At 38.6% G+C, this 243793-nt stretch overlaps 15 protein-coding genes, 2 long non-coding RNA genes and 3 other non-coding genes across 30 annotated transcripts; 8 read left to right on the plus strand and 12 right to left on the minus strand.

The window, feature by feature from the left end:
- Window positions 1-11911: 11911 nt before the first annotated feature.
- LOC134814521 (uncharacterized) lies at window positions 11912-14774 on the minus strand. 2 transcript variants are annotated; one of them, XM_063822678.1, is made up of 9 exons: window positions 14682-14774; window positions 14250-14404; window positions 13918-14056; window positions 13539-13703; window positions 13079-13233; window positions 12756-12894; window positions 12564-12583; window positions 12350-12518; window positions 11912-12039 (listed from the first exon to the last, which is right to left on the minus strand). In XM_063822678.1, exons 1-9 carry the CDS (start codon window positions 14761-14763, stop codon window positions 12035-12037), a joined length of 1029 nt encoding a protein of 342 aa, XP_063678748.1. In that variant the 5' UTR covers window positions 14764-14774; the 3' UTR covers window positions 11912-12034. The 2 variants fall into 2 exon arrangements, with proteins under 2 accessions (XP_063678748.1, XP_063678747.1); XM_063822677.1 differs by having other exon boundaries at window positions 12350-12583.
- A 14071-nt stretch (window positions 14775-28845) lies between these two features.
- On the plus strand, window positions 28846-85711 carry LOC134814515 (SID1 transmembrane family member 1-like). 2 transcript variants are annotated; one of them, XM_063822667.1, is made up of 18 exons: window positions 28846-28850; window positions 63553-63631; window positions 67258-67470; window positions 67638-67774; window positions 68241-68380; window positions 76020-76150; window positions 76419-76504; window positions 76839-76932; window positions 77285-77393; window positions 77665-77760; window positions 78578-78632; window positions 78938-79066; window positions 79166-79201; window positions 80131-80244; window positions 80363-80453; window positions 84931-85134; window positions 85338-85418; window positions 85633-85711. In XM_063822667.1, coding segments are annotated over exons 2-18 (1794 nt in total). In that variant the 5' UTR covers window positions 28846-28850; window positions 63553-63555; the 3' UTR covers window positions 85635-85711. The 2 variants fall into 2 exon arrangements, with proteins under 2 accessions (XP_063678737.1, XP_063678736.1); XM_063822666.1 differs by lacking the exons at window positions 76020-76150; window positions 76419-76504; window positions 76839-76932; ... (8 more) ...; window positions 85338-85418; window positions 85633-85711 and adding an exon at window positions 73367-75715.
- On the minus strand, window positions 30716-32364 carry LOC134814523 (uncharacterized). Its single transcript, XM_063822680.1, has 5 exons — window positions 32277-32364; window positions 31769-31929; window positions 31437-31575; window positions 31064-31264; window positions 30716-30842 (listed from the first exon to the last, which is right to left on the minus strand). Exons 1-5 carry the CDS (start codon window positions 32356-32358, stop codon window positions 30838-30840), a joined length of 588 nt encoding a protein of 195 aa, XP_063678750.1. The 5' UTR covers window positions 32359-32364; the 3' UTR covers window positions 30716-30837.
- On the plus strand, window positions 34498-34569 carry Trnas-gcu (transfer RNA serine (anticodon GCU)). The gene has a single exon. It is a non-coding gene; the product is annotated as a tRNA-Ser (tRNA).
- LOC134814516 (glycine N-methyltransferase-like) lies at window positions 42397-126476 on the minus strand. 6 transcript variants are annotated; one of them, XM_063822670.1, is made up of 10 exons: window positions 126444-126476; window positions 57439-57511; window positions 50529-50588; window positions 50260-50353; window positions 48595-48725; window positions 48005-48135; window positions 47729-47866; window positions 43366-43469; window positions 43181-43231; window positions 42397-42946 (listed from the first exon to the last, which is right to left on the minus strand). In XM_063822670.1, exons 2-10 carry the CDS (start codon window positions 57503-57505, stop codon window positions 42781-42783), a joined length of 942 nt encoding a protein of 313 aa, XP_063678740.1. In that variant the 5' UTR covers window positions 57506-57511; window positions 126444-126476; the 3' UTR covers window positions 42397-42780. The 6 variants fall into 6 exon arrangements, 5 of the variants coding, with proteins under 5 accessions (XP_063678740.1, XP_063678741.1, XP_063678742.1 ...); XM_063822671.1 differs by lacking the exon at window positions 126444-126476 and adding an exon at window positions 100829-100839 and having other exon boundaries at window positions 57439-57513; XM_063822672.1 differs by lacking the exons at window positions 57439-57511; window positions 126444-126476 and adding an exon at window positions 51593-51773.
- Trnaw-cca (transfer RNA tryptophan (anticodon CCA)) lies at window positions 58120-58191 on the plus strand. Its single transcript has one exon. It is a non-coding gene; the product is annotated as a tRNA-Trp (tRNA).
- LOC134814522 (SID1 transmembrane family member 1-like) lies at window positions 85655-90267 on the plus strand. Its single transcript, XM_063822679.1, has 7 exons — window positions 85655-85809; window positions 86297-86452; window positions 86584-86755; window positions 86910-87013; window positions 87149-87264; window positions 88029-88137; window positions 88337-90267. Exons 1-7 carry the CDS (start codon window positions 85734-85736, stop codon window positions 88492-88494), a joined length of 891 nt encoding a protein of 296 aa, XP_063678749.1. The 5' UTR covers window positions 85655-85733; the 3' UTR covers window positions 88495-90267.
- On the plus strand, window positions 95732-96688 carry LOC134813835 (procathepsin L-like). The gene has a single exon (XM_063821714.1). The coding sequence runs from the start codon at window positions 95732-95734 to the stop codon at window positions 96686-96688; it is 957 nt and encodes a 318-aa protein (XP_063677784.1).
- LOC134814455 (uncharacterized) lies at window positions 102812-105091 on the minus strand. Its single transcript, XM_063822575.1, has 5 exons — window positions 104812-105091; window positions 103955-104024; window positions 103620-103649; window positions 103373-103420; window positions 102812-103148 (listed from the first exon to the last, which is right to left on the minus strand). The coding sequence occupies exons 1-5, from the start codon at window positions 104923-104925 to the stop codon at window positions 102967-102969; spliced, it is 444 nt and encodes a 147-aa protein (XP_063678645.1). The 5' UTR covers window positions 104926-105091; the 3' UTR covers window positions 102812-102966.
- LOC134814517 (protein white-like) lies at window positions 108965-111017 on the minus strand. Its single transcript, XM_063822674.1, has one exon. The coding sequence runs from the start codon at window positions 111002-111004 to the stop codon at window positions 109091-109093; it is 1914 nt and encodes a 637-aa protein (XP_063678744.1). The 5' UTR covers window positions 111005-111017; the 3' UTR covers window positions 108965-109090.
- Window positions 111201-113391, minus strand: LOC134814518 (protein white-like). The gene has a single exon (XM_063822675.1). It carries the CDS (start codon window positions 113375-113377, stop codon window positions 111479-111481), a length of 1899 nt encoding a protein of 632 aa, XP_063678745.1. The 5' UTR covers window positions 113378-113391; the 3' UTR covers window positions 111201-111478.
- On the minus strand, window positions 122883-126114 carry LOC134814519 (uncharacterized). The gene is made up of 2 exons (XM_063822676.1): window positions 126084-126114; window positions 122883-125647 (listed from the first exon to the last, which is right to left on the minus strand). Exon 2 carries the CDS (start codon window positions 125642-125644, stop codon window positions 124445-124447), a length of 1200 nt encoding a protein of 399 aa, XP_063678746.1. The 5' UTR covers window positions 125645-125647; window positions 126084-126114; the 3' UTR covers window positions 122883-124444.
- Window positions 126477-126525: 49 nt separating the features above from the next.
- On the minus strand, window positions 126526-127454 carry LOC134814229 (uncharacterized). The gene is made up of 2 exons (XR_010160123.1): window positions 127249-127454; window positions 126526-127217 (listed from the first exon to the last, which is right to left on the minus strand). It is a non-coding gene; the product is annotated as an uncharacterized LOC134814229 (long non-coding RNA).
- A 158-nt stretch (window positions 127455-127612) lies between these two features.
- On the minus strand, window positions 127613-162555 carry LOC134813967 (nischarin-like). Its single transcript, XM_063821921.1, has 16 exons — window positions 162424-162555; window positions 161949-162073; window positions 161099-161310; window positions 160558-160763; window positions 159616-159795; window positions 159237-159340; window positions 149835-149914; window positions 149593-149692; window positions 132537-132647; window positions 132110-132284; window positions 130765-130869; window positions 130386-130514; window positions 130020-130145; window positions 129579-129762; window positions 128152-129427; window positions 127613-127829 (listed from the first exon to the last, which is right to left on the minus strand). The coding sequence occupies exons 1-16, from the start codon at window positions 162437-162439 to the stop codon at window positions 127695-127697; spliced, it is 3264 nt and encodes a 1087-aa protein (XP_063677991.1). The 5' UTR covers window positions 162440-162555; the 3' UTR covers window positions 127613-127694.
- LOC134814549 (U2 spliceosomal RNA) lies at window positions 133630-133821 on the minus strand. The gene has a single exon (XR_010160180.1). It is a non-coding gene; the product is annotated as a U2 spliceosomal RNA (small nuclear RNA).
- A 208-nt stretch (window positions 162556-162763) lies between the features above and the next one.
- Window positions 162764-164331, minus strand: LOC134814008 (uncharacterized). The gene is made up of 3 exons (XR_010160084.1): window positions 164144-164331; window positions 163866-163940; window positions 162764-163704 (listed from the first exon to the last, which is right to left on the minus strand). It is a non-coding gene; the product is annotated as an uncharacterized LOC134814008 (long non-coding RNA).
- Window positions 164332-167907: 3576 nt separating this feature from the next.
- Window positions 167908-221841, plus strand: LOC134814338 (methionine aminopeptidase 2-like). Its single transcript, XM_063822436.1, has 12 exons — window positions 167908-167934; window positions 206079-206149; window positions 206311-206419; window positions 206577-206788; window positions 207121-207246; window positions 207813-207942; window positions 213020-213214; window positions 213797-213873; window positions 214217-214333; window positions 219556-219703; window positions 220358-220471; window positions 221128-221841. Exons 2-12 carry the CDS (start codon window positions 206084-206086, stop codon window positions 221247-221249), a joined length of 1416 nt encoding a protein of 471 aa, XP_063678506.1. The 5' UTR covers window positions 167908-167934; window positions 206079-206083; the 3' UTR covers window positions 221250-221841.
- LOC134814087 (uncharacterized) lies at window positions 190276-194271 on the minus strand. Its single transcript, XM_063822106.1, has 2 exons — window positions 193590-194271; window positions 190276-191068 (listed from the first exon to the last, which is right to left on the minus strand). The coding sequence occupies exons 1-2, from the start codon at window positions 194250-194252 to the stop codon at window positions 191039-191041; spliced, it is 693 nt and encodes a 230-aa protein (XP_063678176.1). The 5' UTR covers window positions 194253-194271; the 3' UTR covers window positions 190276-191038.
- On the plus strand, window positions 194782-196272 carry LOC134813836 (mitochondrial import receptor subunit TOM22 homolog). Its single transcript, XM_063821715.1, has 2 exons — window positions 194782-194884; window positions 196058-196272. Exons 1-2 carry the CDS (start codon window positions 194782-194784, stop codon window positions 196270-196272), a joined length of 318 nt encoding a protein of 105 aa, XP_063677785.1.
- Window positions 221842-221996: 155 nt separating the features above from the next.
- LOC134814337 (basic helix-loop-helix ARNT-like protein 2) lies at window positions 221997-240573 on the plus strand. Of its 4 annotated transcripts, none has more exons than XM_063822432.1 (19): window positions 221997-222074; window positions 222388-222481; window positions 224446-224607; window positions 225715-225823; window positions 227197-227319; window positions 227916-228050; window positions 228981-229102; window positions 229219-229278; window positions 229407-229517; window positions 230668-230800; window positions 235412-235504; window positions 235709-235796; window positions 235930-236024; window positions 236588-236790; window positions 237032-237280; window positions 237405-237499; window positions 238909-239061; window positions 239175-239425; window positions 239725-240573. In XM_063822432.1, exons 1-19 carry the CDS (start codon window positions 222026-222028, stop codon window positions 239848-239850), a joined length of 2451 nt encoding a protein of 816 aa, XP_063678502.1. In that variant the 5' UTR covers window positions 221997-222025; the 3' UTR covers window positions 239851-240573. The 4 variants fall into 4 exon arrangements, with proteins under 4 accessions (XP_063678502.1, XP_063678504.1, XP_063678503.1 ...); XM_063822434.1 differs by having other exon boundaries at window positions 239175-239398; XM_063822433.1 differs by having other exon boundaries at window positions 237035-237280; window positions 239725-240562.
- The last annotated feature ends 3220 nt before the right edge of the window (window positions 240574-243793 follow it).

Consider the following 243793-nt stretch of genomic DNA (forward strand, 5'->3'; position numbering starts at 1 on the left):
AGTTATATCATGGAAAAGCTGAGGGATCAGAAGTAAAATCATGGAAAAGCTGAGGGATCAGAAGTAAAATCATGGAAAAGCTGAGGGATCAGAAGTTATATCATGGAAAAGCTGAGGGATCAGAAGTTATATCATGGAAAAGCTGAGGGATCAGAAGTAAAATCATGGAAAAGCTGAGGGATCAGAAGTAAAATCATGGAAAAGCTGAGAGATCAGAAGTAATATCATGGAAAAGCTGAGAGATCAAAAACTGAGGGATCAGAAGTAATATCATGGAGAAGCTGAGGGATCAGAAGTAATATCATGGAAAAGCTGAGGGATCAGAAGTAATATCATGGAAAAGCTGAGGGATCAGAAGTAAAATCATGGAAAAGCTGAGGGATCAGAAGTAATATCATGGAAAAGCTGAGAAATCAGAAGTAAAATCATGGAAAAGCTGAGGGATCAGAAGTAAAATCATGGAAAAGCTGAGGGATCAGAAGTAATATCATGGAGAAGTTTTGGGACCAAAGGTTATATCATCAATAATGATCATGTCAACAGTAATACTAATACGTTTAAGTTTTTATACCGGGTGCATGATTAATTTAAATCAGAACTAAAGCCTTAGCTTCACACTTAAATAAAGTTTAGAATTACTGATAACATTTGGTAGCTAGAAATTGCAGTGTATACAGCATACATTCTCACATTCAGGATACTACCGAGCAGGGACAAAAGGAAATCGCGGCATGTACGGAATCGCGATTTTTCCCATTATTTGCGACAAATTTTATGTATAGTTTAATGTATAGTCTGTTAAAATTCGCGGTATCGCGATTTTTGGCCAAAAAATCGCGAAATCCTTTTGTCCCTGCTACCGAGGTCTCATACCGGATATTGGATATTAGTTTTTAATACTTTCAACACTACTATATAACAAATAATTTGAGTGCTATGTAACCAGGCGGCAAATTTGAAATGGGTTATGATGGGGTCCGTAGTCCCCACACATAGTATCATGTCCTTGTTTTACTGACTACTTCAATGAAGATCGTACATACTAGGATACAATTCCCCTCAGGCCATGTATGACTTGCCAATTGTAGTAACTCTTGTACATACAATAAAACTAACTGATTTGGACCCCAAGTGGTGTCAAAAACGCGAATTAAATAGATAATAATTATTTTAGTCTCTTGAGTCTTGACACCATTTTAGGGTTATACGGGTTCCTGCTAGCAAAGACTAATACTTACTTTGATTTTGTTTGGAAATAAAGTTCAACAGTTTCTTTAAAAGCATCCCTCGCTTTATCTCTATCCACCTTCGCTTGCTTACGAGATACCCTAAAATGAATAACATTAGTAAATGATAGAATAAATTAATAGAATGAATTTAGCTTGGTACTTGATAATTCTAACAAGCTGAGCAAGAAAGATGGAACATATTCAGCTTATTAAATATTCTCACTCTCTATCAGTAAAACCATTAACTCCTGAAAACTCACACAATTTGTTTATGATTGGCGTTATCTCTCCTTCTCTTCATCAAGAACTCTACATCTCTAAAGTAGAGAGGATACCCCGACTCTGCTGCACTAGTCTGAGTACCGTCTGTTGAACCGTCAGAGTCTCTTCTACCTCCGATAAAGTCGGGGGAGAGCGAGCTAGTTGTACTGGAGCTGCTGGTGTTGTCATGGTGATCTACTTCCTCGTGGTCGGACATGATAAAGGAATTTGCCGAGGATCTTGATAGCTAAGAATTTGTTAATGTATTAGCTTTTAAAAGTGTATACGTATCAGTAGGAACAATCAGCAACTGTTGATGAGAGAGAAATACACTTTTACAAATATCATCGAAAATATGTATATTTCATAAACCGGAATTTTATTTTACTGTCGTGATGATGACTAAACCCCATAAACTAGTTCATTTATCTGCAAATAGCAATAAAGGATAAAAATCGAAGATGATTCAAATACATGTAAACATAGAATGTTGACTAAATATCCTAATGTAAACAAACTGGCGGTGACTAATTTGACACAAGGCAAACAAACACACTCCCCTGTTACATGTCACGTGACTAACACACTCCCCTGTTACATGTCACGTGACTAACACACTCCCCTGTCACATGTCACGTGACTAACACACTCCCCTGTCACATGTCACGTGACTAACACACTCCCCTGTTACATGTCACGTGACTAACACACTCCCCTGTCACATGTCACGTGACTAACACACTCCCCTGTTACATGTCACGTGACTAACACACTCCCCTGTCACATGTCACGTGACTAACACACTCCCCTGTAACATGTCACGTGACTAACACACTCCCCTGTCACATGTCACGTGACTAACACACTCCCCTGTCACATGTCACGTGACTAACACACTCCCCTGTTACATGTCACGTGACTAAGATTAGAACTTTGAGGTGTATTCCGTTGAAATAATTAAATCTTTTCAAACTAGCATGCTAAATTGAACTGTTGTTATTCGATCATGAATTGCTTCAAAAATGATTTTGGACACGTTCCATTAAAAATAGGCAAGCTCTGTCACTACTTTATTGGCCACGGCGGTGCAATTTAGGGATTAGTGGAAGGTTTAACAGACATGCACTGCTGGTCTCCTTTACCCTCTGGAAGATTATAAGTTAAGTTGAGGCTAACTTTCAAAGGCTCCGGAGAAATTGTTTACAAAATGGAACAGCTGATCAGAGAAGATGTTTATATTTAATTTTCTCAATTATTGGGTTTCATTTTTGTACAATAAGGAGATCAAAAAATCCGCAAATACCATGATTTAATTTGAGGTACGAAATGTGGCGGTTTTCGGTAAAAATTCCCATATTTTCGTTCCCAAATCATTTAGGTCGCACCGGAATTATTTCGAACATAAATATATCTCGTAAAGTAAATAAACAAATTAAGTTGAATTATTGGGCGATTATATCAGAAATATATTGAATATTATTCATTTCTCCTTGTGGAGTGGAAATAAAAAGTAGCTCACCTTTGGAAGAGGACTTCATGTAGGGACCTTTAAAAGGAAAGCTAAAGTGTATTTCCCCAAAAGGCACTCAGACGAAATAAATGCCGATAAAATGGATGTAATTACTGAATTGTGAGATTTATATGTTGTACGGTACACACTATTATTGGTTCTGCTCCATATTCACTGTACGCCGGGTCCCCTTTTTAGGACGGGTTTTACAAGTTGTCAATATAAACAAATTAAACACGTAGTCATCATGTGCAGTGTTTATGTTTGTTTTGTGGCGAAGTAACTGGTGAGATTCTTTATGCTAAAAGCGGGCGTGTTTATATTAATTATAGTCAGCAGTGTCTTCGTGTAATTCAAAGTGGTTTATTCTTAGAATTGTCTATCAAAGCTGCTAAACTGATAAAAATTATACGCTTTTAACTGTTAAAGTTGACTCTACAGATCTAATTTGTTGAGGTGAATGTTATTGTTGTGTTTTTCTTTGCCTTTGCAAAAAAATTGAACGTCCAATCTCTTTACTCTAAGTCTAACTGGTCGTATTTGTTAAATATTAAGTAAGTGTCTGAAATTTAATTAACACAAATGGTTTAGCCTTTTCAGCTATTTTTTTGGAATTTACCACGTTTTTCGTTAATTAATAATTTTTACTTTTACCTGAAGTGTTAATACTTAATTTATAACACACTTCATGGGAACAGTAGTCTTCATGTCAGACGATGATAGTCATGATGGTGGTTCAGGAGGGGGTAGTGGACAAAAGAAATCTGATGATAATGTGAAGATACAAGCTGTAGAGAATGAAGAGGAGACAAAGGACTTGGACATGAGTGACGCACAAAAAGTATTTTTTCTTGTTGATGCTTTGTATTAAATTAAACTCCCTAAATCAATCGAGCAATAATTATATGGGTTACTACAAATTATACTGGTGTATTGAAACACATGCAATGTATGTAAAACATTTGTAAATGTTTTTCATCGAGACCTCGAATGTTCATTGAAAAACTGAATTAAGGCGAAAAAAGAGAGGAAAGAAAAGAAAGCAGCGGCCCGTTTAAAGAAGCAGCAAAAGTTGGAAGCTTACGAGGCTAAAAGAGCAGAACACGACAGAAAAAAGTGAAAACAATTTCTTAATTAGTGGAAGGACAATTTATACTTATCCTTGTTATCATGACTTTTAATTACGTCATAGTTGATTATTGTAGTTTTTAATATTTTATTTCTTGATTTTTTCCCGATCCATGACTCAAGTGCCGAAGGCACATAAGAGTCAAGGACATTGGACATGGGTTAGCGAACGAGGTTTTTAAAAAGTATAACGAACGACCGTGCTCGCGCGCACATTTTTCGCTCACATTTCTACCTCCGCAAAGTTATTTTGCGCGACATTCTGGATTAAATTATTGTTGGTACGCAGCGCTGAACTGATCAAGTAAGTCGTTAATTTTTACCATGTACACATCCCAGTCCCACTAGGCACTAATTTATGGAATTGAATTGGAAGATATAATTTAGTGGCGGTTGGCAGATATGTAAATTATTTGTTCTGTATTTCGAGTTAGCATTACTATTATGCATAGATTTCAATGAACATAGGGTTGCATAGAAATATAAACGATTTTCAAAACCAATATGAAGTTAGCTGAGCGGCGATCGACCTGTCTCACTGCCACACCTGCATGCTTATGAACACTAAATCATGGGGTCCCCAGGTTATAATTATATGGAATATGATAAAATACGCCATCACTGACCAGGAAATTGAGCGGCCATCCATAAAATAAAAACAGCCGCATTTCTTGTTAATACAAATTATTGTCAAACTTCATATGTGCACTGGTCGGCTGCTTCGGACTTGATAAAAATACTGTTCTTCAAAATACTGGGAACCAATAGTTACGTCTCCTCAATTACAAAGCTTGACAATAGGATTTATTTCAGGGAGGAACTAAGGAAGATTGCAGAGGAAAAGGTTCAGAAGCACGACGAGTACATTGTTGCAGTTCAACGTTATCTCAAGACTAGACAGAGGTAATTTGAACTAACTTGATTTTAGACAGGCCCTACAGAAGTATTGCATAAAGTTGAACAGTAGTGTATAGTATACACTACTGTTCAACTTTATGACAATTAGTGCAGTGTATACATACACTACTAACAGTCACTAACATACTGACATATAATAAGCTTTTTACTGCAGGTTTGGTATGCTGTTAAGTGCCTACACAGGGAAACAGTGCGCAGCTTCTCAAGTCAGGTTCTTCCTGCAAGAGTTTAAGGAGACACTTACTTCTAACGATTATGAGATACACATCAACACCGATAAACAGGGTATTTTACAGAACACTATTATTCAAGTATTTATAACGAGTTTGTACAGTTTTTAATTTTAACAGCCATCTAATTATTGTAACTTCAAATAACACTATTGTTTATACATTCATACGGGCATTTCCGAGTGTGTTATCTTATAGATTATTCGACAAATGTTTATGTAAAATACCGGCTTTATGGGAAATACCGGCTTTATGGGAAATACCGGCTGTCACAAAATAAATAACGATTTGATCACCATTTCAGCTTACAAAGATAGATCTTTGATTATCACAAAGAGAAAAGTAAAGAACAAAAAGACGCCTCTTATTTCCTTTGGCGGTAGCAAGAGGAGGATAGAAAAAGAAAAGGAGAAGGTGAGAAAAGAAAATATTCCTGAAAATGAATTCCATATCGTTGCGATATACCTTATCGGACCTTATTTGGACGGACATTACTTGAACGCTGGAGGCCCTAGCGTTCATCTTAATGTCCGTTCAAATAAAGTCCGTTCAATTAATGTCCGTCCAAGTTAAAGTCCGTTGAAATTTTTTCAAAAATTTTTCCATTTCGAACTTTTTGTCCAGAATATGACAACTTTGAGAACTTTATTATGCCGTAAGTTAACGATGGAAAGGTTCTCCTTGGTCTGCCGGAGGCACAGAAAACTCTACTAGTATATGATATTTTCAAGGGTCACTTGGCGGAAAAAAGTCAACGAAATTATGGCACTCAACAACATAGTTCATGAACTATAGTCACGTCCCCGCCAACATGACAAACTTGTTCCAGCCTCTAGATATTACGGTAAATCGTGTTTCCAAGGACATTGGATCCGACGTTGTTATAGTTCATAGATCATATCAAGTTGTCTAAGATAATACCACTTCACGCCGAATGGCTTGTAAAAGTTAACACTGAAATGCAGGACCGGGGTAGTTTGATAAAAAAAGGTTTCCTTAAAGCTAGAAATCACTGATGCTTTAAGCATGGACTATTTCATGCACGAAAACCCATTCGATGAAGATGATATTATGTGATATTAGACACTGATCATTTGATTGATTGGGATTGGGAACCAGCTTTGTTTACTGGTTAATGTTTACTCAAGAATTTATACATACAATAATATATACAATAATTATATACCTAAATCCGCTAATAAGATTTCATTAATTATTGAATACAGGCGCTGCTTAGATAAATGCAATGCCTAGCAACCAACTCTTGCACTAAAAATAAGCTTTAAAACAGTCTGAAGACTATCCAGTCCTGTATAGAAAGTTAAAAGCCTAGTAGGCACCACTTAGCACTAACTAAAACTTCACTCACACTGAAAAACAAGCATTATCACACATGTACTGATAAATACACTCAATTGCGACTACAGCTGAATATCTGTCCCTCCTTAATGTAAAACTTTTTGTCCGGCTCCGCTAAAGCTTTAGCTCTCATGCTGGCAATCAGCTCCTTTCGGGCTTTCCGCTGCTCCAGTGATCTGTCAGGGCTCAAAAACACAGTCTTAAACTTGGCTGATTGTCGCAATTTCCGAGCGTTTGCTAAGATTTGATGTACGATCAAGGAGCTGGTCAGGCAGACTTTCACTGGGCGAGTACAGGTAGAAGTTTTCTTCTTGCCGAGTCGCTCTACTTCCACCTTCGGTTTCTGCCCTATTTCCTCTAAAACCTCGCCGATTCTTAATTTCTTACCTCTAACTCTTCCTGCTCCTCCTCCGGCAAACCGAAAACAAGAAGATTTCGACTACGGTCCTCTTCTGCGACTACGGTCTTCACAACATTTTTTAGGGCTTCTGGGCAGATAACTGGGGCAGTTACCATCTGTGAATTGCTGACAATTGCGCTGTAAGTCTTAATCTCCTCTTTAACTGAATCAGCGACTGAGGTTTCCACGATTTTCTTCATAGATTCCAGTTTCTCGGACTTACACTGAGAGAGCTCCTGCTGAACGCTGATGAGAGTTTCCTGGTTCTGAATCAACTTTGCCTGAAGAGTTGTGCAGCAGTTTCGGTACGACTCCACAGTTTCCATTAAATAGCCAATGTACTCATAAGACCGACTACAAATGCCAACAAGTTCTGGCTTATTCACTGATTTCGCAAACTTCGGATCTGCTATGTCCGTCATCTTTCCGTACGGTTTGCCAAAGTTCCGCAACTGCTCTTTGCTCCAAGAATAAATCTCATCCCACCTGTAGTTAATACTTTCCAAGTCCATCTTTTCCATGATTACAGTTAAAGTTACACAATACAAGACGAGCGACAGGCTGAGCGGTGTCGTGATAACAGTAGAGATAAGCCTTGCGATAAGAGAGCAGCAAATCAGCAGCAAATGTGAATGTGCTATTACTGAACTCATGCACACATATTTTAACATTTAAATTTTACTGCTCAATGACTTCTTTTTTTACTTACTGTATAAAAAATGGATTTAAAAATCATTTGCTGAAATTAAAAAATCGTCAAAAAAATTGAAAAAAATTCGGATTTTTGATGGTTTTGAATGCCTTCGAGCGTTCATATTAATGTCCGTTCATAATTATGTCCGTTCATTTAATGTCCGTCCAAATAAGGTCCGATAAGGTACGTTATATTCCTTCATTAAACACGATCAATAAGAGCTAAGCAAATAAAAATATTTTTGAAATAAAAGATTACAAAAAATTAATAACTTCAGAAATCAGATATCTGTTACACATTATAAACAATTCCAGAAACTATTTGACTTGGTGACCTCGTTTGAAGATATGTACGATGCAGTAAACTCAGCTCTCAATTGTTGGTGGACTTATAAAGCTTCGACCAAGAACCCTGTCATTTACACTGTGGACCAGGATAATGGTTTGCTTATAGTTGTTTTGTAATTTTGTTTCAAATTATTAATTTTGTTTGATTCGCTCTTACTAACACATTGAGAAAACGTGTTTACCTATCACACTCGATTATTAATTGATACTGAACAAATTTACTTACAGAAAACTCAGAGGAAATTGTAGTTCGAGATGAAAGAAGACACATATTAAAGGAAATGTATGAAATGGACGAGAGGGCACTCCAAAAAAGAAAAGCTCGTGTTGAGAGGATTCAAGAAGAAAGAAGGTTGAAGAAAGAAGAAAAGAGGAATAACAAACTGGCTGAGAGGAAGAAGGAAGAGGAGGAGTCGGGTGCTAAAGGGATTGAAGACGCTGAATCTTTTTCATCTTTCAGCGATTCAGATTGACTTTGAGTTTACCTTGTTAAATTCACTTGTTGGATTTACCTCTTAAGTCACATATTCTGTTCGGTATGGTGTTATTATATTCTCATAATTTTTCTGTCGACTGAAGAACACTGTATAAATACATTGGTAAATCATCTTGCCCCAACATTTCATTTGCACAGCTATATCCAATGTCCGCTTGTTATGATTTCATAATGATTCAACTCAATTTGATAACGAACTTACTAGAAATATGGACACAATTTGGTGCAGAATAAAAAACCTAGAGTGTTCTTTGTTTTAATAATAAACAATAAAAAAATTGTAATCCATTATAAATCAAATATAAACAGGATCAAATATAGTTCAAATCATTTGGTGGAAAACGTGAATCACAGTAATAGGAAATCAAAGCAAATAAAATATAAACCCCTTAAAAACCAGTTTCACAAAATCATGAAACTCTTAACATGATTTTATTAATGGTTCTCAACCAGGAGATTGACTGATTGGAATTTGCATTAAAAACCTTCTTAAACTAAATTGTCATTCCTCTTCTAAAATAGCTTAGTCAGGGTCGATGTTTTGTGGCATAAATGGGGCTATGATCACGTCGCAAACCTCAAGCTGAAGTGTTGTATAAACATTAATTTAATCATAAAATAACCTTAATATAAACATAACGTAAACATTAGTCAAAAGGATAGTTGTAAATTGCGGTACAAACTTGATGCTATTGTGCAAGGAATAGCAAAAAGTTCAGCTGTTTCCTTACAAATTGCGACTCCTACCAGTTTTGCAGACCGTTAGTTATATAGTACTTTTAGTAGGGCATTTATTTTAATATATTTTATTTTACATTATTATATTTTAGTGTGACTTCTATAATTTCATTTATCATGTATTTACCATTGATTAATAAATTGCGGCACACGCCAGCCTCCACCGTGGGGTTTCAAAACAAAACAAACAAACCTTTATTAAATGTTGCATTATCTACTATTCTCTGTGTATATGATACAGTGGCTACTGGATATATTTTATTTTGATATTTAGGAGAGGCTGTACCTAAATGGCCCACGAGAGGATAGAATGAGAATTCTCTGCCTGCCTTTGGGGTATCACAACCCTGAAGAAGATTTCCGGGGTTATATATGTGGAGATGAAGTGGCAAGTGAAATGAGGGGAATGAGTAGACACTCAAGTGCCAAAAGGGTGATGACTGATGACCAGAGATAATGAGTAGAGGCAACATGAGAGAGTCTTATGGTTGGTGGGCTAGACAGTGAAACACGCAAATGTAGTGTATACTTCGTTAAATTACATCATTAGCTACAAAGGGATTAAGTTGGTTAGATTTATTAGTACTATATATACGAAGATCTAAAATGCCTCAAACAATCGAGAATCAAATAACCTAAATAAAATACACAAGGTAAATGGAGATGAACTACACAAAAAAAAAAAAAATAGCTTCAAAAATGAAGCTTCAAAAAAGAAGAAATAAAAACTAAGAACCTTATCTTTCAACTTTGCATCTATTTAAACCCAAGCAATTAGTTCTATACTTCTCAATATACCTAAATTCCTCCCTATTTAATCCCCTGGGGTTACATTCTTTCAAAATGGCAAATTTATAGTTGTCAATAGTAAAAATGTCTCTGTGATGTTCATAGGCATGAATCGAAAGGGCTGATTTATTACGATCCTCTACTTTAAAACAGGCTCTGTGTGAGAGAGTTTCTAGGTCACTCCTGCATCTAGTTCAATTCCTCTGGCACGAGAAGTTGTTTAGTGTGATTTGCGAAGTTGAAAATAGTGGTGATATTTTGGTTGTCAAAGATGTCGTTGACAGAGAGGTAATAATCCTGAAAGTATTGTCTTCTTGGACAAATACCGATGGAAAATATTTCGTAGGCCGTAAAACGACTCCTCCAGATCCAGTCTTAAACTTAAATTAGACATATTAAGGGCACCTCTTTGATATTGAGGAGAGATCAACCGTCCTTTTCAGGGAGAGGTATGCTCGAAGTCCTTTGAAGCTTTGATTCTAAGCTGCTCTTTGGGCCAGTTGGTAGATCACCGACCGGCTATAAGCCGGCTACTAACCGGCTATAAGCCGGCTACAATTTTTATAGCCGGCTATAAGCCGGCTTATAGCCGGTTAGTAGCCGCTTACATTTGTTGTTGAGCGACGGCTATTAGCCGGTTATAAGCCTGCTATTAGCCGTTTTGGTATTAAAAGTGGTTATAAGCCGGTTATAAGATATTAACTCAACTACATCGTACTGAACGATAGTCAGGAGCCGGCTATAAGAAATTCAGTGAAAACGGCTATTAGCCGGTTATAAGCCGGCTATTAGCCGTTTAGGTATCGAAAGTGGTTATAAGCCGGCTATAAGCCGGCTATAAGCCGGTTATAAGATATTAACTCAGTTCAGTACGATGAAGTTAAGTTAATATCTTATAGCCGGCTTATAGCCGGCTTATAACCACTTTCGATACCTAAACGGCTAATAGCCGGCTTATAACCGCGGCTAATAGCCGTTTTCGCTGAATTTATTATAGCCGGCTCCTGACTATCGTTCAGTACGATGAAGTTGGGTTAATATCTTATAACCGGCTTATAGCAGGCTTATAGCCGGCTTATAACCACTTTCGATACCTGATTTGATTTGAAACTTTTACAAATAGTACATTATACAATACAGCAAAAGAATTAAAAGTATACGACATTATTATCTAAACGGCTAATAGCCGGCTTATAACCGGCTAATAGCCGTTTTCACTGAATTTCTTATAGCCGATACCTAAACGGCTAATAGCCGGCTTATAACCGGCTAATAGCCGTCGCTCAACAACAAATGTAAGCGGCTACTAACCGGCTATAAGCCAGCTTATAGCCGGCTATAAAAATTGTAGCCGGCTATAAGCCGGTTTATAGCCGGCTTATAACCGGCTTATAGCCGGTCGGTGATCTACCAATTTCCCGCTCTTTGTTAAGCTTCATGCTGCCACATATTGTGAAATGCCGGTTAATAGCCGGCTATTAGCCGGTTTATAGCCGGTTAATAACAGGTTCTTAAGAACTTTGGCAACAAAACACATTTTTTCTGTCGAGCTTTTATTTAACGTGAACGTGAATTGTAAAATGGAACAGAAATAAAACAAGTTTTTCGAAATTATAATATTAATAGTAATAAAAATACACAAAACTAATATATATATGTTGTAAATTTTTTCAATGCATTGTATATATTTGGGTACTATTAATGGGATGACATCCATGTTTTCTGACAGATGACAGCGAATAACTACAAATAAGCTTCTAGTATAATTGAATAATGAAACCCAGAATTGCACTGTCATATATCAAACAAATATGGTTGACCTCTCTACAAATATCCAAATCTTATTGCTCTCTCGACGAGAAATTGTCCAAATCATGCTTCAAATTCGTTTACACCCATCTGCTGTTTTTCTAGTCGACGATATGTTCTCAAATTCTATTCTGAGGTGAAGGGATGTTAATAAAGTAATGAAGCAATAATAAAAATAACTGTTAAATTCATTTGTTCTTGTAATGGGAGCAAAAATCGATGTGAAGTGTTGCGATCATAATTGAGCGGATTTTTATAAACGTGTATAACGGACCAGGAAGTCACTTTTTAAAAGGTAACAATCAAATTTATAGCTAATTAGCGTAATGTGTCTTCGCATCGGTTGATTGAAAAGTTGGTTGAAAAGTGTCGGTCTCTACTATAACTACTTAACATTCAATCAACTAAGAAAGAATTTCTGCCTTTCGTGTTAATACTCACTTCGGCCCTGTTTTCGGCACTGTTTTGTAATTCTGCTTGTGCACCGTCCTGACTTAGAATTACAGCAAGTAGCCCCTTTTGGGTGGTCAGGGTTACACTGACCGGGAGAGCCATCCGCAAGGGGGAACTTCGGACCACATCGATTGTCTCTTCTGTAAGGCAGGACGACCTCAATAACTTCAGGTAGTACCTGAGGTAGTACCTGAGGTACTACATCAATAACTGCAGGAACTTCTGAAGATATTTATAAAAATTAAGTGGCCACAAAAGTCGTAAGGTTCATTGATTCTATTGCCCATATTATCAGAGCGTCAATCTCAATACATCAGTTTATAAACTTTTCTTTTTACACAAAAAGTTTATTTCGTAAGGCGCTGCTCTTATTTCCTTAATAATTATCACTAACCTTGACACCCTACTCCCTCAACTAACCGCTCTCCCGCGTCACATGCCTGGCATTTGTACCACACTAACAGCTGCTTCCACTGACCCCAGCATGGATCAACATAGAATCTATCCGGGCTCGTGTCTAGCTCACATGATCCCTGTGAGAGCAGCAGGTCGTGAGGATGACGAAACGATTTACAGTTTTGGGAGTTAGAAGTTTAGAAGTTGATTCGTGAAGAATTTATAATCAATACTTTTCACGTCCAGTCCTAAAATTGTCTATGATCTCATTAGTTTCAATGATTTATGTCTCATTACGAATTTTCTTCAATGTCTCCAAACCTTAAAACGGCAGTGATCCCTAGTTTTAGGAAAAGCATTTTCAAGTGGAGTACATAACGAAAAATGAGGTGCAAAGTATTTTGCGTTCTCTATCTCTAGGTATTCTCCATCATCACACGACAGGTTTAGAACTTGGTTTTCCCCTATCTCTGCCCCTGGTGTGGAACAATTTTATAATAGTTGTTTTGTATAACAGACTACAGTAAATGTATTGTAAAACTTCTGACAGACCTGATGATTTGAATAAAAAACAGTGTCCCAAATTAATCGCTGTTTGAAGTGTTAAATCGATATTGTTCAAACAGGATGTAAAATTCCGTCAAACTCCCGATTCCTCTTAAAAATTACTTAAAAAATATTGTCTCTACCATTATTACATCATCAAATTTGTTTACTTCATATATTGAATTGATATAGCTGAAATGTTGATACATAAAGTGTATGAAATAATCAGACTTACTCAAAGAACAGTCACTTTCTGAAGTACCAATATAACCCATTGCCACTTCTTTCCCAGAAGGACAGCTAGAACACGATGAAGCACTTCCTCCAGGGCTGTATGTTCCTTCTTCACATAATGTACATCCGTTCTCTTGGTCAATGTAATTGCCACCTTCACAGGGATCTGAGGTTGAAAAAATTATGATCTTATAACTCTACTATAACGGCACAGTCAGCAAATAAAATTAAGTGGCCACAAAAGTCGTAAAGTTCACTGATTCTATTGCCCATATTATGATAACGTCAATCTGAATACATCTGTTTATAAACTTGTCTTTTTACACAAAAATTGTATTTCGTAAGGCGCTGCTCTTATTTTCTTACTAATTATCACTAACCTATACACCCTGGCCCCTTAACTAACAGTTTTCCCTCGTCACATGTCTGGCAGGTGTACGATACTGCCAGTTTCTTCCACGCACCAAAGCATGGATCACCATAGAAACCATTCGGGGCCGTGTTTATCGAACATGATTCCTGTGAGAGCAGCAGGTCGTGAGGATGACGAAACGGTTTACCGTTTTGGGAGTTAGAAATTTAGAAGAATGTTGATTCGTGAAGAATTTAAAATCAAAACTTTTCACACGTCCAGTCCTAATTAAATTGTCTATAATCTCATTAGTTTCAATGTTTTATGTCTCATTACGCATTTTCTTCAATGTCTTCAAACCAGATGATTGCAGTGATCGCTAGTTTTACTAAACGCATCATGTTGATCACTACAGAACCATGAATGAGGTGCCCAGTATTTTGCCTTCACTATCTTTATATGTTCTCCAGCAACACACGACAGGTCTAGAACTAAGTTTTCCCCTATCTCTTCCGCTGGTGAGGAACAATATTATAATAGTTGTTTTGTAAAGGCTACAGTAAATGTATTGTAAAACTTCTGACAGACCTGATGATTTGGAAAAAAAACAGTGTCCCAGATTAATCGCGGTTTAAAGTCGTTTAATCGATATTGTTCAAACAGAATGTAGTGCTTTTAGGAAGCACTAAAAATTCTTCATACGAATTTCAAGAGCGAACAAAATAAATGTACTTATAAAATACATCAAAGAAACGTCTTTCAATAAATTATATAATATGAACTTTAACTTACAGAAGATCTCTGCGTCAGCCAAAGCAATGCCAGCTAACATTGTCAGGGCCATTATCATCGTCATCTGCATCTTGACTAACATAACTTCCTTATAAAATTATAGTGACTAAATTACCACAATATACTATTATAGTACAGTATTAATTTAAATGCGGGGAAAAGATATTATATTATTAGATAATTATCCGATAATTATCAGATGATTATCAGATAATTATTAGATAATTAGGCATTATCAGAGATTCATCAGTTTTGGTCGGTCATAGGCATTTAATAATCGGCAACAAATATTTTATCCACATAAACAGATACATTTTTTCAACGAATCTTTAAGCCAACGTCCTAAGTCCTTGTGGCACTTCACTGTGATAAAACAATAAAATCTGCCGGTTTTGGATGACAGTGGTCTAATTCTCCGTGGCAGCCTTAGGAGAAAGATTCGATAAAAGTGATGTCAAGTCCATTTTACAACTCAATTGTAGACGCCAAAATGAATCAAAGCAGACCGCAAAATAATTGCATAATTCCAAGAATGCGGAGAAAATATGAGAAGATTACTAAAAAACCTGCGCTTTAGTTTGGTTGTCCACATGAGCACTCAGCTTATTTATTATCTGTAATAAATTACTAGCGGTTATATTCGATCACACGTTTACTAAGTAGGCTCATGACACATCAGATTTTGAGACAATTTACTGTTGAACTTATGTTTTAATTTATTAAAGCAAGCTTCTAGATTTGGGATAGCCTATAGCAGGCAACGCGGACCGATACTAATGCTTCTACAGACCTAGACAAGTACAAGTAAGTAAATATTTCATGCTAGGCATGTGGTACCCATTATACGGTAACCATCGGCCATTGAAGGTTTTTGCTTTTCGCTGTACTATATTGCACAGCTCCCCATTTAACCGTCACACACGATTTCTCAAGCATTTGGATGGGTGGACCGGGAGGCTGCATAGATCCTATTGGATCCTTAGTAGAACGTCGACGACGCTCAGGCTCACCCCACGATCAGGCAGACAGCGGGATTCGAACTCGCAACCTCACGATTGCAAAGCTGGTGCTTTAACCGACTGCTCTGCCTGGCCGTTCAGTTTTAATTTATTCAAGCTATATTTTTGCGTTCGATCGGGCTCTACAACTACGGGTGTATGACACAGTAGCGGTACTTTACTATTAATAACTGTATCTTAAGTTAAAACCATAGAACTTTACAACAGTACTGTCCGTTGTAGTAGACGTTGGGGAAAGACACAGGACGAACAGAAAGAATTTAAAGCATTACTTGAAACATGCAATATGGCCCGCAAGACAGGAGCCATACTAAATAACTCTGAATCTATCTGCAACGTAGCCATTTTTATACTTTTATAGATGGCTACGTTCCTTGCAACGCGTGATACTTTAATTGAAAAACATGATTTTATTTCTGGTGGTAATTGACTTAAGACTGGCACCGCGCTGCATGGTATGATTTTCCACGTACATAAGAGTTTGATAATAACGTACTGGCTAATCCCGGTCAAAGTAAAATAATGAAAAGAAGCTGTTAATAAAAAACTGTTTTACATAAACCCTTACCCCAATCCAAACCATAACCACAAACCCGACGAATCAGAGATAACCGAAGAGGTCACGCCAGGATGCCTCTTTTCGTTCCACTAATTTTTCCGGGGAAGGAGTATTGAGAAGCCAGGAGTGTTCCGCAGAAGCAATATTACGAGGCAATTGGATCTCATCCGACCTTTTGATCGTGAAATTCAATTTAAAGCCACCAGTCTGCAGGAGTGCAGGAGTAGGAATATATCAGTATATCTGTATTATATAAGTAGTACCAGTCCTACAGACTGGTAATCTAATTGTCCAGGTATCACAAATTCCAACTGCTCTCTACTTTATAAAAAACAACGTACTGCAATTTCAACTGCTGTTGATTCTTTCAAAGTTTCAAAGTCTGCAGGAGTGCAGGAGTAGCAATATATCAGTATATCTGTATATAAGTATTTCCAGTCCTACAGACTGGTAATCGAATTGTCCAGGTAACACAAATTCTAACTGCTCTCTACTTTATAAAAAACAACGTACTGCAATTTCAACTGCTGTTGATTCTTTCAAAGAAATTTCTAATAAAACAGTAAACTATATGCCAACAATTTAAAATGAAATCAAATAATTCGCGTTACGACTTTTGATTTTAATTGTTTGTCCTGAGAAATCGATTGGGTATTTGACCAAAACCCATAATTCACGGCTTACAAATTGTTAAAAAAATTTCGATTAATTACATTAATCACATGTTGTAAAAATCTCTTTGGGTTGCGTTCGGGTCGATACCTAGTATTTCGGGGTAAGGGTGGTAGTTAGTGAATTAGCTGAAGTTTATTGATTCTTTATTGCCGAGTTCCAGATTTCATTTGGACCGACCTAGGCAATTGCCGAGTACAGCTGCCTTCGGATAGTTCTTCTTAATTTATTACAATTGTAAATGAATAAGAAATTGCGAGTGACTGATTTCATTATCGGTATCATTTTGCATTTGCAGACGGTCAATCAAATTAATATCATTTCCTTTTGTTTGAGAAAGAGAGACACTGGCAGCGGTCCACTCTACCCATGATTATGGGTTTTGATCAATAGTGTTGTTTGATAGTCAGTTTTATCGCATCAAAAAATATCCGTCACAATAACCGAAGATACAGCCTATTAAAATGAAGCTCACACTGAACATAACGTAATAACCACAAAACCGATCAAAATGTCGCTCGCAAATCTGTGCACGTGCGCTTTTGAACACCGTTTGCAATTTGCATGGTTACTTTGCAACTTTTTGCTTTTGACATAATTTGCAGATGGGCGGTTGTATATACCTTATCGGACCTTATTTGGACGGACATTAATTGAACGCTGGAGGCCCATACGTTCATCTTAATGTCCGTTCAAATAAAGTCCGTTTATTTAAGATCCGTCAAAGTTAAAGTCCGTTGAATTTTTTTCAAACATTTTTCCACTTTGAACTTTTTGTCCACAATATGACAACTATGAGAACTTTATTTTGCCTTAAGTTAACGAAGGAAAGGTTCTCCTTGGTCTTTCAGAGGCACAGAAAACTGTACTAGTACATGAGGTTTTCAAGGTAATCGTACTGTAGTGCGACACGTACTCAAGTGCGACACGTACTCTAGTGCGAAGTCCGACAAAAACACCCTCTGTCGCACTAGGGTACGTGTCGCACTACGATCCAGGTAGCGTACTCTACTGCGACAAAATGTCCTGACTTATTTCCAAGTTCAGGTCACATCCTATCCTTCTTTTGGACCATTAAGTGATTCGTCAGGCCGGTTCACGTCACTTATTTTGAAGTGATCTTGCGAATACTATTCATCGGTTCACATCACGTGTTTCGAAGTGATCCACTGATCATAACTCCTTCGGGGCAGTTCAAGCCACGTATGCAGTGGGTGATCCACCGGGTAACTCGTTAGCAGCATATGATCCTCATTCCTATCACACGCATCGTATGAAGGTACATCTCCGATTGGGATAACAAGTTCATATGCTTGGGCCATTATATATAAGGCCACGATGATTCTACCAAAGCATCGAACTTCTTCAATCACCTTCCTTCTTTGGGATTCTACCTAGGAGCAGGATCTAACCCAATGGAAGATCAACCAGAAGATGCTCAGACAACCACCTCCTCGCCGACTCAAGAAGTGGACCTATTACGACCGCCGCTTGAACGCTGTGATTGATAGCTATAATTATGACCGAATGGATTATTTGAAGTGTGTTGGAACAATGATTTTGAATTGAATATTGTGATTGTAATCTTTGGTTTTATACCTATTTAACCCCATTACTCATACACAACTACACTCTACTGCGACAGTGTCGATCTTGGAGGTTTCGCACTTGGGTACGTGTCGCACTAGAGTACGTGTCGCACTACAGTACGTGAACCGGTTTTCAAGGGTCACTTGGCGGAAAAAGTCAACGGAATTATGGCACTCAACAACATACCTTAGTGCAAGAAATATAGGCGGCAAGAATATAAGGCGCTAGAAATTAAGGCGGCAAGAAATTAAGGCGATATTTTTTTCGGAAAAAATACGATTTTTGATCGCAAATTTGGTTATAGTTTTGGTCGAAATAGTGTCAATTTTATTCTTTTATCAGTCTATAAAGCATAGAAATCTGTTTAAAAATACGATATATTGGACATTGGTCACATAAAAACTAAATGGTGCATGCACATTATATTTATAGTGATTGCTGTTCTGTCGTCTAAGGATGAATCAGCTGATATTATCAAGAAGCTATTTCCAGACACGACGGAGCAAGATGACGACGACTATCTTGGTTATGGATTGCAGCTGCTGGAGATATATGACTCTGATGAAGAAGGAGAAGACGAGAATATTAATTGATATATTAATGTATTTAGACTCAAGTTAATTTATTTTAAATATGTATTTCATTGAATTCTAGCAAATAACGAAATCGACATGTAAATTTAAAATAATAAAATCACACGAAAATTTCTTATGAAAAAATCGCAAGAAAAAAAATTAAGGCGGTTAGAAATTACGGTGGTCAGATATTAAGGCGGCAAGAAATTAAGGCGATTTTGTCAGAATCGCCTTAATTTCTTGCCGCCTATATTTCTTGCACTAAGGTAGTTCATGAGTTAGTCCCCGCCAACATGACAAACTTTTTCCAGCCTCTAGATATTACGGTAAATCGTGTTGCCAAGGACATTGTCCGACGTTGTTATAGTTCATATTACTCAGGGGAGGTAATGAAACAGTGCTAGGAAAACTCCAAGTGATTAAGGTTCACCTTAAGTTGTCTAAGGTAAAACCACTTCACGCCGAATGGCTTGTAAAAGTTAACACTGAAATGCAGGACCGGGGTAGTTTGATAAAAAAAAAGATTTCCATAAAGCTAGAAATCACTGATGCTTTAAGCATGGACTATTTCATGCACGAAAACCCATTTGATGAAGATGATATGTGATATTAGACACTGATCATGTACACATATTTTAACATTTTTACTGCTTAACGACTGCTATTCTTACTTACTGTATAAAAAATGGATTTAAAAATCATTTGCTGAAATAAAAACGTCAAAAAATGAAAAAAATTCGGATTTTTGATGGTTTTGAATGCCTTCTAGCGTTCATATTAATGTCCGTTTATAATTATGTCCGATCATTTAATGATTCGGATTTTTGATGGTTTTCAAATTTCAATGCCTTCTAGCGTTCATATTAATGTCCGTTCATAATAATGTCCGTTCATTTAATGTCCGTCCAAATAAGGTCTGATAAGGTACATACATTCTAAATTATACAGAAATAATTATTTGAATTATAGTATTGATCGGAGATAACCGAAGAGTTCACGTCAGGATGCCTCATTGCCTCAACTATGAGCTCAAGGAGGAAAGTAACAGTTCCTGCTTGAACCTAGCAGGACCGGTGCACTAATCAGTAATCAGCACTATCAGTTAGACTTTTCGTTCCACTAATTTTTCCGGGGAAGGAGTATTGAGAAGCCAGGAGTGTTCCGCAGAAGCAAAATTGCGAGACAATTGGATCTCATCCGACCTTTTGATTGTGGAATTCAATTAAAAGCCACCAGTCTGCAGGAGTGCAGGAGTAGGAATATATCAGTATATCAGTATATCTGTATTACTGCAGAGTGCAGTCCTACAGACTGGTAATCGAATTGTCCAGGTATCACAAATTCTAACTGCTCTCTACTTTATAAAAAACAACGTACTGCAATTTCAACTGCTGTTGATTCTTTCAAAGTTTCAAAGTCTGCAGGAGTGCAGGAGTAGCAATATATCAGTATATCTGTATATAAGTATTACCAGTCCTACAGACTGGTAATCTAATTGTCCAGGTAACACAAATTCTAACTGCTCTCTACTTTATAAAAAACAACGTACTGCAATTTCAACTGCTGATGATTCTTTCAAAGAAATTTCTAATATAAAACAGTAAACTCTATGCCAGTGACGCCCCCCGCTAGCAGAATGGCAGTTGTAACAGACGTGCTCGCTAGAAGTCTACCTTTGCTCACCTTACTTCTCCTTATGCCGATGTCTTCGACTCTGAACATTTCAAGTTGGAACCTCAATGGTATTAAAGGTAACATTCTTAGGAGAGAACATTTAGTAAGTGACGCTAAACGTTATCATTTTGATGTAGTGTGTCTCCAAGAGACAAAATGCCGAGACTTCGAGGAAACAATTATTGACGGTCACAAACTTGTAACACTAGCCCAATCAGACAATTGGTATCATTATGGTCTCGGTTTTCTAATCTGCCCAGCCCTTGTACCTTCTATTGTTGCATGGAGATCACTTAGTAACAGAGTGGCTTTCATTGATATAAGACTCACAGAACACAACGGATCTCATCGTATGATCAGGATTGTTAACGTGTACGGACCAACCAAGAAGATTGTCGATGATGACATCAGTAGGGTCACAGGTAACTCCCCATTGTTACAATCATATTTCAATGATCTGAAAACTGCTATCAATATCCCAGCTCGATTCGATTTGTTTGTTGCTGGAGATTTTAACGCCCGCCTTGGGAGATGCAGTAGGAAAGAGTATGATGCTGGCCTTAATAATCATATTGGTCAGTTCGGTAATGGTCTGAGAAACAGGAACGGTGAGTTCCTACTGGACTTTATTGTTGATAATGGTCTGTTTGCGTGCAATACTGCGTTCCAACACAGAGCAAAGCATATTACCACCTGGAAGGCTAGATGTGTTCCCAAGGGTAGACCCAAGGGTTCAAAAGACACTGTGAACTATTTTAAACAAATTGATTATATTTTATGTCGTACTAACTTTAAAGTCTGTTTAACAGACTCCCGCTCTTTTTGCGGTGATTTTGTGAAATCTGACCATAAACCTGTGGTTGCACGTTTTAAACTTGGTTGTGAATACATTGTACATAAGCGGCCCAGGTCTGACAAAATAAGGTTTGATGTCAATCGCCTTAATGATTCTGATATTAAGTCTAAATTTTTTGATTCCTTTAAAAGTAATATTGATTGTAGAGTTTTAACTAATAATGCCATTTCTGAAAATTCTGATATATTTGGTATATTGAGTAAATGTGCCGTCCAGGTGGTTGGTAAAGTGCCCCCGGGGAAGCCTCATCAGTACAGCGACGATCCAACTGTCGTTAAACTTTCAGCAGAGAGAAAGTCCCTTCAGCAAGAATGTAGTCTCACAGGGATAAGCGACAGGAGTGACCTCAGAAAAAGAATCAACCATCTCAAACGTACCATCAAAAAGAGGTTGAAATCCATCAACGAGGCCACTGCTAACGCCCTAGTAGATGTCATCAACAACACCGACAGCTGCAGAAGCATGTTTGAAGCGAATAGAACTTTGGCCCAGTGTAGGATGAAGAAAGACGGAGTGACTGTCCACGATGCAGACGGGAATACCTTAGGTTCTGACTCATTAAAAGCAGAAGCTATTAAAGAATACTTTAATAATGAGTTCAATGACAAAGATGAACCCCACCTCCCAGCATTTATAGACCCTCCTGGAAGCCTCCTCTGTCCCATAACACCTGAAGAAGTTGGCCGTGCTGTTATGAAGCTGAAATCCGGTAGAGCGTGTGGCCCTGACGGTATACCTAATGAGCTAATGAAAGCTGCTGGATATCCCCTCCACTGTGAGTTGGCTAGGATCTATAATCTCTCCTTTGAGACCAACACATACATCCCAGCTATTGGAGAAGGTATCCTGACACCCCTTCAGAAGCCAGGAAAACCCCGAGGTCCGATAAAGTCCATCCGGCCCCTCACATTACTAAATGGAACTAGAAAAGTCCTATCCCTCGTAGCCTTGAACAGAATCAATTACCACGTTGATATGTACACTGGACCTTGGCAGGCGGCATACAAGCAGGGTCGCAGTTGTGCTGACCTGGTATGGTCTCAGAGAATGTTGACATCAGTGGTTACCAGGCGCGAGTTCGAGTATAGTAAAATCAACATTGACATGACCGCTGCGTTTAATACTATCCGCAGACAGACCATCATCAACCTCCTCATTGATGCAGGATGCTCTAGAGACGACATTCGCCTAGTTCAGTACCTCCTCTCAAATACAAAGCTCAAGGTGACGGTCAACAGATCTGAGTCTGGTGAATTTGTGATTAATATTGGCGCTTACCAGGGAGACAGTCTGGCAGGTAAAGTGTTTACATTGACCCTTGCCGGTGCCCTGAATCACATCAGAGCCGTGATCAGTGTCACGATTCCTAGACCGAACCCCCCAGTCTCTGATAGAGGCCTCCCGTTAGAGTCCGCCTATGCTGACGATGCTGAGCTTCTGAGTGAAGATGGTCAGAGCCTGGTGAAGATACTAGAGATTGCCAGTGATATACTAAAGGATTGGAGTCTCTTTGTTAACGAATCGAAGACGGTGTTTACAAGAGTATATTTGGCAGATACAGATGCTTTAGATGCCCATGGCAATAAAATTAGAGGAGATGAAGAGTGGCGAGAGTCAGTGCTATTAGGATCAAAGCTCTGTTCAGAAAGAGATATTGTCAACAGACGCAACAAAGCCAATGTTGCCTTCTACACCTACAAGAAAGTCTGGTTGAATAGTTCTGTTCAGATCAGTGAGAGTAGAAAGCTGAAGCTGTACGAAGCTCTTGTCACTTCAGTGTTGTTGTATAACTGTAGCAGCTGGGCTGCTCCTGAAACCGTAATGGCATCTGTCGACGTTCTTCAAAGGAAGCATCTGAGACAGATAATCAACACCTATTGGCCTACGGTTATCAGCAACGAGAATTTATATAAGAGATGTAATGTCAGACCCCTTACTGAAAGGATCAAGAAAGCAAGATGGAAGATGCTTGGGCACGTTCTCAGAAGCGGTGATGACACTCCCGCCTTCTTATCTTTCAGATTTGCATGTTTAGGATGTTTTGACTACAAAGGAAGGAGGGGCAGACCTCGTTCAAATTTATTTGATTTATTATTAAAAGACATTATGACAAAACAAATTATTGTGATTGTAAATAAAAGATTTAGTTTAAGTAATTTCAACGATTTAGTGTACAAAGCTCATGATAGACGCCTTTGGAGAAGTTATGGGTGAGTCGAGACTACTCGGCCACTCGATTTTATGATTTAATTTATATTATCTTGTGTTTGCTGTATATAGTTGATTAATAATAATAAAACTCTATGCCAACAATTTAAAATGAAATCAAATAAATCGCGTTACGACATTCGATTTTAATTGTTTGTCCTGAGAAATCGATTGGGTATTTGACCAAAACCCATAATCATGGGTATAGAGTGGACCGCTGTCAGGGTCTCTCTTTCCCAAACAAAAGGAAATGATGTCAATTTGATTGACCGTCTGCAAATGCAAAATGATACCAAGAATGAAATCGGTCGCTCGCTTTTCCCATTCATTCACGGTTTACAAATTGTAAAAAAAGTTTCGATTAATTACATCAATCACATGCTGTAAAAATCTTTTTGGGTTGCGTTCGGGTCGATACCTAGTATTTCGGGGTAAGGGTGGTAGTTAGTTGTTCTTCTAGCTTAATCTATTACAATTGCAATTGTAAATGAATGAGAAAGCGAGCGACCGATTTCATTCTCGGTATCATTTTGCATTTGCAGACGGTCATTCAAATTAATACCGCATTTCTTTTTGTTTGGGAGAGAGAGACACTGGCAGCGGTCCACTCTAGACTCTATACTACCCATATTATGGGTTTTAGTCAAATTAGCTTATTACATTAGATAATCGTGTTCACATTTGCATTTTAACCTCTAAAAATTCCTCACTTTGCCTGCATTCACTTATTCATCAATTTTTGGCTTTAGCTTGATCAAACCAAATTTCGATAACGTAGTTAAAAATTTTACCCGGGTAAATTCAGTTTAACCATCTCATAAATACTTTCAATTCAATGTACGGTCAAAAATACGCCAAGTGAAGTGAGCATGGCCGGTCCCTGACTCACTTGCGTAGCAGAAAATACGCACAAATATTGAGGAATAATACTACAGTTGAGGAGTCGTTTGTTGCAAAATACGACGTTATAAAATTGAACATGAAAAAATGTGAACAAATTGATGAGGCGACTCTTGATTCAATGATAAGTATAAATATTACCGAAGATATTTTAAATTCGCACGTGCCCGTCAATGTTCACGATGACAAACTTGATCCGCTTGGTCTTGCAAGCCATCCACCAAATAATTTGAAACGTTAGAAATTGACAATTTCAAATTCACTTACGAGAAGCCACTAACTACAGAACAAGAATACAACAGTATGGTCAGCTCTATCAATGAAAATCAACATATTTTGTATGATTCAGACTCATGCTCAGAACGCAAACGATGGTAAGAAAGTAAACCAACTTATACATTTCATATAGTTTAAACGTGATGGTTAGCGCTTACCGGCTAACTTGAACTAGTGCTCACTAGCGTTTCCTATCTATAGCTAGCGCTATCTAGCGCTAAAAATAGTTTGTTACCTTCATCATCGCTTGAGATAGGCATCCAGGAGATTTCACCCCAGGGACTGTCCGTGAGGTTGACTCCTAGTCCTCTTCGCAGAGTGATCTTTTCGGATATGATATGGTCTCGTATGTGATACCTCCACAGTCTAGTGGAAGAAAGTGGTATTTACTATTTAGGGTGAATTGATATATTTTACCAGAGATTCTGTATATTTTTTGTGAATTAAATTTCGCAAGATAACCAATTAATTTTCTAATTTATCATCAAATTAACTGCAAGTTTGAACTGACCAGATCGTTTGAGACATTCGCTCTGAGCCTTCAGAGTTCAGAAGACTGTCGTATTTGGCGGTTCCTGCGCTGTAGCCACTCAAATATTTACCAGCGCTCTTGCTCCAAATTCCTGGAAGTAAATATTTCCATTACCTGGAACACCGATTCCTAGGATTATTAGTATTTTTAATGTCCAATTTCGATTTCTATCATAGGACTTGATTATATAAACATTTTTACTGCTTAACGACTGCTTTTCTTGCTCACTGTAAAAAAATGCACAAATGTCGAATCGTTAATCTTAATATATGTAAATTTGACCAAAGCAAAACCCATAATCATGGGTAGAGTGGGGCGCTGCTGCCAATGCCTCTCTTTCCCAAACAAAAGGGAATGATATTAATTTGAATAACCGTCCGCAAATGCAAAATTATACCGAGAATGAAATCGGTCACTCGTTAACCCAATCACTTGCCTACTTTCTTATATGGCCATTTCATGTGATAAAAATAATTTATCGCTGATAATTCGTCAGGTAAGCACCATGGTTTAGAAAAATCCCGACATTCGCGAGTGAACAGAGCTAGTACTGAGTAGTAGTCTGATTAAACACGCTAAAAAAGAAACAGTTGTATAAGGTCAAACAATTTATTAAAGTCATCAGTCATTAATTTTAGAAATAGCCCAAATACTTCAGTAGCAGGGATGAGGGAAGAGTTGAGTGTGCACTTCAATTTATAAAGTTTTTTTTTCCTGCTGAATGGGGTTAAATATGTCATTGATATTGATAACTCAAATCACCGAACGGCGCATGTTGTGTCGCTAGTCCCAACTGGGGCCACGCCCAAATTTCATATTAAGCACGTACATGGGAAATTTGTATTTCAGCTTCTTTTAAGGTCTTAGAGACTTAAACTTGGGCTTAAAATGACCGCGATACACATGTTTATATTAACAATTTGATCGGCTCATGTCCCATGATGATTTATGATTTGACACAAAATATGACATAACTCATGACATGATCCTAAATTTTTCCATTAGATGCTCTAGCTCTTTGACTTTAGTCTTTACTTCAAAATATTGATCATGCCCAAAATTGTGGGTCTGAGAATTCAGGTCAGCGCGTAATATGTGTATTGCTGTTGCACACGCAATTTAGAATCGTGATTTAAGTTCGTTTATTTCATGTGAAATTTTTATAAATCGGTAAAATGGAGTACGCTTAATTAAATTTGATAAAATTAAAAGTCCTTTCTTTTAATTTTACACCGTGCACTCGTGCAGCACAAATTGAAATTAGTTCATGAACAATGTAATATAATAATTTGCTCCTATGAAAGGTATAGTCCTTATCTTAACCAATTTTCCGAGTTTAAATTCAATTATCATTTACTGTTAAAAATTTACTGGGCGCGGGCGGCGCTCAGCCTGTCATTCCGCCGAATCTCTATGTTAATGAACAAAATGGCCTGGGGTACCCAGGTAACATTCTACAATCTAGATCTATGAAACGGAGTACGAGTTACCTGGGACACCACGCGACGATAGCCTATTATTTGTCTACTTAGTACTTAGTAATACTATATAATAGTATAATATTGTGCAATGTGTTAACTAAGATAGGTACCTTATAGAGTTATAGCTCAGATCACCTTACGTGATGATCCAATTTGATCCATGACAGAAGACGTTTCCTTGAATTGTGTATGCGATTTTGTATGCATTTTTCCCGCCACACGTACGTTACAATATTTATATTTGTAGAATTTACAAAAATAAGCTTTCAGAAGTCTCACTATAAAACTGCTCGTATTTATGGAGACTATGATATAAATAACATCTTACAGTGGTCACGATCGTTCTATTAGTGATAATGACCACAGCCCCCTACGAAGAAGAAGATATGAATAACTAAATAGCACCTGAAACCCAAATTGGAACAACATCCAAGGACCAAGGGTCGCACCCACCCAAGAAAATTCAAATTCAAATTCAAATTTATCAAATTTATCAATTATACAATTGCAATTTACTCTCAGTCTCACATAATACATATTGTATCACTACTATAGTACTATATTTCATTTGCCCTGTTTTCACTTAGATTTGCCCTTTTTTTCTTAGATGCAGAATTAAATTCATTTTGTAATAATAATATGGTGAATTATGAGAATAATTAATCATATATGTGGCAAGTGAAGGGTACTGAATATTTAAATTCAAAATGTTCGGAATTTGTAAGTAACCGGAGGTTTGTTACTGTGGAAAAAGTTATGTCCTAGTATAGCTAAGTTATAGTAGTATAAATCACTTACTTTTAGTAAATTCAATTCCTTATAGAGGGGAGTTACCCGCGTGTGCGTTCTAGACTTTTTGTTATAGTTTGGTTTTCTAAATATTGCACGGATAACTTTATTTATACGTGATCTAGGATGTTAGTACTAATAATGTTAGTTGCAAACCCCGAGGCCCACGTGACTATGCCATAATTAAGATGTGCCTCATAAGTCCGTTATAAATCTAGTGTGAGATGCTGACTTTTCCATAGTATACCGACTATTCGACTTATCTTACATACGAGTATGTCTATGTGGTGCGTTAATTTTAAATTTTTATCAAACCATACTCCAAGATATCTAACATTCTTTGGTTCAAGGATAGTGGTACCATCAGGCATTTCTATATTTTCGTCTCGAATGTATGTAATTCAAGTCATAAATCTTTACTCGGCCCTGTAGGTGATTTGTGTTCCCGGGTAGGTGGCATGTGTTCCGGAGGTTAAATGAGTATTAAGTAGTACCTGTCCAAAACCATCAGAAAAACTAAGTTTCGACCTCTCAACCCACTCAGGCCACTTCCAAGGGCCACGCCTAACCCAAAATATCTGAAAATTCCATACAAATCCAGACTGAGAATCTTTACCCCCGTATGCGATTTATGTTCCCGGATAAGTAGCAAATAATTTGGTGGTTGAATAACTAGTACCTATCCCAAGCCATCAGAAAAACCAAGTTTGGCCCATTCAAGCCACGCCCAGGAACAATGCGCAACTTTAATTATCTGAAATCCAGGTCAAATAGCTGATATTCAGGTCAAATAAACACTGAGAATCTTTACCCACGTATGCGATTTGTGTTCCGGGGTAGGTATGGCACATGTTTCAGTGGTTAAATAAGTAGTACCTGTCCCAAACCATCAGAAAAACAAAGTTTCGACCTCCAGGAACAATGCACAACTTTAATTACAAATTAGCTGAAATACAGGTCAAATCCCATACAAATCCAGACTGAGAATCTTTACCCCCGTATGCGATTTATGTTCCCGGATAAGTAGCAAATAATTTGGTGGTTGAATAACTAGTACCTATCCCAAGCCATCAGAAAAACAAAGTTTCGACCTCCAGGAACAATGCACAACTTTAATTAGCTGAAATACAGGTCAAATTCCATACAAATCCAGACTAAGAATCGTTCCCCCGTATGTGGGTTTTTTTAAATTGGGAAAAACCCGGACAAGGAAAGGGTGTAGTACTAGTGGGGTGGTCTGAAAATGCTAGATTTTGGCGAACGTTGTAGGTTTATAACATGCCAAGACGCACGCCAATTTGGACTCGTCGAGTTGGACTCGTCGTCTATTTGAAACAAATATTTTAAGAGTATCACCCGTTAATTAAGGGGGGGGGGGGGTTCAACTTCTGAAATTTTCCGGGCATTTTTCAGAATTTGGCCGCCAAATTTTTTTGAAGGCCTATCTCAAAATTCTGTCCAAAAACTTAAGGTTTAAATGCAATTCTACGTTGATTTTGAAAATTTCATGTAAAAATATTGAAACCCTACTGAGTTCTATTGTTTTGAGCGAAATCAGTTTTGCAAATATCGCGAACTGAGATATGGGCGATTTATAGTTCATTTTTTGCGATTATTTGAATACCGAATCCACACTCCACAGTTAGGTAGATACTGAGCTGATAATCATAGAGAATGTGTAGTATATGCTTACCTTCCATATAAAGTTGGTTTCATTCAAAAATATTGACATTTGACTAATTTATGGGCTAAAATTTATTCAATTTGGTACGTATGCCCAAATATGGGCATATGGTTTTTGGCTCATAACTCAGTCATTTATTTGTCCAATCTTGATGAAAATTCATATACGAGTTCAAGGACCACTAGCTACAAGTAGAGCACCTAAAATCTGGGGTTTGGGCATAATCAGGGTATTTGGATAAATTGGGCCTAATTTGAACTAAATATGGGCGTGGCTGCCCCGTGGGCACTGTTTGGCGGTTGGGGTCCGGGACCCCCTAAAAAGTTCGGTCACCGGTCTTAGTTTGTTGGTCTCGAAACCAAGTTTCACAAAACAAATCAGGGTTTTAACTACCCGAGTACAGCTGCCTTCGGATAGTTATTCTAGGTTAATCTAATACAATTGCAATTGTAAATGAATGGAAAAGCGAGCGACCGATTTCATTATCGGTATCATTTTGCATTGCAGACGGTCATTCAAATTAATATCATTTACTTTTGTTTGGGAAAGAGAGACACTGGCAGCGGTCCACTCTACCCATGATTATGGGTTTTTGTCAAATTAGCTAATAGTTATTATATTACTATTAGATAATCGTGTTTACATTTGCATTTTAACCTCTAATATTTCCTCACTTTGCCTGCATTCGCCTTTTCATCAATTTTTGGCTTTAGATTTGCATGATGATAGATCAAACCAAATTTCGATAACATAGTTAAATTTTTTACCCGGGTAATATCAGTTTTAACATCTCATGAATATTTTCAATTCATTGTACGGTCAAAAATACGCAACAGAAAATACCCGTAAGGCCCATGCTTTTATAGTTTTAGGTGATCAAACTAGTCTCTCGAGCTTGATCCGAAAATTTGGGATTTTAAGAACTTTGGCAACAAAACACATTTTTTCTGTCGAGCTTTTATTTAACGTGAACGTGAATTGTAAAATGGAACAGAAATAAAACAAGTTTCTCGAAATTATGATATTATTATTAATAGTAATAAAAATACACAAAACGAAATTTTTTTGTAAATTTTTTTAATGCATTGTATATATTTGGTTACTATTAATGGGATGACATGCATATTTTCTAACAGATGACAGCGAATAACTACAAATAAGCTTCTAGTATAATTGAATAATGAAACCCAGAATTGCACTGTCATATATCAAACAAATATGGTTGACCTCTTTACAAATATCCAAATCTTATTGCTCTCCGACGAGAAATTGTCCAAATCATGCTTCAAATTCGTTTCCACCCATCTGCTGTTTTTCTGGACGACGATATGTTCTCAAATTCTATTCTGAGGTGAAGGGATGTTAATAAAGACGTGTATAAGTATAACTAACTATAACGGACCAGAGGAGTCACTTTTTAAAACCAATCAAATTTATAGCTAATTAGCGTACATAGGTCTTCGCATCGGTTGATTGAAAGTTGATTGAAAAGTGTCAGTGTTCCACTATAACTACTTAACATTCAATCAACTAAGAAATATTTTCTGCCTTTCGTGTTAATACTCACTTCGGCCCTTGACTTTGCACTGTTTTGTTTTGTTTGTGCACCGTCCTTGCCTAGAACAGCACCTTCCAGGGTTACACTGACTGGCAGAGCCATCTCCGAGGGGGAACTTCGGACCACATCGATTGTCATTTCTGTAAGGCTGGACTGGAGGTAGTACCTGAGGTAGTACCTGAGGTAGTACCTGAATAACTGCAGGAACTTCTGAAAAGATTTGTAAAAATTAAGTGGCCCCAAAAGTCGTAAGGTTCATTGATTCAATTGCCCATATTATCAGAACGTCAATCTCAATACATCAGTTTATAAACTTTTCTTTTTACACAAAAACTTTATTTCGTAAGGCGCTGCTCTTATTTCCTTACTAATTATCACTAACCTTGACATCCTACCCTCTCAACAAACAGTTCTCCCTCGTCACATGTCTGGCAAATGTACGATACTGCCAGTTTCTTCCACGCACCCCAGCATGGATCACCAAAGAAACTACCCGGGCTCGTGTTTATCGAACATGATCCCTGTGAGAGCAGCAGGTCGTGAGGATGACGAAACGGTTTACCGTTTTGGGAGTTAGAAATTTAGAAGAATGTTGATTCGTGAAGAATTTAAAATCAAAACTTTTCACACGTCCAGTCCTAATTAAATTGTCTATAATCTCATTAGTTTTAATGTTTTATGTCTCATTACACATTTTCTTCAATGTCTTCAAACCTTAAGATTGCAGTGATTGCTAGTTTTTTCAAAAGCATCATGTTGGTCAGTGCAGAGCCCCATGAATGAATGAGGTGCCCAGTATCTTGCGCTCTCTATATTTAGGTATTCTCCATCATCACACGACAGGTTTAGCAGTAAGTTTTCCCCTATCTCTTCCGCTGGCGAGGAACAATATTATAATAGTTGTTTTTTAAAGACTACAGTAAATGTATTGTAAAACTTCTGACAGACCTGATGATTTGGAAAAAACAGTGTCCCAAATTAATCGCGGTTTGAAGTCGTTTGATCGATATTGTTCAAACAGAATGTAAAAGTCCGTCAAATTCCCGATTCCTTTTTTTTTAAATAATTTCTTTATCATTATTACGTCATCATTAAATTACACTGATACAGAAGCACTAAAAATTTTCCATACGAATTTCAAAAGCGAACAAAATAAATGTATTTATAAAATACATCAAAGAAACGTCTTTCAATAAATTATATAATATGAACTTAAACTTACACAAGATCTCTCCGTCAGCCAAAGCAATGCCAGCTAACATTGCCAGGGTCATCATCATCGTCATCTGCATCTTGACTAACATAACTTCCTTATTGTGTTAAAATTATAGTGACAAAATAACCACATTATACTATTGGTACAGTATTAATTTAAATGCGGGGAAAAGATATTATATTATTAGTTAATTATCCGATAATTATCAGATGATTATCAGACAATTATTAGATAATCAGGCATTATCAAAGATTCATCAGTTTATGGTTGGTCATAGGCTTTTAATAATGGGCAACAAATATTTTATCTTAGAATTAAACTAACAATCTATCGAAAACTGGACCAAGTTGAGTAAACTGGTTAAGAATTACTACAGCAAGAATTACTACAGCATTCAAAGAGATCCTTTTTGCCATGTCTTCTTATCACGTTACTGTTATACTTATATTCGCCGTACTTGGATCTACCCATTTGCATTGGTTAATCGTATGCTTTGACACTAACTGATTGATGTCAGTTTGGATACAAATTTGCCGTTTACGCCATAATAGTCTATGCGTTGTTTACTAAAGCATTGAGCATAATTCATATGTGTCACTTGCACTTCATTCCAAACGTGTAATTAGCATACTTCCAAATTCGAATAACCCGATTACTTTGAAATTCGGCATGTCGAGCGTGCTACAGTCGATCTTCGAGATTGTTCTAAAAAGCCCCCAGACTTCAATCGATGTATTTCCGGACGCTGATTACGAATCACCCCCATGACATAGGGTTAAAATGCTTCCCTGACGAGATATTGGCGAAAACCTGTCTCGGTCACGTGATGACCGTATAAGGAAGTTAGTCTAATTTCTCGTTAGGGTTTCAGTGTAACTATGGTAACTAGTAGTGTAACTATGGTAACTAGTAGGGTTTCAGCATATGCTTTTGTTAAGGATTGGGTTAGGGTTGGGATCAGATGAGAGGGTTGGGGTTTCGGATAATCGTTCAGGACCAGCTAGAGAACGGGTTGAAAAAGTCACGTGACAGTCGAGTGTAGAGTGATTAATCATCATCCTGGGCATGTAACGTGTTTTTGTTTGGTTGCCTAGCAAAGTGCATCCAGTGCCAAGTAAGATAAGAAGGATAAGTAGGCAAATTCCAAAAGCTATATAGAAACAAATTAAACTTTCTGCTGATGATGTAAAGTTGCTTGGCTAAGCCTAAAGCTAACGTCTTTAGTCCTTGTGGCACTTCACTGTGATAAAACAATAAAAATCTGCCGGTTTCGGATGACAGTGGTCTAATTCTCCGTAGCAGCCTCAGGAGAAAGATCCGAAAAAAGTGATGTCAATTCCTTTTCACAACTCAATTGTAGACGCCAAAATGAATCAAAGCAGAGCGCAAAATAATTGCATAATTCTGAAAATGCGGAGAAAAGATGAAAAGATTACTAAAACACCTGCGCTTTAGTTTGGTTGTCCACATGAGCACTTAGCTTCTTTATTATCCGTAATAAATTACTAGCGGTTATAATCGATCACACGTTTACTTTGTTGGCTGGTGACTCATCAGACTTTGGGACAATTTACTGTTGAACTTATGTTTCAATTTATTAAAGCAAGCTTCTAGTTTCGGGATAGCCTAGCAAGGCAACGACCAATACTAATGCTTCTGCAGACCTGACAATTGCTGAATTGCAAGTAAGTAGGTAAATATTTCATGCTAGGAATATGGCACCCATTACGGTAACCAACCATTGAAGGTTTTTGCTTTTCACTCACCCCTCGATCAGGCAGACAGCGGGATTCGAACTCGCAACCTCACGATTGCAAAGCTGGTGCTCTAACCGACTGCGCTACCTGGCCGTTCAGTTTTTATTTATTCAAGCTATATTTTTACGTTTGATCTGGCTCTATAACTACGGGTGAATGACACAGTTATAGCGGTACTTTACTATTAATAACTGTATCTTAACTTAAAACCGTAGAACTTTCCAAGACTTTACAACAGTACTGTCCGTTGTCGTAGACGTTGGGGAAAGACACAGGACGAACAGAAAGAATTTAACTGCCCTGGAATACGGGTGTGGCCGAGAATCCACCCCCACTGAACCTAATGGTTATATATGCAACATACCTTGGTCGGGAGTCAGTAATTGTGTGTTACACACTTGTGTGTAATACAGCAACTGATAAGGCATGTAATCTGTAGTACAAGTAGTGAATTGTTGGGACGGATTTGTGGCGAGATAGCTTAATGGTATAGCATCCGAGCGCTAATCGGGAGGTCGTGGGTTCAATTCCCGCTCTCGGCACATCTCACCCTTGCTTTTTACGAAAACGTACTACCTTACTGCCTCAATCCAGTGAGCTGCATGATTAAGACTTCTGACCCAACCCAGAGAAGGAAAGAATTTAATTCATCACTTGAAACATACAATATTGCCCGCAAGACATGAGCCATACTAAATTACTCTAAATCTATCGTACCCTGCATGCTGCAACGTAGCCAGTTTTATAAATGGCTACGTTCCTTGCAACGCGTGATCCTTTATAAATTGAAAAACATGATTTTATTTCTGGTGGTAATTGTAGGCAGTGCGCCATCGACCGTAAGACGCGCGCGCTGACCATTGAATGGTTTTTTAGCTCGTATTTCGGCCAGCACATTATTTCGGAAACAATCAAAAAGTTATAATACTTCCCATATAACGATTTTGTTGAAATTTGGTCAGCGTACGCAAACACTTATGTTTTACTGAACCTAATTTAGTTTGAGCAATTTCGATGGTCAGAATTTGAGTTATCGACGAATTTATACCTATTTTGTCATTTTTAGACCTCTTAATCAAGGCCAATCTCTCACATTAGGTAGTGCGCCATCGACAGTGAGCCGCGCGTGCCGACTGCAGACTGTAGGATGGTTTTTTAGCGCTAATTTCGGCCAGCACAATTTTCTTCAAACAAATAGATATTAAGTATCCTTCCCGACCTCCGATTGCAACCAAAATTGGTAAGCTTACTCATAGACTTACAAGGAAAGTGTCCGAAAAGTTTAAAGCATATCCAACCATCAGACATTATGTTACAGCTAAAAGCAGCGTATTTTGCCCCATTTTTATCACTATATCAACTCCGATATCCACCAAATTTTTCGAACAGTTGTGAAAGCCCTATTGGAAGGTCGTCGCCAATTTTTTAGAAGGATCTCATGCAAGGAACTGAAGATATATCCAAATAATACGACAAAAATCAACGAATTTGGTCAAATTTGGTCAAATTACGCGACTTTTACAGCTAATTTTGCTCCAAAAGCCGCGCACCATCAAATATGGCACCTAGGCAAAACTCACTGATCTTTCCAAAAAGGTATGACTTAAATTTGGTATTGTGAAATTTCTCACAGTCTCTAGAAAACAATGGTACAAAAATTTTTTAAATCCGAGCAAGTTTATTTTTATGGTGCACCCCCTACTCACATCTAAATTAGGTTCGGTGGGTAAGTATGATTGGAAGGTTCTGACAAATTTTCAGCATGATTCATGTTCAGGAACCGAAGATATGATAACATAATACGACAAAAATCAACGAATTTGGTCAAATTACGCGACTTTTACACCTAATTTTGCTCCAAAAGCCGCGCACCATCAAATATGGCACCTAGGCGAAACTCACTGATCATTCCAAAAAGGTATGACAAATTTGGTACTGTGAAAATTCTCACAGTCTCTAGAAAACAATGGTACAAAAATTTTGAAAATCCGAGCAAGTTTATTTTTATCGTGCACCCCCTAGTAATTGACTTAAGAATGACACCGCGCTGCAATTAGATTGTGCGTGGCACCGGAAAGGTTTCTGCAACAACTTGATTGGCGAGGTGCCGTGCAAGCTAATCCCCTTGGTATGATTTTCAAATGTACAGAAATCAGAAGGGTCTGATAATAACGTACCGGCTAATCCCGGTCAAAGTAAAATAAATCGAAGAAGCTGTTATATTGGTCAAACGCTTTTCCCAAAATCCCAATAGAATTGGGTTTTGGTCAATAGTATTCTTTAAAGTCAGTTTTAAAGAGAAACTTTTAAATGTTTCTGATGTTACGTCGTGTGGGACAATTTTGAAAAACTTAACGGGGTACTAGCAAATACGCGCATTTTGCTCTAGAAACACACTTTTTTATAGATATTACCGGATCACCTAATTTGTTCAATTTTAGGGAGGGTCTGGGGGCGAATTTTCGGCGGGGGCGCCAACAGGTAATGTTACGCCACTCAGTTACGGACATGTCGATATCATTGTACCCAATGATACCAAGTACACAAATGTGATAGAACGAATAACAGCTGATGGTGCAAAAAAGTGGAGTATTAGGTCAATAGTGCGATTAGTGGGACTTGCAAAATGCGATGGAAGATATAGTCATCTAGTGAATTATTATACATGACCTGACTGCCTGAGCTTAAATGCCTAATTCCGGTGATGCCCAACGAATCCATTATGTTGATACCAAGTTATACATGTATTTTATTGTGATGAAGGGGGCACCCAGCTATCAATGATGGGTCATTGTACACTGTTGCGGGCTTACTCCATTCACCATTGTTTGGGTTGGGTAATCCCTGAGCAGAGTGTTTTGCCCAGCTTTCAATGATGAATTGTACACTGTTGAGCTTACTCCGAATGTCTCAGTGACTATTTCTCACATACGCACCATGCCAATAAGTGCAATTATGCCGTACAGTACCGTAAAATGGGGGAACTTCGCCATGTTTTACAGCTATTTCATGTTATTTAGAAAATGCGACACGAGTACTTGAAAAAGTGTATAGCTCATATGAACAGGATTGGTAAAGCAAATGTTTTCGTATGAACCACATCAGCCACGCATAAATAGTCAGCTTGATTTATGGTGCCACTGAAATCAGGGCGAGGTTACCCTGTAATATGGGGTAACTTTGCCATTTTGAAACTATACCATATTCGGTGCTAAGCACCATACCACTCGAAACTTAATTATATTTCCTTGATATACCTGTCAATTTTACTTATCTAGCTCTAGCCTACGTGTTACAATGGGCAATTTGATCGCGGGGGTAAAATCGCCATGCTGCGGGTAACATCGCCGGGATGAAGTACAAATGTAGTCGAACTTCGCCAATACCCGAAATTGGAGTGCAATCCACAAAGTAAAGTGACATCCAAGTCATCTTCATCACCTCAGTTGACGGTTCTGTAATATGAATGTCAAAATTTGTTTCTAGATCAAAACACGCAGTATTGCTAATAATTCTAATTTATGACTCAATGTAAAACTAAATTGTAAATTTAGTGCCTGTCGTGATATCATGGATCGCTTAGGTTCCACACTTCCACCAGGATCTGGTATTCCTCATAATTCTACGGCCTCTATGTATCGTCATCTCGCACAACTCCTTAAGGATATTGTGAGTTTGGCATGTGAGAATTCGCAGCCTTCCAGACGTTGATTGGGTCAACTAGTTGTCGTACGTCACCTCAAGATCAGTTGACAGGGGGCCGGCTGAACAGGCCAGATTTATCGGGTCTGAGGTCACGTGATTATGAGCCTGAGGTCACGCGACTATGACGTCACCAGAGCTTATTCTCCGAGCTCAAGCTACTTGATCAGGCCTTATATGGAATAATATAGTGTATCGCGTGTAATTGGATCCAATTATAGGAGCTGCGCAATTATCGCAGCATATTGATCTGATATTATTATTTTATTTATGGTATCACCTTCAGCATGTAGCTTGGCCAGCGATTTTAAAATAGAAGGATTATTCGTTAATGAAAATTGAAGTGAAAATCATGTAACCCTGTGTTTTTGAGGACGCTGAACACGATAAAACTGGTTGTAATTATCATACTTCAGGGCAAATTGCTTTAAAATGCACTTGAATGTCATGTATGTTATTATAAGTTAAGTGCCTATAACTATAAGCTAGATTGCCTAGCTCCAAGTCATCTAAAATTCCGTGCACTACATCAGTTATCCCATATCCGGTCACATCTCTCCAACATACTGCACTGCCAGCTCCAACACGTTTTGTAGTCCCGTTGCAGTCTGAGTTCCTTTCCGTGCTTCAACAAACAACACTAACTACGTCTGACCATACAACCTCTAAGTTACCTACTAGATGCGATTTAATGCCACAAATTCATACACACATACCATCACACTGAAAATTATGTTAGCATTATAGCACTGGGTTTTAACTTTACAAAATGATAAATAGATTCGAAAAATATGTTAAATGTTGGCCATTTTACCATAGTAAAAATTGGTTGATTATTGCGATAATTCTCGAAAATTGTCGCGTTAATCAATAATGATTTTTGGGAAATTATCGCCGATATTATCGCCATCGGTTGGCAACCCTAATCTTGATAGCTTTGAGCAACTAAAGTTCGTGGCTTTCAAGTGTCACCATTCTATAAGTATAACTACACAAGTGAATTTTATAAACTCATAAGGTGAAACCTACGGCTCTCACTAATTCGCTCGCCCAAAAATTTCACGTGACTTTGGTTTTTATGGTTTTGCTGCCGTACAAAACGGTTTTACAAAACCCAAATCCCAACCCTAACCCTAACTATAAGTATAACCCCGAAGCTATCCATAACCCTTACCACAGGCACAACTCTAACCCTAACCCAAGCCCTAAACAATGGAATTCATGTTTTACTAGCCTGTCAAGTGTCACGTGACCAAAACGGGATTTTGCCCATAACTCTCCAGGGAAGTATTTTTACCCAACGTCCGGTTTAGAACAATTTTACAACCAAAGGGCCTTTTCACAAGAATTTTCTTAAAATTTGGGAGAGCGATTTAGTAGGAGCGAAAACCTACAGGAGGAAATGACAATTAGGGTTAAGTTTGACCCAATTTCCCGAGCTTACCAGGTTCTACCATGTGTCAGGAGCCGTTGGGACGCTTAATGTAAATAGTCCACCCCGGGTTTGACCAGGTGAAATTTGAATCCACCGCTGTAGTAATAGTATCGGTTGTTATCTATCATACGTTCAATAATCACTGTTCTAACAGTAACCTGTTACTCTGGTCGGCAGTGGCACCTTTGCAGTCTGCTGCATCTGCATTAGATCAAATGAGAAACTGAGAGGGTGCACGTGAAGTCGTGAACGCTAACACTAACAGGGTGCATGTCACTGTCAGCACATGACCCATGAAGCAAATTCTTAGTTGCCTGTTTAAATTCCTTCCTCATTTATCGTTTTAGACTTTTAGTTGAAAATTCCATTTTCAATCAATCTTCAGTCAGAACTTTAAACCAGGGAAAGTGATCGATAATTGGCATCCGTACGGCAAATATAAAGTTGTGTAACGCGTTTATACACACGTTCATCAAGTTATTCTGTTACACACAATTTAAAGCTTCTTTGTTAACAATAGCCTCGTGATGCTAAGGAGAATATTTTCACTTATGTTAAGTTTCGCTGAGACCTATTAATCTAGACACTTATTTTACTTCGGAGTATTCCAACAGCCATATTGTTACACAAGTGCAACCAGCCAATTACAGGAAGCCGAAGGATTTGTTTTTAGCCAGTGACGGTTAAGGTAGTGTGTACCATACTTTCTTCGCCCGAGACTTTGCTGCAATGTGCAGCTCCTCATTTAACCCTCACACCCGATTTCTCGAGTATTCGGCTGAGTACACCGGGGGGCTGCATAGACCTCTCACGATCCTTAGCTGAATGTCAACGACACTCACCCCACGACCAGGCAGGCAGTGGGATTTGAACCTGCAACCTCACGATTGCAAAGCTGGCTAACCAACTGCGCTACCTGGCCGAAAAGACGGGGTATGTTTTACATTTTCTTATTGTCCTGCTGGTGTGTTGACCAGGCTCATAGAGCTAACTCTATGAGGCTGGTCAATACACCAACAATTTATTGCATATTTTTTACACACTAACCTAACCAGCTGATGGTCATATTGATTATCATGACATAAATTTTATTTATAATGAATCTGATTATTACATTAAAACCCCAATTTAACGTGGAATTTAAACGTGTCACAGTTCAAATTTGAGTGAGCCACCCTGTCAGGCTGTCAATAGCTGTCTAGGAGCTAGTCGGATCGTAAATTGAAAAACCGCCGGATATGACCGGTGCCAGGGTTTCTCATAATGATCATAGTTCCATACCTCTGTAGCCATTCCCACGATAGAAATTCTATTTTGATTCACGGCCGTGATTAATGGATTTCCAGTAGATTTCATTCGAAGTCGAATCACTTCGGGCTTATCTTGATATCTTTGAGCTATAATTGTAAACCAATTGCTTCTCTTCTCACTAACTATCGGACGATTTACGAATTAAAGTTCGATAACGAAAAATCGTGGTTTTCGAATGTCACTATACTATTATACTATACTAATGAACGTTATAAATTCGAGATCCTGGTGGAACCTACAGGTGGACATGACAAGGATTAAGTTTGACCCATTTCCCCGAGCTAACTGGCAATCAACTTAATAATCACTTTTGCTTGAGCGAGCATGCTGTCTCTTTTACACAAAAACTCAGTTACAGTCTTGAACGGTGCGAGAGTCTTGGTAATGTCTTTAGCTAAGTCAGTCTCTCCTGCATCCAGTTTTAGATTGCCTAGCTCCAAGTCATCTAAAATTTCATGCACTTCATCAGTTATCTGGTCATATCTCTCCAACATACTGCACAGCGAGCTCCAACGGGTTTTGCAGTCTCGTTGCAGTCTGAGTTCCTCTGTCCTGCAGTGTAACGCATCTATGTCCCTAGTTCCCTGTATTTATGTCCCTGGTCCCTCCTCCCTTGTCCGAACAACAAACGTGGAGCAATTACTCTCCTAACTCTGATCCGGCGGTGGATTCTTCCTGGGTCTATCATCTACACAGACGAGGAAGGCCGCCTACGAAGAAGAAGATATGAACTAAATAGCACCTGAAACCCAACTTGGAACAACATCCAAGGGTGGTTAAAAAGCTATAATTCAAGTCATAAATCTTTACTCAGCCCTGTATGTGATTTGTGTTCCGGGTAGGTGGCGTGTGTTCCGGAGGTTAAATAAGTAGTACCTGTCCCGAACCATCAGAAAAACAAAGTTTCGACCTCTCAACCCACTCAGGCCACTTCCAGGGGCCACGCCTATACCAAAATATCTGAAAATTCCATACTAATCCAGGCTGAGAAGCTTTACCCCCGTATATTATGCGATTTATGTTCCCGGGTAATTGGCACATGTTTTGGTGGTTGAATAACTATTACCTGTCCCAAACCATCAGAAAAACCAAGTTTCGACATCTTGGCCCACTCAAACCTTACTGGGCGGCGCTCAGCCAGTCAGCCTGTCATTCCGCCGAATCTCTATGATTATGAACATAAATCTAATAGCCTGAGGTCCCCAGGTAACTCAAGCCACACCCAGGAACAATTCACAACTTTAATTAGCTGAAATACAGGTCAAATTCCATACAAATCCAGACTGAGAATCTTTACCCCCGTATGCGATTTATGTTCCGATCCCGGGTAGTATAATATAGGTGGCACATGATCTGATCTAATTTAATTTAAAGCACATGCGTGCGCGCGCGCTGGAACTATAACAAACTATAACAAATCATTCACCGCGCGCTCCGTAAAATAACAATTACAAGATGCCAGGAATACAGGTTTCCGGATAACTGCCCTTTCGTGTTTTGTGAGATGTTTGCAGAGATCGTTCAATTACGGTCAAACCGGTTACACTTACCATTGCTTTACTAGGGTCAGGGTGGTGAACTGGGTTTATGTTCCATAATACCACAGTATATGATCTTAACACATTTAACTTTTCAGTCTCATCTGGAATGACTAATCTATCACTAAAACAGTTTTAATACTTTCAACATTACTATATAACAAATAATTTGAGTCTCTAGTCTCTCAGCAACCCTGTTGATAAGGCGGCTGTAGGAGACTTCTGAAGCCTAAGGATGGCGTTGACGCCGAAAATTTGCCTACATTCCTAACTTCCTGTTTCATTTGTCCTTGTCTCTTCCAACCGGATATTATCAATCCATATAAAATGTTGACAAAAGTTGAAACCCATCATTTTTATTAATTCGTAATAAAAATCTATCGTGAAAACTGAAAATTGTTATATAGTATAAACAAATGAGGCCTTAATAATGCCTAATAAAAACTGTATCGAACACCAAGAGTAAGTTGGTGACTCATAATATCTTAATCTAATTCATGAATTAATTAGTAAACTAATTAGTAATTAATTAGTAAACTTATTTAATGTTTAAACAAACTTCCCTATCTCAACAGCTTCATGCAACATACCAAAATAATGATAATGATTAGTTTCCCCAACAAAAATTGCAACCAATCATAAAATCAAGCAAACCTTAATTTCAACATGGCAAAATGCCTTATTAAAATAAATCATTAAAACAAGTTTTTCTGAATTCAATTCTCCCACAGATCAGCATGAGCAAAGTCAACAAATCTAGATTATATTTATTGTTTTTTGAGCACGTGTACGTAGTACGATGGAATGTAGTCAACAGGTGGATCCTTCTGGAAATCTGAAAGAATTTGGTGTTCTACTCCTTCACCAAATTCTTCGGCCAGCATTGCAGAGAAGTTTGCTAGGCGGTGCGGGTAGTAGGAGAGTCGGAAATTACTGAAATATTGTTAATTTGGTCAAATAATAAGATGGGTTATTTAAATATGACTTTTTCATCGGTATGTGGTAGAGCTTTTTAAAAAGTATTAGCGAGGAATTACATTTTTCCAGTATAAGCACTTCATAGTTTGACATCTATGCAATTAAGATAGCATTGGTTAGTCCAACAACCTTACCAATCCTACCATCCAATTATGCAATCAAACAATTAACTGATCAACCAATAAATACCTGACTGGGATGATTCTGCCGTCTGGTTTCTCTCTCATCGACTGATCTTTCCTAAACAAACTTACCGTCAAAATAATGGTTAAGAGAAAAATGCAGAAAATGTAACTACCAAAATGTATTTGGTGACTATTTTTTTAAGGGTAGATAATAACTTGCGGAATTTCTGCGTCATACCAATGACTTACCCAAATGGTATTCCTGTAATATCTATTTCGTAATCAAGTGTCACCATTGTTGCTTGAGTGTCCACCGTCAAAACTGATGTCTTGATTTTATGGATACGGTCACCCTGAAATAATATACGGTAGAAAACGGTTAATCACATTTAATTACTTTTTGGTTAATAACTTTAGAATATCAGTCAATATTTAAAGTATGCGGGGATCAGGGAGGACACGATAACAGGCGATAAACCAATCAGAACGCAGGAACGACCAATCAAATTCCTAAATCCCTGTCACATGTCAAAACAAATGAGTAGTCCAGTATGATTCGTTGGTTGTACATTCAATTAATCGATTGGCTGGTTTGTAAGAAGACTCAGTTGTAAGCCCACATCCAGAAAGGCGGCAGATAATGTGCGCGGAAATCTTGGATTTTGGAGGAAATTTGGTGCCAAAAAATAAATGTTGAGAAGACCTGGCTTTTTAGGGCATAAGAAAGTGTTTAGGGTGGAAATATTGAACTGCTAGGAGATTTTGAACTTTCTGGATGTGGGGCTGTAAGTGATTATTGATTAGCGAATAAGTGTTATAATTTTTATCTGAAGAGTTTTCTTCAAAAAGGTATGTTCCAACTTCCAGTAACTGGGGACCGTGTATCACATTTCATCGTCGCATTACGAGGCAACTCCCAAAGGAATTCAGAGATTTTATTTAAATTTTAAAACGAGTTAATGACAATGAATGCACACTTAACTCCACAAAAGTTGTTAACAAACCTTGATAATCTTGTTTTTAGTGTTATGATATCCAGTTTTTAATTTTAAAACTTAAAGAGAAGAAACAAGTTTAACTCGTTACAAAATGAGGATTGAAATGTTTTTACTTTTCATCAGCGAATAAAGTGAATATTTCACGTGGGTAAACAAGGATTTGGTTAATAAAGATAACTTTGCTCCACAGTAAAGGAAGAAATAAGTATTTAAAAGGAAGAAATAAGTATTCAAAAGGAAGAAATAAGTATTTAATTTTAGTCATGGTTACTTTATACAGACGTAGTCTGAATATTTTAACTTCTATAACTCATTGGGATCTAGCTAGGATTGACAACAAGATGATTGAAAAGTAACCTATATAAGATGAGAAAAAAGCACCACAAAATGACTCTTAAATATCATAGACTTGCATGGTAACTTACAGATTGGACTACAGACTAGACCTAGTCTGTACATTTTAACTCCTATAGTTCAGTTGGGATCCTGTCATGCTCATCTCAAGTACTCTGGTTAGAAATTGTTAACCTTGTGACGAGGAGTCATGATCGACCGGCAACAAATAGATAAGATGAGATAAGAAGAAGCGACACACACAGGTTCACGAGAAGATACGCTCTAATGGCAACGAATATTATACTATAATCAGGCGCCCCCCCCCCCCCCCCCCCCCCACTTTCGCAATGTCGGCGAGTGAAGCAGGACAGTTCTTAAGCATTTGGAGCTACGCCCCAGAAAATTTTCTGCGTTTTTGCTTGGCCACATTAAAATCTGCAATAACAAAATATTTGAAGCCCTTCAAAATAATGTGTTACAAAATGGCTTTCTCCTAACAACCCACAAGTAAAACACTAAACATGGCCAGCTTGCACCATCTGTTTTAGTTATCACAAATTATTATATGTGCCTTGCAGAGTAGAGGCAACCATATCCTGAGAAATGTAGAGTGCATACAACTTAAACTTTCGCACAGACAGGAATTGAAGATATGTTTGCCGCAGGCAAAAATTCTTCATGATTTTGCCCACACAGAAGGCCTAGAAGCAATTTGGCAATAGAGATCATTTTCAAAAACGATTCAAAGAACTGTTCGTTTTTTCCTCTTCCATTTGTCAACAATTTTGGATTGTTTTTGGAAAATTTCCTCATAACCCCAGAAAATGTATGGTAAAATGTTTCAAAATTCAGATCGTAGACTTTGTAAATTTCCTCTTTGGCACCAAAAATTTCCTCCGAAAACGAAAATTTCCTTGCAGATTATCTGCTAGTCTGTTAAGGTTTCTGGCAGTGGGCTCATTTTTATAGTTCTTTTGTTCAAATTTCTGATTGTTTCTGAATAGACTCAGTGAAGACATATTCTAATGGAAATAAATAGCTGAATAACGTATCGACATTTCTACGTCATACTCATATTCTGAAATAGTATTAATTCAATTATAACGATCAATATGTAATTGCTTACTTAGAAACTTTTCTAGATTTTCTACAGATTCTGAGATTCTATACATTTTTCTTCTTTCTTTTAGTTTTCGAAAATATTTTAACGTACGAGCTCATTTCATATTAATTCTACTTTCAATACCACAATTCATGTCATCTAGTATTTTAGTTATAATATTATGATCAAATAAAAAACTTTATGTCAGCATTTTCACGACCCCTAACTGTGACGACCGCTGACCCTGACAAGTTTGAAGCGGACCACAGTATATAACAAGTAACAAGCTCGGCAGGTTCCCAAGGCTTCTCCATAATGACAAGACTATGTTTACATAACGATGTAAACATAAGTTTCCGGGAGTTTTCTATTCGCGGACTCCTAAGTTATAGTCTGAGAAGAGTCTTCAAATCACGGAATCTGATGTTTGTTTACACCGCTATTTTAACAAAAATTAGGAAACTTGAACGTGTTCACATCTTGTAATCTTGTTAAAAATCTTCTGAATCTAAGAAATATGCTTGTTTTCAGGTTTAAGGAGCTAAAACCTGATTACAGCTTCGGTTTCTTTGAATGCGACATACATACTAATAATGGGTCACTGATCAAATTTTGACGTTTCGTTTATCGAGAATAACACAAAACAGGTTTACCCGGTTTATTACTTAACCTGATTTAACACTGAATCAGTATAGAAATCGCAATACTTTAATAACTAACTTTGCTCTCATGCTCTGACATATTTACGTCGGCAGATCGAGTTAAAGAAGAATGTTCCAGTATTCCACACAGTACGACCAATCTTTTCCAAAATTTTATTAAATTTCTCGGATTACAGGAAATTCTCATCATATATTGAACTATGAATGCAGCCCGGAATCATTTATAACCTGGCTTGAACAAAAATGGTACACTACCCAAATAATAGAGTTAGTTCAAATTATATTATAAAATGGTTGTGTCCTGCTATTGTCAGTATAAGCTCTAATTCTAAACTAGTTAGGAAAACAGGAAATGCTTAGTCAGCAGCTACACAAAACCCACTATTCTAGTTCTGGGAACAACCGGGTATCTTCTCTATTTCTATAAAAATGGCCCATGTTAGCTCTCCGAGACTCCGAACGTAATCGCTTGATTTCTTCGCTTGAACGTAATCGCTTGATTTCTATTGACAGTCTATATTTTGAAAGAGGACGAGAAAGAGCAGGAAGGGGATCAAAAGTAAACCCAATCATTTCTAAATTTAATTATATTTGAAGTTTCTAACTAACCATATTTTTTATAGCTCACACAAAATTAGATGTCCTTTAAATCGAATAAACCTACATTCTTACATTCTTACATTCTTACATTCTTACATTCTTACATTCTTACATTCTTACATTCTTACATTCTTACAGCAACACTTTATGCGAAAACATTCCATCTGTTTACCAGATACATAAATGTATTAACAATTTACATTGTATTAACAATGTTATGTACAATGTTATGTACAATGTTATGTACATTGTTTAACACCAGCCGTGGCAACTGCAGAGTGTGATAAACAGTTTATCACTAATAATTTCGCGAACAGATGTGCAACAAAGAATAAAATATTTATATAATTTCAGCAGGTGTTTCACAAAATGTTGAACTGGAGCAATTTTCAACAGGGATTGTTCACGTGCATATTGTGCTATCTATTTATAGCAGAGAGTGGTTTGAGACACATACAGTTTCTGAACTCTGATGCGCCAACAAGGAACATGTAACACAATGAAAATATCCTCTAAACCTGATAGTAATCTAGTAGTAACCTGGCAGTAAACTGGTAGTAACTTAGTAGTAACTTAATAGTAACTTAGTAGTGACCAAGTAGTAACCTACTAGTAATCAAGTAGTAACCTGGTAGTAAACTGGTAGTAACTTATTAGTAACTTAATAGTAACTTAGTAGTGACCAAGTAGTAACCTACTAGTAATCAAATAGTAACCTGGTAGTAAACTGGTAGTAACTTAGTAGTAATCAAGTAGTAACCTGGTAGTAAACTGGTAGTAACTTAGTAGTAATCAAGTAGTAACCTGGTAGTAAACTGGTAGTAACTTAGTAGTAATCAAGTAGTAACCTGGTAGTAAACTGGTAGTAACTTAGTAGTAAACTGGTAGTAACCTACTAGTAATCAAGTAGTAACCTGGTAGTAGAGCTTGGAGCTACAGTTAGGCAGAGCACCATGTTTGATGATGTAATCGTAGTTTCTGTGGTCAATAATCAGGATCCCACCAGGCTTCAACATCTTGTGGAAGTTGCTGATAGCTAGCTTGTGAAGGCTCTGGGAAAGGTTTTATGATGACACTCAGAGAATTGTGTCTTAGATTTTTGTCATCTAACATGATCAAGTTATCAGGAAAAAAACTTCAAAAAGCAGAACAGAAACTGAAATCTAAACTATAAACCCTCCCAAACTCACGTTATCGCCAGCAAAGTCAGGAAGGTGAGCGAACGAGTTTCCTATACAGAGCACAGCGTCGTATCCATGTTCAGGATGTGCGATAGTATCTTCACAGTTCTCAAGGTCCAACCAGTCACCTTCTCCAATCTCTGAGGGGATCAACGTTTAAGATAGCATCAGGTAAGAGGTAAGAGGTAAGAGGTAAGAGGTAAGAGGTAAGAGGTAAGAGGTAAGAGGTAAGAGGTAAGAGGTAAGAGGTAAGGGGTAAGAGGTAAGAGGTAAGAGGTAAGAGGTAAGAGGTAAGAGGTAAGAGGTAAGAGGTAAGAGGTAAGAGGTAAGAGGTAAGAGGTAAGAGGTAAGAGGTAAGAGGTAAGAGGTAAGAGGTAAGAGGTAAGAGGTAAGAGGTAAGAGGTAAGAGGTAAGAGGTAAGAGGTAAGAGGTAAGAGGTAAGAGGTAAGAGGTAAGAGGTAAGAGGTAAGAGGTAAGAGGTAAGAGGTAAGAGGTAAGAGGTAAGAGGTAAGAGGTAAGAGGTAAGAGGTAAGAGGTAAGAGGTAAGAGGTAAGAGGTAAGAGGTAAGAGGTAAGAGGTAAGAGGTAAATTTCACTAACCCCAGTCATCGTAGACAGGATTATTCTTGTGTCTTTGCCACCTCAGCTTGTATGCGTACTTAAGCATCTTGTCACTGGCATCCACACTCTTAACAGTGAACCCTGCTTCTAGTAACATCACACTATCCACTCTGCACCAGGATAACATACGTTAGATAACCTTATAACCTTTTCTTAACTTACATGATTATATACTGTACAGTGTACAGTGAACCCTGCTTCTAGCAACATCACACTATCCACTCTGCACCAGGATAACGTACGTTAGATAACCTTATATAATATACTGTACAGTGAACCCTGCTTCTAGCAACATCACACTATCCACTCTGCACCAGGATAACATACGTTAGATAACCTTATATAATATACTGTACAGTGAACCCTGCTTCTAGCAACATCACACTATCCACTCTGCACCAGGATAACATACGTTAGATAACCTTACATAATATACTGTACAGTGAACCCTGCTTCTAGCAACATCACACTATCCACTCTGCACCAGGATAACATACGTTAGACAACCTTATATAATATACTGTACAGTGAACCCTGCTTCTAGCAACATCACACTATCCACTCTGCACCAGGATAACATACGTTAGATAACCTTATATAATATACTGTACAGTGAACCCTGCTTCTAGCAACATCACACTATCCACTCTGCGCCAGGATAACATACGTTAGATAACGTTATATAATATACTGTACAGTGAACCCTGCTTCTAGCAACATCACACTATCCACTCTGCACCAGGATAACATACGTTAGATAACGTTATATAATATACTGTACAGTGAACCCTGCTTCTAGCAACATCACACTATCTACTCTGCACCAGGAAAACATACGTTAGATAACCTTATAACGTTTTCTTAACTTATATAATACTAGAAAGCCCGTGGTCACAGGGAGGACGCTAATAGTATTCTTTGGTAGTCAGTTTTCATAGCATCAACAAATATCCGTCACAACCGAAGATACAGCCAATTAAAATGTAGCTCGTACTAAACACAGCGTAATATCAACAAAACCGATCAAAATGACGTTAAAACAATCATTGCACGTGCACGTAAAAACCCTCGTTACCATGGTTACTTTGCAACTTCATATTTCTCATCTATTTGCACGTGGGCGGTCGTACAGACATACAAAAATAATTCTTTGAATTATATATATAACTAGAAAACCCGTGGTAACAGGGAGGAACCTAATAGTATTCTTTGGAAGTAAGTTCAAATCGTTTCAAAAAGTATTCATCCCCACCGAAGATACAGCCGATAAAAATGTAGCTCGCACTGAACACAACGTAATTACCACAAAACCGATCAAAATGACGTTAAAACAATCTTTGCACGTGCATGTGTGCATTAAAACACCGTTGCTATGGAACGTTTTGCCTTTGGTTGTTACCTAAATTCCTATTTCTCGCCTAATTTGCACGTGGGCGGTCGTACAGACATACAAAAATAATTCTTTGAATTATAGTAGAGATAATATACTGTACAGTGTACAATACTGGAGCTCTTAACTTACATAATATACTGTAGTCTGTACAGTGTACAATACTGGAGCTTGAGAAGGTCAACAAGGACTACAGTTGTAGAAAGTTATGGATAACTAATTAATCAAGTAATTAATTAGTAGTTGCTAATTACCCAGTCCCACAGGCAGCATCCAGTACGTTCTGAACATCATGCTCTTTAAGAAGCTTTACCATATTCTCCTTGTATTCTCCTGTCCGTTTCTTCCCTGATGTGATCGTTCACTTATCATCTTCACTTTACTTTATTCTTTGACATGTTCAGACAATGTTAACAAATTGATTTATCTATGGTGCTGGTAACTGGTTTAGCCGAAATTATGTGCGAAGACAAACCACCAATAATCGATTAAGTTATTAACCAAATATTTCAGATAAACTTACCCCCGATGTATAGATTCCACACTTGAGCTGCCTTCCCATCACTGTACTGATCCTGAACACCTGTAAAACAGAGTGATCATGGGATAGTCACGTGATCATGGAATAGTCACGTGATAATGGGATAGTCACGTGATCATGGGATAGTCACGTGATCATGGGATAGTCACGTGATCATGGAATAGTCACGTGATCATGGGATAGTCACGTGATCATGGGATAGTCACGTGATCATGGGATAGTCACGTGATCATGGGATAGTCACGTGATCATGGGATAGTCACGTGATCATGGGATAGTCACGTGATCATGGGATAGTCACGTGATCATGGGATAGTCACGTGATCATGGGATAGTCACGTGATCATGGGATAGTCACGTGATCATGGAATAGTCACGTGATCATGGGATAGTCACGTGATTATGGGATAGTCACGTGAACATGGAATAGTCACGTGAACATGGAATAGTCACGTGATCATGGGATAGTCACGTGAACATGGAATAGTCACGTGATCATGGGATAGTCACGTGATTATGGGATAGTCACGTGATCATGGGATAGTCACGTGAACATGGGATAGTCACGTGAACATGGGATAGTCACGTGATCATGGGATAGTCACGTGATCATGGGATAGTCACGTGATCATGGAATATTCACGTGATCATGGGATAGTCACGTGATCATGGGATAGTCACGTGATCATGGGATAGTCACATGATCATGGAATAGTCACGTGATCATGGGATAGTCACGTGATCATGGAATAGTCACATGATCATGGAATAGTCACGTGATCATGGGATAGTCACGTGATCATGGGATAGTCACATGATCATGGAATAGTCACGTGATCATGGGATAGTAACGTGATCATGGGATAGTTAAGACGACCAATAAGTGGCGTCCAGGTGAGGTCATTGACCACTCTAGCTTTCCCAATTTTAAGTGCCGGTCAGATATTTTGCACATGTCATGCACATCACGATATGAAATTCACGTCATAAACTAACGAAAGAGGACGTTCTTTCTGGAACTTCTACTAATAAGTAAAATTAGGTACCATTAACTAATTGCGTTGTCATCCCCATTACTCCAAATTAATACCAAGTTGTGTTTCTAAACCTATTATCAACTAGTTTCTAACAAGAACATATTCTTTCAAAGCGACAATCGCTTAACGAAACAAACTAACCGACTGCTTATTAAAGTAAAAGTAATCATCTGTATTAAAATTAGAATCTGTATCACCACCATGCACGGAATTATGTAGATCAATCTCCAACTGCTTGTCAAAGTGCCCCACTAAAAGTATGAACCGTGCTATAAATTATCGACAAGAATTAGATGAGTAAGATTCAATTGTTATGCGTGTCGACTCTCAAGCTAGTGCTTCTCTTTATTTTTTTCATGAAGGAGAGTGATCGATAAAATGCATCCTCAAGATTATCTGTTTTTGTCAATCATCCAGTTCTAACGATAAAGACAAAATTGGTTTTTTGTTTGGCTTTGTTTCAGTTTTTGCTACTGAATAATGAATATAAGTTGGTCTTCAGCCATATGTTAATTTTCTACCAAACATATCTCGGGACTCTTGGACCAAATGACCTCAGAACATAGATCGTTATTATGTATGATACAAAATTATGGAGCAGCGTGGCAAAGCTGTGTCAAGGGCCCTCAGGGAGATACTGTAGAGTCTTTGTATAAGTTAAAATAGAGTTTCATACCTGCTTTCTCCATTTTATCCCAATGCAATTTATTCCTTAAAACTCTTAATGCTCAATTGAAACAAAACTAAATTTACTTTCACGAATTAAATGATTATCTAACGTCAGAATGTTCCTGACAGCATATCATAAGGAATGACGTCATTAATTATGAACAAAGAATCGGTTTCACATTATTATCGTGAGGGGCTTAGAGTTCCTCAAGAATTCGTCACGAACAACGGACCTTTCTTACCGAAATTGACGTGACAGGTTTATATATATTATTTATTTCTCTGATACTTATTGGTCGCTGCATTTAAATTCGGAGCATTGTGGAATGTGGGGCTTAAACCATCCATTTTTGGAACAAACTGGGAAGTATGAATAAATACAATTTTTAATGTTGTTGTTAGTCATGATTAATTTGTTTGTTTGAAAACCAGTTTTTTGCTGGTACCCATAAGGGTTTTGGAACCAATATATAATAAATTGTATGAATAAATCAAATCCCCGTGGGGCACGCAACATTCAAGATCTAGTTGCAAGCACATGTTATAAAACATTGTAAAATAGCCTCAAGACCAGAACTGCATATTGCTTGGGCTTTCAGCCCAGTTTGCTCAACAGTTCGTGGCCTACTTACCTAACTTAAAACCTTAGTGCAATGCTTGCAACAACTAAAATCTTACTCTATAACTAAGTTACCCTATTACGTATAATCTAGAAGAGTGATGCAAAAAGTCAACTGATAACGCAACACAGTCTAATCATACTCTTATCAGTAGTTCCTCTAACCTCTGTTATCAGATATACAAAAAGTTTTAACTCCATGAAATTAACGCCACACACATACACAAATGCTTGACTTTCTCAAATAATTAGTCACTCAGCGACACAAACTTTGTTGTTTTTTATGTAATATTTCTTGCTCGGGTCCTTCTTGATTCCCTCTTTCATTTCCTGTACGAGCTTTTGGCGAGAGATTCGCTCATCCTGCGACCTGTCTGGAGATAAGTAGAGTTTGTTGTAGTTGAAATTGTAGTCTGCCACATCAACCGATTTCAAGACTTTTGCTCTGCTCAGAAATTCTCGTACAATTTCAGGATCTCGCAAAGTAACTTTTATCGGCCGTGATCGAGGGCTGTCAGACTTCTTTACTCCCACTCTCTCAATGTTTGTTATAGTCGGCCTTCCAATGAACTTCATAAAACCCCAAATATCACCCACGAGATCCCGTTCGTTCATTTCTTGCTCTTCACATTCGAGCTGTTCTGGGGCCCCGAAGATGATAAAGTTTTTCGACCGATCATCTTCTGTAATCGCCGATTTCACAGCCATTTTGATTTTAGCTGGAGATATATTAGTAAAGGGAAAAGTGGCATTCCGTTGGATTTGAATGTTCACAAGGATTTCTCAACGGAATATGGTAGTTAGGACCCCTACGAACATAATTAGACTTGTTGCCAATTTTGTATCTCAACAGAAACACCACTTTTACCACTTTTTACCACCTCTGTACCACCTTTCTGGTTTGCCAAATATCTTTAGTTGTGAACATCGTAGAAGGCTGCAAATTAACCTAGAATGTTTATCTTATCAAGGAGTAAAACTTTTGTATCAAAAATTTTTACATTGGACAATCAGCTAATTGGATAATTACCAATTAGTTAATCACCAAAAAAAGTGAAAATTTTTTATTGGCTCAAAATGATTGAAATCGTTTGAAACACGGAGAAATGTAGTTTTTAGAAAAACTTCAAAAATTTTTCACTTACAAATTTTTTTCGAGACTTGGAAAAAAAGTTTGAAAATTTGAAAATATTTTTTTCCGCCAAAGGTGATCGAATTGCATGAAACGTGAATAAAAATGCTTTGGAGTAAAACTTCGAAGATTTTTAGATTGGGGAATTCTAAAATCATCAATATTTGAAGTTGGAGTTCAGTAAATCTCGACATATTTTAGTAATTAGGAATAGCTTAGCGGAAAGGGCTGAACCTGAAAAAGGTTAACCACACAATATTAGAGTTTCATAACTAATTACAATACAGCTTTATCAAATTCCACATAAAGAAACAGCACAAAAGGACCATTTAAGATCGAACCGATTTTACCTGCTGTTCTATCATTTTATTGATTTCAATGATCAAAACCTCTGTACTGTCAATCTTGCCAATCTATACCGGGTAACTGAATGTACCGGACCTTTTTATTTACCTCTATAATTAGACCCAGTTGTGCAAGAAATCCGATTTCTCACAGGGGTTTCTTTTAACTGTGCACTTTTTGTCACTCTCGCAAGAGGCCCGGTATTATAGGGGGGTATAGGAAGCGTAAATATACCTTCCATCATCCACTGTGGCTTTTTTGTATTGTGAATGCGCATGCCGCTTCGTTTGCTATGCCAGATACCTCAAATAACCCCCATATCTCATTACCAGGGTCGGGATAGAGCTGGAGATAGCATCGAGAGGTTGCTAGAAATAGCTAGATTTAGAGTAAACTGGTGGTAGCTGGGTGGTGCTAGCATGGATGTAGCAGAACGTAGCTACACGGGGTTTCATTGGAGTTGGTTATTTTAATGGCCAAAGAGTGCCGGAACTAAAGTTACTTAAGATTGCAGTTGAGGGGCAGTGTGAACCACGGTGTAGTCACGGACACAGAGCTACAGTGCAGGAGTACTGCAAAAGAACAGTGCAAGTGATACAGTCTGCAACAGTAAAACGCCGACAAAGCTAGACTTAGAGTGAACTGATGAAAGCTGGGTGGTGCTAAAATGGAGGTGGCAGAACGTACTAGTACTACATGATGAAAACAGGAAAACTAAGGCTGGTTGAGACCTAAAAAGATGTAATCTTTCCTGATAGATCCAGTGAAGAGCGAGTAGCGAAGAGTTTGATCATTAACCTAAAGCTCTAAAGAAGAAAAGGGCTAAAGAGACTCGCTTAGGTACGGCAAGGTCTGTAGCCTTGATAAGAAGATACCATGAAGTAATTCATGCGGAAAAGTCGATTTATATAAACGGTTTCGTTGGATCTAAAAGGGGTGGGTCAGTCTCTCTGTTTTCATCAGATTCTGATAAAAGGCTGTTAAGCTCAGGACGGTGATCTTAATAGGTCGGATAGCTGTACCTGGTTGCTTCCAGCCCACCCTTGTCGCTTGAAAATAAGTTCTCACCCCACCTCTTCCAAAAATGCAGTTACCAGAGCAGGAAACTCTTCTTCCTCCTCTTCTTTCAACCCAAACACAATCAGGTTCCAGCTCCTCTCCTCCTCTGCAGCCACAATCTTATCTCCTTCTTCGGCGTTTTACTGTTGCAGACTGTATCACTTGCACTGTTCTTTTGCAGTACTCCTGCACTGTAGCTCTGTGTCCGTGACTACACCGTGGTTCACACTGCCCCTCAACTGCAATCTTAAGTAACTTTAGTTCCGGCACTCTTTGGCCATTAAAATAACCAACTCCAATGAAACCCCGTGTAGCTACGTTCTGCTACATCCATGCTAGCACCACCCAGCTACCACCAGTTTACTCTAAATCTAGCTATTTCTAGCAACCTCTCGATGCTATCTCCAGCTCTATCCCGACCCTGGTAATGAGATATGGGGGTTATTTGAGGTATCTGGCATAGCAAACGAAGCGGCATGCGCATTCACAATACAAAAAAGCCACAGTGGATGATGGAAGGTATATTTACGCTTCCTATACCCCCCTATAATACCGGGCCTCTTGCGAGAGTGACAAAAAGTGCACAGTTAAAAGAAACCCCTGTGAGAAATCGGATTTCTTGCACAACTGGGTCTAATTATAGAGGTAAATAAAAAGGTCCGGTACATTCAGATACCCGGTATAGATTGGCAAGATTGACAGTACAGAGGTTTTGATCATTGAAATCAATAAAATGATAGAACAGCAGGTAAAATCGGTTCGATCTTAAATGGTCCTTTTGTGCTGTTTCTTTATGTGGAATTTGATAAAGCTGTATTGTAATTAGTTATGAAACTCTAATATTGTGTGGTTAACCTTTTTCAGGTTCAGCCCTTTCCGCTAAGCTATTCCTAATTACTAAAATATGTCGAGATTTACTGAACTCCAACTTCAAATATTGATGATTTTAGAATTCCCCAATCTAAAAATCTTCGAAGTTTTACTGCAAAGCATTTTTATTCACGTTTCATGCAATTCGATCACCTTTGGCGGAAAAAAATATTTTCAAATTTTCAAACTTTTTTTCCAAGTCTCGAAAAAAATTTGTAAGTGAAAAATTTTTGAAGTTTTTCTAAAAACTACATTTCTCCGTGTTTCAAACGATTTCAATCATTTTGAGCCAATAAAAAATTTTCACTTTTTTTGGTGATTAACTAATTGGTAATTATCCAATTAGCTGATTGTCCAATGTAAAAATTTTTGATACAAAAGTTTTACTCCTTGATAAGATAAACATTCTAGGTTAATTTGCAGCCTTCTACGATGTTCACAACTAAAGATATTTGGCAAACCAGAAAGGTGGTACAGAGGTGGTAAAAAGTGGTAAAAGTGGTGTTTCTGTTGAGATACAAAATTGGCAACAAGTCTAATTATGTTCGTAGGGGTCCTAACTACCATATTCCGTTGAGAAATCCTTGTGAACATTCAAATCCAACGGAACCCTTAAATCGACCACTTTTCCCCTTACTATATCATTAGCTACGCTGTTATTCTTCACAACATCTGTAAACAGTTTCATTTCTGTTTTCACTTAATATTTGATAAATTATTACTTTTAAATTTGATGGAGAAATAGTTACTGTATATTTTTCCATGTAGTGCCATGATACTTTGTAGACATTAGTGATGATGTTATGTCATAATTTTTACTTTACTTTACTATCTATGATACATCCAGCGGATAATTATGTCTTAACGCTTAATCGTGAAGTGTACAATTATTAACCTCATGAAAAAAGTTGGGCCTTTATTGAGCAACAGCCAGCAAGTTAGGGTTTCTTTCTTGCATCCAGGATAAAAACTTCGTAAAAATCAATGAACAGGTTACAGATTTTAGTTTTGACTATTACAACCTTGTCATCCTTAATTATAGAACACGATTGAAAATGAGTTTATTATTATATTTTATGAATTGTTTTACATCTTTTTATTCTGTAAAATGTGCTAAAATTAAATTTCTTGTTTCATTGATTTAATCGTATAGTTTCATACCTGAAGCAGCAATACCCAAACTTCTTGTTCGGAATACCCCATCTACTTTTGGTTTCTGATTAGCCATCCTTTACTGCAAAATTTGTAAAGGTTAGTAAAAATGTTGGGAAATGTAACAAATAAAATGTCTACAGTGACAACATTGTCATATTGTGTCTGTACAAGAGGCAGAATTGAATAACAAGAGAACAGTTTGGTCTAGTGTCAGTAGTTCGACTGTTGTAGGTACCGACTGTAAAAAACCAAGCATAAGACCCAACCATGGACATTCGACAGTGACTAAATAACGAGAATTTAAAAAGCAATAATAGTTTTAAACTAATTACAACACTACAACTCTACAAATCTATTACATTTATTGAGAATTATGTAATGTAACGCGATGGAAGTATTTTAAGCGGGCAAATCCTGTCCAAACCCAGGATGCACGACATAAAGAATTCGTTTTAACTTGTTTGTATGAAAAGCATCAATATAATTAATTTTATCTATCCCAGAATGAATTTACCTCTGTTAGTCATAAATAGAACAACAACAACAACAACAATATTGCCTATCTTTGACAATTTCTGTTGATCAAATAGATGTTATTAGAATTAAAATTAGAATGAAATTTACAAAGCAATACAATAAGAAATGTTCCACAATAAGAAGAATTCTCCAATTAGAGACTAATATTATGACTCCGTGGCGCAACGGTAGCGCGTCTGACTCCAGATCAGAAGGTTGCATGTTCAAATCACGTCGGGGTCAAAATGATGTTTATGGCTGTTGGAGAAGTGGTAGGTTTCATAATTTATTGTTTGATAGTGCAAAGTGCAAACCATGTAAAAAAATTTTAAAAGTAAGTTAGAAGGTCTTGCATGCATAGTGGGACATTTGAAATAATAAGGTTTAAGAGCTGCTAATGCCATCAATCCCTGGGTTGAGCCTAGGACTTTATTGGATATATGCTGCCTCACCGTCGACTAACCCGAATTATCAATACACTGTGATTAAGGGTTAAATGAGGATTAACCCTGACAAAAGACACTGTATTGGGGTGTTTTGTTTAAATCAGATAAGATTATTAAAAGCACAATTATTATTTACGGTATGTTTCATTTTTGTTAAACTTTTGATAAGCAGTGCACTAAGGACAAGGCCATTGGCTAGGATTGACAACAAAGGGGCATGAGTGAAAAGTAACTTAGATAAGATGAGAAAAAAGGCACCACAAAGCTGGTACAAGAGCATGGGTCAAGAGCTTGGCTAACATGTCTCCCCATTCAACAGCTAGGGTATGCTTACAGCAAGCAAGACTTCAGAGATGCTGTTCATCTACGTGGTATGGTTGGGACATCCCCAACACCCCAAGATTTTGCGATTGTGGGGTGTTGCAAGAATGATCATAATCATATCCTCAACTGTAAGAGAGGGGGGTATGTGAACTACAGTCATAACAACGTGAGAGACTCTGTTGCTGAATACCTTAGGCTGGTGACCAAGGATGTGAGGATTGAGCCCCTTTTAACACCTATAGAATCAGCCAACTTCCAACAAAAGGGAAACAATGCTGATAAGGCTAGGCTCGATATATCAGCAAGAGGAGTGTGGAGCACATTTAAGAGGACTTTCTTTGATTTGCGCATTTTCAATCCTAAATTGCCTACATATCAAGGAAAGACCATACCACAGCTCTACACTCTGCACGAGAATGAGAAAAATAACAAGTACATGAACCGAGTGCTACAATTGGAGAAAGCGTCATTCGTCCCCCTTGTATTTACCACTACAGGAGGAATGGCACCTGAGGCCAAGCGTTTCATAAGGAGACTTGCTGTGTTGATTGCCACCAAGACCACAGCCAGGTGATGTGTAACATCAGGACATGCCTGAGCATGGATATAATGAGGAGTGTGCTAGTAGCAGTTAGAGGTGTACGTGGAAAGGCAAAGAAGGCATGGACCACCCGTATATCCAATGTCTCCTTCAACCTGATACCTGAGGAGAAGAGCTACGAGGGATAGATGATATCTATTGCTCAGGATCTACGATTGTGCTCTGCCAATTGCATCACTTGATTTAATTTATTGTATATATATATATATACTGTTTGCCAACAAAAAAAAGGCACCACAGAGTGACTCTTAAATATCATAGACTTGCATGGTAACTTACAGATTGGACTACAGACGAGTCTGTACATTTTAACTCCTATAGTTAACTCCTATAGTTAACTCCTATAGTTCAGATTTAGCCATGGCATGACTACTCAAACGTAACAGTTAAATAAGTGTGACATACCATTATATTCTTATAATTATATCATATGAATTGATTGCACTGCTAATAAATAAAATACTTTGTTTTACTAAGATACTTTGTTTTACTAGTTAAGATCATGTCATGCTCATCTCAGGTACCTTGGTTAGGAATTGAAAGACAGGAAATAAGATGAGATAAGAAGAAGCGACACGAGAGAGGCTCACAAGAAGCTACGTCCTAATGGCAGAGAATATTAGACTGTATACATATTAAATATGTGTGGATATTTATCAGGAATGCAAATAAAATAATTTAATTCCCATGAGCATGTTCCAAAATGATATGATATAATGATTTGTGATTGTATGATATGAAATGAAATAAAGCTCGTCTTGACTGTCACGTATCCGCAGAGGAGTTTTGTTGAGGTGTAGCGGGCACTTTACAGTTGGACTTCAGCAAATCCTTCTTAGTGACTTTCTTCTTCGGGAAACGCCTGTTGTTCGCGAAAAGTTTTATTTTGGACCTTATAAAAGTGCGCAGCTTTAACTTTACGGATTTTTGTTTTCTGATTGGCTGTGAAGACGCGATTACCTGTAGGCGCACATTGTCATACGTTGTACGACCCGCCGCGCACTCGCGCGCGGCTCCCCCTGTCATGTATCATCAGGACGATAAACGATAAAGTGAAACGACCGTGGAGGTCACGACGTGATACAAAACGCACATTAAACGGCTCACAATTTTGTTTTATTTTGCATTTTGTTCACTTTTCGCTTTTAAATTCAAAATTAAAGCTTAATTTTTAAAATTTTCATAATTATTACAACTTCACACTTTATGCTTCTAAAATTCTTTAATAATTAATAAAAAATTAAATTAATAATATAATAATTCTTCAATAATTAATAATATATATATATATAATTAATAATATAATTGTAAGATAACTGATAACAAACCACGCGCGCGCGCGGCGCTTACATCTGCACCTGAGAATCTCTCGGCAATGTGTGGTTGCTACGGCTTTTACTAATTCGCTCGCCCAAAAATTTCACGTGACTTTGGGTTTTTAAAATTTTTTAAAAACATTTCAGATAGATTTGGACATACTAGTTACGCCGCGCACATCTCAGTATTAGTATCTAGAGATTAGCTGAAAATTAGCTTAAAGATGAAATCGAGCGCCTGTTATAATTAGGTTTCCCCGACCGTAACCATTCAGACTAGCTGTTTAGTTGTTGCCCCGTCGGAATCGTTAGTCCAGATCAAATTGAGTGCTCATTGCTGTACAATTATAATTATAAACATTTCACTAATGATGATGCGATATTCGGTTAACAATACAGCAGTGTAAGTTGTGGCAAAACATGCTATTTTGCAGCCATAATTTTCTCATCATTTCTGCATCTGTCGTGTCGAAACTGCCAATTTATTTGTTTACAGAATATGTGGGTGAATGAAATTCCCCTGACATGTGGTATGACCGTGACTCTGGTATTCTATTCGATCGGTCGTTGGTCAAAACATATACACACTAGAATATCATTTCGTGGGAACTTAAAGTTGGAAATTTAACGTTTAAAACTCTTTTTTGATAACTGAACATAACCTTAGATTTGTACGATGAATACTCAAATTGAACTTTACAACACTCTGTCAAGAAGGCTAAAACTATTCTGTTCCGATTTTACCTATCTGAATTGTTAGGTGGAAAGAACAACTCGTCTTTCCCTATTTCACCACATCATTTACAGTGCCTCTAATATCTTGTTACTGCATGATTTGATGCTTCAGATGCCAGATATAGGTACCTCCATGCCTGATACCAGCTAGGATTGTGTAGTCCATTCTAAAACATCATTGGCTGCCTATTAGTTACAGAATTCAATATAAGTTATTGCTTCTTGTCTATAAATGTCTTAATGGTATGGGACCAGATTATTTAAGTGATATGTTTAAATATGCCAATTATAATCATCTTATCTATTTGACTGAACCAAGAGTATATTCACAGTATGGAGAAAGATCGTTTCAGAAAGTTGGCCCTAAATTATGGAATGAGCTGCCATTTGAAATTAAGAATTGCATGTCACTGGAATCTTTTAAAGTGTATCTGAAAACGTTTCTTTTTAAACGTGCTTTTGATATTAATTAATTTACTATTTTTTCAACGTTTCTACTGTTAAGTGCATACCCTTAACCTTGTAATTTAGTGTATCAAGTCTTTACAATTTTCTATGGTTTGAAACCTAAATGTGGATTGCTTTTCAGGTTCCTTGTATCCTGACTTGTTTTCGTGGCACACCTGTGCATTTTAAGTTGTTGTGCCACTATAATCTATAAGTTTAAATTATTATTATTATTATTTATAATATAATATTGGTAACTTAATTGGTGAAGAAATGAGGAAACACGCTTTGTTTGTTTGGGCCCGGACGGTGCCGGTGGTTCTAATGACCATTTACTAAAATACATAAATACAAAATACAATATAGTATAAATATTATAATCAGAAGTTTTATAAATCCTATCCGTCCAAGTTAAACTTGAAGGGCGCTACACGCACGACGAAAACTCCCTTTAATGTGAGCTGAAGTAGACTACTAGTAGTAGAGCTAGTAGCGCTTGAAATTGACAGAACTGAAAACGAAATCTGACAATTGTCGCGAAAACTGACAGTTTTGTGTGCTCAAAGTGTCGAGAAATACTGACAGTGCAAGACTGGGCACACAAGAGTGAGTTAAAACATCCTCCACACAACAAAAACTTGAATACACTAATAATAATCAATTATTAAAAACACACGAGCTCATTCTGCAGTCTTATTAGTCTTATCAGTACTCTTTATAGCACCGTTTCTGATAAAGTGTAGCTTATCAGGCTGCTCAGTTACCAGTCGTTTGATGTCCCTGACGAGTTCTCTCTGCTTGGCTCTCTGTTCTGGAGATCGATCTGGGCTGATAAAAACAGTTTTAAACTTTTCCGTTGCTCGCAGGTTTCTCGATTTAGCGAGAATCTGATTAACAATTGTTGCACTTGCCGCAGTCACTTTAACTGGTCTCACAGCCTTGCCAGGTTTGAGCTTTCCGACTCTACTAGCTTCGATTCTGGGTTTCTCTCCGATTGCTAAAAACACTTCACTGACCACGGTGCTGAGCTCCTCATTGTCCTGCTCCGATAAACCAAAAATCATCAGATTTTTGTTTCGGTCTTCCTCCTGTACCACAGTTTTCACAGCTTTCTTGATCATTTCAGAACTGACAGGCTTCTGAGATTCTGGACAATTCGCCTGTAATACCGAGCTGAAGGATTGGAATTCAGCCTTGACAGACTCTCCGACTGACGATTTAACTGACGTCTGCAACGATTCCAACTGTTCATTTTTGCAGGCTAGTAGTTCTGACTGCAGCTTAATGATGGTCTCCTGTGTCTCGAACATCTGACGTTTAACTGAGTTTGAGGCCATCTTGTAGTCCGTGGATACGACACCAGTGAACTCCTCCAAATATCTTAATGCCTCGTGCAACAAGTTACACGCAGTGTCCTTGTTCATCTTCTTCACGCACGAAGGGGATAGTTGCTTCATTGCTGTGATCTCCATCTCGTACATAGCCTTGCTGAGAAGTTCAACTGAGTCACCCCTTAACATGTTGATATCCTTTTCACCATACTCGCTGGGCGGGATGGTCATGGTCGTGTAACACGGTGATACACAAACCACTGTAGCTGCACGTTACAATCAACAGAGATAAGCACTAAGATAAGAGAGTAAGAAAAGAGCAACGTATGCAATTAGTGTAATACTGAACAATTCACATTTGACTTATCTTTTAATTGTTACTCCACTAACCAGATCTTAACCCTAGCATGAGAAGGTTGTGTTCGGTTCTAGTGAGCTTGGTGCTAGTATGCTTTGTGGATCTTACTGACTCAGGTCCAGCAGGTATGTTACTGTGTTACAGTCACATGGGGGGGGGGGGGGGTGTCACGTCCGTCTATGTCCGCTTGTCTCATAGAATCCAAAAAGGACAGGACATAGGCGGACATAGACGGACATAGGCGGACATAGGCGGACATAGACGGACATAGGCGGACATAGGCGGACATTAATGGACACCTAAATTGCTAAATAAAATGTTCAATTTTTGCTGTTATAGGGGGATCATGTTTTTTGTCCGTTCGGTACCCTATATTTTCAAAACGGACAAAAAATAGAGCGGACAAAAATGGACAAAAACGGACAAAAATGAAAATAACATTTAGATGCTTCCTCCTCCTACTCTTCCTCCTCCCCCTGGGTCTTCCTGATCTTCCTCAGTCCTCTTCCTCCTCCCCTCCTCAGTCCTCCTCCTACTCCTCCTCCTCGTCCTCAGTCCTCCTCATCAGTCCTTCTCCTCCCCAGTCCTCCTCGGTCCTCCTCCTCCTGAGTCCTCCTCCTGGGTCCTCCTCCTGGGTCCTCCTCCTCTTCATCCTCCTCCTCTTCCTCCTCAGTCCTCAGTCCTCCTCAGTCCTCCTCCTCATCCTTCTCCTCAGTCCTCCATCCTCCTCCTCAGTCCTCCCCCAGTCCCCCTCCTCCTCCTCCTATTCAGTCCTCCTCCTCCTCCTCCTTCTCAGTCCTCCTCACTCCTCAGTCCTCCTCCTCCTCCTGAGTCCTCCTCCTCCTCCTCCTCCTCTTCCCTCTCAGTCATCCTCCTCAGCCATCCTCCTCAGTCCTCAGTCCTCCTCCTCTTCCTCCTCGGTCCTCAGTCCTCCTCCTGGGTCCTCCTCCTCATCCTTCTCATCAGTCCTCCTCCTCCCCAGTCCTCTCCCAGTCCCCCTCCTTCTCCTCCTCCTCCTGGGTCCTCCTCCTCGGTCCTCAGTCCTCCTCCTCTTCCTCCTCGGTCCTCAGTCCTCCTCCTGGGTCCTCCTCCTCATCCTTCTCATCAGTCCTCCTCCTCCCCAGTCCTCTCCCAGTCCCCCTCCTTCTCCTCCTCCTATTCAGTCCTCCTCCTCCTCCTCCTCCTCAGTTCTCCTCAGTCCTCCTTCTCATTTCTCCTAAGTCCTCCTCCTGAGTCCTCCTCCTGAGTCCTCCTCCTCTTCCTTCTGAGTCCTCCTCCTGAGTCCTCCTCCTCCTCCCTCTCAGTCATCCTCCTCAGTCATCCTCCTCAGCCATCCTCCCCAGCCATCCTCCTCAGCCATCCTCCTCAGTACTCCTCAGTCCTCCTCCTCCTCCTGGGTCATCCTCCTCCTCCTCCTCCTGGGTCCTCCTGGGTCTTCCTGATCCTCCCCAGTCCTCTTCCTCCTCCCCTCCTCAGTCCTCCTCCTACTCCTCCTCCTCGTCCTCAGTCCTCCTCATCAGTCCTCAACAGTTCTCCTCCTCCCCAGTCCTCCTCCTCCTCCTGGGGCCTTTTCCTGGGTCTTCCTCCTGGGTCCTCCTCCTCCTGGGTCCTCCTCCTCCTGGGTCCTCCTTCTCCTCCTCAGTCCTTCTCCTCCTCCTCCTCAGTCCTCTTCCTCCTCTTCCTCCTCCTCCTCCCTCTCAGTCATCCTCCTTCTCAGTCATCGTCAGTCCTCCTCCTCAGTCCTCCTCAGTCCTCCTCCTCCTCCTGGGTCATCCTCCTCCTCCTCCTCCTGGGTCCTCCTGGGTCTTCCTGATCCTCCCCAGTCCTCTTCCTCCTCCCCTCCTCAGTCCTCCTCCTACTCCTCCTCCTCGTCCTCAGTCCTCCTCATCAGTCCTCAACAGTTCTCCTCCTCCCCAGTCCTCCTCCTCCTCCTGGGGCCTTTTCCTGGGTCCTCCTCCTGGGTCCTCCTCCTCCTGGGTCCTCCTCCTCCTGGGTCCTCCTTCTCCTCCTCAGTCCTTCTCCTCCTCCTCCTCAGTCCTCTTCCTCCTCTTCCTCCTCCTCCTCCCTCTCAGTCATCCTCCTCAGCCATCCTCCTCAGCCATCCTCCTCAGTCCTCCTCCTTCTCAGTCCTCCTCCTGAGTCCTCCTCCTCCTCAGTCATCCTCCTCAGTTCTCCTCCTCCTCCTCCTAGGTCCTCCTTCTGGGTCCTCCTCCTCCTGGGTCTTCCTGATCCTTCTCCTCCCTCTCAGTCATCCTCGTCAGTCATCCTCCTCAGTCATCCTCCTCAGCCATCCTCCTCAGCCATCCTTCTCAGCCATCCTCCTCAGTACTCTTCAGTACTCTTCAGTACTCTTCAGTCCTCAAAAGGTTTGTCCGCTAATGTCCACCAATGTCCGCTAATGTCCACCAATGTCCATCCAAGTCCGCCAATGTCCGTCCGAGTCCGCCAATGTCCGTCCGAGTCCGCCAATGTCCATCCAAGTCCGCCAATGTCCGTCCGTGTCCGCCAATGTCCCAAAAAACACGTCCGTTGTCTCATAGAATCCAAAACGGACAGGACATAGGCGGACATAGACGGACATGACACCCCCCCCCCCCCACATGCTTTTAAGGTGAACTAGGTTTTTTGTTGTCCGGTCTGGGCTTTACATTTTCTGTTTGATTTATTTAAAATTGAAATTAAGCAAGATTGCTGAAAAATAGGTCCATTACTTATACTATGTAGTTGCTTAGTTGCAGAGCCTTGGAATCGTTCAATTTCTTAAATTGGACCTAAAGTATTAGAATGATAACAAATAACTGTTGTATCTCTTGTTTATCCTGTATCTTTTATCATTTACTACAGTGTTATAATAATAAATTCACTGGACAAGTCAGTCAAATAAATTGATTTCCCCAGTATTAATATCCCTCATTTCTCAGCTTTTGTCCAATTTCTCACCATTTGCAATTAAGAAAACTCCCAAGTCCCAACTCTTTAATAATGTACTTGAAATGCCATAAATAAACATACATTGCCAAGGACACATGACCCAGTGTAAACTAATCTATTCATGCTTTCGAAATGGTATCATAGTAAGGCCACTGATCAATATCAAGTTGAATTAAATATGATCTTTTAGTGAACATCTTTTAGTCCGGTCGAAAAGAAAACTGGTCATTTAAACAGAATGTCAAGTTTACGATTATATTCCTACAGGCAATCCCACAGCTCAGCCTACAACTGAAACTATTCAGAAAAGTAATGCCCAGGCTAAAAACACTGTAACTTCGTCTCTAAAACAGAAAATCAGGTCTCACCCCAAGCAGGCTTCTAAACCCAAATCCAGGCCTGATTCTGCTAGATCTAATGTCCGACCTGAACTGAAACTTAAATTTACAGGTTATTAATATTAAATGCATGGTCCATCTAGTAATTATTCGGCCTGGCCTCATGGTTTATATTTACAAAGTTTATTGATCGTCTTTAAAGTGTCTCGAAAACCGGATTGAAAGGATTTAATAACAGATTTAATAACCATAAGTAAGAATATACCTCCACAATACACATGACTAGTAAACTGACTCCTCTGCTCTCTGATTATGAAACCCCCTGGTGGCTGGGGTTTTAATTGGTTTAGCATCGTTACTGTTATATCCATACCCTGCACAAACACTCGTCTAAATTATACTCTTAATTTATTGATCTATGAATCAAAATAGAATTTAAGTTTCTATTTTCACCAAAATTATATAACAACAACTTCCTTCAGACGGCTGTAACCAGACGGACTTTGAGACGTTATGGGCGAAAACACACGGAACAGTAAAGTGGGCTATCAAAGATAGGGCCGGTGTTCCAGGGGTTGTAAAATGTACCAAGGGGTACATTTTCAATGGCACAGAAGATTTGGTTTATTGTCCTCCTGGTTCCGAAACGTATGCGCTAGCTGACCCAAAAGGAGCCTGTATTGATGATCCTTTCAGTGAGTTTAATTTAATTCTTAGGATTATTTTTATTGATTAGAGCGTGCTCTTTAAAGCTTAAGTCTAGTTTACTTGAGCATTTATAATATAATTAAATCGATGTAAAAATGCATACACTGTACGTGTCTCCATTGTCTACTACGATGTTTTACTAATATCATTTCAGTTGACACGAAAGTGGTACCCTTCCAAGGACTTACCTACAACTTCACTCATATACAAGTGGGGAGTAAGACGGTAAATTTCCCTGTGTTATACCCCAATACTTCCTACATCATAACTACCCAGTACACAGCGAGCAAGGTCAGCTTAATTCTCAACTTTTATAAGTATTTCAGGGGGGAAGCCAAGGCGAATTTTGGCAAATTTTGGTGAATGCCTTAATGGATTTTGGAAATCGCCATAATTAATTGATACATAATTTGCCAAAATTCATTGATTTATCCGGCTGTGTGAGCTGTATTTAATTTTTTTGTGCATCTGAAATTAATTAACAATAATCATGATATTTCTTTGTAAGTTATTCGTTTACCCACAAAAACAGCTGAGAGATACAGAATATTATTTTTTTGGGATAACATTAGTGCTGTGCTTCAGTGCATAATAGTAGTAACTATTAACTACTAAGCTTGAAGAGAACCTCTGCGTCTAACCTCACACTCTAGCTTCACCGTCCAACCTCTAGCGTCACCCCGCCCCCTCTAACCTCACCCTTTAGGCTTTATCCTAGAACTCTCTAACCTCATCCTCTAATCTCACATACCTTCAGACGACCCCTACAATTAGAGTACGAGTAGGACTGGTTGGTAAATCCCACAAACCTGTCCTGGTCAACATTCAGCAGAGCACGGAGAGTGTAGGATTTGAACTACCGATGAAAGTTGTCGGCAAGGGATCCAAGGAGCTAGCGTAAGTGTTTTATTGTAACGTTGTCAGATGTAATTAGGGTCGGTAATTTCTGGAGATAAGACCGTGTGATTATTTCTATAGAGTTATTTTGTTGCAGCAAATAAGGCCCTTATTATAATAAGGGAGCCGTTGAGTCTCAGGCGCCAATTTCACTTGTTGTTTTTATGTTACGTCATGATATTTAAGTTCCTCTGATTTAAGTTCCTCTGATTTAAGTTCCTCTGATTTAACTGTACTCAACCAAAACCTTCTGTTGAGATAACATTATTGGCTGGATCTAAGAACGTCACTGTGGTGTCACTGTAGTGCTAGTTCCTCAATTTCATCAATATACCATCACCTGACTATAAGATTGCTGTAACCTAAATACTGGTATACTAGAAGTAGTTATATTTACCAATCCGTTACTAGGTTTATCTAATAGTATTGCTTGCTGCCAGTGAACGAGTGCTAAAACTCGATAGTCTAAACTCATGACTTAGTTTAAATAACTCATGACTTAGTTTACCTTAAAATGAAACGGATATCCTGTTTACACAACCCAATGATTGAATGAATGACAGTTAAAGTCACGCTTTTCCTCATCATTTATTTAACAAGCTATTATTATCATAACAAATCTTGTATTTGTCAAGGTGTCAAGTGAAACAAATTTTGATGAAATTGACCATCATGAGGTTTATGGTAGTTTCAAAATTTATCATAACTCATAAGTGAACTTAGTAACATGGAAAAGTGGTTTATATTATGTTTCCAAAACTATTAGCTGTTATCAACTTAAGATAAATCTACTTCACTTATTCTGTGTTTATAAACACAGAATAAGCTATTATTATCATAACAAATCTTGTATTTGTCAAGGTGTCAAGTGAAACAAATTTTGATAAAATTGACCATCATGAGGTTTATGGTAGTTTCAAAATTTATCATTAGTGAACTTAGTAATGGAAAAGTGGTTTATTTTATGTTTCCAAAACTATTAGCTGTTATCAACTTAAAATAAATCTACTTCACTTATTGTGTGTTTATGTATTCAAGAACGTTAAAGAAAACAACTTCCAATGCCTTGCTGTTATATGATTGTTATGTAATATGTTTACATAGTTTGATTATTGTCAGATTAAGAAGTCCGCTGTCACAAATAATTGTTCAATATAAAGAGTATGTGTAACACCTGACATACCTAACATAACTAGGTTCCGTACAGACTCAACTCTGCACCCATGTCAATATGTTCATTATATGCAAGCCTCTTGATTTATACCTAGAACATACCCAACAGCCAACTTATGGATCTTGATGCAGAGGGCCGGTTAACCAAACAGCTTCCAGCATTGACCAATAAAAACACAAAATCACTTTTACACGTAAAAAGTCACTATTCCTCCCCCATACCTTTAACCGGTTTTATTTATTTGTTCCCACTTTGTTCGCACTCAAACTGGTCCGGAGATTAAAGTTGCACTGCTATCGTACAATAAAGTAAAGTGCTAACTTATTATATATAAATAGGCCTCTTTGTGTACAACACAGTACTATAAACCATTTATAATCGATCACTCTTAGTCCAAAATGCCCTCCACTGCCAGCTAAACCACGTGTCCTGCCTCCAGCTAGACCACGTGTCATACCTCCAGCTAAACCACGTGTCATACCTCCAGCTGAACCACGTGTCATACCTCCAGCTAAACCACGTGTCATACCTCCAGCTAAACCACGTGTCATACCTCCAGCTAAACCACGTGTCATACCTCCAGCTAAACCACGTGTCCTGCCTCCAGCTAAACCACGTGTCAGGTAAACCACGTGTCATACCTCCAGCTAAACCACGTGTCATACCTCCAGCTAAACCACGTGTCAGCTAAACCACGTGTCCTGCCTCCAGCTAAACCACGTGTCATACCTCCAGCTAAACCACGTGTCATACCTCCAGCTAAACCACGTGTCATACCTCCAGCTAAACCACGTGTCATACCTCCAGCTAAACCACGTGTCAGCTAAACCACGTGTCCTGCCTCCAGCTAAACCACGTGTCATACCTCCAGCTAAACCACGTGTCCTGCCTCCAGCTAAACCACGTGTCATACCTCCAGCTAAACCACGTGTCATGTCAGCTAAACCACGTGTCATACCTCCAGCTAAACCACGTGTCATACCTCCAGCTAAACCACGTGTCATGTCAGCTAAACCACGTGTCATACCTCCAGCTAAACCACGTGTCATTGGTCAGCTAAACCACGTGTCATACCTCCAGCTAAACCACGTGTCATTGGTCAGCTAAACCACGTGTCATACCTCCTATAAGGTGGTTGGTTGAGAGGTGTGCAGGTTCATCCAGGGTGGTGTTGTTTTCACTGTCATGGTAGAACTTCAGAACTTGGATCAGTTTGATATGGTGTACTCGGTTAATGTATTTAGTTCTGTGCTGGTTTCAGTTTACAAAATATACAAAGAATATAGATCTCAAAATGGCAAGTAGTTAAGATAACTTTGCAGTTGGCAAGCATGAATATTCTCGCATATTCTTTTGTTTGCATTCTCCATTGTCATGTACCCCAATACGGTGACTTACTTGTTAATAATGATATGCAATACTGGTAATGAGACTGCATGTTATAACAATCCACAGAACTAGGGCACAGCATAATAATTAGGGCACAGCATAATAATTAGGGCACAGCATAATAATTAGGGCACAGCATAATAACTAGGGCACAGGATAATAACTAGGGCACAGGATAATAATTAGGGCACAGCATAATAACTAGGGCACAGCATAATAACTAGGGCACAGGATAATAATTAGGGCACAGCATAATAATTAGGGCACAGCATAATAACTAGGGCACAGGATAATAATTAGGGCACAGCATAATAACTAGGGCACAGCATAATAACTAGGGCACAGGATAATAATTAGGGCACAGCATAATAATTAGGGCACAGCATAATAACTAGGGCACAGGATAATAACTAGGGCACAGGATAATAATTAGGGCACAGCATAATAACTAGGGCACAGCATAATAACTAGGGCACAGCATATTAACTAGGGCACAGCATAATAACTAGGGCACAGCATAATAACTAGGGCACAGCATAAGAAATCTTGGGAATTAACAGACGCTTTTGCCTTTCGTTTAAGAAGCAGTTAAACATTGAGATAATCTTCCTCTTAAAGCTGCTAAAATATTTGGAAAATACTTTGTTAGTTACCCCTAAAAGTTGATATAAAAAGAACTGCAAAATGTATCGCTTTAACTTCATAGCATAAGTCATGATGGTTGCTAACTGTAAGGTATTCCCCATAGAACATTAACGTGAGTAGCTACTTTCTTTGTGGTAATGTGCTAGAATGTCACAAAGCAGTTCCCGCTGTACTATAAATAGTCAACATACCTCAGATTTTCAAACCAAACTTTGAGACCCCCTCGTCCGGAGAATCACATGAGAACTTGTGACATGATAATAAAGTGTTAAAGGATACACATCACACACGCAGAAAGTGTTATAGGATACACATAACACACGCAGAAAGCAGTCCCTTAGATAAGACGATATTCGTTCTGGATTATTCTAGAACAATACAGGACAAATGAGTAAGACAGGTGTCTAGTTTTGGAAGATTTGTTATTGGTTAGGGTGTGTCAACTTACCAGAATACTGTTATGTGATAGGTTTGTGTGCCTGGAGCCTTTCAGTCGATGGTATGAACAGGTGTTGTGCATATTAAGTATAATGTATTTAGTCTGAGTCACGTATGTGTGGAACTTACTTCAAAAGTTTAAAATGTTATACTTTAACTTGCGACCGCTAGTGGAAATGTGTCTTATTGACAGTATTTAGCCCAAATAATGACACAAACTGAAATTTCTACATTAAAGATCGAAATTAAAGTGTCTCCATGTGTGTAAAATGTACGAGTATGAAAATCTGTGTCAAGGTAATTCAATAAGTTACGTCATATTTTATGTAACCGAGTTCTATCGTTTCTCCTTATCTAACTTAACCAAACCCTGAAGTCTCCTGTACAAAACTAAGAGTCTGTTCTGATAAGGGGTGTGAACATGTACTCATTATACATCAGGCTCAGCAATACAAGAGCTGAACTTTTCGCTTCTCGACTCTCTTACACTATGTTCTTAGTGTATACACATATTACATATATGTATATATATACTTATATTACACATAACTCATTCATGAGGTTTTACGGTCATCTTGAGCTACTGATCATATTTTCTACAGAATAGCAGATCGCACACAACTTAGTTATAGTTAGCACAACCAATCAATGTAAACTTGTTAACCTACTACCCTGTATTTGTTATTTAGTAGGGTGTTAAGTGAACAGTTGTTAATATTTCAATAAACTACCAATTCAAATCAAAAGTTAGCGATTTAACGTACAAATTCTGGTCTGGAGTATTTGGCCATTTTGTCACATAATTTATTATTTCCATCAATAATTATGCTCGCTTAACGTGAAAGTTTCGCTTGCAGTGTAGGGATGTGTATAAATTACGTATTTTCATTTTGCATAATAACCATGGATCTCAAACCGTACCCCGAATGGCTGGCAGAAAGGCTGTTTACGACGGCGCGCGCGACCGCCTCACCAAAATTTCGTGATGACGGACTGTCTTGTCAAGACTTTTGTTAAAAATTCCGTGATGAATGAGCTAGATTTTGTGCCGCTCGTGGTTTTCATGCCAAGTTTCACCTCTTGCCAAAACAACACGAACACTGACAGTCTATTTTACCATGCTGTCCTTTCAACCTCTAATCCTGTGCCAGAAATCTTGTTCGTTTGATTTGTGTTGCCTACAATATCGTCAGTTGATTTCTATGTATGAATTTTGTGCCAATATTGTTTTGATCTTCTTGTTCAGTCTTGATTTGTTCATCGATTGTTGTGACAAGTACAAAAGTTCATTAATGACCGAATACCAGCTGTCTTTAAAACCCATCCTGCATATTCCACAGGGTGAATTATTCCACAACTCTCCGCGAAATGTGCGTCACGAAGAACCTGACTAAGGAAGGGCATGAAGAGAGAGTCATTGTTACTCTGGTCTCACAAGAGCCTAAAATTCACATCCACAACGAGAACTTCTCCGATCCTGAGATCCAAATCAGCTTCCACGTGGCACAAGACGTTGAGCGACCACTGGATGAGCTTCACAAATCTAAAGCTAAACCCAATGAAGATCAGTGGTTTTTCTTCAACTGGGAGAACGTCTCCCCATCCGTCCACTTCTTGGTAGTCAACATAACATCAGAAACTGAACAATGTGCCACTGTTAAAATTCGTAACTCCAGCTGCTCACAATTCAAGGAGAACATCCAAGAACTAGACCACGGTAGATACCTGACAATGACTAAACGAGCAGCAGTGATAGTCCCTCGTGAACAATATCCAGAGATTTTTTACCTCTCTGTACTAGCAGAAACAGACGACACCCCCTGTGGGCTTCCGGGTAATGAAACAGGGAGACACCGGATCAAACAGTTTGAGTTCAACATACACAAGCATCACGAGTCTCCTGGCTTCCTGTTCCTGCCCCTGCTTGTCATACCAATATGTTCTGTGTTGTTCATACTAGGCTCCATTTATATCAAGTATAATGACCAACACAGGACTACCTCAACCTCCGATAGAAACCGAACGGACACTCTAGAATCTATGGGCTCAGCTTCACCAGCCGAGATCAACACAGAAAACGGACACCACGACTCAGAAGAGCTGATGCAATCAAGTGACTTCGACATCCCCCACACCCGTGTAGATTTCATACCCATCATACTAACCCTCATTGTCCTGCCTGTGTTTCTGGATATCTTATCTACCCGGCTGGAGCAGTACAACAAGTTTGGTCAGTTGGACACGTGCACGTTTAACATTGAGTGTAGTTTCCCTGTGGGTCCGTTCCCTGATATCGGGAGAGCTGCCACCTGCTCCGCCTATTTCTTCATGGGAGTGACCCTACTGCTACTTCTCTTCACCCACCACCGGAAACATCTCATGAAGAACAACCCTGATTTAATCACAGGTATCAGGCACGACTACGATATCTTCCAAGCGATCGCTTACAGTCTTATCTCTCAGGGCATCATCGGGTTCATCTACCACATCTGTCCGAACGAGAATGTAGAGTCCCTCGCGGACATGTTTGTCCTGATCGCCATTGCATATTCCTGCCAGAAGATCCACCAGAACCGCCACCCTGATGTCCGGCACAAGATCTTCCATCCCCTGTACGTGACTGTGTTCTGTATTGGACTACACGGTGTCCTCAATATGTTCGTCCACCGAGAGACCATGGCTACTTGGATCACATTTGGAAGTCTGTATCTGCTTCATATCATAGTGATCCCCCTGCAGTTTGTACTGCTGGACTGTCTGGAGATTGGTTTTCACCCCCTCCTCATCTACAACCGCCTCCCTCTCTTTAGCGTGAAGTACAACAAGGTGTGTTCTACTCAGAAGTTAATGGGAGTGGTAGGGATCCTCCTAAACCTGCTGGTCCTCATCCTCTCCGTCGTCCTCCAGCCTCCTAACTTCTCAATCTGTCTCCTCTCAGCCTTCTCTGTTAACCTCCTCCTCTACCTGATTTACTACGTTCTAATGAAGACCGTCCACTACAAGGAAAAGATAACACATTTGCATGTAGTGCTGTTAACCGGGGTTGTGTTAACCTGGGTTATTGCTCTTTACTACCTCGTGTGCCACACTAGTATTGCACCGGGCATTGCGCCTGCGCTCTCGCGGGAAAGTGCTAAACCGTGTGTTGTTTTGGAGATGTTCGACGGTCACGACGCGTGGCATTTCTTCAGCGCCGCCGCTTTGGTCCTCACCAACTTTCTGGTGATGATCGTGGATGATTGTCAGGCAAACACTCAGACCAGTCATATGCATGTTTTCTAGATTGTTCTGGAAATTTGGACTGATTTTAAATGGTAGGTGGTCGTGACAGAATTTATATTTTAATGAAAGCTTTTTTGATTAAACTAATTATTCAGTGCAGCTGCATAGGAGTTGGTCTTGTTCCTGATAGTTTTCCGTCGCTATCAAATATATGGAACTGGTCGTGCATGAATTATTATTTTTATCAGAGTGTTATGTAATTTTTTGATCAAATTGTTCGTACCAAATTTATCGTTTATTCATGATTTTAAAAATATTTTGTGTTTGTTTTTAAGAGACAATTTGTGTTATATTTGGTATTATTTGCTGTCTTAATCGGATGGTCGAATCTATGTTTTCAGATAAATTATTAATTGTAATTTAACTCTGTTTTACGTTTTGTTACAACTTTTATTTGACAATAAATTTATTCTTTCCTGTCTTTTCTTACTCCTGTTTTTATCTAAAATTTTGAGCCCTTTTTTATTTCCATGGAACGATTGTTATAGTATATAACAATAGTATATAACAATAGTCAATAGTATATACCTGATCATTTTATCAGGAAACATACTGTGCTATGACTAACCTAAGATTATATTAACTTTCCTACCTACAATATTATAAAATCAAATCAATCAGTTACCAGATGTGGATTTTGGTGGGGGTGTGAGGTAGTTCCCCGCCAGAATTAATTGACTATCACTTCATTAATTAACTAATAATCCCCAGACCGTTAAATGACCACACGGTTGAGTTATGTCCAGTCTCGATCAAAAAAGATAAAGATGGAAAGGAGATCAAGGTCATTGAAACGGTGCAGATCATCTTGACCGGAGGAGGAGCGCCGCTAACTCACAAAAGTAAAGAATTAAATAGACTTAATCGTTAATTTAAAGATTAATATAATTCAATCAGTTATAAATCAGTTCAGGAATTGATTAATTTGCTTTTATGGGGAGAGAAGATGAAAGATTTATGACATCTTTAATCATATTCATCAAATTGCACCATCTCACAATGTTCCTCCAAAACCTGTACAAGACAACTTCCACAGCTATAAGATGACTAATTTAGTAACTGGAGTAACGACTAATTACTAATTATTTACTAATTACTAATCAATTACAGATGCAGGGGGCCCGTACATACAAGTGCATCCCAGTGCCGTACAGCACATGGAGCTTACGCCAGGCAAACCCATGGGACCAACCAACGTGAGCATTCCTTACTTATATTCCTTACTTATATTCCTTACTTACATTCCTTACTTACATTCATTACATCATTGATCAGAATTGTGGAGAGGTGAAAGTTAAACTAAAATAAATTTGAAAGTGAAAGTGAAACATCCAACAGGTAGATGACAGAGAGTCGTTAGTCTACAGGTATACGTGTAACACTGTAACACTGTAACACTGTAACACAGTAACACTGTAACACTGTAACAGGTAGATGACAGAGAGTCGTTAGTTTACAGGTATACGTGTAACACTGTAACACTGTAACACTGTAACACTGTAACACTGTAACACTGTAACACTGTAACAGGTAGATGACAGAGAGTCGCTGGTCTACAGGTATACGTGGCCTGAGGATGACAGTATTGATAAAGTGGACATTCTTGTTACACACTTTGAGGGAGGTTTGTAACAAGAATTTGTTTGAATTATTACTGACCTGATAATTAATATCATCGGGCCTTAAAACGGTTGTTGAAATACCTTCAATTGTAGTTGCATAACGATGAACAATAAACAGCATATTATATATAGTTCTTTTATTCAAATTTCTGATTGTTTCTGAATAATTAATATCATCGGGCCTTAAAACGGTTGTTGAAATAATATTATTTGCATAACAGCAATATATTATTTGAACAGCATATATTAATACTATTATATAGGCGCTAAACAAGCCAACTTATATATAATACAACAATTAAATAATTAACTATTTGTAAATGAATGTATTACTAATTAGTTTATTCATAACAGATAAGGGGCACATCGAAGGAAAAGGAGCAGACGTTTGTGCTAAAATCTCCGTCAGAAGTGGAACTTGTCCGATAGAAGAGATGGGTATTCACGTTCTTACTTTCACCAGGTAATTAATCAATTAATTAATTAATCAATTAATTAATTAATCGATCGACAAAATGATTAATTGGAATTGATAAGTTTAATGGATCGTAAATTAATTGAAATCGATCGATATATTTAATTTCTTAGCTAAGTAGGGAACCGGAGATGAATTAATATTCCCATTTTATGGGAATATGGCTAATTTTTAATAGGAGCTTAACCGCTGGGATATCCGATAAATTTACAAATGACCGATTTAAAAAACATACACCTAAAAACCATGACCTATTCAGACAAGCGTTTATCACGGTATCAAAGCACGACGAGAGACTGAAGGATGTTAAGGATGGTTTCCTCGTTGTTATTGACGTCTACCCCGACGATTGGAAGTAAGTTATTACATTATATTATATAAACATTATGTATATATATATATATATATGTATTATGTACATATGCATAATATACATATATATACATTATGTATTGTAGAATATTGTTTCATTGGACAGCAGCTTCTGCTACATGGTGCACACTGCACAGTCTTCCTTGTTAGTTGTTACAATCCTGTCATAGTTAATTAATGACTGTTTAGCACTTAAATGTGTGCTATTTATTCCCTGATTTAACATAATGCAAAAAATTTCGTCCCTTCCATATAATATTAAAATAAACCTCTCATTCTCACTTGGAGTTACTACTATAGCTATACTTACATTTTACAACTACTTTCAAAGTTATACTTACAACACTTATACTTACAATTATACTTACAATTATACTTACAATTATACTTACAATTATACTTACAACTGCACTTACAACTATACTTACAACTATACTTACAACAACTATACTTACAATTATACTTACAACTATACTTACAACTATACTTACAACTATACTTACAACTATACTTACAACTATATTTACAACAGCTATATACTTACAACTATACTTACAACTATACTTACAACACTTATACTTACAATTATACTTACAACTATACTTACGACTATACTTACAACTATATTTACAACAGCTATATACTTACAACTATACTTACAACTATACTTACAACACTTATACTTACAATTGTACTTACAATTATACTTACAACTATACTTACAACTATACTTTCAACTATACTTACAACTATACTTACAACTATACTTACAACTATACTTAAAACTATACTTATTACAGGTGCACATCAGATATGGACCATCCCGTTAATAACGGCAGAACTAAGTCTGTACAGGTAAAATACTGTTCTGAAAATAGACTCCTGTCTTTATACACTAGTGATAATAGTGATAATAGTGATAATAGTGATAATAGTGATAATAGTGATAATAGTGACACTAGTGACACTAGTGATAATAATGATAATAGTGATAATAGTGATAATAGTGATACTAGTGATACTAGTGATAATAGCGGGATTTATCATTTACCTCTCTTTTATCCTTCAATCACCACGACAAGCGTTTTGCACATTACCGTATATATAATGGTAGTGTTACATTACTTTTTATGGTGGTTTTAACACCCGATCTCCCACAGGTACAGCTGACGGAAAGCCCTGAAACTCTTACTGGTGTCTACCTGATATTCCCCATCATGACCTGTGTGTTCCTGGTTATACTTACTGGTCTTGTCTTATTCCTCTTCATCAGACCTTTGAGCAATGTGGTAAGTACTTATTGTTCTTTAAAAAATACATTGGTGTTTCGCTTTCGTGTATAATTTATACATTTATCATAGATCTCTTTATCATGAAATATAATTTAGATTTCTGAAATTCACAACATGGATGAAGTCGAGTTGGTAAGATACCAACTGGTAATGTCACGTGGTAATGTCACGTGGTAATGTCACGTGGTGTTAATGTTTATTCACCTGATCAGAAAGAGTTAACTCTCTTTTACACGTTCTAATCTTAGAAATGGATAATTTTCACGATTGCTCATTAATTGTTCTCTAATTGTCTGTTTATTTGTATAATTTTGAGAATATAGGGGTATCAACGGATTCTTATCGTAGATGGAGCAATCAAAATATAGAGTTTCCTCTCCTGTCCGCTTTAAAAAGTATCTTTAAAATATGACATACCCTATTTACATATCATTCACTAACTTGAATACCGTGTCCTGATTGGTTAGTCTGTGTCACGTGCCGTGAATACTATGCTCTGATTGGTTAGTCTGTGTCACGTGCCGTGAATACTATGCTCTGATTGGTTAGTCGGTGTTACGTGCCGTGACTACTATGCTCTGATTGGTTAGTCTGTGTCACGTGCCGTGAATACTATGCTCTGATTAGTTAGTCTGTGTCACGTGCCTTGAATACTATGCTCTGATTAGTTAGTCTGTGTCACGTGCCGTGAATACTATGCTCTGATTGGTTAGTCTGTGTCACGTGCCGTGAATACTATGCTCTGATTGGTTAGTCTGTGTCACGTGCCGTGAATACTGTGTCCTGATTAGTTAGTCTGTGTCACGTGCCGTGAATACTATGCTCTGATTGGTTAGTCTGTGTCACGTGCCGTGAACACTATGCTCTGATTGGTTAGTCTGTGTCACGTGCCGTGAATACTATGCTCTGATTGGTTAGTCTGTGTCACTTGCCGTAAATACTATGCTCTGATTGGTTAGTCTGTGTCACGTGCCGTGAACACTATATTCTGATTGGTTCGTCTGTGTCACGTGCCGTGGATACTTTGCTCTGATTGGTCTAACACTTGTTTTACCCTTCAGAAGACGCTGGTAGATGATGATGACGAGCTGGTTGACGCTGATGACACCAGAGCTCTGGTGGTGGCGGACGATCCTCCGCCCTTTGATAAACAAGAGGAGTACATGCCTAAGAAGGTCAATTATACATCAATTATTGTTAATTATTATTTAATTAGCAATTTAAAGTATTTAGATAACACTTGATCTGGGAGGTATTGTAAATATTTCCTTGTGTTTGACCTTGTCCCTACAGGTTGATCTGGAAGAGGTTGAGTTTGGGGTGCCAGAGGAGGATTCGGAAGCTAACAGTGATCAAGAACCCGGTCCTAGTGCTCAGGATTCCGGTAAAATATTTACACACATTTTATAATGTTACTCAAACTATTTACTCAGGGTGTCCAGAGACATGAGATTTTATAGATTTCATAGATTTTGGGACGGATTTTTGATATTTTTCATAGAAATATCAGGTATTTTTAAAAAGAAATGAAAAACGATTAGAATAGACGAAAAAAGGATTAAAACAACTGAATTTTCGCCTGTGGTCATGGTACTGGCAAAAAATAAATTCCTTTTTTTCCAAAATCGGCTCCTGCGCCGGCAAAAATAGAGTTAATTTTATTGAATACTGGTGGGGAGGCGAGCCATATTTGTTTGACATGTGACAATGATTATGGGATCTGAATGATCGGTGGACGGTCATGTCTGAAGCTGATTTGTGCATGGCTGTCGCGTGTCAAAACAAATATTCAAAACATCAGAGTATAAATAAATTGAGTGGATTGCATATCTTTGAACAACTTTCAGAAATAATAGAACAAAACAGTGTCAAAAATAAATAACTTTCAACGAGACTAGGGATACCGAATCATTTCGGTAATATTCAACGTTGCCATAGCAACCATTGAGATATAGCCCTACTCTCTAATTTACGAAACTCGCCGCTATCTGATCGGGTATTATAGGAGCATCCAGCATCACATATTCTGGAAGTTGTAGTCCCAAAAACAAACGCCTGATAACAGCAGTTCCGTTTACCGTACGATCAGCTCGCTATCTTGCATTATCTTATGTTTACCTGTCGCTGTAGTTGTGATACGCTACTGCTTGAGTACGTTTGACCCCCACGTGACAGCTCTGCTTTGTCATAGGAGTGTTAGTAGCACATTATCAGTAATCGCAGTGACTTTCAAATTTGTTCGTTGCCCTAATCTCCTCTGCTGCTAAATGATTTGCTTCTTTCACTTGCTGGAAATTATATCATACGTCAGTCAATAGTTTTGTATTTCTGTTGGTATTTTTAGTTGCAAGTAGAAGGTTGAATTGTTTTACTTCTCAGAGCGAACTCTCAGTCTGAGATGGCCGCTGAGTTAACGTATTGAATATCACTGTGCTTATTGATATCTTCCTGATAGTGCTGATGGTGCTGAAACTGCGGAGGAATTTCTTTATCCATGTTCTCATGTCCTTCATCCTCCACAGATACAGGAGTGGGTTCAGAGCTGCATTTAGAACAGTGCAGAAGATATCGCTGATCACCCAGCTGTAAAAGAACATGAATTTGTTGTTGTAGATCACACTGTGGGGAATATTTCCATACCAGGTAAAAGTGTAAATGACAACGTTCAAAAAGGTAAGGGAATTACAGATGAGGAAAGTCACTGAAAAGTAAATGATCGTTAGTGATGCCTGCCGATTTCTTCTTTGGGAAGCATCTGGTAAATTATGAGTGTGCAGCCTTGCTGTAGAAACCACCACTGAAAGAAGAACGATGGCGGGAGGGATTCCAATGCAGATACAGTAGTTGATCATGAACATGGTACCGAATATCCACAGCTGTGAGGTAACGAAGCAGTATCCTAAACCATAGGAATAGGAATCATCATGGATAACCATGTCGATTACGTTCCATGTACAATGATACAGGAACATCACCATGATCGAGATAAGGACAGGCTGTTTCTTGATCTTGTAAAATGGAAAGATGATGACGATAGTTCTGGCCAGGGTCATTACCATCACCAAGTAGATGGACATCGGCTGAAGCAAGAAGAGACAGAAACTCCACATCAAACAGAAAACTCTGTTGGCTAGAAGCCCAGGATGTCTGCTGTTCAACCAATTAAATAATTAACTAATTAAGTGATTAACTAATTACCAGGATGTCTGCTGTTCAACCAATTGACAGTAACTGGAACCCATATCCACAAAGTTGGCAAACCCACCAGATATCTGGGAGGAAATTTGGGAAGAATGAGGAAATTTTTGGCATCTGAGAGGAAATTTCTTGGTTAGCGACTGAAAATTGCAGTCCGCAAAGAGCAGTTCAATCATTGGGTATCGAGAGGAAATTTTTCCTCTCTAAATGACTTAAAATTCGTGCCACCTTTAATTTTAATTTGTCCAATGTTTTGAATCCAAAATATTACCGAGTGTCTAATCAACTACTTTGAACCTTCTCTATTGCTATCCTATTGGTCTATCATATAATCCAGTTAAAAATTTTCCGGATGCTGCGCCCCCTGCCCTCTTAAAATATTACTAATAACCAAGTGTCTAATCAACTGTTTTGAACCTTCTGTATTGATATCCTATTGGTTTAGCATATAATCCAGTTAAAATTTTCCGGGGGCTGCGCCCCGAGCCCCTGCCGCAGTAGCCTCGGAGCCGGCGCTTCGCGCCGACTCCTCGCCCACCCCTTCTAAAAATCCTGCGCACGCCCCTGTTGGAAAAGTAACTTAGCCGCTGCGAGCGAAGCGAGCGGGCCACAGAAGGGTCTGAAAATGGGTTTGGGAGGAAATTTTTAATTATGTGGATATGGGAACTGGAATATGAATCATACTGGAGACTATATCTATACAGCAGGCAATCAAGTAGAGAAGGGTTGAGATATTACGTTTCCCTGTCTGAAGAAAGTACCTCAAAGCTAGACAATTGCCCGGAAGTCCTATCACCAGACATAAGAGGAGTCCTGCTGCTACCAAGCCATCGTAACCTGGTAACCTGGTAACCTGGTAACCTGGTAACCTGGTAACCTGTCATTAACCAAGTCCTATCACCAGACATAAGAGGAGTCCTGTTGCTACCAAGCCATCGTAACCTGGTAACCTGGTAACCTGGTAACCTGGTAACCTGGTAACCTGTCATTAACCAGGTCCTATCACCAGACATAAGAGGAGTCCTGTCGCTACCAAGCCATCGTAACCTGGTAACCTGGTAACCTGGTAACCTGGTAACCTGTCATTAACCAAGTCCTATCACCAGACATAAGAGGAGTCCTGTTGCTACCAAGCCATCGTAACCTGGTAACCTGGTAACCTGGTAACCTGGTAACCTGGTAACCTGTCATTAACCAGGTCCTATCACCAGACATAAGAGGAGTCCTGCTGCTACCAAGCCACCGTAACCTGGTAACCTGGTAACCTGGTAACCTGGTAACCTGGTAACCTGTCATTAACCAAGTCCTATCACCATGCATAAGAGGAGTCCTATTGCTACCAAGCCATCGTATATTCTGTATTCAGTTAGTTGTAGAAGACCAACATCTGGCGAAGTAATAGTTGGAGGATGTTTTGTCGTATTCATAAAGCGATGGAGTTTTGGTAAAATCTCATGATTTTTAGGGTTTGAACTGGCTACGTTTACATAGTTTCCTTCAAACAACAAATTATAAGTTAAAAGTATAAATGTTATGTCATACAAAAATCGACCCTGCTAAAGCACTGATGGAAAAACAAGAACCAAGGAATTTAAAGACGTTTACAGCAATTTTGTAAAAATTGAACCAAGACAAAGAACCAATAATCAATGGGGGCGGGGGGGGTAATGTCTGTTGGTTGCTTTTGCTCCCGTGGCTGGGGTTGTTTGTTCATCAGATACGACATATTTCTTGCTAATTGGCACTTTTCTTCACCTTCTTGATGCTTAAAGTTAAACTGATGCAATGGGCATTGGGCCATTATCAATCAAGTTGACAGCTATTAGTATTTACATAATGAAAATGAACAACAAGAAACCCAATGCGAGTGAATGGCCGTTTGTTTCTGGTGCTTCTCATTCATGGGTTACAACCCACCCTTGGTTAAGCAGATGATCTGGAAAGTGCGCTTATAGCAAACAGTATGATTTAATCAAAATGCACACCAAGGGTAACCGTAAATAATTTGCTGAATAGTTGAGCTAGCAAAAAAATTCTCAACCGTTTAAAAGTAATTTCGAATTAAGACCACAGCATTAGCCTAGTGCTTTGAACAGAAGTTTTTTGAGGCTGTTATTAGACAATGAAATATATAACTTTCCTGCATTTAGGTCATTATAATTCTGAATTTTTTGCATTATAGAACAATTTGCCGTTTTAACAGAGATTTAGGAGTTCAAGGTCGTTGGTTTTCATCGAAGAAAATGGATCAAACAAGTTTGAAAATATGCAGCCGTAGCGCCCGTAGGTGTTCAATAAATATGGGACGATGCTTTATATTACTTACTTACTGACTAGTAACTACTAGAAAGCCCGTGATCACAGGGAGGATTTTGATTATATTTTTGGAGAATATTCTCGTAAAAACGCTCAGACTGCGAGCCTCGAGCAGAATATTAAACCTAATTTCGAATTAAGACCACAGCATTAGCCTAGTACTTTGAACAGAAGCTTTTTTTGCGGCTGTTATTAGACAATGAAATATATAATTTTCCCGCATTTAAGTCATTATATTTCTGAATTTTCTGCATTATAGAACAATTTGCCGTTTTCATTTTCAAAATCATCTGGACACCCAGGAATATAAAATGTTTAAAATGATTCCAATAAAGGTTCCTTCTCAGATGAACTACTGAACCACTTGTTCAACCTGGGAGCAAGCGCTGGACCAAATGTTGCTGGGGACGGAGTCCTGAACTTCAAGGGAATCTGGAACAAAGTGAAGAGAAACGAGTTGGTGGTGAACATAACTCAGACTATTGGACATTGTTCTGTTCCTCTCCTGGTCTTTTTGAACAGCTTTGATTCTACTTTTATTGATATTACTGGTAAGTGGATAGTATTGTGAGCACTTTTCATTATTCAAAATAAGTCTAATTGCGATGAAGAGGGAGGAACTAATTAATTTGAGTTTCGGACAGCTGAGTGTTCCAATTAATCAAACAGTAACGAATAGTTCGAGGAAGTAAAGTTGTTATTTTAACATATCTTTAAATTAATTTATCTACTTCTTATGTGCGTCTTATTTCAGGTAATCTGAAGGAGCACACCGAGAACGGAGACCTTGACGCGTGTTACGTTAACAGTAGATGTGCTTACGCTGGAAAAATTTCTGGTACTCTTTAATTAATTAATTAATCAATTTGGTAGACAGTATAAATGGGATGGGGGGACAGGGGGACCCATGCACAGGGTTCCAAGGTACGGATTTTTGGAGGGGGTGCGAACTTAAGCTTTATTTATTCCACGAGAGTCTGCTTACAATCAAGTAATTAGTTGTGACTAAGTTGACTAAGTCACGTGTTGTAACCCGGACACATTCCTACAGGTTACAACATTCCAGGACGTATCACGTGTCTACTCCAACCTGCCCTATGTGGTGTCCGGAGTGTGTTTCTGGTTCCTAGCTGTTCAGAAGAGTAAAGTTATGGAGCAGATCAACAGGATAGGGAAGGGTGTGAAACATGATTTTGCTATTTTCAACGCTCTGGCTTTTATAACTGGTAAGAGACTTTGCTATTTTCAACATGATACTGGTAACATTTGGTACATACCTAGCCTAAATTACTTACTTTATGTTTAAATTTATGCTATTAATTTATGTTACTTTATGTTACTTTAAATTGTGTAGTAAACTAACAATTGTGGTTATCTGAGTTAAGACAGGTTAAGAAAACCTCTTTATACCTGAAATGTAACTTTAGTATGTCTCCTGTCTAAGATTGTAACCGAGTTAGAATTTTGGTTACTTAGTAACTCAGTAGTCAGTAACTTAATATCCTGGTAACTTAGTAACCTGGTAACTTAGTAACCTGGTAACTTAGTAACATGGTAACTTAATAACCTGGTAACTTAGTAACCTGGTAACTTAATAACCTGGTAACTTAGTAACCTGGTAACTTAATAACCTGGTAACTTAGTAACCTGGTAACTTCTCGGAAGCGCACTCTTAGCTGCTTACAATATCCAACTTAACGTCTGTTATTTCAGCGATAATTGGAATAGCATCAGCGATGTACCACGTTTGCCCCAACCAAACCACCTCCCGTATCGATATGTACTTTATCGAGATCCTGCTAGGTTACTACTCTCTGAAATTGTACCAATCCAGGGTTCCTGATATCAGGGCTGTCTACTACGCTCCCGGTTAGTTCATCTGTTAATTACTTAATTAATTAATGAACTCTTAATTATTTTACCAAAATTTCTGTTGAATCGACCGTGAAAGAATCGCTCCTAACATAACTAATATTTAATTTTAATTTCCCTTATTTCAGCTATAATTGTATGTGTTTTAAGTGCTGTGGAGCGGGTACTAGGTGGATCACAACTCTCCTGGAATCTGCTCGCTGGTTTCCATCTTTCCTTTACTCTCTGGGTCTCCATCCAGCTGTTCTTCCTAGGAAAATGTGCGATGAACCCTTGGACTATGTACAAAGAGTGGAGTTCGTAAGTGATCGGTTTTTATTTGAAATTGTTTTACGTATGAATATCATAGTGCCGTGGAGCGTCGTTGAACCGATTGCAGTTTAAATGTCGTAGATATCGAGAGTGATGTATTAAGCTTACAAATATTTGTATCTACACAATACAATTCTCGTAGAGTGTCCAACAAGATCAAGGAAGCTAAAGGTAAACCAGAGTTCAAGTTCCAAGCTGGCTTCTTCGGTGTTGGAATCCTTGCAACCTCAATCATCGCCGGCTCTGGTTTGTTTTTATTCAATCATTGGGTACTTTTACTTGAACAATCAACGTAAATACGGAACATTTTCGCAAAGAAATGAGAGGATCAATTAGTAAATTAGTTGATATCTCGATTTGGTAACGGATTTTGTTCCGCAGCGATTGGAGGGTACTGGACAGAACAAACAATGTACAACGTGGTGGCCCTGTCTACCGACATCGTGATATACATCATGTACTACGTGGTTACAAAGTGTGTGTTGAGAAAGGAGAAGGTGAATTGAAAACACGTGACATTACAAACACGTGACATTACAAACACGTGACAATCAAAACACGTGACATTACAAACACGTGACATTACAAACACGTGGCATTACAAACGCGTGACATTACAAACACGTGGCATTACAAACACGTGACATTACAAACACGTGACATTACAAACACGTGACATTACAAACACGTGACATTACAAACACGTGACAGGATCTGTTAGCACACAGAACTGTTAGTTTTCGCGAAGCAGGTCTGACTTTCATATATATTCTTATAGTAGACTTCATCATATAAATTTATTTTGAACTTAGTAACAATTTCAGGGAATAAATAGAAATTTAAGATTTCATTTCTATTCTAATATTCACGTATATTAAATACAATTATATTGTTATGTATCATATGATTTTGTAAACATTGGCCGGTGTACCAAAAACCGGTCCCCAAACAAACACATTACAAACACGTGACACCGCTTTCTATTACAGCTACGTCACGTGATAAATCATGATGACATCGCCGTGTTTTGAGGACATTTTTATAAAATGGGGTCCAAAATTTGTTCTTTTATACCACTTTGTTGTTGCAGGTGCCTTATTCCATAGTCATGATTCAACCTATAAATTGATACGACATTTAATTAATAAAATGAAAAACGTCACATTTAATTATAAAGTTGATCACGTCACATTTAATTATAAAGTTAATCACGTGACAATTAATTATAAAGTTGATCACGTGACCGACAATTCTCCCACAGCTGAGAACCCATGTTGTTGTAATAATTGCTGCGAGCTTCTTTACCTGGGCCGTATCCTTTATTTTCTTCTTCTTCTACAAGAATATCAACACTTCCGTTAGCCCTGCAGGTTTGCTGTTTCTTCAACACAATGAAGTGTTATTTATATTTATTGTACAAAGATAAGGTTGACTTATTAGATCACGCTTTCGTCTACTTCCAATATAATACATCAAAGTCAAAGTATCTCAATAATCACTATTCAACAATCCTCATTTTAACTCTGAGGAAAAACCTCACTAGTCACGTAAACCCCTTCTTATGTTCAGAATCCCGATGTTTGAACCGCGCCTGTTTGGGCGGTTTTATTGACGGTCACGACTTGTGGCACTGTCTGTCCGCCACAGCCATCTTCCTGACCAACGTAATGATCTTACTGATGGACGATGACTTGTTGGATATGAAGACTGAGGACACTTACTTCTAGGATGTTCTAGATGCGTAGAATGTTCTAGAACCTGGAAGTTTCCAGGATTGTTCAGACTGTTATACCCAGTGATTGATAACAGTAAGATAAACTCTTTCATAATAATATGATGTTCCCTTGTCCAAGATAATCACAGTTCCTACTTGGGTTATTTCTCGAGTCTTATCTTGTTGTTGTAAGTCACACTGCGCTGGTTTCAGTCAAATGTGGCTGTTTCTGCTCTTGGCAACAGGGTATACATAGTGGGTATGATTACTGTCGCTGTTTCTCTGCGGTACAGTCAATTTTGGCCCATCTATATATTATATATTATACGTTTATCATTGCGTGTGATATTATATACTGGCGAATTACAATTTGTGATTACTGTTACAACTTTCCGTATGGAACGAATTTTATATTATTTCAAACTTTAAATCATCAAGCAGTTGGAATACAAAATTGCTTGTCTGGTTAATTATTTAATTAATTACTTCCCCTTATGTTAATGGGTGACGTTCGTATTTTTTTCACGTCAAACGAAGATAAGGGATTTAAATGAAGTTTGGTTGTGGTAAACATGGTCCTTGCTGATTGGCTAGCTTGTGTCACATTTGCGCTGCTTTTCTCTTCGCGTGCCCATGTTTGTCAGAGCGAGACTGCGAACTGTGGAGTATTTGATTTAACTTTTTGCAGAGACTGCGAATAATGTTTGAACCATGGACAAATTTTTGACGTTAAAAATTTCTTCATTTTTAGATTTGATTGTTCATTATATATTTTTTCTTGATATGCCAGTGAATTATTCATAATGAAAACTAAATTGGTATTGAAAGATTTTGAAAAACGTATCGAAAATTATCATTGTAAAATTAACGGAATCAATTTGATTTTTGTCTTTTAACCAATCATAGGTTCATACCGTTCACGTGCAGTAGCTTTCATTACACACAAGTGCTTCACATTTTTTTCCTGTTATTTGCTATCTTTTAATCATGATTAGATTGATTTTAGATGAGTATAAGATATGTCTTCGCTTAAAATCTCCTGATCCTGGTTTGGGTTTAATTATATTGCACGATAAACATTTTTAACCGCTACAAGTGTGCGATCGAAATCCTGAGGAAATATAATGGCAAACATTGTTTTCACAGATCGGGTATCCTGGACTGATTCGAATAAATCTTGAAGTTGACCCCAGCCACGATCTCAGTTAGGGGTCGTTCGCATTTTACCTAATCACTTTTTCGAACATTTTTACCCCCGCCCGTAATCAGTTTTACACATGGCTATTGTGTCAAAATGACACTAACGTAATTATTTGGAACCCCCCCCCCCCCCCCCCCCCCCCCCCCCCCCCCCTCGACTGATTACGTAATATGTGAACGACCCATTATTCGTTCCTACAGTTAATAAATATAATATGGTAGCTGAAAATATTTAACAATACGTCTTTTTAGTAGACCTAAAAATCTTAAAATGACAAAAATAGTATCAAATATGAGTATGTACAGTCAGTAATTTGACAAAGCTAAAGGATTGCTTCGGGTCATGGCTTGTCGTGTTCAAGGCCAATTTCTCCAATACGAGACTGATCGAAGTGGCTTCTTCTAGTCAAACGAAGCAATCCTTATTTTAACTTTTGTTTTCCGTTCGCTAAACAGTTACATCGTCCCTTATTGTATAAGTATAAAAATCTTGATCTTGGCTCTAATAGAAATGTAATTGTAACCGTTTAGTGTTTGGACTGTTGCGTTGTATGTTCACATTTGAGTCAATAAAACTTTTAGATATGAAGAAATGAATATTATTTTTCCGGTGAAGTCCAAACTATTTACACTAAAACAGAGCATGATAGTATAAGTAACGATGAACACAGGATGATGATCAATGGGACAATCAGATAATGGTCTAATCATGTTCATACGACTTTAATATTAACCTGGCTTGACAGTCGTCCAAATTTCTTGAAAGTAACGAGCGCAGCTTTCTTAATCGTCGATCAACAACCTATTCTTAATGCATATAAAATAATGATCATTTCACTTTCCTGATTTTGCATATACTTTTCTTATTCGTCATTCGTAGCGGAATGCATTATTAATATCAAATATAGGGCCGCGCGCGCTGCGCATCAAATAATGTTTCTGAGCGTGCTAAAAGTAAATCACTACAGTCGATCTTCAACATTTTTTCTTTAGTTAGCGCTTGCTGGAAGTGGAAGTAAAATTTGTTTTACCTTTTTAGAATGATCCGTGAGTTTCGCCTAGGTGCCATATTTGATGGTGCGCGGCTTTTGCAAGCTAAAGTAGGTGTAAATGGTAAAAGTCGCGTGATTTGACGAAATTCGTTGATTTTTGTCGTATTATTTTGTTATATCTTAGCATTGATTGACGATGTTAATCCGTCGAGATCGTTGCTCTGCGAAGCAGAGCAACGATCGACTTCGATGCGATGCTAGTTCGCGTCGAAGCGGCGAAGTCCTCCAAATCTTAGCACTTTGGTTCCTTAAATGAGATCATTCTGAAAATTTTTGAAGACCTTCCAATCATACTAAACTACCCAACCTAAATTAGTTGGGATCGGAGAGATAGGTCTTGATTGACAAAATATGAAATAGGTATATTTATAAATTCGTTGTAGGTTTACAACCTACCAGGACGCGCGCCGAGTTTGGAGTTGGACTCGTCGACGGTCCAACTCGGCGCAACAATATTTGAAACAAATATTTTACGAGTATCACCCGTTAATAAATTCGTTGATAACTCAAAATCTGACCATCAAATTGTTCAAACTAATTTAGTATAGTTCAGTAAAATATAAGTTGTAAGTGAGAAAATCTGGGAAGTATTATACATTTTTGAAATTGTTTCCGAAATAATGTGGCCGAAATACGAGTTTAAAAACAATTTAATCATCAATGGTCAGCGCGCGTCTTACGGTCGATGGCGCACGGCCTACTGCCAGCTAGTAGTACTGAGTACACTTACTAGTAGAGGCTCTACTACTATACATGTTACAGGAAGTTGTAGCGCTATGCACTACCAACTACTGGGCCGCGCCGCGCATCTTCTCGCAACCGTATGCAGATCCAAAATCGGCGAGATGCGAAGGATTTTGACGGATGTTACTCGTCTAAATTTCTTCGAAGTAGCGCGCGCCGCTTTCTTTTCGAAATGTTAAATGGAACGAGCTACGAAGTACTAGTAGCGCGCGCCGGGCCAGATCCAGATCATTAACAATAGGAGGTGCACCATAAAAATAAACTTGCTCGGATTTTAAAAATTTGTGTACCATTGTTTTCTAGAGACTGTGAGAATTTCGACAATACCAAATTTGTTATACCTTTTTGGAAAGATCAGTGAGTTTTGCCTAGGTGCCATATTTGATGGTGCGCGGCTTTTGGAGCAAAATTAGCTGTAAAAGTCGCGTAATTTGACCAAATTTGACCAAATTCGTTGATTTTTGTCGTATTATTTGGATATATCTTCAGTTCCTTGAATGAGATCATTCTGAAAATTGGTGACGATCTTCCAATAGGGCTTTTACAACTGTCCGAAAAATTTGGTGGATATCAGAGTCTAGTTGATATAGTGATCAAAATGGGGCAAAATACGCTGCTTTTAGCTGTAACATAATGATTGATGGTTGGATATGCTTTAAACTTTTCGGACACATTTCTTGTAAGTCTATGAGTAAGCTTACCAATTTTTGTTGCAATCGGAGGTCGGGAAGAATACTTAATATTTATTTGTTTGAAGAAAATTGTGCTGGCCGAAATTAGCGCTAAAAAACCATCCCACAGTCGGCACGCGCGGCTCACTGTCGATGGCGCACTACCTATTAACAATGGTCAAGAAGGATTGATATCGTGAATCAATACTGGAAGTGGAATGCTCACCGGTACGTCTTGCGTTTTTACATTAAATTTTGCTACTTGTCACGAAGTATAATTATATCAATCATATGTTGTGTTTGACCATTGTTAATCATAATGATCTGGCCCGGGCACGAGAAGAAAGCGGTGCGCGCTACTTCGAAGAAATTTAGACGAGTAACATCCGTTAAATGTTGTGTGTGTGTGTGTGTGTGTGTGTGTGTGTGTGTGTGTGTGTGTGTGTGTGTGTGTGTGTGTGTGTGTGTGTGTGTGTGTGTTGTCATACGTTGTATGACCCGCCGCGCACGAAGTGCGCGGCTCCCCCTGTAGCGTCGAAGACGCTACAGTGAACACTATAGTGAACACTATAGTGAACACTATAGTGAACACTATAGTGAACACTATAGTGAAACGACCGTGGGGGTCACCACGTGATACAATGTGTGTGTGTGTTGTAAGTACAAAGTGTATTTTAGTTTGTAGGTTTATAACCTACCAAATTTTTAAAAAATCCTGTGAAAAGGCCCTGGTCTTAGTCGTAGTACAACTACAAGTACAGTAGTATTTACATTAGTAGAGGCTCTTACGGGCATTGTCTGCATGATACGCTAGGGACCCCAGATACACTAAACGTATTTTTGATCGATATTTTTGAATCGATTAAAAGTGGTTTCAAGATGATTGGACTGAGTTAGTGCGGTCGAAATCGCAAAAAACCGATTTTTGGGCCAAAAAAAGGCCAAAAAACCATGTTTTTTTGGATATTTTGAGCAAGTTAATTTTGTTGGCATGTCAGCAAAATTTGCACAAAGATAGCTAAAAGACAGCCGCACAAGATGGTATAAAAATAAAACAAATCCCTCTATTTTAGCGCAGGTAAAAATCCAAAAAAGTGGTAAAAATTTTGACTTTTTTGCTTGAAGTTTGAATAATTTTTTGCAGTTGTATTACATCAACCCAAAAATAGTCACATCGTGTTTGCCTAAATTTTTCCTTTCTGAGAAGTACCCACTTCATATACTTTATCGAAGTTTGAATATTGTCACCCCGCAAGCGTTTTTGCCAAATTTTAGACGCGCACTACGCGCAAAAGCATTTAGTTGTTATCAATTGGCACCCGCGCGTTCATCATAAATTTCAAACAGCTATAACTCAGCGAGATTATGTCCGTTCTAGCTCATATTTTCATACCAAATAGAAAATAATGTGATCTTATTGCTGACAAAATATGAATATGATTACTCTATTTGCCTTAGAGTAATAGACTGTCAAAGTTTAAAACGCGCATTGGTATAGCACGTGACTAATAAAGCCAAATTTATATTTCTTAACATATTATCGATCCTTAGACATCATACTATTGTGTCTAATTAGCGGTTAGGTCTCTAAACTCGTAGCAGAATACACGTATTTTTGCCCGTAAGAGCCTCTACTACATGTTACATTGCGATGAAAACGCTGATTCTGAATCTGAGCGTGCTAAATCAAGCTCTACTATTTACATAACAGTCGATCTTTACCTGGGGACCTAAGGCTATCATGTTCATATACATAAACAATAAAGATATTAGAGATTAGGCGGAATGACAAGCTGATCGCTGCCCAGTAAAGTCGCGTCGATCTTCGAGATTTTTTTAAATGGACCCACGGCATGCATATGGTTGAAACCAACTTTGAACTTGAATCAATGTATTTTTGGAAGCTGATTCGATTCCGAATCACCGGCCCATGACGCGTAGGGTTAAAAATAAAATACTCCCCTGGCCAGATATTGGCGAAAAACTGTCTTGATTACGTGATTACGGCTTACGAATTGTAATAATGAATAAAGCTTGTTGAATGGGAAAAGCGAGCGACCGATTTCATTCTCGGTATCAATTTGCATTTGCGGACGGTTATTCAAATGAGTATCTTTTCCTTTTGTTTGGAAAAGAGAGACACTGGCAGCGGTTCACTCTACCCATGATTATGGGTTCACCTAACCATGTGCTTTCGCGCCACTTCGGGCGCGCTTGTTTCACGTTAGGCGGGCGCGCGCTACTGCAAGCGCAAGGGCTCTGGATAGAGCAAATTATGGGTTTTGGTCAAATTATGCATAATGACTTGCAAAATGCAGCGATTTCATTGGACGAGAGCAACTGTATCATGAGGTTAATTGCTTTTGCATTTTGGCGAAGTTTGACTATAAATGGCAGCGTTTGATCGAAAACCTGGTTTCAGACCCCCCTGTGACTTAACTACCGAACCTAAATTAGTTGGGAGAGATTTGCTTTGATTAAATGCCCAAATGCTAAATTACAAATGCATGGCCGGGTATGTGAGATGCTGCCTTACATGTACAGTTACCCCTAGGTTGCTGATCTATGGTTCGCGAGATAGAAGTGAAACGAATGCGTGCAGAGGGAAGACCGAGGAGCCTGCTTTCATGAAGATGTCATTTTTTGGAATTAGCCAAACTATAAAACTCATGAATATAAAACTCAATATTTCAATAAATGGTATGGTATTGTTTTTAATTCTATCCTACATATTAACGTATAAAACATAAAAAGCTCAGTAGTACTAGTATTATGGCTATAAATTATATTACCTGGGGAACCCAGGCTATTAATATTATGTTCATAAACATAATAACCGAATAGAGATTCGGCGGAATAACAGGCTGAGCGCCGCCCAGTAAGACTATAAATTATAATACTCCGTTTGAAAATAGTGGACCTGCACTGATTCAGAGTTTCCCCAAGTCACTAATGAATTTATTAAGTAACCAGCTGGTAAATTGACAACATTTCGAAATTCAGAATCCTTTACTCCTTTGTTTTAAATTTGTACTCGCGGTTTCCCCATCTGTGAAAACTTCGGCGTCATGAAAAATTACATTACAAATGTCAAGTTTGTGGCTAACTAAATTGCAAAAGCAATTAAATACCCTCCTTCTCAAATATTTTCATTGTTTTACAGGGAGAGTGATTTTTCGCTCTGTCACATCTGGTGGCAGCATTGTTCTGAAATTGTATAAAATAGAGCCATCACCACAGCATCCTCACTTTGAACAATCAACAATCAACATGAAGATCTTTCTAGTTATCTGCCTGGTGGCTGCCTCTCTCGCTGCTGAAGATGTCCTTCGTGGTATCCTCCGATCCCCCAAAATGACCCTCGAGCTCTACGGGGATTTCAAATCCCAGGAGCACCTCAAGTTCCTTGCATCTGAAGACCGAATGAGGTTCCGACTCTTCCGATCCAATGCTCAGCTGGTAGCTCAAGCTAACGAGGAGGGAGGTTCTGCTGTATTTGGCCTCAACTTCTTCTCTGCGCTGACTGAAGATGAGAAGCAACAGTACTTTTGGACTGAACGTTACTGGACATGATGAGAACCCTATGCACGTTGCCTCTTCTTTATCTAGTCCCCCCGAAAAGAAACTTTGGACCAATGACGGTAAGGTTACAGCAGTAAAGAACCAAGGAAGCTGTGGATCTTGCTGGACGTTTGGAGCAGTAGGAGGTTTGGAGACAAGGTATCACGAAGTGTCTGGTAAACTGAGGAACTTCGCAGAGCAGGAATACCTGGACTGTGTCTACGAGGGACAGAGGAATGGTTGCAACGGTGGATGGCCTGATAACTGTTACGACTACTCCAAGAAGAACGGTGGAAGGTTGGCTTCAACTGCTGACTACGGATACACTCAAAAGGATGGTAGTTGCAAAGGAAGTTCGAAACCTGACGCTATGGTGGCTGCTAAAATTGTCGGCTACACCAGGGTTAGCCCAACTGAGGCCGCAAACATTGAAGCCCTTACAACAGGCTCTTTGTCCGTCGCTTTCGAAGTGACAAGTTACTTCCAACAGTACCGAGAAGGCATCATCCAAGACACAACATGCACCGGGAGACCAAACCACGCCGTCACAGCTGTAGGATACACGCCGAAATTCGTCCTGGTAAAGAACTCTTGGGGATCAAAATGGGGAGAAAGCGGATTCGTGAAGTTCTCTCGAGGCTACCCCTCCAATTGCGGCCTCTTCAAGTACAGCAGCTACCCCAACCTTGATACAACCGGACAGTCTGACAACACTCCTTCTGATAAAGCCACCGACTACAAACCTTCTGAAAACGATGATGATAACCCAAACCCTAAACCTGACCCAAACTGCAAAGACGTGGCAACCAACTGTCAGCTCAATTGGTGCACCAGGCGGGAGAGTAACTGGGTCGCCATAGTTAAGAAGTACTGCCGGAAGACTTGTAAATTGTGTGGAGATGATGGAGATGATGGAGAGTGCCCCAGCGGCACCATTAGATGTTCTGATGGTGTGTGCCGACACGAACACATGTGCTAGATCTCAACCACTTCTTGATGTTTACAATTTCATTTGTATCATTTGACAAGTAACACTGCATTTAAACCTTGTTTTGTTTATAGCCTAGTAGGGAAAAATATGCACTGAAAAATTGGGTACCGAGCAGTGAGGCATCCAGTGTTCAAGACGCTTCCTTGAACAATATTTGGTCGTGTATGACATTAAATTTGTGTGCTTGTTTCGGTAACTAGTAGTGCCTAGGTACGTGGAGCCATACGAGGGATTGATATCGTCAGTCCATATCATGTGCGAATTTTTATATTTGAACTTATTATAAAAATAAAGTACAGTGTGGCCCATAAATAACTGTCCACACTCATTACGCAACCCTTTGATAACTCACGTAATTCATGTCAGAATTTTATGTAAGATTTTATCGATTACAGTAGGTGGGTGGCTGGTGGGCGGTGGCACGCACTCCCTGTTTTTCACAATGATTGTATTCGTCGTCATAAAATGAGAACGCTTTGAGCTAGGAACTCACATTTTTTATACACTTTTGGTTTGATAATTGAAAACTTTTCCCAAAATGTCAACTTGATTGTTTTAAATTTAACCGAGTTATGACTATTTTAAAATCTGGTGGATACGTACACGTGATCTCAGCACCTAATTATAATAATATATGTAATCAGTGATAATATAATATTGAATATATAATCAGTGATCTCGTCAGTTCGTCACTCAATCAGTAATCTCATCAGGAGCTAGTCGCTAGCGTGCAACGATAGGCCTCATTAGGCGGTACCAAACATGTTGGGGAAATGACGATCTAATAATTTCAAAACACCAAGTTTTAGGATGCTTAAAATCAAATAATCATACAGCACGACTTCATATCCAGCTTAGTATAGTCCCAGGACAATTGATTGTATTCTACGATCAGTTGAGTGTTGACGTATCCGTTGATGTGGCCAGTTAGCCTCGTACCGGCCAGATTTCGTCCTAAGAGTTAAAGGATGAGCATTTTGTTTGAAGATAAAGGTGTTTGTAATAGCGAATTAATCCAGCCTCTTCTGGAAATCACGGTCTTGGAACTGATGATTAGCCCTGTTGGAAAGATCCAGGATCCGCTGGTGTGAAAGCTGAGGGTGGCCGGTAGTCCGGTAGAGACTTCGCCATTCTTTTTCTTCAAGTAGACGAATAGAATTGTTAGAGAGTGAATGGAAGATAATAGATTATCTTCGTCTTCGATGGTTTTATAATCAATCAAGCGGTGGATGTGAACACAACAGGCAATTAATTCAGTGTCGAAATCATGTATTCGCCAGATTTTAAAATGGTCATTTTATGATAACTCAGCTTAATTTTGAACAATCAACTTGAAATTTTGGAAAATACTCTCTCTCTCTCTCTCTCTCTCTCTCTCTCTCTCTCTCTCTCTCTCTCTCTCTCTCTCTCTCTCTCTCTCTCTCTCTCTCTCTCTCTCTCTCTCTCTCTCTCTCTCTCTCTCTCTCTCTCTCTCTCTCTCTCTCTCTCTCTCTCTCTCTCTCTCTCTCTCTCTCTCTCTCTCTCTCTCTCTATCTCTATCTCTATCTCTATCTCTATCTCTATCTCTATCTCTATCTCTATCTCTCTCTCTCTCTCTCTCTCTCTCTCTCTCTCTCTCTCTATCTATCTCTCTCTCTATCTATCTCTCTCTCTCTATCTCTCTCTCTATCTATCCCTCTATCTCTATCTCTATCTCTATCTCTATCTCTATCTCTATCTCTATCTCTATCTCTATCTCTATTTCTATCTCTATCTCTATCTCTATCTCTATCTCTATTTCTATCTCTATCTCTATCTCTATCTCTATCTCTATCTCTATCTCTATCTCTATCTCTATCTCTATCTCTATCTCTATCTCTATCTCTATCTCTATCTCTATCTCTATCTCTATCTCTATCTCTATCTCTATCTCTATCTCTATCTCTATCTCTATCTCTATCTCTATCTCTATCTCTATCTCTATCTCTATCTCTATCTCTATCTCTATCTCTATCTCTCTCTATCTCTCTCTCTCTCTCTCTCTCTCTCTCTCTCTCTCTCTCTCTCTCTCTCTCTCTCTCTCTCGCTCTTTCTCTCTATATATATATATGTATATATATAAATATAAATATAATTATATCGTAGAGGTCGCGTGACATGAGTGGTCACGTGTTAACTTTAAGCTCTGTGATTAGCTTCAATATACTGGTCACGTGTTCTACGAGCTCTCTTCTTGGCGCTATTACTGAAGGAACATTGTGTTTCATCCTTGCCAACGGTATTGAAACTTGAGTAAACTGAAACGCTTGGAAATTGTTTAAAGGCCTAACTCAAAATTCCACTTTGAAAATTAAGGTTATCATGGAATTCTACGTTGATTCAGTTTCGCGAATATTGCGAACTGAGATATGGGCGATTTTGTTCATTTTTTGGGATTATTTAAACGCAGAATCAACAGTTAGGTAAATATTGAGCATATGGTATTTGGATCATAACTCATGAATATATACTGTTATGAACTATAAATTTACTGAATTAAACTTAATCTACTTAATCGCTGTAATAAAGTAATGAAAATTGAACACAAACAAATGTTCGGCAGTACTAGTAGCACTGCTTAACTAACTCGCTGGTGCACTTGAGCATTTGGTTACCATGGTTATGAGCAATTGTTTGAGTTTGACCACCCTGGCCTGGTTACCATGTCCTTTCTAACTTGCTGGCACACTTGACTTGCGGAATTGAAGGAATCCCAAGAGAACATTAGTAAGACCAGCAATTCCAGAGAGAATAACAAACACCGTAGGCAAACAGAAGTTTACCGGAAAAATAAAGGTTCACTTCGTCTAAATCCAAGTATATGAATTTTCATCAAGATTGGACAAAAACAAAAAAATGACTGAGTTATGAGCCAAAAACCATATGCCCATATTTAGGCATACGCACCAAATTTGATCGATTTTTGCCCATAAATTGGTAAAATATTAATATTTTTGAATGAAACCAACTTTATATTAATATGGAAGGTAAGCCTATACTACACATTCTCTATGATTATCCTTACTGGGCCGCGCTCAGCCTGTCATTCCGCCAAATCTATATTAAATCTATATTAATGAACATAATAGCCTGGGGTCCTCAGGTAATGATTATCCGCGCTCACTAAATCGCTCGCCCAAACTTTTTTCATTTTACTGGTAATTTTCGCATTGGATAAATTGCAAAATTGGTTTGACTGTCAGGAGTGCTGGTTCTATCCTAATTACGTCTTTACACTTTGCTTCTCGGAGGAAGAAAGCAGCAGTGTCTCTTATGGCATTGGCGCAAAAGTTGAAATTGTTGGCATGGTTTGGGCGAGCGATTTAGTAAGAGCCATATAATACATATGAAATAAATCTTTAAACTGATTCTACTGATAATGATATGAATTTTATATGAATCACAGTGCTGGCAAGCACGACCGGTGCATTTATTGTGGGTATACTATGTACCCCCTTTACTATTATACCCCCTTTACTATTATACCCCCTTTACTATTATACCCCCTTTGGTACACGTTACAAGCCTCTTTCGTGCACGCGAAGCGTGCACTCCGGCCGGAGGCGGCGGCCGAAGGCCGCCGCCTCCGGCAGGAGTTTTTCAGGCATTAAGACTCATCGGAAGTCGTTCAGCAGATTTATTTTTAGTTCAAAACATTCTAATTTGATGTCAAAGATGACAGGAATAAAAAATAGTTATGTTGAGATTTTTAAGAAATTTGCATAAAATACTCGCCAGCACTGTTATACGAAATTCGGTAAAAAACCCAAAATCGCCATATTCAGGTGCCTTAAAAACCATGTTAAAATCGAGTTAGAGATCTGAAATTTTTCAGGGCGTCTAGACGTTGACCAAATCGACTGCAAAAAAAGTTTCAGGTTTCAGGAACATCGGGAAGTGGGTTTTCTAGAACCCCTGTTTTACGACAGATTGTCGTGATATCTATCTATATATATACATATATACATATATATTCAGGGATAGACGCTTTGCCAGTCAATTGTAGCCTGTATTTAATTGTCCATAGATTCAAAAGTTATAAAAGATACAGCCATTTCCGACCACAGGTCTTGAAAATAATTGTTTACACTTTAGTTTACATTGTATAAACAAATTATTTGACGTCATGAACACCCCTTGATGACGTCATCAAGTAAACCGTTTTTAAAACTTGATTTTTGACAAAGTAATAACTTTTAACAAGAATTGCGCCCGTTGTTTCGTTTTGGCGGACGCTAGATTTCCATTTCACATTTACTTTAAATTTAAGTATAAGCTCCAATCAGCTCACTTCAATCTTCATGATATGATAATAATATTGATAAATTATGCATCAAATACGGGAAACACTTGAAATTCAGTTCAATTGCCGTAGAACTTAACTTGTATCTGTAATTCAAGAAATTATCAGCAAAGGTAAACTATACTCGTGTACACATCAATACACTACGCGTGCCACGTACAAATTGGGCGTATTGCCTAATAGTAATATTATACATTACATGCATCATATACATTAAAACACAGTCGCGCCGCGCATTCATAGATCACAGGCTATCTATACATCACATCTCCGCAAGCAATCCTCGCGCGCGCAACTTTTTCGTTGCACGGTAACGGACGGAATGACATCATATTCAGACCCGCCTACTGCTATCTCCAAAATCCACGTTTTTCTGCAAAAACCTCCATTTGTAACCTTTCACTATTGCCTTTTTTCAAAAGGGTGAAAAGGAAAAAATGATTTAACACCATTAAAAAGTAATTTTATTCAAAATCTGAGGATATTTTCATCTTAGATAATTGTTCAAGCATTCTGAAAATCTACCGGAAAGTTTTTCTAGCTTGCTCCTTCATAAAGATATTCGTCATTGAAGTTTGTGCTTTTTTGAAGAATTATTTTATAAAAACGTCAATTTTGCGATTTAGTATTCTCTGGTGTTGGGCCATGCCTTGGGTTGTGGAGCTCAGTTCTGCTTCCTATAGATATAAATTGTGCATTAGGCTAGTTTTAAAGTTAAAAATCGAAAAGTTGCACACGTGGGGACACGCCCAAATTGATAGAAAATTGCTAAAATCACTGAAAATTGCTGTTTTCGTCATTTTCTGTCAACTTTAGAGTGCCGTTGTGATTACAGTTCTTCTTGAAATACTTTGAAACTTTGCATGCTTATCAAGCTATATATACAACAATTACATGCAAAATTTTACGGCGATTCAATATTGGATGCGCACGCAACGTCCGCTCAAAGTTTGCACGTGCGAAAGGTGAGAATTTTGCTCATTTGTGATTTCCAACAAATTCTGCTTTGCCACGACAGTTTAATGTCATTATAAATGAATTTAATGCCAACTTGAATGAGTATTAAGTGGCATATTCAGTCAGTGATCGACCGATATGCTTACCTAAACACAAGGAAATGTTTTTAAAGGAAAAATTTCGAAATTGTTGAAACTTCCTCCTTATTAATGAAGATATCAGTTTATATTTCGACTTTATAAAGTACCCTGACAGTGACATTATAATCAAAAAGAGATGATATTTGACCAAAACCCATAATCATGGGTAGAGTGGACCGCTGCCAGTGTCTCTCTTTCCCAAACAAAAGGAAATGATATTAATTTGATTGACCGTTCTCAAATGCAAAATGATACCGAGAATGAAATCGGTCGCTCGCTTTTCCCATTCATTTACAATTGTAATAGATTAAGAAGAACTACCCAAAGGCAGCTGTACTCAGCAATAAAGATTCAATAAACTTCAGCTAATTCAATAAGTAATAACTACCACCCTTACCCCGAAATACTAGGTATCGACCCGAACGCAACCCAAAGAGATTTTTACAGCATCTGATTGATGTACCTAATCAATCGAAACTTATTACAATTCGTAAGCCGTGAATGAATGGGAAAAGCGAGCGACCGATTTCATTCTCGGTATCATTTTGCATTTGAGAACGGTCAATCAAATTAATATCATTTCCTTTTGTTTGGGAAAGAGAGACACTGGCAGCGGTCCACTCTACCCATGATTATGGGTTTTGGTCAAATATAATATACTGTTATGAACTTAATTTACTGAAATAAACTTAATCTACTTAATCGCTGTAATAAAGTAATGAAAATTGAACACAAACAAATGTTCGGCAGTAGCACTGCTTAACTAACTCGCTGGTGCACTTGAGCATTTTGTTACCATGGTTATGAGCAAGTGTTTGACCACCCTGGTTACCATGTCCTTTCTATTTCTAACTTGCTGGTACACTTGGGTTGCGGAATTGAAGGAATCCCAAGAGAACATTAGCAAGACCAGCAATTCCAGAGAGGATAACACACACGTAGGGAATCAGAAATTCACCATACAAAAATACCTCATCATGACTGGCAGCTATTATAGTCCACCAGATGAATGCGATTAAAGTGAGTCCGCCTGAAAAGATTAATAATAGTTAGCTTAGTTAGATAATATAGTTAAATAATAATAGTTAGATTAACAATGTTTATATTGTGGAAATGGTGGAAACTAGGTCATTTCGTCCCCGGAAATTTATCGTTTATGTGGAAAATGTGAAATGTTAATGAATCCGATAGACTAACAATCTCAGAAATAGACTACCCGTCAAAGTTTATTTATTTTAAATCTGTCTTACTAACCCGAGATAAGTCCGGCGCCGAGAATCAATAAGACGAATAGCTTTCTGTCTGAAAATTATTGTAGGTGAATAGTCGAGTGAATAGTCGAGTGAATAGTCGAGTGAATTTGATAAACACATGTCAACATCGAAAATAGTGTGACTCAAAATGAATGACATTCAATGACATTCAGTGTTTGTGTTTAATTTTACATACTAATAAACAAATATAGCGTAGATACTATAAATTTAGGCTTATCTTAACTTACTATCTTTAAGAAATCCTAGCGTCATCATACCTGAAAAGAATATGTACAGTAAAACCCCGATTTACAGCGGAGTTTGGGGGAAAGGAAACATCCGTGTTAAATCGGGATTCGCGGTAAATCGGTTTCCGATAAATTGTAATTGGTGTTTTACTGTACCATACATATGTGTAACATGCTAGTAAGCATGGAGGGTAAAATTATAGTCGGGAATTACGTAGTCGTTCTAAGTAATTTTAGGGGATGTTTTGAATTCATTGCTTATTAATTCCTTACTCTATATAACATATAACTGCTCGATGTGAAAAAGAATATAAATTCACTAAAATAAGACTTACCAGTAGAGCTGACTACATCAACCAATCTCAAGAACGAGCACAACCCCCCGGCCAGGAAAGCCAACAAGATCTGAGCAAGTGTGTGGTTACCATGGTTACGAGCAAGTATTTGGTTACCATGGTTACGAGCAAGTGTGTGGCTACCATGGTTACGAGCAAGTATTTGGTTACCATGGTTATGAGCAAGTATGTGGTTACCATGGTTACGAGCAAGTATTTGGTTACCATGGTTATGAGCAAGTATGTGGTTACTATGGTTACGAGCAAGTATGTGGTTACTATGGTTACGAGCAAGTATGTGATTACTATGGTTACGAGCAAGTATGTGGTTACCATGGTTACGAGCAAGTATGTGGTTACTATGGTTACGAGCAAGTATGTGGTTACTATGGTTACGAGCAAGTATGTGGTTACTATGGTTACGAGCAATTATGTGGTTACCATGGTTACGAGCAAGTATTTGGTTACCATGGTTACGAGCAAATATTTGGTTACCATGGTTACGAGCAAGTATTTGGCTACCATGGTTACAAGCAAGTATTTGGTTACCATGGTTACGAGCAAGTATTTGGTTACCATGGTTACGAGCAAATATTTGGTTACCATGGTTACGAGCAAATATTTGGTTACCATGGTTATGAGCAACTATTTGGTTACCATGGTTACGATCAAGTATTTGGTTACCATGGTTAAGAGCAAGTATTTGTTTATTAGCAAGTATTTGGTTACCATGGTAACCATGTCCTTTAATTAATAAATCATCACTTTTAGTCATTTCTGCTAATGTCTGGTTTTTAACTAAAACTATTTTTATTACCCAACGTGTTAAATTTATGAAATAATTTGTAATTTCTTACCATGACAGTAAAGAGTATGCCACTATGAACGCCGTATATGCACACACAGAGGAAAAGAAGGAAAGTGGCTACCGCCGCAGCAATAAATCCCAATATGTTTATAGACTTTTCCATCACTAGTCACTACTCGGTACTACTACTTGGCCTTTCCACTATTCGGGGTTGATTTTTTCTTTTAAGTTGTTTTTCAGTTTTATCAGGAGATGTACATATTAATTCAACGAAAATTCCCGTGATATGGATTTAGCAAAGTAAATAATAAATAGGAGCGATGATCAAACATATTCGACTGTTCAGAATGGCATATTAGATCATTAAATTCTTCAATTGCAAGTTGCTTCCCTTATTTGAGTCATGACCCAACTTCTCAACGGTGTTAAAATATTACTGGGTCAGGACCCTCAATAGCTTCGTCGACACATAACAGGGGAGATACTAGATCTTATCAATTATTAGAAATTACCAGTTAAACCTTAAGCGCGTGTAAATAATTGAGACCACATGATAAAGGGTGGTAACTGGTAAAAGTAAAAACATTAAAATATCGTTAAATAATGTAATCGCAACGAACAAAGTTCCGTATAAAAGTAAAAGAGACATTTTCGTGAGGCTGCTAGTGAGCTTTCTGAGCGATTTATTTAATGAATCAACCCACGTCTGCTTATAACATTAACAATGTAGACATGAATCGAACATTTGAACATTCCATTATCAAATCAAAGAACTACTGGAACCAATAGATGTGAAGATTGGCGAGATCTAAATTAAAACCTGAAATATTGAGTGATCATATTACACAGTTGTACTGTTGGAATGTTGGAGTGTTGGAGTGTATAAGAAATTAAGAACAGTTCCAGGTGCGCTGGTTCAGGTTACAGGTGCAGGTCACGTGATCTTCACGGGGAATAGCTCCGAACGACATGTCAACATGCAGTTCAAGGAAAGCTCCTGGCACGGTGTAAAGACCACTGTGCCTGCATTTAACAAAAAGGCACAATGCTCGTGTAAATAATTGAGACCATGAAAAAGGGCGGTAACTGGTAAAAGTAAAAACATTAAAATATCGTTAAATAATGTAATCGCAACGAACAAAGTTCCGTATAAAGTAAGTCAGACATTTTAGTGAGCTTTCTGAGCGATTTATAAAATGAATCAACCCACGTCTGCTCATAAAAATGTAGATAGAATCGAACATTTGAACATTCCATTATCAAATCAAAGAACGACTGGAACCAATACACAATAGATATGAAGATTGGCGAGATCTAAATTAAAACCTGAAATATTGAGTGATCATATTGCACAGTCGGACAGTTGGAGTGTATAAGAACAGTTCCAGGTGCAGGTCACGTGATCTTCACGGGGGACCACGTGGTATATTTTGGTATGTATCACGTGACACTAACTCTATTATAGGTAACTATAAAATTAACAGTTACAAGTTGGTTTGTATTTTTGCACTTCACTGTCTTTAGATGAGGCTTACATTTACCTACTTCATTTTATTATGCAGTAAGATCATCTGAAATATAGTTAGTGAACTTAATGTGTAAAGTTACGTGTCTAACTTATTGTTTGTATTAACACGTTGCTACGTTACTAGGATACCACGTGTCTACGTTGCTAGGATTGTAACAGATGGCCACGTTTTGTCCTTCGTCTGAGTATCAACCCTGAAACCGGATAACCCTGGGATTAGGGTTTATGTAAAAGTAAAACCGTTTTGTACGGCTGCAAAACCATAAAAACCAAAGTCACGTGAAATTTTTGGGCGAGCGAATTAGTCAGAACTCAGAGCCCCCCCCCCCCCTCGGCTGATTACGTAATATGTTAACGACCCCAAAATTAAGGACAAAATTAGGCTGCAGTAATTCTGTTTTCAAAATCGAATTATAATTCTAATAATAAAAGAATTTTACATAAAAAGATAAATACATATTGATATAATAATAAAACATGACCGACATTCGAGATTTAAATCAAAGGCCTAATTTATGTTAAAGAGTTAATTGAAATTCCTAAGGCTTACGATAATTTAATCTTACTGCCAACTCCCCGATATAAAATAATCTATCCAAGTATATAACCTATCCTATAATGTCAAATAATAAGTTAATACATAATTATAATCATACTCATAATACAAGATTCAATTCAAAATACGATAATCGTTATTCAAATTGGGGAAGCGATCGAAACTGATTTATAAAAGTAACATGTGCCTTTCACTTGAAACTTAAATAATTTACGACGCTACCGTATTACCAAGATTTTTAAAAACATCAAAACTTTTAGTTACAATTTCTAGACTTGCACAAGTAATACTACACACAGTCACGCAATTTGTGATAAGTTGCCAGAAAAGATATTGATACAGGAAGAAAAAACGCTTTTTCAAGATTATTCAACATGATCAACTCGGGGGAAAACTTTATTAATATAGTCTCAGTCACAGAGCATATCATTATCATGATCCTCAACTAATAGTCAAGACACAACTTACCATAGTTACCATAGTGACCATAGTTACCATAGTTACCATAGTAACCATAGTTACCATAGTTACCATAGTAACCATAGTTACCATAGTTACCATAGTTACTATAGTTACCATAGTTACCATAGTAACCATAGTTACCATAGTTACCATAGTTACTATAGTTACCATAGTTACCATAGTTACCATAGTTACTATAGTTACCATAGTTACCATAGTAACCATAGTTACCATAGTTACCATAGTTACTATAGTTACCATAGTTACCATAGTTACCATAGTTACCATAGATACCATAGTTACCATAGTTACTATAGTCACAGACCACCCTCAACTAATAGTCAAGGCACCACTTGCGTAGCTGACGGAACTATCTCCCTTCTTCACACACCTGCTACTTTGGGAGTAGTGCAGGAAAGAGAACTTGGCTTCACTACTTGGGTTCCGCGAGGAGTGCTCCTCTATCGTTGCCAGCAGCAACAGTATGGGTCGTCGTCCACAGATTGTGTTGGATGTTTTGGAGAGGTATGTTTGGAATGCGTTGGAGTTGAGCGATTCTATGGTATCCATTCCTGGGGGAGAGTTACCATAGTTACAGGGGATGGTTTGTCATTTGTTACGGAGAAAGGGGGGAGCAGCATTAATTGTTAAACACAACAGATAATTGCTGCAGAGAGTTGGTGTTGTTTGTCAGTAAGTTCAAAGTTACCTCCCAAATATTAATTTATCTCTGTGATTGGATTTAAAGTAATAATTAAAAGCAATATTAGCTATATTAAATTGAAAGTGTTTAACTCTATAATCTCATACCTAGTCTATCGAGTTTGGTAATTGCTTGCCAGATAGGAATGTCGTTTTCACCGTTCACATTGCAGTAACTGAAAGTAAACGGGTTACAGGGTAGAAAGTAGATTTACAAAACTACGGCTTATCTACGGCTATCGGCTTATCGGACCTACTTGAACAGATATTAATTGGAAACTCTAGTATGGCGTTCATTTTAATGTCCGATAAGGTAGTTCGTGAATTGGTTGAGAGAAGATAATTATTATCATTAACCCCACGTGGTGTTATATCAGCCTACGCGTAAATATACATATCGAGGCTACACTACGTCATCGTTTGTGACTGTATGATGGTATTTTAGTGTCTACCTTGAATCTTCCCTTCTCAGAACAAAATGCAGCATGTTTAGACAAAGCTATGTCAGCCAGGTATTTGTCGTTCATGGGCTTTGAAACATGACAATTCTTAAATTTCCCCATTTAAAATAAATCATTATAGCTACTACCAATTAAGAAACTTAAATTGATCACCTATCAAATGATGAGTTGTAAAAGTTCGTTATATTATTTAAAGTTACAATGATTTATAAACGCCTCCTAGGCTAGACGGTGAAACATTTCTTATATCATATTAACTGTTTGTAGAGTGAATTAACTTTCGTGAAACAGCCATCTTGAAAGTTGGATTTAAGTTTTTTTTAAATAAACTCTTCCATTTTATCGCATGAAGTTATCTTTAGCGATTGTTAATAAAAACAGTTTGTTCAATTATCTATCAAACGATTGGTAGGAATAGTCTGTTACATTACTTTTTGTGTGCCATATGTCTTACTATGTATAGGGCGACATTGTATATTATATATTATTAAATCTGTTGCCATTTTACTATATTTTGTGATAAAATTAAACAAAATGGTTTTTTAACAAAAATTAAATTGCTCTCCAATCATTGCATTCAAACACAGTTTCATGCAGATCCAATGTGACGAGAAGTGTTTCACTGTCTAGCCTTGAACGCAAGTAGAAGGCTGGCCATTACAGTGATGACAACTCCGATTGTAAAATTGCAAGCCATATTGGGCCACCACAGGTCGCCCGGGTTGATCCCCATATCAAGTAAAATAGTTGTGCCATTATATGGACATTCTTCATCACCGCAGTCCAGTGTTAGATCTTTGAACTCATTGATCATCATCGCGTGATATCCATATCTTAACCAGGACAGGTATTTGATGGGAATGAGGTAAACAGTTTCTTTCACGTGTTTTAACAGTCCCATCACGGGCATAAAGGGAAGAACTATACTCGCTGAAATGGCTTTTGCAGATGTTGGATCTTCTGCTGCCACTCCTACGAACCAACCTATGCCAGAAGACGTGAAACATGAGACCAGCAAAGAAACAAAAGCAGTAGAGAAAGCTCCTGCACTTATCACCAAACCAGACATAACGTAGAAGATGACCAAAGCAAGGAGCACAAAGGGGACGAGTGCAAGGAGTTCAAGTAACACAACCGATATAAAGTATGGTAAAATCGTGTACAACCCGTTTTGGTACTCCCTTTTGATGATGTTTATTTCAAGTGCAATTCTTAGAGCTGAGAAGTTCATTGATGACGCAGTAAAGGACAGCACACACATAAAGAATAGACCACTTTTGTTGGTACGAACTGAGGAGATGTCATTGTCCGTCCCAAAGTAGATGAAACCTAGAATAAACGATATGATGATACAAACTGCAAAGCGTGCTCGGGTTATCCGAGGATTCCTGAGCCCTTCTGTGAGACTACGCCGAAAGGTTTCTGAAAGTTGATCCCAGAACTTTGCTTTCAGTTTTGTTTCTATATAGCTGTTGTTGATATTCTTGAAAGCTTTTGAAGTTGATTCAATGTCAGTGTTAACTTTCGTATGGAATGTTGATCTCTCGTAAGATTGGACAATTTCGGCACATCTTTCTCTACAGTTGACCTCGTCGTCAGATTTTATAGCAAGAGTGTAGATGAAGTGATCAGCTGGACAGTGGTACGGAGGACAAGTGTATCCAGCTTCTTCAAAGTGTGTCAGAGCATCAGTGTGACTGCCAAAAAATGCTATTTTACCTTCCGATAACAGACAAACTTTATCAAAGAAGTCGTAAAGAACAGACGAAGGCTGATGGATAGTGCACAATATTGTGCAGCCAGATTCAGCCAGATCTTTCATTATTTTGATTACGCTTTCTGCCATGAAGCTGTCTAGTCCACTAGTCACCTCATCTAAGAATAAAAGTGAAGCCCCAAAAATCAATTGAGTTGCCACAGCTAACCTTTTTTTCTCTCCTCCTGAAATACCTGGCCGGTCAACGTCTCCTACAAAACTGTTCTTTATTTTGCTCAAACCAACCTTTTGAAGAGCTTCAAGTGCCATAAGCTCTTTTTCTTTCCTTGGTATAAGTGGATCTAGCTTTAAGCTTGCATAAAAGAAGATAACTTCACATACTGTCATTGAAGCGACGAAGGTATCATCTTGTCCTACATATCCTGACAAATCTTTGATCTTATCTTCTGGAATTGTTAGGCCATTGAATTTAACATCACCACTGACTTCCAGTTTTCTGGGCAGTCTGCTCGCCAGTGCGTTTAAAAGCGTGGTTTTCCCAGATCCACTGGCTCCGAGTATTGCTACAAAGTCACCTGGTCGAGCAACTCCAGATACTTCGTTTAGTAAGATATTTGGGATTAGGTCTGACTTTTTGTTTCGCATACAACTGAACCCTACAGATAGAGGGGAAAAAACTGACAAGTTTTTCCAGGTTAGATGAATTTCAGAGGGGTTAGTTAGATGAATTTCAGAAGAATGGGATCTATTCTTGCTCTTGTCAGGTGATGATATTCCTTCGGTTCGATCTAACTTTAAACTCTCTTCTGAAACCATATCGATAATCTACTCTCCTGCAAAAAGTGTTATAAGAAAACAGGTTGCCGATAATATCACTTAAAACTATCTAAGTTACAGATTGAGATAAATGAAAAGCAATGAAGGAAGTTAACTGATATTATTAAAAATAAGACGTGATTATCAGCGAATGTAGTGTAGAATTCTTAAATGCTGTTGAGCCAATAAGATAAGTAAAGTTTTCAGGAATTTCTGGAGAAAAATAATTATCAAAAATTTGTGTTAAATCGTTTTATAAGAATAAATTTATCGTTAGTTTTATGTCACCGAACAAAGGTTTAGCACATCAAAACTGTATTTTAAGAGATTCTTTGTTTACTCAATTTCAAAGCCAAATAAAATTTATATGGATCCATGGTTTGAAATATAGTGTTGATAACTTTATGATCATGCATGGCTCGCTGAACGGGATTTTAGCGAAACTTTAAGCCATCATTCATTGACCATAGTTTGTTACCGAGCAGTCTTGTAAGGAAGAAGTAAACAGGTTAACAGATTGCATCCAAGTCCAATAACAAAATTGCAAACCATATTGGGCCACCACACCTCACTTGGGTTAATCCCCATTTCAAGTAAAACAGTTGTGCCATTATATGGACATTCTTCATCACCACAGTCCAGTGTTAGATCTTTGAATTCATTGACCATCAAGGTGTGATATCCATATCTTATCCAGGACAGGTATTTAAAAACAAAGAGGTGAACCCCAACCCCGTCATCATCCTTCAGAAAGCCTCCAAGGTAAATGAATGGTGCAGTGAATGCTGCAGGAATTGCACCGGCTACCTTTGGATTTTCTGCCGCTACTCCTATCAACCAACCTATACCATTAGATGTCCAGGTTAGGAGAAGCAAACAAGCATAGGCGGTGAAAAATGCCTGTAGATCCGCTCTTAAACCTACCACGAAGTAGAAGATAGCTAGTTCAACGAGAAGAGACGGAATGACGAACAGGTACTCACAGAACACAACCGAAAGGAAATAAGACAGGGTTGAGTATAGTCCATTTTTATATTCTCTCCTGATGACGGGGAATTCCAATGGGATTTTGAGTGCAGAGCAACCTATAGACCTTACTGCATAGACCAACACTAAAATGAAAATAACGCCACCTTTATCCACCTTGACCGTATCAATGTTATTGCTTGTGTTAAAGTAGAAAAATCCCAAGAAAACGATAGCAAGAATATCCGAAATAAATCTTCCTCGGGCATATTTGGGATTCCTTTTCATCTCTCTTACACTTCTGCAGAGGTTCTCCGAAAACTGACCCCATGTTGTAGCTTTATGTGTGGTAGTTACATCTTTGTTGTTAATATTGTTGGGATACTTTGAAATTGACTCAATGTCAGTGATGACTTTTTTGTAGAATTTCGATCTCTCGTAAGATTGTACGATGTCGGCACATCTTTCTCTACATTTGACCTCGTCGTCAGATTTTATAGCAAGAGTGTAGATGAAGTGATCGGCTGGACAGTGGTACGGAGGACATGAGTATCCAGCTTCTTCAAAGTGTGTCAGAGCATCAGTGTGGCTGCCAAAAAATGCTATTTTACCTTCCGATAACAGACAAACTTTATCAAAGAAGTCGTAAAGAACAGACGAAGGCTGATGGATAGTGCACAATATTGTGCAGCCAGATTCAGCCAGATCTTTCATTATTTTGATTACGCTTTCTGCCATGAAACTGTCTAGTCCACTGGTCACCTCATCTAAGAATAAAAGTGAAGCCCCAAAAATAAGTTGAGTTGCCACAGCTAACCTTTTTTTCTCTCCTCCTGAAATACCTGGCCGGTCAACGTCACCTACAAAACTGTTCTTTATTTTGCTCAACCCAACCTTTTGAAGAGCTTCAAGTGCCATAAGCTCTTTTTCTTTCCTTGGTATAAGTGGATCTAGCTTTAAGCTTGCATAAAAGAAGATAACTTCACATACTGTCATTGAAGCGACGAAGGTATCATCTTGTCCTACATATCCTGACAAATCTTTGATCTTATCTTCTGGAATTGTTAGGCCATTGAATTTAACATCACCACTGACTTCCAGTTTTCTGGGCAGTCTGCTCGCCAGTGCGTTTAAAAGGGTGGTTTTCCCAGATCCACTGGCTCCGAGTATTGCTACAAAGTCACCTGGTCGAGCAACTCCAGATACTTCGTTTAGTAAGATATTTGGGATTAGGTCTGATTCGTTGCCTCTCGCACAACAAGATTGTATAGGAACAGGGGACGTCGAGAGAACTGTCAAATTTTGCCAGGTTAGATGAATTTCAGATGGATGTGATATAGTAATTCCTTTTTCAGTTGATGAATTTACCTCGGTTTGATGTAAGTTGAAACTCTCTTCTGAAACCATATCCTCTTCTGCTAATAGTAGTATGAATATTAGGAAACTGTTGCAGAAACATTGCCGATAATATCACTTAACAGGGGTCGTTACGTAATCATTTTTTAGTTTTACTATTTTTTGACACAACAGCTATGTGTAAAACTTTTACACATAGCTATTGTGTCAAAATTACACTAGCGTTTGGAAATCACTTACAAATAAGCGATAAATCAAAAGTTGAAAGGGGAATGTGGATAGAATGAGTTAAATGCTATTATTCTAACTGAAATGTGGATATCATTTGAAGTGAACTATAAATAAAACGTTCGCAGCAACTTCAAGTTATCATCAGTTAGTTTTACCCAAGAAAAGTTAACCTTCGCAAATTAATTGCACGGAAATAAAGCGCATACAGATAAAATTCGTACAAAAGAAGACAAACAAAATCCCGAAGAACAAAGGAACAAATCTTAAAAACACAGCTAAGAAGACGTCGTGTAAAGGACATAACTTAATTTTGGTTAATAATTAAGTAAGGTAATTCTAGAAGTGTTAATTTGCCGTTCTTGCAATTATTCTGGTTTTGTTTTAGGAATAATTAATATTTAGAGGTCAAAATTCGAGAAGGATACATATTTATCGTGAAATATGTTGACTTGAATGCAACTGTAGAGTATTTAAATAGATACAGGAGTGTAGATTACACAAGCTTAGCCTATTAGCTAGTTCGCTAACAAATAACTAGCTGAAATGTAATATTAAACTATTAAAAGCTTTTAAAAACGTCTTAACACATAATATCACAAATATAGGAGAGTTACCTGTGTGATGAGAAATTAAATCAATGCCAAGTTAACTGAATTAATTTACACAACCACATAGCCATTAGCCAGGTTCATGTGCTAGATGTAATAGAAAAATGTGAGGAATATGGGGGTAGCACAACTTTCGATGTTATTTCTAGGAAAATATATAATTTGATTCGGATCGCTAGGACGTGGAGAATGTAATGGACATATTTCTTAAATATGCTGTAGTTCAATGAGTATGTAATGTGTTCTAGGAACGTTCTAGAACGTTTTGCCCATTAGATATAGATTTGCGGATTTCCGAAGGATCATATTACACAATTGAAAGCACCTATCTGTACCGTGCCTTTCTATTTATTATCGTAGACCCTTATAATATAATGCAGTAAAGCGCAGATATCCGTAAATGTTTAAAAAATAATAATTGTTTTTAATTGTATGTGTTTGTTTGTTAACCATCGTTTAGTTTGCTGTTATAATACATGATGGGAAGTGGGATCTAAACTTATAATCCCATCAAATCTGTGTGTACGTGTGTGTGTAATTTTCTAACGGTTTAATATTAAAACGGTAAGAGTTATGGGACTGGTTTTTTTTGGTATAGTTTCGACAAAACTCTGACGAAGCCAATAAGCAATTTTTTAAATCGGCCGGTTGTAAGTGGTTTAATTGATGGTTTTGTACCCCAAATGTGATACTAAAGTGTCTCACTTTTTCTCCCCTCTCTCTCAAACACACTCTCTCCCCATTTACAGCTCCCCTAATTACTACATAATTAGTTAATTCGGCGGTGGAGCCTTATTAAGTATAATTACTATTGGGTACGTATTACGTACTGGGCGCTCAAAATTAAATTTACTCTAATGCGGCCAGTTTTAAATGCAACAATGATCTAACCTGAAGCGACTGCCCCAGTGGCAGAAATCAGAGGAGATAACAAAGACAGTGTGGGGGTCTGCCAGCAAGGGTTCCAGAACTTTAGCGTACTGTTTAGCGTGATCACCTGACACGTCCCCTACTATTATTGAGACGATTTTAAAGTTGTCTTTATATCCTTCCATCACCTGGCAAGGGGAATTGTCACTTAGGCATCCATTTGATTAATTCTTTTTATAAAAATCAGTAAATATAATTTCAATTACATATTTTTATAATAATCCAGCTTGATAATCTATTATTTGATGATCTATTATTTAAAATCTTTTAAAAAGCAACCTAGCTGGATAAATAATAATGGGCGGTTAGATACCAGACGGCCGCTATACGGCCACCACACGGCCACCATACAGCCATCACACGGCTACCAGACGGCTACCACACGGCCACCACACGGCTACCACACAGCCACCACACGGCTACCACACGGCCACCACACGGCCACCATAAAGCCACCACACGGCTACCACACGGCCACCACACAGCTACCACACGGCCACCACACAGCTACCACACGGCCACCACACGGCCACCACACGGCTACCACACGGCCACCACACAGCTACCACACAGCCACCACACAGCCACCACACGGCTACCACACGGCCACCACACAGCTACCACACGGCCACCACACGGCCACCACACAGCTACCACACGGCCACCACACAGCTACCACACGGCCACCACACGGCCACCACACAGCTACCACACAGCCACCACACGGCCACCACACAGCTACCACACGGCCACCACACGGCCACCATAAAGCCACCACACGGCTACCACACGGCCACCACACAGCTACCACACGGCCACCACACAGCTACCACACGGCCACCACACGGCCACCACACGGCTACCACACGGCCACCACACAGCTACCACACAGCCACCACACAGCCACCACACGGCCACCACACAGCTACCACACGGCCACCACACGGCCACCACACAGCTACCACACGGCCACCACACAGCTACCACACGGCCACCACACGGCCACCACACAGCTACCACACAGCCACCACACGGCCACCACACGGCCACCACACGGCCACCACACAGCTACCACACGGCCACCACACAGCTACCACACGGCCACCACACGGCCACCACACAGCTACCACACAGCCACCACACGGCCACCACACAGCTACCACACGGCCACCACACGGCCACCACACAGCTACCACACGGCCACCACACAGCTACCACACGGCCACCACACGGCCACCACACAGCTACCACACAGCCACCACACGGCCACCACACGGCTACCACACAGCCACCACACGGCCACCACACGGCCACCATGATACTGCTACCACACGGCCATCATACGGCCACCATACGACTACCACACGGCTACCACACGGCTACCATACAGCCACCACACGGCTACCACACAGCCACCACACGGCTACCACACGGCCACCACACGGCCACCACACGGCTACCACACGGCCACCACATGGCTACCACACGGTTACCACACGGACACCACACGGCCACCATACGACTACCACACGGCTACCACACGGCTACCATACAGCCACCACACGGCTACCATACAGCCACCACACGGCTACCACACAGCCACCAGACAGCTACCACACGGCTACCACACGGCCACCACACGGCTACCACACGGCTACCACACTGCCACCACACGGCCACGACACGGCTACCATACCATAACTCACCTTAGCAATATACGGATACTGCATCTCCAGACTGTGTTCGTTTTCATCATCGTAAACATCAAAATCAGTGAAAAGTTCAGATTTGTAGAGCTCTGAAACTGTTTCAGAGTCTGTGGTGAGATCGTAAAGGGGTGTTTCAAACTTAGAACACTTGCTAAGGGCACATCCTGAGGGAGCAGTGTGTTACTATCGAATATATAGGAGGGCTGCTTAAGGATTACAGTGCAATGGTTAAATATTCATGATCACAGAAGTTTATAAACAAACATTCAGTCATCTAACCTAGTAAATTTGATGTCCAAAGCTATTTTGCATTACAAACTGATATCGCATTATTTGTACCATGATTACAGATTCTACACAAACCACTCTACCAACTCACCGGAAAGGTATCTGTTATGACTGGGACCCAACACGATTATCCTACTTGTAGTGGCGGGATTAATGCTCTTGAACCCGTGCGCGCCTGTCTCTCCACAGTATGCTAGTCCCGCGTGAGGACTGATTATTGCACGTGCTGCAGTGACTGGGGTGTCCGCGTGGTTCAGCCACTTTCCTAGCTCGCTATCTGAAATTAGGTGTTAATTAACGTTAATAAGCAGTTGATTAACGATTGAGTTCTAGATTAGTGATTACTGTTTTGTTAAATTTGATATTTATAAATATAGAATTCGCACTTAGTGGATTTTTTAAAACATATTTAATCAGACATATTACATTTTTGGATTTTTCTTTGCTCCTAGCGTTAAACCTAGATTATTGATTAGGGATGGTTATCAAAATACGTAAGCTAAATTCCGGTCATTTTATACCCAGACCCCCTCCCTCAGGTCCCTTTTCCATAAGCTGCTTTATACATAGCAATTGCATAGAAATAACACTGACGAAAAACGTTTCCAACCCCCTCCCCTAAGTTAGCTTACGTGAAATTAAACGAATGATTATTACGTGGTGTTAAATGAATAATCTCTAATCAGACAAATTTCTCACCGAGTTTATTTTTCCCGTCGCTGTACCAGGATCCTGCGTGTGTAGCTCTGCGTCTAGTCATGTGTTACCCTGGCAACAGTACGTCTAGTCATGTGTTACCCTGGCAACAGTACGTCTAGTCATGTGTTACCCTGGCAACAGTACGTCTAGTCATGTGTTACCCTGGCAACAGTACGTCTAGTCATGTGCTACCCTGGCAACAGTACGTCTAGTCATGTGTTACCCTGGCAACAGTACGTCTAGTCATGTGTTACCCTGGCAACAGTACGTCTAGTCATGTGTTACCCTGGCAACAGTACGTCTAGTCATGTGTTACCCTGGCAACAGTACGTCTAGTCATGTGTTACCCTGGCAACAGTACGTCTAGTCATGTGTTACCCTGGCAACGGTACGTCTAGTCATGTGTTACCCTGGCAACAGTACGTCTAGTCATGTGTTACCCTGGCAACAGTACGTCTAGTCATGTGCTACCCTGGCAACAGTACGTCTAGTCATGTGTTACCCTGGCAACAGTACGTCTAGTCATGTGTTACCCTGGCAACAGTACGTCTAGTCATGTGTTACCCTGGCAACAGTACGTCTAGTCATGTGTTACCCTGGCAACAGTACGTCTAGTCATGTGCTACCCTGGCAACAGTACGTCTAGTCATGTGTTACCCTGGCAACAGTACGTCTAGTCATGTGTTACCCTGGCAACAGTACGTCTAGTCATGTGTTACCCTGGCAACAGTACGTCTAGTCATGTGTTACCCTGGCAACAGTACGTCTAGTCATGTGTTACCCTGGCAACAGTACGTCTAGTCATGTGTTACCCTGGCAACGGTACGTCTAGTCATGTGTTACCCTGGCAACAGTACGTCTAGTCATGTGTTACCCTGGCAACAGTACGTCGATTCATGTGTTACCCTGGCAACAGTACGTCTAGTCATGTGTTACCCTGGCAACGGTACGTCTAGTCATGTGTTACCCTGGCAACAGTACGTCTAGTCATGTGTTACCCTGGCAACGGTACGTCTAGTCATGTGTTACCCTGGCAACGGTACGTCTAGTCATGTGTTACCCTGGCAACAGTACGTCTAGTCATGTGTTACCCTGGCAACAGTACGTCTAGTCATGTGTTACCCTGGCAACAGTACGTCTAGTCATGTGTTACCCTGGCAACAGTACGTCTAGTCATGACTCATGTGTTACCCTGGCAACGGTACGTCTAGTCATGTGTTACCCTGGCAACAGTACGTCTAGTCATGTGTTACCCTGGCAACAGTACGTCTAGTCATGTGTTACCCTGGCAACAGTACGTCTAGTCATGTGTTACCCTGGCAACAGTACGTCTAGTCATGTGTTACCCTGGCAACGGTACGTCTAGTCATGTGTTACCCTGGCAACGGTACGTCTAGTCATGTGTTACCCTGGCAACAGTACGTCTAGTCATGTGTTACCCTGGCAACAGTACGTCTAGTCATGTGTTACCCTGGCAACAGTACGTCTAGTCATGTGTTACCCTGGCAACAGTACGTCTAGTCATGTGTTACTCTGGCAACGGTACGTCTAGTCATGCAGACCTAGGTCAGTTAATCAATTTATTAGGGTAGTGTAATGTGGTGAGCTGGTTACAGCAGGGCGTTAGAGTAGTAATCTTTTTAGGATGTTGTAGTGAATAAAAACCGTTGGATTTGAGTGTAAGATTAGATAGATTAGTAAGTTATCGATTAGATAGATTAGTAAGTTATCGAAAGAAAAATGCAATATAATAAGTATGTCAAAAATAATAGAACTTTTAAAATCTTTGTAAATTAATTAAACGGGAAATAAATCGGAAGAAAAGTGACTACTATGCCATAAATTAAATTGTATTTCAAAAAATATTCAAAACATTGTTTTTCACGAAATCGTAGTTACATAAAATTCTGCACCTAAAGTTGGGACAAATATAATATTACATATTAACTATGTATTATTAACACACCATGGGCATAAACAATTAACACTGACATTAATTGCAAACTATCAACACAGTTCAACGATCCTACACACATCACTACGTCGCCTCAGTTCTTCTAAACATTTATCAAAATATTGACAAGTGTTGGGCGTGTAATCAAATAGAATCACTGTTGAATACACTCTGGCTCTGGAGATTGCAGTGTATAGCAAAGGAAAAAAACTCACTGTTGGATCAAACTCATTGTTATCAGCTAATTTAACGGCGATTGCATATAATGTAAAATCGAACAATGTGATAACAGCCGGCCACTCAGCTGACAGAGACCACGATGGTGGAAGAAACGTTATCTTATCGTCTGGTGTGTTCCATCTCTCGAGTACACTTTCTAGGGGAGTCATCGTAGTGTCATCATAAAATATTAATAATACTGCAATATCAGAATTTTTAAGACAACTGTTCGGCCCTTTCAATTCCCACAGCTCTCTGGTCAAAATATCTATCCTTGAAGTAACTTTATTTTCACCCAGTAAGTAGATAACTGGTTTGGTGCCACGAAGAAAGTGACCTTCCTTCTGTTGGGGCCATGTCACTGGATCAGATTCAGGTAATACAATTCTTTCGTGATGCGTTCTGATTATTGATAACACAGTAGAAACTTCACAAGTATTCCTAAGATTAACAGTTAATCTTTTTGAGTTAACAAACAAACTTCTCAATTGATCACCAAAAGCTGACACTGGATATTCAATTTCGCTGTTTTTAAATTGTTCAAGTTTATATAAGACCGATTGTGCATAATCACATAGTATCCAAACACTAGTCTTGCTAGTTGTGCTCTCCTTAATGATATGCAGTATGCCCTCAAATATAGTGTTTTTATCAGCATACTTTCTTTTTGTCTCAAGATGGATTCGATGAAAATCAAGTAAGCTTTGAAAATCATCCACGAAAACGTAATCGAAATTCGTCATGACACTTTTCATACTTACAGCTGTATGTGCTCTCCTTACTACCAGCAATATAATCTTACTGCTACTATCTGACAATTGTTGTAACATTAACCTGCCTGCTTCTTCAACCTTATCATTTATATCATCAACAGTATCATTATCATTATCATCTTCATAATCGTATGCTATTTGTTCACACAAAGTAACATGCTCAATGATATTGTTTAGAAAATTTAAGTGACGTTCTACCATCGGATACTCTTTAAACCTAGTGACATCATATGGTATAATCAAAAGGATCCTTTTCTCAGGGGATGTTGTTAAAGCCATATGGATTATTTTTCCAAGCATTACGATAGTTTTACCGGAACCAGCAGAGCCGTCCACCCAGAGGAATCTCTCCTCACTTTCAAATATATCTAACTGATCTTTTGTTAAGCTTTTAATATTAAGGTAGTTTTGGAATAAACTAGGTGCATCTACCATTTCAGGGTTTTTAGGATACTCTTTCTTAGAACTGGTTTTCTTTCTCCCCTTATTTTTACCAGAAGATCTGTTCACTTCAGCAGCAACCTCATCTACTGACTTTCTTGTTACAAGAGCTCTTCTAAGTTTACTGTCAATGTCCATTATACATTTAGGTAAGCTACAAGTGGTGATGTCCCATTTGTTATCTTGATCAATACACCACAGACCTAGCAAACACCATGCCACATTCTTCATTATCCCCGATTTTAAAGCATTCGATGAGGACACTTCACAACTATCAATGATATGAACCAAGTGGTCGAGATCTTCACTGAACAGTAAAGTTTCATCAGACAAATACTTCTCATCTACTTCTTCTCTAGAGACGTTACTTAACAAAGTAAACTCGTACACCCTCAGAGAGGAATCTACTGATCTGATAAGATCCACCATTCTCTTTCTTTGTCTGGAGGCATCCTCAACACAACCCTTCATTTTAAGTTTACCTTCCTCTTCAGTACAACTCTGTAGAGACAATCCTTTCACTTCAAACACAGCCACAAAACTCATTCCTATCACCACAAAATCAGTCTCACCCTCCACATTCTTCTTTGGTTGATGACAATCGTGGGTTTCTAACCCTCTCTTGCACATTTTCACATTACACTGATGATCTGGCAGGAATGCAGCATATTGTTCGTGAGTGTAATCCAGCTGATGTATAACTATGACATTACTCTTAACCTCCTCAAAACATCTGAACACCTTCACTTCAGCTTCATACCCTTCCTGAAGCTCTCTCTCGGCAGCATTCTGTCCTTCTAACTCCACATCTTCAGGCAGCTTGTCTATAAATTTGGAATCAGGTATCGGAGGTATCATTATTCGTCCCCTGATCTCATCTCCTTTCTGACAATAGTTATCCAGAACTTGCTGTCCTACTTTGGTTATTCTTTTACGTAGTCCAGACATCACCTGATAAGAAAATAAGGTGTTAAAACAAATAGTGGTACGTATAATAAAGACTGTGTTAAAATATAATTAACAGGAAAGTAGTTGTTCTGTTAACACTTATTTTAACGGGAAATTATTCTTACTCTTTTGTATGATCGTCAATCCCAATCAGAATAGATTTATTGGAAACCAACGATATTTCACGAAATTCTTCTCAGCTATCCAAAAATCAACTTTTAATACATTTTCAACCATCGTATTGTAAGAATAATGATAGAAATATATGTGGGGTCAAATTCGACGATTTGAAAAACCGGCCAATATCAAATAGACAAGGGATCTATTTTGATATTCAACTTCTTAAAATAGGAATAAGCAGCTGCTATATAATAAACAAGTTAAATGTACCGAGCTAGACTAAGTTACTACGTAGAGTTAATTAAAAGAACAAATCAAGAAAGTAATCAACTTACCAGTTACCAGTAGTTTAAGTAGTTCACTGTCTTTACATACTGACCTAGATCAATTAGATAATTAGTTCGATAATTAATTAGATAATTAATTAGGGAATAATAGAACTGGATACTTGTGGGGAGGTGAACAATATTTAGTACAAAATGTGACATTGATTCTGTGTTGTAATTGAGGAATACTGGAAACTAATTGGTTAATAGCTGTCACGTGTTATTAAAACATAGTTCATCTCCCACCAGTACTCAGATCAACGATTATATTATATTATCATAATATTATGTAGTTTCTAATGATCACGAAATTCGTCACCTTATAGTTTTTCACATTGAGCGTATTTTGTAGCCCTCAAAATTAGGGCAATTTGTAGACAATGTATGAAATCTAGCTAAAATAATATAAATGTAACTTTCAAACATGGCAAAAATATTCTCACAGAAAAATACAGTAGCATTAAAGTATGAATATAATTTAATTTAAAAACTCATCGTGAATAAATACACTGACAAAAGAGGTTGTCATGACATTTAGTTTCTGTTTCAAAAACACTGCGTAAAACATTTCGTTTACTTTCTTCAATAAAAATTTGATGAAATATCTGTAAATGAAAATATATATAAATAAAATTGCAATACAATTTGTTTCAATATCCATGGCTTTCTCAACTGAAAACATTGTAATTAATTACAAAAGTCTTAACGAGTGTCTTAAAGCACTGTAAATTAACACTGACAAGACGTGGCAACAATCAATACAGTTCAACGATCCTACAAACATCATTACGCTGCTTTAGTTCTTCTAAACATTTATCAAAAAATTGACAAGTGTTGGGCGTGTAATTGAATACAATCACTGTTGAGTACACTCTGGCTCTGGAGATTGCAGTGTATAGATACGGAAAAGAGAGACTGAATGCAGTGTTATCATTGTTGACAGGTGAGCTATGTGATGGAAAATCGAGCAGTGTTATAACAGCCGGCCACTCAGCTGACATAGACCATATTGCTGGAAGAAACGTTATCTTATCGTCTGGTGTATTCCATCTCTCAAGTATACTTTCTGGAGTAGTCATCAGAGTAGGATCAAGAAAATATGTTAATACTGCAATATCAGAATTTTTAAGAATGTTCGACCCTTTCAATTTCCCGAGCTCTCTTCTCAGAATATCAATCCATGAAGTAGATTTACTTTCACCCACTAAGTAGATAACTGGTTTGGTGCCACGAAGAAAGTGACCTTCCTTTTGTTGGGGCCATGTCACTGGACTTGCTCCAGGTAATACCATTCTTTCGTGGTGCGTTCTGATTATTGATAACACAGTAAAAATTTCACAACTATTCCTAAGATTAACAGTTAATCTTTTTGAGTTAACAAAGAAACTTCTCAATTCATCACCAAAAGTTAACGCTGGAAATTCAAGTTTTTTAAATCTATCTATGACCACCGATTGTGCATTATCACATAGTATCCAAACGCTAGTCGTGCTCTCCTTAACGATAGAGAGTATGCCCTCAAATATGATGTTTTCATCAGCATACTTTCTGTTTGTCGTAAGACTAAAGCCAAGACTAAGGCCAAGGCTGCCTTCATGAACATCGAGTAAGTTTTGAAAATCATCCAAGAAAACGTATTCAAAATTCGTCATGAAACTTTAATGCTTACAGCTGCAGGTGCTCTCCTTATTACCAGCAATATAATCTTACTGCTACTATCTGACAATTGTTGTAACATTAACCTGCCTGCTTCTTCAATCTTCTCACTTATATCATCCTCAGTATCATTATCATTAACATCACAATCGTATGATATCTTTTCACACAAAGTAACATCCTCAATGATATTGTTCAGTAAATTTAAGTGACGTTCTACCATTGGACTGCTTGAATACCCTTATACCTATCGCCATAAGGTATAATCAAAAGGATCCTTTTCTCAGGCGGTGTTGTTAAAGCCAAATGAATTATTTTTCCAAGCATTACGATAGTTTTACCGGAACCAGCAGGGCCGTCCACCCAGAGGAATCTCTCCTCACTTTCAAATATATCTAACTGATCTTTTGTTAAGCTTTTAATATTAAGGTAGTTTTGGAATAAACTAGGTGCATCTACCATTTCAGGGTTTTCAGGATATTCTTTCTTAGAACTGGTTTTCTTTCTCCCCTTATTTTTACCAGAAGATCTGTTCACTTCAGCAGCAACCTCATCTACTGACTTTCTTGTTACAAGAGCTCTTCTAAGTTTACTATCAATGTCCATTATACATTTAGGTAAGCTACAAGTGGTGATGTCCCATTTGTTATCTTGATCAATACACCACAGACCTAGCAAACACCATGCCACATTCTTCATTATCCCCGGTTTTAAAGCATTCGATGAGAACACTTCACAACTATCAATGATATGAACCAAGTGGTCGAGATCTTCACTGAACAGTAAAGTTTCATCAGACAAATACTTCTCATCTACTTCTTCTCTAGAGACGTTACTTAACAAAGTAAACTCGTACACCCTCAGAGAGGAATCTACTGATCTGATAAGATCCACCATCCTCTTTCTTTGTCTGGAGGCATCCTCAACACAACCCTTCATTTTAAGTTTACCTTCCTCTTCAGTACAACTCTGTAGAGACAATCCTTTCACTTCAAACACAGCCACAAAACTCATTCCTATCACCACAAAATCAGTCTCACCCTCCACATTCTTCTTTGGTTGATGACAATCGTGGGTGTCTAACCCTCTCTTGCACATTTTCACATTACACTGATGATCTGGCAGGAATGCAGCATATTGTTCGTGAGTGTAATCCAGCTGATGTATAACTATGACATTACTCTTAACCTCCTCAAAACATCTGAACACCTTCACTTCAGCTTCATACCCTTCCTGAAGCTCTCTCTCGGCAGCATTCTGTCCTTCTAACTCCACATCTTCAGGCAGCTTGTCTATAAATTTGGAATCAGGTATCGGAGGTATCATTATTCGTCCCCTGATCTCATCTCCTTTCTGACAATAGTTATCCAGAACTTGCTGTCCTACTTTGGTTATTCTTTTACGTAGTCCAGACATCACCTGATAAGCAAATAAGGTATTAAAACAAATAGTGGTACTTATAATAAAGGTTTGACTGTGTTCTGATATAAAATTAAGGGGCCATCTAGTTAGGACGTCCGCCACAATCGCGAATTTCATACCACATTTCAGTATGTCCAAATTTTCAAAACCTGCCCCCTCCCCGGCCGTCTGGATTTCCAGCTACTTTTAATAGTACAAATAAAACCAACTCAAATTCCAAAGCAACCCCCCCCCCCCCCCCCCCCCCCCCCCCCGTATTTGCAGGACGTCCTAAGTAGATGGCCCCTAACAGGAAATTGTTCATTCGCTATTAATATGATCCTCTATCACAACTAGGTACGGACACTGATAGATTTATAGTAAACCCACGATATTAACCCGCAAGGCCACTCTTTTGCCAATTTTCAAATAAAATTACTTTGGGCTTACTTACCAGGAACCAGTAGTTCACTGTCTTTACATACTGTCCTAGACAATTAGAAAATTAGTTAGATAATTAGTTAGATAATTAATTAGATAATTAATTAGGGAATAATAGATCTGGATACTTGTGGGGAGGTGAACAATATTTAGTGCAAAACGAGTCATCGATTCTGGACAATTTTTTGACATAGAATCTAGCTAAAATAAAAACGTGTAAAATCCGGATTGGAGTATTATTTATGAGTCGCATTGTTGTAATGTATTCTGGGTAAAATTATCTTTATCCCGGTTGTTGCGACAAGTAAAAAATGCTCTTATTAGGGAAAGGAGATTACTCGACGTTTCAATGTAACTACATCGTATTCATGATCTCAAATTATTTGTTATATAGTAGTGTTGAAAGTATTAAAATTTTACCCAGAATACATAAAATAAAAACAGCATAACTCTAAAACATGGCAAAAATAATCTCACAGAAAAATACAACAGAATTAGTATGAACATAATTGAATTTTAAAAATCATCGTGAATGAATAAATCAAACGGAAACTAAACCGGGACAGAAGTGGTTGTCATGACAACCGGAACAGAAGTAAATCTGCAATTATTTAAGGACAGATACTGCATACCACCAATAAGATGATCACTTGTTAGACTCTAGATTCTATAAATGCTTTAGTAAGTTAGTACTATACATTATACAATGTGTGTTTGTAATACATAAAACAAAGACAAAACCCTTCGCAATTCTTTGCATTAAGACGGAAATAGACTTCAAATCATGGTCAGATCTAGATCAATCGTCCAATTATTTTGATTTTTTAATGGGACCTCATTTTTAATCTCAAACAAGGAATACACCAGTAATCAACATATTAACATAATTATTTCTCATAATTTTATTATCAAGAGAAGCCTTTTAGAGAAGATTAAGATTTTATCCAAACTACAGCTCAAAAAATTAACAAGCTGATAACTTCCTACTCCTTACGGAGGTAAAAACTAAAGCTAAAATGACCACAAATTGTCACTAGCTACAAGTGAAGCTGCTGCTGGAAAATGTCTGTGTCATGTTCAACTTAGGAATATCTGCTCAGATATAAACTAAAACTGAGCAATTGACTGCTGCTGATAACGTGATACACTGAAATATACATATCCAGCGTACAGGTAACGCTGGATGTTATTTTCTTGGATCTGAACTAAAATTGTATTTATCGCAGTTTGCTGCAGCAGAGGACGAGATTAACTAAAACTGGAGTTCACTGTTTCTAAGGAAACTAAAACTGGAGTTCACTGTTTCTAAGGAAACTAAAACTGGAGTTCACAGTTTCTAAGGAAACTAAAACTGGAGTTCACTGTTTCTAAGGAAACTAAAACTGGAGTTCACTGTTTCTAAGGAAACTAAAACTGGAGTTCACTGTTTCTAAGGAAACTAAAACTGGAGTTCACTGTTTCTAAGGAAACTAAAACTGGAGTTCACTGTTTCTAAGGAAACTAAAACTGGAGTTCACTGTTTCTAAGGAAACTAAAACTGGAGTTTGCTGTTGCTAAGGAAACTAAAACTGGAGTTTGCTGTTTCTAAGGAAACTAAAACTGGAGTTTGCTGTTTCTAAGGAAACTAAAACTGGAGTTTGCTGTTGCTGAAAGATATCCCTTCACTGGCGTCCTCACTGTCCTCACTGTCGTACAGATCTCCCAGATCTGTGTCTCTGCTGAACGACAGAGACTGGATCTTGTTGAGCCGCGCAATACACTGAAAGTGAAAGTGAAAGTGAAAGAAAACAAAATTGCAGATTTATTAATAATCTCATGGACGCTTTCAACGCTTTTTCCAGTTCTTTTGAGAACAGAATTTTAAGTACCAGTTATTAATAATTGTTACAGATAACGCAAGTCACTGAAAGAAAAAATTGCAGATTTCTAAATTACAGAAAGTTATTTTATGGGAGATTTTCAACACTGTTTCCAGTTCTTTTGAAAACTGAATCCCTTAAGTTTTAAGTTTCAGTTATTATTATTCGATGATAAGACTTTTCCATGTTCTTCATTTGTTGATCTAATAAAATAACTCTCACCTCATCACCACTAGAAGTGTGGTCTGTTAGCCCAGGTGATACAGGACTATCTGTAGTGACAATCCGATCACTTCCGGGAGAAACTGGGCTGTCTCTAGCAAAAACAGGGCTGTCTCTACTTCTACCAAGGCGAGGGCTGTCTCCCGCTAAAACGGAAATATCTGTGGCTGATAAAGGACTGTCCCTAGCTAAAACAGGACTGTCTCTAGCTAAAACAGGACTGTCTCTAGCTAAAACAGGACTATCGTCGGATAGAAGTGGACTCCTAGTTCGCGATAACATGGGACTGTTGGAGATAAAGTCCGGCGTTTCAGCTGGACCTGGGCTACCTTTTGTCTTGTACCCGCTGTTTGATGCCCCTTCTTTATCACTTGTGTGGGGGTTATCATAGTTTTGTGAAATCAGATCAGTACTTGAAACTTCCACGCTAGATCCAGGACAGGCTTCACCTACTTCTGGGCTAGTTCCACCCGCAAAAATAATGTCATCATAATCGGGCCGATCTACAACAAACGTTTCCACACCCAACTCGGCCAAATCGGCCGAGTCACTCTCTACATAGCCCATGTCTCTTGATGACCTCATCATGTCTTTCTCTGAAATCACGTCCTCTTCAATAGCTTCAGTAGCTTCAGAAAACTCTCCTGATACCTCCAATGTGGGCACGACCTCTTCAATAGCTTTAGTGGCCTCTGAAAACTCTCCTGATACCTCCAATGCGGACGCAAAGTCCCCTCTTTCTTCTCCATCGGGATTATCCAGTTCGAGATGAGGAGAAGTGAAGACGGAAGAATAAGGTGTTGGAGCAGGAGTGTCATAGTCTGAGAGAGATTCCATCTCATTGTCCGGGTTTGCACTCAGATTCAAAGTCAAGTTAGAAGGTGAGATGATCAGCCCTTCGAAGAGATTCCCTTTCTCTGGCGCTCCCTGCTTGTCCTCCTCCCCAATACACGTGTTGTCCTCCAGTCTAGACTCCTCCATGCACGTGTTGTAATCATCACAACTACTCGTGTCACTCAGATCCTTGCTGGAGCCAGAAACTGAACTGACGTTGGATCCTTGACGTTGTTCGGGCTCCCCAAACGGGTTCATCCTAAGTCTAGGACTGGATCCAAGATTGGAACCTGTCTGAGCTGGACTGGAGCCAAGTTTAGAGTAAAGATCTGCTGAGCCGGACAGGTTGTAGTAGGAAGAGTTAAAGTGTTTGATGACAGGTACATTGAGGGGAGACACAGGCTCTAGTGAGCTGTACTCGTCATTAGCAGCTTCTAGATCACTGCGGGTGGGGGACAGGTTTTATTGGCTTATAGTAAAATTTATTGGTCAGAAGAATTAACTAAATATGCGATGAGATGAAAAGGAATGGCATGAATTTTACAAAAATCTAAAAAAACCGAGCACAACCAAACAAACAATAAACCACATACCCGTCATCGCAGCTACTGGTATGATCCAGACAGGTAGAGCTGCCCTGATGGGACGCACTCAGCCCCATCAGGGCCCCACCGGGAGAGGACATGTAAGGCTGGGGTGGTGATGTGGAGGGGGCAGAGGACGCGAACGCTTGCGCAGGGTCCCAGTCGTAGGTGCGCGTTTGAGAGGGTGTGCTTCCTGGGGGAGTTTGTAATAGTTTGTGAGTTTTACCCGCCTCTGGTTTTTGGTTATGTCATTATTTTGGTAGCTGTTGCGATTTGAAAAAAGCTTAAAAACAAGATGTCCCACACTTGAAAAAATCACCAGATCAACCACTTCATGCTATTCTATCAACTAATAACTAATTAACTTACATACTTAATTACTTAATTAGTAAATTATCATTTATTTAATTAATTAACATACTTAATCAATTAATTAGTAAATTAACATACTTAATTCAGAGATAGCTGGAGAAAGAGCCTCCCCCTCCTCAGCAAGCTCTGCTTCGGAGTCAGAGTGTGAGCTCTCGGTGGTCGCTACCGAGGAATCGTGCAGGATTGTGTTCCAGCGGTGCTCATCTGAAATGTGTCACTTATTAATTAATTAATTAATTAATTAACTGGTTAATTAGCAAGTTATTGTTTATTATTGACTTCTCGTCTTCGTACGAAAATCTGTTTTACTTACAGGCTACAGCTGTTTAGGCTCGAACCGCTCTCAAATTTCTTCAAACAACATTTTTTTACTGGCTCGAAGATGAATGATGATTGGGTCGCTCATGTTATTATTATATGTTAATGATCCCTAACAGAACAAACCTGGCGATGGTTCCTGAGCGAATGCAGTGGGAACCTGGTCGGAAGTAGTACCGAAGAAGGGCAGTGTTGAAGGGCCCTGGCTCGCCGACCCCTTCACACGGGTGTTCTTAGCTTTCTTTTTCTCCTTCTCTACAGGGAGTAATGTGGTGGGGACAGGGCAATTATAAGTGTATTTTAGAACTGTCTAGGTAAAATGAGTATGTAATGATAATTGTCAGTCATCAAATTAGGTAAAAGTAAAATTGGTTGATAACATGACGATGATCACTTATTTAGAAGAATTTATTACTTTTTCAAAATTCAACTGGACTGACTATTGATTTTAAAAGAGCTTAAGAGCTATGTCTCTAAAATACCAGAATACGTCAGGCATACTTACCAGAAAAGCCTTTTCCGTCCACTAGGATGTCAGTTCTCCTACATGCTTGAGTGAACATGCACAGAACTTTGTTACGATACGATCTGCTCTTCGAGAGTGGGTTCTCTGAAATTACAAACATTTCATTTTAAGACAGTTAATTAATTTTCATGAAGACTAGGAAGTTTTCCAAGTCACGATACCACAGATATGATTTTGTTGATCATCTTAAACCCCCAATTTTGCAGGAATACTTCATTACTCAACCAGACCATCACATTACCCAACTGTCCAAAGTTAATCTTTTCAAGATTATATCCTACAATATATCCTACAATATATCCTACAATATACCCTACAATATATCCTACAAATACAATATATCCTACAATATATCCTACAATGTACCCTACAATATACCCTACAATATATCCTACAATATACCCTACAACATACCCTACAATATATCCTACAATATATCCTACAATATATCCTACAATATATCCTACAAAATATCCTACAATATACCCTACAATGTACCCTACAATACATCCTACAATATACCATACAACATATCCTACAATATACCCTACAATATATCCTACAATATATCCTACAATATACCCTACAATATATCCTACAATACACCCTACAATATATCCTACAATGTACCCTACAATATACCCTACAATATACCCCACAATATACCCTACAATATACCCTACAATATATCCTACAATATACCCTACAATATATCCTACAATATATCCTACAATATATCCTACAATATACCCCACAATATACCCCACAATATACCCCACAATATATCCTACAATATATCCTACAATATACCCTACAATATATCCTACAATATACCCTACAATATATCCTACAATATATCCTACAATATACCCTACAATATATCCTACAATATATCCTACAATATACCCTACAATATATCCTACAATATATCCTACAATATATCCTACAATATATCCTACTATATATCCTACAATATACCCTACAATATATCCTACAATATACCCTACAATATATCCTACAATATACCCTACAATATATCCTACAATACACCCTACAATATACCCTACAATATATCCTACAATATACCCTACAATATATCCTACAATATACCCTACAATATACCCTACAATATATCCTACAATATATCCTATAATATATCCTACAATATATCCTATAATATATCCTACAATATATCCTACAATATACCCTACAATATATCCTATAATATATCCTACAATATATCCTACAATATACCCTACAATATACCCTACAATGTATCCTACAATATATCCTACAATACATCCTACAATACACCCCCACTTACCAGCGATAGCGATGTCGTGTAACCTAGGTAGGTCTGTTAAACACGCAATATTATCTACAGACGTTACACAGTTGCTATGGAGATCTAGTTTTCTCAGCATCACAATCTTGTTAAACCCTGTCAGCTCAGTTAACTGGTTGTTTGATAGGATCAGCTCGGAGAGGTTCTCGTGTGTCTAAAAGTAACGTTGTCGTGAGATTAATGAGATCCATTGGGATCGATTTATTTATTTTTGAAGAAAATAATACAAGGCTGAAAGCAACACGGCCAAAGTCCCTCGGATCTACGACCACAAAAAAAGGATCCATAGGGTAATGAGTCAACAAATAAAGTTAAATACATTTTTAACCAAGAATTCGAATAAATCACTGTCAAAAGTTGTATGAATTTGTTATAAGTTTTCTATAAGTCGTATAAAATAACCTACCTTGGTGATGACCTTCATGACACTGCAGTGAGTACACACTAATTTAGTGAGAGCCGGGTTAATGTAGTTCAGGTCCAACACTTCTATCTGGTTGTAACTCACATCCAACTCCTGGAAGCGTTAGAACTTAAGATTAAAGCAAGAATAATAACATAAACTTCAACACTGCTTTTAAACATTCTTCCTAATTTCTTCATTATCAGAACTGTGAATTTAGGTTAGAGGTCATTATAGAGGCGATAGATAGAGACTACGAGTATCGACTACGATGTGTATCTTGTATAGGTCCTTGCTTGTGATTGTATGAATTAGGGTGTGGTATTTACTGACGGGGAAATTTCAAAACACAGTTCATTTTACCTGGCAACAAATCAAGTGAAGGCTGAAGCCGTCTTTTTGGCGAAATAATTTAAATACAACATTAATTTCACATTTCTAATACTCCAATAATATTACAGTACGTGATCTGCGCGGGAGGTACATCTCATCATTACACTGTTCGTGCGCCCCACGTAAAAGGTACAAAATCTGAACTCTTATGTTTGCCCCATTGCGACAGAGCTATATTTAAATTTACTTCTTTCAGTATACTGTATCATAATGTTTTATCGTCCAAATTTCACTGAAGATTCATTAAGTCCGATCAAGCTGAGCACAAAACAAGCGCCCTGATGAATAATGTGCCTGTTTAGCAATGTTTGTAGCAGAACGGGGCTTTCAGAATCCATCACTCGATAAAAAACGGTGGATAAATACCGGAGCTGAGGTGAGATGAGGACTTTATTGGGTCTATAAAACCCCCACAGTTGACTGAGCACAATGGTCGGGGAACGGAGGGTTAGATTAAGAAGGGACTCCCGGACTCCAAAATATCTTGAATCTTGTCCCTTCATTTAAACTTTTAAAGTATATCGCTGAGAAAATAACGACTTCAACAATTTGAGAGTGGAATGCTATCATCTGGTTTAGAGTGAAATTGGTTTAGAGTGAAATTGGATGCCTCTGAATTGCTAATAAGGTTGTAGTGATTATTTGGAGCACGACTACAAGCATTTCAGTCTTATTTCGTCAGTTTTATCAGTTCCTCCCCAAAGGGAGGTGAGCCTTGCCCCGAGGTACTGCAATACGGGGAAGACTCGTGGTCTGGCTGAAGCAAGCTTCACATCCGAGACGGATTTCCAAAAATCAATTTAATATTGAAGCTACTCGATGAGAAGCGTATCAGATATTAAACTGATAAGAACAGATACTACACTTGATCTTAGCCAAAAGGCCGAGAAGCGATAAAATTGAACCGGTGTTTGAGGCCTATATCATGCATCAAAAATATATCCTTGCGTTTGAAATAGATCAAAGATATACATTCGATCGAAGAGCCAAAAATATATTCCGAAAAATGTAGACAAAATTTAGACTGGTATGTTTTGAGGTAATCTCAGGTAAAGACAAAATGAGATGAAATTCAAATCACAATTTTTAAATGACGTAACTTCTTCGAAAATTTGGGCATTTCAATCGAACAGCTGTGTAATTCAGCTTAATGATGTTATTATAAAACTAAATTATTAATCTATACTCAACTATATCAAGTTTAACTAAAGATCAATTATTAAGATAACCTAACCCTACCGTGTTGACTAGTGTACGATACTCTTTACCGTGCGTTATTGTGATTATTGGTCGCTATACGGCTGAGTGAGTACAGTGTGTAGTGCGAGAATACTTGTGAGCAGGCAGAGTTTATCACAGGTACGCCCCTGTAGGACTAGTCTGGTTGGCCTGCCTCTATAAATACCTGGCAACCTGTTTATCACAGGTACGCCCCTGTAGGACTAGTCTGGTTGGCTGCCTCTATAAATACCTGGTAACCTGTTTATCACAGGTACGCCCCTGTAGGACTAGTCTGGTTGGCTGCCTCTATAAATACCTGGCAACCTGTTTATCACAGGTACGCCCCTGTAGGACTAGTCTGGTTGGCTGCCTCTATAAATACCTGGTAACCTGTTTATCACTGGTACGCCCCTGTAGGACTAGTCTGGTTGGCTGCCTCTATAAATACCTGGCAACCTGTTTATCACAGGTACGCCCCTGTAGGAGTAGTCTGGTTGGCTGCCTCTATAAATACCTGGTAACCTGTTTATCACAGGTACGCCCCTGTAGGACTAGTCTGGTTGGCCGCCTCTATAAATACCTGGTAACCTGTTTATCACAGGTACGCCCCTGTAGGACTAGTCTGGTTGGCTGCCTCTATAAATACCTGGCAACCTGTTTATCACAGGTACGCCCCTGTAGGACTAGTCTGGTTGGCTGCCTCTATAAATACCTGGCAACCTGTTTATCACAGGTACGCCCCTGTAGGACTAGTCTGGTTGGCTGCCTCTATAAATACCTGGCAACCTGTTTATCACAGGTACGCCCCTGTAGGAGTAGTCTGGTTGGCTGCCTCTATAAATACCTGGCAACCTGTTTATCACAGGTACGCCCCTGTAGGACTAGTCTGGTTGGCTGCCTCTATAAATACCTGGTAACCTGTTTATCACAGGTACGCCCCTGTAGGACTAGTCTGGTTGGCTGCCTCTATAAATACCTGGCAACCTGTTTATCACAGGTACGCCCCTGTAGGAGTAGTCTGGTTGGCTGCCTCTATAAATACCTGGTAACCTGTTTATCACAGGTACGCCCCTGTAGGAATAGTCTGGTTGGCTGCCTCTATAAATACCTGGTAACCTGTTTATCACAGGTACGCCCCTGTAGGACTAGTCTGGTTGGCTGCCTCTATAAATACCTGGTAACCTGTTTATCACAGGTACGCCCCTGTAGGACTAGTCTGGTTGGCTGCCTCTATAAATACCTGGCAACCTGTTTATCACAGGTACGCCCCTGTGGGACTAGTCTGGTTGGCTGCCTCTATAAATACCTGGCAACCTGTTTATCACAGGTACGCCCCTGTAGGACTAGTCTGGTTGGCTGCCTCTATAAATACCTGGCAACCTGTTTATCACAGGTACGCCCCTGTAGGAGTAGTCTGGTTGGCCGCCTCTATAAATACCTGGCAACCTGTTTATCACAGGTACGCCCCTGTAGGAGTAGTCTGGTTGGCCGCCTCTATAAATACCTGGTAACCTGTTTATCACAGGTACGCCCCTGTAGGACAAGTCTGGTTGGCTGCCTCTATAAATACCTGGCAACCTGTTTATCACAGGTACGCCACTGTAGGACTAGTCTGGTTGGCTGCCTCTATAAATACCTGGCAACCTGTTTATCACAGGTACGCCCCTGTAGGACTAGTCTGGTTGGCTGCCTCTATAAATACCTGGTAACCTGTTTATCACAGGTACGCCCCTGTAGGACTAGTCTGGTTGGCTGCCTCTATAAATACCTGGCAACCTGTTTATCACAGGTACGCCCCTGTAGGACTAGTCTGGTTGGCTGCCTCTATAAATACCTGGCAACCTGTTTATCACAGGTACGCCCCTGTAGGAGTAGTCTGGTTGGCTGCCTCTATAAATACCTGGTAACCTGTTTATCACAGGTACGCCCCTGTAGGACTAGTCTGGTTGGCTGCCTCTATAAATACCTGGCAACCTGTTTATCACAGGTACGCCCCTGTAGGACTAGTCTGGTTGGCTGCCTCTATAAATACCTGGCAACCTGTTTATCACAGGTACGCCCCTGTAGGAGTAGTCTGGCTGGCTGCCTCTATAAATACCTGGCAACCTGTTTATCACAGGTACGCCCCTGTGGGACTAGTCTGGTTGGCTGCCTCTATAAATACCTGGTAACCTGTTTATCACAGGTACGCCCCTGTAGGACTAGTCTGGTTGGCTGCCTCTATAAATACCTGGCAACCTGTTTATCACAGGTACGCCCCTGTAGGACTAGTCTGGTTGGCTGCCTCTATAAATACCTGGTAACCTGTTTATCACAGGTACGCCCCTGTAGGACTAGTCTGGTTGGCTGCCTCTATAAATACCTGGCAACCTGTTTATCACAGGTACGCCCCTGTAGGACTAGTCTGGTTGGCTGCCTCTATAAATACCTGGCAACCTGTTTATCACAGGTACGCCCCTGTAGGACTAGTCTGGTTGGCTGCCTCTATAAATACCTGGCAACCTGTTTATCACAGGTACGCCCCTGTAGGACTAGTCTGGTTGGCTGCCTCTATAAATACCTGGCAACCTGTTTATCACAGGTACGCCCCTGTAGGACTAGTCTGGTTGGCTGCCTCTATAAATACCTGGCAACCTGTTTATCACAGGTACGCCCCTGTAGGACTAGTCTGGTTGGCTGCCTCTATAAATACCTGGCAACCTGTTTATCACAGGTACGCCCCTGTAGGACTAGTCTGGTTGGCTGCCTCTATAAATACCTGGCAACCTGTTTATCACAGGTACGCCCCTGTAGGACTAGTCTGGTTGGCTGCCTCTATAAATACCTGGCAACCTGTTTATCACAGGTACGCCCCTGTAGGACTAGTCTGGTTGACTGCCTCTATAAATACCTGGCAACCTGTTTATCACAGGTACGCCCCTGTAGGACTAGTCTGGTTGACTGCCTCTATAAATACCTGGCAACCTGTTTATCACAGGTACGCCCCTGTAGGAGTAGTCTGGTTGGCTGCCTCTATAAATACCTGGTAACCTGTTTATCACAGGTACGCCCCTGTAGGACTAGTCTGGTTGGCTGCCTCTATAAATACCTGGCAACCTGTTTATCACAGGTACGCCCCTGTAGGACTAGTCTGGTTGGCTGCCTCTATAAATACCTGGCAACCTGTTTATCACAGGTACGCCCCTGTAGGACTAGTCTGGTTGGCTGCCTCTATTAATACCTGGTAACCTGTTTATCACAGGTACGCCCCTGTAGGACTAGTCTGGTTGGCTGCCTCTATAAATACCTGGCAACCTGTTTATCACAGGTACGCCCCTGTAGGACTAGTCTGGTTGGCTGCCTCTATAAATACCTGGCAACCTGTTTATCACAGGTACGCCCCTGTAGGACTAGTCTGGTTGGCTGCCTCTATAAATACCTGGTAACCTGTTTATCACAGGTACGCCCCTGTAGGACTAGTCTGGTTGGCTGCCTCTATAAATACCTGGCAACCTGTTTATCACAGGTACGCCCCTGTAGGACTAGTCTGGTTGGCTGCCTCTATAAATACCTGGCAACCTGTTTATCACAGGTACGCCCCTGTAGGACTAGTCTGGTTGACTGCCTCTATAAATACCTGGCAACCTGTATATCACAGGTACGCCCCTGTAGAGCTGTAGGACTAGTCTGGTTGGCTGCCTCTATAAATACCTGGCAACCTGTTTATCACAGGTACGCCCCTGTAGGACTAGTCTGGTTGACTGCCTCTATAAATACCTGGCAACCTGTTTATCACAGGTACGCCCCTGTAGGACTAGTCTGGTTGGCTGCCTCTATAAATACCTGGCAACCTGTTTATCACAGGTACGCCCCTGTAGGAGTAGTCTGGTTGGCTGCCTCTATAAATACCTGGCAACCTGTTTATCACAGGTACGCCCCTGTAGGACTAGTCTGGTTGGCTGCCTCTATAAATACCTGGCAACCTGTTTATCACAGGTACGCCCCTGTAGGAGTAGTCTGGTTGGCTGCCTCTATAAATACCTGGCAACCTGTTTATCACAGGTACGCCCCTGTAGGACTAGTCTGGTTGGCTGCCTCTATAAATACCTGGCAACCTGTTTATCACAGGTACGCCCTGTAGGACTAGTCTGGTTGGCTGCCTCTATAAATACCTGGCAACCTGTTTATCACAGGTACGCCCTGTAGGACTAGTCTGGTTGGCTGCCTCTATAAATACCTGGTAACCTGTTTATCACAGGTACGCCCCTGTAGGACTAGTCTGGTTGGCTGCCTCTATAAATACCTGGCAACCTGTTTATCACAGGTACGCCCCTGTAGGACTAGTCTGGTTGGCTGCCTCTATAAATACCTGGCAACCTGTTTATCACAGGTACGCCCCTGTAGGACTAGTCTGGTTGGCTGCCTCTATAAATACCTGGCAACCTGTTTATCACAGGTACGCCCTGTAGGACTAGTCTGGTTGGCTGCCTCTATAAATACCTGGCAACCTGTTTATCACAGGTACGCCCTGTAGGACTAGTCTGGTTGGCTGCCTCTATAAATACCTGGTAACCTGTTTATCACAGGTACGCCCCTGTAGGACTAGTCTGGTTGGCTGCCTCTATAAATACCTGGCAACCTGTTTATCACAGGTACGCCCCTGTAGGACTAGTCTGGTTGGCTGCCTCTATAAATACCTGGCAACCTGTTTATCACAGGTACGCCCCTGTAGGACTAGTCTGGTTGGCTGCCTCTATAAATACCTGGCAACCTGTTTATCACAGGTACGCCCCTGTAGGACTAGTCTGGTTGGCTGCCTCTATTTTACACTGAAACACCTGGTAGCCTACACAGGAGCATCCACATTTTATGCGAATAAACTGATTAGACATGAATCCTATCTGCACAAACTCTTTTATGCTGTCTGCGCACTTTTCTCAAAGCATGGTATAGGATAAAGGGATAAAAGGAACGTGCCCAATCTGCCCATCCTCTAGCTCTCTAGCTGGACAATAACTTGAAGCATGTGCTTAATACTGCTTACTACTTACTAGCCATGCTCATAGTTAGGAATAATATTTGTATACTTACCTTCTATTGTTGACGAGCGTTGTCGTTATAGTTACTAGTAAGTCTAAGATTAGTTGAATATAAGCTCCTCTTGAGACCGCAGGAGAACGGTTTGATGTTAATGAACATCTTGTAGAGTGTAGACAGCATGCTAGCAACCTTGTGAGTAGAACACTTTACTTTAACGATATTTTATACGCGTGTGAGTCTAGGAAATAAGATATACTGCAACCCTTAGCCTTGTTTTTACAGAATAATGACATTTTCCTAAGACCATACTGCACCTATTCACAGTTGTCTGTAACTTAGTCCGGATGGTACCCCCCACCCCCCCCCCCCCCCCTTAGTCCAGCAGCTTGATTCTTGCTGAACTGGTTGTCCGTTTATAACGTTCTACTTAAAAAAAGAAGGAGGCTCCTATTGCCTTACGGGTAACATTATTTCAGTTGCTCAGGATCTAAGGACCTAGTTTAGCGCAAGAACAAAGACAGCAACTGCGCAAACACACCATAGTTTTATTATTTAAAGAGGCATTTCGAGCGATTCTGCAGTTATTTTTATTTTATTTTCTCCATTTTTGAAAAGTTCTTCCTCGTCCTCTACTGAACCATATTCCCTGTCCTATTATACCCGGCTTTACTTACAACACGATCCTATACCCGGCTTTACTTACAACACGATCATATACCCGGCTTTAATTACAACACGATCCTATACCCGGCTTTACTTATGGGTTCATTTACTGTTTTACTTTGGCAACCCCTTTACTTATAATAGTAAGCACTGAGTTATGAACTACCTCAGTAAAAACTAGAAGTAGATAGTAAGCTCACTAAGCACTGAGTTATGAACTACCTCAGTAAAAACTAGAAGTAGATAGTAAGCTCACTAAGCACTGAGTTATGAACTACCTCAGTAAAAACTAGAAGTAGATAGTAAGCTCACTAAGCACTGAGTTATGAACTACCTCAGTAAAAACTAGAAGTAGATAGTAAGCTCACTAAGCACTGAGTTATGAACTACCTCAGTAAAAACTAGAAGTAGATAGTAAGCTCACTAAGCACTGAGTTATGAACTACCTCAGTAAAAACTAGAAGTAGATAGTAAGCTCACTAAGCACTGAGTTGTGAACTACCTCAGTAAAAACTAGAAGTAGATAGTAAGCTCACTAAGCACTGAGTTATGAACTACCTCAGTAAAAACTAGAAGTAGATAGTAAGCTCACTAAGCACTGAGTTATGAACTTTCTCAGTAAAAACTAGAACTATACCATCAAAACATTCAAATTAAGATAAGCAGAGCCTAAGCGATCCAACTTGCCTCACTAAGTAACTATAGTAACTAGTAACTATAGTAACTAGTAACTAGTAACTATAACAACTAGTAACTATAGTAACTAGTAACTATAGTAACTAGTAACTATAGTAACTAGTAACTATAGTAACTAGTAACTATAGTAACTAGTAACTATAGTAACTAGTAACTATAGTAACTAGTAACTATAGTAACTAGTAACTATAGTAACTAGTAACTATAGTAACTAGTAACTATAGTAACTAGTAACTATAGTAACTAGTAACTATAGTAACTAGTAACTATAGTAACTAGTAACTATAGTAACTAGTAACTATAGTAATTAGTAACTATAGTAACTATAATAACTAGTAACTACAGTAACTAGTAACTTTAGTAACTAGTAACTATAGTAACTAGTAACTATAGTAACTAGTTACTTGCCTCATTAAGCGACCGCACATGGATAATTCGTCTATCCGGGCTTGTACTCGTTAATCTCTATCAGAATGGTTCATTAAACACGATTATGGAACACTAGGAGCAGTTACAGAACTTTTAATTCCAATTCAGACCAGTGAGTGGTTGAAGATATGCTAAGAATGCCGTTGCTGTGGCATCTGACGTTCATATGGAGATGAACTTAGTAATTGTTGTAATAAGGAGATGAACGTGGGTAATCTCTGTTAAAGTAGTCACGTTTTAAGCTCTGTGGTAGTCTACTTCATTTACAGAGCAGTGTATTCTTATTCGTTTTTCTTTGACAGCTTGATTTTAATTTTCTGTCTCAACGTTAGGAGATACAGTACGTAGAATAGTACGTTTCTTTAGAACTAATTTTATAGGCCCAGCAGTTTTGCTTTAAAAACAAGGTTTCTTTTAATAAAATATTCATAAAATATTCATCCAAGTCTCGGATTATATTCATTCAAAACTCACAGTAGATAATTATAATCCACCTTAATATTGTTGATGATATAGCAACATTTTAGTTTTACAAATCCAACTTATCCCGTTTAAATAACGATTTAGTTGCAAAAGTACAGCAGCTATAAATGCAGAATATAAAGGAAGGATGCGTCTGACTGATATCTTGTTAACAATCACTCTTTTTAAAGTGGTTTGCTCCACTGACAGAGGTAAGATCTAGTGGTTACCACTAGTTACACACTGTAACCATGGTAACTGACAGAGGTAAGATGATGTTGCTTATTAAAAACTTGTCATCCTTAAGTCCTTAAATCACGTGATGAAACTGAACTCTCAAATAAATGCCGTCTCCAAAGATCTGAATCAAAGTAAATGTACATCTTTGTTGGGCATATTTTAATGTCGAAGCGTGTTAGAATGTTAGAATTTATTTATTTATTTATCTGATTCTGTTACCATATTGTGACAAGGTAGTGCTTAAAATATCGCATTCCCAGATTGGGCCTTGGTGTCAGATCTAACCCAAGAAGATGGGAACTATGTCCTTAGTTTCGACGAGGAGATATCCAACAACAACCTGATCATGATCTTCTACCCGCACAAAGAGTTTCAGATGACGATGAGCTTCAAGGATGATAATCAAGACTGCACAGCTCTCCTCAACTGGACTGCTCAGTCCGCTAAAATGGGAGACCTGGTGTTTCCTAGAGTCTGCGACCCATCTCCATCTTATTGGATGCTGCAATTCAACCTTTACTCCAGCACAAGTATGGTCAGGATCTATTGTGAGGATAACACCCATTTCCTCTTCCCACTTACTCAGGCTGAAGTGTGCGGGAGTGGGTTAGGAGTTAAGACTCTGGTTGACATTAAGTTCAGTGTGGAATATGGTCATCTGCTTTACCGAACTGGAGCAGTGAAATACGACAACCAGGATTTACCAGGTGAGACATTTAAAGAGAAAGTAGACCAGGATTTACCAGGTGAGACATTTTAAGAGAAAGTAGACAAGGATTTACCAGGTGGAACATTTAAAGAGAAAGTAGACCAGGATTTACCAGGTGGGACATTTTAAGAGAAAGTAGGCCTGAGGTATTTGAAATAATATATTCTTAAAGTTTAGAAAGACTCAGACTGCTAAATTATCACAACATGATTTGCTAACATAGACTTAAACACTTCCCTAGCTTGCAGTGAGAACGAGTGGATGAAAACGGACGGTAATACTTACGTTTGTAAGGATCAGCTGGAGGGAATGTCTACTTTTGTCCTTGTAAAGAGGGGAATACGAGAAAATATGGAGCCTACGGATGCAAAAGTATGTTTTTATTTTTATTTTTATTTTTTTGCAAAAGTGTGTGCTCATTAGTTGGGCTACAAAACTTTTCCGATTGAAATAATTTTTGACAGATTTTAGTTTTTAGCACAAAGGGTGCAAGATTACTTTTTTAAATGTTCAATAGATATTTCAAAAACCATATTTTTGTATGATGTGTAAATCCAACTCATGATGTTTTTAATATTATAACCTCCGACTCTTTCCAGTTCCATGCCACGGATTTAGTTCCAGCTGGGATCACATCCTACTTGCAGGACATTCCTTCCCTATAAACACTAACACCGTTCTCACTGTCAAATGTAAACCTCAGACTGCAGGAATAGAAGCCCTTTTCAGGGGGGACAATGTAATAACATGTAAAACCGAGCAGGAGTACGATAATCTGGAAGAACAAAAGTGTATCGCACTCGGTAGGCATAGAATTATTTTTGATAATAGTCCTCCTTTCACAAGACTTTAAAATCCCCCGTCTGGCCACCCCAACCCCCCCCCCCCCCCCCCCCCCCAGAAGACACCATCAATATGAACCTTGACTAAGATATCAAAATTTCATTGAAGTTAAATATAATGGGTAGGAAGGTGGTGTAAAAGTGACAATTGATTCCATTTAAAAGCTCCTTACTCCTTACTTCTTACTCCTTCTCCTTACTCCTTATTCCTTACTCCTTACTCCTCACTCCTTACTCATTACTCCTTATTCCTTACTCCTTACTCCTTACTCCTTACTCCTTACTCTTTACTCCTTACTCCTTACTCCTTACTCCTTACTCTTTACTCCTTACTCCTTACTCCTTACTCCTTACTCCTTACTCTTTACTCTTTACTCTTTACTCCTTACGGACGGGAACGTGGACAGCAGAACCGGTGAGATGATAATATTCACATTGTACCAAGCTACAAATCTTCTCAGATCATGTATAATCTCTCATAATGCTGCCCTGAATTAGCCTGAGTAGAGCTAAAGAGTTGATTTTATTCTTCTAAAATAGCAAGTAGTGGCCGATTAGTAGCCGGTTTGGAACCTCAAATAGTAGCCGGCTTATGACCGGCTAGTGGCCGGTTAAGCGGTTAGTAAGTTAGTAGCCACTTTGTGGCTACTAGCCGGTTAGTAGCCGGCTAGTGACCGCTTTTCAAGTGCCGGCTAGTAACCGGCTAGTAGCCGGTGTTCATATGTTACTGTGCAGGGACCTTGCATAGACCGTGCAGGGACTGACCGTGCAGGGACCGTGCATCAAGTGTTCATTGTGCACTGTGCAGGGACCGTGCAGGGACCGTGCATCAAGTGTTCATTGTGCAGGGACCGTACATAGACTGTCCGGAGCTAAACGACCAACTAGACTTCCCAAGTAGTTGTTGCCTTACAGTAGGATTAACAGTTACTAAGTTGCACAGTTGCTCAGGTGCTCAGTTGCTCAGTTACTCAGTTGTTCAGTTGCTCATGTGCTCATGTGCTCAGTTGCTCAGTTGCACAGTTGCTCAGTTGCTCAGTTGCTCAGGTGCTCAGTTGCTCAGTTGCTCAGTTGCACAGTTGCTCAGTTGTTCAGTAGCTCATGTGCTCATGTGCTCAGTTGCTCATGTGCTCAAGAGTTGCTCAGTAGTTGCTCAGTAGTTGCTCAGGAGCTAAGGACCCAACTCACCCTACGTTCTGTTTAACACGAGCAGCAGTTTTATTTATTTTACATAGTTAATCTTTATGGGAACAGCCTGCTGTACTGTCAAGCACTATCCATCACCGTTACTATATCCGGTGACACTTATTATAAAGCTGTGACTATCTTTCACGGCAGCAACCCTTAAGCCATGGAAGTTGCGAGCACTGTGTGGCACTAGTTATGACCACTTTGCTACAGGAACTACCCCAGTAAAGACTTTAAAGCTGTCTGCTGTTCCGTTTAAATTTTAATAGGTAGCTAAGTGATCCAGCGGACCTATAAAAAAGAGACAGTCTTAAAAACACAAAGGTTAAAGGTTAAACGATATCATTAAACGGCCCATTGACAATGCTCATCCGGGCATATGCCCATCAGTTTCAGTGATGATGGAGTGATGATTCATCTTTAGCTTTCTCAAACAGGTCGTTCTATTGAACCTATTAATAACTCAGTAATTACTCAGTAATTACCAAGTAATTACTTACGCTGGGATCCGGTAGTTTTACCGTTCTGTTCGCGGTACTGAGTGGTTGAAGTGGACCACGTGATGTTTATCTGAGATGATATCAATTGTTCATTGATATATTGGTTACAATATAATATTGGGGGAGTTGGAGACCAGTAAATATCATGACAGGATTATAACTTTATAAAGGTTCCAGTTCTATGGAGGCATGATTTGAGCAGTGCTCCATGAATTCAACTCTGTTTTTGTTTGCCCGGAGCACTTGCCTTGAATTTTAAGTTTTGGTTTCATCCTGAAACTGAGGATGCTGTGAACCCTAATCTCTGTTTGTGACCAGCTACCATAGCATAGTACCTTTATTCTCATGTGAATTGAGAACTGCGGCTGTTCATGTTATCACTAGTGACACTGGCTTTCAAGTCTTAGTTCTCATAATGTTAATTGTTCCAGCTCATCAGGGAGAAAAGGATTTCGCGATTATTTTGGCCAAAAATCGCGATACCGCGAATTTTAACAGACTATACATTAAATTATACATAAAATTTGTCGCAAATAATGGGAAAAATCGCGATTCCGTACATGCAGCGATTTCCTTTTGTCCCTGCAGCTCATGAGTGGCTGTAAATGGCCTAAGCCATTTGCGTTCCTTTTCGGATAATTGTGCTAATCTAGTCTGCTCGAATTAAACCGCTCACTTTCTCAAGCTGTTTCTCTAACAGGTCTGCGCTTTTTATGTTTCATTATTACTCCTTGAAATATGTCGATATGTGATCAGTGTGAAAAGTGCCGAGCTTTGAGTGAAGCAGACTTCTAGCCGCAAAGAGGAGCAGGGGAATATTGAAGCGTTTTCGGAGTTTGATAATATATTGTTGTTATAAACTTGGTCTTATCCAAATTGATGGCGTGAAGAATATTATGCTGTCTAGAAAAGACTTGTCTAAATGTTTCCATGATAATGTGACCTTTTTAATACTAATAGATGATATTATATGGTTCGTACATTGTCATCCTTCATATAAAACTTTTACGCTCGTTTGGTTTAAATTTGCGAAGTTGTGGCCAACATTTGTCTTGCTTTCTCCGATTACAATAAATAATCTTTTTAGCTAATCAAACAAGTTTTTGTTGAAGAAGAACAGCTATTTAAGCAGTTTATGAGCAAAGAAGAAATATGTGTCTGGGGAACCTCTTAATAACAGCCGCACTTCTAAAATGTATCTCTTGTGAAAGTGATACAGGCACAAGTAAGTCATACTTACGTCTTACAGAAACGATATTATTGAGGCTTACGTCGTCTAAACTTATTATTCTATTTATCTGAATTTTTATTTTTATCCGAAACTTAATTTTGTGTCATAACATTGCTATTATTTCCATTATTTTATTTTTCTGAACTCTGACGTGCCACAAAATCGTATTTTCAGACTGGGGCGAGGTGTCAGAATTAGCTCAACAAGAAGTAAACTATGTCCTTAGTTTCGACGAGGAGATATCCAACAACAATCTAGTCATGACCTTTTATCCACATCAAAAGTTCGAAATGACAATGAGCTTCAAGGATAATAATCAGGAGTGCACAGTTCTCCTCAACTGGACTTCACGGTCAGGGAAAATGGGAGAGATAGAAATTCCAAATCCTTGCCAGGAAGTTCCCTCTTATTATATGCTGCAATTTACAAATAGCATGGTCACGATATTCTGTGAGAATAACCCAAATTTCTTCTTCGCACTTACCCAAGCTGGTATATGTGGCAGTGGACTAAGGGATAAAAAACTGGTTGATATAAAGTTTAGCGCTGCATATGACCATCTGCGTTATAGAGCTGTTGCGCTGAGGTACAACAACCAGAACTCGCCAGGTTAGACACTTTAGGAATAAGTAGAATAAGTAGAATAATATAAGTAGAATTTAGTAGAATAAGTAGAATAATGTAAGTAGAATTTAGTAGAATAATATAAGTAGAATTTAGTAGAATAAGTAGAATAATGTAAGTAGAATTTAGTATAATAATATAAGTAGAATTTAGTAGAATAAGTAGAATAATGTAAGTAGACAGTTTTTGGGTTTTCCAAATAGTTTCTGATTATTCTGATTTGCGACAAATGATATTGCACTGTTAGGATAAACGACGTTTCAAAGTAGTAATGTAAGTAGAATTAAGTAGAATAAGTAGAATAATATAAGTAGAATTAAGTAGAATAAGTAGAATAATATAAGCAGAATTAAGTAGAATAAGTAGAATAATATAAGTAGAATTAAGTAGAATAAGTAGAATAATATAAGTAGAATTAAGTAGAATAAGTAGAATAATATAAGTAGAATTTGAGATTTACAAAGTTAATTGAAGATTCCAAACGATCTTATCACAAATTTAAATTATTAATCTTTTGACTATTTTACCGATCTTATCACAAATTGAAGTATACTATTACTAAGAGTTGATTTTTTCGAAGTCTGCGGTACGAATGAGATGTTACGGTGGGAGTCAGATTCATACGGCACTAAGACCTACATCTGCAAAGGATGCCCAGACGCCTCCTATTCAACGGGTATGGGAGTCTACATGTGTAGCTGTGATGAAGGGACAGTGAGGAAACCTGGTGCATACGGCTGCAAAGGTATGTAAATAGGCTGCTCACTGTACTACAACTGCCTTTCCAAATTTTATAAATTCTTTTTGATAAATTCGATTTTATTGAACCAAAATTCGTTACTAGGATTGTAAAGATTAGGAGTAAGGAAGGTAAAATCCGTATTGGAGTATTGTTTATGAGTCGCATGGTTGCAATGTATTCTTGTGTAAAATTGTATTGATCCCGTTTGATGCGACAAGGAAAAATGCTCTTATCAGGAACGGAATTTACTCAACGTTTCAATGTTACAACATCGTATTCATGATCTAAAAATATTTCTATCAAAAATTCAAAACGTAAAACACATATATATCTGCGGGTATGTACAATAAGTAAGACATTAAAGATCCAGCAGTATATTTCTCATGACCTCCACCTCTCACCAGATGCAGTTCCCTGCAACTATAGTAACTATAGTAACTAGTAACTATAGTAACCAGATGCAGTTCCCTGCAACTATAGTAACTATAGTAACTATAGTAACTAGTAACTATAGTAACCAGATGCAGTTCCCTGCAACTATAGTAACTATAGTAACTATAGTAACTAGTAACTATAGTAACCAGATGCAGTTCCCTGCAACGGATTCTACTCTAGTTGGAATAACATTGCACTTGCAGAACAATCCTTCCCTATCAATGCCAATACAAGACTCACTGTCAAATGCGAATCTCAGACTCCCGGAATAGAAGCTGTGTTTGCTGGGGGAGACACTATTATAACATGTAAAACGGGGCAGCAGTATCATTATGAGACTCAACCAAAGTGTTTCACTCTAGGTATACCTTTTACAGTAATCATTTATTTAGCGAGTGATAACTTTTGCGAAGTTCGCATCAGCATGCTTGCAGCTTAACGGCAAACTGCATGATCTATACTTAATTTAGGACCAACTCAATTTCCACTTTTTACACAATTTTGGACTGGTCGCTCGAGCCAGTAACCCTCTCCCATTCTTACTCCCGCTCTCCCAGCCAACTTCGCATTACATTTCCCTCAGCACCCATGCCACCCCACCCCGAACAGGCTAACACGTTATACTAAACCCCCAGAACAGACTCACAATATGAACTTTAACCAAGATATCAAAATATATAACACCCCCCCCCCCCCCCCCCCCCCCTCTGCGGGGATTTTGGGGAAAGGGAACAGGTTCATTAAATCGGAGTATGGTCAATCGGGTTTGACGCTGAATAAGTGAATAAGTGAACGGTACCTAGTAATTGACGAGGGTTTATTGTTGTACTAAATTTGGAACAAACCTCGAAAAAAAGAACAACAAAAAGACACATACAACATGAACCTTAACTAAGACTGCATGTAGACCAACTCAATTTCCACTTTTTACACAATTTTGGACTGGTCGCTCGAGCCAGTAACCCTCTCCCATTCTTACTCCTGCTCTCCCAGCCAACTTCGCCATACATTTCCCTCAGCACCCCTGCCACCCCACCCCGAACAGGCTAACACGTTATACTAAACCCCCAGAACAGACTCACAATATGAACCTTAACCAAGATATCAAAATATATAACACCCCCCCCCCCCCTGCGGGGATTTTGGGGAAAGGGAACAGGTTCATTAAATCGGAGTATGGTCAATCGGGTTTGACGCTGAATAAGTGAATAAGTGAACGGTACCTAGTAATTGACGAGGGTTTATTGTTGTACTAAATTTGGAACAAACCTCGAAAAAAAGAACAACAAAAAGACACATACAACATGAACCTTAACTAAGACTGCATGTAGCGATAGGTAATGACAGAACTCACCATTTATATTGCCCGATGAGTGAGTTTCTTTCAATTATGACGTGCGGTGAAAATGTATTTAGCATGAATTACTCAATAATAAATGAATATCACAGTTTAATGTTGACGATCACCAATTCACCAACTCCACAAGTTCAGTATAATGTAAAATGAATAAATCGATTATCTGCATAGGTAATTATAATACTCAGTTATCAGTAAACTAAAGGTAATTATAGTATTAATAATACTCAGTGACTAATTACATAATAAGCAACTACTTACCTAATTAGCAACTACTTAGTAATTAGTAATTAGTAATTAGTAATAACCTGGAGGTTGGGAAGCAGAGAGAAAGAGTCGTCAAGTTGTCGGATAGAATTGTGAGATAGGTCTAGATAAAGTAGTGATATCCACGGGTGTATCGTGAACCTGAAAAGATGTAGATGTGGTTAATTAGGTTAATTATATCTTAAAGCCAATTACATAATTGTTTAATTAAAGTGAGGCTAGGCAGCCTCAACAGTTTAACCAGATTCAATCCGACCAATTAAATTATTAAACTTAAACGTACGAGTTGAACATCATTTTTGAGTTGTACGAGTCCCTCATTTTAGTGTTGGACTCACTTCTCTCCGCTGCTGGCTGTTTGGGCTGAAAAATTAGGGATTATCAATTAATTGGTAATTAGTGATCAATTGATTTATTAATTTATCAATACACTAATTAATTAACTGATCATTTACACAAATTTAAATGTACATAATAGATCTCGTAGTATAGATGGGTCATCAATTATAACTCCCTAAATTCCAAAATCAAATCTGTAAATTCCCCATGATCACACAATAGACATAATTAAATAGACATAATTCTTATTTTTAGCTTTTTACAACATGTGGCACTTTTGTCAGCGATCCTGATTATTTGGCAACGCGCCAGCATAAAATTAAAATTAAACCAAATTTACTGAGTTTACACCGGTTTAAATCGGATTAAGGAAATAGATTGATTACGTTTTTATACAATACAGTATACAGAATATGAGAATACGGTGCTCAAAACCATGCACTGGTGTAAAATATAATTGTATTTTTGTATAGCTGAGATACAACAAAAATCTGACTTGAATTTACGATGAACAGTTTAAAGTTTACAGCCGAACAGTAAAATTTTGGGATTGATTGTAACTTACGATATTTCAGGTTATTATTGTGAATAGGTAATTAGTATAACATTTTATAATTCCATTAGAAAAACGGGGCAGGTATGTCAATCTTCAATCCAGCATGAGCAGTGGATATTAATCACTTCGACAATCCACCGTACGATAAAATGTATTTCATACACGGGGATCATATTATTAAAACATAACTAAAACGGGAACTCTTACTAAAACGGGAACGGTTAGTTCCCATGATCTCGACTTCCATAGTCCCTTTCCGTTGTAGGTCACCTTGAACGATGGGGAACTATTTCAACTATTTCAACTATTTCAACTATTTCAACTATTTTAATCAACCCGACTCACATATTACAGATTAAGCAAACACATTTAAAATACTTTCTTTGGGCATATTTCAAAACTGGTTCCACTTGGAGGAAATTTCAGAAATGCTTTTATCAATCCAATTTTGGAAATTTTAGAATGTTTGAACTTTATACTTTGAAAATCTGCAATATTGGAGACATCAATCTACTCTATCATGCAAAAATAGCTCATTCTATCATCGACACTAAAACAATCCTCAAAAGTGTGCTCTACTTCATAACGTCTCTAGATTAGGCCTTTGCTTGAACTAAACCCAAATTTTGTGTGTTAGTATATGAGATTTCATTTTTACAGACTGATATAAAGCCCAATCAAGGAGAAAGAGCTAACATGGGGAAAATGTGGTTTAAAAAATTTTGTCACTCTGTAACAAAAAAGTGTCAAAAAGTTATCTATTCTCTTAACTACACACCTATTGCATTCCATATTTTCTGAAGTATCTCAGTGACCTTACACTAAGATTTTCCAACATTTTCGATTGATAACATTATAATTTAAGAGGAGATATGATGAGCCAAACTTTGGTCACTCCGTAACGCTGTGTTACGGAGTGACAAATTCAAGGGACATTGTCACTCCGTAACGAATTTTTTTATTGACATTTCTGTCTTCAGAAAGATACTGTCCAATCAGGTTGTCATAAATACACCAAAGGAGTTTGCAACCTATGCTGACAGTCTTCTCAAGTCAATAAATGTCGTGTATGTTGGAGATCCGAGATCTAGCCTCAGGTATGGAAGAGGAGTGCAGAAGGAAAGCAAGACCAGTTCCAGGAACCTTGAAAGTGCACCACATTGTCCGTTCTTTCAAAGATAACAGCTGCATCCTTACCTTTAGGGACACGTCAGTTGATGGATCTTTGATAAAGAAGATAGAGTATGCCGATGAATCATCTGCTCAGACGACTTCAACAACAGTTATTGGAGAGGAGGAAACACCATCATCTTCTAACAGCTGTGAAACTTACAACATTGATCAATTCGTGATTGTTAAGTGGGAGGGTGAACTTTACCCAGGAAAAGTTATTGGCAAGCCAGACAGCAGCTGCACTGGAAAACCTGGATCAATCTGGAAATGGCCTGACAAAGAGGACGTCCATGATTACGAACTTAGTGACGTGAAAGGAGCTATTGGAATTCCGAAGCTTTTGCCGGGAACAGGGAGAAGAATAGAGTTTGAAGTACCTGAACTTGCTTATAAGTGGGGTGTAAAGGTTTGAATTTTCGTTAATCTGTGTACATTGTACAGTTTATAACTTTAAACAAATAAGCCCAGATTTTTAAACATTTCATTATGATATGTCACTCTGTAACAGATTCTTAACCGAGTAATATTTGTAGAAAGTTAAACCAATGAGACTGATTTTTATGCAGTTGTTTATATTTTTCAAACAGTGATTTAAATGTGCTGTATTTTAAGGGAAATTTACAGAGTTGTAAGCTCCAGGGTTGATTTTTATCACATGATCGTATTTTTATTCATAATTGTGATCAAGACTAATGAATTGTACCAGATTTGATTTATTTCACATCAACAAATTTGTGTGTCTACCTTGTTTAAGTGTTATCTATCTAATTTTGAAAAGAATTCTACTATTTAGAGCCAGGAACAGGATGAAAAATGATGAAAAACTCGAGTGGAATGAGAGACTGTTTGATGCGTCACTCCGTAACAGTCACTCCGTAACAATCCCCAAAATTTTTGAAGCCTCAAATTTTTTATTCCTTAGGCAATACACACTTTTTCTTGATTAATTATTGAAGGAAAATGTCTGAAAAGTGCCTGGAAGCCGTCAAAATGCAACTTTCAAGAATATCTGAGATAAAAATTAGGTCAGAATATGGGTGTACCAAAATCTGAAAATTTATCTAGTCACTCCGGCTGCACGACAAAGGGGGGCCCTCCATTATTAGGGGTCAGATCATATGACGTATAATTAGTGATGTGACGTATAATTAGTGATGTGATCCACCAGCTGATGATTTACAGAACATGTGAACTATACCCTATATCTAGCCCAGTTTAACCCCGTACTTTTGATTTAAATTAACAAGTCAATAGACATTTTTAATAATTAATCAAATTTAATGAATACTGAATACTGAATACTGAATACTGAATACTGAATACTGAATACTGAATACTGAATACTGAATACTGAATACTGAATACTGAATACTGAATACTGAATACTGAATACTGAATACTGAATACTGAATACTGAATACTGAATACTGAATACTGAATACTGAATACTGAATACTGAATACTGAATACATTAATTATAATTTACTACATATCGTGCCCAAAAACTGAGGCTACAGAAAACAAATACTCGATCTTGCTAGAGTATGTGGAGTAAAATGAACAGATATCGTGGAGTTGGGTATGGCAATTCCTTCGCCTCTTAGCGGGTGTCTTGCCAACACTCAACCTGTCGACAGTGTCTTCATGTTCCTGCTCGTGGAGAATACGATGACTCTGACTCCCCGATCTGTAGAACCATCAAAGAGAATCGGAAAGAATCGTCTGAGAGGGATAGATAGCAGAGACACGGACACTTCGTAGGGAGTTTGTGCTTGCAGCACCGCCAGGAAGATGTGAGGGCTGAATCCTTGTTCTTCTTCCGACAGTAGATGAATCCATCAGAGTCAAGTAGCTGTTGAGATCCTGTCCGACCAGAGATGAATTTGGAGAAGGTAGGCATGTTGATAGAATGTAAGAATGCGATACTATTGTCTTTCATCTTTCAGTATATATAGGGGGGGGTCCACGTTAAAAAAAGTTAAAAAAGTTAAAGTAATTAATGTTAAATTTCAAAATTCAGGCTTAGAAAGTTTAACTTTTTTAACATAAATTCAAATTTGGGTTGAAATTGCAATGAAGTGAATATTCTAGACTAGTTTACTTTTAGGTCATGCGTTGGTATTTTTGTTCATTAGTCATTACATGTAAGAATATAGGAATGCCCATGACAAGAGTAAAACAGTCATATAACATAGGTACAACCGATAAATAATTGATACATTTGATCATTAAACTGATTAAATGTTAAAAACAATTGAAATTCAAAACTACCGAGCTGGGTAAAATAAAACCTTTCAATTATCGAGAGAATAAAATGAAAATATCTGCAAAAGTAATTTAATAAATTAGCTGGATAATATTAATTTAGCTGTATAATATTAAATAAATGGAACATTGAAACTTATTCAGAAATATGTAAATTTATTTATGTACCATTGTCCATTATAAAAGTATCAATACAATTTGTGTTTCCTGACGAGGAGGGCCAGGGGATGTTATTTTCGTGGATTCTAACATTCTCCCTTCACGATATTAGCTACTCCTCTAATAAGGATCCATTTGGCTGCATGCAGGATAGTCAGCCGATGACATTTGTCAAATATTTCTAACTTGTCCAGGTCACTTTCCTGAACACACTGGAAATTACTGGGTGATCCAAATCCCGCCTCTTCCAACTGTTCCGTGTAACATTCCAGACCATATCGTGACAGCCACCCTTCTAATGAGTATTGGTCGGGCTGCGAGCCATTTCCTTGGGTCCCGACTGAAGTCTGACTGTAATGTTCATCCCCCAAATACTCTGCCTACTCCTTCCCAGTTTCTGACGTCCCGTTATACTTGGCATCAATAGCATTCGCTACTACCTGTAATCTGCCCGCAATTCCAACCCATTGACCACTACTGTGTACTTGTGGTTGGCCGACATATCATGCTCTTTCCTATTATATGAATGATTATATTATTTGGTCTTCCAATGGTTGTGTGAAGGTTAGGTGGCCCAAAGTGTCACTGCTGGATAGAAACCCTGTGCTGCCGTGAGGTTGTCAGAACTTTGAAAAGGGGTATCCCTGTGGTGCCCCCTTCCAGTTAATCATCAGTCAACATGTTGATAGCCACTCCACATCAAGTCCTCCCCTGCTACCTCCACGTGGTGAAGACTGGAAACTGGGCTGTGTCCAGGCTAAATACAGGAAGGGCGACGGGAAACAATGAGTCCCGAGGAGCTCAATCACAAAACGTCATTGACTCCTAAACTCTTGGCTCACAAGGGGCTCGGAGACTCATAAATCTTTATTGTGGATTGCACAGTAGTTAAAGAGGTGTAGGCTGTTACCCTCCAAACCTATTCTACTACGACCCAGTCAGACTGGACCACGCTCTGTTAGATAGGATACAGCTCCCTGTGCCAGGGTAACCGGTACTCGGTAGTCAGAGGGAGAGTTAGCCCTCGTCAAAGCGGAAATTTCTGTTTCACGCTCTAACTCCCTTACGCTTTAGGTCATAAGCTTAATGTCCTGCATGGAGCAGGTGAAGATCGAGTAGAGTAAAGTTGAGTGCTAGTGATACAGCCTGATAAACGTTATGTTCATGTGGTTAACGTTTACATGTTCGAGTTGGTAAAATGTTCCTGCGGTTTTCCCCAATGTTCCGGTGGCATGGCATTGGGATTAGTGACCATTTGTCACAGTGAAGGGGACTTCACTGGGTCACTTAGCCTTTTGAAAAACAGATATGGTCACAACCAAAAGCACTAGGGTTCAAGCCCCTACCAGGCCTATCGAGGATCAGTACAGTTATGACTCGGTTGTCCTAAACCCACATAGTGGACGGGCAGCTGATGATGTGTTTATGAATCCTAGAAAGCCAACAGAAAACATCAAAAAACAAAAAAATAGTGGAGGAGTAGTTAGTTGTACAACGAAGAGTATCATTGGGACTCTTAATGTCCGTACTGTGAGGGAGTTTTCTAAACGGCTTGAAATGGTTACTCTTTTCTTGCGCAGTCAGATATCTGTCCTTGCAATACAAGAACACCGAGTTGTGCATGATGAAGAAGTCAAGATAGAGAGGCACAAGAAGGGAGTCCACCTAATAACAACTTCAGCATGGAGAAACAGAGCACAAGCGTCTACAGGAGGAGTGGGATTCCTGCTGACTAAACAAGCCTTTAATGCAGTTAGTCTTATCAAGACCTATAGTAAGCGCTGCATGCTTGTGTCGTTGGACGGAAACCCAAGATTAACCATAATCTCTGTGTATAGTCCAACGCGAACGGAATCCGCAACTGTCGAAGAAGCCGAAGAGTTTCACGACTGCTTGAGAGCAGCAGTAAGGGAGGTCCCCTCTCATCATCTACTACTTGTAATAGGAGATCTTAATGCTCACCTCAGCAAGTTGAATGCTGAAGATACGGGATGGTAATGGCATCAAGTGACCAATCGTAATGGTCATCTGCTCAGGGATACACTGCTGGAGGGAGAGTTAGAGGCGACGAATCATCGTTTTCAGAAGAGTCCTGGTAAGCAGTGGACTCACCTCTCAGATGGAGTACTAACTAGGAGCCAGATTGACTATGTCCTGGTACGGAAGAAGTGGATGAGCTCAATAAAGAACACTGAGCCATGCAACTCTTTCAATTCCCTGGGCTCTGACCATCGGGCAGTACTCTCAACTGTAAAGCTCAGTCTACGAAAGAGCATAAGTCCACCACGGGTCACACGTTACGACTTCAGTCGTCTCAAAACTGATCAAGAGTTACAGATCAAGTATGGAGTTGAAGTTAGAAATAGGTATAGTGCACTCTTGAGTGAGGAGCAACTAGATCTAGGTCCTACTAGTGACGTCACCACTAAGTATGGTAAGTTTATTGAAGCAGTGAAGTATGCAAATAGGAAGCATCTTCCGCATAAACCTAAGAAGCGGTATGACGATCCTGCCAACGACCCACGAGTAGAGGAAGCCAGAAGCAAATTTTTTGCTGCCAAGGAGACCTACCATCTGGATCCTTGTGAAGACAACAGACAGACAGTTGCCGAGGAGAAAGACACTCTCTCTGCATGCTACCGTACTGTGGAGGAAGAGCTGCTTAAACAGAAAATAAGTAAAGCTGAAAACGCAGCCGATAGATGCAAGAACAAAGAGAGCTGGAATCTTGTTAATGAGGTCAGTGGGAGAAAGAAGAAGCCATGTGGTCTTGTAGAAGGAGGTAGTAGAGAGGGTAGATTGAGAGCCTGGAAAGACCACTTTACCAAGCTACTTGGACAACCTCCAGTAGTTCCAAACGAAGAAGTGGACATACCAGTCGTACATCCACCACAAAACATCAGTGTGGATAAGTTCACCAAGACCGAACTGGAGGAGGCTACGAAATCGATTAAAGAAGGTAAGGCATTTGGAGAGGATGGAGTTGCCCCTGAAGTACTGAAGAGGGTAGATGTTGATGATTTGATCCTTGACATCTGCAATAAAGCACTAGATGATGGCGATGTTCCTGACCAATGGAAGCACCTAAACATCGTGCCTGTTCCAAAGAAAGGGAATTTGACCAAAGTAGATAACTATAGAGGTATTGCACTAAAATCCATAGTGAGTAAGACTCTCAATAAGATGATACTGAACAGGATCAAACCTGCCATGGAAGACATCTTAAGGATCAATCAGAACGGATTCAGAGAGAGTAGGTCAACAACTAGTCATATTCTTGGCCTAAGAAGGGTATTTGAGGGAGCCCGGGATAAAGATCTGACCGCGGTAATGCTCTTCATTGATTTCAAGATGGCATTCGACAGCGTACACCGTGGACTCCTCATGAAGATCCTCCTGGCATATGGAATTCCCAAGGAGATTGTAGGCTTGATACAAAGAATGTATGCAGATACATTTGCTCGTGTGATTACCGAGGATGGTCTGAGTGAAGCATTCTTCATTCTAGCAGGAGTGATGCAGGGAGACACTTTGGCGCCCTACCTATTCATAATCGTAATTGGCTACATTATGAGGGTGTCCCTAGAGGGTAGGGACTAGGGACTTTGGGTTTACTCTACACCCTAGAAGAAGCCGTCGCTATCCGGCATAGCAGTCAAGGTCACTGATGCGGACTTTGCTGACGACCTTGCTCTTATAACAGATAGTGTTGCGGCCAACTCAGTTGACTAACGCCAAGGTGTATGGACACCTCATCAGAGCATCTGATAAGATAGCTGCACGGAGAATGAGACTCGCAGGTCATTTAGCCAGACATGAAGAACTATTGAGTCATCAACTTCTCTTCTGGGAACCCCTTCAAGGACATCGTCGATGGGGAAGACCACATCTCACATACATTGACATCCTTCGGAAGGACACGGGGCTTGACGACAGCAAAGAGATTAACAAACTCATGCTGGATAGACAGATTTGGAAGGAGACTATTTCTGTTCGGACGCTGAAGCCGCCCTAAGTCGAAGTAAGTCGAAGTATATTAGTAAATTATACAATTATTTGTATATATAGATACAAGGTGTTTTTTTTGTAGAGTTATCAAATCAGTTACAACTACAGAAAACAATTGCAAGAGCGAGGTACTACTAGTACTAAAGGTCAACACTCATAATTGAGTTTAATTTGGGTAATTATGTTAAAATTTGAACCGATTAGTCAGCCAAAATCTGATTTTTAATTTATGTTAAAAAAGTTAAAAAAGTTAAAGTAATTAATGTTAAATTCCAAAATCTCGATCTTAGAATTTAACTTTTTTAACGTGGACCCCCCCCTATATACCTAAGAACACTTGATCGGCTCACTCTCCTTGCATGCCTTTGGCACGTACGTCTCACATCCCTTGATACGAGAACCCCCTTTAGCAAGAGCTCCCGTCCCTTATGTGATCTATGAGTCGAGCAGTCAGATCATGTTTACTTCTTAATGTACAGCTATGATTTACAGAATTTACATGTGAACTCTACCCTATATCTAGCTCATTTCTGGGTCTACTGATGGATCACATGGATGGATCACATCACTAATTATACGTCACATCACTAATTATACGTCATATGATCTGACCTCTAATAATGGAGGGCCCCCCTTTGTCGGCCTCCCGTCACTCCGTAACGAAATTTCGACTTTTAATTACTCAAAAACGGATTGATTTCTCACTATTTTCTTTGGCAGATATGTAAATCGTAGGTTTGAAAAGCCTTAGAAACATAATTTAACCAATAACGAACCTGTTTTCTTGGACATTTTTCGGAAAAAATGGGTAAAATTGTCACACCGTAACATTCTATAGTTTTGAAATATGCCCCTTTAAGCTTTGGAGGTGTTTGTATGAATGATCATCAAACGTTATTTTGGGGCACATAATTAAAATTCCGAGTAGAAGCTCAAGCATTCAAACGAGTTATTTTGACAAGCTCGTTTTCGGTCGTTTGGTATTATATTATATTGTGGTCTTAATTTGATCCATTATAGATCAGGTTCTTTCCTCGTTAATATGTACTACATCTTCACCAACTAATGATAATATTTCATTACGAGTTCGAATTACGAGTTCAGACACAAAAGCTATCTGATAATCTCTAATGATCTCCAATTAGCAAACATTAGCACCAATTAGTACCAATTAGTACCTATTACCTGGGTTTTTCTTTCAAGTACACAATCAATCAGTAAATCCTTCATAGCAGTGAGAGCTTGAGTAGCTTTCAGGCGCTGTATCTGTAACTGAACCGCTGCCAGCCCTGAAATAGGAGACGGGTTTCAGAGAAATGATTTTACCCTGCTAAACGAAATCGTAAAATTTTTAAAACTTTAATAGGTTTGCATTGCTTTTTAACCCCATCTATAAAAGGCCTCAGATGATAAATTTGACTGTATTTCTTAACCAACACTATCTCATATAACAACACTTGGATTTAAATAAACATATGAAAAAGTCTCAAGTTTCAACAAGCCTCATTGTTGAAATCAGCAGCAGTTAGACCAGAGAAAAGAAGGAAAAATCCCAACAATTTACCTTTAATAAGTGAAACAGAGAATGTCTGGATCTGAAGTTCCTTGACATTCTTTAAAAGAGCAATCTCACATCTTATACCCTGGTCTTGGAGACTAGCCGGTTTAATACAAACTTTAGTGAGTCGACCCAGGAAATCGTACAGCGAACCCAGGTCACAAAACACTGTGTCAGCTTTGTAGTCTGAAACAGTGTTAGATTAACAATTTATTGATTAGTTAATTAATTAATTAAATAAGTTTTTCGATTATAATTATCAACAAAAATTCTTGACTAGCTGTCTGAATTAGAAAGTTTAAAACGTTTGACTTTCACCCATTGCCCGGTAGGACAAATCAATATGTTCATTGCATCCAAGTTTTCTCCGGTATACTGCTTCCAGTATCTTGATGGAGACTTGTGTCACTCTCACCGACCTCATCGGTCAAAACTTTAATCAAAACCGCTAAAATTATTTAATAAAATTAAAATTAAGTTTCAACTAACCAGCATCACTGTTTAGTTTCAACTAACCAGCATCACTGTTTAGTTTCAACTAACCAGCATCACTGTTTAGTTTCAACTAACCAGCATCACTGTTTAGTTTCAACTAACCAGCATCACTGTTTAGTTTCAACTAACCAGCATCACTGTTTAGTTTCAACTAACCAGCATCACTGTTTAGTTTCAACTAACCAGCATCACTGTTTAGTTTCAACTAACCAGCATCACTGTTTAGTTTCAACTAACCAGCATCACTGTTTAGTTTCAACTAACCAGCATCACTGTTTAGTTTCAACTAACCAGCATCACTGTTTAGTTTCAACTAACCAGCATCACTGTTTAGTTTCAACTAACCAGCATCACTGTTTAGTTTCAACTAACCAGCATCACTGTTTAGTTTCAACTAACCAGCATCACTGTTTAGTTTCAACTAACCAGCATCACTGTTTAGTTTCAACTAACCAGCATCACTGTTGGGTATCCTCAGCCTCTTGTGAACACAAAACAGCTGAGTAGGAGACAACACAAAGTAGTGTCCCTCATTTATAATCGCCTCCCCAAACGTCCTAACATAGCGGCACAGGGAGCTGGTGACGTAGTACACGTCGTTGTGGTGCAGGTCCAGGAAGCGGAGTACTGTGGAGCACGAGGACACGTCCTGGTTGTGGCTGGGAGACAGAGGGTAACAGAGGCTGGGAGACATACATGATAATAGTGCTTATAGCCAAAAAGAAAACTAGACAATATCTGTGGAGCACGAGGACACGTCCTGGTTGTGGCTGTGGAGACAGAGGTTACATGAGAAGTACTTTTTGATTTCCAACATTGTTTGTTTAGTGATAAGTAGGTAATACTATCTTCCATTCGGGGAAATTAAAACTTTAAATCAAGCCGTGACGAATTCCTCATAAAGTTACTTGTTACTTGAAGTTAGTTACTTGTTACTTGTAATTTACTTGTAATTTACTTGTAATTTACTTGTAAAACACTGCACACTGCTTACCAATTAACTATTTTCAGAAGGTAATGCTCCAGGGAACTCCGTCTCTGTTCTATAATAGCAGGAGATAGGTTACCAGACAGTTGCTTAGGAGGGAAGGAACCTTTAAACATCTTGAAACTGTCTGATATCTTGTCGTGAAGTTTGCGGAACTCGCTGTAGCGCCGGTACACACACCAGTTTCTCTCCTGTGTGAACACGTCTATTCTGTAAACCTGAGGGGGTTATTCTGTGAACCTGAGGGGGGTATTCTGTAAACCTAAGGGGGTTATTCTGTGAACGCTATAAATTTTGCCCCAGACTCCTCTAATTTGCCCCAGACTCCTCTCTGTCTATCCGTGCAACTACACCCTACTACTAGAGTACTTACCACGTGCAACTACACCCTGCTACTAGAGTACTTACCACGTGCAACTACACCCTACTACTAGAGTACTTACCACGTGCAACTACACCCTGCTACTAGAGTACTTACCACGTGTCTATCAGTACTTACCACGTGTCTATCAGCACTTACCACGTGTCTATCAGCACTTACCACGTGTCTATCAGTACTTACCACGTGTCTATCAGCACTTACCACGTGTCTATCAGTACTTACCACGTGTCTATCAGTACTTACCACGTGTCTATCAGTACTTACCACGTGTCTATCAGTACTTACCACGTGTCTAGCAGTACTTACCACGTGTCTATCAGTACTTACCACGTGTCTATCAGCACTTACCACGTGTCTATCAGTACTTACCACGTGTCTATCAGTACTTACCACGTGTCTATCAGTACTTACCACGTGTCTATCAGTACTTACCACGTGTCTATCAGCACTTACCACGTGTCTATCAGTACTTACCACGTGTCTATCAGGTGACTCTCTGATATGGGCCTCGTGTATAACAATGTGTTTGACACGTGTGTTGGATACCCCGTACTCCCGGTCCATTCTCCACAGACCACTTGCTGAGTCCGGCAGTGAACCTGGTAAAGTGAGGGTTAGTGAACCTGGTAAAGTGAGGGTTAGTGAACCTGGTAAAGTGAGGGTTAGTGAACCTGGTACTGTTAGGGGCAGTGAACCTGGTACAGTGAGGGTTAGTGAACCTGGTGCAGTGAGGGGCAGTGAACCTGGTACAGTTCTGCTAAAGTAAAATAGGTGATGGGAAGCTGTGTTAAATATTGTTAATTTTAAGGTATATAATATCATGATATTATTTAAATTACATTTAAACTATAGCTTAAATACTCAAATACTCAAAGCACGGATCTGACGTAACACCAGGAACTATTTGGTATAAAATTATATACTTTATTTCAATTTCACTGCAATATACCTTGAAGTGACGTCATGGTAGTGTTTAGTTACTATTTAGAGACTATTTAACCCTCTCAACCAAGTGGCACTTCTCTCATTATGGAGCCAGTACTAGGTCTGTTAGGTCTCTTCTTTAGTGGTTAACATGTCTTTTTGAAATGATAAGGTAAGGTCAGAAACTATAAATAGTTTTAAATAATCAATTTGTGTGATCAACCAGTAAGTTAGACAAGACTCAATTTTAACTGAAGTAGAAATTGATCATCAAAATTAAGATTTGAAACTTGAATCAATCTTAACACAAAAACAGCGAGTAGTTTTGGATAATATCATTATTACAGTGTCAGTAAAATGCACAGTTGGTGTTTTGATAACGATATTTATATTGGTAATCAAAATTAGAGCAAGTACATTATCACATTCAACAAGTATAAAAGTATCGATAATATAACACGGTGTATTTATGCATCTTTGCAAAAACTTATGTCAAAAACTGTTTTGCTATGCATTAAACTTTGTAGTTAAAAATTTACAGACAAGTAAATGTGAAAAATATGATAAATTAAAATCATTTCTATGATTTGATATCGCTATCAATGAGGCAAGAATATTATGATTAGTAATTGGATCTAAAAGGAGCAACACATTCATTATGTTCTAAAGAAGTTACAACAAGCACTACCAACTTGGTGATAGTAACATAATGAGGTTGAAAATGCTACAGAGAATAAAGATTTACAAATGTTTACAGTTTAGCAATGCTCATACAATGATAATAGAGAATTTAAAATATCCATGATGGCAAGTTCTTTTTTATTCATGAACTCGGTGTTAGTTGGTACCATACCAAGATTCACAAAAGTTTTACAGTCACTTGCTCATCATGATTACGCGCTGAAAATAATCAAAAATCCTTCGAAATCTTCGATTGATTGGCGCAGATTTCTCATGCAAGACATAACAAATCTCCGTTTAAAATACTGAAGATTCCCAGAACCTTATGCCCCTATCCTCAACTGAAACATCACATCAAATAAGAAATGATGGAGTTACTCAAAGTTTTAATTAGACCCTGAACCAAAGTAGAAATACATAATAATGGCAAGTGCGAAAACAGCAGCAATGCGCACTTTCCACTTAGCGCTCCGCTCAGCTGGTGTCACCTGAACCTGCTCGGAATCAGAGGCTGAGGATGAGGCTGAAGCTGGTTCAGGTGTTGGGTGTGGAATGTTGGTGCGCTTTACGGGAGAGGTTAATCTGACGGGTCGAGCACTGGCTAAGTCTATACCTCCGTCTGAATCTGGAAAAAGCAGCGTGTAATTGTCAACACACAGTGAGCATACTGTGCAACAGTGTTACATACTAAATTGAAGCTAAATGTATTAAAATAGGTTTTTAAGTCAGGGAAAATCAATGATCCGACTTGCTTTTTAGGATTGATGTAACTTAAAATTCTCCTACCTGAACTGTCAACTTCCCCAATCATTTGCAGATACTTTAATTCATACACCCTTCTTGTTGTTTCAGTTATCGGACCTTCAAAATAGTTAAAATATCCATAAATTCGAAAAATTGAAAAAGAATACAGCTTGTGACTGTTATCTAACTCAAAACTCAATGAATGATACATATTTTTGTTTGATATAAAGAATATCCATTTCAGTCTATAACTATTAATTAATTTAATATGCAATAAAATATCTGAAGCTAATTGTTTAATTTGATATGTAAATATTTACCTGGTTGAAATCCTAATTCAGTAAGATTGTCACGAAGTTCATAATTTGAAAGAGCTGTTACATCTACCATCTTGCTCTGTCAGAACTAAGGATGATAACAATAAGAACAGCAATAAACTGTACACTACACATCATAGCAATCAACACAAAAACACGCGCGACAGTCCCACCTTGCGGCCTAACATACTATTAGAGCTAATACCATTTAAGTTCAAGCTGGTTTGTTAACAATATTGAAATATAGAAAGTGTGAACTAAAAGAGGTTATACTGTAAATCACGCATGATAGGTTCAAAAAGAAAGAAGAAACTAAGTAGAAAACATATCTGAATATCCAAGTGGAGGTTTACAAAACGAAATTATACTATAATTACATGACACCTGCAGGTTTTAAACTTGCAACCATCCGATTACAATCCCCATTCAAATCACTTATTGTTTCATTGAATTGAACTTTAAACAATCAAATATATATACACACAAAATACAACACATCATCTACTCCATCATCTGGGCAGGGATGAGGTTGTACAAGACTTCTGATAGAGGGGTCTCATGTTTGATGTCAATCTTCTTTCCTCTGTACCCACGAAAAGCGATAAGAGTTGTTCTAGCAAATCCTATCCTTGTTCTTACATGCCTTACTACATCACAGTATCTCTCTCCTCTTTCTGGCTATGAGATCTGCTCATTTGTTGACAAATTGCTTAAACTCTTTCGACATACCAGATGTGTGGAATCACATCTTGCTTACGGAATAAGTGTTTGGGGCTCAGCCCTCAAAGACCAACCAAACGATAAGCTGTTCATAACTCAGAAACGTTGTATAAGAATCCTCTTTGGAGACCTAAATGCATACCTCGACAAACATGCCACTTGTGCACGAGCCAGACCTTATACAAAACAGAGGTTAGGAGCTGCTTTTTTCGAAAAAGAGCACACCAAGCCCATTTTTAATCGACTAAAATTGCTTACTGTTCAAAACTTGTACAAATACCACTGTATATCTGAGATATTTCGAATCATGAAATTTCGCACTCCATACTCGTTGTATTGTACTATAGACTCATCAAAACGTGATACAAGCAATGTCATAATCCTCCCAAGAAAAACCAACACGTTTCTTTATATAGCCTCCAAATTGTGGAATAGCATACATAAACAGATTCTAAATGAGAATGGGGAAATCCTCACTACTTCTGTATCTTTGGTTAAATTACGCTGTAAAAGTATCATCCTGGGATCCCAATCCATCAACAATAATAACACCTGGACTTACCACAACTTTCACATCGCCCCTCACTCAGTCACAGACCAAACCAGTTCATCACTCACTCACCAAATTGCCGACCCAATATCTATTGAAGAGGCGTAAATTTTCTAGACAAATGACATTATATCGATATTATTGCTGCAGCAGATACAAATACCAACATTATTATATTCCCAAACGTTTGAACCATTAAATTAACTAGGAAATTCAATCATCAACTTAACTTTTACTGTTTAAAACTTATATGATGATATTAACTTAACTTATTATTATTTTTTTTTTTTAAAACATACTTCTTTTTAGTGTGGTGACTTGGGGTCCATAAATATAACAATACAAGCTGATAAACCAAAAAGAACAACTGGGGTAGGTAGGTAGCCCTGGTGGGTGCGTAAACTTTACGGTCTGCTCTCTCCAAGATCAGCCTGCTTCTCCTTTTTGCCGTGAAGCCTAATTTCTAGTTTTTATAAATACAATGCAAGTGCAGGTTTACTAATCTTAATCTACTTAACAACTCAATAGCCCAAGTCACCATACCCGTAGTATATTCCATGGTAATAGAAGAACTTTAAAGTTTTTAAAATTGTTGCTATAATTGATTTAAATAAAAAATTTGTTGTTTTCTTGAAGAAAAAAAAAAAAATTGTTGTTTTCTTGAAATATAGCTGGGATGAAGGTTGCCTTGTCCACTCTTCTAGGTACTAATTTTTCTTTAAGTTCTTGCTCATTTTGTACACTTCTTCGAAGAGTCTTTGTCCTATTTGATAAGCAATTGGGGCGTGAAACCCTAATGTCAAGAAAGGTGTTATCAAATGGAGTCCAAACTCCTCTAGCAGATACATCAAGCCGAGCTTGGTCACCTGTTTTAGTTTTGGGGTTGAGACAGTCACCCTCATTTACCGCGTCTTCTGTAGCTGGAATTCAACTTACACATCATGACATACCTCACGCACGAGATTGGCCATTGTGTCTCTGATGTGATTATGGGTAATCATCATGTAGCCCCTAATTTGCAATTGAGGAGCTTGCAAGTTTGGAGTGGCAGTGTGTTGAGCCTACTGGAAGCCTCTTTTTCTCTTGCTGCTAGTAAAATATAACTATATTTTATTTCAAAACTTTGTTTTATTAGTAGAGCTCTCTTGGAGGAGGTGTCACCAGTGGCATAACGTTGCCTGTTGGCGCCCCCGCCAAAAAAGCGCCCCCCTGTTGGCGCCTCCTCCCCTTTTGGTGCCCCTCCCTAAAATTTAACAAATTAGGTGATTTTAGAGGATACGCCGGTAAAATCTCTAAAAAAGTGTGTATCTAGAGCAAAACGCGCAGTTTTGCTAGTACTTTAGTTAAGTTTTCGAAATTGTCCCACATTCAAACGACGATTTGGCGTCCCCCTAAGACGGCGCCCCCCCCCCCCCCTGAACAGCGGGGTCAGCGGGGCCCTACTTTACGCCACTGGGTGTCACACATTTCAGCTTTATTACAGGGTGAGAATCCTTGTCAGGTTTTGCTGGTTCTTCCAGGGCTTATGTCTGTCCGCATTGCACTTTGTGGCGAGGCAGCATTAGTGTCAATAAAAGAATCTTACTGCTATACTCTTTATGCGGTATATGGACAGCTCCTCTAGAGAACCTATACCTGCACCATGCCGCCGTGGGCTTTTCACGACTTCCAATATACCTATCTTATGATAGAGGCCAGCTAATCGGCTTAATAGATAAACCGGACAACCGGACCGCAACTTAACAAGACCAATGGGACATCTCAACCTGACCACGATAAGGCATTACTCGGCGTAGGGCGCTGAGAAAGTCTTGTATCAAAAGCTTCAATCCTCTCACTAAAACCGGGAAAGTGCGCACGCGCAAAACTTTATCTTTCCTTTTCACGATCACGTGACAAGCAACTCACGCATCCACACGCAACTCCCCCACGATCCAATCAGGCCCTCTTTCTCGACCATTTCTGTACTCAGGCACCGGTCCCCCAAAGCAACTTACCGGGCATCATAACAGTACACAATCTCCTTGACCTCACACCATCTATTTTACTTTTTCCGAACCTCCTCAACACACCAGCGATCTGCCCAGCACCACCTTTGACAATAAACTAAGGAGCATGTCAATGGGGCGAGATCAGTCTCATTTCATAGTCACACGGGATCTATGGTAGTCAATCTTCGGAGGGGCGCCCCCACTCAACTGCCATTGCTCTTGCAATGGTACCAGATGTATCTCTGCATTACCGGGATAGTGGCGCAAACATCTGGGCCTCAGTAGGACTCTTTGGTATTATTGAGTCGCTTGCTCTTTCGAGTCAAGTCAGTAGATGCTGCACCAACAAAATAAAACATTTCAGCTATAGCATCATACTTGGCTTGGAGCATGGAATTTTTGGTTTTTTAATCATTTCTTTCACAGAGTTGGTAAGGCTATAGCTACTTGAAGCTACCAAAAAAGTGGCTCAAAATTAAACTCGTGCTTAACTTTTTTAATACTTTCAACACTACTATATAACAAATAATTTGAGGACTAGCAATGGTTATGTTAACAATGAACTAGAGACCTTGTTTGGACGATGGGGGGCTCAGGGAGGATGGATCACTGCTCCTAGAAAATGAGTTGAGTTGTCAGTTCGGTTCGTCATGTGTTCACATACCACTAGTCACTACACCTAATAAAAAACCATTGCTAGTCCAAAAAAATATATAGTAGTGTTGAAGTATTCCAAGATAGGCATTCTCTGAATACCTGTCTCAACAAATTTTTTGTTTATTTATTTTTACTCTGAAAATTCTGCTCAAACAATTTTACCTACACAATTAACAATTTCAAACCAAATCACCCCATCCAAACCCAGTTTGTCCTGTTGTTGTTAGTGTGTCTGACCTTTGAATGATTTATATATTTTTGAATACTTCAATCACTCTTTTGAAAGTTCTTGAAAAAATTCTATTCAATCATATTCCCACTTAACCCACCTCATATCACTCACAATGAACCGGCTGATGCTCTTCTCCTTTCAGGTGCAGGGGTCTGTCCAAGCTGGCCCCCTGGACTCCGGACATATCTCTGATATCATATCATCATGGCTACTACCTCAAGTGCTAGTACCCAAAGGCGTTCCCCTAGACACACTCCTCCTCCTACCAACCCAGGATCCAGAGCTAGCATGTCACCATCCGGCAGAGGAGCTACCTCCCAAAAGAAGAAACCTCTAGCAGACAACAAAGCCCTGCGCAGGAACAGCCCTAGCGCAATGGCCCAGAAAGCTGTGCTGGGTAAACGCCCATCAAAGTCACCCCAAGAACAACCAGAGACATCTGTTCTTAAACCTCCAGGTAATCTGGTTATTGAAAAGATCAGCCCAAACCTGATATCAGCTTTAGAATCATCGAACCTCAGAGAGAGCCCCAGCAGTCCAATGAGCCCTCTGTACAAGTCCTTTCCTCCATTCTCCCGTGCTGAAGAGTCTGCTGAAGAACTTGAAATCCAGGATAAACCTACAGTAAAACAACGGGCTTCAAAGAGTGATTGTCCTTGCCGATCAACATCAGATGGTAAGGAATGGAAGTTCAAGTGTACCAGATGTTTTCAGCACTGGCATGCTTCCTGTTGCAATCTCAAGGGTGCTAACAACATTCAGCACGATACACCTCTTGAAGCTTCTCTGAATATTATTCTCTCAGAATGGCTATGTCCATGGTGTTTCGATACATCATTCCCCAGACCAGGCTCCAGCATGTCAGCCAAGATGGACAACAACCTAAAGAGCTCTGTAGACTACAGCCAGAACATACAGGCTATATCAGATGCTATTTCTAATGCTGTTGGTAACAGTATGCCTACTGTGGAGATTGTATCCCTGGAGACAAGACTGAAGAAGCTGAGTCAAGAGATTCATGAATTTCAGCAGTCCAGAAGTCCATCTGAAGCACCACCTGCTACAGAAATCCCCCTCCTTAAATGCACAGAACCTCCAGTGTGTGATTACCTGGTCGATGTGCTAAGTGCTGAGATCCTCAAAGAAGTTACAGAGTTTCTCCTGGAGAGCCAAGCTAGTAATAAGTTCATCCCGAAGAATGGAAGACAGGTCCTCAAGTTTGGGGAAGACTACTCTTATACTGGTGATTCAGACCCACCCCTATCCCCCACAATCCCAGCACCCCTTGCCTCAGCCATAGACGCAGTTACATCAAAGTGCAGACTGACCCATAAGCCCAACTCCATCCTAATAAACTACTACCCTCCCTCAGTTGATACCACCACTAGTAGCAAGCTCCCTTTTCACTCTGACGATGAGTCTGAGATTATTGCTAACTCAGAAATTGCTACTATCAGCATAGGCGACGTCAGGAAGGTGTGCTTTAAGTGCATCCATGAGACCGGAAACGAAGCCTCAACTGAGTATGTTCATAGTGTGAGTCCAGAATCTAACTCAATGTATGTGATGACACGATCGTCACAAGCCTGGTATCGTCACGGTATTGATGAAACAGGTCCTGCTGAAACTCAGTCTTCTGTGCAGACAGGAAGGTTCTCCATCACACTGAGAACTGTGAGCAAACAGTTCAGCCGGAGCTGCATCATCATGGGCGACTCTAACACCAAGCCCATCAAGTTCGGTGTCGGTACTGGAACCCTTGGACAGTCCTTCCCAGGTGAACGTGTTAAAGCCAACAAGGTCAGTGCAATAGACCCTAAGCTCTGCATTGGTTATAGCAACGTCATCTTAGTTTGTGGGACCAACGATCTACGAGTTGAAAATGTGCAGTCACCTGGTGATATACACCAGCTGGTAGACATTCTCCACCTGAAAATCCAGCAGATCCAGAAACTGTGCCCTAAGGCGAAGTTGTTTGTCACAGCAGTTTTACCGTCTAGACTCCCTAAGATGAATAAAAACATTATGGCATTCAACAGCTTGGTTGATGAAATGTTGTACTCTAGCTTTAACCAGAATGTATGGCACCTTGGTGTTGGCCACTTTTTAGACGGTAAAGGGTTGCTTGCTATGAAACTCACGAGAAATGGTGATGAAATCCATCTCGGAGAGCTTGGTATTGCTAAATTTGTGAGATGTCTGAAACAGTGGGTGTATGTGAGGGAGAGACAGGAGAGAGTAAGACAAAGGAAGGCCACCCGACCAGTGGGAGTTTATCCCACTTAGTTTATCATGATTATGAAACTTATTAAAGATGTGTGCGACCCCTGTAGTAAATACATTAATATTGGCCAGCCACTCTTAGAATGTGAAAATTGCAGCAAAGTTGTTCATACTAAGTGCTTCAGATCCGCGAAATTTACAAGCAAAAACGGTCTATGGATGTGTAGTGATTGCTGTAGTACAATAGAAGATAGGTATTGCCCATTTCCAAGCAGCCAAAGATATGATGATTCAGATAAATTCTATGATACAAACAACCAGGAAGATGTCACCATAGCTAAATTCTCTTCAATACTTGAAGACTGTAAGCGTTACACAAAACAAGAACTAGCAAACTCAATCAGCAAACTTTTTCCTGAGAAAAATAAAAATTCTGCTTATCTGCCCGCTCTGTTTTGCAATATAGATGGGTTTGCTAGTAATTTTGACAGCTTTTTAATAGAACATAAGACCCTCCCGTGTAATTTTGATGTCATTGGATTGGCTGAGACCAACATCGATCCAAGCCAACAAGGCTTATACCAAATCCCCTCCTATACAACATTTTGTCAAGTACCATTCCCTGATAAGAAAAAAGGAACAGGAGTATCCTTATATGTCTCTGATCGCCTGAATGCTGTAGTAATCGAAAATCTATCTCACTGTACAAAAGATATTGAGTGCTTATTTGTTGAAATTACTCTTAGCTCGGGTGATAAACTGACATATGGGGTTGCTTATCGTCCTCCAAATGGCTGTAGTGAGACCTTTTGTCAAACTCTTGAGGATATATCTAAGCAGTTGGCTGGTAAAAAGTTCCATATTCTTGGCGATTTTAACTCTAACCTCCTCAATGTACAAACCTCCAGCCAGTTATTTGAGGACACGTTACTTCGTAACAATATGTATCCTACTATATCACTTGCTACCCACTTCCGTCCTAACTGTAAAAACTCATGTATTGACAATATCCTCACATCAGAGATAGATCATGTACTTCTTTCCGGTGTATTGAATGATAGGATTGGTGACCATGCCTTTATATTCACCTTCACGTCAATTCCTACCGAAAACAGTACTGAAAAACTTAAACATGTTCGCTACTATGATTATTCAAGTTCCAAACTCACTAATTTTGTTAATGAACTCGAGGTGAAGGTGAATGACTTAACTCCCTCGGTAAACTTCAATGAGTTCTTGGACTGCTTCAATGAAACACTTGATAAACACTGTAAGCTTGATGTACCAAAAGTTACCAAAAGGACTCCCAAACTCAACCCGTGGATTACCGATGGAATCATTGTCTCAGTTGAAAGAAAACATGAACTCTGTAGAGACTGGTCAAGCACTGTAACAAATAGAAACCCTGAGGGTAATGTACTGCTCTATAAAGTCTTCAGTGACTACCGAAGAATGCTTAAAAGTATTATCAAGGTCGCCAAACGATCGTACTACTGCAATGAAATCCATAAAAATATAGAAAACAGCAAAAAAACGTGGCAGATAATCAATGAGCTCAGGGGCAAGAAAAAGAAGCAAACTAAGCCTCCCTTTATCATAAACAACGAACGAATCATGAATCGTAGAGTCATAGCCAATGGATTCAACTCTTACTTTGTTTCTATTGCCCCTAAGCTCAATGAAACACTTAGTAGCAGTGAGGCCTCTGGTTTACCAATTCTCCCTATAAAAACATTCTATGATTTCCTTGGAAAGACTAATGAAAAATCGATTATGTTAGAAGACTGTACACCTTATGAGATAACGGAAATAATAAAAGGATTTGAAAATGGAAAAGCAAGTGATATTCCTGTTAGTGTAATCAAAAGATCATCTCACATAATTACACCGATCCTTAGTCGATACATCAACATCTTAATGTCTAATGGCACGTTCCCCGACGTTTTAAAGACTGGTAGAATAACTCCTGTATTTAAGAAGGGAAACCCTGAAGAGATAGAAAACTACCGCCCAATCTCTACTCTCTCTATATTTGGTAAAATCTTTGAAAAGATCATTTACTCAAGAATATATTCGTTTGCTAGCTCACAGGGTATAATATCTAAAACACAATTTGGCTTCAGGCAGTCACACTCTACTTCACATGCAGTTAATCACTCAGTAAACCTTATAACTGAATCTCTAAAACTTAAGCATCATGTCCTAGGCATATTCATAGACCTTAGCAAAGCTTTTGATACAATAGATCATGGTACATTACTTGTCAAATTACAGGGCTATGGGATACGTGGGGTGGCAAATGATCTTATAAAAAGTTACTTAACAAATAGATCACAATATACTGAAGTTGTTGGTGAGAAATCTGACGCCTTGAAAATACAGTTTGGAGTCCCTCAGGGTTCGATTCTTGGACCTCTCTTATTTCTCCTATATATTAATGATATCGCCAACAGCTCCAGTTTGGGATCATTTGTCACCTTCGCTGATGACACCAATATATTTGTGACTGGGAAATCTAAAAAGGAGGCATATATGCGTGGTAATTCTCTTTTAGCTAGTTTATATTCCTACATGCGAGCAAACAAACTCCATGTCAACTTGTCTAAATGCTGTTTCATTCACTTTAAACCAGCATCGTCCTCCCAGACTGACAATAATTCTGAATATACTCTAACCATTGATAACTTTCCAATAAAACAAGTTGCATCTGCTAAGTTTCTGGGAGTCGTCATCGATGAAAAGCTAACCTGGGAAGAACATATAAAATCACTTAGGCGTTCTCTCAGCCATGCAACATCAACTCTCTGCCGCCTACGCTGCTTCCTCCCAGATTTCTTACACCGCCAGTTGTATTACACTCTATTTGAATCACACCTCTCCTATTGTATCACGGTTTGGGGTGGGGCAGCCAAAACTCGTATAAGTTCTGTATTCAAAGCACAAAAATATTGTCTCAGGGTACTGTTTGGCGACAGGGAGGCATACCTAGATAAATTTAAGACCTGTGCTCGTGCTCGACCGTTTGGCAACCAAAATCTGAACAAAAAATTTTTCTTGAAAGAGCACACAAAACCTTTGTTCAAGGAACACGGAATACTTGCCGTCCAAAACCTGTACACTTACCATTGTTTCCTTGAGCTCTATAAAATCATGAAATTCCGTGCTCCGATTTCCCTCCATGAAAATTTCACCTGCTCAAGTAGGAAACCCACCCTTATACTAAGCCAAGCAGACCCCCCTGACAACTTCAATAGCAGAACGACTCGTATTTGGAACGTAATTGTGCCTAAGCTTGGTATACGTGACTACTGTCTAAGTGTGGCCTGCCTGAAGTCTAGGATGAAGCAATCACTGCTCGTCAACCAGCATAACCATGCTGATCTTGATTGGACAAACAAAGATTTCGAATGCTCTAATCTAAATTTTGACATTAAGTCTACCCTAGGGTCCACACATCCAAAATGATTATCTTGAAATTGAAAATTAGCTGGGTGTGCATTTTCCTTTGTCTTACTAACGTGTGTGAGCGCAGTGTAGTGAGAAAGTGTTTTTAACAGATTTATTATTAGACTTAGGATTATGATTTTTAATATATTACATTGATATAAGATTTATTTTTGATAGGTACTTAATAAAGTTGATGAATTTCCCTCCCTATTAAAATTTTAAACCCATTTAGTGAAAATTGATAAACGAAGATCTAGATATTGATACATATTATAACCAACATTGCTTATATTCTGCCTTGTAAACAAAGAGCAAATCTTCTTAATGCCTTCTTCCTGTCCTAAAACTAAAACTTCATCCTATTAAAGTAAAGGCCAGTTGTTACCACAAGCTATTATACCGTCCCTCTCAAAAACATGCCTCAGCCTCCATCAAAAACAATTTTAGTTTTCAGTCCTTCTAGTTTCCAAAAATCTACCGAGCTAGTGTTCTGGTGTGCACAAAAGCCCCTAAGCCCGTGCATTCCTTGCCCCCGCTAGCTGCCAGTCCTTGACAAACTACCAATAGCAAAGATCAACTAGTCATTTACAAATTGAGCACTATACAATTTTAATTGTTTTAAATATTTGACTTTGTAAAATGAGCTAAAACATTGATTTATTAGTTTCATTGATTTATTAGTTTCATTGTATTCTCTAAAATACTTTTTTTGTTCAAAAGCTTAACAATTTTCGAACATAATCTAGCTGTTCAAAATAAATTTTCAACCGCTGATTACGAATCACCCACATGACATAGGGTTAAAATGTCCCCTGGCGAGATATCGCCAAAAACTGTCTCGATCACGTGAAATGACCATATAAGGAAGTTGGTTTAATTTCTTGTTATAGTTAGGGTTTCAGCAAATGCTTTTGTAATTAATCGGGTTAGGGTTAGGGTTAATTGGGATCAAATGAGACGGTTAGGGTTCCGAATAATCATTCTGGGCCACATAAAAAACGAGTTTTTAAAAAATCACTGCACCTATCCATGTGCTTTCGCACCACTGCCGGCGGGTAAGCTCTGGATAAAGCAAGCACGAGTTGTCAAAGTGCTTTGAAAAAGATTTCAAACGATTTCCCGTTTTGCGTTTAATTTTCAATTTTTGTCGGAATACGTCAAGTCAGTAATTTACTGGATGTAACAAGTTTATTATCGGATGTCTACTTATATTTATTATGATATTTTTATTCATTGTAATGGCAAGATGGGATCAACACTGTGTGCTGTGCTATTTGTTTTCGCTGTTTGTTCTTGGAATGTTAGGGGCTTGGGTAGTCCAGACACTGCGGTTAATGATAAAACTCGGTCTGAACGACTTTTGAAGAGGGAGTTACTGGGTAATGACTGCAAAAGGTACGGTATGGACATTGTGGGACTACAAGAAACTAAGTGCACTAATCAGGTGGATATCATACTTCACAACAACTACAGACTGTTAATTTTTGATCAGAAAGAACAATGTCATGGGGGTATTGGATTTGTTATTAGCCCTAAACTGCAACCTTTCATCACAACTTTCAAACAGATCTCTGATAGAGTTGGGTATATTGATTTTTGTTTTCCTCTCAAGGGTGGTAGTAATAAGAATTTCAGAATCATCAACAGTTATGGTCTCACATCTCTTCGTGCTCAACAACACCCTGACAAACTGTCTCAGTTCTAAAGAGATTTACACAATGTATCCTCTACTCCATCAAAATGGGAAATGTTCCACTGCGGAGATTTCAACTCAAAGCTGGGTAAACGAACTAGGGTTGATGAACAATTAGGTCTGGAAGGTTTGATAGGTAGACATGGTATTGGGACTAGAAATGAAAATGGGGAGCATTTGCTTGAATTTATGGTTAAAGAAGACCTAACAGCATGCAATACTTTGTTTGATCATCCAAGTAGGCACAAACTAACTTGGACTGGTGAACACAGGACTAAGAGAAATACTCCTATATACGCTCAACTTGACTATGTGCTTTGCAGGAGGAGGTCTACGGTTTTAATAAAGGACAGCAGATCATACGGAGGCGCTGAGTTACGATCTGATCACAAACCTGTTGTAACTCGATTAACGCTGAAAAATCATGTTCTCATTCACAAAACCAAAAAATCAGATAGCACTCAGTTTGACTGTTCAACTCTCTACAGTGATAAAGAACTCAGACAGAAATATCAAAGTGCGATTGCTGAAAGATTATCGGGTAAAACTTATCCAGATGACCCAAATGAGAAAATGAATGAACTTTTTAGTGACATACGTGCGTGTGCTGAAGAAACTATACCACTGAAAGGGAAATCCTCTAAACAAAATTTCTCCAGTGATCTAACAGTAGCTTCATTAGTTGCTAAAAAGCGTGATCAGACTCTGAAGATCAAATCAGCCCCAAATGGTAGTGATGTTAGTGGAGATAGGAGAGAAGTTAGAAAGATTCAGAATAGCATTTCTAAGAGACTTGTGCAAATAAATAACATGAAGGCTGACGCTCTAGCGGAAGAAATAAATAACACTGATGATGCTAGAAAGATGTTTGAAGCTTCAAGATCTTTAGCTGGAATAAGAAAGTCGGGTAACATAGTGGTCAATGATATCAACAACAACCCTATTGGTACTGATTTAGGGAAAGCAAACACAGCGAAATCTTTCTTCGAAAAACAACTAACAGAAGGAGTTGAAGCTGGCCTGCAACCTTTTACCTGCGATCCAAAACCACTTGATAACCCCATCACACCAGTTGAAGTTAAACTTGCTGCAAGTAAACTCAAATCAAACCGTGCCAGTGGTCCAGATAATCTCCAGAATGAGCTGATAAAGTACGCCCATCCAATCACTTTTGAGAAGTATGCTGAGGCAATTAACGAGTCATTTAGTGGGAACAAATACATAAGTTCGATAGGACAAGGTATTGTGACTCCTCTACAGAAGCCCGGTAAACCTAAGGGTCCCCTCACAAGCCTTAGACCACTTACACTGTTAAACGGATCGAGGAAGATGCTCACTCAAATTGCCTTAAAACGGGTTGAGAGTAGAATTGACAACTACACCATGCCATGGCAGAGTGCTTACAAGAGAGGTAGGAGCTGCTCTGACATTGTGTGGGCTCAGAGAATGCTCATATCTGTTGTAATGAGGAAGAAATGGACATTTAGCAAAATGGGTATTGATATGAGTAGAGCTTTTGATACCGTGAAAAGGGACACTATCATCAATGTTTTGAAAGATGCTGGTTGTTCGGAGGACGACATTCGTTTAGTTCAATACCTTCTTTCGAATACTCTCCTTAGAGTTCGTGTTAACTCCTCACTGTCGGAAGAGTTTGAAAGTTTACTCGGAGCCTTTCAAGGTGACAGTTTATCTGGAAAGCTATTCACACTTATTCTTGCAGCAGCCTTACACCACCTCAGAGCTGTATCTGGGAGACCAAACCCACCAGTATCAGAACTAGGTTTTCCAACTGAGTGGGAATATTCAGACGATTGTGACTTTGCTGACGAGGACATCGAGAAACTGAGAATTTTCCTTCCTACAGTGAAGGAGATTCTCAAAGACTGGAACCTCCAAGTAAATGAAAGTAAAACTGAATTCAGTACCTTCTACCTAGCGACAAAATCTGATAAAGATACAAACGGTCAGCCATTAGCTAATAACGAACCATGGAGAAGTAACAAGTCACTAGGTTCCTTACTGTGTACTGAGAAGGACATTCAAAGAAGAAGAATCCTAGCTGAGATTGCTTTTAAGAACTTTGAAAAAGTTTGGCTGTCTGGTAAGAAAATATCCCTTGAAAGAAAGCTGAGGTTATACGATGCTCAAGTTGTATCTGTATTGATTTACAACTCAAATAGTTGGAGTCCTAAGAAAGCAACCATGGAGAAAATGGACACACTCCATCGTAGACACCTCAGGTCCATTTTAAACATCAAATGGCCTAAAGGTATGATAAGCAACAAAGCATTGTATGAAAGGTGCAAAGTTGAAAAGTTATCCAAGCGTATTGAACACCAGCGGTGGAAAATGTTTGGACACATTCTCAGGAGTATGGAGAACACCCCAGCCCAAACGGCTCTCTCATTTGCTATTAAATCAGATAATTTATTCATTGGAAGATTGGGGGGACCTAGAATGAACTTGTTATCGGTTTTAAGAAGTGATTTAAATAGTAGAAGTTTGCAAATGGACAACTTGTATGAATTGAACGAAATTAAAGATATAGCTGCATGCAACAGATGTTGGGAAAATCTTTTTCAAGGGTACAGTTTACCGCATTAAGGTATTTTTAAGAATCATTTTTGTCGGTAAGATCCTGTTTTATAATAATAATAATAAAATTTAAATTTTCTTTTACTTTTAAAAAAAATTTATTTTACTTATAAACTAATTTCAAACGAATAAAATTAAATTTGCTTTTGGTGAAGATATAAATTTTAAAAAATTGTTTTTAATATAAAGAAAGAGATATTTTTATTTACCACAAAACAATCAATATATAATGTTATATCCATAAATAAATTCAAATTTGAATTTCAACCACATATACAGCCCGCCGCGTTGCTCTAACCAGAGCCCTCTCGCTTGCAGTAGCGCGCGACCGCCGAACGCGTCACGCAGTACGCGTATACACATGGCTATGTGAACCCGCCGCGCACAGCCACACATTGTTGAGAAATCCTTAGGTGCGGCTGTATGCGCCGCGCACAGGATCTGTTCAATTGTTATGTTACAATTATATAAATAGCGCGTGATTTTATATTTCATTCACATTTCAAATTATTTTTGGGGCGAAATTTGTGTTACATTATTTATTATGTAGGGGACTATTTAAAAATAATTTTGAAGTTTTAGTTTGAAATGGTTAAGTTCTTAAGTTCAAATTTGGTTAAATACCAACAACATTTTTTGTTATTAATAAAACAATTTTAGTCTCTTAAATTGGACAAAAGTATTTTTTCAAAAAGGACTTGAAAAATGGATGATGACCACATTGCACAAAAGATCTCAGTATGGAACTCATCAGCAAATCAAAATATTATACAAAATAATAAAAATGGAAATCCCAAAAATTTAAAAAAATTTTATACAAATTCTATAGAACTCAAAATTTACAAACAATCTGAATACTCCAACATACAATTAAAAATGATTGAAAAAGTTTACTGCAGAACAGTAACTGATGATAAAAGTTATTTATGAAAATCCAATACAGTCATTCCAAACTATCTGGGAAACATACAAGTAGAGACGGTGAAATAAACAGCCATGCTCTATGATAAAAGTAGAGATTCAAATAATATGCACATAATATAACAATGACCCTATATACAAATTCAATATAAAAATTCAATAAGGCATGCTCTATGATATATCATAACAAGCTCACATTACAATTTACGCTATGAAACCGTCAAGCAAGTCAAAAGCAAGAGACCATGTAACATATCTCACCAAGCGTTTGGTTAAATGGAAAAATGGGGAACTTGACGATCTAATGATGGAGTGCAGGAGTATTCAGAAAGCCTTGGTGCAGCAACAAAAAATCAGCGAGGAATCCAGGAAGAAGAGTTTCTGCCGACTAATGCTCCTTGGGAAAGTTAAACAAGCCACCAAATATGTTGACAGTTCCAATGACACCTTAGGAGTTCACAGCCTAACAGCAAACATTAAACAGGTCCTTGGGGAGAAACACCCTCCAGCTGTTAAAGCAGATCCAGTTGTTCTGCACCCTCACAGTACTCCTCCACCTCAGGAAGTGATATTTGAGAGGATTGACGCAGAGACTGTCAAGAGGGCTTGTTTATATTTGGATGGATCAGGCGGCCCAACACTAACGGACTCAGATTTGTGGAAGCATATCATCTGCAGCAAATCATTTGGTAAAGCATCAGTGACACTTGCTGAGTCTATAGCAATTGTTGCAAGGCGCCTTTGTAGAGAAGATATCCATCATAGCTGTCTGAAAGAGTTCACTGCATGCAGATTAATCCCTCTTGATAAAGGCCAGGATAAGAACGGGAAACCTGGTGTAAGACCAATTGGAATCGGCGAGATATTGCGCAGAATCATTGGAAAAGCAGTTATAATGTCTTTCAAAACTGATATACAATATGCTGCTGGCCCACTGCAGACCTGTGCAGGGCTCAAATCAGGAATAGAGGCTTCCATTCATGCAATGAGACAGATCTGGGAAGACAGTGACACTGAAGCAATACTACAGGTTGACGCTGATAATGCGTTCAATCGTCTTAATAGAGAAGCAGCCCTTCACAATGTTCATGAGATCTGTCCTCCGCTCTATCAGTATCTAAAGAACCACTACCAAAAGCCAGCAGACCTGATCATTAATACTACCGAGGACCACTACCAACTTAAGTCTGAGGAAGGTTCAACTCAGGGAGATGTAGCAGCAATGGCATTCTATGCGTTAGGGATCAAGCCTCTAGTAGATGACCTTGCCACAGCCTCCAAGCCCAGTGTTTGCAAACAGTCTTGGTATGCAGATGACAGTAGTGCTGGTGGAAAGATTGAAGGTATTAAGATATGGTGGGATACGCTGTTGGAGCAAGGACCAAAGTATGGATATTACCCAAAAGCCAGTAAGACCGTCCTGATTGTGAAGAATAGCGAGGACCTAGATCTTGCGCAGAAAGTATTCTCAGGCACTGGTATTAAAATCGAGTCTGAAGGAGAACGCCATTTGGGTGCAGCAATTGGCAGCGAAGCTTTTAAGAACAAATATGTCTCAGATAAAGTCCATAAATGGTGTCAGGACATCAAGCTGTTGTCATCAATTGCTATTGAGGAGCCCCAAGCTGCTTTGACTGCATATACCAAGGGAATTTGTCACCGGTGGACGTTCATTCAGAGGACCATCCCGGGTATAAGTCACTTGTTTCAACCATTGGAGGATTGCATCAGAACAGATTTTATTCCAGCAATCTTGGGTAAGAACGTATCAGACTTGGACCGCTCCATATTTGCATTGCCAGTCAGACATGGTGGGCTAGGTATCTCCAACCCAGTTGAAAACTGCAATAGAGAATTCACAGCCTCAGTCACCATCACAAAAGACCTCACAGACCTGATTATCAACCAGCAAAACACCCTTGAACATTACAACATGTCAATTCAAAATGACACTATAAAAAGTCTCAAGGCAATCAAGGAGAAACACTTATTTACGGTTAGCAAATCAATAGAGGACAGTGTAAGAGATCCCAACCTAAAGAGATCCCTCCAGTTCATCAAAGAGAAAGGTTCAGGATGTTGGCTTACTGCACTTCCATTGAAGAGATTTGGCTACTCCCTGAACAAGATTGAGTTCCGTGATGCTCTGTACTTGCGTTATGGTTGGGAGATCCCTAACACCCCATTTCACTGTGCTTGTGGAGAGAGAAATAATGTGAATCACACACTTATATGCAAGAAAGGTGGCTATGTTTCTATGAGACACAACAACATCCGCGATCTAAATGCAGAGCTGCAGCGTGAAGTATGTAGAGATGTAGTGACTGAGCCAGCATTGATACCCCTTGATAATGAAGAAATTGTTGGTACCAATGCTGATAGAGCTGCACCTGATGTATCCTCACGAGGTCTCTGGAGCACATTTGAACGAACATTCTTTGATGTCTGTGTTACCCACCCCAACTCACCCACATATGACAAAAAAGATATGGAACAGATCTATAAAGCTCATGAAATGAGGAAAATGAAAAAGTACAACAACAGAATCATCCAGGTGGAAAAAGGCACCTTTACTCCACTTATATACTCAACAAATGGCGGATGGGGTCCACAAGCCACAAGATACCACAAGAGACTCGCTGAAAAACTATCCCAGAAGAGAGGAGAAGACTATGCGGCTATTATGTGTTACATGCGCACCAGGATTAGATTCTCAATCCTCAGGAGCACCCTGATAGCGGTCAGGGGTGAGAGAGGGAGACGGCAATCGTATACATTGCCAGTCAGTGTAACTTCGTTTAACTTGATACCTGCCACCATGGACTATGAATGTTTCTAGACACTATCCTTTTGATATTGAGATATTGGTATTTCAGATCACGTGTACATCGTTCCTTTTTTTACGACACAGTAATTTATTGACACTCACAGCTATTTAAATTTTAATCATTGAATCAGTATTTTTATCTGTGCTCTGCGAATGCATATGCATGCATCACATGAATCAGTTTTTTAATCTATTAACTTATTACACATTTGTGCTCTGCTTTAGCATCACTTGACTATTTAAAAAAATTGTTTGTTCAGGCCATGACCTTATAGTCAGCCAATTGGCCATTGCTATATTATGTGTATATTGTTTGAATATTCTTTTCATTTACGCTATGATTATCCATAATTTTGGTTGTAATTGATGTTTTTTATTTATTTTAGCAGTTTGGCCGATTATGGATTGGTTTGCTCGGAATGAGCAAATCCGGTCTTAATCAAGAAAAGAATATTCAAACAATATACACATAATATAGCAATGGCCAATTGGCTGACTATAAGGTCATGGCCTGAACAAACAATTTTTTTTAAATAGTCAAGTGATGCTAAAGCAGAGCACAAATGTGTAATAAGTTAATAGATTAAAAAACTGATTCATGTGATGCATTCGCAGAGCACAGATAAAAATACTGATTCAATGATTAAAATTATAGCTGTGAGTGTCAATAAATTACTGTGTCGTAAAAAAAGGAACGATGTACACGTGATCTGAAATACCAATATCTCAATATCTATCAAAAGGATAGTGTCTAGAAACATTCATAGTCCATGGTGGCAGGTATCAAGTTAAACGAAGTTACACTGACTGGCAATGTATACGATTGATGTTTTTTGATGCAGTGAAAAGTAGATTCGATTAGGGAATACTTAAATATACAACTTTTATCGTTATCAGCAAATGAAAATCCATACAATTTATATAACAGAGCTAGATCATAGATAGATAGATGATGATAAGAAACTATTACATAAAGAAACTCTTGCTGTGCCTGGGGTTGCGTACCATCTATGCTACAGGGAAATCTTTACTGAAAGGATCATAATTTTAATCTTAATTTTTATAATTAAGATTGATTGAAGATTTATGATTAAGATTGACTGAAGGTTGACCTGGAAGCGTTTCATCTTGCTGGAGACGTATGATGATATTATCTATTTGAGAGAACTTGCTAGTGACCGTGGTTATTGGAGTAAACTGTTCAATTTTATACTTGAGTACAAGTCAATTTGACTTTTGGGACATATAATTTTACAAAGGATCACGTATCGGTTCTAAATTATTTTAGGATTGTTGACATTTGTAAGATTGACATGTTTGATATAATAAGATTGATTTCATGTGACCCTTTACAAAACAGCTTAAAAATACTTAAGTAAGCTTTTCAGACTTGTTATTATCAATATTTGTACTTGTTAACTATAACCCCTGATTGGGAACCGGTCATATGCACAGAGGAACCATGTGATCCCACTGGGAATCAATTTAAATCAAACCCCTTATTTACCTGGACTCTGGAGGGGGATATTGAAAACATAGTGATACGAAAAGATTTTATTAGCAGGAGCTTTCAAAATACTTGTGTAAATTGTCTTCAGCTGGGGATGATGTTGTGAAGGGTGATTATATATGATGTAGTGGTGTCAATGATGAGTGGTGTGTGACGTGAAAGGGTGGAGTGGTGAGGGTGGAAAAAGTTTACATTACATTACAATAAGATTAAAAAACTAGGCTTGTGAGGTAGATTGTTATGTTATGTGCTTGCGTTATTGTTGGACAAGTCATACACTAGTTTCCCATCAAAACCTGAACAATATATAATTAACCATTTATTCAAATACAATATATATCAACAATATATATCAAATATACAATACATAACATCTCCCTCTTTGGGAACTAACGAAATAAAGACACGTCACACGCTATGCGCGTGCGCGCGCTATCTCTGCGCAAGTGCCTACGTCCTTCAACAATTTCACAGGAATAGTGCGTTAGGCGCTCGCGCCTTCCATCTCCTTTCCAAAATCTCTTTGTTCTCACATCTATTCGCACACACAATGTTGTGGAATCAAAATAATTTAAAATAAATTAAAAATCTGGAAAAACTAAAAACTGAATTTACTTAAAATTGTCTCGTTTAATGGTAATAAATATAAAAACATCCGTATACTAGATTCTTTAACCGTATCTAACTCTACACTTATAAAAAGAAACTATTTGGCAGCCTTCCCCGCTAATCTCTCAGACCGTCTCAACGTTACCGGCTGAGTATTATTGATTGAAATAAATTTTCGTGCACATACAGAATGAATGGTTAATAATTTAATATATATGTAGACCAAGCTCTGTGCACGGGATGCTTCCTGGAAGAATCCAGTTCTTTTAGCGGGGCACCCTACCTAAAGCCAAATTGAGATATAATAATCATATTCCTAGAGAAATAATCAGAAATCGAATACCAATCAAATAATATGATATATATGAGTAGTAACCATATTTACTATGCAAAATGCCCCAACCACATAGTGTAAATTTATATAGAATTCAAATTCCATATCATCATTAAACCTCAATACCTAGTCAATATAATAGCCCAAGCAAAATTAAATAACTTCTTATATACCTTACTGTCATACTACAAATTAATTAAACATTTGAAATCTGTTGACCAGAGAATAAATTTCTAAGCCTAATGCAAGTGAAATAATTTAGATGCAATAATGAATGCCTAATGTGAGTATCATTTGTCAATGTCCTTGTAAAAAAGTCTGTACAAGAGATATGAGTAACTAATATAGAAGAAAAAACAGGAAGTTGTCGTCTGTTGTAAAATAAATAAAATATCTAGAATATAAATTAGAATATAAAATAACATTCAGTCAATGTGTCGTCAATAAACTGTACAATTATCAAATGTTAAAACTGGGTGATACAGTCACCAAAAAAAAATACTAAGTATGATAAGTTAATAAATTAAATGTGGTCTATAAAACTACCACTAAGTATAATAGGTCAATAAATTAAAAGTGGTTTATAAAACTACCACTGTGGGAACCCCTTCTCCAGTTAAAACATGTCAGTCATGTGCAAAATCAATCAGAATGGTAAGGTGGTAAAAAAGGGAATATCTTTTCGATACATCAATTATATATGCCTCAGATTTAAAAGAATTAGAAGTTACTTAGTTATCGGCGACTATGATTGCAGTGTAAAATTTGTCATATGAATTGTCGACGGTATAATTAGGGTCTGTTGTTATAGATGATAGTAGCTGTTTCTTATACGAATCACTAAAGCTTTTAACATCGGGCAGATTTCGTAGATCTGTTGGAACATTATTCCAACATTTTGCCCCCAAGTATTGAAAGTTTTTATGTGATGTTGATCTATTGACATAAAGGTTGCAGCTTTCGCCGCTCCTACTACCTCCTGATATGTAACTAAATTTGTTCATAAAGTTTGTAGGACAATTGTCATGGATGATTCTAAACATATAATTTGACAGATGGAGTTGTCGTCTAAGATGGAGTGGTAACCATTTCATGTCTCTATAAACATTAAGGCTGCTCTCTGTTTTTGGAACGTTGAGAGCTATTTTGGCTACCTTTTTGTACAGAGTGTCAAGTTCAGCAAGTTTTGTCTTGCCAGCTCTACAATAGATCGTGTCTAAATAATCGAATTGTGGCAACATGAGTGCATTGGCAAACATTTTCCTATATTTAATGGGTAGCAGTGCTTTACTTCTATACATGGCACCAATTCTCTTCATGACCTTCCTAATAATATAATCTACATGGCTTTTGAAGTTTAATTTACTATCTAGAATGAGGCCAAGATATTTTGTCTCTTTGCACTCCTTGATTGTGAAAGTTACCTCATTACGATCAATGGTTATTTCATCATGTTGGTCAACAGAATCAAACAATAGGAATTCAGTCTTCTTTTCATTGAGTGATAATTTATTAACACTGAGCCATTTAAAGATTGTCATAAGTTCTATTTTCATGTTTATAAATGTGCTTCTGCAGGTTTGATCAAAGAATAGTGCACCATCATCTGCAAATAGAAAGGGCTTAGATAGGTTACAGGCATAAATGATGTCATTTATGAAGATACTAAATAATATAGGCCCAATGATGCTTCCTTGTGGTACACCACTCAGAACTTCTAAAAATGAGCTTAGATTGCCATTGATCCTAGTGCATTGATATCTACAAGATAAGAAGTTCTTAAACCAGGTTAAAGCAATGCCACCAATTCCATAATATGCCAATTTTTGAAGCAATATTTCATGATTCACTGTGTCAAAGGCCTTCTTAAGATCAAGAAAGATGATTCCTGGTTTATAAGACTTAGATTTACTCATATATATTTCGTCCATCAGATCGTACATCAGATAAGTTGTGGAGTGATTTTTCCGAAAGCCATATTGATGCCGGATGAAAAGTTTGTTCTCTTCCATGTAATCAGTGAGTTGCTTGCCGACAAAGTATTCTATAAGTTTTCCTACAAGTGGAAGGATGGATATTGGCCTGTAATTATTAGGATCATCTTTCATTCCTGCCTTATGGATGGGAGTTACTCTAGCTTTTTTACAAAGGGTTGGTACAACACCTGTATTAAGGCTCAGATTGACAATGTGGGTCAGTGGCTCAACTATGTGTGGTACAGCTTGCTTAAGTAAAAATAGAGGCACATTGTCATATGAGGCCTTGTCATTCTTGAGCGTTTCGACATACATTAGGATATCAGTTTCATTTATTTCTTGGAATCTATCAAATGAGATATTAGAAGTTCTAGGAGGTAAAAAATCAGTAAAACTAACTCTTTCAATATTGGGGGCCTGATTTTGTAATCTTGATCCAACATTTGCAAAATGAAAGTTAAATAGCTCAGGATCATTCTCATTGATAGTTTGACAATTAGTTGTACCAGGGGTCATATTTGATGCCAGTTTGATAGTTTTCCATATCCCTTTAAGATCATTCTTGGCACTTTTAACTTGTAGATCATCGATTACATTAGCCTTTTTGCAGGTTTTAGCTAATTTATTTCTAATATTTCTCTGAATCTTGTAGCAATCCCAGGCCTCATTACACTTTATACATTTGCTACATGTACCACATTTATTGCAATTTCCATTGTCTCTCTTATCCTTCTTTTTACGGAATTTCTTTAGAAGAAAATGTGTATGATTAATGGCATATAAAAGTTCAGTAGAAGGTTTATGTATGAACTTTTCATGCCTTTCTATGGTCTTGCAAGGGAAGAAGGTTGCATATGCCTGTTCAATATGATGACAAAGGCCAGCTGTGATAGCTTCAACATCTGTACTTTCCAATAGTGGACTGTAATCAGAACAGGTGTCTAGATAGTCTAAGAATTGTTTAACATTACGTTTACAATGATTTCTAATTTCAACCTTCTCAAATTTAGGAGCTATAGGTACTTTACAATCTATCTCACACATAATAGCTTGATGATCTCCAATACGTTCATCAAGAACAGAAGATTGGACAAAATCTGCATAACAGTTAGTGAATATTACATCAATAGTAGTCTGGGTAACATTGTCTCCACGTTTAGCAACTCTAGTTATCCCTTGAATGGTTTGAACTAGATTGTAACATCTCAAGGTCATATCTAATTTTTTGTACTGGGTGGATGAGATATTATTCTGGTCAATGTTTATATCCCCAATCCAGATAACCTTTTTCCCATTCAATTTTTTCATGCAAAAATGAATGTATTCAATAAAGTTATCAACACTGCAATAATTTCCAGAGCGATAGAAGCAGCAAACATTGATCTTGCTATTCTTAAGCTTCACCCACAATGCTTCAATGTTATCAAGCTTACTATCCATAACTAATTCTGCGTAAGCTAGTTTTTTATTTATCATTAAGCCACAACCACCCCTAGAACTGTTTGGCCTGTCGCATCGCATAAGGTTGAAGGAGGAAGGAATATTTATGGTGTCTGTGTCAATAGTATCATTAAGATTCATCTCATTTAGGGAAAGTATGTCTAATTTATGATCTCTAATAAGTTGGGAAAGTTCATTACTTTTAGCTAAATTGAGAAGCCCTCCTTGAATGTTACAATGACCAATGCAGAGGTTGTGAAACCTATCAGCTGCATTATTAAAATTTGTCATCTTGTGAATCTTATTAATTCACAATGGAATGAATAAAAGTTGTAAAGTTGTGTTTAAACTAAAAAACAGAATAAAAGCAGGTTGTATTTGTCTGGATGTCGTACTGTAAAAATAAAACTGATGGTAGGAGTGTTATGTCAGTATTCAGCAGTATTCTAATGGTGTGCATGATACTTCAAGTGCCTTGCTAATTTAACTATGCCATAATCATTGAGATGGACATTATCCTCTCCATAACTACTAAAAAATGACGATTTTCTAAAGCCTTTCTTATCACTAAACAAGAAACGATTTGTCTCGGTTGAGAGCAGTTTTACATAGGTGTATTTTCTTTGCAGATTTGATATACACTCATTGATATCAGTTATAACCTTGTTTCTGGAGAAACTCTCCCGAGGTAATAAGTTAACAATTTTAATATCAGCTCCAGGTGCCCACTTGTGAAGGAAAAGTACAAGTTTTTCAATACAATTGTTTGTAAAGTCAAGAGCTCTAGCATCACCAGAAAAACTATCAGGGCACAGAAGTTTAGTCCTCATGTTGCGAGGGCTGTTCAGGATAGAGTCCACGTCATTTGTACCACACATAAGTACAATGCTTTTCACATTATTGGTATTAAGAGTGTCTTTTCTTACATCTGATTGAAACCGTTCATTGATTGCATTGGCTGTGGCACCAGGGTAGCTGAATACATGTGCCTCATGATGTTTGGACGATAGCTTTTCTCCCTCTAATTTGGAGAACATACTAGAGCTAATGTAGACACACAAAGATTTACCAGAATGTTCTATTGATCTAGTCTTAGGGGCCGAGGGTTCAGTGTTCTTAACTTGACTGGAAACATCAGACAGAGTAGATAAGGTTGCGCTGCCATCAATTAGGCGCAGAGTAATGCTTATTCTCATGGTTTCAGACTTGTCCTGGATGAGGCTGTGTTCAAAGCTGGTCTGGGATTGTCTGGTCATATTCATTATGTCACCATGGGAGAGGGTGAGGTCAGCAATATGAGCTCTAAGTTTGGATCTGAAGCTTAGGACTCTAGTAGCCCCTAAAGAGATGGTGGAGATCATGGAGCCTGGTGAAATTGACCTCTCGTCATCCGAGTGAAAGGGAATTCCTTGCTGACCATTTCTATACTTGGTAATCATAGCACTATTGAATATCAATTTTGGGAACTGTGAGCGTAAGCGTTCTAAAATAGACTTTAGGTATGGATTGTCTGCTACTGGCCTTGTGTTATGAAAGCCTCCATTGTAAGCGTAGGGAAAGTCCCCGTAATATGCAACTGCCCTATTCTCAAACTTATGAGTATAGTGGGTTTCTATATCTAACTTGGCAGTGTCAACAAACTGAAAAACTCCTCGACTCAAATCTTGGTATGGATTGATAGAGTTGGTCACATCATTGTCACCATTTACAGAGTGTTTGGGATTTTCCAAATTGATAATTTCTGCTGAATGTTCACTGTCTTCTGCTAATTTGGATAGCTCTTGGGTTAACTCAGAAACAAGATGCGAGGATGACCTATTACTGAGGGGAACATTGATAGACTGTTCACAGTGATCAGGTACCTGGGGCAACACAGGGATAAGTGAACCATCGCTGAGGGGAACTTTGAGTGCACTGTCACTTTCTGATAATTGTTTATAGAGAAAAGAAATTTGCCGACGAAGACTATCATTCTCTCTTAATAGAGTTAAACAATTTGAACATTTATCAGTAGGACAAGAGCCGTTGCTGGGGAATTTAACAGAATTCCCTCGATATCTCAGATTGTAATGTCTTGAGCCAACTGGGATTCTAGACATAGTTTATCACAAAAAGATGCTACTGTTCGAAATTTAGTTAATGATTACAGTACCTTTGTAGCACTCCGGAGGATAAGGATAAGTGATGTCTGATAATCTTTAGGTGATAGATGGGAGTAAACTGCTTTAAAAACCGATGTCTGATAGTCCTTAGGATGTCTTTAAGATAACTTTATCGTGCAACAACCATTTACATTGACATACAACCTGTAATGGTCGTTACATTTACCGAGGCATTAGTTCCCACTGGGGGTCCTCAATAAATGTAATAGATTTGTAGTGTTGTAATTAGTTTCTCGGCATATAACCTAAGTTTGTACTCCTTAGCTATCGCGGGTGGCATATTAGATTTTGTAACAGGGACAGTAATGGTCTTCTTTAATTTGGCTGGGGTGCTGCAGGGGTTTGGTTTGGGAGTTTCTGTTTGTGCCTTTGGCGCTAGTATGGGTTTTGGAATCAGTCGGGGGTCACAACTTTTTGGTACTTCCAGTGGGCTGGGGGTCTGAAGAGTATCGAAGAACTTATCATGAGAAGCCGAGAATCCTCTACCAGTTTTATCCTGGATTACCATGGATCTGTTTCTCGTGATAACATTTCCAACACTGTTCAGAAGGGTGTATGAGCGAAATTTGCGGTCAACAGACACAACTTTGGCTTGGCGCCAAGTCTTGTCAGATTTCCCGTCTTTGTAAATCACTATATCACCCGGGTTACACATATCAAAAGATTTAGTAGCATTTCTATTATAATATTGAGCACTTGCTGCTTGTCTATCGAGTAATAATTTACGGTTTTTGCAGTCTCTCTCAGTTACCAATGAGCTTTGTAAATATGGCAAATTTGTCTTAACATCTCTTCCCATTAATAGATTATGGGGGCTTCCCAATTGAGGGCTCAATGGAGTCGCTCTATAGTCTAGTAAACACATATTAACATTATCTAAATTACCTTTACATCGTGTAATAATGTTCTTAACGTGCCCAATAGCTCGTTCAATCTGCCCATTAGATTGACTGTATCGTGCGGAACTAAAACACTTATCGATATCATATTTCTCACAAAACTTCCTCATTACCACCGACGCGTATATTGGTTCTCTGTCTGAAAAAGCTATATCAGGAATACCAAAACGGGCAAATATAGACTTAAAATGTGAAATAAGTTGGTCAGACGTCGGATTTCTAGATAACTCGCTAACTTCTATCCATTTGGTAAAGTAATCTATGACAACTTGATATTTCCGACCCATAACAGTAACAATATCTGCTCCTACTTTCTCAAATGGTCTCAATGGAACACTATGCGATTTGAGTTCAACTTTCATCGGAAGCTTCCGTGTACTTAGACACTCAGTACATTTGTCGACCATATTGTCGATATCTGAATTAATATTTCTCCAATATACTCCCTTTCTAGCTAAAGCTTTACATCTAACACGACCCTGGTGTGTGTCATGCAACTTTCTCTGAATATCATTTTGCAAAACCTTTGGAATTACAATTCTATCATCAAACAGAACTAAGTCGTCAAAAACTGACAGTTGGTCTTTCATTGACCAATACGGAGTAACATTTGGATCACATTGCCGTGTGTCATCTGGCCACCCATTGGTGATATATTCCGTGATTTTAGCTAAACAAGGATCCCTAGCCGTTTCTATTTTAAGTTTATGTTTCATTTGCATCGAACTCTTTACAGTCTCTACAATCATGTGTACATTAAGATCACATTCTCGCTCTAAAACAGTGTCGTGAGTGGAAATTGGAACTGTGGCACGACTAAGGGTGTCTGGTATGACGTGATCTTTACCTGGTTTGTAGGATAGCTTGTAGTCATACTTCTGTAGTCTGAGCAGGAGGCGCTGGCATCTGGCTGGGTTTGCATGAATTGGTTTCATGGATATCGGAGTCAGAGGCTTGTGGTCTGTATATACCTGCACGTGTTTCCCATACACGTATTGGTTGAACCTCTCTAAGCCAAATACAACTGATAGTAGCTCCTTTTCAATATTTGCATACCGCTTCTCTGTTTCAGTCAGTGATCTTGAAGCATATGCTACTGGTTTTCCTTGCTGTAAGAGACAGGCTCCCAAACCAGCTTGGCATGCATCTGTGTGTATCTCAACGGGTTTGGTGACATCATAATGTGCCAGAGCTGTATCATCTGTAAGGTCCTTCTTGAGATCGTCAAATGCCTTCTGTTGCTCGAAATTCCAGCAGAATACTTTGTCTTTGTGGAGCATGGTCCTCAAGTGGTGTGTCTTTTCACTGAGGTTTGGAATATATCGGGCCAGATACGTTACCATGCCCAGGAATCTCTGGATTCCTTTTTTGTCTGCTGGTGCAGGCATCTGAGTTATCGCGACAATCTTCTCTGGGTCGGGTTTGAGTCCTTCCGGTGTGATAATGTGTCCGATATACTTCACCTCGTCACACAGGAATTTGCACTTCTTTTTGTTCAACCTTATTCCTACTTGGCTGCATCGTTCTAACACAGCTCCAAGCCTGGCCGTGTGCTCTTCGAAGGTGTTAGAGAATACGAGGATATCATCAAATATTATCAACACGCCTGGGAAACCTTCGAATTTTTCTGTCATTCTCTTCTGGAATATTTCATTTGCGCTGTTCAGTCCGAAAGGAAGACGAAGGTATCGGTACCTTCCAAATGGAGTGTTGAACGTGGTCAGCTTGCTGGATTTCTCTTCGAGGGGGAGCTGCCAATATCCACTTTTGAGGTCTAGTTTGCTGAAACATCTTGCATTTGTTATCTTTGATAACGTTTCTTCTGGGGTAGGCAAATGGTGGTGTTCTCTCATGACCCATCTGTTCAGATCCGTGGGGTCAAGACATATTCTTAGCTTCTCTGGTTGTTTTACAACCACCATCGAGTTCACCCAATCTGTGGGTTCGTCAACTTTCGTTATCACTCCAAGCTTCAGCATCCTCTCCAGTTCCTCTTGGACTTCGGTGTGGATCGAGAAGGCTAGCTTTCTTGCCGCATGTTGAACTGGTTGTGCACCGTCTTTCAACTTGATCTTCGATTTTACGTTTGACAGGCAGCCAATCGTGTCTTCTTTGAAAACATCTTCGTGATCTTTCATCAGGTCTCGTATCTTATCTTCGTGTTGGGACTTTGTCTTGGGTGTTGCTTCTTTCTTCTCCCTTAGACTTTGTCTACCAGAGAGAATATCAACCTGAAATTGATGTGAAGGTCTGTGATGAGGTGTTGTGGGGTTAGTGTGAACTGGATTCGACGAGCTGGTTGTGGTCGGTGGTACACTCGCAAACGGGTTAATGAGATTGAGTCTGATCAATGATTCTAAACCTAGAATAGATCTGGCTAGAAATGGTACAACATGAAATTCAGCTCTGTGCTTATTACCGTTTATCTCACAATTAAGCAATATAGTACCTAAAGAGGTTATTCCAGTTCCTCCATAAGCTTTTAATCTAATACTAGTATCTCTAATTTTGGGGTTTGATACAATCGATTTTAACACTACACTAGAGATAACATTGCATTCAGCACCAGTATCAATTTTGCAAAGAGTTTTTCTACCATTTAAAAGAATTTGCTCAGTCCATTCCCTACATTTGATTTCTTCAACTGCTCGTTGACTTACCGAGATAGCACCAATGTTGAGTTCCGAGGTGTAGATGCTGTCATCTTTGTCGTCTTCGTTCATCACTGCATCTAGATCTTCTTCGGAAGGGTCGCAAAAATCTTGGTGGATCATGTCGATCTTTCTTTTAGATCTGCAAACCTTGGCGAAATGGTTCTTCATTCCACATTTTGAACATGTCCGTCGATACGCTGGGCAGTGCTCAGGGTTTCCAAACTGGTGTTGGTTCCCACAATAACCACATTTTCCTTGTGAGTTTTGCGGTTTGTATCTCTTGTTAACTTGAGGTTTTGATGGTTCGTTTTGAGGTCTGGGTCTTTTCCTCCCGATGGCATTTATGCTGGCGTTAGTTGTAGCTAGCAGTGTTTGAATCCTCTTGTCTGCCATCTCCTGGGTTTTAACAATTTTGACTGCAGTTTCCAGTGTGAGGTTGTGTTCTCTAAGAAGCCTTGTTTTCGTGGCTCGGTTAGACACTCCTACTACGATCCTGTCTCTGATGAGGCTCTCTGATATGTCCTCTGCTTCAAGTTTGATCTTTTTCTTCTCTCCACCTTCTAGATCGATTTCTATTTCTCTTGGCGGGATCGTGTAGTTGCATTTCTTAGCCTGCATTCGAAGCCTCATTTGAAATGCTTCAATGGTTTCCTCTTCTTCCTGGTCCATTGTGTTAAAAATGTGTCTTTCTACCGTCTCGTTTGCAGTATGTCTAAATTTATTTATGATCTCGACCTTGATCAACTTGTATGAAGCTTTCGCTTCATTGCTTAGGCTTGATACAAATTTTTTCACGGCTCCCCCACACAGCTGCATCAAAATGGCTTTCTTTCGCCTGTCGTCTATTTCCCCAAAATTTGCAAGCATTGAGTCTTCAAATTCTTCTACCCACTGGTCGAAAGGCTGGTCATTTTCATACTGGGTACATTCGAAAAATCCTCTAACTTCTGACACCATGTTATGTTATGTGCTTGCGTTATTGTTGGACAAGTCATACACTAGTTTCCCATCAAAACCTGAACAATATATAATTAACCATTTATTCAAATACAATATATATCAACAATATATATCAAATATACAATACATAACCTTATATATATACCTTATTTACGGTACTATTTTCCTTTGCCCATGGTTTATGGTAAATCAATGTTTTACTGTATCGGAAATACTGATACAAATTTCTTAGAACAGGATGGCTGCTCCACCTGCAATGATAGAAGATGTTGATGATCTTGACTTAATTCCAGATGAAGAGCTGGAGGAAACTTATCTTGAGAGAATAATTGGTCTTAGAGGTAAATATACACTATATTTTATATGGTATTATCCTGTTAGGGGTCAGCCGAGGGGGAGGGGGTTTCTAAATGATTAGGGGTCGTTCACATATTACGTAATCAATTTTTGGAACATTTTGACCCCCCCCCCCCCCCCCCCCCTTCCGTAATCAGTTTTACACATAGCCATTGTGTCAAAATTACAGTAGCGTAATCATTCGGAAACCCCCCCCCTCAGCTGATTACGTGATAATATGTGAACGACCCCTTACGGAGAGGAGGTTTCTAAATGATTACGATTGACTACAGGGGGGGAGGGGGTGGTTGATTGGCTGTTGAGTATGTAATCAAAATTTTCTTTTTTACCCTCTAGAATAATAACAATTTGACAATATTTTAATTCAAATTCCGCTCAACTTCACTCTGAAAGTGATAAAATTTAGGAATGGATTGGGTACCTGACTGCTAAAGTAGTTTGGAAAGTTCTTGGCTGGATATCATGACAATGATTTCGGCTCATAATGATCGGGGTAGGGGGCCGGGGTCAGGCCATGATTACGTAATTTTGTTGTCAGGAGGGGGGGGGGGGGGGTGGGTATTGATTACGGTTGATTACGGAGGGGGGAGAGGGGTAAAAATTGCTCAAATATTATATATAAAAGTAATATGGGGGGGAGCCAAGTGGATATTTGTAGATATTTGGATAATGTCATCCACTTTTTTCGTGAATTATCCATTACAATAATCTACAAATATCTACATTTATCTACAAAAAATGTATATCTCAAATATGTGCCCAGAAATTCTACTGAATTTTTGGAGATAAATGTATAAATTTGTAGAATTTGTAGAATTTTCGTGAATTATCCATTGACAATAATCTACAAATATCTACATTTATCTACAAAAAATGTAATCTCAAATATGTGCCCAGAAATTCTACTGAATTTTTGGAGATAAATGTATAAATTTGTAGAATGTCATCCACTTTTTTCGTGGATTATCCATTCTACATTAATCTACAAATATCTACAAATATCCACTTGGCCCCCCCCCCCCCCCCCCCCTAATATGTGAACGACCCCTTATTGATAATTTACAATTCACAACTGATTTATTAAAAGTTTATAACAGAATGTACTTAAATTTGAACCAATTGAAATGAAATTAAATGTCCCATTATTTGTATTTCAGAAATGTTCCCACGTTCAGCCAGGACGGGAGGAGCCTTTGTGGCCACCACCACCAAAACCTCATCGCTGTGGCTGTATCATTTTATAAAGAGTGCGATATGGATCACAACTACTTCTGCTATTATAATGGCCCTTCCAGTGGCCATTGAGATAACTCAGATTCAAGCTGCTGATGACATGAAGAAGGTGCGGCAGGAGAAATTGTTTGCTAAATAGTGCACTGTGTGTGATTATGAATGAAGTTTGTGGTACTTTGTACATGTCTGCCAGTCTGTTAACCAGGAAACTAGCTAAATTCAATGTGTCTTTTCCATTTGAGTCATCTATAAATCATCTATGGCTTAGGTTACAACCAAGAGTTTGTTGCGAACTTGCTAATATTGATCACAAGCAGATTGATATATTTGTTTAAGTTTAAACTTTTGAAATTTTGGACCATTAAGTAGCAGTTCAGTGCACTAAGACTTATCAAAGAGTTTTTATACAGTATTTTGTCGTTATTTGAACTCACTGCACTATTATGACCTAGAACCTGACTCTATTTCTAACTGTACGGCAACAGTCAGAATTTGATGCTCACAAAACCTCTTATTGATTTGCAGATACTGTTATATGGAGATATTCTATATCTTATGTTAATAATTTATTATTTTTATACAGTGCTTAAAGATTTGTATAACCTTCTACCATGACTTCTGCATAATGTATATAATCATTCCAAGTCTATCTCTGGACAAGTTTAAAATTTCAAATCCATTTAGAATTTTGAAAGGTTGATTTATTAATTTATGGTTATCAAAATAAAACCAAAAATTCAATTTTTAACAAATCTTAAAACACTCTAGATTATGACTTTAACAACCCTTGCTAATGTGGAACAGAAAGTCGAAAGAATATAAAGAATGAGAGGAAGAATAAAAACAACTGTGGTTGAAGGTAAATTTGTAAGTTCAATTTGTAACAGAGTTTTATATTAACAGGAAACGATGTAACTGAGTCAATATATTTTAATGTTGCCATGGGGTGGCAAGTCCCCATGCATCGTGGTCCAATAGTTTCATTGCGTCTTAATATAGGGACTAATACTCTATCAATATGTTGGTCTGTCCCTTGATAAATTGTCTCTTTCAGAGTGTGAAAGGGAAAGATAAAATGTGGATGCCAGTTTAGAGACCAAAACCTTAGCTGTGGCAGATCTCAATGTAAAAGTAAAGATGAAGGATTGTGCTCTTAAAGATGCCAGACAAGTTACTGAAGCTCACTAAACGGTTTGTGACACATTTGTTATAATATTACACATGGATCTTAGTACAATAAGTTTTCTTTCTGCTGTCAGACGTTTAATGTTCATATGATTAACTAATTGTCGTGATTCTTATAGCTTTAGAAAGTAAATGTTACTATGGGAGAGCCACAACCGTCAACATTTGTCACACTGCCAAGAGAAAGTAAACCTCCACTTGAATGCTCGAGTTCAAGAGCATTCAAGAGAAATCTTCCTAGGGACTTTACACTTATTTTGAAAGGGGGCGAAAAAGTACCTGTTAGTTCAGAGGTTCTCTGTTGGAATAGCCCAGTTTTCAGAGAAATTATTCAAGACCTGAAAGTGACAAGCCATGAAATGGATGACTTTGAATATGATGCTGTTGAATGCTTCATTCAATGTCTATATACAGGGAAATCAAAATCTTTGAGTGCTAACATCTTTAGGGAGTTTTATAAAATGGCTAATATATTTGTTGTTTCGTGGCTCATCTGCAAGTGCATACAGTTTTTTGAGGGTATAGCCAGAAAAGAGTACAAAGATATGGAATATCTTCATTTTCTTATTTCGGAGGCAGGTTATGCTTTTGAGACCTGTAAAGATAGCCGATTGATAGATCTTCTCAAAAGGTTGTCATCTGAAATTTTCTTCCCCACTGAATCAATCTGCCTGATTGTGCCATCGAACGAAGATTTGAATGATATTAGCTCAACTTCTTTGGAGTTGCTTAAAGTAGTCGCTGGAAATGAGGTCGAAATACTGGCAAGATTAGTTGAAGGATGTGTAAGAGAATCTAAATCTATGACTGAAAATGTAAAGCTTCTTTTGGACCCAGTTTTACTAGCAAGATGTTTGATCCGTGATAGTGGAACTTATTTCTGTCTGTTTGAAACTCTGCATCGTTTAGAAACCCTATCATTAGAAGATACGAAGTTCATCAGTAAGATACAATTAGAAAGCACTCGAAGAGTCTCTCAAATTGCCATTGTTAAACCCATTACAGTTGCGGATTTAAAAATTCCTGACCCAATATGTTGCCGTCCCAACTATTACATCAGTCAAAAACTCAAGGAAACGAGCAGCTACTCAAAATTTATCAAACTTTTTCGTGAGACTTCAACAGTTAAGAACCTTTATCAGTTTATTGATGGAATGATATTCTGGATGTATTTTCATGCTGAGAGTAATTTAATACCAAATTGGTCTAAGGATGTTGAACACGAAATAGTCACTATCAGAATGGAGCAACGATGGAGGAAAGTTTCAGATGAATACCTCATAAATAAACAGTTTCAAACAAAGGCAATGGATGATTTCTTTTCTTCATTGCTAAAATGTTCAAAACTAGTCTGCAAAAGGAAACCTCCCCTGATAGCCGACAGATGCGTATCAGTTCTCAAGCTGTTTAAACAGTCCCACGTTTTTCACTTTACCCCACCAAAAGAGACTAATCTGGAAAATAAAGCTTCAGTTTCAAGCTTTTCGATAAGATCGAGGTCTTCAAATGCAGGTTACCGTTCAAATTCACCTAATGTTCTTTTTGAGTTTATCCCAAAAGATGTAGATGGCTTTAAATCAATTAGCTCAAGCAGCGAAACCATTTATCCTCAACAAATGCATCTCTGCTTTACTGTAACGGGCAAAGCAAAAAGTGGTCCAGACCAGTTCGTAAATTGGGAACCTATGCCTCCCCTGACATGGGCAAGTGGGCTACATGGCTATCATCAAGGTAAACGATTTCATTTGTGCTGGAGAGAAATTGATTTCAAGGAGAGTGAAATTCCAGCTGTTGACGAAACCTTTGAAGGGAATTTCGAGCTTAAATGCAAATTATATTACTAAATGGATATAACTTTTTGAGTGAATGATAAGTAAATCTTCGTTGTGGGCTGAGCTGTGGCTGTAGTTTCTTCGATTTCTGCTATGCTGTTTATTAACAGTTTATAAGAAAACTCGATTTATTAGCGAAGAATCAGTATGGGGGGGGGGGGGGGGGGGGGGGGGGGGGTAATGACTACTTTTGGGGACTTGGGGAATTACGTCAATTCCCCATGATTTTTAGTCCCCATTAGTCCCCAAAAGTCTCCATTAGTCCCCATTTAGATTTCAAAAAATCTGGCTTCTCCAGACCAGATCGTAAACTTCTCAAGACTGAAGTCTAGAATATTTATAAATGGTCACTGGACATTCCTGACTTCTTGGGAGCTACTTGAGGGCTGTTAGAGTACCTCAGGTTATTAAACTAACAAAGCTGCCATATAGCCTGACTGACAATTTTCTCGACTGACTGACAATGTTTCTTCTTTTCCCCATTTAGTCAGTGATTTATTATTGAAGCTTGTAATTACAATAACTAATGCTTCTGTAAATACTTTAATTAATTGTTTGTTCCGTTATTCTTTTTCCTTCCTCTTTTCCTTGTCATCCCCTTTAGTTTTAAGATTCTTGCTATAAATGGCTACAGCTAACACTATTAAGGCCAGAGGGGGGCCGGGGGGGGGGGGGGGGGGGGGGGGGGTAAATGGCACTTTTCTAGTTTTCACATATTTGATAATAGCTGCTGGAGACGAACAAGAAGAAAAAAACCGGATCAAAATCTGACCTTGCGTTCCTGAGATATCGCGCGCTAAATTTTGAGGTTTACCTGTAATCACATGTTAAACTGGATATTTAAACGGCTGTAACTTTTTTGACCTTTCGATTCCTTAGTTGAGAAAACTGGCCACTCCCTGATCTTGAGGTTTGGTACAGTGGTTCCTTGGACAATTATCCTCATTTATGATGCAGCGATTTTTTTTATTTGACTCGGTTCTTGAATTATGAGGTTAACCATGTCAAAAATTCGACAAATTTAGCTGGTTAACCTCATAATTCGAGAAACGAGTCGAATAAAAAAAATCGCTGCATCTAATGTCTAGATACTTGTCCAAGGAACCACTGTACCAAATCTCAATATCAGAGGGTGGTTGGTTTTCTCAACTAAGGAACTGGAAGTCACAGAATGTGTTTTGAGATAGATGCAATTTAGTGTTTTCAAAATTTTGAATATTCACTGGAATGTATCACAGTTCGTTAGTTAGGACTTTTTATACACTTAATAACGTTTGCTTGATCAGACCTGGCCGTCCCCTGAATGATTTTAGCCACTTTCAGTAGTTAATGTCCTTGTATTGTAAAAAATGAGGTTAACCAAGACTTCCTGTAAACACTAACTGCTTAAAATTTGGTTGTTAACCTCGCTTTAGACCATATAACACTGGGATTGGTTTATCAATATGTTATTATATATGTAGTAAAACATTTGCACAGTATAACGATTAAGTTTTTGAGGTTAACATGTAATTGACTGGTCAGATATTCAAAAAATGAGAGGTTAACCTCATTTTTAAGCCATTTACGGGCAAAATCTTCTACTAAAATATGGTCAGTTCAAATCACCTTTGTCACGTGATTATAGTTGTAGGCATTGTGATACCAATAGATACCTCACTTCGATATTGTGGTACATTACAAAAGTAAGAATCGTATGTATATTCCCTACGGTACCAAAATGTGATGGTTAACCTCATTTTTTTATTTTCCAAGATAAAAGAAAGTCATTCAACACGTCATCTATTTGGAAATGTGTAATGTGTATACCGTAAACTTACGATGAAAATAATAACTCTATCATGTGATCTATTCTCGCTATATCTAAAAGAAGAGGTTAACCTCATTTAATCACGTTTGGATATTAATTTTTCTGATAATTATGAACCTAAAGTTTAGAGTTTACATTTGCTGACCGAAATAACAAAAAATTATGGCGTGTAATAAAATTTTAACCTCAATTTTATTAACCTCAATGTTGTATAGTCAATTTTGTGAAAATCGGTTAACCTCAATTATAAAATAAAGTTAATCAGCTACAAATATGTGAATAGCAGCAATGTTTTTGTCATCCAAAATTAAATCGATTTAGAAAATAATATTTTGGTAGAAATGTTTGACCCCTTACCCCCCCCCCCCCCCCCCCCCTCTGGCCTTAATGCTAAGTTCTAAACAACAAGTGGGAGGTGGATCGTTGGTATACCATTAAATCGATTTAACACCGCAATTCCAGTCGCAAGCCTGGGACCACTACTAGCATAGTCACTACATCGACAAAGCTGCCATATAGCCTGACTGACAATTTTCTCGACTGACTGACAATGTTTCTTCTTTTTCCCCATTTAGAATACAAAGATTAGTACATTTTAGCTTATGATTAATATTATATTTTTACCTATAGTTTACCTAGATTGAAAACCATAAATAACTGTCAAAAATTCTGGGGACTTATGGGGACAAATGGTGAATTACGTCAACGAGTTGACCTCTAGTCCCCACGATTTTTAGTCCCCATTAGTCCCCAAAAGTCTCCATTGGTAGTCATTACCCCCCCCCCCCCCCCCCCCCCCCCCCATCAGTATATTTAAATAATTATAAATATCTTTATTGAATATTGAAATTTGAATCGTTTTGATGAAATATTACATCGTTCTGTATTGAAGATTTTAAAGATATCGAAATTGCATAATGTGATGTGTCTCCTAGGAGGTCATGATAAAATAGCTTGAATCATTTTGTCGGGTACGTTTTTTAATATGTTTTATAACTGACGATTTTTGAGATTATCAAATACGATTTTGGTCCAAAAAAGTATTAAATTGTTGTGTATTTGATTCTCCTTTTTTTAATAATTGAGTGTCTTTCTAGAGATTAATTAAATACTATTACTGCTATATTTGAATATTAATTGTACTTGTAGGTGATTTTTTGAAATGTGCTTATTTGTATTGTTTTGGCGAATCAATTGTTTTTTAGATTGCAGACATGTATTGAAGTTTGTAATAATAATAAACCAATTGCAATATAATGTAAAACCCCCATTTAACCCCCCCCCCCCGAATTTACCGCGCGGTCTCCTTTCCCACGCTTAACGTGTATAATGTAAACAAAGAAAACCCTGATTTACTGTGAACCCCGATTTACCGCGGATGTTTCCTTTCCTCCAACTTTATATACTATATGTTTTGATTCTTAGTCCTTAGAAGAGCACTCTATTATCAGTTTTTGACTGATTTGACTGATTTGAATGTCCTGCACAGCAGATCGAAGCTTCTTTAAATTATTTACTAGTTTTATTGTATTGCTGTGTAAGTTTGAATATAATTCTAATTCTAATTCTAATGTTTACTAATGCTGAATTGTTTTACTTGCGAGGTGCAACTTAATCATAGATTTAAACATTCTTCAATGACTCATCTCAAATTAAAATGATTTAGTTGTCGTGTGCGATGACTAGTATTGCAAATTTAATCCCAAATATTTGTGTAATCATTATAGCAGACAACATTCTCTTTTCGTTCCAAGAAACTCTATAAATAAGACATGATTGTTATTTATTATATATCATATGGAACTAATACCTCGTCGATCTATATCTATTGGTCTGTCCCTTAATAAATTGTCTCTTTCAGGGCGTGTAGACTGTGAAGTAAGATGCAATTTGGATGGCAGTTTGGAGACCGAAAGCTTGGCTGTGGGAGATCTCAGTGTAAAAGTCTATCATGAAGATGAAGGATTGTGCTCTTAAAGATGCCAGACAAGCTGCTGAAGCTCACTAAACGGTTTGTGACACATTTGTTAATAGTATTACACATGGATCTTAGTACAATAAGTTTTATTTCTGCTGTCAGTATTATGACGTTTAATGCTGATATGATTAACCTCAAACTAATTGCCATGAATCTTATAGCTTTAGAAAGTTATGTTACTATGGGAGAACCACAACCATCAACATCAGCGCTGCCAACAGATAGTAAGCCTCCACTTGAATGTTCGAGTTCAAGAGCATCCAATAGGAATCTCTTCCCTAGAGACTTCACACTTATTTTGAAAGGGGGCGAAAAAGTACCTGTTAGCTCAGAGGTTCTCTGTTTGAATAGCTCCGTTTTCACAAAAATTATTCGAGATCTGAAGTTGACAAACCATGAAATGGATGATTTTGAATATGATGCTGTCGAATGCTTCATTCAATGTCTATACACAAGGAAATCAAAGTCTTTGAAAGTTACCAATTTCAGGGAGCTTTATAAAATAGCCAACGTTTTTGATGTTTCTTGGCTCATTAGCAAGTGCATAGAATTTTTTGAGAAACAAGCTAAGAAAGGGTGCAATGGTTCGAATAACCTTCATTTTCTTATTTCGGAGGCAGGTTACGCCTTTGAGACCCGTAAAGATAGCCGATTGATAGATCTTCTCAAAAGGCTGTCATCTGAAATTGTCTTTCCTACTGAATCAATCTACCAGATTTTGCCATCGAACAAAGATTTGAATGATATTAGTTCAGGTTCTTTGGAGTTGCTTAAGCTAGTTGCTGGAAGTGAGGTCGAAATATTGGCAAGATTAGTTGAAAAATGTGTAAGTGAATCTAAATCCATGACCGAAAAAGTCAAGTTTCTTTTGGACCCAGTTTTACTGGCAAGATGTTTGATTCGCGACAGTGGAACTTATTTCAGCTTGTTTGAAACCATGCAAAATTTAGAAACCCTGACATTAGAAGATATGAAGTTCATCAGTAAGATACAATTAGAATGCACTCGTAGAGTCTCTCAAATTGTCATTGATATGCCCAGGACAGCTGTGGACTCAAAAATTCCGGACCCAATATGTTGCCGTCCCAACTATTACTTCAGTCAAAAACTCAAGGAATTGAACAGCTACTCAGAATTCATGACACTTTTTCGTGTGACATCAGCAGTGAAAAACCTTTACATGTTTATCGATGGACTAATATCTTGGATGCATTTTCATGCTAATAGTAAGGAACTACCAAATTGGTCTAAGGATATAGGAAACGAAATAATAACTTTAAGGATACAGCGACGATGGGGGAAAATTTCCGAAGATTACCTTACAAATAAAAAGTTCAAAGGAAAGATAATAAATATTTTCTTTTCTTCCATGCGAAACTGTCCAAATCTTGTTTGCAAAAAGAAGTCTTCCCTGATTGCCGAAGGGTTCGTATCAGTTGTTCAACTGTTTAAACATCCTCAAGTTATAAAATTTGCTGTACCAGGGCAGACATCCTTGGAAGGTGAAGCTTCAAGTTCAACACTCCTCATAAAATCGACTCCTTTAAACCAAGATTGCCCTTCACTTTCACCTGATATCCTATTTGAATTCTTTCCGACGGAAAACTCTGACTTCAATTCAGTCAGCACAAGCGATGAAACCATTTATCCTCATTAAATGCATCTCAGCTTTTTTATACATGGTAACACTAAACGTGGGTACAAATACCAAGGTTATACACCTATGCCACCCTTTACTTGGGCAAGTGGGCTACGTTGCCGTTATGATGAAGGTAAATTTTATGTGCAATGGAGGGAAATTGATTTCAAGAAGAAGGAAATTCCAGCTGCTGATAGAAACTTTGAAGGGAAATTGAAACTCAAATGTAAATTGTATTACTAAAGTGAATTATCAGTTAATCCTTAATGTGACTGTAGTTTCTTATGATTATTCAATATTAATTCTTTTGATACATTTTTTAAAAATTAGCTTTTTAAAGAACTGTTTGGAATGATATATTTTGTAATTAAAAATCAATTGTAATTAAATATTGTAATTATTTGCTGTTTACAGAACAATATAATATATTATACTTCAACTATGTATGATTTTTAAAATCTTTTATTCAAATCTTTAATTCATTGGTTTTCTGTAATTCGATAAATTCTCCGATTGTTCCATTAAGTCCATTTACAATTAGTTAATTTAAGTTATTAACCAAAGATATCTGATGCGACGCATAAAACTAATGCATTTTATTTACTGTGTGCATCAACAAATTTATAAGCAATATTAGGTGAAGCGCAGGTACCTATACTAGTTCCTAATGCAGTAATGATCAGGTTCGTCATATCGTTACGTACAGTCTTGGATGAAGCTAGAAGATACGACAGAGATGGGTAAAACACTGGAGGACTCAAGACTCAAGAAGGAGTAGAAGGAGGACTCAAGACTCAAGAAGGAGTAGAAGGAGGACTCTTCAAGAAGGACGATAAAGAACGGTGTGGGGGATCGGTATGTTCTACGAAGGGTTTTTGGGTTTTAGTTCTGATAATATAATGATTAATGTATGTGTTTTTAAGATTGGGCAGACTCTTGATCAGTGCCGGTTTGTAAGTAAACGATTCAAGGCTCTCATGTCTTGGTCATTCTAATAGTCACACATTTATTGGAATTTGTGTGAGGGAAATGAAACGCATGTCAGCCTATTTTTCTTTTCAGGCTGACGAATATTTTGGAGTGTATGCGATGTCAATGATAAAAGATGCAGATGGTCTTATGATTCCTGTTGAAGACATATTCTGAGACTCATTTGATTGTTTGTTCGTACTGTAAATTGTTCATCTTTCGAACTTGAGTTAACACCATATTATGTTCTTGTATCTATTGTATCTATAAGAATCTTTGAATTATACCTATAACACGTACAGAACTTAGTACCTGACGCCCCCCCCCCCCCCCCTCTCCCGACCTATAACCGGCAATAGTCTGATTTTAACCATACGGTAAAAGAATTCAGATTATCAATTGGCTGTCGGCTGATCATACTCTTAGGTTGCAAAATTCCATATTAATTATCTTGATTTGTTATTTTTACACCTCTTTAAATCTATTCTCCCGCGACCAGTGAACCCTATTTTAATTATATTACGTTTCAACTAGATAATGTCAGCAGCAGTGATAACCCCAGCAACAGAGGAACCTGTCAGAAATGAATTAGCTGAGTTACATGTGAGTTGTGAAACAGATTCAAGATTTCAGAAAACTTTTTCTCTATGAGAAGTGGTAATTGATTGATGTGTGATACGGTAGATGAGACAATTTCTGTAGCCTGGAAGTTTCAAGTTGTCAATGTCAAATCACCAATTATTTTATCTTGGTGTATTTTACAGTTAGATAACGGGGATGCAGATAAAGCACCAGAGCTAGAAGCTCCTGTAGCAAAGAAGAACAAAAAGAAGAAGAAGAAGAAGAAGCCAGCTGGTGAAACTCAAGAGGAAGGTAAGAAAATAAGAATCTTCCCATTTGGGAGCCAATCGTTTTTACCAATATTTGTACCTTGTACAATCCATTCATTGAAGCGTGTATTCATGTTTGGTATGTAAGGTATAATTAATTTCCTGGTCTACTGAAAATGTCACTATTTTACATCCTGCAGGAATCTCAGAAGCAGCAAACGGGGAACAGAAACCAGAGAACGGCGATGCTGAAAATGGAGCTGCAGAAGAAGGAGCTGAGGGTGGCGCTAACACTGAGGCTCCTGCCAAGAAGAAGAAGAAGAGGAAGAAGAAGAACAACGCTAAACCGGTGCAGACTGATCCTCCAACTATTGCTATCGGGGATTTGTTCCCTGACGGAAACTTTCCGGAGGTAAATCATGTTGTGATTAGTACCTGATCCCCCTACCCCCACCCCCGGCCCTACCGCCCCTACCCCTACCCCCCTACCCCCACCCTCTCTACCCCATACAGCCATACCCCCCTACCCTTCCTACCCTCCCTATCCCCACACGGGGGGGGGGGGGGGGGGGGGGGGGGAGACTGAAAAGTATGAATTTAGATGAATAATTAAAATGTAATCATAGACCTGTTTCCCAGAATTAAGATTGATGAACAGTATGTGTTACACGTGTGTTACACGTGTGTTGCACGTGATCAATAAACTAATCATTCCTGCAATGAATACTTACTGTTAATTTTCAGGGGGAGATATGTCAGTACAGAGACGACAATCTGTGGAGGTTCTCTTCGCAGGAGATGAAGATGAAGGACTACGCTTTTGAAGAAGCTCTGAGAGACGCCAGGCAGGCTGCTGAAGCCCACAGAACGGTATGTGACAGTTGCTAGGTAGCAGGTAACCAGGTAACCTGGTAACCTGGTAACCTGGTAACCTGGTTACCTGGTTACCAGGTTACCAGGTTACCAGGTTACCAGGTTACAAGGCAGGCTGCTGAAGCCCACAGAGCGGTATGTGGCAGATGCCTTCACTTTAGAAGGAGCTTCATGCGGTTAAGGCTTATGATTTGTTCAACTTTTGGTATATGATTGGCCTGAAACTAACCTAGCCTAAGTTCTATATAGCATATATGCATATGCCACTGGCATAATGCCAGACCATACCGAACGTATCGTCCAGCTGAGTTCCTTTGACTATATTATTATCATGAAATCAAACTGAAAATACATGCTACCACTTTAAGTCATCATCTAAAATATCAGATATAAAATATCCCTCATAGATCCTGTAACTCACAGTTACATTAGCAAGTACATTGTACAATCATCACATATCCTACAAAAGTGGATCAAGCCAGGACCGCGGTTACATAGTAACGTTTTTAAAAAGCTGTATAAGTTAAATAAGTTAACAAATATACTAAGTTTATTATTCCCAGGTTCGCCAGTACGTACAGTCGTGGATCAAGCCCGGACTCACCATGACAGAGATATGTGAGAAGCTGGAGGATTGCTCCAGAACTACGATTAAAGAGAACGGTTTGCAGGCTGGCCTTGCTTTCCCCACTGGTATGTCATTATAAGAGTTGGTTTTCTGTTTTTATTTGTTGTACGTGGTTTACCGCTGCCAGTTTGTATAGTTTTTCTGTAGAATCTTTGGAGCTATACGTCGGTGGTACGTGTCGTTCTTGTCGATGAGCAAGACAGATCTCATTGTAGTTGTCATAGTGTGCTAACGGTAATTACATTCCTCTATCTCTATTAGATAATCAGTGATGAAATTATTGAGAAGGAAATGAAGATTATTTTCCTCCTGATTTTATTATTTTCCTCCTGATTTCTTTCATTCAAGTGCCGTATGTGGTATTTTGGGTTTTGGAACTAAAGTCATTAGCATATTAATAAGTTATTCAGAATAAGAGATATACCCTGCTACCCAAGCCCAACTGAATCATTAATATCACCTTACACAGCATATTGTCCTCACATTTGCAAATATATGTCATTGATTATTACGTAGCTACATTATAAGCCAGCAGCATTACTTGACAACCCAGAGCTTTAGTTAACTGTGAGTTGTCACTAGTGACAAACTAGTGAGTGAGTGAGTTGCTCTGGTTCACAGGTTTAAACTAATGATATTTTGATGATTTGGCTAGACAATCGTTGTTAGCACTAGACAGCAGGCATTATTTTAGCCATTATTTTAGCCATGGTATGTGTCCTCGGTTGTGGTGCGGCCTACAATGTTGTAAAGAAAAGATGACAGCCATATTTCTAACTACTACCTTCTGATACGATAGTTTGATAAAAAGCACTTAGCAACAACTTATTTGATGATACTTCAGTATCAAATTGAGAGAGGATACTGTGAACCCATCAAATTGTGGACACCTCAATTCCTGGAATCACATTGCATCCACTGACACTTATCATCCTTACAAACACGTGACATTATAACCACGTGACATTATAACCACGTGACATTATAACCACGTGACATTATAACCACGTGACATTATAACCACGTGACATTACAACCACGTGACATTATAACCACGTGACATTATAACCACGTGACATTATAACCACGTGACATTATAACCACGTGACATTATAACCACGTGACATTATAACCACGTGACATTATAACCACGTGACATTATAACCACGTGACATTATAACCACGTGACATTATAACCACGTGACATTATAACCACGTGACATTATAACCACGTGACATTATAACCACGTGACATTATAACCACGTGACATTATAACCACGTGACATTATAACCACGTGACATTATAACCACGTGACATTATAACCACGTGACATTATAACCACGTGACATTATAACCACGTGACATTATAACCACGTGACATTATAACCACGTGACATTACAACCACGTGACATTATAACCACGTGACATTATAACCACGTGACATTATAACCACGTTACATTATAACCACGTGACATTATAACCACGTGACATTACAACCACGTGACATTATAACCACGTGACATTATAACCACGTGACATTACAACCACGTGACATTATAACCACGTGACATTATAACCACGTGACATTATAACCACGTGACATTATAACCACGTTACATTATAACCACGTGACATTATAACCACGTGACATTATAACCACGTGACATTATAACCACGTTACATTATAACCACGTGACATTATAACCACGTTACATTATAACCACGTGACATTATAACCACGTGACATTACAACCACGTGACATTATAACCACGTGACATTATAACCACGTGACATTATAACCACGTGACATTATAACCACGTGACATTACAACCACGTGACATTATAACCACGTGACATTATAACCACGTGACATTATAACCACGTGACATTATAACCACGTGACATTACAACCACGTGACATTATAACCACGTGACATTATAACCACGTGACATTATAACCACGTGACATTATAACCACGTGACATTACAACCACGTGACATTATAACCACGTGACATTATAACCACGTGACATTATAACCACGTGACATTACAACCACGTGACATTACAACCACGTGACATTATAACCACGTGACATTATAACCACGTGACATTATAACCACGTGACATTACAACCACGTGACATTATAACCACGTGACATTATAACCACGTGACATTATAACCACGTGACATTATAACCACGTGACATTATAACCACGTGACATTATAACCACGTGACATTATAACCACGTGACATTATAACCACGTGACATTATAACCACGTGACATTATAACCACGTGACATAACCACGTGACATTATAACCACGTGACATTACAACCACGTGACATATATGTTATTTAAATGTTCTGAACATGAGGACTATTTATAGTGTAAGTATTATATAGTGTGATGAAAGGATAGGATTCCCCATAAGTACAATGTATTCACTTTGTGATATTATTTTACAAAATAATACAACGCAAAGCTTTAATTACGAACACGATATAACTGAACACATCTTTGTGTTCAATGTTTCTACCATTAATTTTAACCAGGTCAATTAAGTTATTAACTTTAATTAATGTCATGTAATCATTAAGTTATTTAAATTAATTTATATAAAGGATAGATACAGTTTATCACGTTATTAACCAGACCGTTGACACATGTAGTGTCACTAGGGAGTAGCTAATGATCTATGCGATCTCCTCGGTCGACTCAGCCGAATGATAGGAAACTTGATTGAGGGTTAAATGAGGAGGGGTACCTGCTAAAAGATCAAGAATCTTACTAGAATACCCCTTCAGTAAATCTACTGTACTATTACTATTACTATTATACCAAGTTATTAACCTGACCGTTGATACAGGTAGCTGACATGATCACATATTGACGCACATGATAAAGACTCCCCTGATGGAAACCCACAACATAGTGATATTCACGGACCCAGGAGAAGAGATAGATGACGAAGTAGCTCTGTGGGGAGCAGACAAGCTGTTCAGCTCTCTGAGCTACAAGGTCCGGTCATGTGTGTGTCAGTGGAGACATTACAATGTACACGTGGTAGTGGTGGACGGCAAGATAGCCGCAGGAGAGAGGCTCGCGCGGTGTAAAGCTGTGCTGGGGGAACCCCGGTGTATGAAGTACTGGACCCCTAAAGAGTTTGATCCGATTCTCATGACGGGAGCTTCTGTTCTTATTATTGGTCCTCTGGAGCTTGGAGGAGACTCGGAGAGGATCATATCGGAGGAGTGCGCACCGGAGCTGGTGGTACTAGCGGGGACCATGCATTGTAGTGTTAACTGGGGCCAGACTGAGATCGCGCAGAACAACTGCGAGAAACTTCTAAGTGTCGCCAAGCAATCTTACGTCATCCAATCCCACCGACTTAGTGAACAGAAAATGAATGGTGCTTTTGTAAAGAAGCTACCCAAGAAGCTGTATAGCCACGTGGGTTGTCTCACCTATAGGTTTCTACTGGGGCGCGCATCCGGCCCTGCAGAGTTCGTGGCTCACTTGTTGAGTCCCACCCTGGCCGGATTGAAGGACAGACCTGCCAGCAACTTCGTGGCAATACAATCTGTCTACGAGCATGTTTACTCGGGCCAAAAGTTATCCGACATCGAGATCACTGACAAAGCGCGGGATATAAGCAAGGTATACTTCGAGAAGGATCTAGAGGGTTTCACTGACTACGTGCTTAAAGCCTCTAAAGAGGTGATAAAGAAAGAGTATGCTCAAGCTATCCAGGCCCTGCTGAAATTAGGCTGGTACACTGACAAAGTCCTGTTGAGCACTGATCCCCAGCTCTCTGATGAGCTTCTTCTGAAGAACCGTCCGCTGGAGTTTGTGCGGTTTAAGGAGAAGGTTTTCTCTGAGATAGGGTCCCCCTTACCCTGCTACGATTACACTGCCTTCAGGGAGTTCATGAAGTATGTGGTTGGGTGAGCCTGTGTACCTGATAGTGTTTGTAATTATTTGTAGTATCTGTTACCATGGTTACAAGACACAACACGTGTTAACTCTCGTGTTAAGTGTCCTGAAACTGGTTACTGGACTTGTCCGTGAACTTTATTTGAAGAAACTGATGTTTGGTTACACTTATATAGACTGAGTTATTAGCTTTGATCTAGTTAATGGTTACAGCTGAAATGCCTGCGTGACCTCCCTACTGACGCGCTTAAAGCGCAATCTACAGCGCTTAAAGCGCAATCTACAGCAGCTTAAAGCGCAATCATCATTATATGTTCTGTTTTACATCCGGCAGGGTTTGTCAAGGGTTCCGTGTTGTTTTAGTGGATTAAAATTGGAGGGGTTTGAATAAGGTACGTTTATCAAAACGACCTTTGAGATTGTGGACAAAATAAAAGCTTCGTTCGTTCATCATTTCGGATTTATTGAAAGACAATTGTTTATATGAACTCATTAAAATACTGTTTCAAAATTTAAGATAACATTAATTGACTGTTATCGAATACTCTTCAAGCACGAATGATGAATGATGATCATGTGTTTGAATTTATATGTTATGATGGTTTTGTTTATTTATATAACTTTTATACCTTTGATAGTTTTGTAAATATTGACGGAATAAATCTGTTCGATAGATTATATGTTTTGTAAATTTATAGGTGTAGGTTGTCCCTTTTAGTTTTCTAGTTCTGGATCTTTACCTTAAAGTTTTATAGTAAATTATTATAGCGAGTGGTTGATATATTTAAGCTGTTTATTTATTTAATTACAAAATCAATTGAATTTTATGCCATGTGCCAATCCGTCTTTATGTTTATAATGTACATGTCGATCTTTTATCATAGAAATATAATTTTCTGGATCTTAAAATATTTCATCATTTTATAGTATTATTTATTCTTATATTTAATATTTATTTGTAAATATTTATTTGTAAATTTATTTTCTAGAGCACTTTTGTTTCATTCTGTAAAAGTATCAAGTGCTGTGAGTCAGAAAATTGTCAGTTCACATCTTCCATAGTTATCTCAATAATACATATTTTTTAAATTACTAAATGAATCAAATAACGAACTTAAACAAAAATTATAAAATATAAAATATAAATTAATAAATCTAAAATAATAAACAATCCGCATCCTACAATTAACCCTCCCAGGCTGCTCTATAAATCACTGCGCGGCTCACTACACTCCAAACCCTGGTGACAAGACCGTCCTCCAATACGATGACGTCTGCAAGATAGACTTCGGGACTCATATTAATGGGAGGATTATTGACTGCGCTTGGACTGTTCACTTTAATCCAAGATACGATCCGCTGGTTAACGCTGCTAAAGCTGCTACCAATATGGGTTAGTTAGTTACTGGTTACTAGGTTACTGGTTACTAGGTTACTGGTTACTAGGTTACTGGTTACGGGCTACTGGTTACTAGGTTACTAGGTTACGGGCTACTGGTTACTAGGTTACTAGTTACTAGGTTACGGGCTACTGGTTACTAGGTTACTGGTTACTAGGTTACGGGCTACTGGTTACTAGTTTACGGGCTACTGGTTACTAGGTTAGGGGTTACTGGTTACTAGGTTACGGGCTACTGGTTACTAGTTTACTAGGTTACTAGGTTACGTGCTACTGGTTACTAGGTTACTAGTTACTAGGTTACGGGCTACTGGTTACTAGGTTACTGGTTACTAGTTTACGGGCTACTGGTTACTAGGTCAGGGGTTACTGGTTACTAGGTTACGGGCTACTGGTTACTAGGTTACTAGGTTACTGGTTACTAGGTTACTGGTTACTAGGTTAACTGGGACCCTCCTTCAAAAACTTGTATTAATCCTTATCATACTGAGCTGGGGGTGGGTTGATCCCTTGTCTGCAGCTTTCGTGGCTTAAAGTTTGTATAATAGAGCTGCCTAATTTTAACTGTTTTCCCAGGTATTAAGTGTGCCGGTATTGATGCACGACTGAATGAGATAGGTGAAGCTATTCAAGAAGTCATGGAGTCCTACGAGGTTAGTTATTAAATATTAAACTTAAATCTTCCTTAATTAACACTCTCCATGTACTTGAGCAGGATCATCAGACTTCATTCCTCGATCAGATCGATTAAAGAACCCGTCCCCAATCTCGTATTGGAAAATGGACCAACTCGATTCTAAGTTTAAATACCTGCAAGGGTATTTATTGATCATTTAAAAATACTTAAAAACAATGTTAACCCCATTGTAATATTTATACGTAGAGTGTAGACCGTAGTACAATATTAGATACGTTTAAAATACCTATTGTGACAATATTAAACACATTAAAAAACACACGTATAAATTATAATCAAGACTAATGAACATCCCCCAGGTGGAGCTGGACGGTAAGAACTACCAAGTGAAGTGTATCCGTAACCTGAACGGTCACAGTATTGAACCCTACAAGATACACGCTGGTAAAACCGTTCCCATTATAAAGGGAGGCGAGGTGAGAGTAACACGTGTTGTGTCTTGTAACCATGGTAACATAGTCACGTGTTGTGTCTTGTAACCATGGTAACATAGTCACGTGTTGTGTCTTGTAACCATGGTAACATAGTCACGTGTTGTGTCTTGTAACCATGGTAACATAGTCACGTGTTGTGTCTTGTAACCATGGTAACATAGTCACGTGTTGTGTCTTGTAACCATGGTAACATAGTCACGTGTTGTGTCTTGTAACCATGGTAACATAGTCACGTGTTGTGTCTTGTAACCATGGTAACATAGTCACGTGTTGTGTCTTGTAACCATGGTAACATAGTCACGTGTTGTGTCTTGTAACCATGGTAACATAGTCACGTGTTGTGTCTTGTAACCATGGTAACATAGTCACGTGTTGTGTCTTGTAACCATGGTAACATAGTCACGTGTTGTGTTTTGTAACCATGGTAACATAGTTGGTTTGTGCGCACTTTACGCACTTTAAAAATTTGGCGCACGAACCAACTATGGTCTTGTTTCTTTTGGAGCTTGAAGCTTTGTCGGCATTTGAAACTTTGTTATTGTCACCACTTTGAAGCTTATTTTATGAAGCCAAGAGTGAAGCTAAATAGCAATTAGCATGTTTTGAGTAATTTAAGTAATTACAAATTAATTCGTAACAATTTGTGATCATCAATTAGATAATTTAAGCATGATTTGTGGGGTTGAAATGTTACAATTTCATAGACAAGTCTATGTCGGTTGATCCGAGATTGCGTATGATGTTTACCCACGGTGATTAAACATTAAACGACAGTATCCAAGAAGTCCGACCCAGTCCGTGATGTCATATCACGTGATATGACGTCACACCACGTGATATGACGTCACACTACTACTTATGACAATGACATGATGGTATCTTGATTCTTGGATAAGTTACGACTAACATTAATTGCTAGTATATCCTTCTGATTCTAACTTTGCTCCTTCTTAATCTACCTCCTCCAAATGTAAAGGACATGCAGTTATTTAGGAGGGTTTTTAAAAAGAATAAGAAGGCTCAAGCAGCAAGCTACTGGTTACTAGGTTACTAGCTACTGGTTACTAGGTTACTAGCTACTGGTTACTAGGTTACTAGCTACTGGCTACTAGGTTACTAGGTTACTAGCTAATGGTTACTAGGTTACTGGTTACTAGTTACTGGTTACTAGTTACTGGTTACTAGTTACTGGTTACTAGTTACTGGTTACTAGTTACTGGTTACTAGGTTACTAGCTACTGGTTACTAGCTACTGGTTACTAGCTACTGGTTACTAGGTTACTAGCTACTGGTTACTAGGTTACTAGCTACTGGTTACTAGGTTACTGGTTACTAGCTACTGGTGACTAGGCTACTAGCTACTGGTTACTAGGTTACTAGCTACTGGTTACTAGGTTGCTAGCTACTGGTTACTAGCTACTGGTTACTAGGTTATATTACTGGCTACTGGTTACTAGGTTATATTACTGGCTACTGGTTACTAGGTTACAAGCATTCTTTAGTATGGAGGGCCCATTGATTTGGTTAAGTGCTAGTAAACCGTGGAGTACCATGTCAGGAACTAAAATTGGAATAGTTGTTGTCGTTGATGGAATTGGACAGATGTCGTTGATGGAATCGGGCAGATGTCGCTGTCGGACAGATGTCGTTTTACCTAGAATTGGTAATTAAATATTAATAATACTCCAAAGAAATAGAATTAGTCGTATGTACCACATTTAGTTATAAATGGTAATCGTTGACATCATTCAATTTTCAACATTACAATTAATGCTAGTTGTCACTTGCAACCAAGATACCATTATACCATAATATAATATAATAATATGTTCATGTTATTTAAAGAAGTACACAGACCAGTCCGCGTACTGGTTCGGGCTTCTTGGCTACTGGTTACTAGGTTACTAGCTACTGGTTACTAGGTTACCATTATATAATATAATATGTTCATGTTATTTAAAGAAGTACGCAGACCAGTTTGCGTACTGGTTCGGGCTTCTTGGCTACTGCCCAGTAAACAGCTCATATTAAACTGATTTAAACTACTAGGCATTCCAAATACACGGTGGTAAGACAGTTCCCGGGAGTAATAATGAGGTAGGAAGTGTAGTTCTACAAGCACGTGATATGACGTCACATCACGTGATATGACGTCACATCACGGGATATGACGTCACATCACGGGATATGACGTCACATCACAGGATATGACGTCACATCACGGGATATTTAGTCACATCACGGGATATGACGTCACATCAGTGATATTGAGTCACATCACGGGATATGACGTCACATCACGTGATATGACGTCACATCAGTGATATTGAGTCACATCAGTGATATTGAGTCACATCAGTGATATTGAGTCACATCACGGGATATGACGTCACATCACGGGATATGACGTCACATCACGGGATATGACGTCACATCACGGGATATGACAACGTCACACCACGGGATATGGCGTCACACCACGTAATATGACGTCACATCACGGGATATGACGTCACATCACGTGATATTACGTCACATCATGTGCTTGTAGAATATAGAACATGTATGTGACTTGAACAAAGATCTGCATCAAATGCCTGCCTGGGATGCACATTTAGACATTCAACGAGCTTGTATGTCTTTATAAGCAGTCTTAAATTCACTTCAATCCATGAAATTCGATCCAATTATTAACTTATGTTGCAATTAAATTGGGCGGATTGACACGAGGTAACCATGTAACCATGTAACCATGGTAACAGAATATTTGGAATGTCTAGATGCCCAAAACATGAAACATGCCCCTTTCTTGAGGGATTTCGCCTGTATAAACTTATCGTTGCTGTTCAGTATCAATGAATTATTCGGAATATTCATTATTCATTAAATGTAACCATGGTAACAACCAGGAATATTTATTGTTCATTATGTAACCATGGAGCCATGGTAACTAGGAATATTCATTATTGACATGATGACGTGTTCTTGCTAGAAAAGATACAGCAATTTTTTCAGCCGTTTTTGTCCAATTCAATTTTAAGTGTTTTTTTAAAGATTTATGATACATAAAATGAAAGAAGCAGTTTTACTTCATTTTCCACACTTTTATTTTCATGTATTTTCCCCTCTCTGTATTGCATAATGTAATGTATAATGTATTGCATGAAGTATAATGTATAATATGTAATGTTACAGTTACTCCGCATTGACTGAACGTGTAATTTGCAATGTGAACTTTTACATTAGAGCATAGCATTACCTACAGCATTCCCTGTTAAGCATAATATAAGATAATTACTATTAATTACATATATCTTAATCACTGTTAAGCATATAACTTAATTATTATAATTTATTATACTGCATGGACTTTTTAAGCATGTCGTATTTTATGCATTGAAGCTTAAAGGATGAGGGGACCTTAGAAAAAGTTTTTTTCTCGTGCAAATCCTTTTATTACATTAATCGTATAAACCACTTTAGTGAAATCCGCAAAGTTGTATTTCATTCGCGCGCCAAGATATCCAGCCAAAACAATTTGAACCTGTGACGTCAATTATGTGAGTTGCTCTGATCCGCGCATATAGAAATACAGGTAAAATGAGCGTGCGGGCCGACTAAATTACTAATTAAGAATACATTAACAATTTACGATACTAACGAGCCTATAACCAATGGAGAGGAGACTTTTTATGACCGGTTGAAAAAAGAATTATCACCCTACGATAACCATGAGCCGAGATACACCTGAAATAAGATTGAAGTCACACAGAAAGGCATGTAAATTATGTATATTTATAGCTCCCAACGTAACACCTAGCAACTCCCTGTATCGTACCACAGTTGATATATCAACATGTCATATCAACACAACACGGTCCTAATAAAAATGGATCGGGTAGGTATGAAATGCATGTCTTCATTCCAGTTGGACAAGCACCAAGCACCAAGCTTTTAAGTTCTAACTCACTATGTGACACTATTTATAACGTAAGCAAGATTTGCAACTATTACACCAAGCAATATTATACCAAGCATAGCAGACGAACACATCCACATTCGTTACGCTTTACACTCAAGTCACAGCAAACTAAAACGGTAAATTATAAATGAGTGTACAACTAAAAGTAAAGGCCGGTACACGCGCTGTGTCAAACCGCACGTGCGCACTCAGATAGGACTAGAGGCGCCAAGGGCCAGCTAGTAAAATGTATTCTACTACATCATACATTCAATCGATTTTTAGATCTTCTGTGGCGGCGCTTTTTAATTGTGTCCATATCGGGTTTCAAACAAGTCAAAACAAAATAGCAGTTTGTGGTTTAGTTAGCGGATGCTACTTATCTTAGCTATTTATAAATAGAAATACCTACTACAACTACAAGAAAGCCTTTCTGAGTTACATTTAACTATTAAAGAGAATTATTCGTAACTTAGACTTATTCAGTGCAACCAAAGATACCGCTCTCGCAAACGCCAAAGGTAACACGACGTAATTAAAACAGAACAGAACAAAATGTTGACACCAGCGAAGGGTGTGCGCGCACGTTGGTCTTAACACATAAGTGACGTCACAGCCCAAAATTGCTATCAGCCAATAGGAGCGAGGCGTGATATTGCACGAATTATCGATTACACAGTCCGGCGTATTTTTTGATTCTACACACTTTCACAGGACTTAAACGCGAATATTTGGAAGTAAATTCTAAGGTCCCCTCATCCTTTAACAAGAGTAAAGGAAGAACACTTGTACTTTGTGTAACTACTTTTATTGATTTGAACACTAATCAGAATATTCTAACATTACTTATTTCCAGCAACTTAGTTGTAATAATTGCTGGAAATTATTAAAAATATTTGCTTGATGAATCATCTTTGCGTGCTTAACTGTACCCAGTATGTAATGGTGTTGTTCAATTGCAAACTATGGTAAAAAAAGCGATTGAACGGAAAAGTTTGTTCAATTGCAACATAAACGTCTCGGGTTATTACGTCACACCACGTGATATGACGTCACACTATGTGATATGACGTCACATAAACGTCTCGGGTCCCAAGATTAGCTCCACCCTTATGTTTATTTAAGATTAATGATGCTATTGAGCACAAGGGACAAGCTATAAATGTTTGATCTGTTTCATGATGTTTCATGAGGCTAGTTTCTAATAATCAGGGCAATATTTTCTCATAATCACAACTCCCAGGCAATAAAGATGGAAGAAGGTGAGTTCTACGCAATAGAAACGTTTGGCAGCACAGGGAAAGGGCTGGTACATGATGATGTGGACTGCAGCCATTACATGAAGAACTTTGATATTGGACACGTGCCAATCAGAATTAACAGGGCTAAAGGTTTAGATTCTTGTACATATCTAGAGAACATTTTCTTGATTAACTCTGTTGACGATAATTATTATCCGTTAGTTTGAATCCCTACGGAAAATTCCTTTACTCAAAACTATCATAATATTATGGCGATCTTCTTGCAGCATGAATTTTTATCATCTCCGGAACGTTCCAAAATTAAATCCTAACAACTACCATCACCACACTAGCTACTGCAACTGGTTACTATGTTACTAGCTACTGGTTACTAGGTTACTAGCTACTGGTTACTAGGTTACTAGCTACTGGTTACTAGGTTACTAGCTACTGGTTACTGGTTACTAGCTACTGGTTACTAGGTTACTAGCTAATGGTTACTAGGTTACTAGCTACTGGTTACTAGGTTACTAGCTACTGATTACTGGTTACTAGCTACTGGTTACTAGGTTACTAGCTAATGGTTACTAGCTACTGGTTACTAGCTACTGGTTACTAGTTACTGGTTACTAGCTACTGGTTACTAGCTACTGGTTACTAGGTTACTAAGTTACTAGGTTACTAGCTACTGGTTATTAAGTTACTAGCTACTTGTTACTAGCTACTGGTTACTGGTTACTAACTACTGGTTACTAGGTTACTAGCTACTGGTTACTAGGTTACTAACAACTACTCTCCTCACAGGGCTACTGAATACGATAAACAGACAGTTCGGAACACTAGCGTTCTGTAAACGTTGGGTGGAGAGAGCGGGTGAAACAAAGTACCTGCTCGCACTCAAACACCTCTGTGATCTTGGTAAGTCAAGCTGGTTACTGGTTACTGGTTACTGGTTACTGGTGGGATGGTTACTTATCCGGTATTTTGACTCCCAGTGCTTCAATTTGGTTTCATACCATCATCAATTAACTGACTAATTGGTTTCTGGGCAAAAATTTCACCCAATCTGTCAAATTTGTGTTCAGAAAATTTCATATTTGAAAATGGGACAGAATTTTAAAAATACAACTTTTTTTTTGTTTAAGCTTTCTGCTGTGGGCTTACCGAAATAAAACTTCCAGCACCTCAATCGTGTCATATGGCATCTATAGTTGACTTACTAATTGGTTGCAGGTGAAAAAATCAGTCAAAACTGTAAAATTGCGGTCCTGGAAATCTCATCTTTAAAAACTGAAAATGGGACAGAGATTGGGACAATATGATTTTGCAATTATAAATCATAATGTTGGTGTTATTTAGTTATTATTATATATATCTCTCCTCGATACAGTTTTCAAACTTGACACTCATTTTTTGCTGTGACCCTAACACGTGACCCTAACACGTGACTCTAACACGTGACCCTAACACGTTTCCCTAACACGTGACCCTAACACATGTCCCTAACACGTGACCCTAACACATGTCCCTAACATGTGACCCTAACACGTGACTCTAACACGTGACCCTAACAGGTATAGTAAACGACTACCCACCACTAGTGGACCAGAAGGGCTGCTACACAGCTCAGATGGAGCACACTATTGTCCTCAGACCAACCTGCAAAGAGGTAATCTCCCGTGGAGAGGACTACTAGCTCCTTCATAATATTAACTGTTTACTGGAGAGGACTACTAGCGGAGTTACCGACGAGAGTAACTGGTAACTGGAGTCTCTTAAATGATACATCAGCCCGACTTTGTGCTCTGTTTTTTGTTTAGTTTTCCTCAATTTTAATATTTGAAATCATGGTTTTAGATAGAAGTGATTGTCGTAAAATTAAGATACATTCAGTGACCCTGATTAAGAGGCCGCGCTTTTTGAAATTTCGTTTTATAAGTTCCTTCAAAAGCTGGATTCACCTTAAAATTCAGGCTAAATGATTAATATCTACACTTTGATGACTGTAGTTGCAAGGAGATAATATGCACATAATTCACGATACATTTTGGAGTAACATCAGAAAGTTAGGAATGTCAGTTTTAGAGGTAGTACACAGAATTACTGTTACTAGAGGATTGTCGTTTGATACGTCATTACAATTGCTCCTTCATAATATTAACGTTTGATACGTCATTATAATAGCATATGTGTGGTCCTCTACAGTGGTGGAATTTCTTTTAAATTGTTAAACATGATTGCTTTTTAATTAACATTTTCATACTTATTTATTAACCTGATAACTTGAACGATGTTTTATTGTGAACTAACTAATAAATAAATTAAATAATTAGCAACTAACTAAGATGATGTAAAACACAATCGATTAATTTGATTTTTTGACACGTTGTCTATGTAAAATCGTACATAATATTTTTAAGTTCAAACTTTAACAGTGAAATCTTTGTAGCAGTGGATTAATTGTTATGGATAATGGCTGAAAAGGTAGTTCCGATTGATAACAGCCTCACTGATGTGTCGGGTAAGTTACTAGGTGTTACCAGGTACGGTGTTACCATGTGTTACTAGGTGTTACTAGGTGTTACTAGGCGTTACCAGGCGTTACCATGTGTTACTAGGTGTTACCATGACGTGTTACTATGCGTTACCACTTACCATGTGTTACCATGTGTTACCATGTGTTACTAAGTTTAATCACCATAACTTGCATTGAGCAGTTTGTGGTTTAAATGAATTTAGAAGAGCACAATAATTAATAATATTTGATTTTGCTTGTTTGCGCAACTCAGTGATCAAATAACTAATGTTGTTACAACGGACTTTCCTTTTTTCAGCGTCAGAGTTGCACACCTTACAGAACGCTATCAACAACGCTATCAAACCTGATGGAGTCCTCTTTGACGACCCACCTAACAAGAAGATGAAATTGTGAGTCTTTTTGTAACCACTATTCTGAAGTAGAAACAACTGCTAGTTACCATAGTAACAACCGTGAAGTGTCTCCCAAGTACATGAAAACAAAGCTGGACCAGACAAATTATTTACTATTCCGCTAAATTACTGTAAAATAAAGATTTTAAAACGTCTTCATCTCATTAAACCACGATATAAATTGCTGAGAGTCAGTTGTTCTGAGAGTCAGTTGTTCTGAAGCTGAGGGCAGTCCTTGTGCAGTTGTGCAGTAAACAAACCCTCTCTCACTGCAGTGACAAAAATTGCGCCCATCTTTAAACGCCTCCCCCACCAAGTAAACACTACTCATGTGCACACACGTCACGCCTCCCCCACCAAGTAAACATTACTCATGTGCACACACGTCACGCCTCCCCCACCAAGTATACATTACTCATGTGCACACACGTCACGCCTCCCCCACCAAGTATACATTACTCATGTGCACACACGTCACGCCTCCCCCACCAAGTATACATTACTCATGTGCACACACGTCACGCCTCCCCACCAAGTATACATTACTCATGTGCACACACGTCACGTCCGAACAAGCTTGGAACGTGCACGCTTCCTCCCCAGTTGCAAGACACGTGCAGGTGTCACAAGCTCTCCTGAATACCTCGCCTGGCTTGTAATCTATTGTACTCGCATCTAACCTTGCATGTAACTGGTGGTTCAGGGCAAGCCATAAGGGTACACGCTGCAACACCACTCTCCGTACACTCCCAACTGTTACAATCATTCCGTGCACTGTGGATATCGCCAGCCCAAGATGAAGGAATAGTTTCATCCTGGAGGGCAACGATATGGAGAACTGAACACTGGTCTTAACCAGTGTGTTCACAGTGTTCACCACTAGTCTCAGTAGCAAACTAGGCGTACTCGTCAGCAAATTTATAGACCTGCAATATATTCAGATTGTATTTCTAAACCTTACAGAAACACCTGATCTAATTCCACACCCCCCTCAGAAACACCTGATCTAATTCCACACCCCCCTTACAGAAACACCTGATCTAATTCCACACCCCCCTTACAGAAACACCTGATCTAATTCCACACCCCCCTTACAGAAACACCTGATCTAATTCCACACCCCCCTTACAGAAACACCTGATCTAATTCCACACCCCCCTTACAGAAACACCTGATCTAATTCCACACCCCCCTTACAGAAACACCTGATCTAATTCCACACCCCCCTTACAGAAACACCTGATCTAATTCCACACCCCCCTTACAGAAACACCTGATCTAATTCCACACCCCCCTTACAGAAACACCTGATCTAATTCCACACCCCCCTTACAGAAACACCTGATCTAATTCCACACCCCCCTTACAGAAACACCTGATCTAATTCCACACCCCCCTTACAGAAACACCTGATCTAATTCCACACCCCCCTTACAGAAACACCTGATCTAATTCCACACCCCCCTTACAGAAACACCTGATCTAATTCCACACCCCCCTCAGAAACACCTGATCTAATTCCACACCCCCCTTACAGAAACACCTGATCTAATTCCACACCCCCCTTACAGAAACACCTGATCTAATTCCACACCCCCCTTACAGAAACACCTGATCCCCTTACAGAAACACCTGATCTAATTCCACACCCCCCTCAGAAACACCTGATCTAATTCCACACCCCCCTTACAGAAACACCTGATCTAATTCCACACCCCCCTTACAGAAACACCTGATCTAATTCCACACCCCCCTTACAGAAACACCTGATCTAATTCCACACCCCCCTCAGAAACACCTGATCTAATTGCACACCCCCCTTACAGAAACACCTGATCTAATTCCACACCCCCCTCAGAAACACCTGATCTAATTCCACACCCCCCTTACAGAAACACCTGATCTAATTGCACACCCCCCCCCCTCAGAAACACCTGATCTAATTCCACACCCCCCCTCAGCTCCTCCAACGAAGATGACACTGACTCGCTCCTAGAGGGAGCTGACGGTAAACCCTCTGGTAAAGTATCTCACAATGCGATAGAGAAGAGGAGAAGAGACAAGATGAACATGTACATTGACGAGCTGGCAGCTATGGTACCCATGTGCTCCGTTGTTTCAAGGTTAGTCAAACGAGGGGATTTAGGGGCAATATACATGCTGGTTACCATGGTTACATGCTGAATTGCTGGATATATTGTCCTTTCTAGTAGTCAGGGTAAGTTGTGAGCTTGAGTCGTGCAGATAAAGAAATTCGCTTAATTTAATGCGCATGGCTCACACGACTTAGATATAAAATACACTGTGCACGCTGCACTGTGCACAGTGCACACCAATACTGTGCACACTGCACTGTGCACAGTGCACACCAATACTGTGCACACTGCACTGTGCACGGTGCACACCAATACTGTGCACACTGCACTGTGCACAGTGTACACCAATACTTTGTACAGTGCACACCAATACTGTGCACGCTGCACTGTGCACTGTGCACACCAATACTGTGCACTGTGCACGGTGCACACCAATACTGTACACACTGCACTGTGCACTGTGCACACCAATACTGTCCACAGTGCACACCAATGCAATACTGTGCACGCTGCACTGTGCACAGTGCACACCAATGCTATGCACGCTGCACTGTGCACAGTGCACACCAATACTGTGCACGCTGCATTGTGCACAGTGTACACCAATACTGTGCACGCTGCACTGTGCACACCAATTATACGGTAAGGAACATTTTTCTAGTAACCACGATGAACCAGATACCAATGTGGGATTGACCAAGGCAGGAATGTTGTCTTCCTCTTCTCCGAATCAGTTAGTCTAAATTGAAGATTTTAAAGTTCAAACATTAAAATTTCTGCCAAAATTGATCTGACAAAATACATAAATTCGGAGATTATTTTAGGGCCAAATAATTGCACAGCTTAATAAGCGCGCATAGTGTGAAACCTGAAGTTGAACTTGCCATTTGAACTTTGTTTCATTTGTTCTATAATTTGCTCCTTGACATCAAGTTGAGCACTGTAGTGCAGATAAAGGAGATAAATAAGATATAACCATATTACATAACTTTATATGCACGACTGGAGTAACACTGGTTAGAAATTTTAATTTAATTCATTAACTAATAGCTCAATAATCATTAATTAGTCCAATTTAAACTAAAAGGGTTGGTGACCACTCGTTACTATGGTAACTAGCACTCGTTCCTTCAGACGACCGGACAAGCTAACCATTCTGAAGATGGCTGTGAGACACCTCAAAGCGCTGAGATATGCTAATGGGGGAGGCCACAAGAACCAATTGAGACCTACCTTTCTTACTGTAAGTTATTTATATTATTATATACATATATAATATATTATGATGTTTCTTTTGAAGAAATCCAGTTTCACGAGTGCTCTACCCGGGAGGGGAGCATTGTACAATGAAAACAACGATTCTACAAACTCAAAGTTTCATGCAAATGCAATCATCAGTGTCAGAATAACTTACTAAATTACTAAATCCATATTTTCCTTACAAGCTCTTGAATTATATCCGTAATTGGATATAAAATAATATATTAATATTATATCATCTCTTTCGGGTGATTTCTTCTGAAACAAAAGTATTTTTTATAACTATCTTTTCAAAACATTGAGCAACTATTTCACTCAAAGAACTCATAAGCTTCTGTATAATACATCTAGAAAGAGTAATCAGAGATTGTATTTACTGTTTCTATCGTTGTAATAATGAAGCCAACAAACGTCAGCTAAAACCCACGTGTTACTTTTCAACGTGCGTGGTACTTAAATACGCGTTACTTTTATTTGTCGAGCTGGTAAAATTCGGCGTATTATCAAAGTTATTGTGCATTGTAATTTTACCTACTCCAACCTGGCGAGGAGCTACAGATTTACAATGAGTTGCAGAGAGAGAGAGAGAGAGAGAGAGAGAGAGAGAGAGAGAGAGAGAGAGAGAGAGAGAGAGAGAGAGAGAGAGAGAGAGAGAGAGAGAGAGAGAGAGAGAGAGAGAGAGAGAGAGAGAGAGAGAGAGAGAGAGAGAGAGAGAGAGAGAGAGAGAGAGAGAGAGAGAGAGAGAGAGAGAGAGAGAGAGAGAGAGAGAGAGAGAGAGAGAGAAAGGAGAGAGGGAGGGAGGGAGGGAGAGCATCTGACATAGTTCAGCTGTATGTACAGTGACTTTTGGCCCACCCTGTAGTTCAGCTGTATGTACGCGTCTGGTATTCTGATTAGCTGCCAGAATGTATGCATATTTGTAATAAGTGGCATAAGTTAAATTTATGAAGGAGTAAGTGGCATACACTGTGGAGAGTGTTGATGTAAATTTGTAATTATATGTGATATGCTGTAGAATGTATGATTTATATGTGCTGTGTATTATATGTAGATGTATGATTTTACAATCTCTTCTGAGATGCAAATTGCAAGCTTTGGATATTTTACAAGTATCTATATCTTGTAATCCTATGACATCTTGCAATCCGGAAATAACAAGCTACATTTTATAACGCCTCCACCTGGTACTGTAAAACCATTTATTTACCACGCTTAAATTTACCACGCCCAAATTTACCGCGAACTTTGGAACTTTGAAAGGTAAACCATGAACTATTAATTATTCTGCTACTCCCTTCCTATTAGTAACTCCCTGGTAACACTTGGTAACACCTGGTAACACCTGGTAACACTCAGGATGAAGAACTGAAGCACCTTATTCTAGAGGCTGAGGACGGGTTCTTGTTTATAGTTAGCTGTGAGAATCAGAGAATATTGTACGCAAGCAACAGTGTTAGTCACGTTCTCAATCACACCAAGGTTAGTGTGGTTTAACAGTGTTAGTCACGTGCTCAACCACAACTAGGTTAGTGTAGTTTAACAGTGTTAGTCACGTTCTCAACCACACCAAGGTTAGTGTTGTTTAACAGTGTTAGTCACGTGCTCAACCACACCAAGGTTAGTGCAGTGTGGTTTAACAGTGTTAGTCACGTGCTCAACCACAACTAGGTTAGTGTAGTTTAACAGTGTTAGTCACGTGCTCAACCACACCAAGGTTAGTGTGGTTTAACAGTGTTAGTCACGTGCTCAACCACAACTAGGTTAGTGTGGTTTAACAGTGTTAGTCACGTGCTCAACCACACCAAGGTTAGTGTGGTTTAACAGTGTTAGTCACGTTCTCAACCACACCAAGGTTAGTGTGGTTTAACAGTGTTAGTCGCGTGCTCAACCACACCTAGGTTAGTTTATTTTGTTCTATTCGTTACTTTTGTTTGTTACTTTTGTCCCCTTGGCTATTTTGTTGTTATCTTGCAATTTTAACCATAGAAAAATTGTTTAATTCACAAACTGATCTACTAATTACTAATTACTAAATTCTGTACCTATAACCCAATTAACAAACTAATTCCCATCAGGAGGACCTATGTGAGCTAGGGTTCCTGGATATCATACACCCGTGTGACCAGGAGTTGGTGAAGGAGCAGCTGCTGGTCACTGACTGTGACCACACTGCAGGGGAGAAGAAGAGTACTGCTGCAGACTTCAACATGGTCAGTGTGGGTACTGGATATTCCACGTGATATGTGATATAGATAGTGACGTCATAACTTATAGTTAGCGGTATGATGACGTCATGGTGACGTCATAACTTATAGTTAGCGGTATGATGACGTCATAGTGACGTCATAACTTACTAGTACTTACTTTAGAGTGCTAGGATTTCCAATTCCTCATTGTGGCAAACATTTTATGATTTGTTTTGCAATCAGCGGAGAAATGTTAAAGTGAATGGTATTATGATTTGTTTTGCAATCAGCGGAGAAATGTTAAAGTGAATGGTATTGTCCCTAGTTCTGGTTATACCGTCATTGTTTTGTAAGGTTTTGATATTCTACACTACTAGTGTACTACTAAACTATACATTATGATAGTTGACAGGGATACCCCTATATGTTGACAGCTTCACCTGTAGTAGTAGTAGTAGTAGTAGTTCACCTGTCATGCCACCAACGTATAAACTGCCACAAACTGCCACGTAATAAATAGCAATTACAGTGAGCAATCCTCTGAAATTACGGTCCGATCGATATTTATGCCTTTTCTATTTCTTCTTCTCCTGATGAATTCAGCACTAGGTGAACCTTTTTTGGTAAAAATTAATGCGATTGTCACACACGATAGATATAGGGAACCCAGAATTTAGTATTTGCGTCACGTCCCGTTTTTATAGCGTACTGTCCCCCGTACCAGCTTTATAGTACCAGCTTTATAGCCCCCCGGCCCCCTCCCCGTACCAGCTTTATCACAGACTATTAGTTCTGGGTCTTATATATCGACAGTTTCTCCATCTCTGTTTGAGGATGTTTGGGATTAAATAAATAACTAATGATTTCACAATATCCACCAGATATTGTTAGTAATTAATAATCAATTAATTTACAGTAACTAATCGATAATCAATAACACACTTTCTCTATCAGATTTCAGGGTCTCGTCGTTCTTTCTTCTGCCGTATGAGACACGGAAAACGAGGTCCTGACGGTCAAACAATTGAAGATAAGAAGAAGAACGCGACAGCTTATACAATAGTGCACGTGACTGGGTTAGTAGGGGGTTTCTGGGGTTATTTTAATATTTAATGGTAATCAGAACTACTAACTTAATATCAAATCATGATAACGAATAAGTGAATATACCAGCTAATTGTTCATATCGCAGGTATCTGAAGAACTGGGATGTTGATACTTTCTCCATGTCCGAGGATCTCATCAAATACAGGTTAGACTTTGGCTTTTACTCAAACTTTCAGAAAATCAATGAATTGCAGATTGATTAACCGAATTATATGAGCCAATTAATTAAGTTATTGAATTGTTTCAATTTTGACTAACCTATTTCCACTTCAGTGGTGATGAGTCTGAAGAGGAGCTAGGAGATTTTACCTGTTTGGTTGCTGTAGGGCGGGTTCTACAAGTCCCTGTCAAAAGCTTGAAACAACCGAACGTTTTTAATTGGAGGTGATTATTAGTAGATTGTTTCACGGAGATTTTTATAGATTTTTATAATTAATCGTTAATTAATCGTTAATTACAAGCTGTTAGCGGGTTTGTTCTCACAGAAAAAGAAATCATGCGTGAGATAATAATTTAAAATTAGTTGATTATCTGATTTATACCAGTCAAAGTATGTAAGTATGTAAGTATAAGCTTAAGTAGCTTAAGTGTGTAAAAGTTAATAAAGTAATGTTAAAAGGTAGCCCAGCTGAAGCAACAGCTAGTAAACCGCTCTTAATTTACTGAATCCATATAATTTAATTAAGTGATACATACTGTGTGTCAGGTTGCGTATCAAATACATTTTGTATCACTTAATTAATAAATTACTGTAAGATATTTCTTAACATAACTTTGTGTCCGAGTATACATCAGTGGCTTAGTATTATTGCGATTAGTTTGAAGTACATTGCACAAACAGTCCATAAATAATGCACAAACAGTCCATAAATAATGCACAAACAGTCCATAAATAATGCATAAATATTGCAAAAAGAGCGCATAACTGATTCATAAATTATGCTCAATCGTGGAGCCAAGTTGTGACTGTAGAAATTTAAACACAAAATTTGGCAAATATTACAAAACATGTTGACCGGGTTTTGGTAACTATGTTTTTAAGTTTCTACCCTCATTAGCTTTTAAATACTTAATAGTAATACAGCATAACATTAACTCTTGCCGTACAAGGATTACTATTGTGGGATAGATATAACATCAATTACAAACTTTGACAGGAATACAATTAACATAATATGTTAATGTTATGTATAATCATATTATGCAAATACCGCTCCGGCAGTAAAACTATAGCTCTATAGAGTGTAATGTTATCCGTTCTCTTTGCTTTGATGTGCAAATTGAAATTATACAGCTAATCCTGTATTATACAAGCTTGTACAAAAGTAACTGTAGAAACCACAGCAATCAGAGGAGTAATATTTCTAAACTTATTGTAGATTAGCTTACTTGTTGGGACAATAGTACCTCAAGGGCCAAAGCAATAAAATATGAATACACTTAATCAACACAAATTAAGTTAAACTTTGTCCGAGGTTTGCTCCATTAAAATAAGTTTTAAAATATCCCATAACAGCATGCTCTCTCCCCCCAGGTTGACGATGGATGACAAGTTTCTGTTTGTAGACCCCCGAACTACCGCCGTATTGGAGTACTTGCCACACGAGCTGATCGGAACTAGTATCTACAAGTTCTACCACCCTAGCGACCTGTCTAAACTGACTGATGTGAGTAATGCTGTCATTAGTTAATTAGGTAATTAGTTGGTGGTCGTGATGGTGTGTTTTAACTGAAACTACAAGGAAATATTATTACCTTACTCGGGAATATTATGACTGGGATAAAGTGGTGGGTTTTGGAAAATTCCGCCATATTTTTCCCGGTCATTAATTTTCCCAGTCATAAATTAACCCGCTATAATGTTCCCGAGTAAGGTAAACTAATAGTAATACATTTTGATGCTTGGTGGGTTTTGGAAAATTCCGCCATATTTTTCCCGGTCATTAATTTTCCCAGTCATAAATTAACCCGCTATAATATTCCCGAGTAAGGTATTAGACTTTCAAAAATCATTATTTGAGATTTTTGTTATATCTTTTAGAACGTTGTGAGAAATGGACATGCTGGAATAATCATATGATTTGAAAATAGTGCTCTGCCAGGACACAATCGTCGGGACAAAAATATTATATGTATCCTAAATGAAACACAAGGAAATTATTTTGTGCATAGAATTTATCCTCCAATGTACAATTATCCTGTACCTAAAACGTAATGAACCTTTACGGTATCTGACATTAATATTTGCGCATGTTCCTTCTGTAAAGTCGGAACTTCTTTGACTGTTAACATTATTTCAAGTTTTAACTTCATTAGTGTGACTAATTGATTGCTAAATTTTGTAGTGGCCTATGACGTGTTGCGTGTCTTTAAAAGTTAAATTAAATAACCTTTTAAACAAACGTGGGATATCGACCAATTTATCTTGATTCAGTTTTAGAACAAAGATAAACATCAAAGCAAATTCCATGTAACCTAAGTGAAACACAAGAAAATATTCTTTTAATACATGTATGTATCGTTCTTCAATAAACAAGTTTTACAAGTGTTGAACAATTCTTACAAGTGTTGTTTACAATCTTTACCAAGTCCCCTCTGTTGGGACTTTTCAACACTAGGAAAGAAAACCATTATATAATAGTAGGGTGTTGCCTTTTCCCAGCTATTTGTAGCCTTGCTTGACGTCTTATTTTACAGTTTAATTAGTGGAATTTAAACCATTACAGATCGTCTGCTCTTAACTTGATGGTAAACTAACCGTGTTCTGAGTCCAAGCTTTAGTAGTAGATTAATTTTAAAGTAGAACTTATCAATTCAGTGTGGATTTTAACACTGGGTGTATAGTAACCATGGTAACTATGGTAACTAGTAGTGTAACCATGGTAACAAGTGTTTTTGAAAGTAAAATTAAATAACCTTAAACGTGGGATCTCGACCAATTTATCTTGATTCAGTTTTAAACAAAGATAAACATCAAAACAAATTCCATGTAACCTAAGTGAAACACAAGAAAATTTTCTTTTAATGTGTATGTATCGTTCTTCGATGGACACCCTAAACTTGAACAATTCTTAAAACACACAAATATTGTTTTAAAATCTTTACCCAAGTCCCATCAATTGGGACTTTTCGACACTAGGAAAGAAGACCATTATATAATAGTAGGGTGTTGCCTTGCCCCAGCTATTTGTAGCCTTGCTTGATGTCTTATTTTGCAGTTTAATTAGTGGAATTGAAACCATTACAGATCGTCTGCTCTTAACTTGATGGTAAACTAACCGTGTTCGGACTCCAAGCTTTAGTAGTAGATTAATTTTAAAGTAGAACTTATCAATTCAGTGTGGAGTTTAACACTGGGTGTATAGTAACCATGGTAACACTACTAGTTACCATAGTAATTCAGTGTGGATGTTAAAACTGGGTGTATAGTAACCATGGTAACACTACTAGTTACCATAGTAATTCAGTGTGGATGTTAAAACTGGGTGTATAGTAACCATGGTAACACTACTAGTTACCATAGTAATTCAGTGTGGATGTTAACACTGGGTGTATAGTAACCATGGTAACACTACTAGTTACCATAGTAATTCAGTGTGGATGTTAAAACTGGGTGTATAGTAACCATTTTTTTGTTGGGGACCGGCCCGAAGTACCAGCCAATGTTTACTCAAAAAATAATATATATAATAAGTGTTATCAATTCAAACTCAAAACTCATACAAGATTAGATCTCATTAAAACGAATAAAATGTATATAATAGAGCTTGTCGAAACAAAACATAGCTGAGCACATATAAAGTTGCCTTTAGTTGAAATTATCATATTAATATGCTTTTAGAGTTGTTAGAGTGGAAACAGGCGCATAGCTACTGCTAGCTAGCTATTCCAAAATTTTTAAAAATTTAACGACTGTTATCAGTCGCATAGCGTCATGCCGTTTTTGCTGGCGAATTGATGGCAGTGTAACTGAGATGGTATGCAGTGAAATTGATTCTGTGATGGCGTGCTTATGGGACAGAGTTATTATTAGCATTACGGTTGATGTTGCGCTCTGATTTCCTTAGTCCCGTTATATTGTATAACATAAAGTTAGGCCATTCGTCTGCAATGCCCTCGTTTTGTTGATCAATGAGCATGTTTTTTATGCACCTTTTGTAGATGTTAAGGTTGAATAGACTTGGCAAGGAAGTTGCTGCGACACTATATCTGTTTTTTGCTAATAGTGGACCTTTGTAGAATACTGAATTATTGTAAGGGTGTTTACCGTATTCATCTGACCATAAAGTTGTAAGACTCGAATCCGGATCGGCGACGTTAAATATTGGTGCACTGTTAGGTATTGTTTTCTTTATAGAGGGAGGCACTAGACTTGGGAAGTTTTTTAGCTTATGTATAAAAACTAATGCGTTCTTCACGATGATACTTTGAACTGTCAATATTTTGTGTACATAGAAACCAGACTTGGTACTTGCTGGTGGTGTACCATCTTTGTACCAGTAATTAACAAAACCTGGTAGTATTGCTCTAAGACCCATTTTCTGTTTAACAAATAGTGTTTCTATATGGGATTTGGCAGCAAAACCCCAGACGAGGGAGCAGTAATTAAGGTGAGACTGCACAAAGCTGTGATATATTTGTAAACGTGCTTCCAGAGGCAAATATTTTTTAAGTTTGTACATGACTCCAATGTATCTGGCCATTTTCATTTTCATGGCAGAAATATGTTGCGACCAGTTCAGTTTGTTATCTATTATAACACCTAAGAAACGGGCTTCTGTTTTTCTTTCGATTGTGACACCAGAAATTACTACATCGCGATAAATGAGGTTTCTTTGCCGAGAAAAGATCATATAATTCGTTTTTTTTAAGATTTAGAGCTAATCCGTTGTTATCTACCCATTTAACTAAGACATCGCTAAGAATTTTGAGCTTATCATAAACCTCGTTTATATTTTCTCCTGTTAGGAAAATGTTTGCATCATCTGCGTACATGATGAAATTAGCTATTTCTGATATTTGAGGAAGATCGTTTATGTAGATTATAAAAAGGAGAGGTCCCAAAATTGAACCTTGGGGTACACCGTAAATAATTGGATTGGCTGAGGATTCAGAGGATCCAATTGATACAAACTGGTTTCTGTTCATAAGATATGATTTAAACCAGTTTAAAGTTAGACCTCTTATGCCATAGTGCTCGAGCTTATTCAGGAGTATGGAGTGATCCACAAGGTCAAAGGCTTTGCTAAAGTCAATCAAGAGGAGCAAAGTAACTTGCTTTTTAGACATTGAATTGAGGATTCTGTCTTTAGCATTAAGAAGTGCATGTTCACAAGACCTACCTGGGCGGAAGCCGTATTGATTTTCACAAAGTATATTGTAGGTATCCAAGAAATTTATGACTCGATTGTGCATAAGCTTTTCGTAGACTTTTGAGAAAGTGGCAAGTAGAGATATCGGTCTGTAATTTTTGATGTCAGTTTTAGATCCACCTTTATGTACAGGAACTACTTTTGCCGTTTTCAAGGCTTGGGGAAAGACCCCTTGTTCGAACGAGCTGTTAACAACGTGGGCCAATACAGTGGTAAAATTATGACAGCTGTTGGCAATTTTGAGTGGTTGGATTTTGGTGTCAAGAGTAGCTTTATTCTTAAATAGGTTAATAACGTCTTGAACTTCGGTAGTTGTGACTGGTTTTATGTAGATACTATTTGGAGAAGGGTTACGTAGTGTCCCCTGGGCCCCACCAGGATCGAAAGTGGTCCTACTACTAATTTCAGATTTAATTTTTGGAGCGATGTTTGAGAAGTGATCATTAAATTTTTCTGCTACTGCTGCCGGAGTGCTGACTTGTCCGTTTTCGTCCGACAGTTTTATCGATGTAGGTTTGGCTGGTTTCCTATTCAGAAGTCCGTTAATCATCTGCCACTGCTTCTTAGAATTATCTTTGTGTTGTTCAAAGAATTTTTTGTAGTGTATGTTTTTGGCTTTGTCAACGTGTTTGGTGCAAAACTTTTTCAAACGGTCATATTTTAGCTGGTTCCTATCAACTGGTTCCTTAACAAAATCATGATATGCCTGATTTTTACGTTCTATACCATGGTAACACTACTAGTTACCATAGTAATTCAGTGTGGATGTTAACACTGGGTGTATAGTAACCATGGTAACACTACTAGTTACCATAGTAATTCAGTGTGGATGTTAACACTGGGTGTATAGTAACCATGGTAACTATGGTAACTAGTAGTGTAACCATGGTAACAAGTGTATTTCAGGCTCATCAGAAAGTAAAGTCAGGAGACTGTAAAGTAATGTACAGGTTCAGAACCAAATCAGGGAGATGGGTGTGGCTTCATGGCAGTTTCCAGGTACACAGAGTGTTATCTAAATTATCATTAGTTTATTTCCAGGTACACAGAGTGTTATCTAAATTATCATTAGTTTATTTTTAGGCAACACGTTTTGTATCTATATTATACGAGTGTGAAATTATGTGCATCTAATATAATATTTTCAGAACAAATTAATACACTTTTAGTTCGTTCTCATAATACGGTTCTTACTTTTCCAAGGGATTCAACAATCCATTCTCTGGTCAACTCCAGTACATCATCTGCAACAACATTGCTGTGCTGGATAATAACGAGCTGGATGAAAAAGGTGGGTGTTTTTCCTGTTTATTTATCATTACAGTAACCACAGTGACTGCTGCATTTTAGTTTTCATAATAAATCCGACTGTTCGATATTCGGTGATGTTATATTATTGCTAATATCACTCCTGCACATTTCAGGTCGCACTGAGGCGGGTTTGAGCAAGGTGGAACTAAGCAAACCAAAGTTGAGTACAGACATTGGTCACATGATAACTTCGTCACAGATAGTACAGGTGAGTTAATTAGGGCACGTGATCACTAACTTGGTCACATGGTCATTGGTCACTAACTGAGTCACTTACTCAAGCATTGCAGCATTACCAAGGCGACTGTAAACAAAATACTTATTGTCAAAATCTTTATTTTTAACTTTAGTTCAAGTTACATTAATATAATATATTTAAATCATATGATATTGTTATTATCTTAACAGTTACAATTGTAACTTAAGATTTTAAATTCGTATTCCTTACTTGGTCACGTGGTCACTCCATCAAACACGTGTTGTAAACCATAGAGCACATTTTCAAGTGTTTCCAAAATTCCACATTATGTAATTGTAAATTGTAAGATATGTAAACTTTTGTAAACTATGTAAAATTTAAGGTATTTAAACTATGTTAAACTGAATAAAAAGTAAAATATGTAAATTATGTAAAATGTAAGGTATTTAAACTATGTTAAACTAAATAAAAAGTAAAGCGTGTAAACTATGTAAGGTATTTAAACTATGTTAAACTAAATAAAAAGTAAAGTATGTGAACTATGTAAAAGCTAAACTCCCTCTCTTCACCAGCACACAACCCAAGCAGACCCAACCCAACAACAAGCTCCCCAACACGGCCTGCCCCAACCTATGGACAGTTCCCGCTCCTCCCATCCCCAGAGTATTCTGGACAACATCCCGGACTCTCAGACCCTCCACCCAGGCATGGCTGACATTAACAGACCCACTAATATTGCAGTTGTTACTCCTAATGTTGAACTTTGCAGCTCCGGGTTAGTGACATTTGTTTATTTTTTATGATGAAATTGTATATTTATAATTATATTATTATAAAAACTAGCATTATTATTGTTTTTTAATGACTGATGAATGATTCAGACGATTCATCAGATGAATCGTCTGTCTACCTACATTGGCTCATACCAACTATCAGTTTCTTATATTTATAAACATTGAATTATCATGTTAACACGGATGATGTGATCACGTGATTTAACACGTGACTTCACTCAGAAGATTACAGACAAAGCTACACCTGGACCCCATTACCCGGATGGAAGTAGATACTCCCTTCACAATCCCACCCCAGCATTCCCAACCTCAGCAACTCTCCCAGCCTCAACCACAACACTTACAAGTTCAGCCACCCCAACAACAACACTCTCAGCATTCTCAGCAGATACAGCAACAACAACAGCAGCAGGTGCAGCAGCCTCAGGTGCAGCAGCAACAGCAGCAGCCGCAGCAATCACAACAGAATAGGTAAGTTTGGTGTTTCAACCTGAGGAAAAGGTCAAATAATCAAAATGTTGAACTTTGGTTCGTAATATTTGCTCTGACGTTGATTTTATGACGTCATCAATGTTGTGACGTCATCACCCACCAGGTTCCGAACTCAGCAGACAGTCCAACACCAGCCCCAACACCACCAGTACAACATACAACAGATACAACAAGACCCGTATACCTCCGATATGCAGGGTATGCCAAATATGCGATATTTCCAGTAATGTATAGTATTAGAACTATGTATAGTACGGGTGTATGCCTCCCATAAAAAAGCGCCTCCCAGAATGTATATGTTTACTTTTTGACTTCTGATTTCTGCATCAAATACTTATTGCTTCTGATTATCACTTCATATTACTCGAAAATGTTCATTACGTTCTTCCCGAAAGGTTTAAAAAGTGTAATTCATTACATGTGCGCACAATTCAACCCAAGATAGTGTCTCCATAAAATATATTGTGTACAAGATAGTGTCTCCAATATATTGTGTACAAGATAGTGTCTCCAATATATTGTGTACAAGATAGTGTCTCCAATATATTGTGTACAAGATAGTGTCTCCATAAAATATATTGTGAACAAGATAGTGTCTCCAATATATTGTGTACAAGATAGTGTCTCCAATATATTGTGTACAAGATAGTGTCTCCAAATTCCAATATATTGTGTACAAGATAGTGTCTCCAATATATTGTGTACAAGATAGTGTCTCCAATATATTGTGTACAAGATAGTGTCTCCAATATATTGTGTACAAGATAGTGTCTCCATAAAATATATTGTGTACAAGATAGTGTCTCCAATATATTGTGTACAAGATAGTGTCTCCAATATATTGTGTACAAGATAGTGTCTCCAATATATTGTGTACAAGATAGTGTCTCCAATATATTGTGTACAAGATAGTGTCTCCATAAAATATATTGTGTACAAGATAGTGTCTCCAATATATTGTGTACAAGATAGTGTCTCCAATATATTGTGTACAAGATAGTGTCTCCAATATATTGTGTACAAGATAGTGTCTCCAATATATTGTGTACAAGATAGTGTCTCCAATATATTGTGTACAAGATAGTGTCTCCCATATATTGTGTACAAGATAGTGTCTCCAATATATTGTGTACAAGATAGATTTATTAAATTACTTTTCAACACCCGCGACGGTAAGCTGTTAAATGTGTCAATTCCTTAATTGGCGAGGAAAGGAAACTCCGTTTTTGACACGATGTAGCGGTTCTATCGCATCTCATTGGCTGGATGGAGTGTTAGCTGTGAAATTGTGTGGAAGCGAGGGTCTCCCTTTTAAGCTGTTGAAACGTCAATTAAATTTCATTTTCCAGCTAGTTTAGCCAACAATAAACAAATTTGTAATTTTAACTTACCAAGGGAATGGGGTAACCGCCCCGGTTTTTCAACGAACTCCATACAAAAATTCTCGGAGAAGCATTTTATTATGCTATGTGAACTTCATAGGCTTCACTTTCAGGCACCAAGGAGCTCATTTATAAGTCTCACGGACCTTCCAATTTAACCTCATATCATTTAAACCACGGCACTGACGATAAAAGCCTATTTCCTAAACATAACATTCCTTTCAGGACAATTCAACCTTGTCCAAGGAATGCAGCAGCAACCCTACTCCTCCGCTCAACATCTCAACATTGCTGAGATTGGAACTCTAAAGACGGAGACTAAAAGTAGAATGCTAACTCCAACTAGCTCCTCCCACAATTCCCTTGTACCTGGCCCTGGTCCGATATTTTACAGTATATTTCCCGCATTTTACACGTTTTTGTTCATTTTTTGACGAATTGCCCGAATAAAATTCCTGTTGAAGTTCGTTATTAACTTATTCTCTTAACAGGCGTGGCTGGAATGTTGAACTTGCAGCATCAGCAAACTCAACAACAGCAGCAGCAGCAGCCTCAACAACAACAACAACAACAGCAGCAACAACAGCAGCAGCAGCAGCAACAACAACAACAACAACAGCAACAACAACAACAACAACAACAGCAACAGCAACAGCCCCAACAACAGCAACAGCTCAGCAACCCTCAGCAATACAACCCCCAAACACCCCAACAAGTAAAACAACTCGCATATCTTCCTCAGGTGGGTGTAATATCGTATGCCCATCATTTAAATAGACTTGACTACTAGTGGGGAGCTATGTTTGTTTTGACACGTGACAGTTATTACCCGATGCTGATTGGCTAATCGCTATCATGTGTCAGGAGCAATAAAACTTACTACCTCCACACTGTAGTAAGTTTTATTATATGCTATTATTTAACGCTTTAAATCAAAGATAAGAAAATACTGTGTAGAGTATTTTCTTCTTCTTGATTAAGAGTGCTTGTAATTTTGAACCAAATTAATTATTTATCAATTTATTAAAGGACTCATTTCAGCTACCGAACGTGCACAACATCCGCACGAAGGAGCAATACGAACAAGCGAGGCTGTACAACGAACGAGAACGCCAACTACTGCAGGAGTATGAGCAGTATTTGAAGAAAACGAAGTGGGATAATTGAGAGTTAATCACTTAATTGAGTGACAATTAGTGAGATTATGATTGATCTCTGTTGGTTGTTGCTGTCACATTACAAATTTCCGCTCTGACTGTCAAGATGATTAAAAGGACCCAATTAAGGACAATCGGTAAAGACCAAAATCAGCTTCTCTGTTATACACACATATTTTAGGCAATATTGCGATGACCTGTGTTTGATTTACTGAAACATTCTTACAGACTTAAATCTTACAGCATAGTTTACTGAAAAGTACATGGACCGACTGGAAATTGTACTTACAAATCTATTATGTTACATACTGCTACTAGTAATTATATCATTATGTAATATAATCTCAATAGTTAATAATCATCGCACACTTATAACACTACTAATACTTATAACACAGATTAATTTTGCTGCCTATATTTATAAAGGAATACGCATGGTAACTTTACAGAGTGGACCAGAAGTGACTTAACATATTACAGTAAATTCTGGTCTAACCCTGCTCCCATATGTAATATGTATGCATGGTCTACATATGGCATTGCTTGGAATAACATTTAAATTTTAGTTGTGATTTTCAAGATAATTTTAAAACTGTTTTTGTGGCTGTTTCTGTCTCTTGCCTTGTTATTTTTGTACAAGCTTGTTGTCCAAGCGTTCTGACGATACTGTAACACTACTGTAACACTACTGTAACAGGGTAGCACCCTGTAACACTACTGTATCACTATAACGAAAAAAAGTTCACTTGCGTGTCAAATGTCAAGTTGACCGACTTTAAGTTTAAAACCTCGGATACCACTCTCAAGGACGTTGTGTAAACTTAATTACATTACAATGAATGTATAACATTGCAATGAGAAGACACGTGTGTGTGACCACGTGACTATGAGAAGACACGTGTGTGTGACCACGTGACTATGAGAAGACACGTGTGTGACCACGTGACTATGAGAAGACACGTGTGTGTGACCACGTGACTATGAGAAGACACGTGTGTGTGACCACGTGACTATGAGAAGACACGTGTGTGACCACGTGACTATGAGAAGACACGTGTGTGACCACGTGACTATGAGAAGACACGTGTGTGTGACCACGTGACTATTCATTGCAATGTTATTGCGTTGTAATGTTGTTATGTTATTGCGTTGTAATGTAATGTATTGGGGTTTATGCACCTTGTTATTTCTATGTGGGAGACATTACACACAGCTTTCAATTACACACCGCCTAGCTTTATGTTTGGGATGGTCCACATATTATTACGTAAGCCAGAATGGGGGGAAGCTTAGTGTTATTATTATAAAAGTGGATTATGGAATGAAAGGCCGGGAGGGGGTATAAAATTGCAAAATCTAACTACGAAATATGTGAACTATCCCAACTATAACAGAGGCCAGCTTCAAATAGTTTCATTATACGTAAAACACAGTGTTAAAATATATGGTTTAGATTTGGGGTAGATTCTGTTTTGATACAGGTAAATGAAATATTTTCATACTATTCTGCATACTTAAATGATTCGCAATCTGTAAATGATTCACAGTCAATTATATTACATACTGTAAGACGTGTAGAAAGTGATAGCTATTCGAGAAGAACGATATTATAACGTGTTTTAAACATAGAATGTAAAGAATTTTAAAAGGTTGATAATTTATTGCTACTGTTAGATTTTATCCAAACATGATGAGCAGTGACTGCTCATTGAGCACGCGTGTCTCTTTTGGCAGTGCCGACTGATTTTGTAAAATATTTATAGATTATGATATCGAATGATTGAATCTCAAGAAGGGTTTATTCAACGAGAAGATAATTCTTAATCATATTCTCTCTTATCTCACATGAAAGGCGTAATTTTCAGCTTCCTATTTTCAGCTTCCTATTCTGGCAAGCAGCCAGCTTAAGTTACGCTAATCACTCCGATTGGTCATGTTTCGGTGAAATTAATGTATTTTTAAGGATTTATGTGTACCAAGGAACGGTAATTCTATGTACATTCGAGAGTATTTCTGTATTTAGGTAAATCTTATTGATTGTTCTCTGCATTTACATTCCTTATATATAACAACTTGACAATTAAGCTTTGAAATATGGATAGGTGGTACCTACTACCTGTAAACCTAACTGTAAACCCTGCTCCAGCTGATTAACATATCCCGGTTTGATGCATGAAGATATTTCTATGTTATGGTTATGTAGCCGATCCTCTTAAACGTTTTAATTTCACTGAAACTGCTGTTTGCCATTTGCATTCTGCGATGTACAAATCATAGAAAATCGTGGAAGGATCTTCCTATAAGCTTATTACTAGCAAAATATTTGTGTGAAAAGCTTTATTAATTTCGCGCGACTATAAGACGCGCAGTACGTACGTACAATATAATATCAATGATTGGTGACTATTTAAAATTGTAAATGTGTGCGTGGTGATTCACCATCACTAAACTTTATTAAACCTAGTATAATTGTTGATAGAGTGGCACTGAAAAAATGGTATTTGATAGTTAAAATAGAGTTCAATACAACAAAAGTCCTTTGATCTGTAAACTGAAAAAGTTCTATAAATGCTAACATGGATACCTCTCGTTTAGTGAATAGAAGCAAGATAAGAAGGCGATCCCGATTATTTCCAGTCGGGAATTCCCGAAACTTGAGAATGAGTGCCATTTGCTGTCGGGATTCCCGAATTCTGAAATCCCGGGATTGAATATTTTGATCGGGATTGACAATTGACTTAGCTTTAATTGACGATGTCAATTCATCGAAGCTCGGCGAGGCACAGTAGCGCATTTCGCCGATCTAGCGGCGTTGCATAATTTAGTGCGCGGCACATTCACATAGCCATGTGTATACGCGTATTTGTCATACGTTGTATGACCCGCCGCGCACGAGTGCGCGGCTCCCCCTGTATCGTCGAAACACTACACACTATAGTGAAGCGATTCACCTAACCATGTGCTTTCGCGCCACTTCGGGCGCGCTTGTTTCACAAGTCAAGAAAAGCACCTATCCACGAACCCCGATGGGAAGGTTCGTGCGCGCGTGCGCAGTGCTGACAACAGCGTCTATGTAGCGCAGGTAGTCCTGGCACTTCTCCCTCCAGTATGCAGTAACCACTTTTCAGGTTTCTATAGTGCATAGTGACCGTGTATAGGGGTTAATTAGGTATAAACTACAATACAGCTGTACTTACACCTACATTCACAAGCATGCAAGCTCACTTGGTCCAATCAGCGGGAAACGGAGGCCAAGGTCTGTTGACGTCATAGTCACGTGACCTCATAGGCTCATAATCACGTGACCTCAGACCCAATCAATGATCAATTAGGTTCGGGCATGGTCAGCTCCCTGTCACCCGATCTGGAGGTGACGTACGACACCTCGTTTACGCAATCAATGTCTGAAAGGCTACACACGTTGCATATGAGGACAAAAGCGCGGGAAATTTTGGCACCACTGTACAGTGGTGCCAAAATCGTTGGGTGGGTTCATGGCTAGAGCCCTTTTTACCGCCGTGAGGCGGGCGCGCGCTACTGCAAGCGCAAGGGCTCTGGATAGAGCAAGTGAAGCGACGGTGGGGGTCACCACGTGATACAAACGCGTACTGCGTGACGCGCTTGTTTCACGGTCGCGCGCTACTGCAAGTGAGAGGGCTCTGGTTAGAGCAACGCGGCACAATAACGCATCGCGCTACAAACTTCACATAGCCATGTGCCTACGCGTACTGCGTGACGCGCTACTGCAAGCGAGAGGGCTCTGGTTAGAGCAACTACAAACTTAACTTCACTACTCCCTTTGTTTCAAAATTATTCCACTGCCTCATATATGCTCATAAACATTAAACGTCGGTTCAGGTATTTGCCTTTTACTGGCATTTCATTTACATAATCTAACCATGTACTATACTTTCGCGCCGCTACTGCAAAGGTAAATTGGTAAAGCAAAGCGT

Source organism: Bolinopsis microptera, chromosome 4 (genome assembly GCF_026151205.1).
Source record: "Bolinopsis microptera isolate Bmic1 chromosome 4, MBARI_Bmic_1.0, whole genome shotgun sequence".
NCBI lineage: Eukaryota > Metazoa > Ctenophora > Tentaculata > Lobata > Bolinopsidae > Bolinopsis > Bolinopsis microptera.

What these genes read in the sequence shown, in the direction of transcription:
- LOC134814521 (XM_063822677.1), bottom strand. Translation starts at nt 14,763, where the DNA reads ATGTTAGTCAAGATGCAGATGACGATGATAATGGCCCTGACAATGTTA. An exon ending in GCGATCACTGCAATCATCTG is followed by an intron (nt 14,057 to 14,249) that starts GTTTGAAGACAT and finishes CTGCTCTCACAG; the next exon opens with GAATCATGTTCGATAAACAC. An exon ending in AGAAAGTGACTGTTCTTTGA is followed by an intron (nt 13,234 to 13,538) that starts GTAAGTCTGATT and finishes GTTCCACACCAG; the next exon opens with GGGCAGAGATAGGGGAAAAC.
- LOC134814523 (XM_063822680.1), bottom strand. Translation starts at nt 32,358, where the DNA reads ATGTTAGTCAAGATGCAGATGACGATGATGATGACCCTGGCAATGTTA. An exon ending in GGCTGACGGAGAGATCTTGT is followed by an intron (nt 31,930 to 32,276) that starts GTAAGTTTAAGT and finishes GTTCCTCGCCAG; the next exon opens with CGGAAGAGATAGGGGAAAAC. An exon ending in GCAATCACTGCAATCTTAAG is followed by an intron (nt 31,576 to 31,768) that starts GTTTGAAGACAT and finishes CTGCTCTCACAG; the next exon opens with GGATCATGTTCGATAAACAC.
- LOC134814515 (XM_063822666.1), top strand. Translation starts at nt 63,556, where the DNA reads ATGAGAAGGTTGTGTTCGGTTCTAGTGAGCTTGGTGCTAGTATGCTTT. An exon ending in TACTGACTCAGGTCCAGCAG is followed by an intron (nt 63,632 to 67,257) that starts GTATGTTACTGT and finishes AACTTCCTTCAG; the next exon opens with ACGGCTGTAACCAGACGGAC. An exon ending in AAGGGATCCAAGGAGCTAGC is followed by an intron (nt 68,381 to 73,366) that starts GTAAGTGTTTTA and finishes CATATTCCACAG; the next exon opens with GGTGAATTATTCCACAACTC.
- LOC134814522 (XM_063822679.1), top strand. Translation starts at nt 85,734, where the DNA reads ATGGAGCAGATCAACAGGATAGGGAAGGGTGTGAAACATGATTTTGCT. An exon ending in ATGTACAAAGAGTGGAGTTC is followed by an intron (nt 86,756 to 86,909) that starts GTAAGTGATCGG and finishes CAATTCTCGTAG; the next exon opens with AGTGTCCAACAAGATCAAGG. An exon ending in GTGTGTTGAGAAAGGAGAAG is followed by an intron (nt 87,265 to 88,028) that starts GTGAATTGAAAA and finishes ATTCTCCCACAG; the next exon opens with CTGAGAACCCATGTTGTTGT.
- LOC134813835 (XM_063821714.1), top strand. Translation starts at nt 95,732, where the DNA reads ATGCACGTTGCCTCTTCTTTATCTAGTCCCCCCGAAAAGAAACTTTGG.
- LOC134814455 (XM_063822575.1), bottom strand. Translation starts at nt 104,925, where the DNA reads ATGGAAAAGTCTATAAACATATTGGGATTTATTGCTGCGGCGGTAGCC. An exon ending in GCATACTCTTTACTGTCATG is followed by an intron (nt 104,025 to 104,811) that starts GTAAGAAATTAC and finishes ACACTTGCTCAG; the next exon opens with ATCTTGTTGGCTTTCCTGGC. An exon ending in CGGCGCCGGACTTATCTCGG is followed by an intron (nt 103,149 to 103,372) that starts GTTAGTAAGACA and finishes TAATCTTTTCAG; the next exon opens with GCGGACTCACTTTAATCGCA.
- LOC134814517 (XM_063822674.1), bottom strand. Translation starts at nt 111,004, where the DNA reads ATGGTTTCAGAAGAGAGTTTAAAGTTAGATCGAACCGAAGGAATATCA.
- LOC134814518 (XM_063822675.1), bottom strand. Translation starts at nt 113,377, where the DNA reads ATGGTTTCAGAAGAGAGTTTCAACTTACATCAAACCGAGGTAAATTCA.
- LOC134814516 (XM_063822669.1), bottom strand. Translation starts at nt 122,126, where the DNA reads ATGTCTGGACTACGTAAAAGAATAACCAAAGTAGGACAGCAAGTTCTG.
- LOC134814519 (XM_063822676.1), bottom strand. Translation starts at nt 125,644, where the DNA reads ATGTCTGGACTACGTAAAAGAATAACCAAAGTAGGACAGCAAGTTCTG.
- LOC134813967 (XM_063821921.1), bottom strand. An exon ending in CGCTCAGGAACCATCGCCAG is followed by an intron (nt 130,146 to 130,385) that starts GTTTGTTCTGTT and finishes GACACATTTCAG; the next exon opens with ATGAGCACCGCTGGAACACA. An exon ending in TCCAGCTATCTCTGAATTAA is followed by an intron (nt 129,763 to 130,019) that starts GTATGTTAATTT and finishes AAACTCCCCCAG; the next exon opens with GAAGCACACCCTCTCAAACG.
- LOC134814087 (XM_063822106.1), bottom strand. Translation starts at nt 194,252, where the DNA reads ATGGACCAGGAAGAAGAGGAAACCATTGAAGCATTTCAAATGAGGCTT. An exon ending in TCAACATTGGTGCTATCTCG is followed by an intron (nt 191,069 to 193,589) that starts GTAAGTCAACGA and finishes TAGCTTTTTCAG; the next exon opens with ACAGAGAACCAATATACGCG.
- LOC134813836 (XM_063821715.1), top strand. Translation starts at nt 194,782, where the DNA reads ATGGCTGCTCCACCTGCAATGATAGAAGATGTTGATGATCTTGACTTA. An exon ending in GAGAATAATTGGTCTTAGAG is followed by an intron (nt 194,885 to 196,057) that starts GTAAATATACAC and finishes TTTGTATTTCAG; the next exon opens with AAATGTTCCCACGTTCAGCC.
- LOC134814338 (XM_063822436.1), top strand. Translation starts at nt 206,084, where the DNA reads ATGTCAGCAGCAGTGATAACCCCAGCAACAGAGGAACCTGTCAGAAAT. An exon ending in AAGTCATGGAGTCCTACGAG is followed by an intron (nt 213,874 to 214,216) that starts GTTAGTTATTAA and finishes AACATCCCCCAG; the next exon opens with GTGGAGCTGGACGGTAAGAA. An exon ending in CCATTATAAAGGGAGGCGAG is followed by an intron (nt 214,334 to 219,555) that starts GTGAGAGTAACA and finishes CACAACTCCCAG; the next exon opens with GCAATAAAGATGGAAGAAGG.
- LOC134814337 (XM_063822432.1), top strand. Translation starts at nt 222,026, where the DNA reads ATGGCTGAAAAGGTAGTTCCGATTGATAACAGCCTCACTGATGTGTCG. An exon ending in ACGTTCTCAATCACACCAAG is followed by an intron (nt 227,320 to 227,915) that starts GTTAGTGTGGTT and finishes AATTCCCATCAG; the next exon opens with GAGGACCTATGTGAGCTAGG. An exon ending in CCGAACGTTTTTAATTGGAG is followed by an intron (nt 229,518 to 230,667) that starts GTGATTATTAGT and finishes CTCTCCCCCCAG; the next exon opens with GTTGACGATGGATGACAAGT.